Source organism: Onychostoma macrolepis, chromosome 07, assembly GCF_012432095.1.
Source record: "Onychostoma macrolepis isolate SWU-2019 chromosome 07, ASM1243209v1, whole genome shotgun sequence".
In the NCBI taxonomy this organism is placed as follows: Eukaryota; Metazoa; Chordata; class Actinopteri; order Cypriniformes; family Cyprinidae; genus Onychostoma; species Onychostoma macrolepis.
In genome coordinates this window covers 15,091,824-15,330,156 of record NC_081161.1, presented here as the reverse complement: position 1 = coordinate 15,330,156, position 238,333 = coordinate 15,091,824, and the positions used below count along the sequence as shown (strand labels likewise).

Here is a 238,333-nt window from a genome sequence, read left to right as displayed (position 1 = left end):
CAAAATACTGTGTCTGGATCTTACAGTCCGGTGAACCCACTGCATGCTGTGACACAGTTTTACTCATACATGCATTCACACACATAGACATACTGTATGTGCAAATATTTGAATAATTGAATGCTTTAAGACATTATTACTTATTATTGATAAGTAATTCTTATTATTATTATTATCATTATTATTATTATTGATTTACTGAATTGGATTATCATGTGCTAATAAATCTAGAGCAGGTTTGTATTTTTACTCTTGCAACCCTGCTGGTCTCAGCATTTTACGATCCCTATGCAGTAGGTGTGTGAGGGTTAAGTGGGTAAAGCTGCATGTGCTGCATTGGTGACTTGATTCCTGTTTGAACTTGTAATAATCTTCATAAGAAGGGTTAATACTAGAGAAACAGCTAAAAAACACAATAATTCATGTCAGACCCACCTTATGAAATTAAACACTTGTCATTTTACTCACATGTTGTGTAAGATGAATAGTTTTATTATAAAAGGTGAAATGATTGTGTGAGCTTGGATGAAAAGGAGGGAGGTAAAATGACTCAAAATAAGCCGTTTTTTTGTCTTCCTCGATTTCCGCAAAAGTCACCCAAGCAAAAGCTCAAGATGAGAGTTCAGACACATTCAGTCCTGAGTAATCAAAAATGGCAGCAGTACAAGTCTGAAATAAACACATGTGCAATATCTGTGTTTCCGCCAGGAGTCTGGATTGCCTTTCATTTGACACTGTCCTGTGCAGATTTAAAGACCACATTCTCAAAACATTATTCATGAAAATAAACAGTGTAGTTTTCTATGTCTCCGCTTGTCAAACCCTTCCTTAAAAAGCATTTCTCTGAAATCACAACATGATTCATGGTCTTCATGACTGACCCTGTATCAAATGACTACCTCAAAATAAATACTGACCAATACGTATCAAATTACGCAACCAGCACAGAGAAAGACAGTATATCTACTTGGTGTGAATTAACAACCAAGACATTAATCTCAGTGGTGTTGCTGCTGCCACCTGGCTGAAGTGAAAGATGGCATCACAACAAACAACAGATAGAGAAAGAGAATTGGCAGAAGAGTGTTAGGCAAACTGAAAATGACCTGTATTAGGGGTATAACAACAGAAAGCCAGTGAGATAGGGATCTGGGGAGGAACAGAGTGAGTGAGGATGTCTGCAGTGGGTGGGGAGAGGAAACAAAAGCGCCATTTTGATGAGAGATTAGTTTGATTAGACCACAGCTGTGGCCATTGAGAGAAACTGAAGGAACGATGAGGAAACCGATGCATTTATAACACAGCTGTTGTGTTAAGAATTTGTGTTAAAATTCAGGCTCTAGCACAGTGCTTCTCAACCTTTATGAGTCCAAGACCCCCTTTGTTCAAAACATATATTCAAAGGCCTTGTGACTTTTCCAGTTGTTTATAAAATAAGGATAAGGATTAAAGATAAGGATTTTAAAGAGAGCGAGAGAGAGCTTGACTTATATATTATGGTTCTTCAGTTGAGTGAAAAAAAAAAATTTAAATAAGAAACTATTTTAATGCTTGTGTTTATTTTAAATCATCAAATTTTAAGTCATATTGATGCCTCTTGGAAGATTGCTGAGGCCATCTGGTTGAAAAACATTTATATTCAGACCATTTATAAAATATTATATCAATTGCACGCTATAGTTGCATATAGGATGTAGCCCTTTGTTTTGAACAAGATTAATTAATTCCCCTGCATGGTTGATAATCTCTATTCCATGTTCTATGTGTATAATATAACACTAGATGGCAACAGTGGACTGTTGGACTGTGGTGGACCTTAAATCAGTCCTGCCTGACTTTAACAAAGAAGCTTTTGAGGAGGTTTCAGAGCTTTTGGCACACATTTCTGCTATCTAAAAAGAAATGTGATCAGCCTTTGCTGCTACTGTAGACTGTGTCAGGGATTTCTCATTAGGTAAAACAGGGAGAAAAGACAAAACAAATAATAAGAAAAGAACTTTGTAGAAAGTTCATATGACATCTTTAAATGCCATATTTTAAAATCAGATATGTTCTGGATAAGGATGTGTGTGTGTGTGTGTGTGTGCGTTTTGTGACAAATGAGGACATAAATTTGTATAATGACAAGGGACATAGGTATTACAAGGAGAAGGTGACTTTTCAGGACATTACCCCATGTCCCCACTTTTCAAAAAGGTGTAGGGTTGCTGTAGGGCAATAGCACATACAGTTTGTACAGTATAAAAACCATTACGCCTATGGGATGTCCCCACTTTTCACAAAAACAAACGTGTGTGTTTATGAACTTGTGTCTCTGGGCTAAAATACAATGTGCCTTTGTAAGTGCTTGGCTTTTGGTCAGAAATAGTCTCTGATTAGAGTGACTGGATCACTCACTTATCGAAGTTTCAGTTATTTCTCCTCTCATGACCTTATATTCTCATCTTTCCCTCTCACTGCAGTGGTTATTTTTCTGCATCAAACTTTCTGTTCCAGCTTTACCAAAGTTGCATGCCCTCTTGAGTCCACAAATCTCATTCTTCACAGCCAGGCTTGTATGACACATTCAGAGCACAGAATAAGATGCCTAGCTGGGCTTGACATCGAAAATACGTGTGTCTCTCTGTGTGTGGTGAGTGTCCCCAATAGTAATAAAAGTTGAGAAAATTTGCAAGGTGCACCTTTGAAGGGTCACTGTTTGACTGTCTTTCTGCTTTCTCGCTCTCCCGGGAGAATTACTGTATATTTTCATCTGGGAAGAGGACACCTGTTCAGGAATGAGGAGGAGAAAGGGGGGCAGTATTAATGGGTGCTGACAAGCTGGAACCGTCCTGTATGCAGCAAAAAGAAACAGAGAAAGCCTACATGAAGACTGAATCATAGGCTGTGTCTCAAACATCCAGCTGATTCATTTGATTATCACAACATTTGAACTATAATGTGGTTAGTTTGTTTAGAATTTAATCAAGAGATTTGATCAAACTGGAATGCTGCATCCACGCCGTGTTGAAATGACAACATGTGATGTTCTACTTGACTTGGCAAAACAATCAACGCTTAAATAGGCTGAATCTGCGGCGGTCAGGTGATACAAGTCGTAGCTCTCAGAACATTCCCAGTTTATCAGGTGCAATTACAAGATGGAATCTCATAATTACGGTAATTACAACATGGCGTGAACGCACCTGAAGTATAGACAACATTTAATCAGAATCACATAATTATTTATATTTATATATAGGCTACATGCACACCCTTTTATTTGGATTAACTATTTATACAGTTCAACAAGTAATCAACACAATAATTCAATCAAAATGGTCACAAAAGATGTCAGGGCTGTCACCTCATAACCTCCTCTAATATAGTTCACAGAATGAGTGAATGAAAATGAATAAACAAATTCAAACAATGAGTATGCCGGAAGTGCTTTGAACGCTGTCTTCTGGAGATGCTGGAATTAATTTGGCATAATGCTAAAAGTGCATGCATTCTCTAGTGCCTACACTCTAAAAAATGCTGGGTTAAATACAACCCAGTATTGGACAGAACACATGCTGGGTTGTTTTCAACCAACAGTTGGGTTAAATGTTTAACCCAACCTTCTGGGCAGTAACCCAACCGTTGGGTTCGTCCATATTTTACCCAGCGCTGGGTCGTATTTAACCCAGCATTTTTTAGAGTGTAGTAGTTCAATGTACATCGTTGTACACTCATTGAGGTGCAGTATGGAATTGACACGAGTACACTTGAATGTCCACTATGGTTTCAGACAAATAGTGCACTGTATAATCGTAAAGGAGGGGCAATTTCAGACACAGCCCAAAACATTAATCTTTGCATGTCACTTCTATTTCCCCCAGTTTGAGAAAGAATTAACCTGAATCCAGAGAAAACCCTATGGCTACGTTCGAAATCACATACTCTTTGAGTAGGTCCTTTATTTGAATTGGTCTAAAACTCAATTCCCGGAGGGCCACAGCTCTGCACAGTTTAGCTCCAACCCTAATCAAACACACCTGATCTAGCTAATCACTGTCTTCAGTATTAATAGAAATTTACAAGCAGGTGTGAGTTGGAGCTGGTTGGAGCTAAACTCTGCAGGGTGGCCCTCCAGGAATTGAGTTTGAGACCACGGTTCTATATGTTATGAGCGTGTGTATGTAATCTGGACATACTACATTTGTCATGTTGTCATTGTTATGCACCTACCACCATCAGCCATTTACAACTCCTCTCCCTTGACCTCACGGGATCACCTAGTGTCCACTGGATGCGCATTTCTGAACTTTGCTGGTAGTAGTAAGTCATCCGGGTAGTTTTCACCTACTGTTTTATGAATACTATGAATTTGAACACACTACTTTTCACGTACTGTTTTTTGCACACTATATATGCGAATGTAGGCATATTCAGACACAGGGAAGGTCTCTGAATTTTTTTTTTTTTTTACTTGATCTTGGCTGCAGACAAACTAGAATAGCTGTTGGTGAAAACAGGCTCTTTGACCAAAACTTTTCCTCACTATGAACACAGACAAGAGAAGGAATACAAACAGTTAAATACCCTGGTGCTGTAATGCGAAATATCAGACCACTGATAAATCAAATTAGAGCACTGAAAGCAAATATCCTGATTCATAAATTAAGATTCTACTTAGTAATGTGGAAATTTGAGGAATGAGAAGTTGGAATATATTTAATTTATAAAAGAAAGATAAACTATAATTTCCCAGTGGTGGATTTAGGCATATAGACGACAAGGACAACTGCCCAGCAGCTCATTTGCTCTGCACGTCAGTAGGCCATGCATCGTGTAGGTCAATTAACCTGGGACTCGAAGTGTGCACCCGGAGAAGTAGCCTACTCTCTCATTCAAACACACAGGCGGAGAGTGAACCAACTCCAGGGCATAATAACTAATAAATGTGGCCTAATAACTGTGCACATCACAACCCCATCTTTTTAGGCAAATACCAGATATGGGTTTCATGTCATAAAGTATTTTTATTACTACTGAATATGCATTTAATGTGACCGCAATTTAATAAAACATTGTAAGTTATGCTTGAATTCCCACTGTTATTCAAACAGCAAATTTAAATTGCATACAGGAAGTGAACAAAGAACATTTAGGCCTAAATTATCAAAGAATATCGTAAGTTAAAACTCTCAAAAAAACACCCTTTATAATCACTGAAGCTGTCTACATTGTGAAATAAATCTCTTATTGTACGTATAACTGCACTTTGTTGATTGAGAGAATTTGCCAGAGAGTACAATTATGTTAGCAAGCACTGAACAAAACTGCAGCGTTTCAGCGATGACTCATCTGAACGCCTCTGATTGGCCATCATAAGCTCAACAGAATCGTGTGATTGGTTATAATGCACACCGCCGTAAAAACGCTTAAAATATGGCAGCATGAGCAGATTTAAATTAATGCAGACAATCAACACTTCTCATTAAATTTTCACTTTATTTCATGTAAGTCACTTTCACTAAGGTGAGGGAAAGCCATCAGGAGCCCAATTTAGGGGAAAAAGAGAGGGAAAATGTGCAAAACAAATCTACTGAGCATGCAGTCCCTCATCTTGCAAAATATATATCAAGCTGTTATGCTATCCCTGCTAAAAAAAACAAAACAATAGAAGCCCAATAGAAACCATCACAGAAATTCCAAAGGTTTCCATTAAAATACCATTATAAACCATTAGCTTTTTCCAGTAAAACCATTACACGATTCCTTTTTGTAGTGTGTTTTGGGCATTTTTCCAATAGGATTTTACATCCCACCAATAGAATCTATCACATACCAGTAGACACCATTATAGTCCATTAAAACAAATAGAATTCTCATTATAACCAGTAAATCCATTACAGGGCAGGGTTCTATTGTTTTTTTGTTTTTTTTCTGCAGGGATGCTGTGTTATTAAAATGTGATTTTGTAATATAATATAATTTTTAAAACAAACCTAGGCCTATATATATATATATATATATATATATATAGCCTATAAATGTGTGTTGGCTAGAGGTAATATCCATATAGTTAATGAGTTTTGTTTGTGTTTTTTTCATAAGAACTCAAGTTCTTTGGCTCACAGCGCGATTCGTGTTCAACATTCTTTCTTGGAAAGAGGAAAAACAAGCATAAACAGAGGGGAAATCTGTACCAGAGGAAAGCGAAAATTATGATTGCTCGTGTTAGATACATCCTACCAGCAGCACGTTTCTAAATACTGGAATGACAACAGAAAGACAGAAGAAGAAAAAAGAAAAGAAAAGAAAAGAAAAACACTCCCTCGTCTGTTCGTTTTTTCTTTCCTCACTTCCTTACTCCCCCCGTCTCTCTCTCTCTCTCTCTCGCTCACTCTTTCTCTCTCTCCTTCCCTGTCCTTCTCGCGCTCCCATTTAGTTCGGAGAAAACATGAAGGAAAAGAGGAGCAAATTCCAGTGGGGACCAAAGTCAACTGAAAGTTTCTCCTGAACTGGGATCTCATCATTACCGAGCGGATGGACGTACAGGAAGGAAAATATCAATTCAAGTCCTTGCCGTGATAAGCGCTTAGATGAATAAACAATCGCTAAAGTCATAAACTGAGCTCGCTCGTGAATGTGTGACAGTCGCGCCCGCGTGCGTTGAGCCAGCCGGACTCGAGGCATTGGGTCAGGCTCTGGTTCTGTCCACTGAAGGTCAGAGACTTCAAACCGAGAAGCAGAGGCGTCGCCACCCGTCGATTCAGCAGTCATGGCCGGGGCGAAACCGGGAGTACACGCGTTGCAGCTCAAACCGGTGTCTGTCCATGAGGTGCTCAAACGGGGGAGCAAGTTTATCAAATGGGATGAGGTAAGAAGATACCGTCCGTCCGCGTGTCTGTGATTTTATGTGGCGTGATAGTCGACTAGTGTTACATGTTGAAGTAATTTACAGGGGAACATCTGACACCCAGGATCAGGAGTTCAACACTCTTCCATTAGATCTCGAGTTCTTGTGTTCTGAGTCTCATGTTATTAACACTCAACTTGTGTTTTGTTTGCTGTTTCTTCTTCATACCTTGAAGTTCGAAAGACTTTTAAGTTGTTCTGCTTGCAATCGTAATATTGTTATCTACTGAGAAACAAACAGTCTGTCTTAAAGTGTGCCAAATGTGTAAGATCATGAAAGTCGTGTCGCATATGGAGTTGTTTAACCCTTTAATACAGTTTCTCGACTGATTTGTAGACCAGTTTAGTGTCAGACAAAAACACGTGGATCAGGAGCATTTTCTGCTCCGTGATTATTAAACCCCATTCTTAGTGCCATTAGACAGGAAACTTTGTTGTTGTTGGGGTCTTTTAAACTTTTTTTCACATTGAAGGAAGAACAGAAGTTCAAAAGCACCCTCACAATATTATGCTAGAAAACTGTTAGGCATTAGGTAAGTGATATTAGGAGATTGATATGATATCAGTTTGTACACAAAGGTGCAAGAACACGTTGCACCTTTTAAAAATGCGAACCAACAGGTACCTTCATACAGTCACAGATGAACAGCACATGCATGAAGTTTATTTATAGTATCTATATGTGTAAAGTAATAACATGTTTTCACATTTCAGGTTTTGGAGCATGTATTAATGATATCATGAGTTGATTTAGGTATGTTACATGAAGGTAGACTTCCAGAACGTATCTAGATAAGTCACCTGCCTTGCACTGACAGAGATCAATGTAAGATGTCCCTGTTCAGGACAGTTTGAGAATCACAAAACTGCTGCTCACATGAAGGCAATTTAAATACATTAGTAAGTTAATAATACATTGGAACAAGATAAATGATGTTTTCTTATGAATCTATTATATTCTTATATTCTATTTGTTGTAAACAACTCTGTAAAATGTCACTTCACTACAGCAGTGTTTTCATTAAAGGTCAGAATGAAATAAGTTCAAGAATGTTATTTCATTCACTGGAAACAGAAAAAAATAATTCCCCCTTGACTATTTCTTCTAAGGGGTTAATGGCAACATAAACCCATATGTTTACAAGAAATCACCATCTCCTCTGAATTCTTCCGCGTAGTTGCTCTCCTGGCAACAAGGGCCTGTGTGTGTGTGTGTGTGTGTGTGTGTGTGCACGTGTGTGTGTGTGTGTGTGTGTGTACGGATCATGTTTCAAATCTCGCATTGGACAGCCATTACAGTTGTAATTATGTTGAAGGATTAGGGGGCAGAATATCTTTGCCTCTTTTCCATTATTTGATCAAATCACTGAGCACTGATTTAGCAGATCCCCACTGCTCTTAACTATTGCTCAAAGGACCAACACCTTTTGATAAGAGCAGCGTTGAGTAAGGAGAAAGTGGCCTGTACAACTTGATGCACTTCATGTCTTAAAAGTCATTAATAATTAACTTAAGCAGCCCATAAATGCTGAGTGGTTAGTATTGGGCTAACTCTACTTAGACATGCTCCAGGTGTGTGTCTACGAGAGAGAGACAGGCTGTCATAAACCTTCAATATCATAGAACTGTTCTGGCCATTGTAGATAGAAAACAGCATTTCATTTGGAGAGTGTGTTAGTGCATCCTTTGGCAGATGAGCCTGTCTTCAGAGGCATTCATAAATAAATAACTAGCTGTATTTAACTATAATGAGGTCTAATTATATCCTTATTTGAGGTAATCGCTTAAGGACACAATAGTCCATCTACCAGAAAGGTAATTTAACCTTCTATTGTCTAGGCCAGGGGTTCTCAACCTTTTGCAAGCTGGGCCCCCCCAAAGCTGGTTCATTGCAGTTGGGGCCCCAGTGCTAGGCTATTGTTATAATTGGCAGTAGCACCAGACTTCTAATGTGAGCTTGTAGACATTATTATTATGAGTAGTAGTAGCCCTATCATCATTACTAGGCTATTGCTATATAATTATATGAGGTTACATGCTTTATTGTTGTTGTTGTTGTTGTTATTATCATCTCTCTATATGGCTCTGCTCAATCTGAGACAGCCGCCTCGCCGTCGCGAGAGTTTTTTGGCACACGTCAGCATAACATCAGAGCAAGGCGGACGTAACTCGGACACTTTTCTAACCGGCATGCATCTCGCGGTGATCACCGGTGATCGGTTCTGCGCAGATTTTGCTCATCTCAAACAAGCCTAATGCTGCCCAGAATGACGGAAGAGGGCAGGAGCTAAAGAGTTCCTTCAGTCTACTGTCACTTTTCAGCTCAATAAGCTGTTCCTGCATATCAATTGATAGCTCGTTTGCTGTGCACACAAACGGATCTCGAACCCACGCAAAAGAGCGATAATCCCCTTTAAAGTACGTCGCAAATTGTTTTCTCATTGCTGAAAGGTGCTCAGACGCTGATTGAAACAGGGAGGAGAAATCGTGTGATGTGCCTGCATCAGTGATGAAGTCTGCAAGGCTGGGGAACATGTCGCAGTTCCCTCGACTGATGCGGCCATGCCACAGGTCTAGTTTTTGTGTGAAGGCGTGCACTTTGTCTGCAAGGAGCTAAATATGAGTTTCGCGGCCTTGCAAAGACAGGTTGAGGCCGTTCAAGCGGTCAAATATATCGACCAAATAGGACGGAGACGCAAGCCACATAGTGTCATCCAGATGCTTCGCCAGATCTGATTTGATTTCTGTCAAAAACCACTTTACCTCCTCTCGCAGCTCATACAACCGCTGTTAAACTTGTGAGGCTTGCGCAGAGAGCAGCACACACAAATAAACTAAATTGACATACTGCAGTTAAACTTCAAAATGTGGTGTTTTTATATTTATAACATTTGAATACAGTTCAGCAACATGCATCACACGACCTGACGACCAAGAGAGCTGACAATTGACCATCACTAAATTTACCATCACCTCACGATTGAAAATGTGACACTGATTTCATATGACAGTTCAACAAACAAGTTAACAATATTAAGTCACTTACATTTTAGACGAAATAATGACTGTTTTGGTCTATTTTAGCAGCGAAAATAGATCCGATTAATCCAAACAAAGATCACAGCATAGCGCATCTCACAGCAACACTCAATCGTGTTTTGAATGATTCAGTGTTTTGAACGAATCGGTTGAGTCAAAGATTCAATGACCCATGCACAAACATCTGTCTCATTCTTGATGAATCGGCCGTTTGAACGAATCGTTTGAATGAACGACTCAATGACTCGTTTAATAAAACCGCTTATCACCTGCATTTGCGCTCACTATCGACAAACCAATCAAATTTGTTCAAAACTCTTTCTTTTTAAATCAGTCCAAACACATTTTAATTTTTATTCAGGAGTTATGTATATACAAAACTATAACTTTTTATGACAGTAGTTTAGTGATAAAAAAAAAACAGCAATTTTTTTTTTTCCTCCCATCCTGTAGCCTACTGGCTATAAAGAATATGCTATAAATACTTTTGTATTTTTTATTTTATTTTATATGTTTTAATCAACAAAAAATCTAGGTCATATAGTTCATTTTGTTTTTGTTGTAAAATATTTAGCCCATCACTCATATTGATTCTAAAGACACATCCAATGTAAAAGGGCCCCTTGGATATCATTTTCCCTTAAAATACTACATGGCAGCAGATACACTACAGTGCTGAATACTTAAACAGCTGTGGCAGCTATAGTTACTATAACAAATAATTTTGCTTAAGTGGGGATAAATGGATTTGTTGCATTGTGTGCGCAAAGTGGACCCATGATACAATCACAATGGAAATTTATTCCAGTTTTGTATTGTAGCTCTATGATGTACACTGCTAACTAAATACAGAATAATACAGAAGTTTGAATAAAATATGTGAGGAAGGAAGTTGTTTCTCAAAGTTATTTAACATTTCAAATTGTGTTACTCATTATTTATATAATTTAATCTAATATATGATTTAAAACAACTAACACACATATATATATATATATATATAGAAATTTTATATATATATATATATATATATATATATATATATATATATATATATCAATACACTTTTGTCTAGATAAAAATCATTTTCCTTAAGGGGGTCTTTAAGCCCATTTTACTGTAGTCAAAAATAGGTGGATTATTAATGGCTTTCAAAGATCACAGGTAAATGCTGTTAAGTTATGTAAGAGGGAAAAACAGTGTTATGTTTTATCTCTAAGATGAAAGGTGTAAGTCACATAGCAATTCTGGTGTTTTAATGCATTTTGAATGATCTTTAAATAACACCGACATGGATAAAAGCTTTTAAGCTGAGCAAACAAACTCACAATATGTTATTATGACAGGTCAGGGCCTGAGCTCTTTTAGTGATGGTGTGGCTTTTTGTTTTGTGAAATAACAGTCTGCTGTTTGTTTAAATCACTTTCATGTCTTGCAATGCTGTAACTGTACAGTTGTGTCACTGAGGAAATGAAATGGCACAGGGCTCAGTTCCACATGGTGCTGAATGTCAGACTTCAACGAGGAAGAGGTTGATGCAACAGTGTCTTTCTCTTTACCACTTTCCTTTTTGTGTGCTGTTAATCTCTCCTTCTCTCTGAAGGAAACTGTAGTCAAACATTGTGGCTACTGATGTGATCTAATGATCTATAATACATTATCTAATTCTCTGAATGAACCGGTGCGAGTCAGACATTATAAGACGCAATGCTCTAGTGCACCTCTAAGCATTCAATGAACCATTTCCCAAAACTCGGCTAGTCTGGGATTGAAAGCCGACTTGGACAGGATCCCAATTGATCATGGAATGGACCGCAGCTAAACTTAATCCCCTTGCCTCTCTGGCTGCATACACACTGCAGCTAAATACAGTTGTCACTCCTCTTCTGACTGATCAATCTCACTGTGCTCACTTATTTCTGAAAAATTAACATTGTGTTGCATTGCTAAATATACACCTGAAAAATTTAGGTAGTGACAACTGAATTTTCGGTATATTTCATTATATCTTACAGCACCCAACTGAGCAACTAAATGCAGTCATGTAATTATGTAGAAAAGGCTTCGCTATTAAAAAAACAAACACTTAATACTTTTATTCAGCAGGGGTGCATTAAATTGATCCAAAGTGATAAAGACATTTATAATGTGAAATATTTCTAGTTAAAATCAATTCTGTTCTTTTAAACTGTATATTTATCAAAGAATCCTGAAAAAATAAAATAAAAAATAAAATGTATCATGGTTTCCAGAATTGTTTTCAATATTATTAATAATAACAATAATGCTGCTTGAGCACCAATTCAGCAAATTTGACTGATTTCTTGAGGATCATGTGACACTTAAGACTGGAATAATGGCTGGTGAAAATTCTGCTTTACCATTACAGGAATAAATTACATAAAAAAATGTGTATATTTACTTGCATTAAAAAACAATGTGTATATTAAGACCTTGCATGTAGTTCAGTGAAGACCGTGTTCTAGTACTGATGGCCCTGAGCAAATCAGCTAGCTGTGAGCTTTGACTTGCAAATTTATCCTCGGCCTTCCGCTTGACGGGTGTCTTTGGTGAAAGTGAGCACCGAGGGTTGTAGTTATTTTGGAGCAATTAGGAAGTAGATACAGTCAAACATAAGAAACGGTCCTGTGTGTGTGTGTGTGTGTGTGTGTGTTTGAGAGAGAGAGATAGACGGATGTATCTGCCTTGCATGTTTTTCAAGCGGGAATATAAATGTTGTCCAAACCCAGTAAGGGCAGTTTGGAATGAACATACCCTCTGTCTAAACAAACCAGTCTGACAGAGGATTCACAAGGACTATAATATTCATCTTTTTCCCTCCAAGGGAATTCCACAGGAAGTATTTAGGGTTTGTGATTAACTGTGTGAACTGCAAGCAACTATGCAAGCATTTCTCTCAATGGAGCAGAAAAACGGCAATGACTTGGACACACATTGTGACTGAGTGAGGGATTGGCTGGTGTAGGAGGATAATTCTGTGAGGGGAGGGCGAAGTGTGCGTGAGCGGAGAGAGAGGTTTCGTACACGGAGGCCAAACAAGGAGATAGCATGGAGGAAAATATTGAGAAGTGACGCCAGGCATGCTGAGGCACAGAAATTAGAGCCCATGTAGGCAGAGAGGAGAAAATCACAGGAAAGAGACAGAACAACTGACGAACACTAAAGTCTACTTCTGTTACCGATGGCACACTTGCCGTCTCCTCACTTGTCAGTCTCTTTCCACTTTTGTCTTCCCTCCTCTTTCTCGTCCTTCGCCGTGTACTCATGCTAACTGCTTATGCGTGTTTGTATGAGATGTGGTAAATCTGGAAATCTCACACTATTAAGCCCACAAGTTAAATATTATTGTTTATTCTATATCAGGTGTGACAAGCTGTGTGTTTTGTGTGTGTGTGTGTGTGTGTATGTGTGTGTTTAAGACACTATTTGACTTTGAGGAAGAAAGGAGTTGTGCATGTTTTGTCATGTCTGGTGCGCATGTGTACACAAGAGCTTGGCACATCCTGTGAAGGGAATTGCTCCACATGTATTATAATATTAATGTTGTTTACGGTTTTATGGTTCCCTAAATATCCTAATTGAGGCAGTGTGTTTTTGTGTGTGGAGACTCATGATCAAGCTGTGAAATAATTCACATTTTCTGGAAAATATATACAGAATGAATCTAAACATGTTTTAAAATTAGTTTTCTAAACAAGCGATGCAGGTAATTAAATTTTTCTTTATTTTTTCATATTTTGACAAAACATTTAAACACACAGGTGTTGAAGAATGTGGGCAGTTTTGTTAAATTTTTTTGGTCTGCTTTTACTTGAGCTAGTAAGCAACCAACCAGAACACCATAGAATTTACATTTATATTTAGGCCTATTCATTTAGCAGACTCTTATCCAAATCAACTTAGAAATGAGGAATACAACAAGTGATTGGGATTGACACAAGAAGTGCTAACAATACAAAGTATTGTACTAGTACTAGTACTTCAAGCTAGAGGAAAGTATAGAAAAACAAGTGTGTGTGTTTCTTAGTGCTCATGGAAGAGATTTCAGTTGTTTCTTGAATATTGTCAGAGATTCAGCTGTCTTGATTGGTTTAGAAAGATCATTGCACCAGCCAGGAACAGTGAATGAAAATGTTCTGGAAAGTGATCTTGTCGTCTCTCTGTGATGGTACCATGAGGCGCCGCTCACTTACTGACCACAGGCTTCTGGGAAGGATGTAGAATCATACCTAGCAACATGCTCAGAACACCCAGAAACCGCATAGAAACTACCTGGCAACCAGCCACAACACCCTAGCATCACACTACTTTTACACTTGTAAGCACATATTGTAGTATGTTAACTACTTTTAAACCATGCATGCTAGTCTACTTTCACATGTAAGTACAAAATTTTTACCTCATTGATTTCCTCCTTATGTTTTTCATTTCATTATTTGCTTGTCCTCTCCCCAAACTGATCGCATTCTCCTCCCCTTCTCATTTCTTCACACGTCGTCTATCCAGTGTTTGTCGCACGAAAGCCCACACACCCCGTCAGAACACATGTGCATGCACACCAGTGGCATGTGGTGGTCTTCTGAAATGTGGAGGCAAAGTCTTCTCTCTGAGTTTGGTATTTTAATCCAATTTAAACTTGTGTTCTATTTCCGTTTGATGTTTACACTGTTTCCAGATTAAAGGCATATGGAACAGCATTTATATGACACTAGAAACGAATAACTATTACTGTAATATTTTAGTATGTGTATATTAGCCTAATTATTATATATTAAAACCAAATACTCTCCCCAAAATGAAAGTTCTGTCCTCAATTATACTCGCCCTCAAGTCCATAAGACCTTTGTTCATCTCTGAAACACAAATAAAAGTAATCCATACGAATTGAGCGGTTTAGTCCAAGTCTTCAGAAAACACACGATTGCTAATAAACAGGCTTTTATTTACATATAAACATTGATCCACACGCATACATAGAGCACATCAAGTATGGTAAAGTAAGGCTCACTTGCTGATCATTAAGTGATCAAGTTTTTGATTCCAACTCAAGTGAAAGTGATGTCAGTGAATGAGCTGTTCACTTTATAATTAACTCTCCATTTGCACCAGTTCTAGGGGTTTTGCGTCCTGTTGCGAATGTAATAGGTAATCAGCCAATCACATCTGCGTGGAGGCCCTCTCTCGCATTCATTGCACACTTTTGGACCTCATTGAGAATACACTGATCTCAAAGGAGGCAAAGACATGTTTGTTTCTGTCTGAAACTTAATCGGACAGTGTTACTTAAGGACAATATTGCTTTGATCTCATATTTCGTAATATTTGTTTAGGTTTTTGTACTGTTGATTTATTTCTCATCAGAAATTTGCTGTAAAGGCATTGCCTCCCTGCCTCCTCGGGGAGAAACGCCTTTGATACGCACATCGCAAGGGGTTGATGTGGTTTGCAACATGCAAAACTCGACCGACCTCATACCATCTTATACGTGTCAGCATGCTGTTTTGGTTCGCTGCCAGGAAACAGCTGATTTGAAAGTATATAGGAAACAAGTAGCAGCAAGAAAATACATGCATTCGGGTGCTTTTCGGTCACCTGTGCTGATTATTTAGGATAAGTCTATGAACAATTTCCTGGAAAGGGCTGAGAGGGGAACACTTATCCAGGTGGGCCACCGCAGCTGTACTTGCGTTTGTTGACTCTTACCACACTGCTAATGGAGTCTCACCTCACTGCAAAACAAGCCTCCGCACACTTTCAGAAGGAGAAAAGAGAGCTTGAAGAGGAACATGAAGAACAGAGTCATTATTGCACACTCAAACAGAACATGTGTTGGAGTGGATGACCCACAGTTCACATATGGGTGTGTCTGACCTCTGCTCGCCCCCTCCAGCCTTTCCTCTCCTTCTGTTTCGCGCCCTCATTCAGGAAGGAGACCTTTCTGCATCAGTGTAATTCAGACCAAGTCATTCACTCTTATGAAAGGTTGCTGTAAATCATGTATATATATTATAGTGCATTAGAAAATGTCTCTCTTCCTTCCTCTTTCCGTCCTTCCTTCCTTTCTTTATTTACCTTAACCTGGGATTTCTTTGGCATTTTCTTATCACTCTTTGTTATTCCTTTTTTTTGTTTCGTTTTTTTAAGCGGTTGTTTTTTATCCCTCTTGGTAAATGTGCTAAGGGATAGTTTACCCCAATATTAAACTTGTCGTCATTTACTCACACTCATGTTGTTCCAATCTTGAATCTTTATGGCTTTCATTATGTTGAACAGACTGTGAAGACTGTGCTGGTCACTCTTTTCCATTCATTTAGTTTGAAGAAAATATCATAAATGTGACCCTGGACCCATTGTATGGGTCAAAATGATCAATTTTTATTTTATGCCAAAAATCATTAGGATATTAAGTAAAGATCATGTTCCATGAAGATATTTTGTAAATTTCTTACCGTAAATATATCAAAACTTCATTTTTGATTAGTAATATGCATTGCTAAGAACTTCATTTGGACAACTTTAAAGGTGATTTTCTCAATATTTTGATTTTTTTGCACCCTCAGATTCCAGATTTTCAAATAGTTGTATCTGGGCCAAATATTGTCTGATCCTAACAAACCATACATCAATGGAAAGCTTATTCATTCAGCTTTCAGATGATGTATAAATCTCAATTTCGAAAAATTGACACTTAAAACTGGCTTTGTGGTCCAGGGTCAAAAATGTGCTCCATAAAGACAGATGTTCAGTGTGAGAATTCTGTGATTTATTTTGAATAAATGGTTGTTATAATGTCTGCATGTTGCAGTGTTTTTCTTTTACTACTTATTTTTCTTTTTCTTTATGGAGAGGTGTACTAATTTCCTTTCTAATATACTGCAAAGAAAACTGGCCAACCAATAAGATTAGCACTTTTGGTCACATGCCCTGAGCCACTGCCTTTACATAAAATTGACTTGGTGGCACTCATGACTAGAATTTTTTTTAAGTGACAGTGATTAGCAGAAGAATTCAAAACTGTCTTTCGTTGCCTCCTTTTGTTTTATAAACTACGCTGTGAATAAAAGGATTGGAACAGCTGTTTGAAAACATGTAAATGGGCTAACTAAGGTAACCAGGGTACTTTTCAGTAAGTGCCGCCTACTGTCAGAGTTAGTTTTGTGTTTTCATTCAGCCTGACTGACTTTTTTTAATGTTTTGATCTGAATAGACAAATTTCAGGCGAGCTGGACCAAATTTTTAAAAATTATTTTAATTATTTATTCTAATAATAATAATAGTAGTAATAATAATAATAATTATTATTATTATTTATAACTGCATCATTTGATAATGTATCTTGAGGTGCACGTATAATCAAAAAAATAATTGAAAAAAAAATAATAATTCTACCCTGATTTTAGCGACTTCAATGGAAATGCCCTTCAATGGTGACTTTTAGTGACTTCAGTGGAAAGACTGGCTTACATCTTTTCATATAAAATAAGTAGCCTATTACATGTGTAGCTCTCTAAATAACTTTTACAAAATTTTCACTATTACAGCTGTTGAGATGAACTTATATTTAGATTTGAACGGATGGATGCAGCATTGTAGCTGATGACATACTGTTGAGCGCATGAATGCAGTTATTCTCTTCATTGCAACTCGGGGTTTGCACTTTCACAAATGCTTTCTTCATAATGATGTAAATAAGAGATTAATTTTGCTGTGTAGACTGCATCACTGAATATAAACTTACGCTGTGTGATTGACAGCCCCATCAATTATAAAGTGAGCGTTCTTTGATTGCTTTCTGTGTAGAATTTAAGTTAGGCATTCGAAAGAAAATGGTTAATTACATGTTGCGGTATTACTGTCAGGTCCATATCTTACAATAAACGTCTGTTCGCAAAGCCTGTGCCGAAATGCTTTGGAAGATGATGTTATTTTTAGTTCAGTGATCTTGTATTGCTCTTCTCTTCTTCTCATCTCACCAGTGGGCGGGGCCAAAGAAGCGATGGTGTAGAAGTGGGCATTGATTTGATTCTGCAGAGGCAGGCTTTCTTTGCACTATTACATCAAAATGTGTCAATGAGTCATTTTCTGATCTTGGTTTCAATAAAAGCTGTTTTTGGATTAACGAGTAAGTTTTGAACTAATAGTACACTGACCTCTTAACATCAAGGTAAATTTCTTTTCTCAATACATGACCCCTTTAATATGTATAGCTTGTATCCATTTTAATCATATTAGACAAATGAGATCCACATATATATTTGCATATATATATATATATATATATATTTCTCAAGTGGTCATTATTGCAAAATAAACCCCTTCAGGGTAATGCATGACCCCTCTGCCTCACATCAGGGTCTATTTAGCAACAGAGCGACTGGCTTTACATTATCCCTTACTTACCTGTATGTACATGTGTCCATGCCCTGCTAATCTGCTGAGTCCAAAGGTGAAGTCCTAACATAACCTGCATTTTGACAAGGCGACACATAAAATTTACATGCTGACACACAAAGCCCAAGTTTATTAATGGTAGCTTTGATTATGCAGATTTTTACTATAAAATCTTTTTCTCGCTCTCTCTGTCCACTGTCTCTCTGCATTCCCAGACTTTGAGGTGTTAAAGTCAGTCATGTTGTTGTGTGTGCGTGTGTGTGTGTCTGTGTATGTGCATTATGTAAGAGCTATAAAAGCATGTAAATACTGGAAGCCAAATACACCCAAGAGCCAAGAGAGCAGGCCACTCACCCACTGAAATAACTGACATTGTTGATGTATTAGCTGTGTGTGCCTCTGTCTGAGAGAATGCATGCACTGCTGTCATGTGCAGGCCACAAGCTTCAGTTCACTTTTAATGGTTTACTCAGATAACCATTTTGAGTCCTCTGACATGGACAAATGTCAACTATACACACAAAGATGAAGTTGTAATTTGGCTAAACTTTATATATGTATGTGTATATGTACAGTCATGGCCAAAAATATCGGCACCCTTGGTAAATATGATCAAAGAAGGCTGTGAAAATTAATCTGCATCGTTAATCCTTTTGATCTTTTATTTAAAAAAAATCTCAAAAATCTATCCTTTCATTGGATAATAAGAATTTAAAATGGGGGGAAATATCATTATGAAATAAATGTTTTTCTCTAATACATATTGGCCACAATTAACAGCACCCTTTTATTCAATACTTTTTGAAACCTCCATTTGCCAGTTTAACAGCTCTAAATTTTCTCCTATAATGCCTGCTGAGGTTAGAAAACACCTGACAAGAGATCAGAGACCATTGCTTCATCCAGAATCACTCCAGACCCTTTAGATTCCCAGCTCTATGTTGGTGGTGCTTCTATTCAGTTCACCCCACTCATTTTCTATAGGGTTCAGGTCAGAGGACTGGAATGGCCAGCAGAAGCTTGGTTTTGTGCTCAGTGACCCATTTTTGTGTTGTTTTAGAGGTTTGTGTTTGTATTATTGTACGGCTGGAAGATCCAAACATGGCCCATTATAAGATTTCTAACAGAGTCAGTCACTTATTTATTTTTTTTATCTGTTGGTATTTGATAGAATCCATGATGGCATGTGTCTAAACAAGATGTCCAGGACCTCCAGAAGAAATAGGCCCAACAGCAGTATATTTGATTGTACACATGGGGTACTTTTTATCCCTGTGTTCACCAAACCCATCTTGAGTGTTTGCTGCTAAAAATCTCATTTTTTTAGTTTCATCTAACCATAGAAGCCAGTCCCATTTGAAGTTCCAGTCGTGATAACTGAATATGCTGGAGTTTGTTTTTGGATGAGCTAAGAGAATTTTTATTGAAACCCTCCCAAACAACATGTGGTGATATAGGTGCTGTTTGAAAAATTTTTTTTTAAAGGTTTTCTGACCCCGAGACGCAACTATTTTCTGCATTTCTCCAGCTGTGGTCCTTGGAGAGTCTTTAGCCACTCAAACTCTCCTTCTCACCGTGCATTTGGACGATATAGACACACATCCTCTTCCAGGCAGTTTTGTAACATCTTATGTTGATTGGAAATTCTTTAATTATTACCCTGATGGTGGAAATGGGAATTTTCACAGCTCTAGCTCGTTTTTTAAAGCCACTTCACTATTTTGTGAAGCTCAATTATCTTTTGCTGCACATCAGAAATATATTCTTTGGTTTTTCTCATTGTGATGGATGATTAAGGGAATTTGGGCTTTGTTTTCCCTCCTATTTATATTTCTGGCTGGATAATTTCATGTTCATAATCACCCTGGAGTGCTCAAAATTGTGAATATGAATGGGAATATACTTCAGAGATATTTTACTCTCAAGAATTTCTAGGGGTGCCAATAATTGTGTCCAACTTGTATTTGAGAAAAACATCTATTTCATAATGATATTTCCCCCCCCCCATTTTAAATTCTTATCCAATTATTATCCAATCATATTTACCAAGGGTGCCAATATTTTTGGCCATGACTGTATATGTGTATATGTATGCATGTTTGGGTAATGTCTGTATGTGTCAGATCATTAGTGTTTGACCTTGGGAGTCAGAGAAATTTGACAGGTTTTCATAAGCCTGTATACACACACTAATGAGAGGGTCACTTCACTCCCCTCCACATGAGTCACCTTTATTTATATTGTACACACCGACAGACAGACTCTGCCTTAAATGGTTCATGAAATAAAATTTCACTGAATAGAAAGCTTGAATCCTTCTCTCTGGTCATTAGTTAGGGCCAACACCATATTTCATTTGATAGACTCGTAATGTTGTTTACCCTGTTTTGTCTTTCCAAAATATAACTAGTGCATCAAATACTCCTGTTTGTGGAGTGTAGTAACCTAGGACCTTAAAGGTTAGTTCACAACAAAATGAAAATTCTGTCATCATTTACTTACTTTAATGTCATTCCAAACCTGTATGGTTTTGTTTTTTTTCTTTCTGGAACATAAAAGAAGATATTTTGAAGAATGTTGGTAACCAAACACTTTTGGTGACCGTTGACTTTCATTGTATGGAAAAGCATTTCTGTCACCTAACAAAAATTAGGTTTGGACCAGGAGGCACATGGGACTACTTCCGTGATGTTTTTACTACCTTTCTAGGCCTTGAAAGTGGTAGTTGCGTAGGCTGACAGTGGAGGTACAGAAACCACTCAGGTTTCATTACAAATATCTTTATCTGTGTTCCAAAGATGAACAAAAATCTTAGGAGTTTAGATCAACATGAGAGTAAGTAATTAAAGACAGAATTTTCATTTTTGGGTGAACTCTCCCTTTAAGATCGTACGACCTGTTGAACGCACTGAACTTCATCCTTCATAGCCTTGTTTTAATTCATGTCAGATGAAATATGTTGTTTACCCTGACCATGGTCCGCTACTCTCTCTGTCTTTCTCATACGCTGTTTGTCCTTTTTTTTCTTTTCTCTAGCCTTGTCTTTTATATTATAATCACCTGATGTCTTTGAGGGGTCCGTGCACACAGAGAAGAAACAGTGCTTTTAATAAAGCTTATTTAGCAGGATCACAACAGTAATATATTTGTTTATGCAAACATTAAAAGCAGTCAGCATGCAAATTGTTTGCGATTGTGTTTAGAGACTGTGTGTGTGTGTGTGTGTGTGTGTGTGTGTTCATATCTCCCAGCACTGGGTGGAGTTTTTCAGAGAAGTTGTAAAGGAAATCTGTGCTCCCTGATTAATTTAATCTCATGCAAACATTCCACAAGACAGCTCAGCATCTGAATGTCACCTCTAACGCATACAGATGAGATTAGCTCTTAACTGATTGTCCAAACACATCAGATTAAGTATTCTGGGGACAAAGATGAGAGTCAAAAATGTTTTCATGTCACCTGAAACAGATGGTTATGACTGGTATGAAATGTTAGCACACTGTGTACTGCACAGTATATACTGCTTATTAAAATAACACGTAAAACAGTATGTATTATCTTATTTTAATAGTTTTAAATCTGGATTTATGCAATAATACTCTAACTTTTGGCAGTCCAATCAATATATAATTAAAGATGTTACAGGTAATGCTTCAAAAGTTTGAGATTTGTAAGATATAAAAGAAGCATTACTCATTATCAAACATAATGAGATGCTGCTTGATATTTTTGTGGAAACTGTGATAAGTTCAAAAGAACAACATTTAATTGACAGAAATAGTTTTGTTGAAATTGTAGAAAAGGTCAGTTTCATTTTGATCATTTTCACTCATCCTTGCTGAATAAAAGTATTTTACTGAATAAAAGAATACTGAGCCTTTTGAATGGTAGTGCATTTTGCGTAGTATACATAAGTACAAGTGTAGCCTATATGTTGCTAATATGCCGTTCCAGTCACAGCCATCAGCTTCCATGACTTAAACTCCATTAAACTCCTCTAATGTCTCTCTCTGTGGCTTTTGAGGTTTTGGTTTCAGTTATTACATTAATTTCTAAATCACACTGTCCCCTAGGACCATCCACCCATTCTGGGCACTTACCATTTATCTAACTGACTTTCAAATCCTTATGCCAATGTTATGTCTCTGCCATTCTTCTGATTATCTAGCTGTATTTTCATTATTGATGTGTAGCATTGGCATGGCTGCCACTGTGATTTAGTTACCGTAGTATCAGTTTAATTAAGTTGCCTTTGAATTAGCAACAATTATTTCTATGTAATAAATGTTCTAAACCGTGTCATTGTTTCTCAGTGATTAGTCTTCATTAGCATTCACGTCAGTTGCTAATGCTGTTCATATCATTAAGTGAATGGCTTTCTGCTGGTCTCTGTAGAAGTACTGATGTTGTTAGTAAAACTGTATGAATGTACTGAATCCTCCCTAATTGCTTTTTTCACTTCTGTGTGTTCAGGAGGCCAACAGTACACCCAGCCTTGTCACCCTTAAAGTGGACCCAGATGGATTCTTCCTCAGCTGGTCTGGAGGGAACAACATGGTCAGTTATATTCTTTCTTTAATTATTGTACCAGCCAATACTAGTTCTAAACTATTATCAGAAAATCCTTTAGTCTTTTCTAATGCAAGTTTATCCAAGTACTGTGTGTTTTTGTTTTCTTGACCGAATTTTGCAGAAATTATCATAAAATATGGCAAAATACTTTTTCCAGTTTGCTTATAACTAACGGGGACACAAGATACCCAGAGATGTTTCAAGTGATTAAAATGTTTTCATTTTTTCTGCCTAAATTATATTATGCGTCAGCCTAATTCCAAATGAACATCGTTAAAACGCCTACATTTGCTTCAAGGTAAATTAGTGTCGTCTCAATTAAATGGGCTCGTTCAAGCAAAAATCTAAATTCTTTCATCAGTTTACCCACCCTTGTTTCACTCAAATTCTGTTCATCTTTGGAAGTGAATAAAGAAATTTTTAATGTATTCATTGTTGTCCATCCATTAAAAGTATGTACAACCAAGCAACCTCATAGACAGTCATTTTCATACACATCGTAATAACTTGCAAAAACAAAAACCGTTTTTGTCTACTGAAAGTCTTTTTCAGAAAGACATTTCATCAGCTGTACAATCTATATGTTGTTAAACAACAGTACAATCTATTGAACACACTGTACTTCTGTTTCTCACAGCCTCATGTCAGAAATTAAGGCCCTGTTTACATTAGTGTGTTTTTGTTTTAAAACAGCATTTTAAAATGGAAACGATCCTTATCTACAGTCTCCGTCCACACTACACAACCGAAAAGGCATGTCACATGACCATTCATGCAGGTACAACAATTAGCATTGTTTACACTGTCGTCAAGGATACGCAGAGCGAATGTGGGCAGCCACTACATCGTTTTCAAAAGTCTCCATTTTGGTCCGTTTACACTGAAACGCAACCCCGGAGTTTTCGATCTAAAACCGGGTCTGCAGCGTTTTCAAAAGTCTCCGTTTTCGAGGGTCTAAAATGCCGGGGTAGTGTAAACGACAGGCGTAACCATAGCAAAAGTTATGTGTTTTAAAACAAAAACGCACTAGTGTAAACGTAGCCTAAATATGGTGCTACTCAGACTAAGGTCTATTGGTTTTTGCACGTAAAGCTTCTGTTTACCATATTTATCGTTTAATGTCTATTCATCATGTAAAGAAATTGTGCCACTTCAGAAAACTTAGATTAGACCACTCAATTCATATGGATGTTTTTATGAACTTTTTTTTAAGTGCCAATTTTTGGTTGCATGGGTTACTTTAAATGGAGGGACAGAAATCTCTTTGGTTTTAATAAAAATGTTTATTTGTGTTTTGAAGATGAATGAAAGCCTAAAGAGGGCATACTACATAAGTGATAGGTTGTTCACTTCGCTGTAGTGAGTACAATGTAAAAACTTTAGAAACCGTTTTGTTCACTAATGTGTCTTGAAAACCTGAGATTGAATTGCTGCTTTATTTATAAATTGTTTTGCGATATTCAGATGGAAGGTTTTCATGAACTGAATTTGCAACTTGTATCTAAACTTGCTTGTCTTTACAATTTAAATAGTGGAGGGTAATGCTTTTTAATGTAACAATTCATTCCACCCCACTTACAATAATATCTGTTTAAGTTAAATACCACTTTCTCAGCATTAAACGTGTGAATCCTAGCATCAATATACAAGAGGTGGAATTTAGTATATGTATACAATGGAATAACCATTGAAGCATTGACCTTTTTAATGGCTTTCTATCTTTAATGGTAACTTAATTTACCTGTCCTGCCAATTCTGCCCTATCTATTATCAGTCCTGTCTGCGTCATCTCTTTGTTTCTGTATGTCTCCCCCTCTCTCTCCTCCTGCCATGTGGGCTACTGGCTTATCATGTGAGTGCTCATGAATCAAATTAAATTTTAGCCAGTGAAATTCAATCAAGGCATCCTCCCATCCTCTCGCTTTAGTTATTAGATATGTTGTTTTCCCTCTTTTCTCTTGTTCTTGTACTGATCAGTGTGGCATGTGTGGTATGGGGACACAGCTCAAGCTGGTTCCAGTAAATTCAGAGAAGGGACTTTCTGCAGTCTGCGGAGACACAGCACAGTGTGTGTGAAACTCGCATTAACTCGGCAGCAGATTCATGTCAGTTGCCAAAGTTTTGTTTATTTTGCTAGCTGAGTATTTTATTTGGAGATTCCTTCATGCGCCGAAGGTGCTAATGCGTTTACTTCCTAAACATCGAAGCAAGAAGCTGAGAGTCATTTTTTCTGCTGCATATCTGAATCGATATGGATGTTGCATTGGTGTTGCGCTGAATGTGTTGCGATTATGGTATTAGGACACTAGGCCAATCTTCGCCGGAGGAAAGGCAGTAACCTTGTTTGGCGTAGGGAATATTGGCTCTTGGGAGCCTGTCCTCTCCAGTTAATAGTAAAGAGGCCACCTCATCTCGTCTCTTCAGTAACTTACTTGCAGATTCAGGCACATTTATATTTAATGTCGCTATTATTATATTTAATGATGCCATTATCAAACACACTCCATTTCTTTTCCTTCTAAGTATTGAAAGGTTGTTAAAAGTCAGCCTCACTTCCATGAATCCAGTTTATGTCATTCTCAGTTTCCTTTTTCTCTCTCTCTCTCTCTCTTTTTTTGGCAAGTTGGATGAAGTTGTAAAGCGCGTGCACGTTCTCACAGGCTCACCAGCACATGCGCAGTCAAGCTTGATTTCACCAGGAACAAAAAATAAATTAAACTTGTTTTTGCAGAGGCACATTCACACAATGTTGTGGCAGAACAGGTTTTGTGAGAAAGAAAACACACCCTTGCACTGTGTTCCTGAGGGTTTTTTTTTCTGTTGTTGTGTTGTTTGTGTGTGGCTGAGCCACAATGTCCCTGTGCTGCCCGCTGAATTGACAGGGCAGGTTTGCATGTGTGTCCATCACAATGCTCTGTTATTCTGTGTACCACATTTGTGGGCGTTTCGCCATGTGTGGCCTATTTTCAAGGCAAATCTAGTACCTGGTTAGTGGATACTAGATTCCACATAGCCTTGAGCTCTACAGGCAATGACATGAATAGCAGGATTCAGTTGTCTTCTAGGACTTTTCACAATTGTTTCTTGTTTTCCTTGTATTTCCCTGGCACATGCACATGCTCGTCACATTAAGTTGCATAGGTGAGAATATGGCAAACACCAAATTAATAAAGTCACTTTACTTTCGCTCACAAGCAAGGTCGTGCCACAGGAAGGAGAAAGAGGAAAAAAAACTGTGCGTGTGCGTAAAAGTGATTTACTGTTCTTCCTCATTAACCAAACGCATTGTTGTGTGTTGTGCTTGTAAGTTATGCGTTCTGTAAAAAAGGAAAGATGACGCATAATCTATACTAACCTGCGGGAATCGGTGCAAACAATTGTCAAATTTTACTAGAGAATTTTACTATTGTAAAGGGCAATGTTAGAATAAACATTTGCATTAACATTTACATTTATTCATTTAGCAGACACTTTTATCCAAAGCGATTTACAAATGAGAAGCCACAATATTTATGTAATGATATATTATCTATATAATCTATTAAATACAGTATATTATATTATATATTAAATGTACTATATATTAAATTATTATTGTTTGTAAAATATATTAAATGTAATAACAATCTGTATACAGATATGTACATTTAAAGTAAAAAATTAATACTGTGGTTGTCAGAAATTCTGACAATGACAGTGCTTCAGGTATTACGAGATTGCATACTGGTGCTTGTATATTTTACAATATATAACTCTATTTCTTCAAGTGATACAATGTAAATATACCAAGCTACTTGAATGACCAAAATCTGCTTCCTACCTTAAAATGCACTTATAACCACTATGATAATAAAGGTGCCACAATAGAATTAGATACAGAATTAAATCAAATGTGATGTTGTGCAGGGACTTCTTGCATTGTTCTTTTACTCTTTTGTCACCATAAAGTATACACAAATTCATTAAGCTTTGGAGATTTCAGTGCTTTTGGATGCCCAAAGTAGATGTCTGGAGGTATTGAAAATATGAGCGCAAAGTGAACAGACTTCCCTTGAATTAGACTTTGGTCATGTGTAGTCCAACACTTTAATGATTAGTTAATGACATGAACTTTCAGCCTGCTAACATATAACTGCGCAAAAACACACTGCACCTCGATTATAACTGCACGTGTAAACAAAATGAGCTGGCAGTAAGACAACAGAGATCAGTCTGTGCTTCAATCCAGTGTATAGCTATTTAAAAAAAAAAAATCAATAATGAACTGACAAAATGTCTTCTAGTTTTCATTGGGTGCTTAAAGAAATCGTTTTTGACTGTCTGACCAGCTGAAGTTTTAACCATCCAATTTATGGTTTTAAGAGCACAGCGTCTAGCAAAATTAGAAAACTAACTGAATTAAGGACAAATTGAGGTGATTGTATCATATAAACATGGTTAGCTTTAGCGAAGCAATGACATGTTGAACTAATGTTTTTTTCCAATAGAAGGAAGCTTTACATAATGCGTGTAAACCACTGCCATTATGAGGAATCAATAATAGATTAGCATTAGCATTGGAAAGCTCCATCAGACATGCATCTGGTCAGTTTTAGTAAATTTGTGGTTCTCTAAAGGATGTGGGATTGTGTAGATTGCTATTGCTGTCCCTAATGACAGTTTGTGATTGGAGGGTAACGGCACTCTTGCTTTCGCTATTCTTCAATTAGCAGAATTTGTTTGTGATAAAGCAGGATGAGGAGCCCATCTGTGCTGAAGCTAATGGCTAATGATGGGATTGAGGCTGCATTAGCCTCTCTTCTCTGGTTCACTTTAGCCCACAGGCTCATTCTGACTGGTCTTGCTCTCGCCATGTGTCTGTTTCCACTCCTCATACATCTTTCTCTTCTCCCCTTGCTCTCTGCCTTTCACTTTTTGTTTCTTCAGGGCTGTCATTCTCTGTCAGGGACAGCTGGTTGTCATCAGTGAGAAACAGAAAGGCGTCAGTGCATCCGTTAATTGTAAACGGAGACATGACACTTCCTCTCTCCTCTCTATATCACTCTCCGTAGTATCTCCCTTCCTCTTGTTCTCTTCACTTCTCTTCGTTTCTATCTCTCCCCCTCTCACTTTCTGCAAGCGTGGGAAAACATACAGGAAATCGTTCAGACTGTTAGGGTAGTTTTGGAGCATAACTTGCCCTGTGCCCTCCACCAATAGCATGCCCTCCAAAAAAAAAAATCTCTCCGACGTTCTCTCTCCCTCTCTTACTCATTTCTGCTCTCTTCCTTTTACTTGCTTTCTCGCTTTCGCCTTTAGTGGTTAACAAATGGCCTAGAGTGACGATAGATTTATGTACAGTGGGATCCCATGGTCCACATTAAAAATGTGGGATTCAATATCTGGAAATCGGTGAAAAGGGAAATCTTGAAAATTGAAAATAGGGATATTAATCAAAAAATAGATATTTAAGATTTTTTAAAGTATTTAATTATCTAACATCAAATTATCATGTGATTTAGTGTTTTACATGTAAAATATCATACTGACCACCTTTTATATTTTATTTTATTAAATAAGGAAGTATTAAAAGTGACAGTAAAGACATTTTTAATGTTACAAAAGGTTTCTGCTTCAAATAAATGTTCTTTTGGACTTTCTCTTCATTAAAGTATCCTGAAACACAAAATAAATCATAATTTCCACAAAAATATTAAGCTGCACTGATTGACACTGATGATTATGATAAATGTTTCTTGAGCACCAAATCAGCTTATTAGAATGATTTTTGAAGAATCATGTGAGTCTGAAGACTGATGGAATGGCTGTTGAAAATTGAGTTTTGCCATCACAGAAATAAAGTACATTTGAAAATATATTAAAATGGAAAAGTTATTAGAAAATTTCCAAAGAATTTTTACCATGCTGTATACCAGGCATCCTCAAATCTGGCCTACTGCTGCAGAGTTTAGCTCTAACACACCTGAGCATGCTAATCGGAGTCTTCAAGATCATTAGAAATTCACAGGTAGGTAAGTTTGATCAGGGTTGGAGCTAAACTCTGCAGCAGATTGGCCCTCCAGGGAAAGATTTGAGGAACCCTGCTGTAAGCCTTTTCACACTGTGTGCAAAACCTCTCTAAACCCAGTTAAACAGAGCTGTCTAACCAGTGTGTCCAGACTGGGAGACCAGTCAACCACCTTACCTGTTTTTTCACTCTCTCTCTCTCTCTCTCTCTTTTCTTTTTTCTTCCTTCTTTCTTTTTTTCTTTTCATGAGTTGGGACAATGAACACCAAATAGTCTGACAGAAAGAAATAGCCATCCTTTTAAAAAGTTGTGGTTTCTAATTGCCTCGAGACAACATTAAAACATACCCTGTAGACTGAGTAAAGATAAGAGCACATTTTCAAAATACCTCAGGAAAAATAAAGCCCATTAATGAAACCAAACCACATAACCGCACAGAAAAAGAGTGCGTAGGAGAGATAATGGAGGAGAGATATCAGTGAGAGCGAGCTCCTCAGAGCTGTCTGGCCATGTCAGGCCTGATCTAACTCTAATCTCTGTGTTCCGTGGTGTATTAATCTAGTGGCTCTCAGTCTGTTGGCTAGTTCGTTGTTGATGTTCTGTTCATAGTTCATTCATAAGGAAGAATGACATTGGTCACTGCTGCTAGTTATTTTAAATGGTTAATATTGCCTAAAGAGATTATTCATCTAACAGAACATTCATAGAATGTACTAAGACACTTAAAGGGATGGTGAAAAACAAAAATGGACATTGTCATCATGCCCTCATGTGATTTCAAACCTGTATGACTTTGAAAAGTCAGTGCTTCTTTCCCCAGTGCAATGGACGTCAATGCAGTAGTCTACAAAACTCCAGTTTGGTTACCGACATTTTTTAAAATAGTGTTCTACAGAAGTAAGAAAGTCATACAAGTTGGAACAGCATGAGGGTGAGAAAATGACGAATGTCCATTGAAACCACATGTAAAGATTACAGACTATCATTGTCATGATGACACAATATGCCATTTGGTATCGGCAAAAACTTGATGTTGAAACTTTTCTGACTAAATTTATTAGTCAATTTGAACAGAAAATTAATTCCTAGGATACCTTTTGTCAGGGTAGATGACATATTTAATTATTAATGTTTTGAGAGGTTTTGTTGTTGTTCACTTCCAGTCACACACATGTGAACATGGGAGAGTCAAAATACAAACAGCCCTTTTGGAAGTTTTGTCGTTCGTTCAGCCAAAGTTCAAGCTGAACTCTGACCTATCACTTTGACAAACAGAGGATCTAAATGTCACAGATTGACCTTTTGACTCAATACAAAGAATAAAAACTTGAAAGCTGCAGGTTTGAAGTGTTACAGATGATGATGATATTAACATTTGGACTTATGGATATTTTATATGGCAACAACAGAAGCCCTGGAGTGTGACATCATATCCTGTTGCCAATATTCGTTACAATCCCTGTGTAGAAAGTGTCCCCCTTTAATACGTCACCCCTGTCGCTCAGTGCAAAATGTACTACACCAAATATTCCACCGGAGTTCATGAAGTGTCAAAGAGAGCAGGCGAATGATAATGGAAAAGGGAGTCAGGTTACATGTTGTAAATAGTTATTTATTAATTAAAATTAAAATTTATTATTATTAAAAGAATATTATATTAATCCAGATCAGAGGAGTTTAATAGAATGTGTGTATGCATGCATCACACTACCCACAAATAGGGCTGGGCGATAAAACGATAACAGTTAATTATCGTGATATAATTTTCCTCAATAAAACGATAACAAGAGTTCGATAAATGTTCAGTATAGTGTTTATACGCCAAAAGAACGTTACGAAACAGCGCTACTCATTGGAACCGCGCCACACTGACCATTTATCCGCTCGGCTCAAAGTTCAAACGCCATTTATTTTAAGGAAAAATGACTGGAAAAGTTTGAAGAATTCAAAAACGGGAAGTGTTTGACATGTTCTGACCATAAAGAGTAACTGTCTGTCAATTTTCTCTTAGGAGCAAAAATCTGCCTTTAAACTCTCAGATATTTATGCACATTCAACAAAGATGATTTTGGATTATAACCAGAGTGAGACATCCTTGTTCTGACCAGACAAACTGTACCCTTCAGCCAGTCTGAACCAGCAAAAAAGTCACAAGATTTTACACCCTGAAGTAATTTCACACGCTCAAAATCCTTGTGTGACTGCACTGCAGTTCATTGGAGCCAGTTCCTCTCAAGTGCGCACAGTTTTCCTAAATGAGTAATTCACTAACACTAATAAAAGTGCAAAGTCATTTATATTTTATATTAATGTAATGTATAAATGTCCAAATGCTATTTGCCAAAACATTCAACAGTATATCTTTTAATTTAACATTTATACATTCATGTGTAGCTCAACTTTTCTCATGAGATTGCGTGGGCATTAAGGTAAGCACTCAAGTGTTTGTGATAATTTTATATGAATTTGTATGATGTGATTCATATGGAAGCGTCCGATTTTTAGAAAAAAGTAAGCATAGCCTCACCCCTAAACCTAACCGTCAGTGACGCATAAACAGATTGTATAAAAACATAAAAATGAGATTGTACGAATTTGTACAAATCCTCCAAAACACAAAATTGTTAAAAATTGCAATGAGGGTGTTTTACAAATACTGTTTGAAGCTACTGTAAAATGAAAGGAATCCACACATTTACACACGCAGACAGGAAATGTGTTTTCTGAGTTGATTATATAATAGTTTCCTTTTCATCCATATCCTTATCCTTCTTTCTTCCTCCACAAGTGGGCTTTTATTCATGACATCTAATTTTCCTGTTATAGATGGCTCTGGACTCGTGCCTAAAATGCAAGCCTGTACAAGCCATCATTAATACTCAGCAGTCAGGTGTTTCTGTCATTGTTCTCTCTGTTTTATATATAAAACACTTACTGTACTGCTCAACTGAAAGAGGATTTTCATCCTTATGTGGCAAAGGAATGACAAGAATCACAAACTCTTGACCCAGACCAATTTCATTATCTGCACCGAAGAAAGAAAAAGAGAAAAGAAACGGAAAGACAAGAGACAGAGAGAGGGGGTGGAAGGGTAGAGCTGAGCGACAGACAGGCAGGTTAACAAAGCCTGTCCTGTGTTGATGTGGGGCAGTAAGGGTGAGTGATGGAGACAGGGTTACTAGAATGGAGAAATACATGATCTCTCCTTTCCTCAGATTGGTGACCTTTTGTGTTTCTGTGTTTTATTTGTCTGTTTCACCTTTCTGTGTGTCTCTCCATTAGGGGAGGCTCGATACCACATTTTCAGAACCGATCCCGATCCGATACCAAAAATCCTGAGTATCGGCCGATATCGATCCGATACCAGCACATTTTTTGTTTAATCAGTGTAGAATTTCTATACCTCAGTGTGTGTTGAACTGACCATCACTCTTTTGTGTTGCACACAATTTACTAAATATAGACAACTTTCTTACAAAGAAAAAATAACAAATGTAAAAAAAATATAATCATAATCTATGACAAAAATACTATTATAAACTAGGTTAGTGGATAATTCAGTAGCAAAAGTTAATCTAGAAAAATCGTGAGTGCACAATTTTATAAAATATAAATTTTAATAAAAAAAAAAAAAAAACGTTTAGTGGGGAACAAATACAAGTGAATAAGTGTTGGACTAAATCTGGTAAAATGTTAGACATTGCTCTTTGTATGGTTGTAAAATATATTCATGAAAAAAGTTATATTTATATAAATATATAGGGCCTAAAATAAAATTAAAAGACATTAATGTATAGCATGGTTTCATCTCTAATTTTTTTTTTCTTTCTAATTAATGGGCTATGGACATTTGAGGTCGATATAAAATGACTTTTGTTAAGCTGTATTACTGACGTCTTTCTGACAAATTCTGTAAAAGTGATTGCATGGGACACATGATTTAAGTAAGTTGTACATTTTCTTTCCTCATACCTTCTGATTCATGTTCATTTTGTGCTCTAACTAAAGAGGAAGAGATGAACGGTTGCACTGACATACCATGCTGCCGCTTGAACTGAAGGGGATATAGTGATCAGTTAACACATTAAAGAGCACTAAAACAGCATTTGTAAGGAAATTGACAGAATTTGAAGTTGAGACTGTTTTATATTTAAAGTAGCAAAGCACAAAGCTTATTGTGATTATTAGATGGAAGGCATGCTACATAAAATGTTAAGGTTTATTCATGCATCAACTGAAAACGGCACAGACTACAAGATTGCTGTTGGGATTTAAGAATCGATATTGGCTCATCAAAACGAAGATCAATTCAAAAGGAGAAATGAATATTGACAACCTAGCCCTAGCATCCTTGCTAATTAAATATCACTGCTGTTGCTGAAATTTTATTGCACCTCTTATATATAGATCTGCTCATGGATATTGACTAACTCTGGCAAATCTGGTGATTTGTTCTTCTTCACAAGTGCTCGTTTTCTCATCCTGGGCATTTTATTATGCTTCATTTCCAGGTGGACTGATGACTCCCAGAAGTTGCGTAATCAGCCTATCAGATTGAAATTGCCGTTTTTAGCCAATTTTTTTTTTTTTTGGTCCCCTGTGAAAACCACTAACATGGTTTCATATCAACCCAGTGAAAAAGTAAATGCCTAAGTAAGTAAATATCTGGTTTGACAGCACTCAGCAGCAATCACTGTAACTAAACACTACATGTAATTTAATATGAGTCTTGGAAATCACTGCCGAGGAATCTTGACTTGTTCTTCCTCACACAGAAACTGTTTGAGTCTTGAACCGGTCCTGCCACATCACCTCTGTAGGATTCAGGTCAGGACTTGAACTAGGCCACTGTAGAACCTTAATTTAGTTTCTTGTCAGACATTGAGATTTGGAATTGCTTCTATATTTCAAATCATTGTCTTGCTGCATCATTCAGTTACAGTGAAGCATTTAAATGAACAAAGCTGAACACACTTGACAAACAATTACAAAGGTTTTCACAAACAAATATTTGTTCACCAGTGAAAAATTTCACTTTTATTATTATTTTATTATTTTTAATTTATGAAAAAAGTAGGAATAACTGAAACGGCATACACGAAAATCGCATGCCCTTGGAGACCTTATAATCGTGTTAAGATGGAATTGTGTACAAAATTTCATCTTAAAAATATTTCATTATAGTAAAAGAGTAAGTTATAGCTTAAGCTGTGAGGTTTCTCTGTACGACAGTGCAGATTCATAAAAGGTGTTTATTATGTTTAAACCGGTTTTTAGGACAATACATGGGCTTTGCTCAAGGATCTTACTCCGTCTCTGTCTCTCAGGCAAGAGTACGTCTTTAGAGAGTGACGAAAGACAGTAAAGGAAAGGTTGTGTGGAATTTTTTTTATATAAAGATGGTTTGGGTGTGTGTTTTGCAAATGACTAGCTTCAGGCATGCGGTCACTCATTTAGAATGCACAAGAACATTAGACCAAGCTTTAGAACAAATTCAAGTGCATATGCATGTATTGTGAATTAGGCTGAGTTTTCCGTGGCAAGTTCTTCTGTGCGTACAAGTAAGAAATAATCCACGCAATCACTAGTGATTGAGACCCATTGTTTGTTTTGTTTTTTAATTTTTTTATTCTCATGCCACTTGGGATCAGTCCAAATATCAGTAACCTTGAGTGAAACAAACAGAGGAGAAGAGGGGGAGGGAAGAATTAAAAGTGAGTCTCTATGGTAAGGTGTGCTGTTCTCATGGGTGTTAAATTTCAATAAAGCTACTCCATGCCATGGGATTTTATCATCATTAGAGTTGTCACACGCACACTCACTTGCTCTCAACACCCGCATACGCGCCCCAATGCCAGACATGACGGGAAGTGACTGTTGCCAGGGCTACACAAGGAAGTTACAGCAAGATATGTTCACAGTGACACACATGGTAGTTTCCCTTTAACCTGAATTGTCTCATGAGCACATTCATTTATCAGCAGTGGAAGCTCTATTTCATGTTGAAGACTATGTATTTGGAGATTAATTGTTCCCATAATTAAGGTCTGACCCCACAAGAAGCAACAAGAAAGGCCGGTCACTCACGGGGTGCAGGGCAGGGAACAGCCCCTGGGGCTTTGTGGCTGATATAGTGAGAGAGGCAGTAGAGGGGAAGTTACATCTGTCATGCATATGACCTCTGCACTCTCTCCGTATATAGATCACCTTTTAACATGAAAAATCACTCTTTATCTCACTGGCACAGCAGCAAGTGAAGACAGTAAATTGGGGTCAGGGTGTGGTGGCTCACTATTGTGTTGTACTGCTTTGCATTGTAATAGATTGAATGACTGTACCCTGGAGATTCCCACTTGCGCTATATTTTTTTTTCTTGCTCTTTCTCTCTCCAAGCTCTTTTTTTTTTTTTTCCAGCTGCTGGTGACATTACCATCCTAACTCTGGTTGGTTCTTTGGAAAGTTAGTGAAATTGCACCTCTTTCTGTTGAAGCACCACTTTAATCTGGATATCACATCTTATTCTACAACTTAGATGTGCATCTCCAATAAAACCAGTATTCAATTCTATTTCAAATTGCTTTATTGGCCAGATTGTTTATTTAAACAAAGCCTAAGCATCAATATATAACCCAACTGCAGTTTGATTGCGATTTAATTGATTATTTGTTAATGTTTTTTTTTTTTTTTTTGAGTTATCTGGCAACCCAGGGCAACCGTGATTATTCAGAAATATTTAATTGCAGAATTCCATGAATGACCAATTGGAATCGAGTGTTCCAAGAATTTTGAAAGTACTGTTTTGTACACAGACATGTTTTGTAAACGGTGTCCATTTGGCTTTTTTTTTTCTTTTTCTGGGGGTTGTTCATATAAACTGATATTCTGTCTCCTTTTGTCATGGCGATGTAAGTTAACAAGTCAAGTATGGCAGTGTATGGTAAAAGCCATAATACTCTGTACCTGTGAGAATACTGAATAATAAACAGAGAAATGATGTGAAGTCACTGTCACCAGTACAAGAACTGCTTGTGTCTATTTAGTGTGTATACTGTGTTTCTCGTTCTGAACTTTATAAATGACATAATACCACTACAGTGACATTGTGGGCTAAATATTAAACTGTAGGTCAACAGTCCTTGTTCGCCAGGAATGAGGGGAATGTATGTATGCTAGGAACAGCCGCGCACTTGCATACACCCTTGTGCAGAAACGCTTGCCTAATTTTTTCAGGAAGATATTTCACAAGTCTGAGCCTGTAGCGGTTAGTCAAATGCAACCTGTTGATACCATCAGTGTTACATTACTTTACAGAACTGTGGTAAATATATAGCTTTGTGTGTCTCTGGATCAGTTTTATTCATCGTTTGTCATGGTGTTTAATTAACTTTTTAGATTTTTGTTTTGGTAAGCAAAGCACTTGGAGGTAGCAATCTCAGATTACTTGTTTATTTACTTGTGTTTTTTGTGTTTTTTTTGTTTTCTTTTACTTGAATGTATTTCTATTTTATTTAAAAATGTTTTTATTCATTTTTTTAATTATATTTTATTTCTAAATTCTAAGTGAATAGTAACAATGCTCTGTTGTACATATGGACAGAAATCACTAGTTTTTGTTTTGTTTAAATACTTTAAGAACAATCTGTTGTACATGTATAGACCGAGACATCATTGGCTCAGAAAGTTCCCAGTATCTGAAAATGAATCATTAAAATATAAATAAATTGTCCCAGTATCGCTTTAGGGAGCCAGTATTACATGAGTCATTAGCTGCAGGGAGAAAATACAAGAGTGTTTGTTTGTTTGTGTGTGGGTCCATCCTGCTGGGCCTGTTTGGACTGGAACCAGTCCTTAGCAGACTTCGACCAGTAACCCATGACACTCGCGCACACTCTGGGGAACGTTCAACTCAGCAACTTCATCCGCACTGTCACACACCATGGTGGGAGGGGGACAAGAGTACAGGAAAGAGAAAGACGATAAAGAACGCGATGGAAAGGGACGGAGCTCTCGGCTATAGAGCAAGTATTTACAGTCCAGATCTGGTTTGTTAATTGTTGAAGTTTACAAGCACAGTCATCCAACCACTGCCCCAGCTCATTTACTCAGCTATTCTCTTTACGAGATCACGGTCGTGTTTGACACTCTTTCCAGAAGACATGAAGCAGAGATGTTTATCTAAGATGTGAATCCTGAAGTGTTGAGTGAATCTGTCTTAAAGTCATAAAGTGAAAGTTCACTTTAAACTTATGACTGCTTCTCCACTTCAGTGACAGTATCCTTTGCTTTGTCAGTGTTTATGTGTGTGTGGTGTGTCAGGGATTCTCTGGACCTCTGTTCAGTGTTACTTCATTCCTCATTACTCTTAAAGACCCCATGAAATCACTTTTTTCTATTATGTGCTGACATATTTTCCTGAAACAGACAAGACATGTTAAATGCTCTTCCTTTAAGTTGTAAAAAATCATAGCTAGGAGCCATGATTTGCTATTTCCTAATTGGTGACAGGTGGAAATGGGGGAGGGGCATTCTCACTCTCAAGATAACCTGATTGGACAGAAATCGGAGTCATCAGTATTTTTCCCAGGAGAGTTCAAGTGTATGTCTGCGACGTGACAATGTCAAGAGAAATGTTAAGAGTAGTGCTATCAAGCGATTAATCGCATCCAAAATAAAAGTTGTTGTTTACATGATATATGTATGTGTACTGTGTATATTTATTATGTATATATAAATACACACACATACAGTAAATATTTTGAAAATATTTACGCGTGTTTACATGTATATTCTTATATTTTATATAATATATAAATATATTGAACATATAAACATAACATATTTTTCTTAAATATATACATGCATGTGTTTTTGTATTTATATATGCATAATAAATATACACATTATACACACACATATTATGTAAACAAAAACTTTTATTTTGGATGCGATTAATCGCAATGAATCGTTTGACAGCACTAGTTAAGAGAAATAGACAGTAAACCACAAAACTTTTGATTTGAAATGTAGGATGTATGCCTGTCTCCACTTTCTGACTAACTGACATGAATTCATATTTATTGAATGATTTTAACGAGGACATTAAAGTAAATGACAAAACTATTATTATCATTACCGGGGTTAACTTTAACCATTAAACTCATTCAGCAGTATTTGACAGATGATTAGACAAGTAAATAAAAGCACATATTTAAGGAGGGAACCTTCTTCAAATAAAATAAAACAGTTGTTTGTTGAGGGGGATAATTGTTTATTTAATGCTTGTTCTGTCCAAACCAAATTTTGAGGCCCACTATTGGGCCCTGGTTCTCTGGTTGAGAAGTACCTATCTAAAAGAACATTTATTATGATTTATTTATCTTTATCTGTTTTTTTTTTTTCTTATAGGAAGTGGAAATCCTAGACATCAGTCAAATCAGGGACACCAGGACAGGGAGGTTTGCCAAGATGCCAAAGGTACGTTTTTATGTGTGCCTGTGTTGAAGGTTATGTTTGGAAAGGTTCATTATGTCAGTGCACGTGGGTGGTAAGGATTGCCTGTGTTTGTAGGACCAACGTATACGTGATACGCTGGGTGTGGGCAAAGGGGAAAGCAACTCGGACTCAAAGCTGCTAACTGTCGTCTACGGCAATGACCTGGTCAACATCTCCTTCCTCAACTTCCAAGCTGTGCAGGATGGCTATTGCAAGGTAACCACGACGACAGGCCCGTCACCTAGATACCATGTCCATGCAATCGCTCCCTCTTTCTCTGTTCTGTTTTTCCGCTTTCTACCTTTGCAAGTGTGTGCTCTGAATGAACTACATTAGATGACTAATGTTCAACTAACGTTGACATTTGATTGATTTGTAGGATTATCATATTTACATAATAAATGTATGAGCTCATTTATGAACGTTTATTTGGTGTTATGATTGGGTTTCCAGGTGTGGACTGATGAGCTGTTTAAACTTGCCACAAACATACTGTCCCAGAATGCTTCCCGCAACATCTTCTTATTCAAAGTGTGAGTACTGTGTGTGTGTGTGTGTGTGTGTGTGTGTGTGTGTGTGTCTGACTCTGAAGGTGTTGTTTGAGGCCAAGTGACATGTTAGTGTAGCACAAATACAAAAAAGTGTCAGTCCACTTCATTGATCTTTATATTGCACCTTTGCTTGTGATTTAATTCTTTTAATTGATATTTTTGAAAATGTGACCTCTCACAATGCAACTTTATTTTTCGTTATTGTGACTGTATTTCGCAATTGTGACTAAATCTCAAAATTTAGTTGCTACTTTATATCTTTCAAATGCTACCTTTCCTTTTCTCTGCGACTTTGTATTACTGTTGTGGCTTTATATCTCGAAATTGCAACCTTGTGTCTAAAAGGAAGACTTGTTGCAGCTTTATTTATCATAATTGTGACTCATGTGAGTTTCTCGCAATTGTGCTTTATAATGTGACCTGTTTTCTCACAATTTGACTTTGACACTTGAATCCTCTAAACTCAAGCCTTGACTGGACTTGACAAAAGTTCAAGCCAGTTTTCATGTATAACTTTGGGTTTGCCTCAGGGTTGGTTCTGTAACTGATGGTCATGTTTGGTCAGGTTAGTTTACCCAAAAATGAAATTGAAAACTCCCCGGTCATGGAAGAAAGGAAGTCCTAAAGGCTTGATGATGAGTAAGCGACACAGTTTTCAATTTTGGGTGAACTATTCATGTTAAATCCTCATTTACAACCAGGATTTGAGGTCAAATCCATACCAGGCAAAATAAAATACCCCTTATTGTCATAATCTTTGCCTCAGTCTGAGAAAGTGCTGATGTGAGGTGATTGTTGTTCTAAGAGTCTGTAGTGTTACTGATATTACGGTTTAGTTAGATTTATAAGTGCAAATAATCAGCGTAGACTAATGAGAAAGATGAAGGATAATGAAACACGTGTGGTATGGTCAACTGTCCTTTTTTTGCATGTCATTTTTCATAGTTACACCAAGCTGAAGCTGCAGTCAAATCAGGATGGGAAAATCCCAGTGAAGAAGTGAGTAAACACAAGCTCAAGCTTTGTCTTACTCAAACATAGCTATGTTTCCAGTTCTTCGGGGCTTTCATTGCTAATTCGCCACTTCTTCTTTCATCATTGCTTTCACTTCTTTTCTTTTTCTTTCTCTTTCACTTCTCTTAGCATCCTGAAAATGTTCTCAGATAAGAAACGTGTGGAGACAGCGCTGGAGCACTGCGGTCTGGTCAACAACAGGGTAATCAATCAGTCATGCACAAATCACAAGTTATTACACATTTAACCATTCCGTTTTACCCTTTACTGTCTGTCTGCTGTGATTCCATGTGACGTGTTTGTGTCTGTTTTTTGTCTCTTTTGTTCTTTCAATATAAATGCATTGTTTTTCAAATAACCCACACCCATCATCTCTTTAGTCCAATCTATTGTTGCGTCTCACTCTGTCTTCACCTGTAACATGTTCCTTATCATTTCTTTTTCTTTGCCACTCTATGGTGATCTGCGATCGGGCCTTTTATGGTTCAGTTTGGACACGGAGGAGCTGGTCTTAGATCAGCACATATCCTCATGTCAGTCTGTTCACTGTCTTATGCTGCCCTCTGCTGGTTGAACTTCAGCATGAATTGAGAAACTTAAAGAGGCTATATTCTACGCCAGGTGTCAATGTCCTGTATAACATGAAGTGCCATTAAAAAAAAAATTCTAGTCAGTCATTGTACCAATATCAACAAGCACAATTGACTTCGTAGTGCAGAAAAATGTTGAACTGTACTGTGCTAGGTACTGTCCGGTGTGTCATGCGAAATATGTGTTGTACTGTGGGTCTCATTTCTACATTTTTATTTTTCATAATGTTGTGAACTTATATGATAATATAGTACATCAAAGTCTTTATTTCAGCACAACAAGATAAATCCTATTTTCCATGTAATTTTCGATTTAAAATACACTGCAGACACATTCACAAAAAAATATGAAAATTTTCCTCTGCTTTTACTTTTAACAATAAGATCTTCATTTTTATTCATTCATTCATTCATTCAGTCATTCAGTCATTTATTTTCCTCAGGTGGATGGTATAAAGACAGATGACTTCACCTGGGAAATGTTCCAGAACTTTCTCAACAAACTAAGTCCCAGACCAGAGGTGGAGCGTATCTTCGTGGAGCTGTGAGTGAACGGAGTCCAACAGCGATGACAAAGATACAGTAGCCCCAAAATGCATTTGGACACTTGGCCACATTTATTTATGCATGAATGCTAAAAGAAGAATGTTATTTAATATATTAACCAAATAGCATTTATATTTGAAGAAAAATGGCACACTTTCAAGCAATAATTATATTATCAAAGAATAATTTAAAAATGTAACAGTTGTGGAAAATGTCCATGTAAAAAGGGTCCAGAAAAAAGAAATGCTACTGATGCTTTGTTTCTAATCCAGTGATATTTATACATTATTAAGTGTGTCCAAATATGTCTTGGGGCCACTTTATGTCTTAACAATTATGTAAAGATGCTTTGCAAAATGTTTTTGACTCATTTCATTCTTTACTATGTGTACCCAGTGGCTCCAGAGGGAAGCCCTTCCTGTCTCTGGATCAGCTGATGGACTTTATAAATCGCAAACAGAGAGATTCTCGACTAAATGAGGTTCTTTACCCACCACTCAAGCGAGAGCAAATCCGCCAGCTCATGGAGAGATATGAGACCAACGCCAGCCAGCTGGAGAGAGGTACAAATGCGCACAAGCACACACACATTTAGACATGGTGACGATGAGAGTGATGGTGGTTTGTTTCACCTGTCCATGTGTGAGCAGATCAGATCTCCCTGATGGGCTTCACAAAGTATCTTGGTGGGGAGGAGAACGCTGTGGTTCCTCCTGAGAGGTTGGACATCATCGACGATATGAACCAACCCCTGTCCCACTATTTCATCAACTCTTCACACAACACGTACCTCACAGGTATGCAAATGCATAAACACTCTCATAGACGCAAATATGGTAATAAACGCACACGTGACCTCGGTCTGTGTTTTCCCCCTTCAGTGGGTCAGTTGACGGGCCTGTCATCAGTGGAGATGTACAGGCAGGTGTTGCTGACAGGATGCCGCTGTATAGAGCTGGACTGCTGGAAGGGCCGCCCACCTGAAGAAGAGCCAATCATCACGCACGGTTTTACCATGACAACTGAGATATCGTTCAAGGTGTGTTTATGGCCCCACATTTACCATTGTTCTGCAACTTTTCATAGGCAAAATACAGTAATTTCAATAGGAATCCTGCAATTTTGCAAGATTTCTGTGAAGATTTTGCAAAGGGTTCAAGCTGGTCACATGCCAATATTTGCCTTGTTGACCAACAGAAAGCTGCTTGGTTTGAAAGTAGCTTCTGGTGAGCTGAGCTTCATATATTTCTGCACTATTGACAATAGATAAAGGAGCTTTTTTGCCTGCAAAATTTCACTAATGTGACTGCACCTTTACTGTCAAATGAAAACTGCTTTATTTAAACTGCACACACACTGAACTGCAATGAGACGTGTGTAAAGTTTCAATATTTGCATTTTTAGGAAGTGATCGAGGCCATCGCTGAAAGTGCTTTCAAGACATCTCCCTACCCTCTCATCCTGTCCTTTGAAAATCATGTGGACTCGTAAGTATAAGTGTGTGCATAATGCATATTTCTTGTTTTTCTTTTTTTATCCTGTTAATTTTTATCTTGATTATTATATGGTCTTTTAGGGCAAAGCAGCAGGCTAAAATGGCAGAGTACTGTCGCTCTATGTTCGGGGATGCGCTGCTCATTGAACCCCTGGAGAAATATCCGGTGAGTTCTTCAACACCATAAAAAAGGCAAACGTCAATAATTATTCAATTACTATAAAACAAAATTTTGTTTAATTTTGTGTAATTGTTTTTCGGAGCAAAGTTCTGAATCAATGAATCGATTAATCTAGCTATCCGTCTATCTATCACCTTAAAACTTTCAAAGGTTTTAAAATCATTATAAACTTTCAAGCTAACTTTTCTAAAGCCAAGATCAAAGTTAAACTCATGCTAACTTTACTTGTAGTTAAGGATGGTCCATTATTACTAGGATAAATGTAGACGAGAGTAGGCAGGATCCCAGTAAAAGTGAAGGGGTCTTGTATCATCCTAATGCAGTTTGATTCCAAAGTATTAAATGGCTACCTGATAAAATAATAAATTAAAGTCTTGCTTTGATCTGAAAATCATTGCATTATTGTGAAAGGAAAGAGATCAATGCAGTGATATAACGGCTATGTAGGAAATTGGCTGGCTGGGACAGCCAGTAATTACATAGTTTTTGTCACTACAAAGATATTTGACCACGGAATGCAGTGATTTGGCAATCATAATTAAGAGAATCATGTAAAAATTGAGAGTAGTAAACTATTACATTTTTAGTTTGAGAGTAGATTTTTATGTTTTTATTGTTTTTACAGCTGGTTCCTGGTCAACAACTGCCAAGCCCCCAGGAACTCATGGGGAAGATCTTGATCAAGAACAAGAAGAAACATCAGCACAGGGCCTCTAATGGTGGGAGCATCAGACGCAAGGACGGGACAGATGAACAGTCCTCACCTTTGAATGGTGTGTGTACACGCAACACACCAAAACCTAGCCTGATCCACTCTAACACAAAAGTGACTGTGATTGAAATGGTTGCCAATACATCAAAACAATTACAACAATAATTTATGTATACGGTTTCATCACACATTGGGTCCATTCACATGTGTTTTTGCATTTTAAAAAAAAAAGAGAGACGCAGAAAAAAAAAAAAAAAACACCAGGCATAAGCATTTGTGGATCATTTGAGAGAATCAATTAAAAATAATAATTTCTATGTATAATTTTAATAATTTTCTAAAATAATTTTTAGAAAATCCGTGCCGTGACCCCTTTAAAGTTTAAACTTGTTTTACCTTGAATGCGCATAGTGGAATACAAAAACATCCTCTGTGTGAACGGTCTCTTAAAGTGCATGTCAGTGTTTCCTCCATCAGCATTCAACATTATTGCATTGTCCTGCTTGATGTCCCAGCAAAAGGTGTAATCCATGATGTCTGATTTGCAATTAAACGGCTCTTTTCAACCAGTTCTTTTAGTGCATAAGTCTCAAACCCATGACGTAAACTTGAATCATTCTGACAGCTAGCTCACACACTGAACAGTGAAAAAATAAATGAAGAACCTTTACTGTGAACAGCTTTGTCTTATCTAGTATTACTGTCTTCAACAACCATTTCACATCTGATTTTGTATGATAAAGCATAACATTTAGTTCATTACTAATTCTCATGGGCCGTTTTATTGCACATCTTTCATGTCTGCATGATTAGAGAGTTAGGTAATGAACCATGTGTCATCATTTACTCTTCTTCATGTCGTTCCAATCCTGTATGACTTTCCCTCTTGGCTGTAAATGATGACATTTACAACTTTTAAACAATTTGAACTCTTTCATTAGCTACATTTTGCACTGAAAATGCATTAGGGTCTGTTTAAGTTGTAGTTTTCACTCTTTTTGTCGTCTTGAAACAATTCTGGCCCATTCAGTTACAAGCAATTTCATATGCACACAATGCAATTTTCTGTTACCAATTTCATTTCACATCCAGACCCATTCATTATGAGATTTGTGTTTAGATTGTCCATTGTCTGATGGGGAGGTGGGCCAGCTCATGTCCAATGGGGGCGAGAAGCTTGCAGAGAGGATGACCAAAGATCTTGATATCCGCAAGTCTATTGGTGGGTTTGTGCCTAGTTGACATGAGGTCTCAACCAATCAGGATGAAGACTGATGCCACTTAGGCACCTGTAGGGAAGTTCATGATTAATGTGTTTATGGTGTGTATTCAATTTTCTGTGTCTTTGTGTCTGTGTGTATTATTTTTTAATATTAATTTCTAGATCGGGGAGATGGGGAAAGTGAAGAAGAGGAGGAAGAGGAACCCATTCCAGATCCAAAGAAACACAACAACACTGATGAGGTAACTCATCTGTCATGTTTGCTATTCTTCTCTCTGTCTCTCTCTCTCTCTCTGTGCACCTTTGACGTGTCTCTCTGTTTCAGGGTACTGCGTACAGTGAGGTGAATGCTACAGAGGAGATGTCTACGCTGGTCAACTACATAGAACCTGTCAAATTCAAATCCTTTGAGGCAGCAGCCAGTGAGTCCTGATATCTTTCACATCATAGCTGTTACTATGCTGTGTATTTTATGTCTGAAACCAGTACTGTGTTGACCAATTAGAAGCCAGGACAGAATTATCTGTCCGCGTCATAAAGTCATTGTTTAGTCTGTCATGTGTCTATTTTTAACTTTGATCCCTCTATCTCTTTTCAGAGAGGGATAAGTATTTTGAGATGTCATCTTTTGTGGAGACCAAAGGCATGGACACATTAAAGAACTCTCCCAGCGAGTTTGTTGAGTATCCTTCACCAGCCTCAGTCAGCAGATAATGACTGCTATAATGTGCTGCATCCCAGTTGACCTACATGTAATATCTCCTAAAAGTATGTGTATGTGTAAAATTCTTGTATGTAGCAGTAGGGAAGGCAAGTTTTGGTACATACTACTGTGTCATAATAGCATCTTTTTGCACACTTTTACACACATCATGTCAATGTAAACTGGCCTGTCAATCATATTGTCTTATATACACTCCTCATATATACAGTCCACATTTCAGTTCATTTATTTATACTACTCAACAATTCTTCCTAGTACCATATTGTAAGTACAGTATTGCACATCTACTGTGTTTTCTAGTTTTAGACTGGATATCACTGGATCTGGATCTAGACTGGAGTGTTTGTGGATCTGATCCAAATATTCACCAGAAGTAGTAGACCATGACAGTATCTTTAGTATACTCATTTCAACATTTCTTGATTCTAATTTTGAATTCTATCTTTGGACAGATAATATACGAATCAGGACACAGTGATAGTTTTAGTTATACAGTTTGGTTGTGTACGTGTTTGCGCTTTTATATTCAAGTAATGTTGTTCTTCCTGAGCAAAATGTCTGTATTCAGATACAATAAAAAGCAGCTGAGTCGGATCTACCCCAAAGGGACTCGTGTGGACTCTAGTAACTATATGCCACAGCTCTTCTGGAATGTGGGTTGCCAAATGGTGGCACTGAACTTCCAAACTCTCGGTCAGCTATGCAAACAGCACTATATTATTGTCTTCTTCCTTCTGTCTAGTTGTTTTTTTCTACGTTTGTATATATTTTAGGAGCCTCTCTTTAAATAAGCTTATTTATTCTCTGTCTTAGACTTGCCGATGCAGCTGAACATGGGGGTGTTTGAATATAACGGCCGCTGTGGTTATCTGCTGAAGCCAGAGTTCATGAGACGCACAGACAAACACTTTGACCCCTTTACTATGGACATTGTGGATGGCATCGTAGCCAACACAGTTAGAATCAAGGTATTTTGTGCTCATGTAGTATGCTGTTTAAAGATATAGTAATAGTCAGCTATTTTACTTTGTAATTTCAAATGTAATATGTACAATCGTGTCATTTCTCACTTTTCCTTCGCATACGTAGATCATCTCAGGTCAGTTTCTGAACGATAAGAAGGTTGGTGTTTACGTGGAGGTGGACATGTTTGGACTTCCTGCAGACACTAAAAGGAAATATCGAACGAAAACGTCTAACAACAACTCTCTGGACCCAGTCTGGGATGATGAAACCTTTGTGTTCAACAAGGTAACAAATGAAAAGAAAAGTTTGTCCTAAAATGACAATTCTGTCATGCATAAAACTGTGAAGCTGTTTAATACGCTACTAGTCTACACTTTTTTTTGTTAAATGAAATGCTGTTAATTTCTATCTTTCTAGGTGGTGTTGCCCACCCTTGCATCTCTGCGAATAGCAGTGTATGAAGAAAACGGAAAGTTTATTGGCCATCGCATCTTGCCAGTATCGGCAATGCGCCCAGGTTTGTGCCAATACGAGGCAGTGATCTAACAGACTTGTTAGTCTGATACTGTACTAAATATCTACACTCCTACATCTGCTATATGTGTATGTTTATGTGTCTGTTAGGATATCATTACATCTGTCTGAAGAATGAGCTGAACCAGCCGCTCATGCTGTCATCCCTACTTGTGTACACGGAGGCACAAGACTACATTCCCAATGAACACCAAGGTAGGAGAGGTTTCTGTGAGACTGTGAATGCCATGACAATGAGTTTATAATCTGCTACAAAGATGTACTGTAATATCAGCAGCTGGTCAACTATATTGCTGTGCAAATACAAATGCTTGTGTATATATATTTTAATAAAACAAAAAAGATGGTTAATGGGTCACCCAGAGTATAATTCAAACCAGCAGTCTTTCAGTTATAAGTCCCGATCTTTGCCCTCTGTACCACTCGTTATCAGCCTTTGTAGCAGTCTTCCTCTTGTTTTTGTGTAGAGTATGCAGAGGCTCTGACAAACCCCATTAAACATCTTTCTCTGCTGGTCCAGAGAGAAAGACAGCTATTAGCACTTATGGAGGATCCCACTGAGGTCAGTTACTCCTTTCGACTTTACCTTAGATCGGTATCTATCATTTAGCAAATATCTGGCAGTAGCCCATATAAAATTCTGGTAATAGTGATTTTTCTCCGATTTGAATTTCTGCAACCAACCAATCCCCTTAGTGATCTCCCAATTGAACTTGCAGTCCTTGCAAAAAAATTCCTATTACTATTAGCTCACTGCTACATGAACTAACATCTTGTAGATATTTCAGCCATTAAGTGAAAACATTGTGTGTGTGTCTCTGCAGGGTGGACCTTTAAAACAAGATGAAGGAGACAAGTTTGATTCTGGCTGTGTGACCTCTGTTGACCCTATTTGCCCTCTGCCGTCTCCAACACTTCCTTCTGTACTCACTGAGGTCATGAACCCTCCTGCATCAGGTTTGGTCTCACCTCAGAAACAGTCACTCTTTTTCCTGCTGTCTTGCTCACGATCATTCCCACCCCCCACCCCCATAATGCCCATAATGTTTCAGTCATTCATTTCTGTACTGATGTCTATTAGAGGTATAGTGGTTCTCTGTATAAAAAAAAAAGATCTCTTTTGGTAAAGACATTTGGAGTGACTTGCACTAATGCACGTTCATCTATCTGTGTCAATTGTTGCGTCCGTGCGCCACTCTGCAATCGCAAAGACTTCACGGTGCTGTCGACTACAGAAACAAAGCATAGCAGAAGACGTTTGGTTATCACCTTGAATCGGCAGCATGGTTAAGAGTGGACAACCATTTATAAGCTTTTATAAATGGCTTTTATAGGGAATAAATTCCCTTTTTAAATTTAGTTCTCATGTTATATGAATAAAAAAAAAAAATATTATGAAGTTTTTGGATCTCTAGAATTATCTATGGCTTATATTTCACAGTTAGTTTGATTTATCAGCAAGTGAGTTAAACTTAAACTTCACCATGCAAGCACAAGATGGAGCACATCAGAAAGGAGCACAATGTTATTTACTAAAATATGTATTTTTAAAATATACATATTTCTTTTTGGACTTCTAAATTTACCTTGATTTTTCTTTTTCTCTGAAGAACATTAACTGCAATGAAATAATATAGAGCCCCCTACATTTACAAAATAAATCAATCAATATGTTAACACTTTTTTTTTTCTGTTTTATCTTTACTTGTCAATTTAACTCATCCTACTATTTTATTTATTTATTTATTTTTATTTAATGTTTAAAGTGCTCTCTGTAATGTATGTTTTGGCACACAATGTAGAGCATACAACTGTTTATTTAATAAAAATGTTTACTTAGTATTTCAAAGCAGGTTTTTTTAAAGTTAAGGCAAACTGTTACCAAGTGCTAGTGAATTCTTGTGAAAATTTCTAATTAAGAATACACCCCTTATCCCCCACTCCCAAACTAAACTGTACCAAAACAGCAATACGTACTGAACCGTGAACCGTAATACCTCTAATGTCTACTTATGAATATGCATGTCATGTTCATTAAGTGACCTGAGTGTTTGTGTGTAATATATTTTAGGCCCAAAAGAAGATTTAGTCAACAATATTCTTAAAGGTAAGACTCACTCACCCTCATCTAACCATTGTACCTTCATCTTCATCAGTCCCCTTCAAAGTGCTGAGTGAGAGGTGTTGCATATCACGGACAAGCTTTGTAACTAATTGTGTTTTGCAGTAATCGAACCTCAGTCTATTGATGAGCTCAAACAGCACAACTCCTACCTGAAGCTGTTGAAGAAGCAATGCAAGGAACTCAAGGAGCTAAAAAAGAAACATCTCAAAAAGGTCAAAAGCACTTTATTCTTGCAACACCACTTGCAGTTGTGTGTTATGTAGGGAATGTACCGTCATGGTCGCATTTAACCAGCTAATATGCACGTATATTTTTACCTAGATAAAAAAAGAAGTTCAGTTCTTCAAGACCAGCTTTGATGTTTGGTTGAAAGAGCCTGGATGGAAAGGGTGTTTTAGCATATTGCCAGGCATTGCTAATATGTTTGAACATGCACTGTAGCTAGCGTGTCTTAGTTGATAGGCTTTGCTTGTGGTACATAGACAGATTAATCCAATGGACCTTTTTTACATTTCTGGGTTTCTTAGCAGCGGAAGTCGTCATAGTTGGGTTAACTTTGAGAGCAGTGAATGGGAGAGTACCACAAACATATTTTTTGCATTCCCATTTGCTCAAATAGCAAAAGAACAACTCCCACGATAGTGTTTTCATAACTTTCAAAAAAAAAGGAAACACCCTTGCATTAGTGTTAACTAGTTTTTTTTGTAATTTGAGCAAAGGTGATATAATATAAAGTATAGTGTTATAACAGTACATACATCTTTTTAAAAATCTAAATCTAAAAAACTTTCGAGGATTTACGATGCTGATGACTGTTGAAATGCACCATCACAGTCATGTGAAAAGGGTCCATGGTTCGGACATATTTGCTGTTTGGCAATATTTTTCAGGCAAAATCCAGTCATTTTTGTAGGAATCCATGCAATTGTGAATTTTGCATGAGGGCAAAAGATTATGCCATGCAGATTTCCCAAATGTGTTCAAGTTGGTCACTCAGATTTGCTGAACTTGCCAAGAGAAAGCTGATTGCTTTGAAAGTGAGCTTTGCTTTATACATTTCTTCATTATTGTCAATACACAGTGAACCTTTTTTTGTCCATGAAAATTAGCAGAAATTTGGTGGTTGTGGCGTTATAGCTCTGGGATTAGTTAAATTAAATTCATTTATAAAACTCTGTAAAACCTTCTTTCAGACGTTTAATCGTCAAAACAAACAAGCATTCATTACAAATTTGAAAGCTTCACTTTAGAACTGGGGCTGTTTCTAAGAAGTTATTATAGTAACAATATTATAGAGCAAAGGTCTCCAATCCTGGTCTGGGAGAACCTCCAACGCTGCTTATTTTAGATGCCTCCCTATTCAAACACACGTGATTCAACTCCTCAACAAATGTGTGTGTCAGATAAGAGAGACATCAGAAATGTAGTGTTGGGGGTTCTCCAGGACCAGGATTGGGAACCACTGTTATTGAGCGAGAGAGCATGACTCGAGTCTACCACAGTTCTCAGTAGATAGCAATGGTGTTAGTAGATTTTCTGTATGGCTGTATGGCTATTTGAAGGTCAGATCGTTTGCTAAAATTATATGGTATGTTAAAACCCTCAAGACCTGGAATGACTTTATAGCCATGCAGTTTTCAAAAATGAATCAACACGTTAAAACATCATCAGCCAATATGTATCGATCAGTCAACAGTGCTGTGGCATAAGAATGGCGAACTTATATCAGCGCCATAGCGCTCTGACAAATGCTGCAACTATGCTAGTCTCTTTTCAACAATAACTTAAAGAATGTGTTTTTGTGTGTTTCAGGTGTGGGCTCTCAGTAAAGAACAAAGGACTCGCTGTAGTCAGCTGAACTCTGACCTCCAGAGGAAACGGAGTCAGATGGAGAAGCGTCTGCGCTCCAGTCTGAGGAAAAAGTGAGGACATTTAGATTCAACATTGACCGTTTGGCCTTCATTAATGTTGGCCAGGTGGATATTTTGCTTGAGTGCTGTAATTCATACAATGATCATAGAAAGATCAAGAGGTCAGAAGCTCAGAGTGGTAAAGGAGCCAAACTGAAATGAATGTTCAGTTCTCATGAGGAACATTGTGTTTAGCAGAGAATAATGGAAGGGGTTGTGATCAGACTCTCTGACGGATATTTTACATTGTTTAAAGCAGGGAGCGACACCAAGGGTTAAACGCAGACTGTTTTATTTCGTTATAAGTTGAATGAGAAGCCAAATACTCTGACCTTTCATAGAACATCTGATCTTTTGAACAGTTTTCACATGCCCACTGTCACAAATGTGCTTATTTTATTAGTGACCTAGATGTAGTGTCGAATCAGAACAATTGCTACATTTTACAGCAGAACCTTTCTTAGTTTTACATTGATCAAAATTCCTTAACTTTGTTAATTTCCAGGGTCAAATTATATTTTAAGAAAAATGAGAAATTCCCCAAAAAATGAAACCTCACTTAATGTCAAAAAGGTTGCTGGACTTTGGTTAAAAGAACATTGGAGACTGTTCGGTTTGAATGATCTATTATTAAATAGATGTTTGCTATTTGTGTGTGCAGTGGGTCAGAGGAGGGTCATAGGGAATTGAACGAGCTGGATCTTGAGGTGCAGAAACAGATGGACCGGATCAAAGAGGAGCAGATGCAGGAGCTTCTTGTGCTTAGACAGACACAACTTCAGACAGAGAAAGAGGCAAAACATTTCCACCTCAAAGAGGTATGACACACAACAATAGCCAAAGACACAGCGATCACAGCTGCTCTGTAAGGCACTACACACACACACTGCTAAAAATGTGTATTTTTTGTGACTCTGTGCTTCTGTGTCAGGCCAATCAGAAACTGAGGGAAATCGCTCAAGAATGCCAAATGACCCAGATCAAGAAGCTCAAGGATGTGTGTGACAAGTGAGAAACTTTTTTCTGTGTTTTTGTGTTTGAGGTGCATTTGTGTGTTTGTGGACAAATGCTAAAATGTCACTTTTCTACCCGCAGAGAGAAGAAAGAGTTACAAAAGATTCTGGACAGGAAGAGGCTGAACAGCATCGTTGAGGCCAAGAAAGCAGAAAAGGACAAGGCTGAGGCGTGAGTAATAGTTTTTCTTATCTCAAGGACAGTGCCAGTGACAGTCTAGGGTTAAAAGGTTAGTCTGACCAAAATAAAAATTCTGTCATAATTTAGTCAACCTCTTATCATTCCATACTCGGAAAGCTTTCTTTCTTCTGCCAAAAACAAAAGAAGATATTTTTAAAAAATGTGGGTAGCAAGCAGTTTTGGTGACGATTGACTTTCACTGTATGGTAGGGGTGTAACGATACATGTGTTCATACCAAATCATCACGGTACGGACATCTCGGTTCGGTGCATGAGGCCTTACAACGAATACAGGCAATTCACCCTCAATTCAGAAGGGGGCGCCTGCAAGTAATGCAGCGCTGTTTGATAACCACCAGCAGAAGAACAGGCGAATGCCATGAGTTGCACACTTGAAAACAAAGCCCACTAGACAGTGACCATGTGCTGATTCTGAACGTGTCTCTCACTGACAAAGGAGTATACTTTAAAGGCTTACGCACTCAACTGTTCGCAAAATGTAGCTTTGTGCTCGTGTATCCTACCTCTCTCATTCGGCACAAATCCAAATATTCCATAATATTTCCATATTTGCGATGTATCTGAATGCAAAACTATTATTCATTATAGGCTTTGTACTTCAGTCGCGTTCCAACGGTGACACAGAGGCTGGCACGCTGATGTTTGGTTCACTGTATTTTATTTTGATCAAGTACCAACTGCGCTGTCAAGTTAGCAATGCTGGAAGTTATGTTTTTGTGTGTGTGTGTGTGCGCACACACACACATACATAACTTCCAGCATTGCTGGAATAAAATACACACGCGATCACTTCAACTGTTTCTTTATACCAGCAGAATCAACTTAAAACACTCCCGTCATTTATTGTCTTATTAATAATGCATCACTGTAAAAGGTCTACTTTTATTTGTGTACACTCACAATGAAAACAGTAAAATAAATGATAAGAAAATAAATAGGATGATGCTTCCTGCCATTTGAGTTTCCTTTCTGTGAACAAATTAAGCGTGTCACAAAAATGAACTGAAACTCAGCATAGCATAGCCAATATAGGCTATGTTACGTGTCACACTGTTTTTATCCCCTTGTTTATCTGTTTACTAAATCAAACATATTTCAAGTATTTATTCCTTGTTTGTATATACAGTATGTACTGCAGATTTTATATATATAACATTATAATTTAATATAATATTTAGTATTTTCACATCTAGGTGGAAAATATTGTAATGTGTACTACTGTCTGTTCAAAATAAATGAAAAGAAACCTAGCATAGTAGATTTGTTGTTTGTTTGTTTTCTTTCTTGTTGTACCGAAATCGTATCGAACCGAGGTACGTACCGAGACATCTGTGTACTTTTACACCCCTACTGTATGGACATAAAAAACCTTATCTTGATTTGTGTTTTAAAGAAGAAAGTAAGTCTTACAGGTCTGGAACATCATGATGGTGAGTAAATGATGAAAGCATTTTCATTTTGTGGCAAACTAAACCTTAAAGTGGGTTGCCTCAGTAGCACAATGGATGCTGAGGATAAATGCAAATGAAATATTAGTGACCTGTGAATGGATTGTAAGGAATGGACACTACCTGCCTTAAAGGGATAGTTCAGCTAAAAATGAAAATCATCATTATCATCCTCACCCTCATATCTCACTGTTGTTTTGGACCCCACTGACTTTCATTATATAGACACATACAGTTACATCCCCATTTTTTCAAAAATTTTAAGAACAATCTGACCTATATCTTAATCAGAGATGTTCTAAGATGCCTTGGGATATCTGAAAAAGCAGCCATATTTCTCATTATCCTGTTATGGTAACTGTCAGATAAAATGAAAGGGAGAAATAGAGAGAAATGTGACCATTTGTGAATGTGCTGCTGAGGCTCATCAAGCCATTAACATCACTGGAAACTTTGGAAAGGTCAGCATTTCTCTCAGCACTTCAATGGTAGTGTACAGTGAACGTAACCTTCTGTCGTTCTCTCACTCAGCAGGGAGCTGAATGAGATCAATAGAAAACATATCAGTGAATCAGTCACCTTAATCCGTCAGGTGAGTAGAGTTGTGGAAAAGTTTATGAATTTAGTGTTATTTGTGTAAATATCTCTTTTTAGACCATTTTAATCTTACACCTTGTCCTAATTAGGTGCCACTCAAGTTTTCATTGTCAGTTTTTTAACAGTTTTTCTTGTATGTACAGAATGCATAAAGGCCATTACACACCGAACCGACATCAAAGAACTAGTGGTGACGTAATTTGTAGGGTTGGCTTGATACCACAATTTTGGCTTCTGTCCAATACCAGAATCTAATATTTTTGTATCGATAACATATGTGACAAATAAGCAGCCTCAAAAGAACTGAATTAAAAGCTATTTTTATTAAAAACACTACATGAAACTTTACAGTAACAAATGTGTTGCTTGTTCATATAGGGCTGCACGATGAATGGTGTTTTGAACGTCATCACAATTTCTGCTTCTCTCGATTTATTAAGCATAATCATCTAAGATATTATCTTCTTGTGGTCTGGCTCCTTAAACTGAACAGCCAGTCAAATTGATCTCTCCCAATAAGCTCTGCCAACATACTCAGTTGTCCGAAGAGCTGCCCAGGTGGGTCTGACTAGTGCCAGTGGTGTGGAACACTGCATAAAAACTCGATTCTTAATGATAGGCAACATTCACTGACGACAATAAAATCGTATGCAATCAGTAGATATTAGATGCTTCTGAGTGGCCCTACTCCACAAAGCTTTCTAGTAAACAAGCACTTGACAAAATGTCTCATCAGTTTTGGACAGAAACTCATTGCCGTTGCTCCGAACCTCGTTAGGACAAAGTGTTTCTGAGCCATACCAAACAAAAGTTCAAATAAACAAGGTCAATCTTCCTCATGAATTTCCTTCATTCTTTCTCTCTCTTTGTGTAGCTGGAATTTTCTCAAGGGAAGCGTCAAGAGAAGTTAAAAGCCCTTCACAAGGACATCCTTCAGAAAATAGAGGAGGAGGTTCCTATGGTCAGTCCATGCACAGATTTATTCCACCTTCATTCCCTGTTCATTGTCGCATTATTTTCTTTTACTGATCGATTCCACCTATTCATGGCAAAATAAAAAAAAAATAAAAAAATTTACCACAATAACTACTGTATATTTTCTGCCAAAATACTGCAGTTACAAGAGATAATGTCACCACTGTCATCAAGAAAAATAAATGGTCATTTCAGATTCTGAAAGCTTTTTATACTGTTTGAAGTAGGGGTGGACAATACACTGGAAATGATAATCCTGTAGAAATTTGACAGCCGGTCTGCATTTAAAATTGTCACAATTATGCTAATTCAATGATGCAGTACTGCATCATCACAGTAGTTCATCATTTGCACACATTTTTAAAGAAGCCAGTTTAAACAGATTTTAAAAGCGCAATAAGATGCGAAAGAGAACTCAGTTCTGTATTTGAACACTGTTTAACAAACAATTTTCTGAGCATATACACTCAAAGCACCCACAAAGAGAGGTGCCTATAATAGCGTTTGTAGGTATTGAAGCTTTTTCCATGGGATTTTATTCTCAAAAGATCAAATACAAAATTTGCATGCCTATCCGGTTGTAATCATTGCTCATCTGGACGAGCATTTGCGTGAATTTCTTACTTCTGATATATATATATATATATATATATATATATATATATATATATATATATATATATATATATATATATATATATATATATATATATATATATATATATACCTTTTGTCCCCCTTTGCCTTATTACTTGTAATTAGTACTTATTTTTAATACTGAACTTTTAATTACATTACTTTGGTCAATATTAGTTTTTACTGTGATATCGAAATTGATATTGAGAACTCTGAAATTTCAGTGGTATCTAAAACATTGATATTGCAACAACCTTATTTTCAGCTTAAGTAAATATATTGGGATATGTATTTTTAACATTAAATAAAATAGCTCATATTGTCATATAAATCTTTGGCCATATCACCACCCCTAGTTTGAAGATTCCATAAGCTTTTTCTTTTTCCTTCTTCCTTCAAATGTTGAATGGAATCCTCCTGTCTGCAGGATCAGGCCCGTATGACACGCGACCACGAAGCAGAGGTGAAGCGCTTGCCGGAAGAGATCTCTCAGTATCCGCAGGAGATTGAGAGCAAAGGCTCTCGTAAAGACACTCTGATGGGTCAGGCCAATGACAGCCCCAGCTCCGGCCCTCCCTCTAACTGCAGCACACCCCCTTATTCCTCCCCCAACCACAGCTGGAGCAACATGACCAATATCTCGTCCTCAATGCTGGACTCCTCCTCCACCTCAAACACTCCCGTCAAGTCAGAGACGGATACTACAGGGGTGTACTAGTGATACTACCGTTTGTTTTATTTGTTTTTCCTATCATTTCTGTCCACAGTGGATTTTAAGAATAGATATAGTATTACTAAAAGTTGTATGCATTTTTTGAGGATTTTTTTTTTTTGTTATTGTTGTTTTTTTAGCCTGCATACACTTTAACACCATGTCTGTCTGAATCAACTCTGACATTGTTTTACTTTGTTTTTAACCAAATTCCCGTTTTAATCCAGTGGATTTTATCTAGCTTTAATAATGTGGGCTTGTTCATACTACCACCTGTATGCAAGATACCTGTGGAAACCAGAGGGATGGGGTTTTGTATTTATTTCGGTTATATATTGTGCACTTTGCAGCATTTTGGGTAGTGCAGCGAGTTGTCCTAAAGGTGGCAGTGTAAATTTGGCAGTAATGAATTCTGACGCTGTGATGCTAGCGCTAGGCTCATGCTTAGTCTTAAAGGGTACGTGTTTACATAATAACGCACAGATGGACTATTGCTTACGCACCCCCAACACAATTCATTTCACCACAGCGATGAAACATCCAGTCTTGTGAATGTTGATCAGGCACACTCTCTGAAAAATGTGCAGAAATTACACAGCTTATCACTGGGGCACTGGGTACAACTTTGTACATTATCTGCCCCCAAAAAGTGCATATTAGTACCTATTAGTACCTGAATAGTAATATGTGCTCCTATGAAAGTGATAACTTTTAGGGCTAAATAAGGTTCTAAGTTGACCGTTTGAGGGTTCCGCCCCCAGTGACAAGTCACTGTAGGCCTAAAGATACTATTTTTGCAATTTTTTTCCGAAAAGTGTATATTGTTTTTTTTGTGTCCAATGATGCTAAAATGTTTAAGTGCCTCACATTTACATGTACTTCGCTTGAACTCTCTCACCCAGTTAATGCATTCTAAAATCCCATAATCCCACTCACTCTCTTTCCTACTGTATGCCTCCCCCGTATCTGTCTCTCTATCGGTTGGCCTAATCTAATCTAATCTAATCCGGATTCTGTGTAATTGGCAGTGATCCCGCATCTCACACTGTCTGAAATCCAGTGATGTCTAGGAAACTTCATGCACCATCATTTTATTTTTGGCCAAACCCTGTTGAATCTTCTCACGTTCTGGGTGCAGTGTCAGGAACGCTGTGCACAAATCCCCCGTCGGGGTTTATCAGGGTCTATTCGGAGTCATGTTGCATAATATGCAGCAAAGCAGAGCATATGAGATGAGTTTTTAATGTGAGATTGAAGCAAGACTTCTACAGCTTAGCTCTGATCACCACAATCCAGGGCTTTTTTAATCCATTAGAATGTATGATGTTTGGATTTTGCTTTCTCGTACTGTAATCTGGTCTGCTGTCGCCCCCACTTCCTTTTTACGTTCAAATATTTGGTCAGTTTTTTTTAGTTCTATGTCTATGTCCATCTTTTCCCCACCTTATTCATTCTCTTTGTGTCTCTCAGGGCTTCGCGGCTTAATATTAAGGCAGTTGGAGTTAAGCGAGCATCATTCACACTGGTGTGCTTGGTGCTTAATGATCTCAATGGAAGCACTTTGAGAAAGACGATGATTACAGCACTTATGATTATCAAACAATTACATTTGCTGAGCGAGTAACATAATATGCATCATGGACATGACGGTTCTTCTGCATGCTTGGATGATAATATTTCCCAGTGTAATTTACAAAGTGTGTGTGTGTGTGTGTGTGTGTGTGTGTGTTTGTATGTATGTGTGAGGTAAGCGCTGGCTGTGAGAATGAACACTGCACAGTAGAGTTTAGAAGGCCAGAAGCCAAAAGGGCTGAAATGAGATGAGATGGACGACACTATCGTTTGCTCTGAGAAGTGAGCATGAGTTTATGTGACTCAGCCCATATTACGTGTTCATATGTGAAGTCAATAGCTTTATTTACCCGTATGAACAGGGATAAATGGTACTTGCATGTAAACATTTCCTCTCTCCATGTCTCATTATCTTTGGGGAGGGACATTATTGTTGTACATACTACCAGGAAATATTAATGTGTGTATTTCAGTCGAAACCACATAAGAGTTTATATCCATATACATACAATTCATTCCATTTTAGACATAAATGAATTTTACTACTGACTAGAGGAGAAGTTGAGGGTGACGTCTGTCTTTTTGCTTGCATCTTAGGCTGATCTAGTGTCCCAACAACACGCACACTATACAGTCAACCTAAGCACCATTCAGCTGTCTTCTACTGCCTGTCTGACATTTGATTTCTTGAGGTGCAGGTGTTTTTTTTTTTTTTATTGAGAAACACCCAAATACTTTATGGCCTGTATTTTTTTATGTGTGTGTGTGACACTTTATGATTGTCTTGTTCTTTACAGTGGCATGATTCTGTATTGTGCCTATGTTATATCACATTATGGTTCTGTTTTGTGTATAGACAGTAGTAATGGTTGAATGGCACTATTTTATCATTTAAAAACCCAACAATTCCTTTTTTGAAATCATCTAATTTAAGAAATCCACTTTTCAGTGTCTTAAAATGGGACAAAATTCAGGTGGTTGTTCTGATTTGAATTTTCTTTTGATTTTAGCACCTTTTATTATTATTTTATTAATGCTTGCAAAGCATGTCCTGTAAATTGACTTTGTTGTTGGTACAGGTTTTTTTCTTCTTCTTTCAAAGCAGACATTAGCATGCTAATTTCAGTCTATAATCAGACATCCTCAGGGTTGGTCCATCACACATGTGGGCCAAACTGAGTGATGCTGGTGTGTGTACTGAAATCAGTGAGGACTGCAGTCAGACTTTAAGGGACAAAACATGCTTACCCAAGGGCTAACTTCTGCTCGGCCTCAGTTACAGCTTTAACCAAGTACATATATTATAGTTTCATGAGTTCATAGTTTGTCTCTCTCTCTCTCTCTCTGCATGTGTCTCTTTATTACCTTCCTACTGAAACACTCTTTTGTTAACACTGTATGTAGATAATGTACTGGTCTGCCTTGTTTAAAGGGAAAATTATTACTCTGGATGTAATTTTTATTGCCTCGATAAATAATATAACTGTACATTCAATAAATACAGAACATTGTCAAAAATGCATTTCTTGTGCTTCCCTTTTTCAGTTCTCCCTTTAAAAGGATGAGAACCAGTTCTCAGATTGTGAAATGGATTTGTTCTTAAATGAAAGACCAATTACGTGACATGATGAAGGTGTGTGAGCCATCTTCAAATATGAAAATCCATTTTCACTTTACTAGACCCTTCTAAACATTTTCCAGAGTGAAAATAAAAGTATTTTATTAACATTTTAATTTAGCTTTTTATCTTTAGTGTAATTATTATTATTTTTTAATTTCAATCAATTTTATGTGCTTTTGTTATTTTTATTAGGGTTTTGTGTGTGTGTATTGAAGATCCTATAGTCATGAAATGTAATCGTCCTATAATAATGTACAACTTATGAGCAGGGTCATTTTTATAATTTCAGTTATTGCAATTTTCACAAATTATCTTTTTTATTATTCAGATTTTGCATATTCTACATATGTCAAAAATGCATGGTTATGTGAATATGGTCTCACTTTGGGGACCAATTCTCGCTATTAACTAACTATTGACTACAATTTTTGCCTCCGTAAACTCCTTATTTGGTAGGGTAGGATTAAGGGATTAAAATATGGTCATGCAGAATAGGGCATTAATATGTGCTTTATAAGTACTGATAAACAGAAAGTATGCATGCTAATATGCAACTAGTTTATAGTGAGAATTGATCCTTAAACTCAAGTGTTACCAAAAGTGTTTTTGTGTTTTTGGTTACAAGTGATGCGAGTTAAGTTTTGACCCTAAGAAACAAGAAAAGTACAACACCCATGAAAAATGAGATTCAAAGCACCAGTCATTTTTAACCGTTTTTTTATTTTATTTTTTTATATGGGAATAGTACAAAACTTAGTAAAAGTTTTGGCACTTGTTAAGTGTGCAAAGTTCTGAAAGCTGAAGCCAAAACAATTTGATCACCATCTTGTGGCTGGCTGCAGTTTTGGTCATAAACCACGCCCTCTTCATGTAAACGAATGGGACTTAAGCAAAGCTAAAAAACCTAATTTCCCTTAAAATATTTTTTTTCTGAGATGGTTTCCGTTCTTATCATGTTGGTGTATGTTCGTGTTCGTTTTTAAAAAATAGTCACACTTGTACAGTTCACAGTCAAAATGACTGCAGTCTCACATTGAACTCTGACTCTGATTTTCACAGAGTCTCCTATAAAATGTTTTTGTGTGTGTGTGTGTGTATAAAACTTTAACTTCTAAACCTTTTTCAGTTTACATATTCTGCCAAGTGTCTGCTTTAAAAAGTGGCCAAACTTAAGAACATCAATTAATTATAATTAATAGAAGATTAATTTCATTGAAACCAAAAAAAAAAAAAAAAATTTTAAAAAGCGCCACACGAGCAGCACTATAGTGTTAATGTTTTTAAATCCCCATCTGTACACCAGGGTGTTGCATGCATAAATTTGAATATTATTGCTGTACAGTGATTGCTTATAGATTCTATACACTGCTTTGAAGAGTTAATACTTTCTCAGTTGTCTTCTGATGGTTTATTTTGTTAAGTATCTGTGAAACATGATTTTCAGAGTAACCTTTGTGACATTTTTGACTAGTTACTGCAGTTTTACCATAGAGTTTGAGATGCAAGTGGGGATTTGTCTCCTTTTTAGAGCAACTGTTAAAAAAATGGACAATAACTGAGGCTTATGAAAGCGCCTGAGAGATGAATGCAATTCCTAGGACCCTTCAATAGCTTCTAAGTACACAAGCATCTCCTGCCTTCTTTATTTGAAGACAGTGACAGTAAAAAGGGCCTGTTTCCTTTGATATACAGCTTTGCAAGGCTTGTTTTTGTGATGGTACAATGATGTTGCAAAATTCTGCTTCTATTTCTGATTTTAGCTTGTAGCATAAATCAGACATTTAACACGCGTAAAAATGTAATTTGTTTCAAATAAGACTGTACTACAACATTAGGACAAACCAAACCATGAAAGCGTCAATCTTTAATTTCCATTATTTTAGATGGTGGGAGACTTTCAGTGCAAATGTTTCTATTTAGCTGTTTTCTTATTTAATACAGTATTAGATGAAACATCCACTTGTATATTGTAATGTCTTGGTGTGTTATTGTAATGTTGCTTTCATGACAGCAAACCTCAAGCTGCACAACCTGCACAAGTTTGCATCAAACCTGATGATCATGTTCTCCAGCATGATCTGAGATGATCTAAAGAGCATCTTGCGCTTCAGTGAGAACAGAAACATTTAACAAATATGCATGTGTGTAGAACTGAATCTCAAATAAGTTTTGTCATAATGCCTATTTCAATTTTTCAAAATACTAAATCTTTTAAATTAAGTTTAAATTAAATCCCATATGTGGGCTTAGACTTTCGAACCCCACTGTATGTAACAATGCATTGAACAATCCAATTCACTTCATATCTGAGGCACATAACCTGCACATTCAAGTCCTCTCACAGCCTCTCAATGGCCCCAGCAGCCAGTCAATCTTTAATTATATTTCCATGTAATTTCCCATTCATTCATTTTTCTTTTCTGAACCCTTCACATTCTTTCTCTCTCTTATCTCCAGCTTTTGTATTTTAAGCACAAAGCTCATCTCCTCTCTCCCTTTTTCTGTTTTGTTCCCCAGCGAGCATCTGCTTCCACCTCATTCTTTCTGCTCTCGTTCTGTCGTTTCTTTCTTTTCAGTGGACAGGTCTATGAGAGTGAGAGAGGAGTACCGGCACCCAACTGTCATGCCTGACATATATCAACTCCGTTTACAAAAAAAAAATGTGTTTACAGTATGTCCCAGTCTTCTCGCTCACTTGGAACTCCTCATGCATCCAAACTGCTTTTTGTAACTCATCTGAACAAGTTCGTCTAAGTAATATTACATGAACTATCATGCTGTTGTTCCAGAAATCAGTCAGAAAAATGCTGATCAGATGGCAAAAACAAACACCAAATGGTGCTAATATACACTCACTGTGTGTAAAAAAAAAAAAAAAAAAAAATCACATGATCCTAACCAGCCTCCATACCAAAATCTCAATTGACCAGACAATGATTCATCTTTTCTGAATGTTAAAATACTGGTGCCCAGAAACTGCAGTCTACATGTGAATAAGCTTTACAGGTTCAGCTGTGCTGGGAATGCTTTTATATACAGTATCAGATTAGTAAACAAGGAGTTGAGCGCCGTGCATTTTAGACGCAGTTTTTAAATGTTTCTTCACCAGTGTCTGCAAGCAACATAGTGTTCCATTCCAATCAGTGTTAATAAATTGATTCAATCACTCATTCATAGCGGTTGCTAATAGTGTTCTTTATAAGTGCATCTGAAGTTTTAGGCACACATAAAAGTCATCCATTCCTTCAAAAGACATAAGTCATTTAACATGTAGTGTTTAATTCAGATTTTTTAATAAAAGACATTTTAAAAATATTTCAGGACAATACATTCTAAAACATTTAACAAGGGTAAGAGAATGTTTCATGCAACAAACATCAGACATGGAGGAAAAGAAAAGCACTTGGTGATTCACTCATTATGAGAAACAGACTGAGAAATTAACAATGAAATCAATAAAACCATTAATGAAGGAATAATCAAAAGACTAATGAACAGAAAGATTGGAGAGATGCTTCACGCAAGGACCAGACCACACAGAACAAAGTCCAGCAAGGGCAACGCGCACACTGATACAGGATGACATGGTGACTGCTTCCTCGGGGCACTTCATATGAACTGTTAGCTTATCATATTAACCTCTTCTGTCGGTGTAACTTCTGTACACAAGAAAGTCAAAGCTGTACTAGCACTATGAACACAAGTCCAATCACACATATACTCTCAAGAATTGTTAGTTCTATCATGGCTTGTTTTTTCTTCTGCAACACAGGGGCAGTATAGTTCCTGTCGCTAACCAATGCTAGCAGGATAGGATACTCGGGACACTTGTAAAATGTATGCATGTCATTACATTAGATAACAAATATCTAAGTCAAACAGATTCTTGAAAAAGCAAAAATGTAGGGTGGGGACTTGGTTCTTGATTGGATGAAAGGGTGTCAAAAAGCGAGCTATGAGGTCAACATTTTAAAAACAAAACATACACTCTAAAAAATGCTGGGTTAAATACAACCCAGTGCTGGGTAAATATTGGACAGAACACATGCTGGGTTGTTTTCAATGTTTAACCCAACCGCTGGGGTTGTCCATATTTTACCCAGCATTTTTTAGAGTGTATGCATGGATGAATTATTCACAGTAAGATCAAGCTTTTAGAAAATACGGTAAATTCATTTCATGCACACTTTGAAGATACCACAAGTATACTTTTCAAAGAAAACAAAAAATATGACATGGCTTTACTTCATAAAAGATATACTGTTCATGGTTAATGTGATGAACTGACATTGCAAGAATGATTTAGAAAAGCTCTAACATCTTTCTTTGCACGTCATTGGGTTTGATATTTTATTTAATGTAATGACATTCCTATGTTTTTAGTGTTAAGTGATTTAAATGGTCAAATACTGTATATACTGTATCAATAGCCTGTTCCACACATGTTAGATACTTAGACATGCACTGAATCACAAAACGGATTAAGAGGCCAGCAGATACAACACAAATACACAGTCTCTCTTGCAGTATTAAATTGCTATAAACACACAACAACCTTTACCTGCAATTTCATCAGGAATGTGTGAAATTGTGTAGATGGGGAAGTGTTTACATTCCCCAGCCTTCTCTCCCTTTTTCTCTGGCCAGGCCGCTTAATCCAATTACGATAGCTGTTTTTCAGCATGACATTTGGGATTGCACTTCAATTTATTGTACTTCAAGAGCGGCCTGGCAGAGAGAGAGAAATCGGTGACCCTTATAAAGCGATTATGTGCACACTCTTCTGCTGTATGTCAGTCTAGATGTGGTATTCACTGCGCTGATGATAGATGATCATCATCATCAATCATATCAGTTACATGATCATAACTGATATCAATATAATTACCTTTGCGTAACCGCTTTACCAAAATCTTTTCAGTTCAAACCTCCACTAAACTTAGTTTAGTATAAGAAGTAAAGTTGGTAAAGATGGGTTATGCAGTGATTTAAGCCTTAAATAGATTTGGGTGAGGAGGTGTTACACACATACAGCAACACCCCCTCACACACACACACACACACACACACACACACAAGCACCCGTCACTGGGCCCAGACAAGACAATGACTCTCTGGGCGTGTCGCCTAGCAACAAGATAATACTAAAAATACTCTGGGTGCACATTCTCTAACTCTGAACACTGTACTAGTCTGAGAGCAGCTACTTCTGAGGGTTAAATATCTACGCTACTGCTAAATCTGTCTCATTCACTCTTTTTCTGTGCTCTCCATCAAACGTTGCCTGAGCCGATGCCTGCCACCCTCCCACTGTCTTCCTGAATGTCTCACAGAATAATTACACAGCAGTCAGAAACAGATAGACAGACGGTGAACACTGAAACAGTGACAACTGAAAATTCACTGCAACAAACATAAAACACTGATAAAAAAAAGTACAAAGTTTGTTTTGGATCTTGTGAGCACCCTCATGTTATTCTAAACCCATATATTCCAAAAATGGCACAAAAAAAAACAAACAAACAAAAAAAACAAATAAATTAGTCAAAAGTAGTCAATGTGACTTGTGTACTGAATTTCATGAATCCTGAAGACACATGATTGGCTTGTATTTAAATTTACTCTTATGACTTGTATAGACTATTTCGCAGTGTTTTTATGGAGTGTTTTAGTCCGTTACGTAAAATGTTTATTACAGCGTGATTGTATCCTTTATTTTTATTTTTTTAAACAAAAACGAGAGTACTTTCCGTCCACCGTCTATGTATCAGAGATATACTTAATACAAAATAATGCTTAAGAACTTATACTTATGGTGTTAAGCTCACTTAAAGAAAACTTACAAGTATAATTTCGGTATAAAAATTCTTTAAAAAATAATAGATTACTGAGAGTAAACTTCAAAGTATACTTTTGTAAAGTAAAAAGTGGGCTAGACGTATACAAGTAGTAAATTAACAGCATACCTATAGGTTCACTTGAGTATTTCACATTATATTTGTAATACAAAAACTTCTATGTAAACTAGCACTCAGTGTTTACTATTGTTACACTTACAGTACACTTAAACTTATACTTTTATAAACTAAAATGTACAGTTACAAGTATCATACTACAGGTAGTGTACAAGCCCATTGATTTTAGTATACTTACTGCATGAAGTATACCTGGAAAATGTAATTAACTTACAGTAGGTTTACTTAAAATGAAGTATAATGAAGTGTACTTTTTGTATGGGTGGTCACTTTCTGATTTTGTTGTATGAAAAGGATCAGCAACAACATTCTGCTAAACAATTTGCTTTGATCGTGTTTCACAGGTTATATGGGTTTGGAATCACATGAGAGTGAGTAAATGCTGTCAGAACAGTAGCTATCGTGTGAACTTAGGGGTGATACCGTTTGGTACACAGTCAGTAAGAGCATTTGTCACCATGACAAATGTCACATCATGTTAATAGGCTAGTATCTCCTATTGAGCATTTCATGTCAAGGAGTGTAACCATCAAGGGACAAGGCAAATACATATAGATACAGACAGCTAATTACATCAATTACATGGTTTGTTATTTCAAGAGAACATCAGCTGAGCTGTTTATTCTTGGTTGAGTGGTTTCACTCTTACTCACTCACACACACACACACACACACACATTACATAGATATTTAAATTAGAATGATTTTTAATGATATGCAGCACCATCACTGTTATTATTTTCCGATTGCTCATCCGTCCACTTTCATTATTTCAGTCCATTTTCCGCTTTATTCCATTTCGCTGTTTGACTTCCCAAAAATGTCACCATTCATTCATGACATATGATTAGTTATGAACTCGACATGCTTTTCAGACCATCTGTCCGATTCGTATTTAGTCCTGAAACATGCTTTTCTTCTAACACAAGCAATATTAAGTCCAGCACGTTTGTTCAGTCTTCTCTTAACAATAGAAAGTTCATGTTTGGTCATTCTGTTCATTTAAACATCTTTTAAAACATAATCATTACAGTTACACAAGAGTAATACTGACATTTAACATTAAAATAAAAAAAAAAGAGTTCAAAAAAAGTAAACCCCTTCATTCAGTAACTGAAGGCTCTGATTGGCTCAAACAGGAGTACAAAAAAGACATGAGTCATTCGTTACTCTTTTGGATTGGTTTAAGACAGCACTGAGAGACGGATACAAGTGTAAGGCAAGGGAAAAAGGATGAGTAAGATACTGCGTTAACTAATTTAAAGGGACAGTTCATACAAAAAAAAGAGGAAAATCTGTGATCATTTACTCACCTTCATATAGTCCCCCCCTTTAAAAAACAAAACACTTTTTATGTTCTTTGGGACAACATAAAAGCTGTGAATGATTTTTGGGTGAACTATCCCTTTATGGAAGAAAATGGAAGATTACAAAAACTGACTTATCAGACCTATTAAAAGTTTTCAACATAAATATCTAATAAATACAAAAAAACAACAAAAAAATGCTCCTTCACTGGCCATTATTTATATTCCTCTCCAAACGGAAATAATACGAGGCTTCGTTGCCTCAGAATCCAGCAATGTGGCAGTACGCTTCCAGTGAGGCCAACAGGATGTAGATCAACCAGAGGGAGATGAAGAGCAAGGACGTCACTATCTTGCAAGTCCGAGGACCGCCAAGCTCTCCTCCAGCCACTGAGGGGCGCCGGCGATACATCAGCACGCAGACACACACCACAGCCAAAGCAGTGAAGAGTGTGACAGAGAAGGCCAGAGAACCTGGATCAACATAGAAAGGTTTGCCCTTGGAACGCCAGTAAACAGCAGCTATGGTCCACGCCACACCGATGCCCAGGAAAACATTGACAGCATTGCTGCCCGTCACATTACCAATGGAGGCGTCTGCATACTGGTCTTGGATAGCGGCGACCTTACTGGCAAAAGTGTCTGTGCAAAGGAGAGACAGAATTAAATAATGTTCAGACCAATATAACTATGATTTGAACTGCAAAAATCTTTTTTTGACTGAAAATAGAAGTGGGAAGTATCGGAAAGGGAGGTCAATGAAAGGGAATGAGGTAAGCACAAGACAAGAGCAAAAGAGGAACTGAAAGAAAAAGGAAGAGAAAGAAAAAGGAGGAAGAGAGAGAAAACAGACAGGGTCAGGTGAGTGCGTTGAACAGAATCCAAGGAAAAAAACAGACACACATACAATCATACACCGATACACCAGCTGCACACACATGACCTGAAGATGAGATAAGCCCTTCTGCTCTAATAACCAGCCGCACTAAAATATACAGCCAAATTCATTCACCTGGTCTGTGGTGATGAGAAGTGTCTGATATTGGCATGAATTAGCTTTTTTGTTTTAATTTTAAGATTTCATAGTTAACAAAAACAGTGATTGCTTCTGAATTATGATTTTATTATTAGACATTTAAGAAGTAATGCACACTATTACTATTCTTGAAAGGAATAGTAAGGCCAATTTGTGCACTGCATTTCACCCATCCAACACACCCAGAGCCGTGGGCAGACATTTTTGCAGTTGGGGGTTCGTTGCCTTGCTCAAGGGTCTCACCTCAGCACTGTACATTCATTCCCCCCACCTACAATCCCTTCCTAGTACAAAGCTACTTTGAAACAATCTGTACTGTATAAAGCGTTATATGACTTGACTTGACTAACCTGGGACAGACGTCCCCAGGGCAACAAAGACCACGGCGGTGACTGAATCCTTCAGGCCAACAGTGCACCCAAAGTGAGAAGCAAGATCGCCCGTGACCGCCGTCAGGACACCAATCAAAGAGATGGACACAATGAAGCATGCCCATCCGTTCCAATACTCTGTGGGTGGGACGAAGGCGAAGAGAACCTTCCAGAAGACTGTGAGGAAGTGCATGATGTAATCAAAGCAGGATGGAAGACGCTCTTCACCACTTTCCTCCTCATCATCGTCACCTGAGATGAGCAATATATATGTTAGAGGGACTGAGAGAGTTCAAAGCAAAATTTACACCACAAAGGTGGCACAGAAGCACTCCTGAACTGGCATTTAGGCATCTTTACACAGACTGTTTAATGCTGCTCAGAGGTAGCATAAATGCATTTCCACAGTAATTGAAGCTTCTTGGATACAAGGGGCTGAGGAGGCATATATTAGTGTGGCTTTTATGCGGCAATGCAACTTTACACTGAATTCTGAGCAGGCACAAAGCAGTCTTAACTTGGCTGTGTAAAGACACCTTTTCACTCAGAAAATATTGTGAAGGCAAATATGCTTGATATTTTTTATACAGATTCAGTCAAACACAGCACAACATACTCTACCGGTTAAAAATCTTACTGGGGTCAGTAAAACTTTTTATGTTTTGAAGGAAGTGTCTTATAAGTTAACCAAGGCTGAATTTAATTGACCAAAAATACAGTATAAACAGTAAAATATTTTTTTCTATTTGTAATTTCAAATGTAATTTATCCCTGTGATGGCAAAGTGAATTCAGCAGCCATGAATCCTACAGAAATCATTCTCATATACTGATTTGGTGCCCAAAAAATATTTCTTATTATTCAATGTTGAAAATAGTTGTGCTGCTTAATATATTGAGGGATCCTATTTAGCAGGATTCTCTGAAGAATAGAAAGTTCAAAAGAACAGCATTTATTTGAAAAATAAATCTTTTGTAACATTATAAATGTAACTTTTGATCAACTTAAAGTGTCCTTGCTGAATAAAAGTATTAATTTCTTTCAAAAAAAAAAAACAATCGTACTGTCCCCAAATTTTGAATGTTAGTGTATATTGTTAATCGTACACACTACACGGTAGATGTACAAATCAAGAACCTATTTTCTATTTCTGCAGAAGCTAAAAAAAATGCATTAATACATATTCATAATTGTCCAAGTGTCTCAATGATGAATGATAATGCCCATGTACAAAATGTAAAGGGTGAACAAACAGGAGGGTAGCATACCTGCACTCACTGTTACAGCACTCACGAACTGCTCTCTCCAGCTACTGCTGCCGACTACCAGAGCCAGGTTAGTCTTCTTAATGAGCTTATCCACCGTGTTCTACACACACAGACACACAGTTGCAGCCACATATTAAGAACTGTTCCAGACTGGCTTTCAGTCAGCGTTGCACAGTTTGATGCTTTGACTTTGCTTGGAATTATTTTTGTTGGTGAACATATGTATATTCATATATTATATTTATTGAACTGTTACATAAAACTAATATCACATCCACAATAATAATGATACATTAGCATGACTGTGGTGATACTGTTTAAATATTACACATTAATCAGTATGCATTGCTAAAAAAATGATTTGTAACTCTTGTTGCATTATTGCATCTCTCATAGAGGCAGTTTTACCTTAAATTCATACGACTCTTCAATCACCACCTCCAATCTGGTATGTTCTCCCAGATTAGGACATCCCATTTTAGCTACTTCCTCTTCCTCTGCTCCAATCTCTTGTTTATTCTCATTAGAATCACCTAAACATACACAAACACGACAAAGAAAAACTTATTGGGAACATATTCCATAGTACAATGTGGATATTAAACCTCATGAAAATGATTAGCGTGAGCAGGTATAACAGTGATTGATGGCTGGATGGAATAATACACTTTGCAATTTCTGAAACTGACAAGCAGGAAATTTCATAAATCTTATAAACGCCATTGTGCTAATTGAATTGTAAAGTAAGGCATTTAAGATGGAAGGGTCATTGCCAGAGAAGGTGTATAAATAATGTAGAGAATAGCGATAGTCACACTGCTAACACAAGGTGATAAAAAGACAGCCAATTATTTCCTGAGGTAATAAACTTCAAAGCCCGCAGGTATTAGTGTTTCATCTTTTACTGTAAACATATTTCCTACAGTACACATTATTTACTAAGCCGGGGGATTTGAAATGAAGCATGCTAAGAGGGAGAGAAAGAAATCATTTTCACTCCATTAAAAATGTCTTAAAGCTGAAAAGAGAATCACTGCTCATCGTGAACGCTCAATTTCTTTCACTCCTGTTTTTTAATTTGGCTTTTTTTCCTTTCTTTTATCTGTAACCTTTCATCTTTTATCACTTTGTTCATGCTCTCCTCATTAAATGACCTCCACAATCGTTTTATTTGCGGCTTCGACTGCGCTGCTCATTTGCAAGCTTTAATTTTTAGTTATTATCTGAGAATGAGCAACAAAAAGTGGCACAAAAATAAGGCTGCTGGTGTAAATAAAAAAGGAGACATTCAGCTGCTTCCGTCTGGTGCACTCCACTGGCTAATTAGCAAGCAGTCTTTTATTTCTATACATCTGATTAGCAAAGGTGTGAAATCGTGAGATTAATAAACAGTAAATTGAAGATCCACACACACAAATGTTGTCCACACACAAACTTTACTAATACTAAAGACCAATTTGATCAGTTTGGTAGTTCTTTGTTTATGGGTATATACACTATACATATATTTCTTCATTCTTAATTTTAAAAGGGGGAAGTGTACATTGATTGACATGAACATCATTTAGATTTAGCCACACATTAAATTCCATCTGCAGTCCCTGCATTTAAAGGATCAATAAAGCTAAATTATGTGAATTTCTCTGAATTTCATTTCATTTTAATCATATTAAAATTCAAATTTGAATTCTACATCATGTTTGTAGAAAGCGAATTGAAATTTTGAAGGCATAACATTCAGATGTTTAAAAACATATGTGCACATTTCGCACAAAACTAAAAACACATCCCTTCCATCTTCATTTCACCCCCTAACTCTAGAACTCTATACTAATTCTATTTGATCTACTTGTTTTCTTTTTTATTTAAAAAACACTTAACCCTGTTATACTTGCACTCTATTATTTCTATTCTAACTTTAAAAAAAGAGCCTCTTAACACTAGCATTCTCTATTCTTTTTCTATTCTTTTGACTTGTTTTACTTTTCTTTAAAAAAGACCCTCTAACACTAACGTTCCCTATTCATTTTCTATTCTGTCTACTTGTTTTCTTTTTATTTATTATATAAAAACTTGCTACGTTTACTGCGTTAAACGAACCAAGACTTTTCACAGCCCTTACATATATTGCTCTTTTGTTGGCTTTGATTATTGTCCTCATTTGAATAAAAGCGTCTGCTAAATGACTTAATGTAAATGTAAATGTAAATTTACCATGTTTCTGTCCAATCTCTAGTAGGACTGGCTCTCCTAACTCAATAATGAAGGTCTTGTTCTTTTCATACTCTTCGTCATCTATAATCTTCACCTCGATTGTTTTCCTGTAGAGAGAGAAAAATAGAGACACATGGTGACACAGTGCTATTTCTTTAAACACGCTTACATAATTTCTATTTTAATTACTCTAACACATGCACACACACACTGTGAAACTATGACTCTAAGCAGCCAGAATTTCAGTTTAATGAATGTGTGTATACTCATCTGTAATTCACACCTGAATTTGCATAACACTGATACACAGTAAACAAGCACACACCCAAAATACATTATCATTTCATGCATTATTAATTATGTTTGTTTGTTGTGCCAATGTAAATGTCACTGAGGGCGGAAAACTTTAAGTACAGGATTCAGAATAATTGCTTCATAATTAATAAACAAAGTGAGGACATCTTACTTCCATAGAGAGATATTATAGCATTGTTCTCCTCAAACAACAACCTTGAGCTATAATAAGAACTCCACAATAATTTAACAAGCACACTGAAACTGTTCAGCCAATCCTGCACAGAAATCACTTACAAAAATACAGTACCATGATAACACCAGTAGTTTTTTTGTGGTACATGTGACACACACAAAAACAACAACAACAACAAAAAAATAAACGGTAATATTATGAAATATTACTATAATTCAAAATAGCTGTTTTCTGTTTTAATATTTTTTAAATGTAATTGATTCCTGCCATGGCAACACTGAATATATATGATTAAAAAAAAAAGATTTCTTCATTAAATGTTTGTAAACATTTGTGAACCATTTACCTGGTGCGTACTACATTAAAGTACATTTGCAACTTGAATGAGCTGTAAACATAAGGTCTTAAAAAATAAGAAAAAAGGTTATGAAAAACACTACAATATTCATAGTGAAATGAGAGAATAGGCAGAGGTCTACCAGAAGTCCACTCAGGACCACAGTAGTATTTTTTAGGGGATATCAAATCTGGGACAGACTGAAAAGAAAATGACAGAATGGAAGAGCGATATATTATTTATTTAGATATTACATATTTATACTTTTTAGAGTCTCAACAGTACTCACAGACTGTTTATGTGTGTATATATATATATATATATGGATACGCAAGAGGTTAAAAGCCCCTGTCTGTGTCAAGAACAACTGAATATCATTATGGCTATAGTAGCTCAGTGTTCCCACTTTCACCACCCACTGACTTCATTACATATTCATTCATCTTTGTTCAATTAAAACAGACAGATACATTAAATTAAAGCAGGCTTAATCAATAGCTCTCATCTTCTTCTCTGTGAGGAACAGAGAGAGTAAGACAGAGACAAAGAGAGTGAATACATTTTTTAAAGAGGATGAAAAATTCTTCTGTTGACAGTGGGATTTTCTACAAAGGGACGTACATTCCGTACATTTACGTGTATAAGCGCAACTGCACAAACTCAGAAGCAAGCGTTCTGAATTTGAAAGTATTACAGATCATAAGTGTCTCTTATATTTAATCTTCCTGCCCAATGGAGCAATTTCAACACTTTTCCTATATCCTCATGTTTCACGTAATCCATTAATTCAATGTCAGCTTGACTGATCAAACTTTAGCGTAGATTATTCATGAGCTGAGATTCAAACTTCTCCTACGAGCACTGAGGAAATACAGTCGAGTTCTTTTTACCTTTCTCCGTCCTCTAGCTTTCAATCTCCTGCTCTCCTCTTAACTAAACTCACTCTTCCCGCTTTCCATCTCTCCCCCCAACTAGTTTTTTTCCGATGCCCTCCATCCCGTGCCCTCCCCATTCCCCCTTCCCTCACTTCACTGGACTCTTATTAGATTTTTTTTTTTGTGTGTGTGTGTTCTTGAGCCGAATCCAGCAGCTCAATTAAGATCTTGTCAGCTATGTGTTTTATTGCATTTGCCTGCTGCTTCTCCCTCTCACACACATTACTCTTTATTATTGTAAAAGACTAAGCAAGAAGGAGGCAGAAAAAAGAAGGAGAAGCGGTAAAGAAAGAAAGGACAAAAAGTGAGTGAGAGATAAAGTAGGAAATTAACTAAGATTGAACTGTGTCTGCTGATAGCGTTGTTTATTTATCCATGCTGTCTGTATTTTTTGAAACACCCAATTCACTAAATGATTTATGCAAATTGCCAACTTTCAGGTCATTTCTGAGTGCAGCAGATTACCATGGACTGGTGTACTTTACAGCATCACTTCAACACAGCCACTTAAAATGTGTAAAATGTCTAAAAATGCAAGAAGAGCATAGTTTTACATTTATGCATTTTTATCCAAAGCAGTGTACACTGCATGCAAGGTGTACACTTTATTCAGTTCATGCAATCTCTATGAATCAAACCCATGATCTATGCATTACGTTCAAGATTGTGAAACATCCCTATGAAATAAACATATATTTATCACCTACTTTTGCACACATTAATAGCACCAGTGCTAACTGTGGCTGACAGTGCACTGACTTTCAATTCAAAATTTCACATTTAATTCAGTATGTTACTTGCCATTTCTTTGTAATTATTTGCAATTTATGAGTGAAAATTGTTGCAAAGTTTTTTTTCAGTGTAGACAAATTGAATTTGTCTCATATTTGTGAACTTTACAACATTCACACTGTTATTGAATTTAACTGAATCAACACTGAACTTTAAATGAGATGATTTTGACTTGACTTTTATTTTGTTTTTAATCAAAATGTGTTACAGCATATGAGTCTGGTGAGATCTTGCGTGCAAGCTAACATCACAACATTATCAATGACATTTTGTATTGCGTTCCTGTAGCTCACACAGCAGAGCATGGTTCTATCAACATCAGGGTCATAGGTTCCTTTCTCACAGAATGGTAAGACTGATAGAAATGCACATCTTATACCCTGAAAACAATGTATGCTACTTTGGACAAATGAGTAAATGTTTAATGTTGGACTATGCAGTATATGTCTCTAATATAAGTTTTTTTAAAAGCATTGATTGGTTGGTCAGTCATTTGGATGTTTCAGTGACACATGACACTGAAAGGGTAGCACATAAACCAAAGCTAGATACTTATGTTGCATATCATGTAGACAAGATAGCATTAATATTTGTAACAGAACATCTCTCACTCTCCATGTTTCATAGTCATGCACGTCATCATCAATTGCTGTTCTTTTATTGGTTCTTTAATAGACAGGTGTCATAGGAACTCTGTCAGAACTTCATTGCAATTATCAATCAAAAGCAGCTTTTCCACCGTCGGGCTAAACAGTTCTAAGAACGCTAAGGAACAGTTCCAGTTATGTTTTCGTAATGGAATGGAGTGGTTAAACAACGAGAACGGTTCGGCCTGATGATGGAAAAGCAGCTAATGACTGATGACTTGCAGCAGACTATAAAATTGGGTCTAAAATTGTACAGTCCAACGCAAGTTTTGGCACTGATATAATATACGCAAACGTGAATTTGCCCCAGAGTGTTTCATTATGTCAGGGTGGTGACTATAAAAAGGTATGTTGAGTGTTTTCTCCACTTCAACTGCATTTTGAAGCATTAATGAGCTCCTTCTCTAAGTGCAGGTCCTATAACACTCCACTTTCATTTTCTTTAGTGTTTTCATTTCTAAAGAAAGCCCCGAAGCATTAAATTAAACACAGAGAGGAGATTCATCTTAAATGATACAGAATCACAGCCAGTTTGCTTCATAGTACATTCCAGTTCATAGTATTGGAAATACAAAACTGAAGGCACTGTGTGTACACCGTCGGATAAAGACACCTGATCATCACCTGCACACACACACACACACACACACCAATAATCAGTGTCTAATCAAAATTCCACACTTAACTTCCTGTTGCTTGCTTATCGTGATGATTAGCAGGTTGTGGTTGGTGATAATTAATAAGAGACAAGGACCATCATGTTCAGTACGTTGAACTGTGATTTAATTAATGCAACTCACACGAACAGAGGCTGATTAAAAAGATAAATGCTACACCCCAACCTATAATTTCATGATCAGGAAAAGGATTTATGCATTTCATTATTAGTATTTAGCATGGCCACAATCAAGTTAAATCTGCAGTGTGCCATTTGAGCCACTAGTGGCGCCAAATGAACAGTGAAAAATAATCACGGTTTTCAAACAGGTTTCCCTAACACATCTACCAGTTCTTCCATGACTGACAGTTTTTTGACAAATGAAACAGTGGCACAGATGAAACAGCTATCACTTGCTCAAATAAAGCAATGTTTTGAAAATGGCACAGAGCAACCATGTTTCCACTATTCAGGAAATCAGCCTATGAATAGCTTATTTATAGTTGTCTCTGCACATTAGACTGTGTTAGGAGAAAGTATTTTAACTTCACAAAAATTACACACTTCACCTTTAAGGGTGACAAAGCTGAGGCCAGATGTGATGGTCTGGGTCCAGAGAATCCTTTACATGATATTCATGAACATTTACAGTCAACAAATGCCACAAATAGAGACCATAAGGAAAGAAAGACAAAGATAGTTCATCCCAACAGATGTGGAATAAAAAGGATTTAAATGGCAGTCACTCTGAGAAGTATTGGCTTGACAGAAGCAGAGAGTATGGAGCAAAAGAAATGATATTTTTGTATGAACGGAAAAGAACAGGCAAGCTGGATGCCATAGACGGATCTGTAGTTTGCCAGTAAATTACTACTGACCTACTAACAAAAGAGTAGAGAAGAATAAAGTGAATGTCTGAAGAAGAATGACAAAAGTGATGTTTTATTTTCATATTATGGTAATACAACAGTATTAGCATAGTGAGTAGCTTAGAAAACCATGCAAATACCATTGTTTATGAATAATCATTCTAATCATGATAGTGACGGTTATGTAAATAATGTTATTTAAAAACTATTAACATTATTTAAGAGGTGATTCACCCAAATTTAACCATTTACTCACACTCATAAACAATATGAAAATGTAATAAAATGTTGCATGTTAAATGCTGATCAAATGTTTGAATGGGTTTCTTGAATATTTTTTTCACGATCAAGGGTACGTTTACAAGACAGCAATGTATTAAAAACAACAACAAAAAGTTTACAAGGTTTTGCATACAGATCCCCATTCACATGAATCCACGAAAACTGAAATGCCACTTATGAATGCCAGGCCAGTAGCTGCCGGTGTCATGCGGACATCTAGTTTTATAGTTTTTATGTAAGGGGGACATACACAGTCATAACTGGACAAAGAAAGGTTCTCACAAAAACAAATGCCATTAAGTGGACAAAAGAATAATTACACTTTGGCATGACCATGCCATGTGATTACATGGTGTGAATTATTTAATTCACAAGAACATATGCGTGCACACTTTCACAGACAGTCATAAAATACACCCTCTGAATTAAGTTCTAATCTCATTTTCATAGTGAGGCAGTATACACATGTGAGAGTATCATGTGACCTCTGATCTGCAAATCTCTCCTTGAGCCACAAATGCAGCATGAGTTAAAGCAGCATCACTTTAGATTAAAACGATAAATATTCCAATGTACTTAACTTTCAGACACGCAAATGTAGAGTTCATGACACCAAATATACAATCAAATGCATGCAATTCCTTCTAAGTAATCCATGAAGGATCAAATCAAAATAAACATCAAATCAAAAACACTTGTGCAATGAATATTACATGCTAATGCAATCTAAATTTCCTCCATAGGGGGTGAGTGCGCATTGAGATGATTGTTTATTTAAAGAGGAGTGATTTGATCGCATCCTCTTATAATTACTTCAACCTAGGGCTGCCAATCTAATACAAGCTGAATCAATTAATAGCAGGCCAGCCATGTAAATTGTAGCTGAGCTATTGCTTAATATCACGTTCCAACTTGTGCAACAAATTTAATCATTATTTATAAATAATTTATAAATTTACACTGATATTCCTACTAGAACTATATTCATTCTGTCATCTGATATGGAATTGTTTGCATATATACTTAAGCACAGATCGGTGATTAGGTCATTGTCTGAGAAGCACCCCAAACATCTTAAGCATCTGTTTGTTCAGCAAAACACAACGTGCATGCTCGAGAGAGAGAGAGAGATGAGGTTGTGCAGCTTTATATATCATAGATGTGATGCATCCAGGCAGGGCAATGGGACTGAGATATTCATCATTTATGAGTTGGTCATGTTCTCCAAATTTCACCACCTGCTCCCCGCTCTGAACACATACACATACCGCAGAAACTGAAACCAGGGCAGAGCTGCTTGGGGCAGTCCACACACACGCGCGCGCTCTACTCCCTCATGATCAACGATGACACATCTTGGGTGGAGTCAGGTGTGTAGATTTAGGCGGCAGTATTCAGTCATAATTTAAATTGCAATTAAGTCTGTTTTCTGCTGTCATGCACGTGTTTCTATCTGGTGCTTCCTGAACAACAGCTTTCTGATTAAAGAACAATGATGAGCAGCTTATGGGTGGCACGGGCAGTGTCTCTGAACATTGCGCTAATTTAAGCTTATGAGACAGATAGAGGCATGATTCTCAAACTTACCTGTCAGAAGGCCTGCCACAAGCCACAGAATCTGAACAATTATATACAATCATGCATACGTAGAAGGCTTGGAGAAGTATTTCTGGTAACACTTTACAATAAGGTTTCATTAGCTCACATTAATTAACTATATTAGTTAACATGAATAAATGCCAATATGCTATGTAAATATTGTTCATCTTAGTTAATATTAAGTTCAAAACTTGGTAATACATTATTCAAATTTAAAGTTGTATCTGTTAGCCTTAGTTAATGTACTGTGAACTAACATGAATATGAAATTTTTTTTTATTAATTAACATTAGCTAAGATTAATAAATGCTGTAAAAATGCTGGTTTATGTATTAACTAATGTTACCAAACGGGATCTTATTGTAAAGTGTTACCGTATTTCCTATATATTAGGCCTGTGGATGGCATTTTATGTGTGTTTCTACAGGGTATGTGGTTGTATAAGGCTTTTAAATGATCTGAATCAGTCGATATTGGATAATTAACTGTTCGTGTTTATTTCTCCTACTTTTACGTACCTTAATTAACTTACAGATAATTCAATAACACTGTTTAATGTAATTTTAATAAATTAATTAATTTTATACTACTTAATGTAACTGGAGAGTGAGTCGTTCTGATGAGTGTGCATTGGAATGCAAGAAAAGAAGTTTCTTGTTTCTGGATCTTTGTATTTCTAAACAAGAGTTAGATGATCAGGTCATTATCAGCCAGGCCAATAGCAGCACTGTAGGCCAGTGTAGAGGCCTAAACACATGTGAAACATGAGAGACACGCAGAAAGAAACAGGATAAACAAGAGTGTGGCAAAGAGCAAAGAGTGAATGGAACCAGTCTGACCACAAACTTTCTAGAGTCTGAACTCTGGAATAAAGTAGAATAAAAGCCTAATTTTCCAGATGTTATGAAGCGTGAAGCAGAATGATTGGGAAGCTAATGCAATGTGGTCTACAGTGTGTTGACAACGAAGAAAAGGTCCGGAAGAAGATCAGCAGAAATGTTAGAGGCTGTAGGTTTTTTCCTGGAATCTGTTGCAGAAAGTGGGCACATATTCAAAGTAAATCATGAAGTTTTTAAAAAGGATGAGAAGATCATTTTTTTGAACTGGTTTAAGGCCCCAGCTCAAACCAGTCCAAATATTCTCACCTTATAATTAAATTTTCAAGTGCTGCTTCTAGAAGTGTCTAACAAAGGATATATGAGATTGTACAGCCCTTTGGCAAGGGTGGCTAGGTCTCCTGGAATTAGGCATGCAGCTGACAGGGATCATGGACAAGAACATATTGTTTCTGGCAGCAGATCGAACAGAGAGAATTACAGTATATAAAGTGCTGCACAGACGCAGGTCAACTACTTTCTACATTTGCCCTCACACTCTGGTTTTCTTCATTTCTCTTCTGCAGATTCTTTTGTCAAGATCACTTATATTTGTCTGAATGACTTTACAACATAGTGGAGGATGAAGACAGCAACAGCACAGGTGAAGAGAGTAGATATACTGAAGACGATTAGCAGATGATTTAATAGAGGGCGTGGAGTAAACTGGATTGTTAGACAAACTACTACAATGAAACACCCATACAGTCTCATCCATTTCCAAACAAAGAATTATAAATAGTCTTATAATTAGCTGCTGGAATGGTAACACTTAGTGAAAACTGTAATAGTCACTAAAATACTTCAATTTACTAATGATTCTAACATACTGTACACTTTACAGGGCCAGTTCCTCTCGAGCAACCTGGGGTTGGGCACTTATACAATGGTAACAGTTCAATCAGTTCACCTACACTAACCCTGCAGTGAGCAGAGGTCACATAATGCATTCTTATACTTTAGACTCACTTCAGTTGATGAAACTGCAGCTATGGGCTGTCCTACTAATTTTTTGCACTAATATGGACTACTATTAGTGGACTACTATTAATATTATTATTATTCACATAGTCTGTATTTACATTAGTTGGAAAGCCTTCCTGCTGTGACACTGGATAACATGATTTCTGTCCTGACAACTGTCGGAGGGATTGGCATGGTAATGTACATGACAATGTTAATGTGTTTGGTCTTGGTGGAATTGATTTGCTATGCTGCTGCTGCGGCGGCAGAGCAAGTACCGAGACTTGCTACTGCCAATACATCCACAACATGCTGCTGTGAGCATGTAAGAAATAATATATATGAAATAACCCCCATAGCATGCATAATCACCCCGTAGCAGATCTATACAGGTGGAGCTGGGGAAGGTGGAGGGTTTCTGAAGTGAGCTGCAACTGCTACAACAAGCATTAGCTAAGTATTTGAATGTTGAGCAGCAAGCTCATTGGCTATCGATACAGAAGAAACCAATCGGCAGTGCCACACTGTAAAAAATGACCGTGAATTTAATGGTAAAAGACTGTAAAAATGCTACAGTAAAAACCAGTTAACGGTAAAATGCTTAACGGTAAGTTCTATATTCTATATCCCTACTACATACGGTGAAATACTTTATTGGACATTACATGTAATTTTAAAATTAATAAATAAAATTTATAAATAAATAAATAATCCGTAAAATGGATCTATTTTATCTATTTATTTATTTTTTACAGTGCATGGGATAATGATGTCATTATGTCAGATTGAGTTAGACCTATTGGACTGCGCCATCTAGAATTTCATGCCAGATCTTTGGATTTAAATTGGCAATTAGCTTTGTTAATTGTGACCGGCTCTGTGATTGGCACCCAGGTTTGTGTGATACCATTTAATTTATCCCAAAGAACTGATTCAGTCCACTAAGTATAATCAACTGAATAACAGGTAAGAAGGTAAAAATCACATTTTTAATAAAAATCATAGATTTATGCAAACATACAATAATAAATGAAGACGATATAATGAAAATGTAATATAGTGCATGTATTTAGCATTCTCCTCTCTGGAGTTATTGTTTTCTAGCTATCGAGCAATGGGCCTGATATTTTTTATGGTGAATTTATAGCAACCATAGCTGCCAGATTTTGTTACCGTAAATTTAACAGGATATTTTTTTCCAGCATGATATTTTTCCACAAGATTTTCTCTTTTTTTTTTCTGACCTTGGTCAAACAACATAACTAAAGCTACATTTATTGTTACATTGCCTGGTGCACTTTCATTGTGAATTTAGACCAGGGTTCCTCAAATCTTTCCCTGGAGGGCCAATCTGCTGCAGAGTTTAGCTCCAACCCTGATCAAACTCACCTACCTGTGATTTTTCTAATGATCTTGAAGACTGATTAGCATGCTCAGGTGTGTTTGATTAGGGTTGGAGCTAAACTCTGCAGGAGTGGGCCAGATTTGAGGATGCCTGATTTAGACCCTTGAGCCAGCTCTCTGTGTAAAATCAGTTCAATTACTGCTGAAATCCCATGTGGTATTAAAAGAGAATTAAAACAAAAGGAAACATCTGATTAGAACAGAAACTATATAAAAATCAGGTATGATCACCACCTTTAATTTTTTACACAATGTTACAATTATATTGCTTATATACTTATTTTTTCAATAAGTTTTATGATGCCAACCTTCCTAAAAACTACATCCCAATCCCATCTGTATTATTACCTGAAATCATTGATGTGATATGTTAAGAAAAACCCTGTCTGAATATGTTATAGAGAGATGTCTTTTCCTATGTATCAGCCAAAATTATCTCATTCGCTCTTTCTCACTTGCTTTCTTAGATCATCCTGTCAAGTCAAACCTGTGAAAGCTCTAACAGGATTGATAACCATATAATCACATCTTCAACTGTTTCTCTCTCACAAACATAAACACAGGGACAGACAGTCTGGCTCTTTCATTATCTCAGTCTATGCAAAGTGGAAATTGAAAAATCTTGCTTATTTCAAACCCACAGCAAGAGAAACAAAGAGAAAGAGATGAACTGGCCTCAATATCAGCCCCCCTTCCTCTTTTTCATTAGGCTTTCTATCTTTTTTGTGAAAAATTAGTTTTCCACCCCCTCATTTGCCACCTATCATCTCCTGGTTCTTTTTCTTTCCTCTCATGTATGTTTTAACATCCTCACATCAGTCTTTCTCCTCTTCTTTTATGTCATCATTACCTATTTAGCTTACTCTGAACGCTAAAGCTCATTACCCACCCATGTACCACAGAGGACCGCTGGCACTTTTTAGAAGTTGAAGGTGACCGTGTGATTGGCTGAGGTCTATTGGATGACATGCCAGCTGCTACCGGTCTGTCAGCACATCTAGAAACACACCAGCTCACGGAGCCAACGTTTGGCATTAGCAGCTGTTTTCCTGCATGTCTTTTTCTTTCTGTTTCATCTTACACCAAAGTCTAAATCTTAAATCTTGTTCGTGCTTCTTCAAGCTTAGCATGTTGTGTTTGGTTACAAGACATGCGTCAACCAATGGCATTTGGTGTTGTGTGATGTCAAAAATGTGTCTTGCTAGTTTTCAATACTACATTGGAAGCAGTAGTGTAAGAAGACTGCTATTGTTACATTACTTTTGTAATACAGTTGAGTATTAAAAACCATCCAGACACATGTACCAACTCTACATGTCTGACCAACAGACTATGCACTAATCTGGTTGCATGTGTGTCAAAATATATTAAAGTAAACACCATTGGTTTGAGGTGTTTCCCTGCCTATGGCCTAAAACAATGGGATTGTACTGAGAATGTATTCTTTATTGTTTTTTTCAGTCTATTGTCTTTCAGACTATCTCTACAATACATTTTGCCTATAAAGATCCTAAAAACATTCTCTCTCCATCTCCTCTTTAAACAGTTTGACTGGTACTTAACATACTGATAAATAACTCTTCAATCCAGCACACAGTGTTTTCTTTTCTTTCACGTTGTGTTATCTCACTCTGTGTTCTCTGTCATTGTTGCACCTCTTCCGTGTCTTGTTCGGTCTGACATCTCCCTTAAACATAGAACAGCACACACAAGCACACGCTGTCACTTCAAGTTAATCGTCAGGGAACGCCTCAACGACTTGTTGTCTTTGCAGTGCTAATTAAGCCACTTCCAATTTTGGAGTGGAGGATTTAGATGACAAACAGAAAAGGGGGAAAATTAAGTGAGGGTAGTGCATCTTCTAAACTCCAACAGAGCAAAGTTAAACAGAGCGCAGGTTTCATAATCAGAAGCCTATATTAAAATAAAAAACAAAGCAAACTGAGTAATAAAACTAATCCCAAACCATGAATCCAGCTAACAAGGGTCCAGATTAGAGATAATAAACGCACAGGATGAGACTCTCAAGGGAGAGATAAGACTTCAAAAAGCCAGAATACAAAAGAGGTCATTACATACCCCAAACTAAATGAGGTGTTAGATGAGAGCAGTGGTGGAGAAGGAACATTAACCTTCGGCATTCTGAGAGGCCAGAATAATGTCACCTTATTGGCTGCATCTCAAGTGGGTATGACATACACACAGCGCTAAAAGCTTTGTTTTAAACACGCAATTAAATATTCCCCCAATAATCAAGCATTTGCTGTTTTATCTGTTTTATCAAGAATGTCAATCGATTTTCAGTGTGTGAATGAGAAGACAGGGAACGCAAAAAAAGAAAGCAGAAAAGGGAAGGGAGAAAAGAAGATATGCTATAGATCACTGACAGAGCTTGAGGTTAACCACCAAAGGTCTGATCTGGCTTATATTTACAGACAGAGAGATTGCATCAGTGTTTAATGACACAGAGGTGTAATACATTTTAATTAGATTCAACCAGTCAGAGCCTCACAGGCAGTGCTCCGACACAAAGTGTGCTTGCGCTTTGGTTCTTTCCGAACCATTCCTCGTTTTCCCTGTCACTTTGATTCCTTTCTGCTCATTGTACTGTCCTGTATAAATAAAGGGAAAACACTAACATATATCTTGGTTCAACCTGATTAGTGTAAGAGAGCAACTGACAATCTCCAATTAACCTTTCTACTGTTCCACTGATTTACTTTAAAGGATAGATCACCCCAAAAAATGAAAATTTACACTACTGTTCAAGTAGGGGCCAGTAAGGTTTTTTTTGTGAAAGACGGCTTTAAAAGAAGCCTTTTAGACATCATTCTAATATGCTGATTTGGTGCGCAAGAAATGTTCAATGTTAAAAACACATGTGCTTCTTAATATTTTTAGGGGAACCATGCTACATTTTCTTCTGTATTTTTGATGAATAAAAAGTTCAGCATTCATGCAAAATAGTTTTTTTTAACATTATAAAAGTCACTTCTGGTCAATTAAATATGTCCTTGAATAAAATGATGTCCCTGAATATAATGATTAATTTCTTAAAAAACAATAGACTTTCACGGTTTCATTTCACTTTCATGATTGAATTTAAAACTGTATTTGTGTTGACTTAAATTTAGACTAAACAGGGATGAAAGATAAGAGTCAGAAAAAGAAGGAGCTCTTTCAGCTGGCAGCATTTTTTTTTCATATTCCAAGTACACTCACCAATATTGGCCTATATATCTAAATGTATTTTCTGTGTTTCCATCTAAACATAAACCAAATTAGTTTTTGCATTTACTTTAACAAATTGGCACAGGAAACATCGCAATGGCAACGGGCTAGTCGTCTTGTCTCCATCACTTGAAAGTACACAATGGATCAAATCAGTATGCACTTTAATTTAGATGCATTTTAATATAGCCCAATCAAAGTTTTAGTGTATTGTATGCCAGCTTTACTCATAAACTTAATGCAGTGAAGACTTTACTGGCATGTGTGCTGGTGTCATGCATAATAAGAGATGCTGAGTTGGGGAGAAGGCCTTGGCCCTCTGCAGGCTCCAGGGGCCTGAGAGAGCAATGAGGCAGCTGTGAAGGCTCTAATCATGGCTGGGATAACAGGCCTGCAGTCTCCCTCTGCCTGGACATCTGCCCTGTAATTACAGGGCTTCATAGTGTGTGTGTGTGCGAAGAGTGTACTGTATGTGGATGCATGCAGGCTGGGCCGGCTATAGGTGTTGTAGCCAGTCGCCCATGCAGGGCCCTGGCATGCTTGGGGGATTCCCTTGAAATGGCTCAGAATAAATGAGTAGAATACAATAACTAACATGCAGATGCTTAAAGCTAAATGTAGTAAGCAGCGTATGTGACAAAACCTGATCAAGTTTCACCCCATTGCTATGCCAAACACAATCCAAGTTATCAACGCATAAAGCCAAACTTAGCATTTGAACGTTCATGGACTTCATTTAAAATCTAAAACACAATAGTGAAAAAACACAAACACAACTAAACAGCTTAAATAATGCACCATAATTTATTCATATTATTAACCCCATGCTCAAAAATGTTGAAAATGACATCAAGATAAAGCTTAACTTGGGGCTATTTTAGTCTTGTTTGTTTACTATTTAAAGCAATTTTGCATGGCAGAAAAAGTCAAGTGCCTACATAGAGAAAAAGATGTGCAAACTAAGCAAATCAACCTGTCACAGATATTTTTTTAACAAATTTACAAAGAAAGAATGTGCTTGTCATGAATTCAAGATAGAAAAAATTCAATTAAAAGAAGAGTAATCCCAAAAAATTCCATCATATTTTTTTCGTTATTCTTCTCTCCCCTTTAAAGATTATAGATGCATGACCATAACTGTAAAGGACAATGCAGCTCTATCTGCAGTACACAGCTTATCTTACATTGCACCTTGAAGTGAAGAGGAATTACTCTGCAAAATTCAAGAAGCTTATGACAGGTTTTTCCATAAGTCAAACCATTTTGCGGTTTCTCTGACTATATCAATTGTACACATATTCATGCATTATTATGCTATGCAGTCCTCTGCAATGTTCCTAAATTACAAACAAAATTTTCTTTCAAGTTATGTCAATTACAGCTCCTGCATCTAAATCCCAACTATCTTCAGAGCACAACTGGAGGAAATACAGCAGACCTCTGTATTTTTCAGTAATCTGGTTTTACATAGCCGGTGGTAGAATGAGGTTAGGGCAGGGTACACGCATGGTAAAATTAGTGACACAGCAGGCACGCTGATGATAAGGCTCTGTCGCAGCGTAAAAGTTAGAGATCCCACAAAATTATCATCCACACACACATACTGAGAGGCAGAAAGCATGTTAACAATTACACAGCTGCTGTGTAATTCCCTATACACAACATTTTCATTATTTTTTTGCAACAAGTGTGCATCTGAGTATGTCAATGTTTTGTTTTTTAACAATTTTCAATGATGACTTGCCATAAAGCAGTCAAATTAAAAACACGTGATGCTATTCTCTCCTTCACACAAATACACACACAGACAGACTCAGAGCTCAAGAGATGCATGACTTGACACTGAGAGACAGACATTGAGAGTGAGTTGGGATTGTTTTTCTCTTCTGTCTTTCCCTGTTATATTTACCAAAAGGTACAATCAGAGGTTGCACTGGCAAGCCCAAGGCCACATCCATGTAGAGTTCAGAGTTCTTTGAAACATCACAGGAGGAACAGAGCAAATAATGAAAGAAACTACAAAAAGATCTGAGAGTATATGTTGAAAACTGCACAGAGTTACTCTTCACATGAAATCTGAGATTTAAAAGGATAAGATTCAGCTAAAAAGTCTTCTGACTTCACGCTATAAGCTTGGTATCAACAAACCACAATTTAAGTATGTTAAATTTATGTTAAGAACAAGTCAAGCTAAAGTTGATATCAGTGATTCAGAATGTGTCTCATAACTGATTGTTTCAAACTACGCATATAAAAATCACACAAACGTCAAATAGAAGTTAAATTGTTATTTTCCACACACACAAGGCTACCATATGACTTTAAACTACTTGGAATATAGTGCACAAGTCAAATGGACTTGAATGGTGCTTAGAGCTTGACAAGCCCTGGTCAACACTCATACATTTCATACATGGCATAATTGTGTGTAAAATAGCAGTGTGAACATCTCTCAGTGCCAAACTGAGACAAATCTCCTTTTGTGTTCTGGAAAGCCAACATGTCTCTGAGTATATATGACATAATTTCCATTTCTAAGTGCGCTATCCCTTTAAAATACATGTTATCACTTAGAGTATATCCAATCTGTTTTTTTGTGTTCCGAGTTCCTGCAGTTTACAGTATTGGGAGAAAGTACAAATGGTGAGCAGGTTTTTGAGGAATCTGCCTATCCAGAAACACTGCTCAAGGGTGAGTGATCTACTTTTACTTTGCACACACATATTCAAAGACAGAGTATGTGTGTGCACTCGCTGACAGAGATTTCACGCTGTGGTCCATTTGGAACACGTATCTAGTACTCACAGTAGATTCTGGGTGAGCCTAGGGAAAGGCCTAATGCAGAACCCCATGTCACAAGAGAGAAGCAAAAAAGAACATTTGGTATGACAAGGAAAACAGAGGGGTTGAATTAGTTAGAAAAAGTCTAAAAATTGGAAACTTACATTTTGTACACACAATATGGAATGTGTGCAATCACAGCAAAAGAAAATCTTATTAAAAAGACAGATTGAGCATTAAATGACAGGAATACAAAGAGACAGGATGGCGAGACAGTTCATATACGAGCGCAAATATATGAGTGCGCTTCTCTGCACCTCAGAAATTCTTCATGAAATATGAGCAATAATTCAGTGTGAAAAGATAGAATGACATCAAGGCACAGCACTCAGTAAATCGAAGCATGAAGGTAACAGCCAAAGACACATCCAGATACACACAAACTAATCTGCCAGACCTCCTTGTCGGTCTTCATCTTATCCGTGTCTTCAGTGCTCAGTGCTCAGTGCTGACCCCTCTCTGTATTTCAATTATTATGTGTTACCACTTCTACACTCGCCCACTGGTTTCTATGTCTGTGTCAAGCTCAGGGCGCTGAAGAGTTTCACTGGGGCTATACGAATATTAACCTACTTGAACCTCTCTCTCTCTCTCATACATGCAGATACTTACACATATTTATATTTTATACTAGGCTGGTGTGGAGCAATATGCAGTGCATGAAGAGATTGATTACATGTGGGATGATAGATGAATTGAAGGCAGAACTGAGAAAGGGGAGTAAACTGAAGATGTTTATATTGAGTAACAGTACTAAAGACATTAGTATATGCTTCCAAAAAGTGAAGAAATGTGAAGAAATAAGGAAAAAAGGGGGAAAGAATGAGAATGGACAAGGGGAGAGAGTGAAACCCTATTGGATTAATAGCCATTTGGTGGTCAGTAGATGGTTAATAAGCAGGACTATTAGCAGGTGGATTTGGTTTCACTGTTTAAAACCATTTGGCTAAAGCTGGTTAAGTCTGGTAGACCAAATTTTGGGTGAATGGACTTTCAATGGAGGGGTAAAAATCAAATTTTCTTGAATAAATAATATTTTGGGTACTCTATCCCTTTAAGATCTTAATATGAGACATCTCAATGAATATAAAATCTGAATATGATTATACACTTGATGACACACCGTTTTAACTATATTACATTATTTACTTCATCACCATTAAATAATTCAATTAAAGTTAATATTCTCAGATTCTCTGAATGGTGTACACACTACAGCAATACGTCCCTATCAGTTCGCGCTTTTAAATTCTTTTATTGAATTCTTCTACTATGTGTTTTTGCTCAGGTAAAAAAAAAAAAAAAAACACTGCATATTTTGTTGTTAAATAGAGAGCTTCTAATATCTGCTGGGCTTTGATAGGTCAGATGAACATTAAAATGTAAAGGTAAAATAAGAGGTTATTTTTTAAAATCAGTATCATTACTTTTATGAGGGTTAAGCTGGTATGACCTGGTTTTTCAAGCAGGAGCAAGAGTAAGAGTGAGGTGAATTGAAAAGGAGAAGAGCGAGTGAAGACTGTGGACTGAAAGAAGGGAGAGATAGTGTGAGACAGGTGCCAGGGAAGCAAAGATACAGCGAGAGGGGACTGTTTCACCACTGACATACAGAATATTGCTGATTATCTCCAGCCCTCCTCTGTCCATCACAGACCCCATGATGTGTAAGTGTGAGTCTGCTCTGTGTGTGTATGCATTTCATTTTTTGGCAGTGTTTTCTGTTTCATTTTTTGTAGGTCTGCTTGCTGTGTGCCCCTGTTGTGAAGCCTTATTGGATAGTAAATCAACAGAGACCAACTGTAACAAAAACGATATAAGCCATTTGCTTTGTCCTCTGCTCACGGCTGATCTCTCTGAATTCAAACCTCAACTATAACCACAACCCTCATATTTATTTTCAATGGTTGATTCATAAATAATTACATTTGTTCCCCCAAACATAAATGTATGTGACTTTTGCTTCTGGGACTGAGGGACTATCACAGTTTTTGAGTCCAGAGACCAAGAATAAACCAGCTTATACTCATAACTGAAATCAGCATTATATTAGCTTCAGCCGACAACTACTGCAGTTACATGTGACTTGAATGACAAAAAAGTTAAACACAGACACAGTTAAAACTGCATTACACATCATCCCAAGCTTTCTCAATATGAAGTCAACCATCATACACAGCGTAATTTACCAGCATTACCTTGAGGTTAAATGGACCCACAGAAAAAGGTCACTTTACAAGGACATAGCATAACCATTTTGTTAGCTGCAAACTCTCACAACCATTACCTGAGCACTTTAATTTCCCTTTTACCCACTATTTTATACAGTATACACCTCATAAGCCTGAGGCATATCAAACTCCCAAACCCACTATATATATCCCCAACATACTACAAAAAAGTTCAGTCATATACTTCATGCACTGTAGCGCATCTGTACATGTATTCTTTACCAAAGGCCTTTTTTGTACTGTCTTCTGCGCGTGAATATAACTGTAACAGCTGGTTCACTATACAATGCCGTAACCCCTCAATATTGGTGCCACTCATGTGCAGTATGTGTGAAACAGGATAAAGACATACAATCCGTATACTAAAGATAACATCTGTCTTGATTTGCTCGTCTTTACCTCAGCAGAAAATTTACGGTCCAATTATGGAAAATATTAATTTTCTCCATATGGCAAGAAATACAAGGAATGTTCTTCACATTAAGTCACTAAAATGTAGAAGAGGAACAAAATCACTATGTATTCACATTTTTGAGACAATGTGTTCTTTCAAATTAAATTCTTGCAGCTCTTCCCTTAGCCGTGAAATAAGCTGTCTGACATGCCTGAGAAACACACAATCTAATAACTACTGCAGGACTAAAAGCATTTTCACTGTGAAGGTTCACTCAAGCGGGACAATCTTTTGACAGAAAGAGCTAAATAAAGGCAGTAACACACAGATACACACATTCTCACACACGCAAACACATTAGCTGACAGAAACCTCTTACATTGTCTCGTCGTTCTGGAACTCCAGTTTTCCAGACACTTCCTCAAAGTCTTCCCCTCCGCGAGCTGTCGCATCCACTGTATGGTACGGCACAGCCACCAGACCACGTGCTCCTGATGTCCTCAGGACCTTAACCTGCATGATGCCGATACTTTCACTAACTCGCACCGACTCGCTTTCGAATGTGAAAATTCCTGCATGGTCGTCATCGTAGATCGTCACGGTCGCCGTGTGGGCCTCACCAAGGGCTGCGCTAGGAGCAGGTGCTCCAGTCTCCATAGTAATAGGATGTCCATCAGCCCACCCGACTATACGAGGATTGTTCAGGCGCACATAGAAGTATTCATCTTCCTCAAAGATGTCATCATCAATAATGCCGACGGCGATCTCTTTAATGTTCTCGCCAGGTTTGAAGATGAGTGTGCCCTCAGCAAATTCATAGTCAGAACCGGCATTGGCTGTGCCATCTTCTGTGCGGTAATCCACCTGGAGTTGTGCATGAATAAACATTTAGAAAGATCAAAGATCTTCCCTGTTTCCATTAAATAAACAGACAAAAATCAGTTCCATAATTTCCATAATTTAATAGATGAGATCAGACGATAAGTTTAGGAGTATCCTATTCCCTCATAAAATGACTAAACTAATGAGTGTTTTACTTTAAACTCACCTTAACAGTGCACCCAGCATCTCCTCCACGCCTTTGCACAGTAAGTTTTAAGGACCCACAGTTCTCAAAGCACTGGTGGAGGGCAGGTTCAAAGTCTATTCTTGTGACAAGAGGGTCATCTTCCTGCTCCTGAGGTTCCCCACTGCTGACCACTTTACGGGCCTGATCCGCTGCATGTTTCTTTAAGATGTTCCCAGCACCAATCATCATCCTTGTCGCCTGAATCCGGTAGAAGGCCCTGCTCTTCTGCTGCTGTATTAGAACCTGCAACGTTAAGGTTGAGAAGCTTATTTTTTTATTTGCAGTTTAATTGCAGATGAGTTTCTCAAGCTGTAAAATAGCTATTTCAAATTTGCTACATGTACATTCTGAACCACAGTAAGCATCAAATGGAATTTTCAAGCAGGTTTAACAAACAATTTATCCAAATTCAGATCCAGAATAGCTTATTTCCTCTATAGAGGAAATAAGCTATTGTGTATAATGTCACAACCTAATTATTTAGGTACAGTATGTTAGTACAACTTATGCTAACATTATTTTGAACTAAAGCATTTAAACAGCATTTAAAACAAGACAATTCTTACAGTTTTGCTGAAATCAAACTTTTTAAGTGTCTATACATATACTATACTCAAACAAACATAACAAACAATGTTTAAAGCAGCACAGAGACATTATTGATATTTTTTGGGAAATCTAAGGATAGCGAACTTACAATTGTCTCTGCATACTAAACTGGGACAGCATGGGAGAGAGGGGCACAACCCAACAAGGGGCTAGTTGTAACACTCATAACACACATGGTTTGTTTTAAAGGTTTCCACACATGCTAGCATGACGAAACTTAGTCTATTTTACTACTTGCCACTATATATAGAGAACAGGTCTTTGGAAGATATCACTGAACATTTATAGCAAAAGTAAATATCTTACCTACATTTTTGATATTCCATGACATTAGCAATGTAATTCATGAAGAATTTGTATGAATTCTACTGAGAAACCATGATAAACATGTGAATAAAAAAATGGGAAAACACATTCTTACTGGCTTGTTTATTTGTCTCCTGTTCTGACAGCTGTGTGTGTTGTGTTCAGTTCTGTGATTTTCTGAATGTCTGAATGTGTTTCTAAATCTGCCCACATTGTTTTGAACTATGGTGTAGTTGTGTGTTGTTTTGGGTTTATTGTCAAACTATTTTACTGACATTTTAGTTTGTCCTTTTTTTTATTATATCAGGTGAAATTTGAAGTTGTTGTACAGTTGTTACAAAGTGTCACATTTCACTTCAATTCTTTCAGCGTGAATAAAGAAAACTCCCTTGATCAGTGGCTCTCAATTAGTAGGTCACAAATGAAAAAAGGCCACATGTCTGTTTTGATCAACCATTAAGTATATGAGAAATTTAGAAACCAATAATATTTCAAATAATAAATTATTTATAACTATATAATTTTATACAATTTAGAAAATATATTTCATTAAAAAGTTATATTTCAATAAATAATTAAATTTAGAAACTAAAAAATAGATTATTTTTATACCTGATAGTTGGCCATCTCTATGAGCTGCTCCATGTCCTTGTCAGGATGTCTTTGCTTCAGTTCCTTCAGAGTTTTGGCCATTTCTCTCCTGGCCTCCTCATCTTGATCACGTCCACCAAGCCCACTTTCCACTCCCAACATTCCATCCAGATGTGTTGTGATTCCATCAATTTCCAGCATGTCCATCTTCGTGAATCCTCCCTCCTTTCCAACTTCCTCGCCACCCTCGGACACAATAATTCCACGGCCCTTATCAGTTCGGTACCGTTTGTGGGCATACTTGTAAAAGAGCAATCGTCGATCAGCAACCCAGGCCTGGAGCACGCAGAGAGGGAAGAAGAGGAATGTCAGCACTGCTTCCCACACTTCCACCTCCCCAGGCGAGAACACGGAGAGGATAAGATAGAGCCAGACATAGGCAAACATGCTCCAAGCCGCAGTCACGAAAAACACCCGAAGATGTTTGACCTTCCGTCTTTCACCTTCAGGTACCACGTAGACACATAAGCCAATGATCACAAACATGTTGAAAGCGGCACTTCCCACAATGGTGCTGGGACCAAGAGAACCGGCCTCAAAATTATGCCCACAGACTTCAATGACTGAAAGCATAATCTCAGGGGCTGAGGAACCCAGAGCCATGAGGGTCAGATTGGAGACAGTCTCGTTCCATATGCGAACTGTCGTGGTGACTGTTTCACCATTAGGTCTCTTTGTAGTGATCTCCTTTTCTTGAGAAGTTATAACTTCGATGGCAGTCATGAAGCGGTCAGCAATGATTGACATACCTAAGAACATGTAGACTAGTGCCACTAGGTAGACAATGGCACGGGCCACTTTGTCACCAACTGAGGGATTCTGGGGATTCCACATTGGTAAAAGGACCCCGTCTGCACACACGTGACTTTGAGAACAATTGGATTTAGATTGGGATACATCTTGGGTGTCAGCTTGAGAAGGGATGGAGAAAGACAAGAGGAGGACGGGGAGGATCAAGGAAATGAAGGAGAAGGGGAAAAGGCGAGATGAACTGAAGGACAAAGGCATGGTAAGGTTGGGGCGGTCTGTTTGTGGATTCTCAAACTTCACTCCACCTGAGGAAAAATAAAGAGACAAAGAGACACTGGGTGAGTGAATGTAAGTTGGTTTTACACTCTGACATACATTTTATTCATATAAAGATATCGGAAAAGAAAACGAGATGCTGAAAGAAAAGGACATTAAAATATGCAGCACAGAAAACTCCCTACAGCTAGTAGGTTGTAGCTCAAAAATTGCCAGTAGTTCTGTTTTGATCCACCATTTTGTGTGTGTGTGTGTGTGTGTGTGTGTGTGTGTGTGTGTGTGTGTGTGTGTGTGTGCAGGAAATTATATGACTCTTCACTATTCAAGAGAAATTTAGAAACCAATATTTCAAGTGTTAAATAATTTACTGTATAACTATACAGAAGAAATCCAAAAATGTGCTGTAGAAGATTGCAGTTTTGAGCACTTCAAGACTTTTGTGTGAAAACCCTTCTTTCTCTTGCCACAATCCGTGTATGTTTGTTCCAGCTTTCTCTGTAGTTTTGTCGCAGCACATTAATTCCCCTTCATCTCCACACACCTACACTATAGTGCTATACATCCCTCTCTTTCCGCCCTTCATACACATTTTGTTAGCTTCCTCTTTCCATCTCTGCCATTTGCAGAGTTGACATTCATTTTTTCTTTTGCTCCAGATTAAATCTTTTTCATTATCCCACGATTTCTTTGATCATTTCTATAACTTTCTTGACCCCCTCTATCCAATCGACTACTTTCTAGGGCTGAACATGAAAAGCTTCAGCATACCAACACACCCAAAGTCCATTGTTCACATCTCACAAGCTTACGATTTGTCAAACAATAGTGGTCAAAGTTAGTGGTCAAACAGTATTATATTTTTCTTTGACCAATTCTTCAACTTTTACCATTGGTAAGTAAACACATTGTCAATACAATGCTGTTCGATCTTCATGGATTATAAATAAATAATGAAAATTTTAGCCACCAGCAAAATCAATATATCTAGTCTACAAGACCAACACAAACAAACCACACATACACAGAGAAATGTGCTGTAATGTCATCACTAAATTATGATCACTGTGTTAATAACCTGATGGACCGGCTGATGAGTGTGTAGGTAGGTGGGGATGTCTGAGCCTGTTTACAGGCTTTAAGACTGAAGTCAGAAAGTCATGCTCAGATTTGTAATATATGTTTGTAATAGACACAGCATGAGTGGAGATTGCTGGTGTTCCTGAGCTTTCTATGCTGAGAGCACAGTGCTGACTCAGGACACACACACACAAAACACACACACTGACACATGAGATAAATTAAAGAGATCTTGCAGGCTGTGTACGTGTACTTGAACGGAAAGGAAATAGAACCTTAAAGAAGATTAATTAGTTAGGTCATCACTGAGGGGTTGTTTCTTTAACCACAGGCACTTTTGGCTCTCTCGACTTTCAGAAAATAAAACACACTTTTCACATTCTTACTAGTTGTTCACTAATATTGTCCAACAATGGACATACTGTATGTGCATCACAGGAAAATGTTTTTTAATTATTTATTTCTGTCTGAACTAGCATGAATATTTCCACCACATCTCAAATTAAAAGCATGTATTATGTTAAATAACATTCTGTAGTGGAGATACACAGTTGTGTAAATGACAGTTTATATTTTACAGTGCATTATAAAATTTTTTTTAAAAAAAGCATTTGTACAAAATTACAATTTCAACTTATCTAACTTAAATGACCATGCTTCCTGTGTCCTGGAGATTAAATACTACTTTCGTGCAACTAACCTTCAATTTAACTGTCTCTTTAGTGCTTCAGGAATTCCATTTTGACAGGGTCCAAAACACTGTTGGAGTATTATCGGCTTCAGCAGATGCCTCCTAGCGTCTGATTTGTTCTCTATATTCAGTTTCTTGTCAGTTAATAATGACTTTTTATAATGACATTCATTGGTTGACATTAATCTGTGCCAAAGATGTCAATTTTACCTGAGCCAATATATTGAATATAGTAACCGATAGGTAAGCAGTGGGATAAAACCAACCAAGATCCCATTAGGGATGCCCAGGCTCATCCCTAAAGGTAAAGCGGATTCATAAAAATGAAAAATAATAAAAAAAAACTGCTGGTAGATGCAGCATAATTTGTAAAGTTGATTCAGTTAGCTCAGTTATGGCTTACTCTTTTTGTCTTTGCGTATGCAAATCAGTTGGTGCATTTCATGTTCCTAAAGTTGTGTTTGTTTGTAGATGAATCTTACTGTGCCCTCACTATGGAAGGGTTGACATCTTCTCAGCGTATGCCTCATTACCATCCCACCACATGTCCTGTCTGCCCTTGACACACACAAACACAGACTCACACACAAATGGGTGCTGGAGGCCGTGCACCCTGCCTGTTTTGAGCCTCTTCTAGACACACTGGGGAGTTGAACACACTGTTGATTCCCTCCAAAAATCTTTTCAATCTTCTAAAATATGCAGACAGGCACAGGCATTTTGCCCTCTGTTCCTTGAAGAAGAAGCAAGCTACTGTGCAAAGTTGAAGAGACCAAATATAGCACCTGGTGTTTTCAATGCTAGTCAGATTCGGGCTTAGATCTGCAAGTATGATCTTCCAGGCCTATCCATGGGTTTTCTAGGTTCTGCTGCGGCTGTATTTAGAACCCAGTGTGGTTGGGTTCAGAGTTCCCCATTAAGAAATCCACCCCCAATGAAAGGGCTGAGGTTTAACCCGAAGCAGGGAGGCACAGGCCAAATAGCAATGATGAGGACAGAAGGGTGGAGTGTGGGTTATAGTGTAGGGTTGTCCAAAAAGATTATACTATATGGCATTCCTTCCCATTTGAAACAGGCTGTATTTTTGGTGTATTTTTACAGTGCTTAACTAGCCACCAAGTTTATAAAAATATGTACTTTGCCTTGAGACATCTTTTTGGTTCACTGATAAATGCATTCTATTTTGAAAACTGTTTTATATTAGAAAGCACAAAACGCTGTAATGAGGATATGAAAATAATGGTGATTTCTTTGGCTGGCGCTTACCAGAAATGACATCTTACTAAAAACGTTTTTTGTTTTTTTTTCACACTACACTTACCCAGTGGTGATGTTAAATGTTTCATTTTATGTTTACACAGGGTAAAGTGCCAGTAAAATAAACAGTTACAAACACTGTTTATTGTACTGATAAACCACTGGGACCTTTTAAAACACAACAGGCACATTCCATCTCATTTTATACAAATGTTGTATACTCAGAATATTGCGCGCTCCCATCAGTTGGTGTATTCGTAATGAGAATTTTTAATTTATTCTTTTTGCATGTTACATTGTTATGCCAGTAGGTGGTGACATCTTTAGAAGTGAGTCATTCAATTATACATTTAATCCATTGCAACAGCACAGATTCATTATTGTCCTATGATTTCTGCGTTGTAGACAGAATTGCGGAATCTAGTTATAAAAATGGAATTTATGGTATATCATGGAATGTCTCCAAATTTGGATGAAAAAAAATCGAAAGTAGGGCTGTACACTTAAAGGTTCAAAAGTGTGAATATTAAAATAATATTTAAAAATTAAGACTTCATGGTCTTCATATCTTTGTTTGAATGAAAAGTGCACTTTCATTTACTTCTTCATACTCAGGTTGTAATGGTTGTGATGTATTCAGTGTCATCTTACTATACGAGGACACTCCAAATGAATCTCCACGGATGCTCTGAAAATTACTTTAAAAAGCAGATATTTAACTATTGTCAGATACACACACAATGCCAAAGGTCTTCACTACAATAAAGTTTGGTTTAACTTTGGTTTAAATTATGAATTTTTTTGCATTGAAATTTTATTACTATTGAAATGTATTACTGCAATTTTTTTTTATTATTTAAACGTAAATGTAAACCTTTTGTACCACTATTTTTTTTTCCCCAAAAATTAAAGGAATTTTTAACATTTTATTTTATTTCATTTTAAATGCTTAAGTTGTTAAAGTTTTATGCATTCATTTGATTGTCTCTTTTTTATTAAAAATAAATAAATAATAAAACATTTTTAAAATGCTAATTATTTATAGCAGCGTCACAGATAAATACAGTACATTGTGTAGAAAGCTGCTTACCAACCAAACTGAAATTATACAGTGTATGTAAATTACATTGTAACTATGTTGGCAACGAAGAAACTTGCAACTATTGTTGGCTAACAATGCTTTTGGATTAATGTGCCCCAAGCTGAATGGTTGTAAACATTATAGTAAGCTAAAGTACAAGGTAATTAGTAATCATACAACATTTTACCTGTATGAAGTGTTTTTATACAAATAGTAGCTCAAATAGTAGAAGCTGGTGATAGCAATGCCAAGGTCAATGGGTTAGATTCTCAAGGAGCGCATGAACTGATGAAATCTGTAAACAGACAGCAATATTGCATGAATGTTCATGTATTTTGAAGTTCGGTGGAAGAAAAAGAGATACAATCTCCATCTAAATTTTATTTTTAATTTTTTAGGGCTTATAGCACTACCTTTAACCCTGGGTTATTAAGTTCTGTTACAAATGTTTCTCTCTTAAATATGAAAATAAAAGAGATTACAAATGTATAGTATTTTAAAATCTGACAGCCCAGAGTTAATTATGTTAATCCAGGCTTTAGAATGATACAGGGTTAGCAATTTAAAGTGTGAAAAGCTCAATGGTTTCCTTCTTATACATAAATGCTGCAAGGGGTCCTGAAGTATTTAGTCCTCAGAGAGTTTAGCTGGAGGTGAACAAGCTGAAATCCACTACAGGTTCTGTGTTCAGGGCCACTACAACATGATCTGGGGAGGAGGAAGTGTCATAGTTTGGGGGCTGTTTTCTACAGCAGCAATTGGGTCTCTTATACAGCTGCATGGCAGAGTGAATGCAAATGTTTATCAAAACTTCCTTCAGCAACATTCGGTACCTTCCCTGCATTCATCGCCCAATCAGCCAGCAATTTTTAATGCATGCCTCCATCACACAACAAAATAGGTAAAGCAGTTCCTTGAAGCGAAGAACATTTAAATAATTAAATGGCAGGGCCAGAGTCCTGATCTAAACCCGATTGAAAATCTCTGGAAAATCTGTGGTGACAAAGTTATGGCTAAGAAACCCACTACATTTACCAAACTATGAAAGAAACTGGAAGAAGAGTGGACCAAGCAGTGTGGAAGACTAGTGATGTGTTGTGTTGAAGATGTGTTGAAGTTATTCAAAGCAAAGGCCTCTACAATTCCTACAAATTTCTGACAGCTGTAACTCTCCAAAATTGTAGGTGTAATCTTCTTTTGTGCTATACAATGGTTCTCTCTCATTTTGATCACTGCGCTTTCCACAAAATAAAGGTTTTTGTTGAAATGCCTTGGTCATGAACAGCTAATATTACCTACAACTAATATGCCTTCACAATCTGAGTGATGAAGATCAAGTATTTATGTATTGTTCTCCAATTTTGATCTCCACTGTTCATATATATACACATGTGTGTGTAATGTGTGGTCCTGATAAACCCTATGTTATGGGGATAAAATGTCCCCACAAAGATGGCAATATCCGAAATTCTTGTCCTTGTGGGGACATGTTTTTGGTCCCCATTAGGAAACAAGTTTATAAATCATACAGAATGAAGTTTTTTGAAAATTTAAAAATGCAGAAAGTTTGCTGTAAGGGGTATAGGTTGGGGTCTAGGGTTGGTGTAGGCCAATAGAAAATCCAGTTATAAAAACCATTACACCTATGGAATGTCCCCATAAAACCTGAAAACCCAACATGTGTGTGTGTGTGTGTGTGTGTGTGTTTTTCCCTGAAGTAATTGCTAGAGGTTCAAACAGATGGGAATTTTTATTGATCAAAATGAGCTTGACATGAGCTCTTGTCAATAAGTAATAGACTCAAATTGGCAATCAGGAGTATCTTTGGTGTGAATTGGCAATCAGGAGTGTTGACAAGAACTCCTGCAGGGCTAAGAGTGTAATGAGGTCTGAGTTTAAAAATGGCAGAGACAGCAAACCACCATAGCAAAAAAAATGTATCAGAACAAAGTCCTGTAAGAGACATTTTTGGGTGAATTGCTTTCATCTTGTTTCACCTAATGACTGGTTTTCTTTAAAAACCCACCTTGTTACACTTTTCAGTAAAACGTGATATTAAAGTTACTGAAGACATAAGAATAAGCCTTTTCCAAATGTCCTATTTTGCCTTGTTCCATGTGTTTCCATCATGGAAAAGGCAGTTTAGGAAGGGAAACATCATCTTTGCAAACAAGGCCGTCTCAAATCAGGAACCATTAACATCAGTGGCCAGGAGGACAAAACAATATCCTCAACATATAAGGTTTTCAAATCAGCAACCACTTTGTCTGGTTAGACTTCTGTTATTTTGCCATCAACCTCCTTGTTTATTTGTCCTATGAACAGCCACCATGAACACTAAATTTCATACACGTGACTACACGTAACTCTAAGTTGTTCACACCTTACATGCATGTCAAAAACTCAGGCCGTAAGGAAAAGTCCAAATTCTAAACAAAATAAACATTGTTAAAAATAAACGTTTTTTTATCTGCCCACCTGCTATCAAGTTATGACTAGAATGAGTTACACTGGGAATGCACCGACTGATTCTTATCTCAGTTCATCTATTAGCGGTAATCAATAGGTGTGTAATATTAATCAGATGCAGTGTGGAGAAAATGAAAGGGAGAGATAAGATGAAGAGAAGACCTACTGATGCATATCTGGTATCAGTTTCATTAGCAAATTATTTATTGGCTGTCATCATGGCTGACCTTGTAGAAGTAGCGAGAAAAAGTATGAGGCACAGAGAAGGCTGTGGCTCACTCTCCACTCATCCTTTTCATTATTTTCCTCATCATGTCTGCCCTCTGTGATCCTTTCTACCGTTCTCCTTTCTTCACCACCTGTATTTCCTACATTTTCCTCTTTAAAAGCCTGATCACAGTCAGAGGCTGCAGAGGTCACACCTGTTCTACACCGACACAGTCTGATCTGACCCAGGAACAGCCTCTCATTGAACCTGCCTCTTACCAGCTGGCTCACATTCAGATCCAGGACCTGCCAGCCACAGCACCTGTTTCTTTCTATACAGGATACGAGACCTTTGAATTACTAAGTTGAGATTTTAAAGGGATAGTTCACCCAAAATGAAAATTCTGTCATCATTTACTCACCATCATCTGATTTTCTTTTTTCTGAGGAACATAAGAGAATATATTTTAAGAAATGTCTTGTTTTGTCCACTGTGAAAGTGAATGGTAACCAAGACTGTTTGGTCCATCATTCTTAAAATCAAAATAACTTCTTTTGTGTTCTGCAGATGAAAGAAAGTCATGCAGGTTTAGAATGCCAGAGTAAATGATAAGTCTTATGAAAGACATTACTTTGTGCTAACTGAATTGTTTTAAGGTGTTACATTTAATACTGTTATAAGAAGCTTTTTGAACTAAATTGATTTTTAATTCAATTTACAAAAAAATATACATTTGGAATATACAGTATATTTATAATGTATATTTTACATAAACTACAAATTTATACATATATAAATTGCATTTTAAAATATATTAATATAGAATATTGTAATAATATTTATCATAATTACATAATATTACTTTTTTTTCTGTAATTTTGTATAAAATAACTGCATACTTCCATAAAAAAAGCATTGAAAAACATTAGTGTATCAACAGTAGTGTATCTTTGAAAATGAAGCTGTGTGATTATTGTATGTAAAAAAAAACTGCTTTTTTTTTTTTAAACCTAGTCGCCTTTTATTCTAAACACAAACTGTTCCACGGTCCCCATCTACCATTTTGTATAAAGAATGATTGAGTAGTTAAAAGTACTTTTTTCATTTGTACATATCCTATCACACCTAAGGTGTCATGTGAGCCAAGACTGTCACTGCAGCCCCTTCAAAAACTATGACACCCCTCAGTGTGATATATTCATATTTGTTGGCATTAATGCCATCATGTCAGCCAGGCAGTTCTAAAGTTAAATTATCTTTACTGGCTGCCTATCATTTTGAGAGCTTGAAATTTGCTATGCAGAGTCTCTTCAGAGTGAACAGGGCTCAAATTCACATTTTCAGGAGCAGGAAACATCCGCTATTTGAAACAACAAAGGAGTCAAATGCTTGATTTTTCTTCAACCCTGAAAAACACACCAAATATGTATATTTCATTGTTCTCTAAAATGTTTTACAGGCACAGACACAGTTGCTGACAGTGATCCCTGCTGTCTTTTGAAGACAAAACCAATGGGGCAGAGAGAAGTACATCCATAATAGGGATTTATGGGCGATAGAGACCAAATGTAACCACTGTGTAGTTCATAATATGTCCCTCTAAAACTCAAGATAAAGGACTCAGCCCATCAGTCTCACAGTCAGATGTGCTGAAAAAAGCAGGCTATTATATTTCATAATTAGCTAATTGCATGCTTGGCAGCTAATGATGATGGCCAGTGGTGTCTTGTGTGGGTGCCATGGCCGTGCATGTTAAATAGACGTAAATGCTTGTGGTAATTGTGGTGGGAAATGCTGTGGCATAATATAGGACAGGAGATAAATATCTTCATGGTCATGAATTGCATTCTCACTGTAAATGAGAGCTCAGAATATCAGCTTAACCTGTGAATGGAAGTGTCTATGTATGTGTGTGTGTGTGTGTGTGTGTGTGTGTGTGCGTGCGTGTGTGGATACACCTGTGTGTAATACACTGACGAGGCCCTATCAGAACAGGTCCACTCATGGATGAAAGGACTGCAGTGCATACTAGATCAACCAACACACAAATACACAGAGAAAGACTATGTGTGTGTGAGAAGAGCAACAGGAAAAGAAAGGTCACCATAGTATATGAAACATGGTAGAAAATTGGATAGACAGACAGAGAACAAGAGGGTAAACAAAAAGGCTAAATAAAATTCTGAGTAAAATAAGAAAGAGAGAGAGAAAGAGTGATTTGTTGTTGGCTCAGATAGTTGTCTGTCAGTGGATTTGTGAACCTCTAACTGACTCATGTTTACAGTGAAATAATGACAAAACTGGCTACTGCATAACCTGATCACAAAACAAAAATAATGCATCATAGTCTTTTGAGAACAGAAAGCATGTGATCATCTATGGCCAAAAAAAAAAAAGATAACTGATAACTAAGGAAAACTAATAAGGTATACCTTCAATGCAATGTAAGTGGCCTTGGATAAAAGCACCTACAAAATGCATAATCGTTGATGTAAACAAAATGTAAACTTTAAAAAACACAGTGCTTTGTGTCACTGGGAAACAAACAGTGGCCAGTTATCGACCAGCTCAGGTCGGAAAATATGAAATTCCAGTTGAAACAAATCAGGTTCTGAGAACACTTTAAGAAGTAATTCAATTCAGTGTCTCAATGAAATCAGAAATGTGTTAAAATGCCAGATAGCTTAATTGTGGCATTTACCAGAAAGGCCAGTCTTTGACCCATTGTATGTAACTCTTCCCGATTGGGCACTACCTCCAGAACTGGCACCCTTGTCAGTGGAAAAGGGAGTCATAATATTTCAGTTTTTCTTTTATGGCTAATTGTACACTATGTTATTGTTTTGAAATCTTATGATTTCTAGGAAGGGTCTGTGTAAAACTGTACAAGAATTTGTTGGTCTGTCTTATTGTTTACCCCTTATTTTCACATATTACATAACTTAATTTGCAACAGCAGTCTCAGAATAACTCAGCAGTTGATCTTGACTACGTCTGCAATAGGTAAATTATGTTTACAGTCATTTGGATCCCAGCAGGAAATGTTCTCTGACCTCTACACAGACTGATCTTAGTAAATAGAGTAAATACAGTAAATTTATGCATGGTGACCTTCAGCAGCAGCAGAATCCTGAGTCTGTTGGACAGGAACAGCAAGCTCAGAACTAGACAGCCAACTACTAACAAAACAAGCAGCTGGCCGCTCAGCAGGAGAAAGTACCGCAAGTGAGTGTGTGTGTGTGCCCTTCAAATTGAAAACCAATAGTTATATCAAAAGCCTCAGTTTACACAGTACAGTCCATTTTATGTTCACATTATCTATGCATAGTGGGAAAGTGAAATTTGAATTTATAATCATTCAGACATTTTTATAGACTACCAAGATTGAAAACAGAATATGTACATACTGAATCACTGTCAATAAAACACTGAGTCAGATTCAATGGTATTGAACACAGAGTATCTCACACTACAGTCTTAAACTGATTACATTGGGACCAGTCATCTAGCCACTACTGCTGAAACCTCATTATTCTTGTGGCAGTCAATACCATTCATGGCCGATAAGACAATTGATCTGTCGCAGTCTTGATGGTCCAGCTAACAACAACAGGTGCTAGAACAGCCCTGAAGGCATATTACAATATTGATGAACAATTGTCCTTGTAAATTACGATGCATAAGATCACAACGAGGATTAGTGTGAATGATATGGTAGTGTGGAGAAAGGTGTCCTAAAATGTACCAGAAGAGACAGGTTGAGAGATGAACTCAGGAGCTGAGGGTGGTGAGATGACACCGATGGTTGAAAAAGAAAGAAAGGTAACAGAGTCAGCGCTAAAAATGAGACATAGGGTGTAAAAATGAAAGTGATGGAGAAAATAACATAGAATGAGAGTGAGAGAGAGAAGGTGCCAAATTTAGAGGAGATAAAGCAGCCTCATCTCATTTTAATTTAGTCCTACTCAAAGAGATCCAAACCTGATTTCTCATCAAATCCTCAGCCATCAGTCCAACTTCTAGATAATCCTTCTTGAAGCTTAGTAAGCCACTTGTCACGTTGCTACTTCCCAAATAAATAAATATTCATTTGAATTGCAACGATTTTTTTATCTAGGAAAATCAGTTGTCTGGGAGAAAGTAAATTAGAGATGAACTAATACTAAAATTATGGCCATATACAAACCAATAATTATTTTCATTTTATGGCCAAAATTCTATACTATTCTGACTAAATAAAAAAAATAAATAAATCATAACAATGTAATGTTCAGTATGAAAATTTTATAATAAATTTGAGATTTGTAGAGATGCTCATGTTTTTTGGCAAAACATCAAATCAACAGGTGACTTAGCCTCCCTGTAGCTCAAATTTGGCTGACTGTGTTTCTTGTATCTTGTATCTTCTTCGAGAAATGTCTCTGTTTTTTATATTACATAGCTAGATGTAAAATCACCACAAAAAGTCACAATTAACCTATCAGAATCAAGTACTCCTGAGGGCCGTGAGATAATATCCAGTAACTCTGGACTGTATTCACAGCATCTCACCCTGAATAGCAGTAATTCAAGAGTGCTCTGGCTGATGAAGTGTATGGTCCGTATTTCCCCTGTCTTGGCTCACAGAAGATCGCTGATGGCCAAACTTCCACACGGATACGACCTCATCATTTAGCAGCTGCAGGGCAACTGACAGCTCTGAGATGTCAGAAGTTTATAGCCTTTGCAGTTTTTCCTGATTAATCTGCTATGAAAAGGTAAAGGTGATGACTTCCCAGTGCCCTTCAAATAATCATACACATTATTACTCTTTCTCTCTGTCTGTCTGTCTCCAAGCACTGCTCCCCCATCTGCATCTCAAATTTCTGTGCATGAACAGAAAGCGCAGGGTATCGAAAATGAAATGACTGGCTCAGTGACCTAACTTGGTAAATCAATCCCACAACAGCAATCACAAAACTAGGCTTAACGTCATCCTCTCGTTCAATCATTACTTTAATGCTAATCCCACTGACATTTTGAACAGTTTCAGGGAGAGCTAAAGGAGACAAGCTGTTACTCTGTTTCCACATGAGTATTTCTGTCTTTGATTCAATGATCCCGTCACCTCTCCACTGGACACTCAGCCTTTGATTGACTTGAGTTTCTTTTGACAGGATTCATCTTCGATTCACCGAACATATCCAACCTGATCTCATTATTACCAGCCCATAGGCTAAGAAACAGCTATGATTTCAGTCAGAGCATGTCCTGTATTTTATCAATCTCACTATTTTATACTTGTATTTGACTGGCTGGCTTATCAATGAATTCAATTCGTTGTATTGCATATAAGAAAGTAAGCTGGACCAATGTACTTGTAGGTAGAAGAATGTATTAAATGTGCAGTGCAAGACCAATGCTGACATTCTTATCTCCCATCCCTCTCAAGAAACTGTCTGTTTGACCAGACCCTACCCCTGATGATAAATGTGCTAACGTGACAGACTGAAGATCTGAGACGAGCCGTGAAATGGGGAGAAAAACCAATCAAATGGTTTGGATGAATACCTCCCATCTTTACAAATAGATTTTCAACTGATGTACAGCGCTTCTAAATGAATCTGACTAAAGGAAAATTATTTTTGCAATAACTGCTAAGCCTTATATTTACAAATGCTGGGTTAAATACAACCCAGCGCTGGGTAAAATATGGACAAACCTAGTGATTGGGTTGTTTTCTACCAACAGTTGGGTTAAATGTTTAACACGACCTTCTGGGCAGTAACCTAACCACTAGGTGAAAAACAACCCAGTCGCTGGGTTTGTCCATATTTTACCCAGCGCTGGGTTGTATTTTAGAGTGTAATATTAAGGAATTTAAAACTGCAATGATATGACATTGTGATATTTTTTAACAAGACACTTTGATGAATAGAAAAGTCAAAAGAACAGCATTTACTTTAAAATGTGTTTTATAACAATGTAAATGTCTTTACTGTTACTTTTGATTAATACATCCTTTCTGAATAAAAAATAGTTTGATCCATAAATAAATAAATGTAGCTTTGTGTCATGATCACACTGATGTTTATTTTATTACATTGTCCCTTACTTACTGCATATTCTTTCCTCCATGAATCTCTCAGCTGACCAAATGAGACTACACAGAACTGCACAGCTTCTTGTCCCTCAATAAATTAATCATGCACTGTTCCATTTCAACTTATTACACACACATCTGAACAACTTTCATATACACTCACATATAGGTTGCCAGCCAAAAAAAGCAGAACAGCACTCTGCCAGATGTAAACGTATACAGGGCACATTCAGCACAGTGCATCTGTTCAGAAAAGCCTCTAAGGTAACAGATGACACCTTAACACTCAAAACCAACAATGTACAAGAGTAAAACCCAAGCATATACAGGGAAGGATCTAATTACTGAGCCTAAATAATTCAACCTCACTGCTTCTAATTAACAACTGTATAAACACAACCTCTGGGAAGAATGAGGGGGATGCGAATGAGAAAGGAAGAAGCAAAAGGATAGACAGAATTGCATGTTCTAATATTGCTGATAAAAAAAGTCTCGTTGCGAAGAAGACAATAAAACGATTTTCTATAAAGAGATTTTCTTCTCAATGTGGCCTCATACAAAACAAATATAAAAAAAGATAAAACCAATGTTGAATGTTGTCTGCTCGCAGCGGTGACATTGTCTATGAAAATATCAAGCTCGTCTGGAAAACAATTATTAGCACAATACTTACCATTTATCTGTCTCTCTTAGTACCAGGTTAATAAAGACCATGACAACATAAGAAATGAAGGAAGCAAAAACCAAGAGGAGTTGAAAATGAAGGGAGAGAAGGGCTGAGGGCAGAAAACAGTGGCTTCCTTTCAGAAAGCAGTAATTGCAAAGGCTGATTGTGCTGCTGGTGGTGATATAAAAGCAGCATGCAGTGCTAACTGCCACTTTTGATAACGCTAATACTTGCATTTGGGGTTGAGAGTCTCCCATCTGTCAGACATACACAAATGGACATGACTAGTGTTAATATTTAGACAAACCCTGATAGCCTGAATATGGTGTACATCATGTTTGTCAGGAAGTCCCCTACACTTTTACCTCTGAACTAAACTTGCTGATATTAAAAATGATGTGTGTGTCCGTTTGTGATGTTTATAATGTATTTTCCTTGCACAATACTGTTATGACCTCAAAACACTTTTACCATAGTTTATAGTTTGTAAACAAATACATTAACACATTATAAGCTCCATAAACTTGCTCGGAAGTTCACCTGGTACATCACTGCACTTGCAATGCCAACCGCTCTGGCATGAGTACCGTGAAACACAAATCACAACGTTCAACAGAAGTGCTCAAAGCCTTGTAGAAGCAAGCTAAAATGGTCAGGTTGCTTCAGTTTTATCTCACTTTGCTCACATCAGTTAACATTTAAGGTAGGATTTGGTGTCATTTCATTTCTAGACTGTGCAATATGTGAAACAACTAATGCAATAAAATACGACACATTCATCTGTTTCAGAGAAATATCAACACAAGTTTAGCACCAAGTAGAAATGTAACTTTAAAACTGCCATGAAATGTGAAAGAAGCGACATAATGCATTATTGTCATGAGACAAGGCTACCTATAAAATATGTACTTTTGTTGGCTTGTCAAGGTGCACTGATGTTTCAAAAAGTCAAGCCCCCACTCCATTTCTGTTTTCAGGAGAACTTTTATGATTTAGAATGTACAAGAATAAGCACATTATAGACCAGGGGTTCTCAACTCCAGCCCTCGAGGTCCACTTTCCTACAGAGTTTACCTCCAACTTTGATCAAACTCATCTACCAGTGACTTTCTAATCCTGAAGACATTGATCAGCTTGTTAAGGTGCGTTTGATTAGGGTTGGAGCAAAACTCTGCAGGAAAGTGGACCTAGAGGGCCAGAGTTGAGAACCCTTTTTTAGACAGATGTTTATCCTGATAAAGTGTATTTACCACTATAAATGGGCCAATTCCATAATCTAATTTCATATATTCAGAAACATTGTTTATTTTACTTCCAAGAAAGTAAACATAAATCTACAAACAAGATCTAAAAATACTCATAAGCTCATTCAGAATCCAGCAGGGAAAGAGATGTCAGCCTCAGCTTTAAAACTCTGTCACTTCAGATCAACTTTCAAAACTTTTCCACGGAAGTGATTCGTCTCTATTCCTAAAAACCCCTCAGAGCTCTTAGAGGCTTTCGAGCTCTGTGAGTAAAAGCACTGGAACTGCCATCACTGTTGGATGTTTCCCGCAGCACTGAGGCAGGGCCGCCGTGTGCCATGCTGAGCGTCGTCAGCCAAACAGCCAGCGTGACATTAGCAGACAGTAGGAGGGTGCTTCACTGTCTCACACACACACACACACACACACATCTAACCACGAACAATTTACATCCCTGTGGTCCCACATGGTTGTCTGCATGCTGAGTTACATGCTCAGAATCACAGCTTGCTTGTGTCAAATGAAAATGTCCTCAAGTGCTGAACCCATAACATCACCTGAAATGACACTGTCGTCTTCTCCATACCTCCCTTAGATAAACTTCCAAACTTCCTCTTGTTTGATATTTCTTACCCTTAATCTCTCCATTTCCCTCAGAGTTTTATAAACATACTTTTTTTTCTGTCCTTTAACATCTGGGCTCACTGTGGTAAAGGTCTGTGAACATAATGTTTCATTAAGATAAATAAAAGGATGCATAAAAACAAAACATCTGGTGTGGCAGACAGCATCCGGCAGAGTGGAAATATTATAAATGTGTATATGAATAATACGACACAGGAAGCCTCGTGGGCAGCGCTATAGTGTATAATGCAATTTCGCTTCAGGCAACCTAAATCTGAGTCCAGGGTCCTCCTGGACCTGTGCCCTTCTCTCTACCTCTTTGCTTCCGGTCCTCTCTCCAGCTATACTGTCTAAATAAAGGCAAAAAAATGCCAAAAATAAATCTTTCAAAAAATAAACAAACAAAAAGCATTAGCATAAACAAAAACATTGCATAACGCTATAGTACACTGAAGAGTACCTTTTCAACCCATCCTCACTCCATAAGCATCTGATAAATGTTGCCTTTTACCTGTCTCTATGCAGATGCCAAAAGTGCCCTTTAGTGTCTTTATTTTATTTGGGGCCATGATTTGTATTATCTTTATCTGACTCCTTGGAGGTTTTGGAGGAGTGGCTTCAATATGCTGAGTTCGATGACTTTTGTGAGGAAACAGTTGATTATTTTATGAACTGACACCCTGTCCACTAATCTTCAACATACTTCGTATTAAAACATTCACTTTTAAGTGAGCATTTTGTATTTTTTTATAAAAAAAACAAATGATGTTTTATCAGAGAAATACCAGACAATTTTGTGATGGGTAGGATTCAGTTTATGACACTAAACTCATTTCTATTCTATCTGCAAACAAGACTGACTGTGATCAAATTTAAATCAATTCAATAATTCATAAAAACTGAGTAGCCAAACCGGCTGGTGAGTGAAAAAGTGACGTGCATTCATTTTTAAGTGTTCGTTCTTTTTTGGGGCCGTTGCATGCACCTCTACAGTCTCTGCAGTGGTTTATGTGTTGCTGTTTAAGAGTTGTCAAAGAGATGTAGGTCCCCAATTCAAAAGATTTTCCTCTCAAGAGTGTCTGAGAGTGGTATCTAACATTAAGAGCCTGTGGGAGAAATCTGACCTAAAAAAAAAGCCTCCCCAGCCATGCCTTCTCCCTTCTCCCCTTCTTTCTCTTTCTTCTCACATCTTCACATAGACTTCATCCTCACACCTCTCATTCACACTCTTCTACGCTTCTCTCATGTTCTCTCCATCTTTAGGCAGATGTTGCACGTCACATTTTTGTATGTGAGAGACTGTCTCCCATCAGATAATCAGAGATCATCCCTCACTTTTACATTTGCCACTCTTTTTTATCTTCCATGTGACACTGACATCAGTGATCTAAAGAGATGAACCACCAATTCAGAAATAAAGGTACAAAACTGGGGCAGTACAGTACCTTTTTAAAAGGTACTAATACACACACTTTAGGTACTAATATGCACCTTAAAGGTACTAATAAGTATCATTTGGGGTAAAAAAAAAAAGGTGCCAAGGTGTACCTTTTGAAAGGATACCGCCCCATTGACAGCTTTTGTACCCTTTTTTTTGCTGAAAGTATACAAAAGCAATTTAGTTATTGATTTTAAAAACAAACTGATATAGCACAAATAAAACAAAAACTAAAGAGAATTTTAAAATAAAAACACTGGTTAAAAACTGCAATAAAAATAGTTAGCAATAAAAAAAAGTTTTCATAGTCATCAAGCACTAATCACAATAATCTGACTTGTGAGTACATGTCAAATCATAATCCACAGTGGGAGGATTATGTTTGTCCTGGCAATAAATTCTACTAAGATATTTACAATCTTTCCACTTTTTTCCTTTCACTGTTAAAATTCTGTTGAGGTACAAACAAACAAACAAACATTTAGGTTTTTAGCTCCACAATAAATTCCTATCATAAAACTGGCACGTCTTCAGTAAATGCTCATTTAACCTTTGGATTTCGGGGTTTGACTAGAAAAAGTAATTGAATTGTCAGTAGTAATTAAATGAGAGATTTTGTTCAGAATTAGTTTTAATCTACACCACAGACAAACAAATACCTCTGGAAGGGTCTGTTTGTCATTAAAACCAGATATGGATTATATCACACTGTATCTCATTAAGATACAGGCTTTTAAGATACCACCTGACAAAAAGAAGAGAGCGCTGAAAATTTTTATGATTTTATCGCAACTGTAAACCTGAGTGCTTCCTGTTTCTTTCATAAACATAACATTCACCAACATTATTATGATTGCTACCACACATAACCTGCTGGTGACTCTCTTATCACATGAGTAGGTACTGTGTGACTAATGGCGGCGCTGGTTTTGACAAGTGATTTCATAACGTTAGCCTCTCTTAGCCTACCTCAATTTCCTCAACCTATCTATTTTAATTACCTCTTCTCCTCGCTCACTTCAACCACCAATCCCGCAGGTCAAATAAGACATATTTCCTGGCACACTTACGCTCTATATTAATAAAAAATGTGACCTGGTCTAGAAAAGCTTGCCCAGTCTCAAATAAATAGTAGAGTGACTTGAGAAACTTTTAGCCTGCCTTCATTTGCAAAATGTATTTCAACCCACTGCACGCAACCCAAGCTCATTGGAAAAACTGTCTGTGGTGACATTTAAAAAAAAAATGAAATGTGAAAATAAGTCTGTGTTAATCAATAGTCTGCTGCAGTAATCATAATTTGTGTGAACCTGAATAAAATGTTTTGGTGTTTCACTACCAGTCGTGGTCAATCCCGATAGAATTGCTGTAAATTGTAGAAATAGGTATGTTTTCAGAGCATTAATAACAAGCAAAGTTTCCTTTCCTGTTTTTATCTAGCTCCTGTTGAAATGACTTTGGTTACTCAACGTAATCTCGGTTCCCTGAACGAGACATTACGCCAACAGTTGTCACTATGGGGACACTTATTTCATTTTATTTATTCAAAAATCCTCATTATCATTCATTCCTTCATTAATGCTATTAAGTACACAGTTTTGTATCTTTATCTTTTTGTATGATTTTCAAATATATTTTCCTTCTAATCAAAGTTTGTAACGTTGTGATTCACCTTGTAGCTCGTTGGGTTGGTTCATTGCTTATGAAGACACTTTCATAAAGACTGAATTGCATTTAAGAAATGATAAAATAGCACAAAGACGATTTACCAATGCCAGTGCCAATATTTCTCTAGGGGGCTTTTAAAGCTTGAAACACATAGATTTCCAAGGGTAGTTCCTTCAAACCAAACTAGGGTCGGAAGGGCATCAGACAGTATAATTGTTTATTAAAACAGAATGTCTCTCCCTGCCTGTTTGGGCGTGTTGGTCAAATCATTTTGTTTTGTGTTTGTGAATTGCTGGCAGTGTATTAGTAAGGACACGCAAAGGACAAAATATCTAGCAAAACTGGAAAATTTTCTGTGACTAATAAGGTATTCTGAGTGAGACATTTATAGGTATGATGCAAAGCAATTATTCCCTTATAACAATAATAGAAAACACACACAATTGTGTACAATTCACCCCTTTCCTCTATAATCTATGCCTTTTGAGAGGGATTTGCTACATAGGAAACACAAACATTTTGCTCACAATACGTCCTGACCAGTGTTGCCAGTTGCATAACGCAGGTTCAAATAAAACTTCAGTTGTGTTTTGGATTACAAGAGAATAATCTGAGCGAGAGACATTGGGATTGAGAGAATGGGTGACTGATATAGAGCCTGAGTGAAAGGATAAGAAGAAGAAAGGGATCAGCGCGCACATGGAAATGAAAGTGGATTTGGATCCTCAAAATACCCCGTTTATTTGTGATTCTGTGTTCTTATTTAACAATCATTTAACCAGTTCAGGGGTTAAACTACATTACAAAGTGATTGCATAACAAAGCACGATAACTATGACAAGGAGATTTCCAAGATCCCAACAAGGCAGCACTTTAATATCTAATGCGCCTTTACGCATAGCGGTCGCTTAAACTGCATTAATTAAATGAAAAGCCATCTGATGAAAATTTTGGAGACGTAACTATGCAAACAGTAGGCGATTCTTTTGGACTGTCCCTCAGTAAAGTGAAGCGCTTACCGTTTGGTCCGCGCTGGAAACAGGTGGTAGCTCGCAGGGATCAGTGCGGTTTATCCGCCGGTGTGTTGTTGTTTGTCGGTGGTGTTAGCCGCTCATGTCAGGAATCTATTCCCCAGCGCGTCCGAGGCGAGGAGGTTTCCAGCCAGACAACTAGCTTTCTAGTATGAGGATACCTGGTAGTGTAACCCCACTGAAACGCGAATAAACAACTTAATCACCTTAATAGCCTTGACAGAGACGGTCATTTCGCTAATGGCTGTGTTGCGCGGTGCGCCTGAGTCACCATGCGCGCTTTACATATAGCCTATAGGACTTATCCATGGCTTTATACGCAAGAATTGCACGTTCAGGTTCTTTATTTTAATTAAAGGCTACCATGTAACCTGAAATCACATGCAAAGTAAGAGGGGATGACCCCGCCAACATAAGACTGTCATATCCATATTATCTCTCAAAATTCGTAAAACCGTATTGGCAGCCAAAGTTGCCGGAAACTTTACCATAAAAACACATGATATTTTGGCGACTGTAACCTATTCCTGTTTATGGCGACAATTCTTAGTGTCATTACACTACATATAATGTTTACCATAATAGCGCCAGCACTTGTCTTTACATGAATTAGGCTATACATGAACTATAGGGTACATTTTATGTAGGCCCATGCCTGTTCTGTTCCTGGTAGCCTAATCAAACCGACCTTGCTGTTACTAACGTTAAGCTTGATTTCAATTCATAATTTCATTCCTTTTACTTAACTTATCATTATTTTAACAACACTGTGCCGTAATATAGCCTACACACACACACACACACACACGCATTGTCTTTATAAACAATACATTTTCGCCGTGAATTATAAAGTAATTCACCTTTCTTTCCATTACAAGTAAACAAATTGCCTTTTAAAATATTAGGCTATGTTCTGCAAGTCACATTTTTTAACATTTCCACAGCGTGCGCGTTCTTATCCTTTAAACAAACTTAACATGACACAGACTTAAGCATAAGTTCACTTCAGCATCAACTGACCTTCCAAATTTCAGTGTAGCTCCCCTTTAGTTGAAATCTCTTGTTCAGACGGACTTTTAGTGATCTTCTCTGGCTCCTGCAATACAGGTTTCTCTCCGTTCGTTGCTCCTGTATTGACAGTAGACAGTATTGAAGTAGAATAGTCGCCCTCACGATCTGTTGTCAATAAGCAGTCAGTTCCCGTTTGGCACTGGTTTGAGCTGTTAGTGAATGGCAACAGCTCTCGCTACCTCTTAAGACTGAACCCCTTGGATGTGTCCTGCTCTGTTCAAACTGATCTAGTGTGCGCGTACGTCTCCTCCGTTGATGACCGTCATTGTAATGAATCCCTCTCGTGAGTGGTTGCTCCTGTCATCTCTCCACTAATCGCTGCTGACTATGAATGAATGCGCTGCTCAAAGTTCAATGAAGAGAATAAAAGGAGGAGCGGGTGACAGTGTGTCGACGCTCAGGATGTGAGAGTCAGAATGAGCGAACTCGAATCAGCATCAGCATCAGCTGCTGTGCCGAGGGTGGGGAGTGCCACATACATGACTTGGTCTACATCATTCGTAAATACTGCTCAGGCTTGAGCGTTTCTACAGCGGATGTTAATGAGTAAAACAATTAAAGGTGCGGTGTTCATATTTTAAAATGAGAAAAGTTGTACACATAATGAACATCTGTTCACAAACAGCAATTTCGAGAAACAACAGTAATTAAAATAAAATGATCTCCATTACACTCCAATTAAATGACACCAGTCATACAGTCTTTTCTTTATTCTGCATGGAGCTGGTGGCCCTCTCATGGATGTTGCCATGTTGACATCATATTATGTGCTAAAATAATAATAATAATAGTAATAGAGACATTTATATAATACTTTTAGTCACTTCTCTGTGATCAGGGCGCTTACAAAGCAGAGACATTAAAGTATATATAAAGTAAAAAATAGTATAAAATAAACTGAATGTGTTTGGCAATGTCAACCAAACAAACTGTAAAAAAAAAAAAGATCAACTTCATGCATCCAGGCCAACAGTTGTCACTATAAAGCCCCAAAAACAGCTGTTATTATTAGAACAATTATTAATACAACATAATAATAATAAAAATGTGTACCTCTAATTTGTTAAGAGAGCCTTGTAAAAATGTGGTTATTTTTGTTCTGCAGAGAGTCCAAACAGTCAATACCAGACTATTGCTCCAGTAATTGGAAGCGGTTATTTTGGCAGCAGTTAGCCTATTTTTTCCTGTTTAAAGTAATCCAGTAATATGTCATTAATACAACAAAGCCCTTTCAGCCGTGACTTCACGATACAGCAAACTAACTCACACATTTTGTTTGTAGAAAGATTAATGGCAGGTCCCAAAACAGTTTTTAGGACAAACACTCCCAGCCTCCAGACTTCAGAGTGAGAAGGTATTGATTAGGCTGTGATGGATTGGCTTTTTAATTGTCAAGCATGATGCAAGTGTTCAGATTAATGGCTCACCTAGTGCTGCACATGCACAACACTTTCAGTGGCCATGGATTTGCTTGTTGAAGTGCGGATATTTACATGAGAATTAGTTAATAAGCGACCGATAAACACTAACGTATGAATGCACACACACTCTTATCGCAAATTAAATATCGAGCCCTCTAAACTGATTCAGTCCTGCTATGCCAGTTCTTGGATCCAAATCACTGCACATCGCTTTAATGTCTAAAGATGTGTGAACCCATACACATCCATCTCCCTGAATGTTATGTCATGTTTAAATTATGGTTTGCAGTATTCTTAGAATGGAACTATTCGGAACTAGCCAGCCTTATCTCACCAATCTATAGCTGCATTCCTGTGCTAGTAGGAATCATCAAGTCCACATGAAGCACCCGGTGCTTGGTGGCCCATAAAATAGACTGGAAAGAAGAGAGGAGGAAAAGATTGTCGGTGCCAAAAGCTGCCAGCAGCCTCCATTCATCACTGGTGTTTGTGATTACAGCCTGAACTCTATCACACAGAGGACACATATGGAGTGGCATGGCCACATCAAAGGGTACAGTAAAGCAGGAGAGATTGGAAAGTGGGTTGATAATGACAGAGGGACAGAAAAACAGGGGGAGAAAGAGAGAGGGCATAAAGGCCGAATGAGATCTGTGGTAGGTCTCTTTTGAGTGCTAAGGCGGGGTGCCTGAGATCTAGTTCAATTTGTAAAGGTTGTTAGTGAGGACTCAGCTCTGAAGGCTTTGACTGACAGTTCAAATCACATTCAGAGAGCTTCGCTTGACCAGTCGTGACTTTGGTCTGGAACAAGGCAGGTTATATTCTTTGTATTTTCAGACATCTCTGTGTATCTGGATGGGGCCTAGAACATTTTACATAGCGCTGGATCTTCATCTTGTGCAGTCTCACAGATGGGTGGGTCAGCTGCCATAGATGCCAGAAATATCCCAGTTAAAAGGTACCCTCCATAAGGGCGGGGCAGGGTGCGTATATATAACGTCTGATAATTACATGTGTCTAAAACAGGGAACCCTGAGAGCTTCGAGTTCAGCCACAGACTGCAGACACATCACAGAAAGAAACATGCGCCACCCTCACCATGCAGAACCACTTGTAAACCACAGCAGCCTAAACCTGTAGTTACACTGGGTTAAAAAAAAAAAATAAGTATACATATACTGTTACATCTAAGACATCTTAAATATACAGAGAAGAATACAGCGCGGCTATTGAACATGATGTGTTTGTGTTTGTGTGTGTGTGTGTGTGTGTGTGTGTGTGTGTGCATGCCGGAAACAGAGATAAATTATTGAAGTCTGAGTGTTGTTACTTGTGCTTTAAACACTGTGACGCATCTTGACCGTCTGCACAGTATGTTTGCCTGTTTGATTTAATTTACCCTGAATCATATTGTTCTGAAGGATAATCTCTGAACCACAGAGAGAGAGAAAAAAAATGTTAAAGGAGGTTAAAATTATGTAATGGTGATAAGACAGATCCGGACAGAATTTCAATAAAAAAAAAACAAACGAACAAAAAAGACATATAGGTCTATACAGGATATAAATGATGGAGTCAATGTGGCTGAATGGGTGAGTAGAAGAAAGAGTGAGATCTGTAATCTGTATACAATTTGTAGATAATCTCTATTCAATTGCCATGATGCCGTTACAAACTATTTATTTATTTATTTGTTTGTTTGTTTAAACAAATGTAAGAAAACTGGTCAATCAATGTTTGGGATAAAATTTTCCTGATGGAAATGTAATTTCATATTGCTATAACATTTGTCACATATTATTGATTTATTTATTTGAAACATTTTAAAGCAGGCATTTTACATATTGTGGCCTGCAAGGTTACTCAATTTATTTAAAGTGTTTATTATGTATTATTTATTGTTTGTTTGTTTGTTTACATGTATTTATTAGTAAACAAACCACTTACTTTCCACTTCAAAGTGTTTTTCATGCATGGTGGAAATGTACATTTACCTTCCATAATGTAACATTTATTTATTTATGTACTAATTAATAGCTGATATGTTGGGGAAAATAAATCCTCTTTTTAGTTTGCAGAGCAGCAGACATGAAAACTATAGTAATAGCGCCATCCGATGGTCACTGTCAGTATAACAACAGACGCGTCTCGTGTTCTAGAGAGTTCTAGGTGCATTGTGGGTACCTCGCCCGGCTCCGTCCTCCTCCTCTAGCCTGCAAACATGATGGTGAGTGCGCTTTCATGCCTGTTTTGCCTTCAAATCCATCGTCATCTGAACTTTTATCGCATTTCCTAGTGCTGGGAGATAAACGTTCAGGAAGAATAAAGCATAAAGGACATGTCTGTGAGATTATTTCTGTTTTAGATGAGATAATACACCTTAGGTTTTACATTGATGCTAGTTAGCTTGGTGGCTAACGATTCATTCTTCTGTATGAGAGTTACAGGCAGAATTACGACGCGACGTGCAAAAGTCGACTCTGTACGACATATGTAACGTTACATAACTTAATGTTTTATATTTCACTCAGCAGTTTTAATCCGTGGAGTTGCTAAATTATGCTAGAGGCTTTAGTTTAGCATCATTTCGGTAATGGAGAAAGAGCTAATGGACCGGTTACACCCTTCAGTACTGTTTGCCTCTTTAGTTGCTGTGATAAACCTGTGACTTTATGAAACAATTTTTTATTTTTCCGAATAAAGGCCCTTATTTTTTTAGCACGTAGAGATACACACACATAGAGAGATATTAGTGTTATTTAGGAAGTCTCTTTTGTGCATGACAGCAATTGCAAAAACTAAGACAAGCGTGGGTATTACTATTATTTATAATAGCCTTATATGTCTCCGTGTGTATATAAAGAGAAGAGAGATAATGGACATATGTTTGTAAAAGTTGTATAAGTGAAGATCACAACACTTACAATTCACTTATATAACGTTAAATGGTTAAACACTGGCTTTGTTAGAATTGTTGGAAATTAGCACAATTGAAAATATTGTGAATGTATCTATTTTAAATAATGTTCTTTTTCTAGTTTGATCTGTTCTTAAAAATATTTAAAGAATTTTAATTGAATTCAAAAGATGGTGTCGTTATGATATTATAGTGATTCCTAAACATCTCCCCTCAGCCCACTCCAGTCATCCTCCTGAAGGAGGGCACAGACTCCTCTCAGGGGATCCCACAGCTCATCAGTAACATCAATGCCTGCCAGGTTGTGGCAGAGGCTGTGCGGACCACCCTCGGCCCCCGTGGCATGGACAAGCTTGTGGTAGATAACAGAGGTAAGTCTGAATTTCTATACAAGTGTTGTTTGATTGGCAAGGACTCAGACTGGTATATTTCTTGGTATCGTATTAACATGATGGTCTGATTTTTCATGCTGTGATTTACATGCCGCTATCTTGCAGGCAAAGCCACTATTTCTAATGATGGAGCCACAATTCTGAAGCTTTTGGATGTTGTGCACCCTGCGGCCAAGACTCTGGTAGACATTGCCAGGTCTCAGGATGCTGAGGTAAGACACTTTCTGTGGGAATATTTATACTGCTTTAAAAGGTACTTAGTTAGATAGATAAATAGTTTTGGTTCTCAATGTTGATTGATCGACAGTATTATATTATAGCTATAATATAAAACACCCGTTCAACTAATTATTGACTACAAAGCACATACTTATAAAATGTTCTGTTATAGTTTTAGCCTCAGAATCTATATTTTGTAGCAGAGGGATAGCACTTAAAATGTTTTAGTGATACATTTTTATTTTACAAAAGCAGTTGTGCACTTAAAAGTCAGTATTGTGAATGTAAACATGACTGAAGGAGCCTGTTATGTCTGTTTCTTAATTAGAAATTTCATTTTTAACAAGATTGGCTCAATTTGCATAATTATCTTATGGTTACTTAAATGCGCTAGAATGTATCATCTACATTGTGTGTTTGTTTAGGTTGGTGATGGCACCACCTCAGTTACTCTGCTTGCTGCTGAGTTTCTGAAGCAGTTAAAGTCATATGTGGAGGAGGGGCTTCACCCCCAGACCATCATCAGAGCGTTCCGCATTGCCACACAGCTCGCTGTCAAAAAGATCAACGAAATTGCTGTTACCATCAAAAAGGATGACAAGCTGTGAGTCCCAACCCTGTGTGCTTCTGTGCATTATAGTCATGTGTTATTATCATATAAATGTCACAGAGGTTATCATCTGTCCTCTGCTGCTACCACAGAGAGCAGAGGAAGTTGTTGGAGAAGTGTGCTGCTACGGCTCTGAACTCCAAGCTGATTGCAGGACAGAAGGATTTCTTCTCCACTATGGTGGTGGATGCAGTGATGATGTTGGATGATCTACTTCCTCTGAAGATGATTGGAGTGAAGAAGGTGCAGGGTGGCGCTCTGGAGGTGAGAGGGAGCAGGGTTCTGGATTCCAAGGAATTTTATTTATTTATTTATTTATTTTAGATTTTTGTTCACACTGCGAACAAATCATTTGGACTGACTATCACTCTTTTTTCAGGTGTTGAAATCTGTATGTATTAGGGGTGTAAAAGTACATGCATTCGTACCGGAAATTTTCGGTACGTGTCTTTCGGTTCAGTACGCATGTGTACCGAATAAATACAGCATTTTTTCCCCCAGGAAATTCAAACAATAAATGGCTTTTAACAGTCTTTGATGTGGCAGGACAGATCGCTCCGGTTCCCGTGTCTGAGCGGTAACGCGCCACAGACTTGTGCAGTGTACATGGCAGAGCCGAGCACGAGTGGACGCGATCATTCCTTCCTCTTTACTAGTAGTTTTAACGCGAATAAACATGACTGAACATCTCATGCCTCATGTAATTGCTCAATCAGTGTATCAACCGCGGCAAAACATCAACAAAACAGCATGGAAATAAAATGTCACGTAGCATGTCTTTTACCTCAGCAAGTCATCAGTGTCCACAGCTCGTTAGTTCACTAGAGAAATGAAGTCTAGAGAAGAGCATTGCATTTAGCTAAATATTAGACTATATACTAATTTTATTTCATTTTACCTGTTAGTCTTAAAGGGGTCATATGACGTTGCTAAAAAACATTATTTTGTGTATTCGGTGTAATGCAATGTGTTTATGCAGTTTAAGGTTTAAAAAAACCCACATTATTTTCCACATACTGTACATTATTGTTGCTCCTCTATGCTCCGCCTTTCTGAAACGCGTTGCTTTTTACAAAGCTCATTGTTCTGAGAAGCTAGGCGTGCTCTGATTGGCCAGCTATCCAGTGCTATCCCAGGTACAGGAAATAGTCCTCCTTAAAATGCGCTGAACACACTCTAATATTTGGGTTGAACTGTTAATTATAACTGAATGTATTTAAAGATAGAGCAACTAGTTCAGTAAACCACTATTTATTTAAAAAAAAAAAAATACTTTTGCATACTTTGTAAATGGAGGAAAAACTGGGCCGGTTATTTGAAACACAAGACTCGCGCAAAATATAGCTTGTTATTAGGAGATTTGTTAAAAATTGGCTTAAACATATTTAATAATCTGACTAGTTGGAATCTTCGTCTGAAGCTAGAAAATCAGATTCTGTCCATCATACACTATACATTTTTTGATGAAATCTTACTGTTGAAAATATGCAGATTGGTTCTGACCTTTTCCAACTAGCGTTGACTTACTCCAGGTGGCAAATCGGGAAAAGTCATTCTAGCCAAAACAGATTTTTTTTGCTAATCTGAACAAAGCGTTTACATTTAAGGATCATTGTTGTGGAATAGCTGAACAGTGTGGATTTACCCAGAGTAATCTCACAAAGATGCAGATGCAAAGAAGGTCTCTCTATTGAATTGCAGCAAAAGAATCAGATGTAGATTTTAACATTGCATTCCTTTGTTTTTGTTTCTGTCTATCAGGAATCTCAGATTGTAGCTGGTGTGGCATTCAAGAAGACCTTCTCCTATGCTGGCTTTGAGATGCAGCCCAAGTGCTATGTGAACCCAAAAATCGCACTGCTCAACATTGAGCTGGAGTTGAAGGCAGAAAAAGATAATGCAGAAGTCCGTGTCAACTCGGTGGAGGTCAGTACTGCTCTTAACTGTCACAGTTTGCCTCTTTGATTGGTGAGACCGAATTATGAAAAAACTAGGCCATATGCAAGTCAGAAACCTGACTAGAAACTGAGTGTAGTTGTTATTTTAAATTGAGTGTTTTGGCAGAAGAGAAGCCCAATTAGTATTATTTGCTTTCTGTAGCTTTTACAAGGTATTTTATTGTAGTGACACTAACCATTCCCAAAGTCTGCAAATTCATATTTTCAGAGATTCTTATGTCAATAATGACCAAACTCGGTTGTTTTTCCACATTTTTATGTGACTGTTTGCAGGACTATCAGGCCATTGTTGATGCTGAATGGAACATCCTATACGATAAGTTGGAGAAGATCTACAAATCTGGTGCTAAAGTCGTGCTATCAAAGCTGCCCATTGGAGATGTTGCCACACAATACTTTGCAGACAGAGATCTGTTCTGTGCAGGCCGTGTTGTGGAGGAAGATCTTAAGAGAACTATGATGGTATGATGATATCCTGTGTCTATGCTGTCGGTTAGCTTTCACTGTGTATCATTACTTTCATGATTCAATTCTAGTCTGTTATTAAATTGGGGTAAACAAAGTCCAATCTTATTTAGCATTGTAATTCTGCTAATTGAAAGCCATCATAAATAAATTGATGTTTTATATATATATGATGTTTTGGACATGCTAGTGATGTTGTTAACGGTGTAGCAGTTAAAGCAGTTGTAATGTCTCCTCCAGGCCTGTGGTGGCTCTATTCAGACCAGTGTCGGTGCCCTGACTGATGATGTGCTTGGACAGTGTGAGCTCTTTGAAGAAGTGCAGGTTGGAGGTGAAAGGTATGTATTTTATTTTATTTTTTTATTCTTTTTTCTTTCTATATAACTACAAAATGTAATTGTGTCCATGAAACTGGAGATTTTAGTAAGTGATTTCATGTAAACCTTTTCCATACACACAATGTAACCGTGTATTGCATTACAGATACAACTTCTTCAAAGGCTGCCCCAAGGCTAAGACCTGCACCATCATCCTAAGGGGTGGTGCGGAGCAGTTCATGGAGGAAACCGAACGCTCACTGCACGATGCCATCATGATTGTGCGCAGAGCAATCAAGGTGGGGAAAACTTCATCTCTTGCTACAAATGAGTACAACTACAGATTTATTTTATCTTTGCTTTCCAGTATTTCTTGTGGGCAAAGACTGAAAACAATGTATAGTAAGCTGAATGACAGGAAAGTAGTACTCTAGTCCTGAATAATCATGATGCACTGAAATTTCTGAATGTTTTAATAACTGCCAGCAGGGGGAGACAAGTTTCTTAAGCTATTAAAAGTAAAACAAATACAGTCCTTGCTGAATGTTACAAATTAGAGCTGGGCGATATATCGCATGCGATTGTCATGTGCATCTCGTCAGTAAAGCCGGTTCCGTGATCTGCGATAATGAACGCGATATTGCGTAGCTTGTCAGTGAACTACGTCTCTATGTACTAAATGCCGCTCCATCTGAAAGCAGGTGATGGAGATTTACCACTAATCACGGAACCGGCTTTACTGACGAGATGCGCATGATCATCGCGTTAGATATATCGCCCAGCCCTACTACAAATATAGTCATGTACTGAACATGTATTTCCCCATGACAGAATGACTCTATTGTTGCTGGAGGTGGCGCTATTGAGATGGAGCTGTCGAAGTATCTGAGGGATTACTCTAGAACAATTCCAGGGAAGCAGCAGCTGCTGATCGGAGCTTATGCCAAAGCCTTGGAGATTATTCCCAGACAGCTGTGTGACAACGCAGGCTTTGATGCTACCAATATCCTAAACAAACTGAGGGCCAAGCATGCACAGGTACTTACACAAGTTATGCCTATTTATTTTTCATTAAATCATCTAAATTAAATGTCAGTGTTATAATTAATCCATTTGCATGATCTCTTCCTTAGGGTGGTATGTGGTTTGGAGTGGATGTGAATAATGAGGATATAGCAGATAACTTCCAGGCGTGTGTATGGGAGCCCTCTATTGTGCGTATCAATGCCCTGACCGCTGCCTCTGAAGCTGCGTGTCTCATCCTCTCAGTGGATGAGACCATCAAGAACCCTCGCTCTTCTGCTGATGGCCCAGCGGCATCTGCTGGCAGAGGAAGAGGTCGCGGTAGACCCCCACACGCCCACTAATCCACACCCATCCCCAGTAGTGTCTTGGGCAGAGCCTCTGGACTCAGAAGGTCAAAACAAATGCTGGCCATTTATAGGCCTTGTTTTGTTTCCTTGACCCATTTTGTTACTTTCTGGTCCCACTAAATCCAAGCATTTCCGTGGGTTTACAAAGGCTAAAGCAAAATAAAATGTCATTTTTGCTAATTGTTCCAGGTATTGAATCATCTGTTGGATAGTTGGAGATTTGAATGTTGTTTTGTGATAGTCTGAGAACACACACAAACCATACAGACACTCAAATAAAGAGTGATCGGTTTGTAGATCTGTATAAGCACTGATATGCAGGCACTCTGCAACATTAACGTTCCTGTGTTGGTCATTCGGTGGAACTATTTATTGGACCATTAAAATCAGTACTTTTGCTTCTCAACATTTGTGAGAGATTTCTTTCTTTATTTGTGATTTATGACCTTTTAGTCATAAGTGGTAAGAGACTTCAGACATTAGAATTTATATCTTAAACATTATCACATTTAAAGGAAAATTACTTTTATTTTCAGGCATTGTGATAAGTATACAAACAGCTTCATAGTATGAATTAAACTAAAGTCAAAATTGTAGGACTATATGCTAACAGTATGATGTGATTTAAGCCCTAGCTTAATTCCCATATGTCAGACTGATGTCCAGCATACTTGATAGTAATATTACCAACATTTGAAACAGGTTTGTGTTTTCTTACCTCCTGGATGGGTAAAAAGCCATCAACATTGTTCATACGAGGCAAATGAAAAGACTAAAAGTTCAAATTTCAATGATAAATGTTATCACTTTTAGTTTAGACCTGGAATAATTTAAAGTCTTGAGAGGTAGTGTTTCATAAGCTTTAGCTATTCTAATGGTGCCTGAAAAAAACAAACCTAAATGTCTCAGACAGGTTCTTCGTAGAGCAAATAAACAATTACAATCAGGTAGAAAAAATGTTTACAAATTGCATTCTATAATGTAATCAACTGTTTTGTACCTCTGTAGGAAATCAGAAATTTTGAACTTAATTTCTCTGTTAACTTATCATTCTAGCTGATCACTTCCTCTTCTTACCTCCAGGTGGCGCAACTATAATTTAAAAACTTAAAAAAAGAGTGTCCTGATACAAGTTTTTAAATGATTAGTGTATAGTTATAGAGAATGTTTATAAAAACGTAAGTGGCTTTATCTGATAGTTAAAATACTAACCCCCGTTTTACAAACAAGGCTTAAGCCTAGTCCTGGACTAAAATGTAAGTCTGAGCTGTTTCAACTGAAAGAAACTTGCCCTGACTGATCTTAAAATATATCAGTGCCTTTGTTTTATCTTTAGATGCACACCAGTAATGTTTTTTTTTTTTTTCTGAGGCACGTTTATAAAAACTACTTAAATGTCCTAATTAAACTATGGCCTAATCCTGGCTTAGTCTAAACCCTGTCTGTGAAACCAGGCCTAAGTGTCTGCAAACTTAGAAGGAATATATAGTATACTTACTGCATGTGTGATGATCACCACAAGGAATAACTGAACTAAAACTAGTTCCTCTGTGTTAAGAAACCAATAGGAAATGTATAAAAATAAAAAAATTAAGCTTATTTGATAATTCTAGTAAATGTGCTTCCTGTCCAAAGTTCTAGTAATTTTTTTTTGTCTGTGCCTCATGGTGTAACCAAAACTGTCATTGCTTATAATTTAGAGTCTTTCTTATCCAAAGCTTACAGTACACTTAATTCAGAGACAGTCTTCATAGCTAGTGCTTTGCACAATTACAGGGAATCCAAGTAATGTTCCAGTTTATCATTCAGTCTTCCAGGTTTTATATCTGCAATCCTTGGATATCCAGATCTTCAACTTTAAGGCTATTATTTAAACCATTAATTGATGAGATTAGCTGTCGTTAAACGTCCTTCACATTCGCATTCCAGTTCTCTCCAGAAACAGTACAATAGGATCAATTGGACAGGAAGTCAATTGATGCCCGCACCAGTCGGCCGGTTACCACATCAACAGCTGTGACTTTGATCTCAGTGTCTCCAAACTGCATCGTCGTGCGAATCTCCCTGCGTTCAAATGCTGATCCTTTATTGTTATCACTTGCGCTAGCTGCCACTGCCCCTGACTCAAGCAGGTCTAGCGTGATGGCACCACACTTCCTTACCCCAGGGTCGGTAATGTAGGTTACGTCATCAATGTCACTGCAGTAGATGTTGATGATGATCTTTCTTTGTCCCATTCTTGCTGGAGTGTAGCTCCGCCTCACCACCTCTCCCAAGGCCACTGATTGATCAATGCTTACAAAGCGGTCCAGGATGTCAGTGCACCATTCTCGGCCATCTTTTATGAGAAGCTTATCACGAGGGTGTCGGCCTGCCACAAAGCGGTTCAAAACCCCAACACCGTAAGTTAATGGGCAACGGCGTACATGGACAACAGTGGGGTCTAGACCGAACAGGACTGCACCCTTGAGGATGGTTAGACCTACGTCATGTGGAATTATGATACGGCAGTTTCGCCCTAGTGCATTTTGTGCCGCACGTTGAAGCATTGGCGACTCTGCAAATCCTCCAACCAAGAAGAGAAAACGCACACCTTTTACTTCCTCCTTCTGCATCAGGTTCTCTGTTAGTGTGAGAGGAATCGATAAGACTTTAGAGAATTGACCACCAATCTGTGGTTTGGTGTTTGAGAGAAAATGTGTCTTACCAATATGTTTTATGATGTTGTTGATGGTCGGCTGGAAAAGCTCATTCATGGCATCCGCAGACAGCCTCAGCATCCCTTGAGATGACCACTTTATAAAATTCATACTGACAGAAACATTACACATTGTTAGAGACATACATTTTCAAAGACGTAATAAAGCCCTCAGTCAGTCAGACGTACTTGCTCTTGCGCAGGGCAGTCTCCACACTCTGCCCTCGGTGTTGCTTGTAGAAGTCAATGAAGGAAAAGGGCAGTGAGATGTTTAATGAGTTGGCCCGGCCAGGAGCTGCTGTGCGCTTGCGGGCTTCAAATGCAATGGTAAGGTCCACCCAAGCTGCTGGACGCTTGGCTTTAAAACTCTCAATGAAGTCAGCCCCAAAGATCTGGCACAACATGGCCTCGAAGGCAAGATCCACTCCAACTGCTCCATAAGGACCCCCTGAAAGAGAAACATGTACAGTATATGTACCATCAAAGATCCTGGATGACCAAACACCTGAGAAGAGATGATGGCAACACCTCAGAGGACCACGGAGGATGCCAACCCTCAGACAACATACACAATTACCAAGTTAAGTCTGTCATAACTTAAATATATTGGGTTTCTTCTTCACATATGTATGTGTATATATGTGTGTATGCATGCATGTGTATATGTGTATATATATATATATATATATATATATATACAGTATTGTTCAAAATAATAGCAGTACAATGTGACTAACCAGAATAATCAAGGTTTTTAGTATATTTTTTATTGCTACGTGGCAAACAAGTTACCAGTAGGTGCAGTAGATTCTCAGAAAACAAACAAGACCCAGCATTCATGATATGGACCCTCTTAAGGCTGTGCAATTGGGCAATTAGTTGAATTAGTTGAAAGAGGTGTGTTCAAAAAAATAGCAGTGTGGCATTCAATCACTGAGGTCATCAATTTTGTGAAGAAACAGGTGTGAATCAGGTGGCCCCTATTTAAGGATGAAGCCAGCACTTGCTAAACATGCATTTGAAAGCCTGAGGAAAATGGTTCAAGACATTGTTCAGAAGAACAGCGTACTTTGATTAAAAAGTTGATTGGAGAGGGGAAAACCTATAAAGAGGTGCAAAAACTTATAGGCTGTTCAGCTAAAATGATCTCCAATGCCTTAAAATGGAGAGCAAAACCAGAGAAATGTGGAAGAAAACGGAAGACAACCATCAAAATGGATCGAAGAATAACCAGAATGGCAAAGGCTCAGCCAATGATCACCTCCAGGATGATCAAAGACAGTCTGGAGTTACCTGTAAGTACTGTGACAGTTAGAAGACGTCTGTGTGAAGCTAATCTATTTTCAAGAATCCCCCGCAAAGTCCCTCTGTTAAAAAAAAGGCATGTGCAGAAGAGGTTAATTTGCCAAAGAACACATCAACTGGCCTAAAGAGAAATGGAGGAACATTTTGTGGACTGATGAGAGTAAAATTGTTCTTTTTGGGTCCAAGGGCCACAGGCAGTTTGTGAGACGACCCCTAAACTCTGAATTCAAGCCACAGTACACAGTGAAGACAGTGAAGCATGGTGGTGATATGGGCATGTTTCTCCTACTATGGTGTTGGGCCTATTTATCGCATACCAGGGATCATGGATCAGTTTGCATATGTTAAAATACTTGAAGAGGTCATGTTGCCCTATGCTGAAGAGGACATGCCCTTGAAATGGTTGTTTCAACAAGACAATGACCCCAAACACACTAGTAAACGAGCAAAGTCTTGGTTCCAAACCAACAAAATTAATGTTATGGAGTGGCCAGCCCAATCTCCGGACCTTAATCCAATCGAGAACTTGTGGGGTGATATCAAAATGCTGTTTCTGAAGCAAAACCAAGAAATGTGAATGAATTGTGGAATGTTGTTAAAGAATCATGGAGTGGAATAACAGCTGAGAGGTGCCACAAGTTGGTTGACTCCATGCCACACAGATGTGAAGCAGTTTTAAAAACTATGGTCATACAACTAAATATTAGTTTAGTGATTCACAGGATTGCTAAATCCTAGAAACAAAAACGTTTGTACAAAATAGTTTTGAGTTTGTACAGTCAAAGGCAGACACTGCTATTTTTTTTAACACACCCCTTTCAACTAATTGCCCAATTGCACAGCCTTAAGAGCGTGCATATCATGAATGCTGGGTCTTGTTTGTTTTCTGAGAATCTACTGCACCTACTGGTAACTTGTTTGCCACGTAGCAATAAAAAATATACTAAAAAGCTTGATTATTCTGGTTAGTCACATTGTACTGCTATTATTTTGAACAAAACTGTATGTGTGTATGTGTATAGTAGAAACTTAATTTACTGTAAAGCTGCTTTGCAACGATTGTATCGTAAAAAGCGCTATACAAATAAACTTGAATTGAATTGAATTTAGGTTAAGGATACATGGCACTAGATTTGCATGCTCACCTCAGTTCGTTTCAGGTCCTAAACTAAATTGTTTGGAATAACTGTGATCAATCAGGACAACCTGATTGTCTCTGGAGTGAAATAACGGCATGGCTAAAGTCATCACTCAAGACTTACAAGATTTGATTTCATTCTGACTATGGTAATCATGATTTTGCCTAGTAGGATATGCTCCCAGATCAACAGTTCTTGGAAAAGCAAGTCTTAACCCTGACACCAACTTTAACCATTAACTATCCCTGAAATCAAGTGGGAAATGATAGACTAATAAGAATATATGGGTCGAGGAGGGACAATTTTATGTAGAGATTAGCTACAACACACCATCGTGGAAGTTTGTAGTGATCCTGAAGACTTCGATTAGCTGGTCCAGGTGTGTTTAATTAGGGCAGGAATCAAACTCTGCTGGAAGGTGACCTTCTTGGAGCAGGATTGGACAACCCTGCCCTAAACCTGTAGTATCTGAGAAGTTGAAGTTTGTTGTCCCAATGATGTGTACTTGAGATGTCATTGGATGGGTGTGTCTGTGAAGTCCACAAGACTGTAGGGTCCCCCCAAACTTGAGATCTTAGGTTTCAGATGGGTGCTTGCATGCGCTCTTGGTCTGTCTTTTTGCCAATCCCACACAAACACATCATTGCAAACACTACCTGGCAGTCTATGTTGTATTACGTCACCTAAGTGTGTGCTTTGAGGAGGAGTGACCGCTTGATGGCAGTTGATCCAGGAACAAAATCATGCAGTGAATTGAACTTGGTTATTCATGACTGTTCACTTTAGCCATGCATCATTTCACTCTAGTCCTGAAGATCTGTGAGGTGAAAGTCTTATTGGAGGTAGTTGTATGTGTGTGAAGGAGTCAGATTTGGTTCTCAACTAACCTGAGGCTTTGTAAAGCTCCTTCAGAGTGCCCTGTGGCTGCTCAATCTGATGCACCGTCAGATCCACTGTCCCACCACCACAGTCTGCCACAATGTACCGGTCACCTTTGAGAATACACACATTCAGCCATCGGTTTCCTGCTTAGTAACTGTTACCAGATTTTTGAAACAACCAGACTTGTTTAAATAACACCCTTGTTCTTGTCTCTCTGACCTGCTGCAGTCAGGAATATCTTTTACCAAACAGCCTTCAGACATTTATGATACAGTCTGAGATAGCTTGGCTCCTGCCAACTGACTTAACTCAACTACACAGGAGTAGAGAGAGGAAAGTGTGTTTCTTGTTTGTTTACAGTGGTGTAATAACTCAGTTTCACGGGAAATGGCCTCCTCTTTGTGTGTCGATACACGTGTGCATCATTAAGAACTGCAAGACACTATGAGAAAGCAAAGGAGATCTGTATTTTGAGTATTGTGTGAGTTAGATTGTAATAAACTTGAACCCTCTCTCTCTCCAGGAAACATCTGGAGCTGGAGATCTGATTATTTTGACCCTGCACCTTGTCATTGTGCCAGTCATGCAGAGAGCACTGCACGCACACACACACTGCAGCCATGCGCTCAGACTGTGCAGCCAGTAATAACATACCATGATTGCTCCATAATGAGCGTCTCTTACACATATGCAAAGCAATTAGAGTCATATAAACAATATTATATACACATAAGGAACAAGAGAGTGTGATGGGGGAAATCATATTTTAAGAATGGAAGATTTCATCTAACTTGTCATATAAAGTAGCTCATTACAATACAATGCTGAAAATCATTAGGCTACTTTGGAAAGTATTATGATTTTTTCAGTTTTGCTTGCTTGTTTGAAATCTTGACAATATTTTCTGTTTTGCTGGTCTATTTGTGGCTACTTTAAAGAACCACAAATAAAAAAGACATTCATGTGTCTTTATTAAAGCATCTTCGTGTTTAATTTGTCACAGTATCGACACTCTATATGGCCGACGGGTATCAAGATGTCTGTTTCAAACATAGTACTATGTCTGAGGACAAAAGTCTTCTATCCAAAGAAATTTAAATGAATATAAATATACATAATAGAAGTGACAATGATGATCTAGCTGTGATGATAGCTAGATGTGTATCTCCATCTCTCACCTGTCTGCATCTCAGACCATAATTCTCCAGTACCACTCTCCACCAGAAAAGTTCGGCTATGCCTGGCTCTGCGGAGCTGCACGCGTGCTGAAAGACAGATTGTTTTCCTTTAATCTGTGAATCACTCACACATGGCCAGCATTAATTAAAACCTTATCACATTAGAGCCAATGAACTCAAAACTCGAGCGAAAGAGAGAGTTAGAGATTGCAGTTACCTGGATCAATAACAAAGCAGCCTGCTAAACAGACCCTGATTTAATGAACCTAAAGACTTTGTTTATAAAACATGATCTTTGAGATGTGAGCACAATTTACTTTAAGTATTGCTCTTATAGCTAATAAAACAGGCTTGTTTCATGGCTGTAGTTTTATAGCGGGTGCTTTTAGTGAATAACGACCTGCTAAACTAAGAATGATCTCTGCTTCACTTTTGGGGTTACTAAGGCTATACTGGTTGCTATGTTTCCTGAGGAACTCTTTTTATGGACTGAATTACTTGTAATATTTACTTTCAGGTACAGTCTGTGAACACTGGAGGACAGGCTGCCTTACATTCCCACAGCTTGCACCAAACACACAGAGAAGAGAAAACGTAACCACACTTTTGGGACAATCTGGAACCCATTACAATGTGAAACAACATTTGAAACAAGACAAAGACAAAGAGGAAGAAGTAAAAACAAACCAATTTGAACTTTAATTACTCTAAAACCCATGTGATTTGATACAACAGAGACAGATAAATAATGTGTCCATGCAATGTAAAACCCGATAATATGAAAACATTTGTTGAAACAGATTACCTCAAGACATTAGATTAAGTCAGTAGAACTTTACAATTTCATTTTGTGCTACACAAACATGTTAACTTCAATTTAATCAATTGAATAAACTAACTCATACAGATTGTTTGCAAAAATATTTACCTTTATGGTTATATGCTATAAAATAGACTCAACTATGGGCACATTTGTATCATAGTTTTAAGATCAGTACATAAAAAGCAGCAATGAAAAAGAAAAGAAAAGTCTTTTGGGAGATAAAGGTGCCGAAGCTTTTCATTGATTTCCATTGGCAGTAAACATTGTCCAATAGTAAAACATGTTAAATTTTGGAATGTACATATGCTCACATACTTCTGAGTAAGTAAGTAAGCAAAAATGCAAGACAGAATGAAAGAACAAAAGAAATCATCCAGGGAAACTAGTGTAAGCAGTCAAGAGGAGGGTGAGCTCATGGTCCGCAGCATCTTGTTCCAATTATGATGTGAAATGTGTGTGTATGAGTGTAAGAGTGTAAAAGCAGGGATGAATAATAGTGTAGTGTATACAGTTTTTTTTTGTGTATATAAATGTAAAAAGAGTGTTTGTAAAAGAGTACCATTTTATCTTTTGTCAAGCCCTGATAAGAAAAAGAGTGTCAATCCTTCAAAGAGGTTTTTTCAGCTCTGTGACCTTGGGGGACACTCACACCTTCAAGAAAATGTCATCTCTCTCTTTCTGTCTTAACCTAAACCACATGCCTTCATACTCACGAAGACCCATTTGGTTCTGAGTCTGACCCTAATCTGGCAAACTCCGTGCATAAACCCGCACATACCCACAGAAAGCAAAAACAGTTCTCTGTTTTCAAAGGATGAAAAACAATCCTGTATTCCCTATGCTTTAGGCATGGTTCCCATTTAATGTTTATAGAGAAACGTTATACACTCAAAGCAAGAGATCTGGACTCCTTCCCAGGATCAGTCTAAGAGCTAGCGATATTGTATAATGCTAATTGGTTGAGAATAAAAAAAATACTTTTCTTACCTTGCCTAAAACTGGAATCAAAAGAGCGGGACCCATCCAAATCTAAACCATTGGTTACTAGTCCTTGACTGAGGTCAATGACCTGGTGTAGACGGAGCTTCCTGCAGTAGATGGATGCAGCCTCTGGTTCGAGAGCTATGAGGAGCTGCTCAGGAGAATCCGGAGTCACTAAACCTGCCTATGATAAGATCAAAAAAACATGAGACTTAATTAATAGTGTTTGAGTTAACATTGAGTAACTTATTCTAAACACTAGTTCAGTATCAAGTGTTTCCAAGGGTGAGTTTAGTTCTTGAATGAATCATTGTTTTGAATAAATGTGACCCTGCCTGTGAAAACCCAGCTAAAGTCTTTTTTAGTTTTTTTGCGATTTACTGTTTTCTACATAAAACCATCCTTCATAAGGTAAAGAGCATTCTGTGAAAATGTAACATTGATATCTTTAATATCGATTGAGACCATGTCAAAGATTGAAATCATAGTGTAATTAATGGTTGAAATCAAACTCTGATGCTTGTTGTCTCATAATTAGATTTTGAGACTTTAGCCTGGATTTCACAAAGAGGGTCACAAATCAGTTAACTGAATGATTTGATGATACAGTCACTTTCTGATTCCTGAATGAATCAGTGTTTTCAATTAATTGGTTGAGTAAATAATTCACTGACTCATATAGACAGTAATTTGTTTTGTTCCTAAACAAATCAGTGTTTTAAATGAGTGATTCAATGACTCGCTCATATAGAGAGTCACGTGTTTCTTTTCCGAATGAATCAGTGTTTTGAACAAATTGGTTGAGTGAGTGGTTCAATGACTCACTGAAATAGACAGTCACGTGATTCTTTTCTGAATGAATCAGTGTTTTGAACAAATTGGTTGAGTGAGTGGTTCAATGACTCACTGAAATAGACAGTCACATGATTCTTTTCTGAATGAATCAGTGTTTTGAACAAATCAGGTAACTTAATGATTTAGTGAGTCACTCATAAAGACACTTATTGCCACCTACTGTGTGATGATCCCCATCTGAAAAATCCCCATCACTAATACACCAACTGATACAAGTTCATACCAGATGACGCAAGCACTATTGGGTTCTTTTGACTTGGGACAGTTATTAAACCATAGCAACGCCCACCACCACCCACAACATTATAGCAACCAAGTAATAATTTGCTAAAAACACTCAGAACACCTTGCAACTGCATAACAACACCCTGGCACCCACCCACTACACTCTAGCATCAACTGGCAATTTTTATGAGCAAGTACTGCACACATTTTTATCAGAAAATCTGTAAGCAATAAGCACAACTGGTAGCAAGGTAACCAAAGTAACAGAAGAAAAGGTATCCACACATTTTCTATCAGTTAACTGAGTTATGATGAGAGATGGTGGGCTGCCTCATTCCCCCTCTCATGCTTGGCGAGGACAGGCGTGGTTTCCTGTGTTTGTGTGCTGGTCTTTTGCGTTGTTTAACCTCTGTGACACTGCAAAGAGGAAATTAACCTGCCTTACCTCTAGGAAGGCATATAGAAATAAAGATCTGGGGCTACTAGAACAAATACTGTTTTGACATGAGCCTGTTTAAAATGTAGAGCTGTTGGTTGGTTGGTTTGGGTATAAATGCAGGGAGATTTCAGTGGTCTTAGAGTTTCAGCAGCTGGTAGTGATTGAATCAACAGCATTTGTTCTTTTATGGCAATAGCTGCACTGTTGATTGCTGTATGGCCTGAGATGTATATCGTGCCAAAAATAATCTTTGTGATTGATTTCTTAGTGTTTTGCTCATAGGAAAATTTACATTTCTGCAATACAGTATATTTCACACAGGCAAACACACACATATATAATGGATATCAGGTTATTATTCCCTCTTGGTGCACTATACCTTTCACACTCATACAAATGTCTTTCAGTGTTCCCGTTTACTGTGTGTGTGCAGTGACTTTTGCATTCTTTTTATATACGCACATTTCCTGAACTTCACTGGGGGGCTGCAGGACGTCATGTTCAATGTGGGAGTTTGCATTTGTGTATGTGTGCATGAGAGAAGAATGAGAGAAAGAGAAAAAAGAGAAAGAGCAAGAAAGTGAAAGAAATTTGAATGTGTAATTTTTCAATTTTCTCAGATCAGTTATCCTAAATTACCAAATATGCAGCTTCTCGCATGAACTGCTTGGCGGGTTGCCGCCACACCGCAGGAACAGTGATGACCCATCGTACTTCATTACCTTCCAACACAGAGTAAGACTGGTCCTTCACCTCCTGAAACACACACACACACACACACACACACACACACAAACATTACTACTTTTCCTACTCTTATCTAAACTACATTCCACAGATAACATTTTCATACGTCTATTAGTTATTGATATCCTTATTTCTGTTCCGCTCTAAAAAGTGCCGTGATGTGTTGTACTCATGACCCCCATGTATGGCTGGAGGTCTGGGCAAAATCTACATGTTAAAGTTTTCCCACAAGCCTTCAGGGGCTCCAGGAAGAAGGAGGAAGAAGGTTTGGGTCCAGCCAAGACTGACTACAGATTGGCCCATAACCTCCACCTCCCCCAACCCCCACTCTTCACAGAGACTGGATGTGTTCTTGTATGAGTGAAGGAAAAGTGCATCCTGAAAGATTTGGACCGAAGCCACAGCACACTACTGCTCTACATTATACTGGTGGTCTGGCCACAGTCTGGCCCTGGAGGGGGATTTAAGTTGCACAACTAAAATAGGCAACAAATGCATAAATAAATAAAAGTCTAACCAAGACAATAACAGCACTTTAAAAATGTTTCACAAATGTTCAAATAATTCTTGAGTAAGCAAAAGTAAAGTATAAAGAAATTATACATCTTTCTAATAAAATACATTTTATACATATTGGAAATTCTGTATTTAATATCCATTTTATCTCCAAACCTCTTGTCATGTAAGGTTGTTGGTATATGCTGGAGTCTATACCAGCTTGTTGAGCCAAAGCCTATATTTAATATGACAGTGGCTATTTGCACTAAGTGTAAATAGCGATAGAGTCTATTTACACAAATAGCAATAGACGATTTACACTATGTGTAAATAGCGATGGATGCTATTTACACTAAGTGTAAATAGCAATGGATTCTATTTACACTAAATGAAAATAGTATTTTTTAGCGATATGCAATTTACACTAAGTGCAAACAGATTCTATTTACACTGTTAAAATAGCAGTGCTATTTATACTATTTATTGCAAATAGTGGTAATTATCTGCAACTCATAGTAGGCCTACATTATAAAACAGTATGCAATAAGTGAAAATCACCTTATTGGGACAATAAAGCCTTCCCTATACCTACCCTAATCCTACTTTATTTTCAACTTTTTGATTATTTCCTTCATTTTTTTTATTGAAAATAAATGCCTTTCTGATGTGATATGGTCTGAAAAAGATCTGAGATCTGAAAAGCGAGAAAAAAAGTTTGGCAAAAGGTGGATTCAAGCTCACGTCGGAAAAACTACAATACACCTTTTACCTTCTTTTGTAGTATCTTTTGTCATCAATCACACGTTGGTGGGCGGAGTTACTATAAATAGCCTCTGCCAACAAGGTGGGCTATTTGCACTTAGTGTAAATAGACACTCCGATTTAATATATATAATCTGTACTGCATATATTACAACAAAATGTGAAAGTAAACTGGTTGGATTGTTGTCCATGATCAATGGCTCAACTTGAATTACTTAGTAAAAATAATATATATTTTAAATTTAAAAGAATTAATAGAAATAAAAGTAAAGTTGTGGTGGTAGAGCAACAGTTTACCCTACAATCTTACAAAAATAGTGCAAACGCTTGTCACTGGGGCAGTACCCTCATAAGGCATTAATATGTACCCAGATACTAATAGGTACTCTTTAGATACTAATATGAATCCTTAGTGTATTTGGCTCCTTTAGGGGTTGAACGTATCCTCCTTAACTTTTGTTGAGAACTTTTTTAGTTGAGTGTCTTTGTGCTACTTTGCCTCTCTTTTGTGTGTTTATGTTCACCTTTAAAGCATGTTCTCTGAAGAACCTCAAGGCGTGAGCAAACACCTCAATAGCCCGGACTCGTCTTCCACTAACAGACTCCAGCTCGGTCTCCATAGTGAGATCCTGTAGAAAGTAAGAGAGTCTGCTGCAGAAATTCCCACATAGATGTGACATACACTCCCCTTATGCTCTGCTTAAGACAGCAGATGTGTTTTTTGACGGTGGTGTGATTATACCTTATGACCCATGCTTGATCCCCCTAAGCTGAGCAATATATCAAAAACATAGTCAAGATATGATAGATGCTCTGCTTACACTAGTGCTGTGGATTTTCATTTTGAATTTGTCGAAGTAGAGCCAATGCCTGGCTTCCTCGGGGTCAATGTCATGATAGCTGTCTCGAGCTGCAAAGCCAAAACTGTGGAACCGGAGGTCAGGGGTCAGTAGTAGACAAGTTGGACTCTTCTGATTGGCGACACCAGGGTCACCACCCTCCCACCGTCTGTTAAAAAATTAAAAAGTAAGGAGAAATGTAGGGTAAGAAGTGGATTGGGAAGTTATAATAACTTCAGGTTAGACAATGTTTTTGTGCTGATATCATAAATACCTCATCATGTGAATGGTCTCAGGATCTTCTGTGAAACTGAATGCATAGCCACTGGAGGTGGTGCCAAAATCTATAGCAACAACCACAGAAAATGGACGAGCCACACGCGGTCTAATCTCTGTCCGCTTCAGAGAGAAAGGAAGAAAAACAAGGCAGACAAAAAGAAAATAAATCTATTGCCTTATCACTTTTCCAAAGGTTGGCTTTACAAAACGTTCTCCCTTGTATGGAGAGTAGCTGACCCCACCTTCTCCCTCTTTTCTCTTATCTCTAGATCATTTCCCCGACCTGAGATTTACATTGAGCAAACACCTCAGAGTGGATTGTATCATGTATAATTTTCAGGTTATGATCATATCACTATATTTCTTTCAGTCATATATTGTACTCATTTGTGTGTAAAAATGTGAAATGCAGGGCAATGTAACGAAGAAAAGAAATGCAAGATCTAGAGGAAATTTATTTTTTCTTTTCACTTTTTAGAACACTGTGTCACATGCATATTGGAAAGGGGGGGGAAAAAAGCTCTTGGGATACGTTTTTAAAAAGTTCAAAAGAATCATGAGTTTGGCGTTTAAAGGCATTAAAAACAATGGAAAAGCAGCACTGTGGAATACAAAAAACATGTTCCACTGGGACAGGGCTATTGGCTCAACCAATGGCATGAGTTTGAGTCCGGATTATTTGATGTCCAACCAACGGCAGATCAGGTGAGTGTTTAAGAAATCTGTTTGAAATTATTCTTACAATTCCTTTTGTGACACTGTAGCTGCACAGAAATGACACACTTCACCTTTAAGTGATACAGGAGTAAGTCGGCTTTCAAACAAAACATTTTTGTGCTGCCTCAGATTGCAGTGCAATTTGACTGGAGGATTAGTTAATGATAGTGCTGCTTTAAACCAACTGACTGAGTGCTAAGTAAAGAAGCATAATTGCATATTTCTGGTGGTACCACATCCTCTTTCAACATTACTATAGTTTAAAGCATCTGATTTTGGCATTTAATCCGGTTCTGAGGACAATGTTTGTCGTATAAAGCACTACAGAGGGTGCATGGTCTGTTGAGATCTTACTGGAGAGGGGGATGGAGTAAGTGGAGTGATATTGCATTCATTTCTGGAAGGGGATGGAGAACCAGATGGAGATGTAGAGGCTGATCTATCTTCACCTGAAAGAGAATGAATGAGAGATGAAGGAAGAAATTCTATAAGTCTTTAACTTAGTACGTTGCTCATGTATTGTACTGGAAAAGGCATGTTCGGAGCTCTTAATTGTGGTTGAGCAATTAAGAGAAATCAAGAATTTCTGGAAAATTCCATGTTGGCTGGCTGGGCATTTAAGCCCAAGAGGCATGTGTTTACCAGTTTCAGAATTTCCAATGGATGGTTTTCATTGGAAAAATACTGCACCGTGGATCACATTAGAAGCTTGTATATGCTGATTGACCTAATACCTTTATAAAAGAAATGGAAATACATCTAGCTTACTTCTCAGACATATTTAAAGTCATGATAAAACAAGTAGAAGCAGCAACAGATCTTTTCCTCTCTTTTGTGATGTGCACAATGGCTTATCAAAAAGGGACTTGGTTCTATCCATTGAACATTAATTAGATTTTGAGATATGGGCATTACATTTAACAATAGCGGCAGATCTGAATGCCAGCTTGCAGTTATTTGTGGGTTTATGTCACTGGAATTTCAAGTTATGACATTTTTTCTTTTTTAAATTACAGTTAAAAAAAAAAAAAGTCATAACTTGCACTGACAAGGAAATTCAGAAGCAGAATTCCATAATTCCTAATGTGGTCAAATTTACATATATTTTCCAGAACAGAATGAATTCCATGGCGAATACTTTATTAACATGTAGTGATCCCTCCATTAAGGTCGCTTTAGTATGCCTGCATGAGCACACACTTAAACATGGGTGGAATTTACTCAAGGGTATGACAGGAATGTTATCGACGTGTACAGATATTCTCAAGAGTGCAGAGCGTAGATAAGAGAGGGTCACACCCCTGTACAGTATTGTTGATGGAATAGACAGGAATTACAGCAAAATTCCTGTGGAAATACATGTGGATGACCACAGCTTTCTATTCAGCTGTGCATTGTTCTACATGTCTTCTGTACAGAAATTTTGGTTATATACTGTGCAAGTAGCTTATATAACCTACATGGCTCCTTAGGATATTATACGGATATGATTTCCTCAAGTCTTAATTACAGTATCAAATCCCAAAGAATAGGTTTAATGAAATGTTACCTGGCACTTGTAGACTGTTGTTATTAAGCTGAAGGACGTCTGCCATTGTAGAGGTCACAGGGCTTCTACAGCCTGGGAGGTGAAAAATAATTAAATAAACTTTTTTTTTTTTCCTTTTTTTTTATTACAATTGAAATAATGTTCTTTCATATACAGAATGAATACTATAATATATTTGACTACAAATCTATATTTTGAATTTCTATGTATTTTCTCAAACATTATAATAGGTCATCCCAGCTGCAACAACAAAATCATGACATGATGCTGGTGGGTGTGTATTAGTCATGCCGTCTCACTAGATTTTAAGTTTCCCAAAGCTCTTGTTGGGCTCTGTTTTCCTGACCAAATGCCAATCTGAAACTGGGGAGAAACACAATAAACACTGAAATGTGTTAAGTAAATGTTGTTAAACTATAGTCTGCTATAATACAAGTACTTCAATTCTGTGCTAAGTTACAAAATATTGGATTTACAGCTATTTCTTTTATCTGATGGACACAAAAGGGAAAATGTGGTGCTTTCTGAAATTCAACCTCATGCCCCCCTACCCCCCAAAGTGTTCCATTCCCCCCTATTTTCCCCATCTAATCTTTTCTTTGGACTCTTTCCCATTTTCTTTTTTTTCCACTGTTCATTTCAAACCTTTTCAGTGCTTGTAGATGCAGGGTAAGAGGGAAGCAGCATTCCCTTGACAGTGTGTGTGTGTGTGTGTGTGTGTGTGTGTGTGTGTGTGTGTGCGTGCATGTTGCTCAGAAGAGAAAAATGGTTTTGGAAAAGGAGAAAAGGTGGCGAGGGTGAGGTAAGGGGCCTCCTACAATGCTTGTTTAGTAAATGGATCTGACTGAAATATACTCCCCAGATGCTATCTGCACTGTTCTTGGACTAGTGCAACAAAGAACATGGTACCACATTTTGAGCATTTCATGGCACTTCACTTCAAAGAATATTTAGTTAGGCTTTGGCAGAAAAGGTAGAAATATAAACACAGCTAAACTTTAAAATGATTGAACATTGAAGTTGAATGATTTCAGATGATAATGAATCATCACTGCCTCTCCATATGGTTTCAGACACACTTCATATAGATTACAAATGACATCAAAGAGACCTTCTGGCACTGTCGTTTGAACAAAGAAACATAATATATATGATCCATATCCCAGTCACTGTAAAATGCTGTCTAGTCAGAGTTACTATCATTAACTAAAATTAAACAACAAAAACATTTTCATTACAATAAAATGAAATACTTACAAAAAATTGTTTAGTTTAATCGAGATATTAAAAGCAACAAACTGCTAAAACTTAAATATTCAAATGATAAAATATTTCAAATGAAAATATTAACAAAAACTATAATAGTATATCAGTAATATTGAAATAACGCTGTCTAGTAATGTACATCAGTCCCTATTTATATTCCACCATCCATCAGCATCGACTGCCACCAAAAATAATTTCAACTTGTACCTCAGTTTGTTGAACACAAACACACCTCCTGCTTCCTAAAAAAGCTTTCTAGGAAAATCCTCCGATTAATTTCCACCCTTGAGACACAGCGACACAGTAATATTTGCAGAAGCTGAGGTCAAGTATGACTCACCCCTTTCCTACTACATTATAATTATAGTCATTTTAAAGGATGTGCAAAGTCATATTTTAATGTCTGTCAGGTAAATACGGTAAAACTGTCCTCTAAAATCCCATTTGTCTTTTTATGTCATACTAAAACATCCTTAAATCACCTCTCTGGAAAGCCCCCATCAATCCCACTCCTGTCAGTCATCACGCTGCACCTGATGCTGGTCCCATTTATCACATTTCACTCTGTTCAACTTTCTACTCACCCTTTTGTTTAGGATGTTCTATTGTACCCTGCCTGGGGTTGTTCAATCCCCAAAGTCCAGAATCCCAAAAGAAACTGGATGTTTCAGTAGCAGAGTCCGTGTTTCCCAACAGAAGATTCAGCCAAATGCTTGAAAGAAGAAAAGCGCTGAATGTTTGGTCCAAAGTAGTTTTAAAAACTGCGCAGATCCAAAGAATATTCCTGCGACTTTCTTTGTTTCTGTATCCAGCAGTCAATCCCACATCTGCTGTGGAATGTCAGGGAGGAATGGTTGAGAGAGCCGCACGCACACACATGTACAGGCACTGGATATGAAGGTTGCTGTAGTGCAGGGGGAAAGGGAGGGAGGGGGATCTGACTTCATACTGACACAGATTCAATCACTGTGTATCGGTGTGTGTTTGTTGGATTGAGAGAGAGAGAGAGAGAGGAGAGGGTGGGGAGTGTTTGGAGTGGCAGCGTGCACTGATTAAGTCATCCGACCCCCCTTCTCCTGTTCCCCCTCTTTTCCTCCTGCCCACCCCCTGCATCCAATTCTTTCTTCTTCCTCAGCTTCTCTTCCAGCTCAGTCTTTTTTTCTTTCCTTTCTGTCTTCTCTTCACTCTCTGTTTCATTTCTCGCTGTACCTCCTTTTCACTCTTCAAAAAACTTTCATAAACTGGAATGATCTCGGCCAGTTTAAAATTGTTCAATATACAAAAAAGCTTCATATGAATCCAGCTCATCTGTATTCCATTAATCTGAACTGCTTGTTGTAAATGTTCTTGAATGCACACTCAAGGCCACTATTCTAACAAGAAACTCACACACGCATAAACAGAACAGTGCTGCTCACGAAAAAAAGTCATGGTCACGATTCTGGGGTGCATTATGCTGTCGTTTTTGGGAGCTAATAGGTGCTTCTCCTTTAGTACAAACATATAAGAGGTTATAACTCACAAATGTTTGATACTTTTAGTTAGGGGTTTGTTCAAATACCTAATTGTAAAATAATAATAATAATATTTTATGTATTTGTATTATAAACTAAGCTGAACTAAACTTAAATAGAAAAAACTTAAATGACAATTAGAAGGGGTGCTTTGGCAATGACTTAACTTAAGTTGAAGTGCTAAAACCAATAATAATAATAGTGAAATAATACTAAATAAAAAACTAAAGCTAAAAAAGCTTAAAAAAACAACAAAAAAGTAAAATAATAATAATAATAAAACTTAACATTGCATGACACTAAGCTTAAAAAATAACCTGTAAAGTCACATAAAACATTCCAGTGTATATAAGTGAAAACGAAAAAATAAGAAACAAAAAGAAAAACAGCTTTTGTACAGTTTTCTAGAAGGAATGCCTCTTTCTTTATGTTATGAAGTATTTTACTTAAAAACATATTTTACTGTAAAGCTATGTGTATTTCATTGTTAAATATACATTTTCACCTCAAATGTATGAGGCAATTTATAAATTTATGGTATTAAATTTATACCATTTACTTGTAAAAGTAAAAGCAAGCACCACTACTACCCTAGTAAAAAAGTAATATATTTAAAATACATTTATTTCATACTATGTATAGTTCAAATCTATTAACATATTTACTGACGTATTGCTCGAGACTTACTGATATAAAAATTATAATTACACTTTACTGGGATTACCTGTGCGAAGTGCAAATTTCTTATTATTAAGCCTAAAATATGTTTTAATGTCACTATTGATGAGGGTTGTATGATCTTTGAATAATATCGGGCTTTAAATGCAAGATATTACCTAAAGTATACTTGCAATAGTTCCACTTTAGCACAATCAAATATACTTCAGTATATCTTTAGTTGGACTTCAGCATCTGCACAATTAAAGTACATTAAGTACAAAATGTTTTGCAATAATTTAGCAGACTTTAAGTATACCAGTTTAGTATACCAAAAAAAAAAAAAAAACAGAACAAAAACAAAATTGGCAGGGTATTTTTATTAACCACATAAATATGTAAATGTATTTGTAGTATACTTAGCACAAAATAAATGTATTTCAAATAGTACAGTCAAATAAAGTCAAATACTCAAACAAAATTGTGCATATCAGAAATGAAATGTTTCTGGTTGTAGTTATTCTTTATACTGTGATTCCCAAACAGACCTTCTACAGACATACAAATAGCATACTACACCTTAAGCAAAATATAAAATTCCTTTTACCAATACTTTTGTGAAATTAGTACATTTTAGTGGAGCTCATGTGGTAGTTGAATGGTAGTAGGCAGAATTGCTCAAATATGCTCACAAATGCTCTTCCTCTATCCATTTCTCTTTAACAAGAAAACTTTCTATGAATCCATATTTTTCTGTTTTTCTCAAATTGAATTTGACTGAGTCTGGACCAAATTACCAATGGCATTCGCCTCCCTAAGTCACCAGGGCCAATTTCTCACAAAGGTGAGGGGCCAACAGACCTATTTTTCTCTTTCCAATTTTTTTTTTTTTTTACTGACAGAGACACTCACATGTTCTCTGTTCCATAATTGACTGTAAGTTGGAATATCCATTCATAACTATCAGCTGACCCACTCCAGCATGTTCTGGCCAGGCTATGTATAAACACTCCAGACCACACATTGCTTTCTTGGTCAGACAGGAAGCAACCAAGTGAGTGGAGAGGAAGTGAACAACCCCCGACTAAGCTGGTCATGCTGCACACTGAACCAGGAAGTGCTTTGGCTCTGATCACGAACACACCCTAAACGCTTCCTCTTTTATACACCACCCTTCCGCTTTCAAAAGGGCTGCCCATAACCTTGCTAAGCATTGACCTTTCTTTAGCAAATATAATGACAAAATGTCATTTTCTAGCTTATTTCACTTGTTGAAAGATTTCAATTAATTTTAGATATTAGTTCTGCCGCTCATAAATTGTATTATTTATCAACAGACCTATCGTAATATGAGCATGAATGCATACATGTCATGTGTGTGCAAGTACTATGTACACACATGAGTATATGCCTTCCACCCTCGCCTTTCCTGTGACTGTTGTCTGTACTTGAGGAAAAGGTGGGTCCACTCCTCTGACCTCAGTCTCACACACACACACACACACACACACACACACACACACACACACACACACACACACACACACACACACACACACACAGACAGCTATTTTCTTTGAGACTCCCACTTTAACTAGATGACTACAGCCACACTATCAAAATCCACCCACCCATATGAGACTGTATAGACCAGACTGTAAAAGGCCAGAGGACACTGGGACATGGGAACCCAATGTTAGGGTGGTTTTAAAAAATAATGACACTCTGATACTGTCAGGAAATAAGTAGCACAATAGGAACATATCCACAGGAGAGGCAGCATTTGGTGAACATACTGCTTGTTTTGGCTGTTGAGCGTTTTGGAGAACAAAATAAATCAAAGAGGTTTGTTTGTGCGATGAGAATCTTGTCTAACTGTAAGGATTTGTAATGCAAATGAAACCTCCATCAAATGACTAAGATATGTAAACTTCATGGCCTTCTTCAAACAAATCAGCATTAAGCAGTGGTGCTTTGAATCACACACAACAGGATCCAGAGAGTTTTATTGGTTTACGCAGGTCCAGCAATCTCAGTAATGATGGAATATTGAGAAATCACTGGAAATAATGAAAACACCTGCTTCAAATGATGTTTAAGTTGTTATAACATAAAATGCACCTATGTACTAGACCTGTAAAAGAGTCCACCAAGGACTGATCAGCATTTAAGAGTAATTTAGTGTAGCATGAGGCCTTATATTTTGTCTCTGGTAAGGTTGGAAGTGATATTTTACCAGAATTATGCAATTTGAAATGTATGATCATAGAAAAAAAAAAAAAGATCCTGTATGGTACTAATGTAACATAAAGCATTAATGCAACTACCAGCCTTTTTCCCCAGCAGAGATATTTATACTTGTGTTAAAAGTTTTATAGTATAATTATAAACAGCTTCATTACGCCACCTGCTGGACACCAAAATAACCTCTGGAGCTTTGAAATCTTGGTCAAGTTGTACATCTCACACACACACACACACACACACACACACACATACATAACAAATGTTGTCGTAACACTTCACGAAAGAAGAGCAACATTACAGCAAGTTAAAATGAATGAATAAATAAATCCACTGGCTGAGCAAATGAAGCCGTAAAATGATCTTACAGTTAATAAATGGTGCCTGATCATTGTTATGCTGAAAAGTCCACGTCCAATTAGCAAACAACGTTACTTATAAAAATGCAAAGTTATAAAATGCAACAAAACGCAAACATCTCCAATCAATGAGTTGTGAGTGTGATCAGCTGTGGTCACGTGACGAGCACATTTGATGATTTACGCAGCACATTGAAAACATCAAGACAAAGCGACACGGTTCATCTGTCAGGACTTTTCCATTGTGTCCTCACATTTTCACAAGTCAATATCCGACCAAAGACTGGCCCGCGTCCTGGCTATCTTTTCTACAGAAATATTTCCTCAGGTCTGTTTGTTTGATGTAGTTATTACCATCGGCCATCGGAGGAGTTGACTAAAAGTAAGTAGAGAAAAATAACAGTTATTAAAACACTACACAATCAGATAACGTTATAGGAATATGGGGCAGTAGCCTATAAACGACGTTATAAACCAGTTTTGTGTTAAAATACTCCGTTTTATACTGGAATTTGCATATGACAATTGATGACAATGGGGAATGCCAATTTTCCTGGCTTAACTTCATATTGACATTTTGGAATACAAATAAACCTTGTAATTTGCGAGCACAAACATTTCGTTTTCCTGCATCAACTCATTTCAAGCAGTACTTTATTTTTAAACAGTGCAATTCCAGAAAACATCCCTGCATATTTCATAAATCTGGCTGAATATGGCAAAAATGATCACAGACACTCAGTTGAATAAAACGAAAAATATTTGAATATGCGTGTGTTTGTGAAAGAAACGGGGAAGACGCTCGATGCATGTTTTCGATGAATGAATCTTTCTTTTGGTTCGAATCTTTTCGATGAACCTTCACAAAACGATTCGTTCATGATTCACAATGAGCCAAAACAACACTTGATTTGAATATAAGTGTAGGATTTGATTATATCGTTTGTTCACTACGAGTTAATATCGATATCGTCTAAATAAAAAAAAGTTTTGCTATTGTAATTATTTCGGGCGAAAAAAAGACATTTAAACACTTTTTAATACGGCTTTAATTTAATTTAATTTGATAATTATAGTAATAAGGTTGGGGTGTCAAGAGTCAGGTTATGACGCAATTACGTAACGACGCATAGCTGAATTGTTTTTTAACCAGCTCTTTGAAAACAAACTACTCGAAGGAACCGATTCGCTGGAATGATTCTGACTTACTATTACTTTATCAAGCATGTGTTTTCCTTCACCTTAATCAAATAAACTAAATATCATTTATAAGCGCGTTTCACACATTGTTCTGAGAAGCAGCTTGTTAATTTTACTGAATATGTTATTTGTTTCTAAGCAATAACATACGTGTCTCTTAAACTATGTTGTCATAAATGTGCCGAATGATCAAACTATCGGTTACATGGTAACTGCCTTTTTTATTTTTTGCGTTTGTGTTTGAAAGAGACGAACACAGAGGGAGGAGTGTTGATGCATGTTTGTTTAAGCAGGAACCACATGACCATCTTGCTCGTAATGTGTTGTTTCTCTAATGGCAGTCAGCCATCTCATCTCAGCTCAACTACCTTGCAAATTAGGGATTAATCATTCCGTACAGTGTTAACTGAAGCTTTCCGCGAGATCTGACGGATATTATAAGCGCCAGCGATGCCAGGTACGATATTTGCATGGCTATCGATCGGTGTTTAGCTTGCACTGTTTTCCTCTCGGTGTGTGTATTTGCACGTCTCGACCAGACTTCACTGCGTCTCTGTCACTGACTGGACGCTGTCTTAAATGTCTAAAAAGCGGTTCAGACGGCTAATATGGCCGTGCAAACTGATTCTTGTGTGGTTGTACGTGTATTTGGATTGCTTTACTCCTACGTGTTTAACATTGCGTTATTTTGCTACTCGCGTTTGTGTATGAAGTTCTTGTAGATAAACCGATAACTCTAATGTCATGTCAGGGGGTTGTTGTGGCCCACTTGGGCTGTCATTGCATTTCTAAACACGACCTTTCTTGTCAGTTAACTCTCATTGTTACGTGCTTTGTCCTGCCATGAAGGTATATTCGCGTTGCTGAGAGCTATTTGTTTGTCCTCTAAATTATCCCGCTTTTCTCGGTGTAATACTGCAAAAGTGGATTACATAATTGGCTTGAGTGTTTATAAAGCGCGTGCAGGAAACTGTGTAACGGATAGTTAGCTTATATGGTTGTTTACTTTTTCTGTTTATCAGCCAGTGCCTCCAATATCAGAATGCTTGTCTTTTGTTTTGATATTTCTGATAGTGGTGTTTCTATAAGCACATATGCAGTAGCGTGTTGTTGCATAAGCTTGAGTTTTTTTTTGCAGTCTATCGCACATGCTGCTCATCTCTGTGTTTGAAGGGAACATGTAACTTGTATAACCACTGCCACGATCAGCTCCTTACATCGACCTAGTTGTCCAGACCTAGCTGCTTTTCTTGTACTGTAGGTATGAGGCAGGAATCTTAAATCTGGAGTTATTGGATGGGTTGATAAACTTTTACTCTGTCTAATCTCGACAAAGGTGTTATTTGTTGATCTAATATCTCTGAACATTTGAGCTTTGTGGCAATAAAACACCATAAAACAGTAGATGGTAGGACACTGTAGTTTTAATAAACTGCGTTTATGACAATGGACTATGATACTGTACATAGATGCTTGGGATTAGGCCTTGTCCCATATTTAAAAATGAGGGCAAGCTGAGATTCAAAAGATTTTTATTATTTTAACATTTTGTAGCACCGTTTTGGTATTGAAACAGAGTTAAAAGGAATGTTTATTTGTGCAGTACATACATGCTCTGTGTGGATGTATTATTTGTTTGTTCAGTTGGGTCATCCTACCTATACATTAGGGATTTTTTTCTAATCATACTTTGCCACTGTAAGTGTTTTGGACCGACAACAGCTTTTTCTTACAGGTGTGAATCTCAAAATGTCCTTTTCACACAGCAGCCTACAATAGCATCTCGCATACTGTCTTTATGAACGAGTAGCGTGAGTCGAGCATGTATTTGTGACCTGTAACAAACACTGACTGAAGGAATATCAAAGGTGGCAATGTCCTTAAAACTAGGAAGTTTTATTACATTTGACACAAGAATCAAGTCCAATCGAGGCAATGTGTCAAATATTCAGTAACATTCAACAGCTTTTATACCTGATTGGAGAACGCAGGAATTACATTTCTACAAACCTGATGGGAGCAACTCCGTGGAAAGACAGTGACTAGACTGCATCCTAACAAAGCTTGAACCTTATAATGGATGTATTTGTAGTAGGCAACTCTGAATAGCACTCCTTAAGACAAACTTAACTGCCAATTGGAAGAGAGTAGAAAAGGCTCTTTACTTTCCTAAGTTATTGTAAACGGTGCCCTTAATTGCCTACCAACTGTAAACTGTTAGTGTCTAAAGGACTGTTCCACAGGTGCTTGTGCAATAACTGTTTGTTCATTGAACAAGCATGGAAAAACATTATTTGAACCATTTGCAATAAAGATCTGTGAGGCTTATTTGGATTTTACTAAATTCTTTAAATCACAACATGCTGATAAAAGGGACGTTTCTTTTTTGCTGAGTTTATTAGTAACTGTGTGTGTGTATGTGTATATATATTACACATACGCATACATACATGTTATGCTATGCATTGAAACATGTTTCCTTGTTTGTTCAAACATTAGTGTACAAGGGCAAAACAAATCAATGCTGCAAACTCTGTGAAGCAATTCATGCATTTGTAAATACTCAGTACAGCCATGATCACTAGATCTGCCAGCTAGTGTACTTGTCTGTCTAAACCAGTAATTGGACAGGTGACGGATTGTGATGTAATGTTCTGTGTTATTTATTTCTTTTTTTAATCAAGGATTTAGGCTGCAAAATGTTAATGGATTAACCCAAAAAGTCAATTGCAAGTTACAAATAACAGTGGGTCCAGCATTTCAGATGAATGTTTTGTCAGAAGCCTCATATGTGCTTGTTTAAGTTTATGGTCTCTGTTTGTTATTACCTGTCAGGTGTGTGTGTGTGAGAGAGAGAGTTTAAAGCCCCTTTAGTTCTCTCAGTAGCTCATCCTCTCATGTCATCACTCACAGATGAGCTCATTTCCTCCAGTGATGTCACTGCTATTATTAAATCTCTGATCTCTCATACACCAACTTAACACACATTAGCCAGACAGTCACAAATGTTCTGTGAGTCTGTGGTTGTTGCAAATGAAAATGCTACAAACTGAGTACACTGCATATTGCTTGCTCTCTTTTAATGGTGTAGGCATTATTGCACAAATTGAACAATGGTATACTAGTCTTCACATGATTACATATGTTTAATTCAGCAAAGTGCATCCACACGTAATTTTGGTAAAAATGGCTAATTTGCTGATTTAATTCCATCTTGTGTGAAACTGCTGTAACATTTGGCAGTATGATCAAATTCAAAATTCAGTCAAAACAAAATTATGGTTCCATCACATGGGAAAAGGAAGGTCAAGTTGAGCATATTGTACACACATGCTTCAGCAATAGTAAGAATGCTGCTTAGTTGGTGACAATTTATGCAAATATTGAATTTGGACTTGCTTTAATGCCTTTCTCTCTATAAATACTGAGAGGCAGCATTCAGGTTTCAGACACAATCAATGTGTGTAAACAGCTGATTGGTGGGGAAAACATGTTTTATTTATTTATTTTTTGCCATGCAGCAGGCTAGTGTATACACATTATGCATGAATAATACATAATCAAGTAATCGTTTTAAATATATGAAATTAACTGTTTAATCTGTTGTCCTAAAGCATCAGGGTCACTGTTCCCTCTAGTGTTTACAGCAGGTATTGCTGTAAACATTTGCAACCAATAGCAAGCATGCATATGTTTTATGTGTGGTTGTTCAGATTTTCTATTTTTTTTTTTTTGTGCAGGGTACAGGTTTAAATCATGCAAGAATGCATAGTTTATTGGCAAAAAAATCAACTCCAAATCAGAGGAATTCATACCAAAAACAACTATTAGTATATATTTGGAAATGTGCATTATTTGTTAGTGTGTTCTGTTTATTCTCTTATTATTCTAGTCTTAGATGATCATCCATTGCATGCGAGTGAGTGTTCAGCCATGTTGCATCATTTTGGAATGTGATCTTGTACATGCACCAGTAGTCCATGTACACAGTGAGTGGGTGTGGTTGTGTTTAAGTGTTATGGCATGTTTTATGCTATTGTCTTAAGCGTTACAGTATATAAACAGCTGCTCACCTTGTGACTCTTTCAGCAGTCTTGTTTTTATTTTTCTGTCATAACAGGTTTCTCAGCTCAATTCTAATCATAACAAATTATTGCGAAATACTCCTTTGTTCTTCACCTTTATATTTACCATTCATTCTCATCACTGGAATAAATGGCAAAAGTAAACATAGTAAGTAAAATAATTATTTTAAATCAAGTATTTCACAATATTACTGATTTTACAGTATTATGATCAAATGCAGCAATGTTGCGTATGAGACTTAATGTTCAAAAACCTGATTTTTTTTTTTTGTACTTATCCCAAATCATTTAACAGTAGTGTGTACGACTAATTGTACTCCATATGTGTTCACATTGCATCGTGTATGTATGTATGTGTGTATATGTGTATATATATATATATATATATATATGAGGTCGACCGATTCATCGGTTTTGCAGATTGCAGTGTGTATATAATATAAGGAATTTGTTATTGCTATCAATATCAGACATGATTTCTATATTATATATCCCTAAAATATGTCTCTTTTTTTTTTTTTTTTTTTTTAATAGAGCCAGCAGAAATGAACGGGGCTGACATAGGAAAGATGCCAGGCAGCGGAGTTACAGGGAGTGAGGCAAAAGACCCAGTAGCCAATGGACATGCAGAGAATGAGTCCAACCCCTTTGCAGAGTACATGTGGATGGAGAACGAGGAGGAATACAATCGGCAGGTCTGTACACACACCAACCCACTTGCAGCCCTTTCAAGCCCACGCTATAAAAACACAAACTCAGCAGTTGATCAGGACGGGTTTTATACTTTCGGCTGAGGTGCGTGTTAGTGTTCAGTACAGTTAAGTTCATAGTTTTCTTTTATGACCATTTTTGAATACTGCTCTTGAGATTGTAGAACGTAATGTTTTTCACGTTATTTAATTGTTCTTTTTTAAATAAACTTGGACAGGAACTTTTGTCTTATTTGTTTATATCCTAGGTGGAGGAGGAATTGCTTGAGCAGGAGTTTTTGGAGCGCTGTTTCCAAGAGATGTTGGATGAGGAGGATCAGGATTGGTTCATTCCAGAGAGGGACCTCCCCTCAGTCGGACAGATTCAGCAACAGCTCAATGGACTTTCTGTCAGTGATGGCAATGCAGAGGAAATCTTGGTAAGCTTTAAGTCCTCATGGACATTCAGTATATAAACTAGGAAAATTAACTTATCACCCGAAAATGAAAACTGTTATCATTTACTCACCCTCACATCGTGCTAAACCTGTAAGACCTTGTGTTGTTTGAAACAAGTAGATATTTTGACTGTTTCAGCTGTCTTTGTTTAAGCAATGAAAGTCATGGTGCAACCGGTGTGCTACAAAAGTAAAAAGTTTATTCATTTGTTCAACTGATTTTTAGCAATACCATACAAAACCCTTAAAAACAGACCTACTGTAAGCTACAAATTTGGTAATGGATGTTATATGCTCTTATTGAAACCATCAGCTGCATTATTTAAACATTTTAAAGCAGTCATATTTAACAGCAGAAATTCCTGGTTTAAAAACCACATTACACATGATTTTAAAAAGGATTCTCCACCAATCAGAGAACCACAACAAGCTGTGTAGCCCCGCCCACTTCCATGAAGCACTGCGAAAACATGGGGAAAGTCATTCTTCCTACTCTCTAATATATATATATAATTAATTTTTTTTACTTTTTGCTTAAAATAAAAGTTTGTAGTGTTGCGTTTCACCTCGTAGCTGGATTGTTTATAAGCCATGAATTAAACAAGGACTTGTTTTTTCATGGGAAAAATACTGCCAGAACCAAGGCCACTGAAATAGTGGTTGGGCACTGTTGCACTCTATTGGAGTCCAAAACAACACTGGAGCCTATTGACTTTCATTGTATGGACAAAAGAAAATCTTCAATAAAATATTTCAGATGTTTTAATTGACTTTTTTACTTCTTTTTTTTCCCCCAGCGAAAGAGCATCTTAAACCCTGAAGCCAAGGAGTTTGTGCCAGGGGTGAAATACTAGGATCACCATTGTCCTCCTCTCTCATACACGCATCTGATCATATATGCAGAGACTGTTGTGCCCATGTTTAGGATGGTCACATAAATGCGCTCTTCTCCACATTTTTGAAGGGGCAGGAATACAGGAATACAGGTTTTTTTTGTTTGTTTTTTTTTTTTGAATGGGAGGGAGGTGATTTGTCTATCAGCTTTATAATTCTGTTATGTATAAACCAAGGGTATTAAGTTGAAACATGACCTCTAGGAGGTGCTGTGACTAGATAATATACTCATTACCAGGCTGTTTTATTTTCCTCTACCCTTGTTGAAAGGGCTGTTCTTGTCAGCTTTCATTGTTTCACAGTTTGTGCCTGATCAGGTCTTTGCTTCTCCCGTTGTTGTTGTGTGTGTGCGCTTTTTTTTTTTTTTTTTTTTTTTTTTTTTTGATGCATCCGTTCACATTCCTGAGTTTTAAGGGGTGTGGCTGGTGGTGGGCAGAGCCCCTTGGTTTGGATTGAATGCTGAGGAAAGTGTGTTGGGGAATTCACGTGAATTCAACTTTTGCTTTTGAATTGAATTCGTTACATGCAGGACTGAATTTCATTTAAAAAAAATATGGAAGAATGGCAAAATAAAGAAAAGTTTGTATTTAAATGGACCATTTGTTGTGTTTGGCTGTATCTTAAATCTAATAAATCTCACATTTAACAGCAATACAGTTAAAAATGAACCATTTAACACATGCATATGGATGAATCGATTAACATACTATGCATATTTTATGCGGATGAGAACTGAACTACTCTTAGCCTCTTCAGTAATCAGCCAGTAACATAACCTCATCCATTATTAATTTGCAGGAGATAAACTTGAAAATATCTGATTTCTCATCAGCAAAACCGTCTTTATTTCCTTTTAACTGCTATAGGGAATGGGAAAGGCCATAATTACTTTTTAATGCTCATGAAAGTGATTCAGTTGTTTTAATGTAGGGTGTTTAATTAGACCTACAACCGGCATCACATCTATTTACTTCATTTATAAATTCTACTTTATTTCTTAGATTTTGTTCTTGGCATTCAGATTGTATTATCCTGTGAAGTTATAAGAGAGTGACTGACAGACACAAATGGTATTGAGAAATAATTGCTTGCTGGTAGCAGCGCCAAACATTCAGCAATTACAACATTTGCAGATTATTATTATTATTTTTTTTTTAGTAACGCTTCACAATTAGGTTTTATTTGTTAATGCACTGACAACTAACAGGAACATTTTAACATCAACAAAATAAACTGTTCATTGTTAGTTCGTGTTAGTTAATGCATTAACTAATGTTAACAAATGAGTCCTTACTGTAAAGAAGTGATTCTCAATTCTGGTCTTGGAGAACCGCCAATGCTGCACATTGTAGATGTCTTTCTAATCAAACACGACTCATCATGTGATCATTAGCCTGAGCCTGAGGTCAAAGATGCACCAAATTGCGTACAGCATATTCAAATACCTCAACTAGTTAAAATTGTTTAATGTGCTGGTAGAGACATACATAGTATTTGAAAGTTGAAATGTTGTGGTATGTGGCATTTTTCCACAGTTCCTCCTGCCATGTCAAGGGATATTTTGAAAATTGCATCACATACAGGTGCTGGTCATATAATTAGAATATCATCAAAAAGTTGATTTATTTCACTAATTCCATTCAAAACGTGAAACTTGTATATTATATTCATTCATTACACACAGACTGATATATTTCAAATGTTTATTTCTTTTAATTTTGATGATTAAAGCTTACAGCTCATGAAAGTCAAAAATCAGTATCTCAAATTATTAGAATATTTACATTTGAGTTTGAATTAATGACAATCCCTACAGTATAAATTCTGGGTATCTCTTGTTCTTTGAAACCACAATAATGGGGAAGACTGCTGATTTGGCAATGATCCAGAAGACGAACATTGACACCCTCCACAAAGAGGGTAAGTCACAGAAGGTCATTACTGAAAGGTGTGGCTGTTTACAGAGTGCTGTATCAAAGCATATTAAATGCAAAGTTGACTGGAAGGAAGAATTTGGGTAGGAAAAGGTGCTCAAGCAACAGGGATGACCACAAGCTTGAGAATACAGTCAAGCAAAGCCGATTCAAACACTTGGGAGAGCTTCACAAGGAGAGAACTGAAGCTGGAGTCAGTGCATCAAGAGTCACCACGCTCAGGCGTCTTCAGGAAAAGGGCTGCAAGCCACTTCTGAACCAGAGACAACGTCAGAAGCATCTTACCTGGGCTGTGGAGAAAAAGAACTGGACTGTTGCTCAGTGGTCCAAAGTCCTCTTTTCAGATGAAAGTAAATTTTACATTTCATTTGGAAATCAAGGTCCCAGAGTCTGAAGGAAGAGTGGAGAGGCACAGAATCCATGTTGCTTGAAGTCCAGTGTGAAGTTTCCACAGTCAGTGATGATTTGGGCTGCCATGTCATCTGCTGGTGTTGGTCCACTGTGTTTTCTGATGTCCACAGTCAACGCAGCCATCTACCAGGAAATTTTAGAGCACTTCATGCTTCCTTCTGTTGACAAGCTTTATGGAGATGCTGATTTCATTTTCCAGCAGGACTTGGCACCTGCCCACACTGCCAAAGGTACCAAAAGCTGGTTCAATGACCATGGTGTTACTGTGCTTGATTGGCCAGCAAACTCGCCTGACCTGAACCCCATAGAGAATCTATGGGGTATTGTCAAGAGGAAGATGAGAGACACCAGACCCAACAATGCAGATGAGCTGAAGGCCACTATCAGAGCAACCTGGGCTCTCATAACACCTGAGCAGTGCCACAGACTGATCGACTCCATGCCACGCCGCATTGCTGCAGTAATTCAGGCAAAAGGAGCCCCAACTAAGTATTGAGTGCTGTACATGCTCATACTTTTCATTTTCATACTTTTCAGTTGGCCAAGATTTCTAAAAATCCTTTCTTTGTATTGGTCTTAAGTAATCTAATATTTTGAGATACTGATTTTTGACTTTCATGAGCTGTAAGCTCTAATCATCAAAATTAAAAGAAATAAACATTTGAAATATATCAGTCTGTGTGTAATGAATGAATATAATATACAAGTTTCACTTTTTGAATGGAATTAGTGAAATAAATCAACTTTTTGATGATATTCTAATTATATGACCAGCACCTGTATTAGCTAATAGTGGTGTGTCATTTCAAAGGGTTCAACAAACAGATTTAAATAAACTGATACGAAGGTCCTTGAATTTTTTTCTTCTTTTCTGATTGTCTGAACTAAAACTAATAAATTTATAGACAGATTTGTAATATAACTAAATAAATGAACAACATAAAAATAATTAGATGGAACAACTGACCTAAAATACGTCTCTAAATAAGTCTCATGACAATTAGCACAAGCTTGCAGTCAGTACTCTTGTAATGAGGACAAATAGAAGTGGGTCTTTTACAACTGTTCACACACAGGATGTGGTGATAAGGAAGAGAAGAAAGGGGGATGTTCGGGGTTAGCAGTAACTCATGCTGACAGTCATTTGCCACTACCACTGATATAAAGTTCAGAGGGTTAGAGCATTACATTTACATCACATCTTTTTGGCTCCAAGGAAACTTTGTAAAATCTTGAGGAATTTGTAAATCTTAATCCGGTACCCCAGCTGTGTGTAGATGCAGTTAGTGGTAACACTCCTAAACCGAAACTAAACTATTTTAAGCTAGTATTTGAGCAATCAGGAGAGATGCAAGGTCTTAGACTGTAAATAATCTTTCTTCATCCAAAAGACTAACAGAACACAAAGAAATTATGAAATGTAATTGCTACACCAAAATTATAAACATTTATTTTCAAAAGTATCCATATCAATTTTTAATGACATTTTGTTAATGAGTTTTGCAATGTTTATTAAAAAAAAAAGTTACCAAAATTTACAATAGCTTTTTTCAAATCTTTTTTTTTTTTGGAATATATGGGTGTTTGAGAAACAACCCCAACAAGAGGAAAATCTGGAAACACATTTCTCTATCAGTTCTTCAGCAGAATCTCAAAGGTCTGTTTCTTCCGGATCGGATCATTGATTGAAGGTATGGCTGAAAAACACATTGACATTGGCTGAGTAGTCCAGAGGGAGGCTGGCTCCTGCGTTCTGGGCCCCCATTTTGGCACCACCCAGAGCGGAGGACTGATGAAGAGTAAGCAGACTGTACTTATGGAAGTGACTGTAACCATGAGCCTGAGCCTCTGAGAGGACCTGAGTGAAACCTGCAGCACAAAATACCACATCCACATCACAATGTTTAGTTAATGTGAATTAGGGCTGGGCGATTAATCAAATACTATTTGCAATTAAGACTTTGGCTTCCAACGATTATGAATACAAGATAATAAATATGACTGTGCCTCATTCTGTTTCACAATGACGCTCTCATTTTGTCTTTTGTCATAAAAACAGCGCACCCCTTTCTCAGCTTCTACTCTTCCCTGGTTTAGTAGTTTTTCAGTGTTTTGGAAGTGCGCTGCAACAACATATGTGACCCTGGACCACACCACCAGTCTTAAGTCGCTGGGGTATATTTGTAGCAATAGCCAAAAATACATTATATGGGTCAAAATGATCCATTTTTATTTTATGCCAAAAATCATTAGGATATTAAGTAAAGATCATGTTCCATGAAGATATTTTGTCAATTTCTTACCGTAAATATATCAAAACTTCATTTTTGATTAGTAATATGCATTGCTAAGAACTTCATTTGGACAATTTTAAAGGCGATTTTCTCAATATTTAGATTTTTTTGTACCCTCAGATTCCAGATTTTCATATAGTTGTATCTCGACCAAATATTTTCCAATCATAACAAACCATACATCAATGGAAAGCTTATTTATTCAAATTTCAGATGATGTATAAATCTCAATTTTTAAAAATTTACACTTAAGGCTGGTTTTGTGGTCCAGGGTCACATATTTGATTTTATCTTAATGTATTTGATTTACCATTTATTAATTGTTTTTATATTATTTATGTTTTATTTATATCATTTATATGATTACATCTATCACTTTGTTTTTCACCTGAATTATATTTAAATTTCTGTCAATTAGCAATTGTGTTACATAATCGTGATCTCAATATTGACATAAATAACCGAGATTATTATTTTTACCAAACTAAAAGCCCTAATGTTAATGTGGTCTTAACACATCTGTCTTTTTTGGTCCAGAAACAAGCAAAAAATAAATAAAAATTATATATGAAGAGTTCATTCCAATTCATTTCAAACAAACTGCAGTTGAGTTATTTTGATTAGGTTAAAACGGAGTTATATGATTTTGCAAATAAACTCTTCATATATATATATATATTTTTATTTATATATATATATATATTTATTTTATTTTTTTTTTCTTCCCAAGGTAATATTGGATACTGATATGCTCTCCCATATATTGTGCATTACATATACATATTTTATTTCCAGAAACAAGCAAAAAAAAAAAATTATATATATATATATATATATATATATATATATATATATATAGTGAGGAAAATAAGTATTTGAACACCCTGCTATTTTGCAAGTTCTCCCACTTAGAAATCATGGAGGGTCTGAAATTGTCATCGAGGTGCATGTCCACTGTGAGAGACATAATCTAAAAAAAAATCCAGAAATCACAATGTATGATTTTTAACTATTTATTTGTATGATACAGCTGCAAATAAGTATTTGAACACCTGTCTATCAGCTAGAATTCTGACCCTCAAAGACCTGTTAGTCTGCCTTTAAAATGTCCACCTCCACTCCATTTATTATCCTAAATTAGATGCACCTGTTTGAGGTCGTTAGCTGCATAAAGACACCTGTCCACCCCATACAATCAGTAAGAATCCAACTACTAACATGGCCAAGACCAAAGAGCTGTCCAAAGACACTAGAGACAAAATTGTACACCTCCACAAGGCTGGAAAGGGCTACGGGGAAATTGCCAAGCAGCTTGGTGAAAACAGGTCCACTGTTGGAGCAATCATTAGAAAATGGAAGAAGCTAAACATGACTGTCAATCTCCCTCGGACTGGGGCTCCATGCAAGATCTCACCTCGTGGGGTCTCAATGATCCTAAGAAAGGTGAGAAATCAGCCCAGAACTACACGGGAGGAGCTGGTCAATGACCTGAAAAGAGCTGGGACCACCGTTTCCAAGGTTACTGTTGGTAATACACTAAGGCGTCATGGTTTGAAATCATGCATGGCACGGAAGGTTCCCCTGCTTAAACCAGCACATGTCCAGGCCCGACTTAAGTTTGCCAATGACCATTTGGATGATCCAGAGGAGTCATGGGAGAAAGTCATGTGGTCAGATGAGACCAAAATAGAACTTTTGGTCATAATTCCACTAAACGTGTTTGGAGGAAGAAGAATGATGAGTACCATCCAAGAACACCATCCCTACTGTGAAGCATGGGGTGGTAGCATCATGCTTTGGGGTGTTTTTCTGCACATGGGACAGGCGACTGCACTGTATTAAGGAGAGGATGACCGGGGCCATGTATTGCGAGATTTTGGGGAACAACCTCCTTCCCTCAGTTAGAGCATTGAAGATGGGTCGAGGCTGGGTCTTCCAACATGACAATGACCGAAGCACACAGCCAGGATAACCAAGGAGTGGCTCTGTAAGAAGCATATCAAGGTTCTGGCGTGGCCTAGCCAGTCTCCAGACCTAAACCCAATAGAGAATCTTTGGAGGAGCTCAAACTCCGTGTTTCTCAGCGACAGGCCAGAAACCTGACTGATCTAGAGAAGATCTGTGTGGAGGAGTGGGCCAAAATCCCTCCTGCAGTGTGTGCAAACCTGGTGAAAAACTACAGGAAGCGTTTGACCTCTGTAATTGCAAACAAAGGCTACTGTACCAAATATTAACATTGATTTTCTCAGGTGTTCAAATACTTATTTGCAGCTGTATCATACAAATAAATAGTTAAAAATCATACATTGTGATTTCTGGATTTTTTTTAGATTATGTCTCTCACAGTGGACATGCACCTCGATGACAATTTCAGACCCTCCATGATTTCTAAGTGGGAGAACTTGCAAAATAGCAGGGTGTTCAAATACTTATTTTCCTCACTGTATATATATATATATATATATATATATATATATATATATACATGAGTTCATTCCAATTCATTTCAAACAAACTGCAGTTTAGTTATTTTGATTAGGTTAAAATGGAGTTATATGATTTTGCAAATAAACTCTTCATATATATATATATATATATATATATATGAAATTTTTTTTTTTTTTTTCTTCCCAAGGTAATATTGGATACTGATATGCTCTCCCATATATTGTGCATTACATATACATATTTTATGTGTGTGTATATTATTCAAATTGTTATCTGATATTGAAGTTTTTCAAACAGTGCACATTTTAAAGTTATCCATCTTTTCTACTGTACATTATAATGATTTGATTCCTGATCAAAACTTAAAGCACTGTAAAAAAAGATTGGAGCTTTCATGTAGACATTTGTTTTATACTGGCAAAACAATATAATACTGGAAATCATCACTTATTTTTTCTGTATCACTACATAACTTCTACATCACTCATTTAAACAGTCTCATGTGAAATGAATTATGGGAAGCTGAATAGCTCTATAAAGACGTTACGCACCAGATTTCATCAGTTCCCAGCTGCGCCACACAGAACCGACACATAGAACAGGCAAGCCAAGCTCGCCAGAAAACAGATCCTAAATGAACAAGAGATGAAAATGATTCAATAAGAAAAAGAAACACAGAGTGAGTGTGGCTATGTTGCTGTGAGTTTTTTTTACCTGATGTACTTTAGGAAGGACAGCTACAATGTGGCGTGCAAGCGCTTTTCCAGCTTCTGTGAACACGTGCTGGCACAAAGCATCACCAGCACTACCACCTGATGCACAATCACAAAGAGTCATAACGTGTGGCATAACGTGCACACAACCTCACACCACACATCAGCAGCATACCTTCAGCTAGTTTCCTACAGAACCCTGCAAAATGTGACTTCTGAAAGTTTCTGTACAAATCAGGAAGCATTCCCATCAAATCTGACACCTGGGGATGAACAAAACGACAAGGAAGCGCCATCACTTCTGTTCAAGTATCAAATTAAGCACAAGATTAAATCAAAAGAACAGCGAGTCCTAACCTGGAAATATTCTTCCATGGCCTTCTTAACATAGGTGATATCATGAGGGGATGTGACGAGGTTATCTCTGGCATCAAAAACCGTTTTAATAGCCAAGTGAGAAATCCAATATGCTACAGGAAGATAAGGACAGAGAGAAAGAAAAAGCTTAGACTCCATTCACATCTAGTAATAACATCTATATCGGGTGATCACAACAGAAATGGCCAATACCAACTGCCGCTTACACCTCGTAGTTTGACTTCAGATGGAGTGAAAATGCTTCATAAAGTCATGTGAATGCACACTAAAAGTCTGGATGACTAAAAAGAGGATGTGGTGCTAGTCCTTCAAGAGTCACTCACAACTTATCTCTCCATAAAGCCTATACAAAATTAGTCAATGTATTTCACAATACTTCAGCATGTTATTCTTATTAAGTAGGGTATTTTTTTTAGGATTTTTTACTCAAGCAAAGTCTCTGAGAACCTGACACCATGTAATACTGGAGACTCTAGGAAGGTTTCAGTCCTGGAAAATGGTGGCACTGGAGACTAAATGGTTCTTGATGGTTTTACACCTAATTCTTCACATTAATTCTTAAATCTTTTTGCAGTTAACATGTCTTTTCTTCTCCACCTGTTTTTTTCTGACCCCGCTGTCCCAGTGAGCATTTTGTCCAATGGTCATGTCTTAACTTTACAATTTCTGTATTGCATTAGTTTTGAATATTTCTCATGGGGATTTTATCTTTTTTGGGGGGAGTTAAACCTCTTTTTTAGCTCATTTTATCTGTAAAAGAAAACATGCCTAATAATTCTGCACACCTGAATATAAAGAGTTTTTCACTTCCAGCCTTCATGGACAATTATATATCACTTATAAATGATTAAATACAAAATTAATAGTTGTTATTAAGATTGATGTGGTTTGGAATTGGTAAAATGTCATCACAACAGCAACGTGCCTGATAATTATGCATGCGGCGTATTTGGCAAAGACACATTAATTTGATTCAGTGACAGTAGAGAAATGTATAATGTTTCAAAAGATTTCTATTTAAAATAAATACTTTTCTTTAGGAACTTTCTATACGTCAAAGAATCCTGTAAAAAGATTTATGTATGACTTCAGATTTTTTAGAGAGAAAATTCAGATTTTGCCATCACAGAATAAATAACATTTTAAAATAAGAAAAAAAAAACACTTTAAATTTTTATAATATTTTCACAATTTATAGTTTTTATATCATTAGTGATCACATAAAAGATAACTCTTTCAAAAACGTTAAAAAAATTGTGTATATGTTTTACTTTTTCCAAATCTGTCAAATGATGAAGTCTTACCAAGCTGGCGAACCCTTATTTTAGTACAATGGTTACCCATTACGTGAGCAGATGCTTGAACACAGGATGAGTTTGTGTCTGATCAGGTATGCATGTATATATCAGCTCTGCTGTTGTTCATAAATACTAGTAGCAATGTCGTGCAAGAAGGACACTTTCGTTTCATTAGTTACCCAATGTTTAGTGAGCCAGGGTTCTTACCAACACCCACATTTTTTGGTCACAAAATAATGATTCGAGCTGATTGAGACGTGTAAGGGGATGGAGCCTTTGCAAGGAATTCATTTGTAAGATAAGATATCTTTCTAAGATAAGACTGGGTGTGTGTGATCACAGTGCTGTTATGTCAATCAGTTTATCTTTCCATATGGTTACCTGAGCCCTCGTCTCCCATCATGTGACCCCAACCCCCACAGCCAACCTGTGTGCCATCTGGATTGACCAGCTTACAGTTCGAACCAGTGCCTGATATCACCACTATACCTCCTATGACAAAAAGACAGACAGAAAGGGTTACGATGACAGTTATGTCCTGAGATCCATTACTACAGCTAGTTGCAAAAACACTGCACAAACCATAATCACTGGCAGTGGCCATAGCGCCAATGGCATCGGTGGTAATAAAATAACTTTGGCTCAGCTTGGGGTATCGCTCCCTCATGTCATCAATCAGCTTCTGGATAGCAGCTTTCTGCTCTCCACCACTCAAAGACATACCCTGTCAACACACAATGTATACAACTTTAAAGCAACACGATGAAGGTGAATGTGTTGAGGATGATTGACTGATACTTCGCCTCACCAATGAACAAACTGGTGTGTCCGGGTCCAGCCCTGCCTTGATTTTAGCCCTCTGGACCATGTCATTGATACCATTAATGCAATTATCAACACCAACCAACTATAAAGGAATAGAAAAAAAGTCATTTATACACACTCAAGTACACACAAGCTGACTAAAGTACATATTAAAGCACGTTTTCTGATCTCACCCAGTGATTGGTACATGGTCCATCTGTCTCAGCGAGGATGTGTCCCTCAGCAGAAACCAGTACTGCTTTAGAGTGTGTCCCACCGCTGTCAAAGTAGAGAATATAGTGTCTCATGCATTTCTCTGAAGCTACTGACACTTTCTCTCAAACAACTGGCATGAGGCACACGCTTAGAGCGAAGCTTTTAAATATGGATCTAATAAGCGTGTATATGTTAAAATGCCATTAAATTATGGATTATATTTGTTTAATAATGTTTTTTTTTGTCATAAACTCACCCCTCCACTCCTCCGTACACTGCACTCATCTCGCCTGCTTCCTCTTTAGTCACATGACCACTCACTCAGTCAGCTGCTTAGAGTCAACTTTCAGTGAAAACACTCGGACTTTGACAGAAAGCCGTTTTTACTATCTATATCCACATAAAATCTCCATTCACGCCCATTTTTATCATCGGTCTATGTTAAAAAGATGATAAGATAACGCGATTCATTTTTTCGCTTTTTTGATCCCCCCCAATTTCAACAATTGTTTGTTGTAGTAAAAAAAAAAGAAAAGAAAAAAAGAGAGAAACATATTTAAACAATCAAATATAAATTAAAATATATATGATAAATACAATAAAAGCATGCATAGATTACACACTCTGACCAACAGATGGCAGCATGGCTGAACGAATCTTGCTGTCTCCAGCATCACGTGACGTTAGATTGATCAATTCATTAAATATTTATTTTATTTTCTCCATTTATATTTTTTGTAAACTTACAAATGCATCCTTGATGCTGACTGATACAAGACAACAACAAAATACAAATACAGTTACAGAATATAATGAATTATTTTTAATAGTAGATCAATAATAATAATAATAACAACAACTACAAATTACAGTTTAAATGCGGAAAGTCTTATGTGAATGTCAAGCTGACATTATGTATCATTGTGAGCAGTGTTACTTCCCTGCCTCCCACTGCATTTGTGATTCACTCTTTGCTAACCCACATGTTGTCTCACTGTCTGATGAAGATGAAATAATATTTTACAATGAAAACGCACTATCTAATTTGCACTTGTGTAAAGCATTACAGAAATCTCTGAATCACAGAAACCATCTTTACTGTAGTAGTGCAGATGCTTTTGATTCTGATCTTCACTTCTCTTAGAATTATTCAGGTCTCATAAGTTCTTGGCTGCATTTTACTTATTTATTCTACTTTCTGGTTTAATAACTTTATGACAGATATACATCCAAAAAATACTATGCTGAAAAAGTATGTTTTCAGCCTCTTATTACTGCTTCAAACCATTGCACTTACTTCCGTAACTATCACAGTTTTATCACAGTGACATTAACACCACAATTTGCATGTGGTGCTATGCGATGCAATGTTTAATTTATAACAGAAAACCAAATGGTTATGTTTGCACGACATGTACAGTACAAGATTGAGGATTAAAGAAAACCCAATATGCAAACATGTGTGAGCAAACTATGAGAAGCATCCAAATGAAGGACATGGATCAAAGGCTTAGACCAAACAGCGCATTCCTCTCTAAAAATAAAAGGACTAATCATGGAAGTCAGCAGGACACACTGCATTTGCCAGTAATAGAACCATAATTATTGCAATGATAAGTGAATGCTGATGGTTGAGAAATAAAATAATGGATGCAATTACAGAATTAATTCATGGATGTAAATACAGTAACTGCACCTGTCTTGTGATTTCTCACTGACAACATTATAACAGGGATGACAACATACATTTTGAAAAAATTGTTATAATCGCAAGTGAAAAGGTTTCAGGCGTCATGCTATGCCTGTGTTTGGGCTGAGAGAGGAGTAGGTGGGAGGAAAGGCTGTGGGCGCGCGCTTCCTCTATCGCGAGGAGAGAAAGAGAGAGAGAGAGAGAGAGAGAGAGATCGACAGCAGAGCAGCGTCTCAAAATCCAGGACCAGCAGCATGAAAACATTTCGATTTGACATTTCGCATTTTCCCTCCAAACATTAGTTTATCTTCTAGAATAATTTTAATGAATTCCCGTCGAAACGCCCCTGAAGTAAAAGTTTGCCAAGCGGAAGTTCGCGCGGTAGGAAATCGGAAAAAGTCGAAAGAGTGAGAAATATATAAAAATCGTTTATCTTGCTGTGCAGAGAGAGCGTGTTTTGAAAATGGACACTCACGTTAAGGAGGGACAACTGTACGTCCAGCATCAGAAGTTTGGAAAGGTAAGAGCTTGTCGCATGTAGTGTTTAATTGAAGAGGCAATGACAGATGACGATGTCTGACATGATCAACCGGAGAATCTTACAAAACACTAGTTTAAACACATGCCAACCTTTGTATTCACGCTTGAAAAACGTTCTGTACTTTTTTCACAAATTTTATTCAGTAACTCAAAAATGTCATTTGGTGGAACCATTAAGTAAAAAAAAAAAAAAAAAAGTAAATACAATACTTTTCTTGCACCTTTAATACACGCCAATGTGCAAGGCTGCAATGCAAATATTTTTTCAAGCTGAAAGTATTGTTTTAACAAATTTAATATAGGTTTTTAATCTGTTAATATGTCTGAAACATTACTATCAACAGGATTCTAGTTTTTTATGATTAGTATAGTTAGACTTCTTTTATGAAAGGTCAAAATATGTGACAGAAAATAATTAAAGACCTTGACACACAGTCATGAGGGTCTGATGATGTCCTCTGTGTTTTAAGCTTGCCACATGACACAATATAACATCATGACAAACAAATATCACTAATATTTTGAAACTTAATTGCATGGCTGCTTATTTTTTAAATTAGAAATACAATGAAAAAGTATGCCGAATGACATAAGGTAACATTTCTCTCTCCCTTTTTTCCAAAAAAATTCAGCATATTAATGAGACTTAAATTAAGATGCACACACACACACACACACACATATATATATATATATATATATATACAGTCATGGCCAAACATATCGGCACCCTTGGTAAATATGAAATTAATCTGCATTGTTAATTTTTATTTTTTTTATCTTTTATTTTATAAAATTACAAAAATCTAACCTTTCATTGGATAATAATAATTTAAAATGGGGGGAAATATCATTATGAAATAAATGTTTTTCTCTAATACACATTGGCCACAATTAACGGCACCCTTTTATTCAATACTTTTTGAAACCTCCATTTTCCAGTTTAACAGCTCAATATTTTCTCCTATAATGCCTGATGAGGCGAGAGAACACCTGACAAGAGATCAGAGACCATTCCTTCATCCAGAATCACTCCAGACCCTTTAGATTTCCAGCTCCATGTTGGTGCTTCTTCTATTCAGTTCACCCCACTCATTTTCTATAGGGTTCAGGTCAGAGGACTGGAATGGCCAGCAGAAGCTTGGTTTTGTGCTCAGTGACCCATTTTTGTGTTGTTTTTGAGGTTTGTGTTTGGATTATTGTACGGTTGGAAGATCCAAACATGGCCCATTAAAAGATTTCTAACAGAGTCAGTCACTTATTGATTTTTTATCTGCTGGTATTTGATAGAATCCATGATGCCATGTGTCTAAACAAGATGTCCAGGACCTCCAGCAGAAATATAGGCCCACAACATCAAAAATACAGCAGTATATTTGATTGTACACATGGGGTACTTTTTATCCCTGTGTTCACCAAACCCATCTTGAGTGTTTGCTGCTAAAAAGCTCATTTTTTTAGTTTCATCTGACCATAGAAGCCAGTCCCATTTGAAGTTCCAGTCGTGATAACTGAATATGCTGGAGTTTGTTTTTGGATAAGATAGGATATTTTTTCTTGAAACCCTCCCAAACAACATGTGGTAATGTAGGTGCTGTTTGACTACTTTTTTTTTAAAGGTTTTCTGACCCCGAGACTCAACTATTTTCTGCAATTCTCCAGCTGTGGTCCTTGGAGAGTCTTTAGCCACTCAAACTCTCCTTCTCACCGTGCATTAGGATGGTATAGACACATGTCCTCTTCCAGGCAGTTTCGTAGCATTTTATGTCGATTGGAAATTCTATATATTTCTGGCTGGATAATTTCATGTTCATAATCACCCTGGAGTGCTCAAAATCGTGAATATGAATGGGAATATACTTCAGAGATATTTTACTCATAAGAATTTCTAGGGGTGCCAATAATTGTGTCCAACGTGTATTAGAGAAAAACTTTTATTTCATAATGATATTTCCCAACATTTTAAATTCTTATCCAATGAAAGGTTAGACTTTTGTGAATTTTTAAAATAAAAGATCAAAAGGATTAACAATGCAGATTAATTTTCACAGCCTCTTTTGATCATATTTACCAAGGGTGCTGATATTTTTGGCCATGACTGTATGTGTGTGTATATATATATATATATATATATATATACACAAATAAAATATAATATGATTTTTAATTAAGTACATATAAACATCATAGTCGTCATAGTGAAGAGTGAATTAAATGTTTTAAATGTATTTTAAGTAACTTTACAGGCCCAGACAAAAATGAGCACCATGTCACTGAGCCGTAAACGTGTGTTTAACATTTACAAATTCAAATTTATCCAATCATATAGAGAGTGGCAGAAAGATGAGCTACAACATCTACCAAAAAAGACCAAAATTTTATATGTTAATGTTTTTAATATAAACTTAACATTAAAGACAATTAAAATGGTTTCATAAAGAGTAAGAAGGATTGACTCTATTCCTCTTGTGCAGCATGAGATGGTCACATGAATGAGTACTCCGATCCTGTGCTTCAAGACATCTTCAGATTTCAGCTCTCAGCATGCAGATTCTGTGTTTTTTGCGCCACTAACTAACTGCGATTTACTAACTAAGATTTAACACAGATTTAAGGCTGGACAAACAACCTTTTCTTTCTTGTGAGTGATATCTAACCACTAACTAAGAGTAGGTTACACATACACACAGCCAGCTGTGTCTAAATAATTTCCACTCTCTTGACTGTCCATGTGCAGTGGAAAATGCTACATCACAGACGCATGACCACAAAAGGTTCTGTTTGTTTTCTCTCTGATTGAATATGTGAGGCATGTATTTTTGTCATTCTTTAGACATTGATATGAGTCACATGTCTTCAGTCAGACCTGTGCTGGATCAAAAACATCTTGCTGGAGCAATGGCGTGTCATTAATTTATTATTCACTTCCTCTGTCTGAAACTTCTTTGTTATGTGGAAGTAAGCAAATTATGAGCACAGCTACATATCTTTACCCTGAGGCAACAGCAGAAATTCAAATTGAGCATTGATTGGCTTTAATGCTACCATTCATTCATGTAGGTTTTACAGGGAGCACAGTAAGCTTGTATGAAGGTTTTAGCATAGTTTAATAGTAAGTACAAGATCTTGTCAACAATAACACATGACTAAAAATAATCTTGTGTGCATGGTAACGCTTCTTTAGAAGCTCAGAGGGTGATGATAGACTCAAAGTGTGATGGCTGAATCACACTAGATCATACTGCTTTGAGAACTGTTATGCTGAAGGTCTAAAAGATAAATTGCGCTGTCTGTACATGCAGCTGAAACCGATAAAAGTACGAACAACATAAATGCAACAGAGTGAATAAGAGATGTAGGGGAAGAGATGTTATATTGTGCACAAGAAGCATGCAAGTGTCAGTCCCTGGCATCATGAAAACAAGGTTGCACTTTAGGGAAACCTAAAACCCCATGCCCTTCATTGTTGATGTAGATGTTTTGTTTGGTAATGAAAGTCAAATGAGTTTGGATAATTTTGCTGGAGGCTGGAACAAGCATGTCACTTTTACAGCTGTAGGCTCGTGACTCGCACTGTCGAAACAGTTGAGGAGTTGGAAAGACAAGGATGGACAGGAAAAAATCACATGTAAATGTTGCACATGGAACCTTGCTTAAAAGTAATGTAAAACATGAATACACTTTCTCTTTTTCAGGTTTCAAGATTTCATACACTACATTTGTAAACCCTGCATAAAAGTTGTTATTTTCATATTTTTGGGGTCATTAACATTGCCATACAGCATGTGACCTGTTTCAATAAATGCTTGTCCATATATGGAAATACCACAACATAGATCTGTCGTCTTAGATACGTAGATGACTCGTAGATCTCGTAAGAATTCTTCTTAACATAGTTGTGCTACTTTGTCACTTTGTGTAAAACACTTTCAAACTTTGTTCAGTTTTTAATGGGTTGCTTGTTGCTAAACAACTTTTTGTAACATTCTAACGCTGCATTGTTTCATACCATACAGTGTAAGCACTGTGTGTAAAAAGGTGTGAAATTTCCAACAAAAGGTTTCATAACCCAAAAGTTAAAACAACTAAACTAAATTGAGTAGTAACCCTTTTGGACACATTCACATAGCTGTAGAGATAAACAGTAGTCTATCACTGCATGACACCATCAGTATGCGAGACATTTTGTGACAAACCCTGTCCCAGTCCTTAGACTTGTTTGTGTAGAGAGAAGACTCTCTATATCTCTTTGGCCTGTGCTCTTACTTTTTCCTACAGCTCAAGGATAGTAATCTGTTCAATAAATAATCAAAGACATACTGTACAAGAAATGTAAAGCACAAATGAATGCATTAATTGAAGCACATTACACAATTCTGAAGTTTCCTAAACAGGGCAAACTGTAGTCTCTTCTGGGCTTTGTTCTTTGTGAAATGTGTCTTGCATGCTGTTCTATCGTATAATGCAGGGTTTCCCAAACGAGGGTTCACAAACCTGTTTCAGAGTGGAAATTGTTTTTGCTCGCTTAAGTGCTTTAATTTTCAGCATATAGTTTTAAAGGTACTGTTATTACTTGACTTATTACAAAAGATGCTGCATGTACACAGGTATGTACTGATATTATTAGCAACAATCAAACAACGATATGCTTGAAAGGAAGGCTGTGCAAAGTGTTTAGAGGTGCAGTGTCTTTAGTTTGACAGTCTAACTCGACATCTTTATCTAACAGCAGTATTGCTCTTGTTATTGATGGACGGACATTTGTTGTTCAGAACGCACCTCAATGAGTGTGGCACCAGGTCTGCTTTATTTACATTCACATTTTTTTGGACAGCATTTCACCAATATTCTGCCTCAATAAAAACTCAAGGATTTGTTGTGTTAAAAGCATGAGTGAACATTTGGAACTGAAGAATTTAATGTAACTTGTAGTGATAGTTGGCTCTCGCAAAGAGTGTATCTAAGTCTAAGGTATTCACAATTTTTCTAAGTTGCTTTTGTAAGACATACTTGTCTTTTTAAGACATACTCAAATACACAAAGTGAAAAGTTTTTTTTAAAACATGCATTTGTCAAGCCACCAAACACTTTGTTTTCTGGTATATATATATATTTTTACATTTGTAAGTGGGAAGCCGAATTCTTACACATTGTGCTGTGAATAACGAGTTATATTTCCTTTGTCATCTCCGAGCATGCCACAGAGCTTCAGAAATTTGAGCTTTTGCTAATTATTTGAGAATTAATGGTACCTTGATAATATTAGTGTTTGGACAACAATGAAAGTTTGATGGTTTGTCCATGTTCATTTCATAGTTTAATTTGGTAATGGTTAAATATTTGCTGAAAGGATAATTCATTTTGGTGCCAGTGTTGGGGATCAAGTTAATGTTTTATGTATGAAAATAATTATATAAAAGAATGAACTGATGAGTTACTGAATCATTCACATTTATTGTGACATTAGCTACATATTAACAGGATAGTCACAGTGCCCTGCAGTGTGACTGTCGTATTTTTAACTTTTACTCTTTTACATGTGTATGCTTTGCAAGATGTAGACTGTTAAGAACAAGTTATTTTTTTAATTGTTAGTATTTTCAGGTCAAAGGTATTTTACTGCTAGAATAGTTTCATATAAGCTGCATATTATGTTCTTTTACATAACTATGAAGCCTCTTAAAAAGTGCAGCAGAAGACATTTCATCAGATTACTTTTGGATGCAGATTTGAGGAAGTTATCAGTCACTCTCTTTCTTTCTGAACATTTGCATAATTTCCATCCTGCACAGTATATTCCTCAAGTGTTGCCTTATATGGCTATACAAGGTGCTCTGTAATTAAATAATGCAGCCCTGTTTCATTATTGATTCATTTAATTTTTGCATTGGTTTAAGGGATCTGTTAAAACAGGGTTTGTATTTGTATCCATTGGTGTTAGTTTAGTCTTGTTGGTACAGTCCTCACTGAAAGCACATGTTAGATAAAAGGGGCAGTTTTTAAAAGGAACAGATACACAAGCACCTGCAGTGTGTGGAGGAAACAGTGCATGCTGGGTAATCTCATGCATCTTCTATACCACATTGACATCTGCTGTCTCTACAGTAGCTTTTGGCATTGTGCAATGGTCAGGTGTTGGATTCTGTCTAAAATGTAGACATTTGTGTTTTATTGTACTGTGTTATCTTAAAGCTTCTCCTTGGAATTGGTAATTGGCAGAACATTAACCCTTCATTTGATGGGTGAACTCTTATGACTGTCTTGTTGTGTACAAGGGGTTGATTAAGGCAGATGGATGCTTGAATGACCCAACAAGACTCCTATTCAGTACACTGAAATTTACTACTGAGGAATGTAGACTTGTGAATAGAATTGTGGCGAGGTTGGATTGCCATTTAAAGTGAAAGTGTAACATTGCACATAGTTTCATAGCAAATGGCTTACTGTAAACTCATATTCTTCAGATTACAGATTAAAGTCCATTCCATCTAAACTTTGATGCTCATAAAATGAATATATGAATCTAGCAGTTTATCCAACTTTTCTGTAGCGACATGATTACTTTATATGATACGAGGATGAGTAAATGCTAAATTTTAATATTTTTTGGCTGAGCTAAACCTTCCTTGATCTTTTGAAATATAAGAGAGTCATTGTACTATGAAACTTCCTCGTTAGTCCAAAAACAACAACAACAACAACAACAGAACACTTGGAATAAAAATAGATATAGATGCTAAGTTGTCCAAATGTGCAGTTTTTAGTTGTGGAATATAATATGTCAGTAACCATGTTAAATCTAAAGCCTGAGCTGTGATAAATGATTGTTTTTATATTTAAGGAATCATGTAGTCTGCTGTTCTATTGCAAAATCATTTATTTCTGTTGTGAAATATTTTTTGTGAAAAATAGTTTATTTTTTTTATGTGTCAGTTAATGAAGTCATTGTCTGAACGGTCAAATTCATATGGTTCCTTTTAGAATGAAAAACATTCATATTGTTATTCAAATTAAAAACAGAAAAGTGATCAAAGAATGCTCCCTTTAAACACTTCAGTGCAAGTTCTGCTCTTTTGCCAAAACTCCTGTTATAGTTGAATCTGTCTACACTGCATGATAAATCTCATATTTACATTGTGCTTATACTCAGTCTTGTCAGGCAATTACATTCATGTGTTCAACACTGGCTACAATGTTCAGTATTAATACTGTAATGCACGCTTTTCACAAGTTAATCATTGCAACTGTTATTACACAATTGCATTTCAATAGTTTTGCTTGGATAATTCTTATTTTATATGTGAAGATGTTTCTTATTGATAGCAGAAGGGATAGAAAACTCTTTAAATAGTTTTTAAACCAAAGTGTAGTAAATTATGACTGATTTTGATGTAAATAATCCTACCGATATTACACATGGACCTCAGATAAAAGAAATGAAAAACATTCATATTGTTTTTCGAATTAAAAACAGAAAGTGCTCAAAGAATGCTCCCTTTAAACACACACACACACACACACACACATATGTATGTATGTATATGAGTCATTCCACGAAACCGGTACGATTTAGATTTTTACCCAAAAATATTACTTTTCTGAACACCCCACAGCATTGACATATTTAACTTCCTGAAAAACATATTTTCCCACCTCAGGCATCAAATTCCTATTATTATTGGTCATTATTTTAAGATATGGGCACTATTAATCTTCAACCCCGTTATGGACACTATGGGAGCTCTCTGAATATGATCATAAAATGTATTTGTAATGAAATCAACATTTTCCTATTAATCAGATGTCCCTCACACTAATTCAGTATTTGCAAATATAACAGATACATAAAATCTCACACTTTTGCTATTCTAAAGCCTGAAATGGAACTTTTTGTGACAGCAACCTCATCATTTTTGATTAAAGAAGTGGATTAACTTCAGAATTTCAGTATTTTTGATTGCTCTGAACATTTCAGACTGAGTTCAACAAACATTAAATAACTTTTTCATCAACTTAAAAAAAATAATTAATAAAAATGTAGGTGTGACAGGGTTGAAGAGACAAATACAGCTTAACAAATAAATAGTTGTTTTTTTTACTCCGATTCACTGTAAGATTTTCTATAAACACTGTATTTCATTATGTGACCAAGAAAGACAACAGATATAAATTGCAATTGAACTGAGTTTTATTAACCCGACTGCAGGAAAAACAACAATAACATAGTATACATTAGAACATTATAAACTGACTGAATAGGTCATCATAATAAAACATATAATTTGTGTGGCATTCCATATGTGGCCCACACCTATTTCAAGATATCCACATGGAGATGGTGCTGAAGCACACAGGCTCTGGTTTTCCACCAACATACAACACCCCTGTACAGTGCATCCGGAATATATTCACAGCGCTTCACTTTTTCTACATTTTATGTTACATTGCAGCCTTATTCCAAAATGGATTAAATTCATTATTTTTCACAAAATTCTAAAAACAATACCCCATAATGACAATGTGAAAGAAGTTTGTTTGAAATCTTTGCTAATTTATTAAAAATAAAAAAACTGAAAAAAAAATCACATGTACATAAGTATTCACAGCCTTGGACATGACACTCAAAATTGAGCTCAGGTGCATCCTGTTTTCATTGATCATCCTTAAGATGACAACTTGATTGTAGTCCACCTGTGATAAATTGAGTTGATTGGACATGATTTGGAAAGGCAAACACAGGTAACAGTGCATGTCAGAGCACAAACCAAACCATGAAGTCCAAGGAATTGTCTGTAGACCTCCGAGAGAGGATTGTATCGAGGCACATATCTGGGGAAGGGTACAGAAAAATTTCTGCAGCATTGAAGGTTCACAGAAACATGTAGTCTCTGTTACCCTTAATGGGAGCAGTTTGAAACAACCAGCACTCTTCCTAGAGCTGGCCTCCTGGCCAAACTGGGGTGCGTTTCCCAAAAGCATTGTTAGCTAACTATGGTCATTAGTTCCATTGAACTCTATTGGTAACAATGGAACTTGCGACCATAGTTGTTTTTGGGAAACGCACCCCTGAGCAACTGATGGAGAAGGGCCTTGGTTAGACTGGTGACCAAGAACCTGATCATCCTCCACCTCCATGATCATAAGTAGAGATAGGAGAAACCTACAGAAGGACAATCATCACTGCAACACTCCACCGATTTGGACTTTATGACAATGTGGCAAGACTCAATCCTCTCCTCAGTGAAGACACATGAAAACACACTTGGCATTTGCAAAAAAAGAACCCTCAGACTGTGAGAAACAAGATTCTCTGGTCTGATCAACCTCAATTTCAAGCAGCATGTTTGAAGGAAACCAGACACTGCTCTTCACCTGCAAAGTACCATCCCAAAAGTAAAGTGTGCTGGTAGCAGCCTCATACTGTGGGGCTGTTTTTCAGCGGCACGGACTGAGGGACTCGTCAGAGTAGAAAAAAGCTCAGTGCACCAAAATATTGAGATGGCATTAATGATAATGATTCAGAATCTCAGACTGGGCAGAAGGTTCACCTTCCAACAGGACAACAACCCTAAGCACACAGCCAAGATAACAAAGGAGTGGCTATGGGACAACTCTGTGAATGTCCTTGAGTGGCCCAGCCAGAACCCAGACTTGAACCCGACTGAACAACCCTGGAGAGATCTGAAAACCGACACTCCCCATCCAACCTGATGGAACTTGAGAGGTCTTGCAAAGGAGAATGGGAGAAACTGTCCAAAAATAGATGTGCCAAGCTTGTAGCATCATACTCAAAAAGACTTGAGGCTGTAATAGCTGCCAGAGGTGCTTGTTGTGAACTTTTATCTTCTACGAAGCAGAGACCAGGAGACGTTGGGATATCTTTCATCCAGAAGTTACTCTTTATTGAGAACTCGCTGCGCGTCGCTGTAATCATCCAAGTCTAACTAAAAGCAGTGATACATTGTAGTTTTAAATACATTTAGGGGGCAGTGCTTAGGAGTGAAAACAAAGCACCTGGGTGACGAGCTTTAAGCATGCAAATGAGGTATTCAGGTATAGAATCCTGCCCCATTTAACCACTCCTAATCTAATCAGCCTAACTGCCCAAAGATTGGGGCAGGGGCATCAAGAGCAATTACAAACAAAAGGCAAGAGTCTCCGTCGTCTGGCTCATTAGACTTACAATAAGAGAACAGGAACTGGAAGGGACCTCTTGAATCGTTCATCTGATGTCATCATCTTCACCATAAATGCTAAATACAATGTATATAACTTCTTCAGTTTGTACACTATTACATTGGAATCTAAATTAAACATTTAAATAAATTTGTAATCCCACATGCTTCAACAAAGTATTGAGCAAAGGCTGTGAATACTTATGTACATGTGATTTTATTTATTTTTTTCTTTTCAGTTTTTTTTATTTTTTTTATATAAATTTTCAAAGATTTCAAACAAACTTTGTTCATGTTGTCATTATGGGGTATTGTTTGTAGGATTTAGTAACACACACACACACACACATAGCTACATTCAACATATGCATGTGATATACAATTCTTGATCAAATATAATAATTCATTTAAATTACTGGATAACTTCAGAACCAAAGTGTTGTAGCATTTGGACCAATTAGACACAATTTTTCATTAGATTTAACAAATCTAATGAAAGTATTTTCTGTGGCAACGGAAATATCCTTTCTTAGAGTTGATATGAACTTGTACTGAATGGTCACTGGACGAACAGATCAGTTAATGGCAATTTAATTCTGCTACAGTTATTACTTTCAGCCGATATAAATAATTGTAATTAATCATAATTAATTGTAATTATTTATATATATATTTCCCTTTTGAGCTGATTTGTTACAGTGTTAAAAAACACAACCCCATCACAATCTCACAACCCCATTATGATCAAATAAGTAACAGGGTTGAGTGTGACGGAGTTGTGATTTTTTTGCTCAAAATGGCTCCTGCCTTAAATGTAGTATGTACGTATGAGCACATGGTATGCATGATATAAAGAAATCATGTATATTGTTAAAATAACAAAGATCATTTTCACAAGTAATAGTTTTCTATCTTTATTTGATGTATCAGGATTGAGTCGTTAAGCTTGACAATCACAATATTAATAAGTTATAGTTATAAAGGAAGGTGGTAACTTGCCTATGCCTGTTCACAATGGTGTTCAGAAGAGTTGTATGATGTCACTTCCTGTTAATAATGTCACATAAGGATCAGTGTGTGTGGGTGTGTATAAATATGTGTTATGTCGTGTGTGTGTGTGTGTGTGTGTGTATATATATATATATATATATATGAAGAGTTTATTTGCAAAAACCGATAAACTGTATGGATGTGATTGCACGGAGCTTTTCCCTCACGATTGTAACGCGCTGTATTTGCAAGGCTCCGTGAAAAAGTTTCAGCTTTTATTTTCATTTAAGCCCTGAAGAAGATATCACAGGTTCATCAAGTTTGTCGAAATTATCCATCCTCGATCACTTTTAGTCAGCTTTGACGAAACTCCTCTCAGCTAGCACGTCTTTTCAAAGTGAAAGTAGCCTTGTCACCTGACCTGAATACAGCGCGCTGATTCGCTAAAATGGATTTATCGGCTTCTGTTCAAAAACAACAAAGGCGCTTGTCGGCCTTTGCAGTAAAACGTGCGATGCCTTGAAAGTGGACAATACCGGCTTTTTTTTTTTGACAAAATGTGTTTAGGGTTCAGATCGTGCTATATGTGGACAATAATGCACAGCAATCAGCTCATTTTTTTTAAAGTGGTGCTTATCGGTTATTGCAAATGAACTCTTCATATATATATATATATATATATATATCTCACAATGCTTTATTCCTTTTCATGTATTAGCCTGTCTTTGGTAGTGTGTACAAGGCATCTGCATCACAAAAGTGAAGCAGCTTGGAACATTTAAAAAAAAAGTCATTATGAGAGAAACTGTCCCAAACTCCTCTCTCTCACACACACACACACCCATATACACATAGATGTCTTTTGTTTGCTGCAGAATTTGCTTTTCGTTGTCCATCTGGAGGAAGGGGCTTGAAATCATTGTCAAGTTCCTCTGGTTGACCTCAGCATTATGATCCAGATGCTAAATAAAGAAAGTGACATAAATTTGGCACTCCTCTTGCATGAAGATTTTATGGCCTTGATTTTATGGGCTGTTGATATCAACAATAATTTGCAGCTACCTGGAAGCTGATCATTTTTCAAGTCCCAATCTAACAAGTTTTCTTCCATATTGTGACATGCAGTATATCAACGTGAAACAAATTATTGAAAAAGAACAAAAAAATAGGGTGGGGACTTGGTTCTGTCCTTTGGTTGTTGATTGGATGGCAGATCTGAAAGTGATCATGAAATCGATTTTAAGGTAACCAACTGGAGAAGTCCAGCATACATTATCAGAGAGAAGACATTGTGTAATTGACATTTTGATGAAAAATGACAGGCTCAAAAACATAAAAAAAAGAAAATAGATGGAGTGATTTTCCAATTCATGAAGACTTTAATATGATTAGCAACTTGAGGCAACATGACTTGACATAGCCTATATTTTGTGTATGTTTCTGTTGTGATTCAAACTAACAGAAATAGTTCTGTGTACATGTATTTTCAGACATTCATAGACATTCAAGTGAATAATAGTTGAATTCCCCCAAGACACTGCTGGTTCTTCATCGAAGAGTAAAAACTTCCTCTTATCCCTCTCTCCTTTTTAGAAATGGAAGAAGAACTGGTTTGTACTCTACCCAGCGAGTCAAAACGGCATTGCACGACTTGAGTTTTATGATTGCTCGGGCAGCTCCAATGATAAACCTAGCACTAAGAAAATGGACAAGAAGATCATTCGTCTGTCAGAATGCATCAGCATACTTCCTGCTGTCACTGAAACCTGCCCCAAAGAAAACATGGCCGCCTTTTGTGTGGAGACCAATGACAAGACATTCGTCTTTGCAGCTGAGAAAAATATTACCAACGAGTGGGTGGAGAAGATGTGCGAGATTGCTTTTCAGGTGAGATGAGACTTTTTAATGGTTCAAGGTTCAATGTTGTCAACACTTGTGACTTTGAGAATGAGAGACATGTGACACTTTTTTTTTCAAAGAAATGATATTAGTATTCGCTCCGAACAGTATTTGCTCATTTTAATAAAATAATAATACATAATGAAAACAAAATTGTCCAGCAGTAAGAATTTTGAAGGCATAATGTAAGACAATAAATAAATAAATATTACTATTTAATAAAAATACTGTATGAATAATCTTAATAATAGCCTTTTAATTATTGTTTTTATAGGTAGAAAAAATAAGTGATCGATTGTCATTTTACAGGCTTAACCATAGATTTGACAAGCATAATAAACTTTTAACCATGTCTTAAGTTGTTCTGAAACATGGAAATCCATTCCAGACATGTTGATAATTTCCAAAGGGAAGGACACAGCTGCCTCTGTACTAACTCTGCATCTCTCTCTTTCTGTCTCATTTTCTTTCTGTCTCTATCGCTCTAAGGGAGGAAGTGGTTCTCTTAGTAGTATTGACTCAAATGGACAGCAAGAGCTTCAAATGGCAGAGAATCTCATTTATTTCTCCAGAGAGGAAGGTAAGAATCGACATGTGACATTATTAATGTACTCATGCTTAAAGTGTTTCCACCAACTGGTTTAAATTGTGTGAGCCAGCTGTTTTTTTTTTTTTTCATTTGAGCTCCAAGTGCTCATTTCATAATATGCAGTGAGTTTCTCAAAGCTTAGGACTTGACGTCACATCCACTATCAATTCAGTTGCTTTTTGGTTGCTAGACTGAATTTATATGCACACCTAGACCAGCAAAACTGCTCTCAGTGAATAGACAGTTAGATGCAAATGGACTGCATGCTAATTTCCTCCTCATGTTAGTCACAATGCCTGAAATATTAGAGCTCTTGAATGTGGTTACCCTTAGCTGTTTCCAGAAAGACGTAGCTGGCTGCACACTCATTTTATTTGAATAGTCCCTGAGTAAAAGACGCAAAGGGCTAAGAAATGAAATGGAGGAGGACAGAAAGTGGAGCAAAATCTCAGGCATTTCCCTGCCCCCTCCTTCAAGGCTGGCACTCATTTCATCCAGTGCTATGCTAGGTAAACAGTCAAGGAGTCACTGTTAAGTCAACTCAGTTTACAAACTACCTCCTGCTCCTGTGCATTCTCGAGTGTTTCTAGGGAAATAGTTTGCGACCACTTCTGTTTTTAGTAAGGGCAGCACTGACTTCCTCAAAGAGTGTGGAAGCTGACATTTAAAAGGCTTGCAACGATACAGTCTTGGGTGATGGTTGTTGGTGCCCTGTCCAGTGTCTGTTGGTATTTTGTTTGAAAGCCAATCCAGAGATAGACAAGAAAATGAATGGAGCAACTCATTTTGTATGTTATCAGTTTGCATGGGAACATTTATAGAGGCAGAGGAAAGTAGGGTAATTGGCGCTCATGGCCTGTAGTCTCTGATAAGCAGAAGAATATCTTTGCTGAACTTAGCAGGAAAAATAGCATACGGGACCCATCAAATGAAAAACATCCTGGTTGTACTTTTTTTTACATTGTGGATTGTTCCTATGTGATTTGAAAAAGACCAGTGTTGGCTAATTTCCTGAGATTCAAAGAACTTTCAGTTTTACTTATAAGCCACACGCAAAATTATAGTTATAAACTGTGTAGAACAAATCTCGGCAGCTTTATGTTGTCAATGTATAATTGTTTATATTGTTAAATGTAAACTATATTATCATCCTGGTCTAAATTGCTAAATGTGGACATTTAAGTATTAAAATTATGAAACCCTATAAAGCTGCTTTGAAATGATGTGTATCGTGAAAAGCGGTATACAAATAAAGTTTTCGACTTACTTGAAGTAATACTTACCTGGGGGAAAAATATATCTGCATATATATTGACTATTTAAATTACTGATAAACCTATTGGTAACTATAAAAGGCTGTGACATAATGACTTGAATACGCCACTTAATGATTATAGAAAAACCTCATTAAAGTAAAAGAAAAAGTTTAAAATAGTTTGGCATCTTTAATATAATTCTTTAGAAAAACATACTTTATTAATATTTGATAAACTTTTGTACACCAAATCAAAGTCATGTGATGCAACTCCCCCAAAGTGTAATCATGATTATTTAAAAATACCTTTTACCTTTAAAAAATAAATTTAAGTAAAGTTTTCTTCTTTTTTTTTTTTTTTGTCATTGAGTCACATACAAATTATACCTGACCTGTGATATTACTGTAAACTTGGACCAAATTAAGAACAAGGAATTTCATATACACACTTTAACTTGAATCTGTTTTGTTTTGCAGTTAATGAGTTTTGGGTGAGTGTCCAGAGGACAGAAGCGTCAGAGCGCTGTGGTCTCTCTGGTAATTACTGGCTTAAGGCTAATGTGGACAACCTTATCCTGAAGGACCCCAAGACTAAAAAGGAATTACTCGTATGGCCCTACAAGCTTCTCAGGCGCTATGGAAGAGACAGGGTGAGTTTTAGTCACTTCTGATTTTGAAATGTCCTCAATTAAAGCATGCTGAGGTTTCAAACCAATAAAAATCAATGTGAATTACAAACAATGATCAATTGCATGGCATTTAATGCCAATGAATCTCTTCTGTGGGTGACCTTCAACACTGACTGCATTCAGTCTTAGCCTTGACTTTATAAATGCGTAGCTCGCAGACACTCGCACCATATAATGTAGACTGCTTACAGTGTGTCTAAATTAATCGAACGGCTGTTTGCATTAACCTAACATAGTTGCAGACAGCTGGCCTCATACTACAGATGACATATAAAGCAGGAACTTAAGCCACTGTTGTTTCCAACTCTGCTTCCTGTCATTACTATAGAAACTGCCTTGGTACAGGAAGTTGGCCTTCCTCTCTCCTTTATGAGTGGGTGGAAGGCAGAGCTAATGTGGTGAATGACTACTGAATGCAGGTCATGATGGTTTGAAAAGACTGTAACACTTAAGTTGAGGGACCAACTTTCACTATTAACTAGTTGCTTATTAGCATACATATTACTAGCATAATGGCTGTTTATTAGTACCTATAAAGCATATATTAATGCCTTATTCTGCATGACCGTATTTTAGATCTCTTAATACTACCCCATACCTAAGCTTAACTACCTTACTAACTATTAATAAGTAGAAAATTAAGAGTTTGAGGCAAAAGTTGTAGTTAATAGTTAGATAATAGTGAGAATTTGTCCCCAAAATAAAATGTGATTGGAAAGATTTATAAGCCCAGTGTGCTGGGTCCATTATCCCCAATTGTTAAAAATATTTTTTAACAAATAAAACCTGAAACTTTGGAAAATAAATAAATAAAATAAAAACACTATTAATACAACTACTAAAATTAATATAAAAACTGAAAATATAAAATATAATCTAATAAAACATAATCTAATCTATAATAGCATATAAATAATACTAAAATAATATTGACAACATGATAACGTTTATTTAAAGAAGGTTCATTCAAAAAGCAAGTTTAATGTCCACGTGCATAAGAGAATAAAACAAAAGTAATGAAATATCCCAAACACTTTATTTACAGGTTATGTTCTCTTTTGAAGCCGGACGAAGATGTGAATCTGGGCCGGGGAGCTTCACCTTTGAGACTAAGCAGGGAAATGAAATATTCCACATTGTTGAGGAATCCATTCGGGAGCAGAAAGCCCAAGCTGAAGAACGACACCAAAGCTGTCCATCATTAGACTCTGACTGCCCAGCTCTCCAGCAGATCCGTGCTGCCATCTCAGAAGCAAACAGTCGTGAACCAGATGGAGATTCTGGTGGTAGCAAGCCTGGGTCTGCGGATGGTGTCTTTGGTAGAAAGGAGAACGATGGGAAAAATTTAAAGGGCCGAAGCCTTCCAGAGCCTCCACCTCCCGTTGCTGGGACCCCGCCACGATCTCCCATGCCACGTCTGTCCAAAAATCTGTTAGAGGACCAAGGGAGTCTATACTCGGAGCCTGCTGACTCAGTTCGTCCGCCTCCCAGTCCAGGAGACTGTTTGTACTCGGACCCGGTGGACAGTATCAAAGTCATGCCCACTCCTAACCCACGCCTCAGGCCGACTGGCGACGAGGGAAGTAGCCGCCACCCAGGCATCAAGTCTGATCCATTCTATTCAGACATCTATGATCAGATCAGTCTGGACTTGGTGCAGAGGACAGTGGGATTGGGACTCGATGGGCGAAGCAGGCACCCCGCAGATGGAGGTCCAACAGAGCACATCTATGATGAGCCAGAGGGACGTGCCGTATCTGCACAGCCTATTATCACGCTTTATGACGAAGCACGTTTGGAAATGTACCCCTGGAGAACCAGGGGAACGGAGGAGCCTCAAGGTCACGAGGTGGCTCAACAACCACTGCCAGTGCCCAGACCAAAAGGCCCAAAACCTGTCACAGCACCCAAACCAGGCAAAGTAGCACTCCACAAGAAAGACCCTCCTCCGCTGCCTCAAATTAAAGGCAGTGCTAATCTGAACAACAATAACAGTAGCAACAGTCATAACAGCACGGAAGGTGGCAGAAGAGGTGCTGGTGCGGGAAACAATGTGGAGATTTACAGTAAAGTATCTAGACATCAGCCACCTCCAAATGTGTGGCATCCTACCATGCAGTCTCCAGACATCATCTATGACAACTTAGGTGACATTTGACCTAACCTTTCCATTTAGGCAGTCTGGTCTCCTTTTCCTTAACCCTTAGATGTTTCATTGAAGGAAATGCGTTTTTGGTTAACAAGGGAGCGCTCAGCACCAGTGCTCGGATTGAAACCTCAGTCTTGTAGTCACTGACTGTCAAAATGATTGAGAGCGAAGACTGCACAAAACTTTTATGTGAACAAAAGCCCTCTGAAAGGGCTTGTACTGGCACATGCCAGATTTTTGCACTTCTTGGGCAAAGTAATCCTGTTTTGTGAATTTGAGTCTGTGACTTTTGTATTGGAAGAGATTATAAAGCACTTGTCATAACACTCGGCTCCCTGGAGAATTTGAGTGTTGTGTGTGAACGTTATTTGCCATATCCAATTTAATGGTTAAAGTGCAAAGACAAAAAGGTCACGTACAAACCTTGAGTTGTTTTGAATGGGGATTGTAGCAAAAGGATACTAATCCACTGCTCTGAGTGTGTGTGTGTGTGTGTGTTTTATATGTATGTGTGTATGTGAATGAGTCAGCAGCTGTGCTGTTGTTTAACATGATGACGATGATAATAAAAACGATAGTACAAGAGAATTCTCTAGAAATTCTTACTCTTCCATTTCCAAAAGTGTACTAGTACATGCATATCGAAGGAAAAATCTGGACTTGGTTTGTTAAGAGGGCATGAAATCACCCTGAATGCCCGAGCCTTCACTCTCAGTCCCTTATTCATCTAGTCCTCTGTTGTCCTGAACAGTGTCTTGACATCTGAGGGATAATCCTGATGCAAAGTGAATATTAACCATCTGTGTAAAATAGGGGCCTTACTTCAAATGGGAGTTAAATGTTGGCTGAGTTAATATGTGTCTGCCTGGCAGTGTGTGAAGGTACAGACTGTTCCCTGTCCTGTTTTCTTTCTCATTCGCCCTCTCACTCATTTCCTTTTGTCCTCTCTCCAGTCTCCCCAAGTCTTTTCTTTCAGTTTTTTTTTTTCTTTTGAGCGGACCGCCAAAATCTGATCTATTCATCACATTCTGCTGTATTTTTTCAACGTTTAGTGCTCTTAAGCAGAAAAGCAGTGAATGTGTTGACAGAGCAGAGTCCTTCATCTAAAAAGAATGCATTCATTTGGTCCAAGGTCTGACATGTTTAAAAAGCATAGTTTACCATCATACTGGGTTGCAATGTTTAATTTTAACAGCGGATTACTCATAGGTATTAAAAAAGGAAGCTGACCGACAACACCTCTTTTCCTCTCTTTTCTTATCATCATCATTTGCAGTCGGTATAGCTCTTAATTTAGTTTGACAGTTATTTGTTTATTTAGTTACTTGTTGTTGGATATAATACAAACATACTGAATTAATATTTGAGACAAACTAAATTTTTTGTAAACTTGGTTCATCATGCTAAACACAGATGCTTTCTATTTAGAGACCTATGTTACCACTAGAGCTTTAAATAGTGTATGTGTTTTAAGAAGGTCAAGTTATCAGTTTCAGTTTTGGCATCATGTGAATAAAAAAAAGGTATACATTGGTTCAGTTTGGATGCAGTTCTCATGTTGTACTAGTTCCTGTTTTCTTGAATGTTCCGTTTATGTTTTCGTTCCGCTGGCCACTTGATGCTTGGATAACCAAACGGAAAACAGAACTGAGCTGTTCTCTCAAGTATGAAGCAAATGATGGGGAAGTGCATTCGTTACATCTTTCAACTGAAAGAATCTCATAGGTTAAAATAAAATCTGTATTGTAGTACACATCAGTGAATATCATTTTTCATTAATCACCTATGTGTACTATTAAATACATAAAATGGACTTTTAACAAAAAGCTTGTAGTATGAACATTGGCAAATAATTAACAAATATTTGACATTACATTAATTGAACATTTTCTTGACAACCCTTATTATTGATTCTTGGTGCAATTAATAATTGATATATGGTTAGACAGCATTAATGTACAGTAAATATAAATTATACTGTTAATCTACTGTATGTGTTATGTAATATACTGATTTTGAAAAACTGAGATCGCTAACATCGTTCCTTTTAAGAAAATATGATGCAGTCAAATTGTAACAGTTCTTTTTAATGGATTATTACCAATTAATTTCTCAAGCCAGTTTTTCTAACTTTTAGGCTTGCCTGTTTGATTTCATTCTCATGTAAAATGTCAATTTTTAAGGTTTTTTTATTCTTAAAAGGGCAACAGCAAAACATTAAACAACAGCGATTAATAATTTTAAAACCATTTATAATAAAGTGTTAATAAAAATATAGAACACATTATAATTAAAGGTGTTTACAAAGATTAAAACAAAGACTAAAAAATAATTACAATGAATATTCTTAACACATGCTTAAAACAGTTGACCAGAAGTAGACAGACGTTTGAAAAACAATAAAAAAACAAAAACTCCCTACTGAATCTCTTTCGTAAACAGCTGAAAAAGTTATGAAATCGTGAACGTAAAATATGAAAAAGGAGGGGAAAATGACGCGAGATCCTCTCTCTATGTCTGCTTTTTGTGCCATTTTCACAATGCAAAACCTCAGCATGATGTCATAAAGACAAGCGTAGGCGGTGCCAGGTGGGTGGAATGGCGGAAAACTTAATGAGGCAATACTGATGGGGTCTAGTAAGAAAGGCCCATTGAGTAATATTAGAGCTCTGACCTCAGTCTGCATTCAGAATCACGTCCCTCAGCTCTTGCAACTCTAAACCAGTGCCTCCAAAGCTGAACCTTGTTCTGAGAGGTCAAGGGGCTAAACAGAGCGACCTCTTTCTTTCTTTTCCCCTCTCTTCGCTTTCTGTAACTCATTGAAGGCCTTGAATTCCTGCTCAGCTGAGTACAGTGTGTCTCCCTTGGGGCTGCACTGGAGGCTTCCATAAAGGAAGACAATGGCTCTACTTTTCCACTACTCTGGCCTTCTTCCTCCTCAACTCTCCACAGAGTCTTCTAGCCACAGCATTTACACTGAGAAGGCAGTTCTCTCTCTTTAAACAGCCTTTCTTCTTGTCCTTTTACAATTCTGTGGTTTTGTATTTGATTTCTTTTAGCAGCCTCAGCAGTTCACAATTATATTTTTTTCCCAGTTGCGGTGCAGGCTTTGTTAAACCGTATGGAACGGCAGTTTGTTTAATTACGTCTCCAAGAGTGAAATCACGCTAGTTACTATGAGGACTGGTTTAATTGCAAACATCAGGGTAACAAAACAGCTTGTTTTTTGCGTACTGAGTGTCTGAAATATGATGGCTGATTTTGCAGTGTCAGTCTCAAAGTTGCTGAAGTTTTTATTTGGAGAAGTAATGAGGTTATTTAATCTGTGCTGTAATGTTTTTCAGATTTAAGAAGATAAATCGATCTGTGATGTTGCACTACTAATCTGTATTCTGAAACCGAACAATTAACTTAACCTAGCCGGCCCTCGTCTTGTTAGAAATAAGGAATGGTCTGTATAGCTAGCTTAAGGTGTATATCGAGTGTTTAAAACTTGCTCTGTGTTAGGTGAGAGAATCTAAATTCAGTACTGTTCTCCATTACACAGTAGTGTTCTCTGAATAGTAACCCAAATTGTTTAGCAAATATATTTTTCAAATTAGCTGTACATATAACAAGTGTATATCTGGTCATGTGCAAGAATGTCACATCCTGCCTGTGGGAGTATAGAAACTGTTGGTGTCAGTCAGTGTGAGTGTGCAATTTCCTCTTATAGTGAAAGTTTTATGCTTTCTCTCTTTATCCTTACTGGATCATCAAAGGGTCTTCTTCCTCATAGTTGTCCTGGAAAAAGAGGGCAGGAGCACAGGGTCGCGAGTGGCTGAGGGTTAGTAAACGGCGAGGCATCTTGTTTAACGGGATGGAAGGCAGCGGAGCCACTGTGGCTCGCACACGACTCTGAGACTGTCGACCCTGCCAACCAAAAATGACAAGAGAAAGATGAGGGAGTAAGGAACAGCAAAACATCAAAAAAAAAACTCTATTACAGGATTTGTTTGGTGCGCTTTGTTTTTGACTGCAACCAAAGTCTTGAATGACTTGAATATCTGTTTAGCTCCTCCTCCATGCCTAGCTGTAAGTGTCATTGTGACCTTCTAACACTTCTCTGTGTATGCAGCTTCACGCCCTTTGGGCAAAATTTCCTAAAATTGGTTCAAAACATGATGTAAAAACAAATAATAAATGTTCGTAAGATTAGTTTTTGCACTGTTTCTAGGTCACTAATCATGTGAGTAAATTTACATGTGATCATGTGACACTTTGTACTGAAGCTCAGGATGCTCTTTGGATTACCTCAAATCATGCTGAAGAACACGATGATCAGGTTTGACAAACTCCTTATCGACTGGTGGAATTTGCATGCTTTATACAAAATATAAATACCTCCTGTCACATTTGTTCCTCAGTGCACTAGTATAATTACTACATTTTTGTGTTTTGAATTTGCAGCATATCGTTCTATCGATCATAAATATATTTTTGATAGTGTGACATCACAAAGTGCTTGTGGCTGGAAAATCGGTCATGTTGAGTCTGATTGTGGAGAGTTCCAAAATAGGGACCTGTTTATTTTGACTGCTCTTTATCGTTTTTATTCTCCCTTTTGCTCTTTTTGTCTTCCCCTTGTGTGGGTGTTTCAATATTAGGCCAGTGCTTGGTTTCGTTTTTGCTCTCTGGGGCAATAATTTCCCCTTTCAACATCTCACACACACACACACACACACGCACACACACACACACACACACACACACATACATACATATTTCCTCTCTATTTATTTGCATTTTAGTTTTTCTAAAAATTCTATTCAGATTTAGAGCTCAACTAAAGTGGCACAATATAGAGAGTAGTATTTGAAAGTTCCAAAGCTTGACAAACACCTCTTTGTTTTAACCTGATTACATCTAATCTATTTAGGTCAACTTATGTCAACACTACTGACACCGTATCAGAAAGGCTTGTCATATCTCAGTTTTTTTATAATGAAGGTATGACAAAACTGTGCATTATTTCTTCCATTTCCCCTAGAGCATCAAGAAGTTAATCAAAAGTCATAATAATACCAATACTTCTACAGCTATCAACTCCAAATTACTGTCCAAAACTCCAATTATAGCAAACTATAGATCAAATACTCTTTTCTATTCTACTATTTTAGACATTTTGTTCCATTCTACTCCTCTAACCTGACGCTGTGTGGAGCCCTCTGGTGGTCGATTGGCGCCCCTGCGATGGCCGCGGCCCTGGCCTTGTGCTCCAAATGGCTGTGATGAGCGGGTGAGCAAACCTCTAATTCTAAGGTGTGGGTAAAGGTTGGAGTCCAGACAGAGAGGGTTAAAGACGGGGTCTTTCTCAAGCTGATCCAGGGAGCTCTGGAAACAGTGGTCACATGATCATCAAAGAGGTGTAATATCAAAGGTGATTATGATCAGTTTGTAACGTGTAAGTGATCTTATCTACTTCATGTCCCCTCAAGTTGTTCCAAACCTGTATGACTTACTTTCTTCTGTAAAAGAAGACATAATTCAGAGAAATGTCTCAGTGCTTTTTTAACCACGCAATTAGTTACTGGACCTTTCCTTCTTCAACATTTCTTCTTTTGAAGAAAAACAAGTCATACAGGTTTAGAGTGACATGAGGATTAGTAAATGATGACAGAATTGTCATTTTAGGATGAACTATCCCTTTAATAATACTAATTATTCTCATTACAGAGATCCAGTTGTTGATACTAAATATTAGAATTGAGTTGTGAGTTGGGCCATGCATTACTAGTCTATAATATCTGTCTATAATGTAATGGTACCTCCACAGAGGCGAGTGCAGGAAGTGGTGGGTCCTCCATTGAGACAGGCAGGCAGCAGGGTAGCGTAAGTTCTCGTGTCAGCACAGGTTTCAAAAGCAGAGAGAGTGAACCAGAGGACTGAAGTATATAGTAGGAGAACACAGCAGAACCTGAACCTGACCCCGACTCTGAGCGCACCAAAAGGAACCAGTCACGGGTCTAAGTAAACAAAAATATTTCAGTTTTTAACAACATTTTCAGATCCCTCACATAACAGATTATCACACAGCTGTGCTCTATGAACACACACACACACACACACACACACACACACAGACACAGTGTGACAGTCAGACACTGACTTTTAGTATGTGGCAGAGAGCATGAAATGTCTGTTGGTTTGTTTCCATTTCATCCCAGTCCAGCTGCCAGCATGAGGTTGGTCTGATGATGAGCGGTAGTCCATACAGCACAGACTGACACACACCACCGGCATGAAGAACTCTACGTCACACACACACACACACACACACACACACACGTGTGTGTTGGTATTTGTGGTTTACGGGGACTCTCCATAGGCGTAATGGTTTTTATACTGTACAAACTGTATGTGCTATTGCCCTACACTTAACCCTACCCCTTACAGGAAACTTTGCATTTTTAGATGTTCAAAAGAACACCATTTAGTATGTTTTTAAAGCCTTTTGAATTACGGGAACGTAGGCAGTGTGATAAACAAATAGAATTTGAACCACCTTCAAATTGTAATACCTCTGTCATACCCATGCCATGTCATTAAACAAATTTGTGTCCACCCACACACACACACACACACGACAGCTAGATCTGAATGTTTAATTTTAGATCGATGCTTAATCATTGAATTAAACTATTATTACTATTATTATAATTACTACTAATACTATTATTACAATTTAAAACAATTGTTTTCTGTTTTACCATATTTAAAAATTTATTTTCAAAAACCTTTACTCCAGTCTTCAGTGTCACATCATTCTTCAAAAATAATTCTAAGATGCTATTTGGTACAATAAAAAACTAACATTTCTTTTTATCATCAATGTTGAAAACAGATGTGCTGATTAACATTTTTGTGGAAGCCATGATACATTGATTTCAGGATTATTTGATGAATTGAAAGTTTGGAAAAGAACAGTATGTAATCAAAACATAAATCATTTTAACTTCTGCCACTTTTGATCAATAAAATGCACCATTGTTGATTAAAAGCATTAATTTCTTAAAAGAGGTAAACGTCTCACAAACCCTGTGTGAGTAAAACTGACAAAAGATGCATGTGTGTAAAAGGGAATTATGCAAGTACATGTCATATTGGCCCATAATGTCTAGGTGGGGACAAGTAGTATGATTGTATCACAGTGCCCGGAAGAATGACCTCATGTGCATGAAAATCATATGCAAAACACTCAAGGGGAATACAATGTATGACTGTGTGTGGGAAACAGAAGACTCAAACACAGAGATGTCTGTTGGATAAAAACCTGACTCCATCATATTGACTTTTGCATAGTCCATTTTTTTCTTCTCCCCTTCACCCTCAAACAGCATACTTCTACAATAACTATGTTTCAGAGGCCACACTAAGGCCCCGTTTACACTAATGCGTTTTCGTTTTAAAACGGCGTTTTAGAACGAAAACGATCAACGTTTACACTGGCGTTTCCGCTGCGTTTCAGAAACGATCTCCGTTTACACTACACATCTACCCGTACATATCTATGGGTACAATAACGAGCATGATGTTATTGTTTACACGGTCATCAAGGATACGCAGAGCGAATGTGGGCAGCCACGCCATCGTTTTTAAAAGTCTCCGTTTTCGACCTCGAAAACGCCGGAGTAGTGTAAACGATAAGCGTAACCGTAGCAAAAGTTATGCGTTTTAAAACAAAAGCGCACTAGTGTAAACGGGGCCTTAAACTGAGTTTTTGTGTTCCTTTTGAATATACTGTATAAGAACATAGTTAGTCATAATTAGTTAGTTAGTTATAGTTAGTTCCCTAGATCTGTGATATATTAAAAATATACAACATCACAGCATTCTGGGAACTCTATGATTAAACCCTATTCACACAAAAAATGTCAGTGATGCTTAAGGCTAATCTATTGTTATTTGCTTACAGCTTTGCTGGTAAAACAAAATTTAACGGCAGCAGCTATTTGCACTAAGTGCAAATAGCATATTTTCTTAACGATAGATACTATTTACACTAAGTGCAAATAGCAATGGATTCTATTTACACTAAGTGAAAATAGCAGTATTTTTTAACGATATGCTATTTACACTGTGCAAATAGCTAGATTCTATTTACTCTATTTATTCTATTTTTAAAATAGCAAGATTTTCTGCTATTTATACTACTTATTGCAAACAGTGGCAATTATCTGCACCTCAGTATTGTAGTACATTATAAAACAGTACGCAATAATAACATATTGAGTGTAAATTTATAGTTTTAATTCAAATTATTAAATGGATGCCACCTCAATTGGGACAATAAAGCCCTCCCTACACCTACCCTAACCCTAACCCTACCCAATACTTTTTGATTATTTCCTTCATTTTTAATTAAAATAAATGCCTTTCCGAAGCGATATAAGATTTGAAAAGGGAGAAAAAAAGTTTGGCAAAAGGCGGATTCGAACTCTGGTTGATCACGTCAAAAAGCACGTGCCTTACCATCTACGCCTCAATCTCAATCACACGTTGGTGGGCGGAGTTAGTGTAAATAGCCTTTGCCAACAAGGGGGGCTATTTGCACTTAGTGTAAATAGACACTCCGAAAATTTAACTACAGACATGACTGTACTTGACAACTCGCAGACGCTGTGCCGAGGGGTTCTGATTAGCCAGACTCTTGTTTGGGGGCAGGAAATCTTGCATGCTCTCAGTCTTCACTCCAAGATCAGGAGTGCTGGGAAGTAGGGCTGGGCTGAGAAGTCTCTCCTGCATGTCACACTTCAAACAGACTGCAGAGGGGGACATGAGCATTTATAAGCAAAATCACATACCCATTCAGACACACAAAACACAACACAAGCTTAACCAAAATATTCATTTTGGAGCTGTGTACAGCAAGAAATTGATTTCCGAATGAATATTTTAGTGGGTGCTCGTGCAGTATCCATGTGTGTGTTTCTACCTGGGCTTGGCCTGTTGTTGGCAGGTTGTGGTGTAGAACCCTGTGAGGTGAGAGAAGGGGGTAACAACAAGTGCAGGTGTTCTCTGTCTCCTCCCTGGTCATGTAGCCACATTTTCAGAGAGTTCTCCAAGGCCACAACTGTGCCCTCCACCAGCTGCAGATCAATCTCTGTACCCAGCATCAGGCTCTCTACAGGAGGAAAAGAAAGATCATTTATATGGCTAAATATCACATTCCTGTTTCCTGGCAGCATAATTCTTCATCAGTTCATAATAAAAAGGCAGTTTAAATCCAGGCAGTGTAAACCTTGACCTTCCTCCTTTTTCTTTAATATTATGGCCCTTTTGTGATGTTTAACCTCTGAACTCAGCTTCATTCTATAGATAAAAACATCTGGCGAACAGCAATTTATGAAAACCTATGTCCTGTCAGACGAAGGTTGTGGTACTCAAAACAACCAGCAGAGGATGCTGTCAAATCAATTCTGTATACCATCATGGTTAAAGAAAGAAAGCTTGAAATCTCAAAATGTGCTTGTGCTTGTGTGATATGTATTTTTGCGAATATTTTGCTGTTTTTTTAGGCTCAGTAATATAAATTTGTGATGTATGTAAAGCAGAATCCAGTTTCACTGTACTGTATATGGTGGCTCAAACGTCTACCTAAAATGAAAGTAAAATTACGTAAAATTACGTCAGTAAATTACTAATGATTATTTAATGTCTAATAATACAAATATTTATATTTCTGACTTTAGCATAAATGTCAGATAATGCCTTAAATACCTTGCATAAAATTCTGGCATTACACATTTACTCTTGTCAACTTTCTTCAATGAAACATGAAAGGCGAAAATTTTGAAGACTTGCTATTTTTCATCCACTGAGAAAGAACAGGAACCAAAGCTTTCAAGCGTCAAAAGGATGCAAAGCACCATAAAAATATAGTGTATCATAAAAGTGTTTCAAACAACTTGGGCACTTGGGCAATATTCCAAGTCCTCTGAAGCCACATGACAGCTTCATTAAAACTTTAAAACTACCTGCCTAATATCGAGTAAGTCCCCCTCATGCTGCCATAACATCTCTGATGCATAAAGGCATTGAATCCACAAGACCTCTGAACGTGTCCTGTCGTACCTGGCTCCAGGACATTAGCAACAGGTCATGTAAGTCCTGCACATTGTGAGGTGGGGCCTTCGTGGAACAGATTTGTTGTTCCAGTACATCCCAAAGATTCTAAATCGGATTGAGATAAGGGCAATCTGGACGTCAAGGCCTTGAACTTTTTGTCATGTTCCTCACACCATTACTGAACAAATTTTGCAGTGTGGCAGGGTGCATTATCTTGCAGAGTGAGGCCCTTGTTATCAGGTAACACTACTGGCATAAACAGGGGTAAATGGTCTGCAACAATTTTTAGCTAGGTGGTACATGTCAAAGTAACATAAATGCCAGCAACCAAGATTTCCCAGCAGATCACTGTGCAAAGTATAACACTACCCGCTTGCATCCTGTTGCTATCTCTTCCCCGGGTAAATGATGCCACCCAACCATCTACTTGATCTAAAAGAAAATTCATCAGACCACGCAACCTTATTCCACTGCTCCTTGGTCTAGTGCTGATGCTCATGTGTACACTGTAGGCATTAGGGGCACTCTGACTGGTCAGTGGCTATGTAGCCCCATACAAAGCAAACTGTGATGCAGTGTGTGATCTGACACCTTTCTATCATGCCCAGCATTACGTTTTTCAGCAATCTGAGCTACAGTAGCTCTTCTGTGTGATCGGAGACTTTGCTTCCCATGAGCATCCATAAACCTTGGCCGCCCATGACCATTCCTTGCACCACTTTTGGTAGGTACTAAGTAGTGCATACTGGGAACACCCACAAGACTCGCCTTTATGGAGGGGCTCTAGCCATCACTATTTGTCTTTTGTCAAAGGCACTCAGATCTTTTCACATGCACATTTTTCCTGCTTCCAATACATGAAGCTCCATAATTGACTGACCACTTGCTGCCTAATATATCCAATGCCTTGACAGGTGCCATTTATTACAATATAATCAATGTTATTCACTTCACCTGTCAGTGGTTTTAATGTTGTGGCTGATCAGTGCTGACAAACAGACAAAAACAACATTTATTCCTTTTATCAAATCATTCAGACAAATAGTCCTTAAAGTCATGATGAAACAGAAGTGCAGATCTTTTCTTCCGTAGTGTGGCATGCATCTGACTGTAACAGATTATCGGAAAAGAAAAATTGTAGGGGGATGGGATTCTATACATCAGTTATTGATTGGATTTTGAAATGTAGGTGGTGAATTCGTCCTGTCATGAAGTCAGAAATATTCTAAACAAAAAGGATCTACAATATGCATTTAGAAAATAAGGTGAACATTCATTTCATGCTTAAAGTGGAAACTTAAATGTATGTTAACAATCATTGCCACTCTCTCTGGAGTCTTGAGTCCCTCTAAATTATTCATGTGCTCTAAGCACTATAGGGCCTTAAGAGGGTAATGGGGTTTCACAGTACATCTTTAATCTTTCATTCCCAAACAAACTCTAACTGGGAGAAAACCCTGAGAGCTGGAGTAAGAGAAGGAGAACAATCTCAACTGTGACAATCGCTGTCATGGGAATTTAAGATGGAAAGAAAATTTGGCGCATGTTCAGACCAACAAAACACAATGATGCAGTTTGCGATAATTGCTTTTTGGGGTTTTTAAATTAGGGGAGAACATGATCTCCTGTATGTCATATTCAGGTCAAATCAACCTAGCAACCAGCACCATGTTTTTGGTGAACATACATTCTAAACAGAAGGTTAAACTTATTCTCTCAGGGTCAAATAGCTGCATTTAAATCAATTAGATACAATTTATTAAAAGTAATTGCTTATTCCTATGCCTCCAAACAAACTGTCAGCCTATATTGGAATCAATTTCTACTGTATCATTGAGTCAAATGTGCACTAATGAGGTGCAGAAGAGTTTAGGTCAGCTCTCCTTAAATTAGAGTTCTGAATAAATAGTCGATATGTGCATCTCAGCGCTCTGTTGCTCATATCCATTAGATGTGGCCCAGATGGAAAGGGTGAGAAACATGCAAGTGTGAATGGAGAGTGTAAATGTCTTGGTAAAAGGCAAATGACACACATCCCCCGTATCACTTCCATTTGACACATATCTTGCATCTAGTGATACCACTTCTGTCGTTATCTTCAATCCTTTTTCATATAAAACTGTTTCATCAAGGTATCAATGCAATATTGCCCTTTTCAGATGTATTACAGTCCCATTAAAATGTGCTTGTTGCATTACTATTTAAAAGCCACTTCTGCATTCTTACCTCTTTCACATCATTTTATTCACAAGTTTATAAACGTATTCATTCAGTTGTAAGAGCTCTGCTTAAATCATTTTTTGAGCAGTGATGCTGTGTCTATGAGCTATGCCTTTAACAGATTCTAGGGGGCGCTAATGTACTGATAGCCTAAACCATGTCATTTACCTAGCAACCCCTTGGTTTTGCTTGGTAAAGGAGAAATTTAATGCAAACTGATTTTTTTTCAGTTTAGGGAATATTTAGGGAACTGATTTTTCAATTAGTTAAGGCAATGTTCCCTTGTGTGCCACCATCCACCCCAATTAAAATGAGATCTGACAAGTTTTGACTTAATATGCATCAAGCCAAATTATGTACAATGAGTCTTTGTGATAACTGAACAAATAACCTTATTCTCTGATGTAATGACATTTAAAGTGTTAGGTGCAACAAAGGAGATTTTTGGGAAGAAAAAAAATTAAGGATGACAAATGTAAAATGCAGCGTCAGCATGCACAAAAGGAATATTAAAGGGTGATGACTAGCCGTCATCTGTACACACACCTGTTAACATTTGATGGAATCATTACCTTACCAGCTATGACTTTCTGTGACCTTTTCCACTGTCAGTGGCGAGGACGAGGGTAGTTTCCTGAAATACAGACTGCTGAGTTCAGCGTTTGTACAGGATGGATACTCTTCCAGCTTAGCACACAACAAAAACAACAATATGGACAATTTCAGTTGAAGCTACTCCTATCAAGGCATTGACTGGTAAATTGTTCTAGTTTTAGCCAGTAAACACATTTATAATTCTACAAAAGATTTCTATTTCAAACAAATGTTTACTATAGTATTCACCAAAGAATCCCGGAAAAAATGCATCACGTTTTCCACAAAAATTCAGAAACTGTTTTCAATATTGTCAATAGTAAGACAAGTTATTAGAGCAGCAAATCAGCATATCAGAATAATTTCTGGCTCATACGACACTGAAGACTGGAGTAGGCTAATGGCTGCTGAAAATTCAGCTTTACCATCACAGGAAAAAAATTACAGTTTAAAATACACTAAAACATTATACAGGTGCATCTCAAAAAATTACAATATCGTAAAAAAGTTCTTTTTTTTGTAACTTAGGGTAAACGTACCTATTAAGCTCACCAAAATCTACATTGAGACATTTTTATTGCACAAGATATTGGTTTCAGTACAAAAAGTTATGTTAAAATAAAATATTAATCACAAAAATATTTTATTTTATTTTAAATGACAAAAGCATTTCAATTAAGATATACATCACTAAATTCAAAAAGTCTGGCTGTGCTTAATGGGTACATTTTTGTACCCTTTAAGCACACCCCTGTTCCCATTAAGCTCACATCATGTTTTATTAAAAAATCTTGTATGGATGTCAACTTATCTATAGTCGCTTATGGCTGGAATACACTAAATGATTTTTGCCCCGATTTTCCACAGATTTACAGTCTGGAAAAGTTGATGCTAGTTGCCAAAGATCACAGCCAGTCTGCGGATTTGAGTCGATAGAATCCATAGAAAATCGATTCACTTAAATTAAAGTGACAACCATCAGTTAATATGTAAAGTTTGTTTATGAAGTATTTACATAGACTTTCAATGTGGAAGAGCTTAAAGAGAGCACACTGAACTTAATTGGAGCAGCAACAATTTTTAATAAATTTAATGTAATATTTATTAAAATGACAGGATTTTTGCTAAATAAATAGTCCAGGCCATGTAATAAGTTCATACATATTTGAACAACTTGAACATGAACAATAATAATTAACAATATCTATGAAATTATACTTTTCCTTATTGATGTCACACTGAAGCTGTGTGATTTTCATAGTAGTGCACCCTTTAAGCTCACCTTAAAATAATATGAAATCTTTAAAAATTACAGCACTGTAAAACGACAGAACAGCAATAAACTGTAAATTTATAATATTATGGATGTAAAAGTACAAGCCAGTAATGCCTCTGAAGTAATATATTAAGTGTGTTCTGTAGCATCTGTGCTATGTTGCTAAAACTATCTTTTGAATCTAATGTAATTATTTCCCACATCCAAGTTCCAGGTTATAATATGCAAAAGTCTGAACATTAATCTCTTAATTTTACATTAAGTAGTGAAACTTACCCAAAATAAAGGCTTAAACATCTAAAAAAAAACACACATTTAAGGGGCTCCTCTTTTGGTGAAAGTTTTTATTTTAGACTGCCAGACAGTGTGAACATACTGTATGAAGACCCATATCTCAGTGTGCAATGATCTGATTGACTTGAAATTATAGGAGGTATATAGTAACAAACATATCAATTGGTTAAGACATCAAGTAGGATAATCAATTATTTTTTCTTTTTATAATCTGATCTCAAAAATGGAAGTGTGCTTAATGGGTACGTGAGCTTAATAGGTACGTTTACCCTATTTCAAAAAGTGAAACTTTCATATATTCTAGATTCATTACATGTAAAGTAAAATGATAAACAGAGCTTACAGCTCATGAAAGTCAAAAATCCAGTATCTCAAAATATTATAATATTTACATTTGAGTTTCATTAAATGACCATCTAAATTCCAGGTATCTCTTGTTCTTTGAAACCACAATAATGGGGAAGACTGCTGACTTAGCAATGGTCCAGAAGACAATCATTGACACCCTCCACAAAGAGGGTAAATCACAGAAGGTCATTACTGAAAGGTGTGGCTGTTTACAGAGTGCTGTATCAAAGCATATTAAATGCAAAGTTGACTGGAAGGAAGAAATTAGGTAGGAAAAGGTGCACAAGCAACAGGGATGACTGCAAGCTTGAGAATACAGTCAAGCAAAGCCGATTCAAACACTTGGGAGAGCTTCACAAGGAGAGAACTGAAGCTGGAGTCAGTGCATCAAGAGTCACCACGCTCAGACGTCTTCAGGAAAAGGGCTACCAAGCCACTTCTGAAACAGAAACAACATCAGAAGCATCTTACCTGGGCTAAGGAGAAAAAGAACTGGACTACAGTTGCTCAGTGGTCCAAAGTCCTCTTTTCAGATAAAAGTGAATTTTGCATTTCATTTGGAAATCAAGTTCTGGAGTCTGGAGGAAGACTGGAGTCCAGTGTGAAGTTTCTGAAGTCAGGGATGATTGGGGTGCCGTGACGTCTGCTGGTATTGGTCCATTGTGTTTTATCAAGTCCAAAGCCAATGCAGCCGTCTACCAGGAGATTTTGGAGCATGTTATGCTTCCATCTGCTGACCAGCTTTATGGAGATGCTGATTTCCTTTTCCAGCAGGACTTTAGCACCTGCCCACAGTGCCAAAACCTCTTCCAAGTGGTTTGCTGACCATGATATTACTGTGCTTGATTGGCCAGCCAACATGCCTGACCTGAACCCCATATGGAATCTATGGGATATTTTCAAGAGAAAGATGAGAGAGTCTAACCCACAGGCTGATCGCTTCCATGCCACACCTCACTGATGCTGGAGTTTGTGCTAAAGGAGCCCCGACCAAGTATTGAGTGCATAAATGAACATACTTTAAAGAACTTGAACTTTTCTGTTTTTGATTGATCTTAGAAAATATTCTAATATTCTGAGATACTGGATTTTTGATTTTCATGAGCTGTAAGCTCTAATCATCCAAATTAAATAATAAAAAAAAAACTCTGGAAATGTTTTACTTAACATTTAATGAATCTAGAGTATATGACAGTTTCACTTTTTGAAATAAGTTACATAAAAAAATTAACTGTCACGATCATGACTTTTTTTGAGATGCACCTGTACTAGAAATCATTTCTTTTGAAATTGTAATGTTTCACAATATTACAGTTTTACTGATTTTCAGAAATCAGTAATTGATCATCTGGGTTAAACAACTCAGTTCTATACTGGCATAAACTGCCTGCTCAGGGTAAGCATAGTATTAACTGTACCACATTTAACAAAGATGTCTCTTTGTTGTGTAACAATTTCATCAATTGTCATTTACATTACAGGTACAGACACATCAAACTGAAAGAGTCAACAAGCAGAGCCAGGCATAAACCCCCTAATTCTTTAAGCGCTGCATTAAACAGGTAAGGCGCAAAATGAAAGACTGCACACTGAAAATAGCTCTCCTGTTTTTAAGAGAGAGAGTCAAAGACAGGGTGAGATCAAAAGCAAAGAGAGGGAGAGAGAGAACATTTTACTTTTAAATCCTCTACAAACAGAATCATCGCCATAGTCGCATTCTCATGGGAAACGCACACTAAGTGATGAAACTGAGTATGAGGACAGACCACCGTGCCAGCCAGACGCTCCCATACACACACACACCCACGCACTCCTACACCCATCATCTCATTTCAAAGAGCTACATTTTCTCCATTTTGGAAAGGGACAAAAACAGAGATAGTGAGACAAAACAAAATATCCGAGATGCTTCTTTTTCTTTGCAAAAATACTAGAATCAGAGTGTCATGTCCTTGCATCACACATGGGCAAAACGAAATTTTAGATCCTTCAAATGTTACTAGCACACAAAAACAACATGTAAGAGAAAACCCCAATTAGTATCGAGGGCATGTGTCTTTTTAATCGGTCTCTCGTGGCAACGCAAACAAATAACTCCATCTTTTGACTACCAATGTTTTACAGGCATGCTTGTAGTGAGTTTCTTATGAAATGTCCTTCTGATGCTTTGGCATGTGGGCAGAGGACACAGATTCTGCATGATCCAAGAGAAGAGCCAACTGAATGTGTACATCCTCAAAAAAAGGCTCCTACTGATGAGTCACAGTTAATCTGTCATGGATGAATGGGACTTTATGGTTACTCTTTGTTCTGCACATTCGCTTCAGGCAAAAGATGTTTTTGACATCATCTTCCTTACCACATTCTGTTTCCTTTTATTGCAGGCTTAAGTTAGTCACCATCCTTCACGCTCACACTTTGCCTCTCGTTTTTCTGTCAGACATCTTCCTTTATTCCTACCAATCCTACGTCTTGTAATTCTCTTATTGTGCACCTTACTGTTTTTTTTCACCCTTACATCTTTCAACACCCTTTCTTCCTCCAGTTCCCCTTCTCCAAGTTTCACCTATTCTCCTTTGTCTCCACTTTCTCCATGGTTTCTTTCTCACCTTATACGTCTTAATGCTCTATGAATTCTGATTCCTAATAATCTGATTTGTCCCACCTATTAATCCAACATTACAATTTGCATTTATTCAAAGTGGCTTACAGTGTACTCACACAAAGTTCTGTATTTGCATTCTCTGGGAGTCAAACACTTGACCTTGGATTTGAGCTCGAGGAACAAGGGAACACATTTTGTTCATTAGTTTGCAGACTAAATAAGATATTAATTAACTAGACCTTTAAAGCCAGGATTTATAAGGAAAGGCTCAGATTAAGAAACTATGAATGGGTACAACAATGTTAACCTGGACCAATGGTTGAATCAAAACACTACTGATTCAAATAAGCAAATCAGTCATTACCGAGAACTACATGAAACTAACCACTAATGAGGCCAGATGAGGATATCTCTAACAAGTATATCTGAGACCAGTCCTGAAAACAACATTCAATCCCTGTGGATTGATGAAATTATACTTGATTGATGAAACGTTTACATGGCCTATAAAAGATTACAAGGCCGTCTTCATTATTCGGCACATATAGCAAGTTGCATCAGGAGTCTTTGTGCATGTATGCATTAAAGAGAATGTGTATGGGAGGTTTTTGAAAGAAGCTCACTAAGGGCATACTTACACTATAGGCACGACTGCCTTGTACTGAGCCCGAGTGCGATTGGTAATAGACTGTCAAATAGTGTATCACTTATGCTCTGCAACGATTTTCATTGTTTTAATTGTGCTGCAAGTATCAGAACATTATTACAGAAGCACATGGCTGCTCATCAATAAGGTGAGAACCAGATCCATTATAAATCTACACTCTAAAAAATGCTGGGTTATTTTTTTTAATCCAAAAGCTGGGTTGAGCCATTTGGGTAATTTTTTGGGGTTATTTTTTCAGTGTTTGGGTAGTTTTTGTGTTACCCAGCTCCTGGGTCAAATGTAACAATCCCATGTTTGGGTAGTCTTTTAGTGTTACCCAGCTCCTGGTTCAGACATAACAACCCAATGTTTGGGTAGTTTTTGTGTTACTCAGATCCTGGGTCAGACGTAACAGCCCCAGCGATTGAGTCTAAGCGCCATCGAATTGATGCATTTCTTCGGTAAAATAAAGGTTTGTGTACATTTTATTTTATATATAAAATCGTTACTGTGTTGTATATCTTTCAATTTTATGCAGAGCAACATACAGGTGCACGGTGTGAATCACCTAAACAAGTGTCGCTCGCGCCGGTCTTATCGTGTGATGAAAAAGCCTGATGCTTTGCATAAAATAAACGATTTTATTCATAAAGATTACAGAATATAGAATACAAATACTTTGGATGTTAAAATGTTTCCTCAGAGCTGTTTACTGTTTATTTTTGGGTAGGTTATGAAGACAGTCGCAGTATATTTCGGCGATGAGAGAAACGCAGGGTGGCGGTCTTATCCGTGAGCAGTTCCCCACCGAACATGACTCCAGCTCAAGCACGAGAACCAGCGCCGTTACGGTGGAAACAGAATTACAAAGAGCGGTCAATTACAAGTGAATTACTTCTGTTTAATGTTTAATTTTTACTTCTAATGTTTTTTAAACGAGTTGAAATAGGCAATATGTATAGCCTACATAAAAACAATATAAACAATGATGTAAATGATAAATAAAAGAAAATAAAGGACGTTATCGTGCAAACCAGTGGTTGTGGAGTATTTTACAAAAGTTTACAGGATTTAAGTTAATCTGTAAACATTATTTCATGTATAAAGTAAAAAATAAGCTAGTATTATAATAAAAATGAATCAACCCATTATGATGAGTTGAATAAACAACCCAATTTGCTGGGTAAAATTAACCCCAAATGTGTTCTGTCCTACAGTCATGGCCAAAAATATTGGCACCCTTGGTAAATATGATCAAAGAAGGCTGTGAAAATTAATCTGCATTATTAATCCTTTTGACCTTTTATTTAAAAAATTCACAAAAATCTAACCTTTCATTTGATAATAAAAATTTAAAATGGGGGGAAATATCATTATGAAATAAATGTTTTTTCTCAAATACACGTTGGACACAATCCAAAATTGGCACCCCTAGAAATTCTTATAAGTAAAATATCTCTGAGGTATATTCCCATTCATATTCACAATTTGTAGCACTCCAGAGTGATTATGAACATGAAATAATCCAGCCATGGCTTCCTGTTTCACAGAAATATAAATAGGAGGGGAAACAAAGCCCAAATTCCCTTAATCATCCATCACAATGAGAAAAACTAAAGAATATATTTCTGATGTGCAGCAAAAGATAATTGAGCTTCACAAATTAGTGAAGTGGCTTTAAGAAAAGAGCTAGAGCAGTGAAAATTCCCATTTCCCAATTCCCAATTCCCATTTCAGGGCAATAATTAAACATTTCCAATCAACATAAAATGTTACGAAAGTGCCTGGAAGAGGACGTGTGTCTATATCAGTGGTTTTCAAACCCTGGGTCGCGACCCTCGGGTGGGTCGTGAGACTTAAAAAATGGGTCGCCAGGATGATTTAAGGAAAACGTATGTAACCAAGTAGACTCAGGAAAGAAGCAACTAAATAACATAAACAACAAAACGAAAGTAACTGGCAGCTGCCTCAGGTCAGAATCAAATGTGTATTTGTGTTTGCGCTCTGTTTTTGCAGCGTTGTACATTGTAGCAAATCAGAGACATATCTGTTGATTTCTATAACGCAATGGCCAATCAGAGGAGCTTTAGTGAGTCAGAATCCACTCACCGATCAGAACGCGAGTGTTCTTGTTCAGCCCAGAGTTCTGGAAGCTCGCGACGCGAATCCTCTGATTATAATGAACAAAGTGTAGGTGATCTAAATAAGAGATTAATTGTGCTGTGTTGACAGATTGATTATAGCGGAATTAGAGATCGCGATAAACTGAAATGAGTGACAGCTTTTTAAGGAAGCGCACTTTGCACGCTTTCTTTGCTGTATATAGCCTATTCTCCATTCAGAATTTGAATAAAAGTTTCGTTTTTCATGCTGCTAAGAGGACCAATGTGTCGTACTTGCAACAAACGTTCAGAAGTGACATCCGCATATTCTCTCGAAATTGCAATGACATTGTGATAATCATAACTATGGACTGGACAAAATATGATATGTCAGAATAGGTGTGCATGAAGGCAAGCACCCTCACTAATTTCAGAAGCACCGACAGTGATTTCATTTTGGAACAGAGCATCCTTCCGGCATATATATATATATATATATATATATATATATATACAGTGGGTACGGAAAGTATTCAGACCCCCTTAAATTTTTCGCTCTTTGTTATATTGCAGCCATTTGCTAAAATCATTTAAGTTCATTTTTTTTCCTCATTAATGTACACACAGCACCCCATATTGACAGAAAAACACATAATTGTTGACATTTTTGCAGATTTATTAAAAAAGAAAAACTTAAATAACACATGGTCCTAAGTATTCAGACCCTTTGCTGTGACACTCATATATTTATCTCAGGTGCTGTCCATTTCTTCTGATCATCCTTGAGATGGTTCTACACCTTCATTTGAGTCCAGCTGTGTTTGATTATACTGATTGGACTTGATTAGGAAAGCCACACACCTGTCTACATAAGACCTTACAGCTCACAGTGCATGTCAGAGCAAATGAGAATCATGAGGTCAAAGGAACTGCCTGAAGAGCTCAGAGACAGAATTGTGGCAAGGCACAGATCTGGCCAAGGTTACAAAAAAACTTTCTGCTGCACTTAAGGTTCCTAAGAGCACAGTGGCCTCCATAATCCTTAAATGGAAGACGTTTGGGACGACCAGAACCCTTCCTAGAGCTGGCCGTCAGGCCAAACTGAGCTATCGGGGGAGAAGAGCCTTGGTGAGAGAGGTAAAGAGGAACCCAAAGATCACTGTGGCTGAGCTCCATCACTGCAGCCCTCCACCAGTCGGGGCTTTATGGCAGAGTGGCCCGACAGAAGCCTCTCCTCAGTGCAAGACACATGAAAGCCCGCATGCAGGACTCCAAGATGGTGAGAAATACGATTCTCTGGTCTGATGAGACCACGATAGAACTTTTTGGCCTTAATTCTAAGCGGTATGTGTGGAGAAAACCAGGCACTGCTCATCACCTGTCCAATACAGTCTCAACAGTGAAGCATGGTGGTGGCAGCATCATGCTGTGGTGGTGATTTTCAGCTGCAGGGACAGGACGACTGGTTGCAATCGAGGGAAAGATGAATGCGGCCAAGTACAGGGATATCCTGGACGAAAACCTTCTCCAGAGTGCTCAAGACCTCACACTGGGCCGAAGGTTTACCTTCCAACAAGACAATGACCCTAAGCACACAGCTAAAATAACTGAGTGGCTTCACAACAATTCCGTGACTGTTCTTGAATGGCCCAGCCAGAGTCCTGACTTAAACCCAATTGAGCATCTCTGGAGAGACCTAAAAATGGCTGTCCACCAACGTTTACCATCCAACCTGACAGAACTGGAGAGGATCTGCAAGGAGGAATGGCAGAGGATCCCCAAATCCAGGTGTGAAAAACTTGTTGCATCTTTCCCAAAAAGACTCATGGCTGTATTAGATCAAAAGGGTGCTTCTACTAAATACTGACCAAAGGGTCTGAATACTTAGGACCATGTGATATTTCAGTTTTTCATTTTTAATAAATCGGCAAAAATGTCAACAATTCTGTGTTTTTCTGTCAATATGGGGTGCTGTGTGTACATTAATGAGTAAAAAAATGAACTTAAATGATTTTAGCAAATGGCTGCAATATAACAAAGAGTGAAAAATTTAAGGGGGTCTGAGTACTTTCCGTACCCACTGTACACACATATATATATACATATATATATATATATATATATATATATATATATATATATATGGGTCGCAACAATTTAAAAAGAAAAAAATAGGGTCGCTCTGAAAAAAGTTTGAAAACCACTGGTCTATATTGTCCTAATGCACGATGAGAAGGAGAGTTTGAGTGGCTAAAGACTCTCCAAGGACCACAGTTGGAGAATTGCAGGAAACAGTTGAGTGTCGGGGTCAGAAAACCTTTAAAAAAAAAAATTGTCAAACAGCACCTACATCACCACATGTTGTTTGGGAGGGTTTCAAGAAAAATTCTCCTAAAAAGTACCCCATGTGTACAATGAAATATACTGCTGTATTTTTGATGTTGTGGGCCTATATTTCTGCTGGAGGTCCTGGACATCTTGTTTAGGCACATGGCATCATGGATTCTATCAAATACCAACAGATGAAAAATCAATAAGTGACTGACTCTGTTAGAAATCTTATAATGGGCCATGTTTGGATCTTCCAACCGTACAATAATCCAAACACAAACCTCAAAAACAACACAAAAATGGGTCACTGAGCACAAAACCAAGCTTCTGCTGGCCATTCCAGTCCTCTGACCTGAACCCTATAGAAAATGAGTGGGGTGAACTGAATAGAAGAAGCACCAACATGGAGCTGGAAATCTAAAGGGTCTGGAGTGATTCTGGATGAAGGAATGGTCTCTGATCTCTTGTCAGGTGTTCTCTAACCTCATCAGGCATTACAGGAGAAATTTTAGAGCTGTTAAACTGGCAAATGGAGATTTCAAAAAGTATTGAATAAAAGGGTGCCATTAATTGTGGCCAATGTGTATTAGAGAAAAACATTTATTTCATAATATTTCCCCCCATTTTAAATTGTTATTATCCAATGAAAGGTTAGATTTTTGTGATTTTTTTTAAATAAAAGATCAAAAGGATTAACAACGCAGATTAATTTTCACTGCCTTCTTTGATCATATTTACCAAGGGTGCCGATATTTTTGGCCATGACTGTATATTTACCCAGAACCTTGGGTTAAAAACAATCCAAATTGGGTTGTTTTTAACCCAGTGTTTTTTTGAGTGTATATATACTCAGATTAATTGAAAAGTGTACTATCCAAGAAATAATAGAAAACGTTTGTTGTAGTAATGATGACAGTAAAATAGTAAAAAATACAGTAAAAACAATAATATTGTGAAATAAATTTATGAAGTGTATAAAGATCGTTTTCTATATTAATGTATTGCGAAATGTAATTTATTCATGTAGCTTTTATATTTACTCCAGTATTCAATGTTGCACGACCCTTTGGATCATTCCAATATGCTGATATGGTGCTCAATAATCAATAGTAATTGTAATGCTTAATATTTTTGTGGAAGCCATGATACATTTTTTTCAGGATTCTTAAGATAAAGAACAGCATTTATTTTAAACAGATTTAAAAAACACACACACAAAAAAAAACATTTTGTATCTTTTGTAACATAAATGGCTGTTTACACTGGTATCTGGATGTTGTCCACATACACATTGAAAAGACAAGTGTAAACACACTTCTGATCGGAATGTTATCCGATCAGCGTGTCCTGGTCCAGAGGTAGTCAAGGACACACTGTGATCGGATCTCAATGTAATGTAAACGCAATCCATCCATCGTGTCAACATCACACATCACGGTTGACATCACGCAAAACCCCGCCCCCTCTCTCACGAACGGTCAGAAGAAAGATGGACAACACCAGGCTGTGGAGCGCTAGTGAGACTCGTACACTTATATCTTTCATTTGTAAAATGTCCCGCGACTGAAAATGCTTTTCAAAAGAAAACCCACCATTTCAGGTCGACTTTGCACCGGGGCCATTCTCTGCAGACTTATTTAAATATTGCGCAGAAAGACAGATCTGATCGGTTATCTAGATAACGTGGCCAAGTAAATGCGCCGTTTCCTGATTGACTGATCATCGGCTTGATCGGATCATGGTGTCCTGTCCCCGTTTTACAGCACGTTCAAAACAACCCGCAAATACACTGTAAAAGCCCAACCAATAGTCAGCTGGTAATCGTACGATTGTGATTATTTTCACCAGCAGAGGGCGTTGCGAGTTATACTGATTACTGCCATTATCATCAATTATCAAAAGAGATGCTGTTATTGGTTTCAAGGTAACGTTAGTCACATAATAACTATACATGTTAAAACAAAGCTGTTTGTGTGCACTGTATAACAAGGTATTATAAGGTTGCAGGATTATTTTGCACACAATATTAATTTTCCTGAAACTTCAGCCGTTGGCACAAACTTTGGTCAAAATAAGCCTAAAATGCAAAATACTACGCCAGATTAGGGATAGAAAAGATCCATTTCCAAAAGCATAAACATAATTTGAAAAGTTGTAATTACTGTACTCACAGTTTGTAAAAATATTAAATACAGTTAGAAAATATTTAACATATTTGTTGAATACAGTTTTATTTATCACGTTCTCACATTTATACTTATTTTAATGTGTTTTTGTAAAGCCATAATTTTGTTATGATACTGTTTTGACATGTTTGGTATTTTCAATAGTTACTATTTACTATTTTTTATTTACATAGCGTGATTTTTGGTGAATTGTATTTAAAAACTAGGGTAAATTTGATGCTCAAACATCGCTATAATTATTAATTATGATATTAATATATAGAACGCACAAAATTAAAAAGCAAAAACATACAAAAATTGTCCACATTTTTTAATTTGTAGATTATCACAAGCAAGACTCCAGTGATATTTTGACCACTGAACTAGGAAATGTTGGTTTTCATTTCAGAAATCTGGTCACCTTAAACCATAAGGATGTTAAATGTATGTAAGCCAGATAATTCAGGAGTCTCTGTGTCTGTGTTTGTTTAAGAACCCAGGAGAACGATCACAGAGCACAAAATCAGTTTAGTGAAAATTCACTTTCACTGCTCTGTGCTGGTGAAATGATCTTGAGTCACTTGCAATTTCAAGAAACATCTACAAACTCATCTTTTCTAAGAGCAACTTATTGAATTCTCTCAATGCACTAAAGTACTAACTCTCTTTCTTTCTTTCATCTCTATTCTAGTCTGTATTCCAAACAATCCTGGAACGTTATATATCACAGCATCTCTCATATTACTGCTTCCTTAGGATGAATCACTTTGTTGTATTGCTCATTTGAAGTCTCTTTGGATAAAAGCATCTGCTAAATTAATAAATGTAAATGTAAGAAAAGAGATTATGAATTGCAAGGCTATGAATTTTTGGCAGTAGTGTGGTGAATGAGTTAGCATAATTGAAAATGTACAAGATGAAACTGACAATGAGAAAACTTGCAATGGCAACAGATGGTTTGTGCACACAGAGCTAAGCATTTCAGCACGATTAACAAATTTAAAAAATGGTTCATTCTGTCTGTTGTCGAGGCCAGTCCAGCCACATGGGGCTAATCTACAGACCTATTTTGCTGTAAGCTTCCTAACAACTGGCAATATATCCCAAAAATTCCACACACTCACACCCACTCACACTTTATCTTACAAAACAACAGGCTTAGTGACATTAACATAGGTCCTGCTTTTCACATCAGCATGTTATCCTAATCACGCCATGAAATTACCATGGCAACACTACAGACCCAGAGGAGGGGTGAGTTGGAGAGAGAGATGGGCATGGGTGGTGCGGCAGGACCCTTTTGCTCCCATGACTCTCCCAAACCACATCGCTAAATCTGTCACTTCTGAAATGGATAAAAACAGGGTTGCAGACAGAGAGGGGGAGAAAAAGAGGCATGGAATATATGAGAAAATGAGTAACTGAGATTTAGGGGGAGATGGACAGATGAAGTTTAGGGGGAGATGGAGAGACAGACAGAGAGACTGTCTAGACATGCTATGGTGTCTTCTAGTTAGCCAGTGGTGAAACCATGACTTAAACCATGTGAAAGACGTCATCTTTTTTATATGTGAAAAGAGATGTACAATGGTCAATGTTTTATGATACACCTGGTATTTGGGGCTAGGGTTATGTAGTAAACAATACTGAAAAATACTGCAGTATCAAAAATTTTAATGTAAATTGCACACAGAATTGCACAAATTCTGGTAACTAAAGACAGTTCAATGGTTTAGGCAGTACGACATGCCATGAGCCAAGTAAGTGACAGAAATGGCAGGAAACAAACAACATCTCTTGCCTTCAACTCACAATATGGCATTACTTGGTGTACAGACAAAAAAATAATAGTACAACCGCACATTAAAAAAATGAGAAAAAAACAACAACAAAGCTCTCAGAAGAGACAGGGGTTACTTTATCCCCTTATATTATAGTTTTATGTTATACTATTATCACCAAATATCGGATGCAATCTTTTTAACACCCCTTTTTTTTGATTGAACTGATTGAATCATAAGCCTCACTGACCTGAGCTTATGCACCTCAGTTTTTGAGTGAAGATTGCCAACATAATTCACAAATAATGCTTTTTTCACTCAAAAACTGAGGTAAATAAGCTCAGATCAATAACACCAACAATCAAACAGTTCCAAAAAGAAATACAAAACCTGTGCATATAAAATAATAATAAGAAATAAAATAGTAAGAAGATAATAAGATTTGATTATAATATAGCAAAATTAGATTTTTTTTATATATATTTTTAGAAGGGAACACCAGTATCTAAAATGATTTTCAGCACAGAATGAGGGTTAACCTGAGGTAAAATTTATTCAGTTTAATTTTACAAGTCATTTAATGTGGTTTATTTGTTGCCTACAAATAAGGGTACAGCACTAGAGCTTAATTTGGACAAATAATAAATCCTGCACTGTACCTGTTTTTACATAGTGTGAAGAAGCAATTGCATATAGATCCTCTAAGTTGAAGTGAGGTTGGTCACATATACTTGACAATGATATACACTGTGATCTATGATTCTATGTTTATATCTCGACAATATACCACAAAAATGATGCCTACAGTACCTGCTAAAGATGAATATGGCAGCTGTTCCATCACAAAATATTTGCACAAGAACCATGCTAATGTTCCCATTTCAGAGAAATTGTATGCGCACAGTCCACTACACCACAGCTTTGAAAGAAATGCTTAATGGTGTTGCATCAAAATGTACATTTCTAAGATTTCTTGATCTATTTTGTTTCTTTGTAAAACTGTAAAAATATAGCAATGCACTAGCCACACTGTGAGAAGCATATTTATTATGCATTAAATGTGCATTCCTCTTTTTGCACATTATTCACTTAATCTGCTGTACCAGCAATCAGAGGTCAAGTATCCACTGGCTCCAACAGTCTCAGAGTGTGTTCATTGAATATACATAAACTTTAATGTTATGGTAATGTAGTCACTTGAGTAAGCAATTGAAATCTCTTCAGCTCAACAGTTTAACCACATACTGCAAAAAGACTCCAGAGCCTGGCTATCAGAGGATTCATCATAACAGCAACAATAGGTGGAGTTATCCAGCAAATTTGTCATGAGAAAAAATATTGTATTGTCATCCAAACTTCCTGAGTACTCTTCTTTTCTGAGCCTTTTTAGTAGATATACACAATTAAAATTAACAAGACTTTTCTTGTGATTGGAGATGAGTACTTTGGCATGTCCAACTTTTTATTAACTTTTTATTGGCGCCACAACTATGCATCACTGTAGCTCTTATTATGATGCTCTAGTGGTAGCTGGTTTTGCCAAACAAAGGAAAGGTTTACAGTAAATCTCTTGCTGTAAGACCCCTTTTGCATGCTGCTGACTGGCAAACTAAGGCAGGGTTGTCATATGAATTTTACACAGGAGCGGCCTTCATTTAGCCACTCTTACCACTGAGATTTAGTTGATGGAGTGCTGCACAGATGGTTTTTCATCCCACAAATGTTCTCATCTACATATTGGAACTCATTTAAAGTCACAGTTCACCCCAAAATGAAAATTCTGTCATCATTTATTCACCCTCATGTTGTTCCAAACCCGTAAAGACATGCTGGGCAGAATGTTCATGATGTTCTCACCAATACAATGAAAATGAATTGTTAAAGGAGCTGCTCTTATTTTTATCTATTCCTTCACCCATAATTCAGTATGGAAATGGTTGCAGAGAATTTTAAGCTTGTAAGTTTTACATCATATTGAACATAAATTAAGCGTGACAAACAACTATGAGCCTAATAAAAAACAGCCTTTATAAGACAAGATTATAAAATGAAACTGTATGTTTGTGTAAAACAAAACAGTTTATGTGTCACCTCCAAAGCATCTCAGTGTCTAATCAATTTCTGAATTTGTGCACTTGTTTTCATTCACTGGTTCCCTATATAATGAGCTATGTGGTTCCACTATGCAGTGAATAGCAAATGCATGAACCAGCGAGAGATTTTGAAAATGGTTCTTTTCATCTGAACAATAAAGGAGTTTAATACTTTAAGAATAATTATTTATTATTTATCAACTACAAATAATACAATAAATAATAATTATTTAAAAAAATAAAAATCTTTCAAAAAAACCAAACATTTTGGTTTTTGTATTCTTAAATTCACCATGAAATCAGAATTGACAGTTATTATTTTTAATGTTTTTTTTATTGTGCTGTGTTTATTATAAATGATTGATCCATGTACATCATTAATTTTCTACCTGGTCTCATGGCATAAACGTACCTGGGGGCACTTTTTAGCGAGACGCGAAATGCATACCAACAAATACATATCACTGCAGTTTCCAAAAAAATGAACATTAGAGGCAGTAAAACTCCGACGCCTTTTATTCCTTTTCACACAGATTTACAGAGTTTCGATTAATAAAGCGTACGTTTCGCACAATTACTTGAAGAATATCATGTTATGACTTAAAAACCACATTAATATGCTGGGAGATTTGAAAACTGATGCTTTTGAACATTAGCATCACACATATCCAGCTTCATATCTACGGGTTTTCCTAGATGGTAGGTTTGTTCGGTAGCTCACAGAGTACGGAGATGTACTTGAGAGGTGAGAAGCTCTGGTTCGAATCCTGTGTAATTACGGTTCGACAAAACAGTTCAAATCTGCATATAAGGAAGTTCAAATAGCATGGTTGCTTCAACAAATGCATTTTTATATCAGTTTTGCATTTGTCAACACTATCGGGTAGGTTTAGGGTTGGCCCCCGGATATTTGAATTCTGAACCGCCACAATACGTACCTGAAGCAACGTAATAAAAACACAGCAATACATACCTATATCAACATAATAAAAACGTGCCAGGGTTTACATATTGAACCCGTGTTTTAGCACCACTCAGTGGACTTTTCCCTTTGAAACTGCGGCGAAACATGCAGTAAGGTACGTAAAAACGGACTCGCTAAAAAGTGCCCCCAGGTACGTTAATGTCATGAGACTGGGTTTTTAATTTTTTTACATTTCACGTTCCCTTGTGATCTTTAATCAAAAACACTGTGCCCCCTCCCCCTTGCAATGACTTTCTTCCTTGATGACATGTACACCATCTGGGCAATAATCCCTCCCATCCAGCAATCTGTCACAATCAGAGTTGCCTTAATCTTTTGACATATAAATTGTGTTTGTACAAATAAAACTGCAAGTTTCATAGCTTAAAATGTCATCTTCATTACAAAAAAGCATTTATGTAACCAAGCTCATTGGCTAATTTAGATGCTGTGGGAATTGTGACAAAATATATTTGCATTCGACTGCCTTTAGAGCAAGACATATTTACATACTTTGATATCATCGCACTACAGGCCCTGCCCACTGGCATTCAGTCATTAGCAGCTGGCAGCTGGCACCTGTGCACAACTGACGCAAGCATCGATTGTATTAAAAGCAAACAGAAACCATTATAATAACTGATTTTAATAATCATTTCATTCGTCACATTTAATTATGAACTCAAACTGAGTTGTACAAATATTTAAATTGCACATAAGGCTGTTTTATGTCAACTTTTTACCACCCCAATTCCAGAAAAGTTGGGATGTTTTGTAAAATGCAACAAAATCAATAATCTATGGTTTGTTAACTGTCTTTAACCTTCATTTAATTGACAAAGGTATAATTTAAATATTTCCAATGTTTTCACTGACCAACTTAAAAGTAAAAGTGTAAATATAAACAATTTTTAATTTTTAATTGAGCAGAATATAGGCTTGCAGCAGTGCAAATGGCATGGGTGACTTGCACAGGTCCCATTGACATGGAAGCATATATTTTGCATATGGATTGTACAGAGAAATATAATGCCATCAAGATGATGTCTTTCATGGGAAGTCCATGGTTATTAGATCAAGACAGTGCCAGGTCTCATTCTGCATGTGATCCAACAGTGTTCTGTAGACACATGTGAATGTGACTGACTGGCCAGCAGATCTGCCTCCAACAGAAAATGTATGGTCTATCATGAAAAGGAGAATCATACAACAACGACTATTGACTGTTGAGCAGCTGAAGACTTATATCATGCGAGACTGGACAAAATTTTGCTTGCAAACTTTTTTGCAAAATTAGCATCCTTAATTCCCAGATAAAAGGAAAGGTGATTTGACACAGTGGTAAACATGCCTCTGTCCCAACTGTTTTGGAGTGTGTTGAAGCCATCAAAATCAAAATTTGTTTATATTTACAAAATAAAATTAAGTTGGCCAGTGAAAACATTGGACATTTTTTCTTTGTACTTTAGTCAATAAAATAAAGGTTACAGAGAATGAACAAATAGCATATTCTTGATTTTATGGCATTTTACAAAATGTCCCAAACTTTCTGGAATTGGGGTTATATTAACAGAATTTTATCCAATTTGTTTACACGATAAAGAGACTGACTTTGGCGCATCACTATTTTTTAATAGTTCCAGATCATGTCGGAGGACTATATGTGACCCTGGACCACAAAACCAGTCATAAGGGTAAATTTTTCAAAACTGATATTTATACTTAAATAAGCTTTCCATTGATGTATGGTTTGTTAGGATCGAACAATATTTGGTCAAGATACAACTATTTGAAAATCTGGAATCTGAGGGTGCAAAAAAATCAAAATATTGAGAAAATTGCCTTTAAAGTTGTCCAAATGTATTTCTTAGCAATGCATAATAATAATCAAAAATTAAGTTTTGATATATTTACAGTAGGAAATTTACAAAATATCTTCATGATCATGATCCTAATGATTTTTGGCATAAAAGAAAAATCAATAATTTTGTCCCAAACAATGTATTTTATACATATACCCCAGCGACTTAAGACTGGTTTTGTGTTCCAGGGTCACATATGTTTGTTCAGAGCATCTGACCGCAGATTGTTTTGTTAACAAGGCACAGCAATGGAGAGTTCGCAAAAAAAAAAAAAAACACTTATGTTGAAAGATTAAGCAGCAGCTTCATCTCAAACTGTTCATGAACAAGTTCATAATGCTTTATTTGTAAATTTTTTTTTTAAAATATATTTAACAATTTTTGTGCAAGAAAAAAAAATACTATTAACAGTATAAGTGAACCTCAATGAACATATGAAAAAATCCATGTCATTAACCTTTATGGTAAGTTCACACATACAGTGATTCAGAGTGAATCAAAATGCCCTACACTGTCAATATGAGAAAAGTAACAAATACATTTAATTTCAAACAATCAAATCAGTTTTAATTTTTTTATTTATAAAGTATAAAGTATTAAAGTAATGAAGTAGCCTAAATTGAATTTACTGTATACAGAACATGACCCAGATACAAACAGAAACAAGTAACCTCAGCCAACTGTATCTCTCTCTCTCACACACACACACACACACACACACACACACACAAGAGCTCTCATGTTGAGCTCTCTCACACATACGCACATGGTCTTATTTCCTTCCACAGGCACACAGTGTCAAATGTTGATTGTGAGGTCCTTCTCACACTTGAGTTTGTCTGTTGGAAGTTAAAAACAGGATGTCAGACAGGGAGGGATGCTAGACCTCAATGTCATTCTAGCTGCTCACACCTGAATTTGTAGAGCCAGTATGTTTCAGAATGCGTGTGCATGCGGGTGGGTGAACTGACATGAGGTTTTTATCCCATTAGCTGCTTTCATGAGAGCAATCAATAATAAAGCTGGTATGGACTTGATCCAGCAAAACACAATGGACTACATGACCTCAAACTTCCTTTTACTAGACATCTGTCAGACTACAACAGCCCAGTCAGATTAGTCTCCGTCTGTGACTATAGAGTAATCAGGACAGAGCCCCTCCCTTCAGTGAGAGCCTCGAAGGCTAACCTAAAAATTCCAACCATAAGCTATATTTGAATTATGCTATGAAATGTCACTGGAAGTTTAGCAATAGGTGGGATTCCTTTACAGTCCACTGATTTTTATTATCTCTGTTAACGATGACTGACAGTCATAAAACTCACTTTAAATGGTGTGAAGATTATTACTTAATGTGCACAATGTGACCAAAGAAATGCTCTGTATCTTTTGAAAGAAATAGATAGGAACCATTGTGATTTTAATTATTTATCCCAATGCACTTATCAATGAATATTTTCTTTTCCCCAAACTTTGTGAAAAAGAAGTACACTTTAGAAGTACACTTTTAAAATGAGTCCTTTCAGTGTTTTCAGGGACTTAAATGAATGTTAATTTCAATTAAATTAAAATGCATTGTAGTCTAAAGTAATATTAAATGCAATTAGCTGAACTTTAGGGTTATATTTGAAGAGTTCATTTGCAACAGATTTTTCATTGTGCATTCCAATTAATCTCAATCAAACTGCAGTCGGGTTATTTTGATTAGGTTAAAAAATAACTAAAAAATACAGTTAACTAATGCAATAAAACACAATAAAAACATGATAACAATAAAGAACATAATTTTTGAAAATGTTAAATATTTAATCTGTTTTTGCAAATAAACTCTTTATTTATAAATACACAATTGTAATGATAAAGTTGCAATTTAGTGCAATATAAATTTAAATAGTACAATTTAAAATGTATTGACTTAAATTTGTTACTTCTTTAAAGCATAAAAAAGATTATTAAAACATAATTTGAAATTTACTTTAAAGTACATTTACCTGCATACACCTTTAATTTGACATTGGTATTACAAAGTGCACCTTTTAAAAGTTTACTTAAGTTTTTTTTTCTTTAAAAAGGAGAGTATACTTTACGTAATACGTAATACTTAATATACTTAAAATATATTTAAAATATAAGTGGCCTTTTATTAACGTATTTATTAATTTTTTTTAACAAAAGGCCTACACTTTTAACAATACAATTTTAAGAATATAATTAAGCAGACTTCTTTTTCACAAGGATAGACATTCCCATCCACTTTCAGAGTTGTAACCTCGTCGAGGTTGTGACAGTGGGACAGCCAGAAGCTTTGCTCTAGATTTACTCTCTAAAGGAATTAAAAAGAGCACTCCACCCATTCAACACACTCAAGGCACTTTGGTAAATATTCAGCTTGAAAAAAAGGAAAGCACTGAGACATTTAGGCCGAAAAGGCCTTCCAAAGCTGCCTAACACCAACTAGAATTAAAATGAAAAAATTGTTCAATCCTCACTGCTGACAGTCTATGAATTATTACAGTGTTAAGTATATGCCATCCAGATTTTAGAAGTCATTAAATGAAACCAATAGTTTATAAAGTACTATTAAAAAAAACACAGTGTGATTTGATAGCCACTGAAAACTATAAGCTATAAGCATTTCAACTATAAGCACTGTATCTATGTAAATGATTGTGTAGACATGGTCACAATGCAAACAGAGATTCCTTAAATTTATGCAAGATGGAATTTCATGTTGTTTATAAATGTGCAGACATAAACTTGCCCCATCTTCCCCTACATCCCTTGATTTCTAAATTAATCAGACCAAACAGAGATTTCAATGTTTGGCTCTGTTTTTTGAAGTGCTGCCTGGTTTGCACTTTCACCCTGGGAATCTCATTTCACTCAGTCTGTGGTATGAAATCCTGAGACCATCAACCACAAAACCTTAATTAAAGCAATTATGCAGAAAACAAGCGAGGGCTCAGAGTTTTGGCAGAATTGTACACACAGTACAAAGCATCATGCGAAACCCCTTTTGAATTGAGATTTGTTGTGGTATGTAGCTGACTCCTTTTTATTTATTGAACATATTAAAAATGTCTTTTTGTCAGATGTTGCAGAACATAATGACCATATTAGATGGTAGGTACAAAAGCCATTGCTCAACTACCTTCTCAGTGACTACGAATATGTTTTAGGTAATGACTAAATATGTTATCCTACCTTCTTGGTCATCTTCTGAAGATGGTGTCTCAAGGCTACAGGCTGGAGATCTGTCTGAGAGACTCTGTTGTAATGTGATGTGAACCACCAGAAGCCTGCGCAGACTAATCAGATCAGAGTTTTTCAGGCCCTGCTCCAGCTGTCGGAGGACTGTCTGTCCTGGCTGACAGGTTAATACTGTCACCTTTAAAAAATTTAAATTCATCAGCATTAGTATGCAAGTCTAAATTAGCTAAGCAGGCATGTCTGTTTGTAATAATTCACTTTACAGTTTATCAACCCTGTTTTTGGTAAATGGATTCAAGATTTCAACAGCCAGCAGAAAGCGATTTTGAGAAAATACGCTACATTTGTTTCTCTGTAACTTACCAGTCATGGCAGAATTCTGCTGACATTTCCAAACAATACTCACACAGAGTACCCATAAGGCCTCAAAGCCAATGCACTGTAATGTCCCTGCTTTTATGACTGCACGGAAGAAAGCTGATTATGGTCATTAGCTGTCTCTCTTTTTGATATATATATACCAACTCAGAATGTGAGGGAGAGATTTCTCACAAACTACACAGCACAAAAACATCTTTCTCTGTGGTTTAATTGTGTGAAGAATGAGACTGTAGAACATATTTAAGGATACAAATAAATCAGTCTTCAAAGCTGTGCCCTGTGCCACAGAAATAGCTTGTACATCACTGCTACATGATCTGTCTCATATTTGAACAGAGTCTCAAACAGAGTGCAACAATCACATACATCAAAGCTTCTGAGTTCCTCTCATCTTATCATAGACATCTGTGGCATAATTACAATAGCACTGTTGTATCTATGTCACTGCAGAGTGAGACCAAACCCATATACACCATATAATCCCATTTAGGACACAAAAAATATTCAGTATAATCTGATTAAATGCACTTGTCCTCTGCTGTGCTTCCTGTGGGGGGACATTAGTGCTGGGTTTTAATGGAGCCTGCTGAGAGGAGAGTGGCTGCTGAGGGCCATGTGGTCTGTGTTAGTGCGCCAACATCTTCATTCAAGGCTGATAGTAGAGGGTAAATGAGCTTTGGATTCATTGGAAGGAAATCTGAATGTGAATGCCTGCACTTTGAAAAGACCCAATACAGATGAGACAATTTCGTTTCTTGTGATGTGAGGTTTAAACATAGCAGTGGGTTGAATCATTCTAAAATGAAGCCAGGGAGCAGATGCATAGATCGAAAGGCAGTGAATGTTGATCTAAAGGATGAATTACCAGGGCAGGTCTTCATTAAGACAGATTACTGTGTAGAAAATTAAGACATTTATGAGTAAATATCAAAAGCACCAAACATTGTGACATCACATTTTACTCTTTCACAATTCTAATGCAATAGGTATTGTTTTTTAATGATTATCATTACTGTAATACATACTGTAAATCAAATGTTTTTCTGGATTCCATTTTTAATGGTTTAAATTAATTTTAATAAAAAAAGGATGTCTAATCAAATTCATACAATTTTAACAATAATAGGGTTCTTTATTTTATTTTGTCAGAAATTCTGTGATGTCTGTTTTATTTTTTCTGTATTCTATGTTTTATGATTTAATTCAAATGTATTATTAAAAATGGTGGCATCCAGTTAATCTTTTAAAATGTATTTCATGTAATTAAATGAAATTAACAATTCCTTTTATTTTTTTTGCAAACAACATAACTGTTGTGTTACGGGTGTCCGAAGATCGAATCCCGGCTCAAGGTCCTTTCTCGATCCCTCAATCCTGTCTACTCTACACTGTCCTATTGTAATAAAGGCAAAACACACACACAAAATAACAACAAAAACAACATAACACAGAGTAAAAACATGTTTAGTTTAAATTAAATTTAGAAAGCAAGGAATCGTGTGACATTGTGTGATGTTCCTTAAAAACGATTGTATTATTATTATTACTTTGAAAGGTACATTTTACTGTACATTAGTAATATATTTCTGTCATAATTTCTTCAAGGTAAAACTTTTATTTCGGCAGGTTCAAGTGAATTCCTTTAACTTTCTGAGTGTATCTGATGATAGTTTAATCAAATGAAATGGTGAAATGCTCATTAAGTAACCCCTCAGATCTGGAGGTGTGGAGATGAAGTTCTGCACTGCTCATTCACACAAATACAAACAGACTTTATATTTACAGTGGGGGATTCAAATAAAATTAAAAATTATTTGATCCCCTGCTGATTTTGTATGTTTGCCCACTGACAAAGAAATGATCAGTCTATAATTTTAATGGTAGGTTTATTTGAACAGTGAGAGACAGAATAACAAGAAAAAAAAAATAAATAAAATCCTGAAAAACGCATTTCAAAAAAGTTATAAATTGATTTGCATTTTAATAAGTGAAATAAGTATTTGATCCCCTATCAATCAGCAAGATTTCTGGCTCCCAGGTGTCTTTTATACAGGTAACGAGCTGAGAAAGGGCTTTAAAGGGAGTGCTCCCAATCTCAGCTTGTTACCTGTATAAAAGACAACCTGTCCACAGAAGCAATCAATCAATCAGATTCCAAGCTCTCCACCAAGGCCAAGACCAAAGAGCTGTCCAAGGATGTCAGGGACAAAATTGTAGACCTATACAAGGCTGGAATGGGCTACAAGACCATCGCCAAGCAGCTTGGTGAGAAGGTGACAACAGTTGGTGCGATTATTCGCAAATGGAAGAAACACAAAATAACTGTCAGTCTCCCTCTGACTGGGGCTCCATGCAAGATCTCACCTCGTGGAGTTTCAATGATCATGAGAACGGTGAGGAAACTACACAGGAGGATCTTGTCAATGATCTCAAGGCAGCTGGGACCATAGTCACCAAGAAAACAATTGGTAACACGCTACGCCGTGAAGGACTGAAATCCTGCAGCGCCCGCAAGGTCTCCCTGCTCAAGAAAGCACATGTACAGGCCCGTCTGAAGTTTGCCAAAGATTTCAGAGGAGAACTGGGTGAAAGTGTTGTGGTCAGATGAGACCAAAATCGAGCTCTTTGCATCAACTCAACTCGCCGTGTTTAGAGGAGGAGGAATGCTGCCTATGACCCCAAGAGCACCGTCAAACATGGAGGTGGAAACATTATGCTTTGGGGGTGTTTTTCTGCTAAGGGGACAGGACAACTGCACAGCATCAAAGGGACGATGGACGGTGCCATATACCATCAGGGCCAGGGCATTGAAGCCAGCCAAGGCATTGAAAATGGGTCGTGGATGGTTATTCCAGCATGACAATGACCCAAAACACATGGCCAAGGCAACAAAGGAGTGGCTCAAGAAGAAGCACATTAAGGTCCTAGAGTGGCCTAGCTAGTCTCCAGACTATCAGCAGTAAGGGGCGTGTCTACTCATGATGCAGGGGAGAGAGAGCGCTCAATGCACATGATGGACATTAGCCGAGCCGAGCAACGATAGAAAGATACAGATGGTGGATAAAAAAACAAAAAGTGTTTGTTTTGGTGATTTCAAATATCAACATTGGCTACCAGAAATCGCTTACCCCACCTTTGAGTTGCCAAATGTCAGCCTCGAAACCTTAATGACTTGGAGAGGATCTGCAAAGAGGAGTGGGACAAAATCCCTCCCGAGATGTGTGCAAACCTGGTGGCCAACTACAAGAAACGTCTGACCTCTGTGATTGCCAACAAGGGTTTTCCCACCAAGTACTAAATCATGTTTTGCGAAGGGGTCAAATACTTATTTCACTCATTAAAATGCAAATCAATTTATAACTTTTTTTAAATGCCTACCATTAAAATTATAGACTGATCATTTCTTTGTCAGTGGGCAAACGTACAAAATCAGCAGGGGATCAAATAATTTTTTTCCCACTGTAAATAGCAGTCTTTTGGGGGGTTATTATTTACATAAACCATTCACAAAGTACAGCCGTTCTTTTGATTAATTTGTCCAAACTTGACTGTGAAATTAGCTTAACTATACAGAAAACATCAATTTCACTCTCACAATTCCAAAAAAATTGAATTTTTACAGATAAAGAATTGAAAGAATTGAATTGCTTTTAGTTTTAGCTGTGAAAGTTCTCACCTCCACACAGTTGCTGTTGAAGTCCCCATGAGCTGTATGACACATGTATTGTTTAAACTGCTGTAGGCTGTCCAGCACTGCCTGTTTAAGAAGTGCACCTCGTTGCCGAACGCAGCCCTCTTGAGGCAAAGAGCGCAGCTCCTCTATACAGGACAGCAGACGTGTCAAATTGCCCTTAACTTGCTAGTGAAGAGAATGAGATAAAGGAATGAAAAGGTTAAAGGAATACATCAGAAGAGAGATACATAGTTGTATTTGTCTATTAGAAACCAACCTACTGTACAGTACCAAGTCAACCATCAGTGTAAATACACACATACTTATCCTCACCACGAAGGGTAAGAGACACTCCAGCTGTACACTGATGGCAAAGACGCTTAGCAGTGGCAGACGAGCAGGTCCTGCCAGACTGCTGGCCAGAAAAAAGAAATTCTCTAGGGCCTGACACAGAATAGCACATGTCTCTGACCACCAGGGTGGCGAAGCATCTACTATCAACACACGAGAAGGCTGTCTGGTAAAGGATGATGAACTGCATGCTTGGAGAATGGAGGAAGAGCAGGATCTGTTTCTGGCACTCATGGTTCACCTACACACAGAGAGGAACATGAAAATGGATGTATGTATACTAGCTAACTAAAATCAAATCTAGAAATATCACAGTAAAGGTACAAAAGGCATTAAATATTCATTCACTGATTGCCTAATTTTTCCAGATCAGTTGTCAGTGATGAGCAGTCTGTGACGGTGTTTTTTTTTTGGTGATGAAATATCAGTCATTCACCACACGCATAGGTTAGAGTTACTCTGTCAAAACGAATACCCCGTCCTTCCATCACTAACAACTGAGATCAATGGAGGAAGTGTTGGGAAACCATTACTTTATTTCTCTTTGTGGGAAAAATTAATAACTAATATCTGTAATACAAAGTGACATTTTACACTGGAACACAAAGTGAATATTTCAACAGAACACACTGTCTTGTAATGTCACCACAATAACATAAGAAGGAACATTAGGCTTAATCATGGTCAACATGGCCAAAAATGTTCTTCTGGGAAAAGAAGAAAGACTGTGAAAAAAGAGACTCCCTATAAGTTCTTTTTCCAAAGCTGTAACACACAAAGAGTGATATTGTTGACCATACCCGGGCAGATGGGGCAAATTGGTTAAATAAGGCAGCAGCTCTCTGCAATCTAAGGACTCATCAATGCTATCCCACTTGACAAGAGAGCTCTTTGAGCGCACTAATGCTGCGCCTCGGGCCTTTCCCGCCGCTTAAGCACGACAGGCGACAAAAGACACTTTGTCTGCTCTAAAATCAGCTCCACAGACTCGCTGCCCCGAGTTGAGCAGAAGATAGTACTGATGAGAAAATTGAGGAAGGATGACGAAAGAGGAGAGCAGGTGTTCCTTCAGTATTCATGAAAGGTAGTTTACTAGAAGTTAGGCTAATGGTATGAAACGGGCACTCTCTGTCGGTAACTTAGGTGCATTTAAAAGCGGGCCACGGTTTCGTTTGTTTACAGTGTGGAGGTAACAAATAGCTTTAAAGTTGAATTAAAGTTTATTTATTCATTATTTAGGGAGTTTATTGTAGAAATATTTGCCTGTTTTCACCTGAAGTTGACATCTCGCGCCAGCTGGGGTAACGTTAACGTTACCTTTGATCGAGTTTCAAAAACTTAACGTTAGTTATTGGATGCTCTAAAATATAGGCCGAGTTATTAAAATATTTATTATTTCTGACACTTGGAGTGGTTAAATGATCTACAAATACTTTATATTTACCTTTAACTTGTTACAGACTGCAGAATGACCCAGCAAAGAACTACACAGCGTGTAACATTTCCACCGTTGATTCCCCTCAACGCGCGCGGCTTAGAATGAATTCATTGGTGAACAAATGACTCTTTTGACTCGGATCTTGTCAATGATTCAGTTAAATTGGTCTGACTGAATCGGTCCTAATGGATCTCGAGTGAGATTTTCCCATAATCATGGAGATGTAAATAATAATAATAATAATAATACAATTATAATTACAATATTTTATTCCCTTTCTCTTTAAATTTACTGAGGCCACTTTACAAAATAATAATAATTGGCTAATAATGATAATAATAATAATAATAATAATTTTCACATTACAAAGGTCACATTACGATTCTGATCACTATAATCCCCAGATGCTGTTTCACAACTTCCAAGTAAGGGGCTAAATCAAATTATTCAATCTAATATGTACTGTTCAGTTTCCTGCATTAATAAAATCAGTGATTTGCACAGGGATGGTTGCAGACTCACTTACTGAAGCCTTAAGAGGCTTTAGCTGAAGGCTGTGTTGTGAAATCAGTACTGACACATGAAGACACGTCACCTCTTCGTTATAGGCAGGAATCAGCGTGAAGCTCCCACGTCTGTTCATTGGAGATAAGGGAAAGCAGGCAGAGGCTTCAATCCCAGTAGTGACGTGTTGCAGAAATTGGCAAAACGGAAATCCAAGCTTTGGAATGCTTGGGGACATTTCATCTCAAAACAGTGTAGTCTACAAGTTAAGAAGCAAATGGGAACACAAGATGTTTAAACATGGAGTTTGTTGAGATGTTTTGCACTGTGGGACTTACTTTGCCACTGTAACATGTTATCAATTACCAGAAACAATTTAACATCTCACTAAGCATTCCAGAAGTCTCTCTTTAAATCCCAGCAGAGCCGAACTCAGATTCCCATGGCTTTAACCAATGCTATTTTTTATATATGCATGCACATATCTCACTTTTTCAGATGCACACCCCCTACAGTATTTCTGTATTTCTCAGACAATTACTCACTTCCATCTGATGATTGCAAAGTTTAAACCTTTTCAATGCATCAAAATAAAAATTTCACGCATGATATTTTCAATGTTAATTCTTGATGCAACCATTATTGTTACAGATATTACTTTTAACATCATGAGCGGAAGTGAATTTTTCACTATAAATATTTTCAAATTGGACCAAAATATAATTAAAGAAGAATGTAAAAGTGAATAAAAAATGTAAAAAAAAAAAACTATTATGGATTTACATAAATAAATTCTTACATAAAGAAATGTTGGTTGTTCTTACGTTGATGGATAGAGAATCCCCACCCATTCAATTGTCCCTTTAGCTTTCTGAAGGTATGAAATGGACCTTTATTTTTTGCTCATTTAAGGAGGACCTGTGCAAGCCAGGCAACTGCAGCTGGTATTAATAACGGGTAGATTAATTATATATTATAATGAAGTATTATAGACCTCTCTGATTCAGAAAAAGGAGCAATGCGGATGAAATAACCTCCATTTTACTGTACAAATATGTTTGTTGGATTGCATAGTGTTTAGTCCATCTGGTGAAAAGTCAAAATTGCGAAAAACTTGCCCTGTAAAAATTTTAATTAAATTTGTATTTTTTCATATAAATTTTATTTTTTATTAAATTTATGTTTCTTACCAGAAATATTGGCCTATTGGTGGCGCTAGAGAGTTTGAGATAGAGACTTTGCCATGGTTAATATTAAGACTGTCCTCTATCTGTGTGCCAAATTTCAAATAACTTTCCCTGAAGCGATAGGCTGCCATAGACTTCCAGAGTGGAAGAAAAAGAAGACGAAGAAGCAGAAGAATAATAATAAGAAGAAGAAAACTAACAGATACAGTAGGTGCCTAAGCATCTTTGGTGCTTGGCCCCAAAACATAAATAAAAATGTAAATGCTATAAAACAATAACAATAATAATTATAATAATGACCTTGTTTCAGAAATCCCATCCGAGTCCCATCTCCACACTCAATCAAGTCACCTTTATTTATATAGTGTTTTATACAATACAGAGGTAACACTTTATTTTAAGGTGTTCTTGTTACACGTTACATGCACTTACTATTATAATATCAATAAATTCTGCATAATTACATGCAAGTAACCCTAAAGCAAACCCCAGTCCTAACCCTAACTATATAGAAAGTACATATAGTTAATTAATATTACTCATTACTTAAATGTATAATTACACTGTAACAATGAAACATTAAAATAAAGTGTAACTAATACAGATTGTGTCAAAACAGCTTTACACTGTTAAACAGGAAAATAGTGTGTCAATATTGTAGGAGGAAAATAGAAAACAGTCAATTTTTCAGTTAAAGTCAGTTCATTGTTGATTCAGTGATTTCATCTTCCAGCTCAGTTCAGTTCTCTTCAAACAGTGTCTGTGCAATAAAGCTGACAATATTTCCAGAAATTAAGTGTGTCCAACTAAGCAAGTCAAAGGGCGAAAGTGGCAAGAAACCAAAACTCTGTGGACAGAAATGGAGAAAAAACCTTGAGAAACAAGGCTCAGTCGGGGGCCAGTTCTCCTCTAGCTGGACGAAACCAGCATGAGGTTGAGACAGAACTAGATTGTTTAGAGGACTTGTCTGGTTCTCGTGGTCTTGTGCCGATGGCTGACTTGGTCATGCTTAACCCTTCAGTTTAAGATTTACTGTTCTTGACCTCGTTTTCTAGCCCACTGCATGGCCTTCTGGGTGATTGCATCAGATCCATATTGAGTTTCTTCTTGACACAGTCAAGGCCTTTCCAAAGATGTGTCGTCTGGGGTGGATTTACAGTACTTTTGACATGTTGCTATCTTAGTAATTTTCTCACAGATTAAACAAGACATAAATATTTTTGATAAGGTATGTTGCATTGTGCAGCATAATAAAAATATGTAATAATTACACACACACGCACACACATATATATATATACAGTGCCTTGCGAAAGTATTCATACCCCTTCATTTTTTTCACATTTTGTTGCTGCCTTATGTTAAACTGCTTTAAATTACTTTTCCCCACAACAATCGACACTCCATACACCATGATTGTAAAGCAAAAAAACTGGTTTTTAACATTTTTGCAAATTTATTAAAAATAAAAAAATAAAATGATTCCATTACATAAGTATTCATACCCTTATCTGAGACAGTTGAAATTTAGCTCAGGAGCATTCATATTGCTTGTATATGTTACTACACTTCAAGTGAAGTTAACCTGTGGCAAATTCAATTAATGGGTATTTGGAAAGGCACACATGTCTTAATAAAAGGTCTAACAGCTGATAATGCATATAAGAGCAAAAACCAAGCCCTGAAGTCCAAAGAACTGCCTGTAGAGCTCAGAAACAGGTTTGCGTCAAGCCACAGATCTGAGGAAGAGTTCAGAAAAAAATTCTGCTTTATTGAAGTTTCACAGAAGCATGCAGTCTCTGTTACCCTTAATGGAAGTAAGTTTGTAACAACCAGCACTCTTCCTAGAGCTGGACTCCTAGCCAAACTGAGCAACTGATGGAGAAGGGCTTTGGTTAGTGTGGTGACCAAGAACCTTATGGTCACTCAGTTGAGCTCCATGATCATATAGGCTATGCAGATGGGAGAAACCTACAGAAGGACAAACATCACTGCAACACTCTACCGATCTGGGCTTTATGGTGGTGCTCTTCAGTTATGATACATGAAAACACACTTGGAATTTACAAAAAAAGCAACTAAAGGACCCTTTGACTCTGAGAAACAAGATTCTCTCATCTGATGAACCTCAATTCTAAGCATCATGTTTGAAGGAAACCAGACATTGCTCATCACCTGCAGAGTACCATCCCAAAAGTCAAGTGTGCTGATGGTAGTAACCTCATGCCCCCATCCAACCTGACAAATGAGAGGTGAAGAGGCGAGGAGAAGAATGGAAGATAATTGCCAAATGATGATGTGCAAAGCCTGTTGCATCAAACAAAAAAAGACTTGAGACTGTAAAGGTGCTTCAGCTAAATATTTAGTTCAGGGTATGAATACTTATGCAATGTACTTATTTCAGTTTAAAAAAAAATAAAATAAATTTACGAAGTTGTGACAATTCTGTTTTTGCTTTGTCAGTATGATGTATGGAATGTAGATTGATGTGGGGGAAAAGTAATTAAAAACAGTTCAACAATAAGGCAGCAACATAACAAAATGTGAAAAATGAGTATGAATGAGGGGTATGAATACTTTTGAAAGGCACTGTATCTACAGTATCTATCTATATATATATATATATATATATAAACACAGAAATGCTTTACATTTTACTTAAAGCATCTATTATGTGGTGTGTCTGTTTTTTCACATGGAATATGGCATCCAGATATAGATCATAAAATTGTGTGTACATGTGTTTGCATGCATTTTAAAATATATATTGACAGTTACATCCTCAGTTGGATTGAATGGCTCTATATAATGTGAAAGGAAGCGCTAACAGGAATGCCAGCTAACTTGGAAGCTAAAGGGGTTCCCCTCATTATCCTATTCATGAGTCTGTTGCATGCTGCCTGATTATGTTGTTAAAGAATGGAGGTGAGAAGGCAGAACCGAAAGGAAAATGGAAAATTTTCACATCTCTTCCAATAAAAAAGTTCTTCTGTATGACAAAATCTTTCGAGATTTGCGTTTTTATAGGAGGTCTAAATGGAAGCCATATTTAAATAGACACCTAAATACAGTGCTCAATTTTTTATCCAGAATTGCAGTGCTTCGGCTTTCCTTTGTGTTTCTTTTTCAGTCACCCTCTGCTCACTCCCCTCAGAAATCATCAAGTGCCTTTGAGAATCAAGGGTCTTCACAATTGCAATTGGTGCAAGTATTTTTTTTTAAACCTAATCCAGTCCTGTTGTCATGGAAATGCTCCTCTCAAATAGAGCTTTTGAAAAGTCTTGCATGAAAGATGATTTTGAGGGGGCTGGATTTGAGTCGTAATCTTCTCACATATGGAAATAAATGACGTGAGTAAAGGTGAAAAAGATGGGGGAAAAAAGATGCCTGATACTTAAAATGCTGAATTAGCATGTTTTCACTCAAAAAAACAAAGTGTTTCATTTCATAAGAAGGCACTGGGATTTTCCATTTCAGAATGATTATTGTTTGGTTGGGTATGTAATTGTGAAAGGTATGGTTACTTATACAATGCAAAAATTATTCAGAAATGATTATGAACTAAACTGTCATTAGATATTAATACATTAGAAATGCCATATCTGCTGATTTATCCATATGAAATTCACGAATTCGTGTGCCCATATAATCTTAGCATTAGTGGTAAACAGATTTGGCTTGATGTCCGCATTGGAGGGCTCATAGAGACTATTCTACTCGAGCTCCGATAGCCCCCCTATAGACAGAAGGATGAATAAAATAAATATGCATAAAGGAGGAGATGGGGAGAAGGAGGGATGCCGAAAGAGCCAACGACGGAAGTGGTAAGAGGCTCTCTTTTATACTTGGATATTGATTGGAAGATTAGATGGGCGTACTCCTCCCAAAATTGCATTAATAACTTGTGAACACACACACACACACATATATACAGTATATGGGTCAATGATATATAAGGATTTTCACAAGAACAATTTTAAAGTATAAAAAATAAGTATAAAAATAATAATACAGTATGCTGACTTTGATCTTCCACTATTATCACACTGAAGCTGAGGGGTGTGTGATTTTTCCACAACTGTTTTTCTAGTAACCTGTTTTCTTTAAGTGGGCCCAAACCAGTCACAATATGGATCAACACCCCTGTGGACAGGAAGTGACACTGTTGACACAGGAAGTGCTAGTCATTGCTCATGACGTACTCTGATATGTTTGTTTTTATTCACTGAAATACTTTGCTCATTTTTCCTTTTAAGAGAGCCATACTGCCAAAAAACAGAGTTGCATCATCAGTTCAGTGGTTTATAATTTGCTTTTCTTATCTTAATTTTCATGCGTTCTGGTTAAAAGCAAAAATCCAACAACAGTGGGATCCAACTGTCGAATCATTTCGCAAAAAGTGTTGCTTTAATGTTCTCTATAATTCACAGCCTTATCTGTCATGTCCCCTGAGGAGTCTACCAGCCTTTCTCAAGAGAAGATATGAAAATGTTGGCTGGGGAACCTGACCTCTGAAGTCCTTCTTTTGTTCAAACTGTGTTCCTGATTGAAGTATGGAGAATGAGAGCAGCAGGGCATGGCTAATGACTAATTTCTGTTCTGAAATAGGGCATGACATGTGTTGAATGCACTGCAGGTACAAAATACAATGCAAAGTGCATTTAAAATGCACATTATGCAAACTAGAGATACAGAATGTGTTCATGAAAATTTCTGAGTTCCACATGTGCACAGTTCTCTTTTGGAATGCAAAGGAAATCTCTCTCTCTCTTTCTCTCATGCTTTCTGTAAGATTTTTTATTATTATTATTGGTATTTTTTGCTTTATGGTAAAGAGTGTTCTTTAAACTGTCTAAATGCTTCATCAGTATGACTGAGTTATTTTGATGTGCTAAAAGGCCAACAAGAAATGTGACTCTGTGTGTGTGTGTGTGTGTGTGTGTGTGCAGACAAGTGTGAGACCAAGAATGTTATTTTAGCTTCTTAGACATCCTAGCTTCTTTGAAATGAATTAGCATTAAAGACTTAGAAACGCATCTAGGGGACATAGTTGGGTACCTTTAAGGACACATATGTTGAATATGCATTATGATTGGATGAGATAGAAGCATCCTAATTTGGTTAGGGTATAAATGCTGAGTCAATATATTTATCTTGGTCGCACTCTGCAGTCATGACTGTATGACTGACACCTTTTCTTTCAAGAAATAAATCATACCTCCATTGAAATAGAAAATTGCCACAACATTTTCTTTTCCCCAACTAGTATAGCAACACACCAGTCATAGTGCTGGTTTCCTAAGTTACAGCCTTTGTTGCTCAAGGAACAGGAAGCAGGTAGCAGAGATGTGCGGCCTCAGGTCAGGAAGAACAGGAACAGGATGTGAAGCCCTCAAAGACTGATTTTTTGCTTTGTAAAACAGTGGAAAGGAAACGATACCGTACTGCCAGGAACTCTAAATGTGCCAAACTAGCACTCCTTGAAGGTTACAGGTTTTAGGTGTACACATGGGCAATTTCACTTGAACCATATAAAAGACCCATTGAACACCAGAGAGCCAGGTGGACTTTGTGTAATGTCATAAATAAAAGATTTATTGTAGGAAGTAAATTAAACAAAAGGCACCGACAGGTGATATACCATGACAAAATGTTCAGTGCAATTCTGTCAGGCTTTTATGTCAGGCATTTTACTATATATCTTTAGAATATTGTTTTGGGGAACTGAATGTTAATAGATATGGGTTGACTAAACTACTGTTTTTTAATGAATTGAACTATAATATTAAGTTAACATTGTAATGTTAAATTATCACACTAAGTTGCAGAGGTTAACATTATTACATTTAATATAATTTCATATAAACATTATTATAATTTAATGTTCTGTGAGGATTTTTTTGTGTGTGTGTGCTTATATTGGTATACTGGTAGATACTGATAAGTTACAGATAATTAATTTAGGTTTATAACCAATAACAGTCAATATTATATAGCATACTATCAATTACGTATAATGGTAATTCACTGTTACACACACTAGAGAAAACAGAAAAAACGGCTGTGGTGAAAAAATGTAAGAAAACTTCAACACCCATAATGCAATGGGCTCGACTATCTATGAGCGGGACACAAAAATCCGGAAGTATGATCTGTAGTTTTTACAAAAGCCTTGGAGCTGTCCACCAGATTACACATTTTTGCCAAGTCAAGTCTCACCTTTATTTGTGTAGTGCTTTATACAATATAGATTAATAAACAGAATAAAAGCAGTTTAATGATGGTTCAGAGATCAATTCTGCCATAAAGCAGCTCTAAAAAATACAAGTTCTGTTCAATAACTGTGTGAAGATCAGGGATTATAAATGTAGTCCAATACAGCTGCAATGCAGCCCTGTACGAAACAGTGATATCATTCAGCTCACTTCAGTTCTCATCCTACAGTCAATTCAATAAGCAAGCCAAAAGGCGGCAATGGCAAGGAACCCAAACCCCAAAAGTGACTGAAATGGAGAAAAACAAAATCCTTCGGAGAACCCAGGCTGAGTTGGAGGGAGCAGTTCTGTCAGGCCAGGACAATGAACATGGTGTGGTTTAAGTCCATGCTGCATCACAAGTCAGTTAGTGAATTGGTATCATTCAGAATATTCATCCAGTTCCTTATGATTGAAGATTGGAGTACATCACATGGTGAAGGATTTGAAGCTGGCCACAGGGGCTGTGCAGAGAACTTGTCTGGTTCTTGTCGTCTTCAACGAGGATCTGTGCTGATGGCTGTCATGTCGATTAGGTCTTCACAGGGGATCTGTCTGGCTCATCAGTTGTATCGTGGTCATTCAAGTCTGTTGTGGTCATTTCTAGGTGCAGGTCCACCATCTTATATGGATATGGACTGGATATGGTAACCTCAGAATAAGAATGAAATAGAGAGACTAATATCAGTTTACATGCCATTCTTCTTACAAAGCAAGAAATACATCAGACGTTATGGGAAGTGTTCCCAGTTATGGTTGATTATGTGTATGCCAGGTTCTTTAATCAATATTTAAACTGAAGAAAAGGAATCGACAGAAAAATTATACAAATTGTTCATTTACTTATACTTCCAATATTGTAACAATACAATGCTAGCTAAACATTTGTGAACTTACCCTTTAAAACATGGAAATTAAAAAGCAGTGTTCAGTAGATAACCAATATGGTGCATATACTGTATTGTGCAGCTCAAATTTTTATGCTTGGCATCATAGGATTTTTTTTTTTTTTTTTTTGATTAGTTGTTATACTGAAAGAGCAACTCATTTCTTATTTATATGGTATATTCACCCCTAGGAAGTAAGTAAAACTGATGACTGTAAAAGACTCATCACTGGCCTTGTGCTTCAGGCATACACCTACTTCCACAGAAAACAGATGGGCCTAAATGGTGCTCTGGACCATTGAAAAATGTAGTCATGCCTGGCAAACTTAGATGTTTTCTTTATGGAAATGAACCTAAGAGAACTGGAGAACTGACAGACTTCCGAAGTTATGCCCTCACTTCTGTCATGTGCACTTTCAGAAATGAAATGGCAGAGAGAGAAAGACTGCCAACTGGTACTATGCATTCTAATGCAGTGTCACATCTCACCATTCTGCCAGCAAGCTGTGAGGCCTTATGGTTCTTTCAGAGAGATGCATGCTGGTACTGTGGACGTGTCTGGTCAGGCTTGGCTGCACAGATGAGGGAGGCAGTCGAGCTTCCTCTCCTTCCTCCTCCTCTAGTGACTCTCACCGAGACGTCTCCCTGTAAGGGTCTGTCAACTTTACCTGCCCTAGATATATTTAGAGAGGCCTTTTTAATATTGCAGTATGTTTTTTTTTGTCTCAAGTAGTGGATTTCTAGATATTGTTTTGTTTCAAATGAATTATATTCACTGTGAAATACAATGTGGTGTTGTTATTATTCTTCACTTTCTGTGTTTATAGTTACTGAAGTCTTTAATTAATTAACTGACTATACTATGTTTAGTAAAAGCAACTAATTCTTGGGTATAAGTTTAGTAATCTCTTTCTTTGCACCCTGTGTGTTTAGATCTACAGCAGTGCAGTTGTTTCATAGCTGTATAATAATAATAATAAACTTTTATTAAAGTCTGTGTTGTGGTCCTTGCTGGTTGTGGCAGGGCAAATTCATAGCTGGCCATAGGGATCTGTGCTTAGGGCTTGCCTAGTCATTTAGGTCCTATCTGTTGAGGTCCTAGCTGAGGATCTGTGCTGTGTCCTCATGTAACGTTTAGTCCACTGAAGGTGAGCCAAAACCAAGTGCAGTTTTATTGACAAACAGTGAACAAAACTAACAAAACTATGACTTGAACTTGACTTAAGAACACAAGACCTTGACATGAATATGATTGACTAAACTTACCAACAGCAGGTTACATCAAAGCTTAGGGGAGAAAAGGACAGAGACAACCAATGGCAAGACAAAACTACTAAACAAGATAACAAGACAACCAATGAGAAGACAGAAGTAATAGCAAGACAACGAACTAACGAAAACATGACACATAAAACAAAAAACAAAAAAAACACATGGTAATGTCACATGACAAAACAGAAAACATGACTATGACAAACATCAAAATAAAATCCGTTGAAAACATGAACATGACACAAGAACAGAACTAGGTGTGACACGTCATTTGATTGTGGTGGTCTTCACTGGTCAAGAAGGGACGTGTTGTGGTCATACTGGGTGCAGGTTCACCATCTGGTCTGGATACAAGTTGGATCAGGTTGACTACGGTAACCTCTGGATAAGGATGAGACAGGCAAACAGATAAGTACATTGGGCGTTATGGGAAGTGTCCCGGTTCTGGTTTACCAAATTAATGCAGTCTAACAAACCATAAAATCAACACTCAAAACTAACTCCCCAGTTTAAAATATCAATTATTCTTTTCAACCCTTCTGAAATCTGGAGAATCATAAGGAGTTGTGTTCTGAACAACCCATCTATCCATCAATCACAAGAGCACAAGAGTGCTTCTTTTGCATAAATATGTCAACCTGCAATATGTTGAGTAAGACCAACAATGTCAGACATTGTTCTGTCAGTGGATGTCTTTTATTAAAAAATTAATTAATTAATATTTATAGATACAGCAGTGCCAATTTCATCCTCAGAGGCAAAGCTGTTAAGTACATTTATTTTTAATCTTACAGTGTGTTTGTAATAAAACCATCGTTTAACGCTATTAAGACACCATGCATGTCATTGTTTGAGTGTTTCTAATAAAATCAGCACATACCTGCACACATGATACAATAATAGTAGCTACTTAATTATTACCACGCTGAAACAGATTGTTGCAATCATTATGGTTGCGTGTTGTTTTAATTTCTTGTGACTCAAGCTCAGACATATATGGCTGTATTACAGTGCTTGCCATCTCGAGTATCAAAACACATAACATGCTGTATAGGGTGTCATAAGGTGAGATGTTTACTTCAGGTTCTGCAAGAGGTAATGCCCCTTTCACTTTTCTGTTTTTCACAGAGTGAAAATGAGAATAGAAAATTATATATTTTTTTTCTTCAAAAATTTGAGCTTTTTGATTAAAAAAAACATAAAACCATAAAAATGTGAAACTGCACTTCATGACCCCTTTAAGGGATTTGAATCATAGAAGTGTGATGATGTGTATGCTAGGTTAAAGAGATGGGTCTTTAGTCTCGATTTAAACTGATACAAAGTATCTGCCTTACAAACAATGCAAGGAGGACTGTTTCGCTAATTTAATAAGCTTATGACACATTCATTTTCTACATGCTATAATATATAACCATATCAATGTTGTTAAGAGAAGATAAAATATTATAAAATAGCTATTCCTCAGACCCTATGATGTTGTGCTCCTGTGGTACCCACTGAAATGTACACTTTTGTGCCTGGATCCCATTGTGGTGATGTCATGGTAATGGTAGTAAACAAATATTTGCATCTGGTTATCTATATACTTGTGCTTTGCCATTACTGTTTAAGATAACAATAGCTTTTGTCACTCTCTCAGATAATTAATAAGTGTATCATAGCTTATATTTTGCTATTTTCAAGTTTAGGTATTTTTAAGTAGGCATACGGGTTGTCTGATAGGTCACTAGCATTGCCAGCGATGATGCACTCAGTCATCTATGTAAGTGTTTACAATCCCAAGAGCAGTGCAATCATCTTAACTTCACCCTCAGGTTCAGTGAGTACATCTCTCTGCTTTTTTTCGTTCTCTCTGTGTCTCTCCTCCCCAGTTTTTCTCACTTCCCCACAAACAGGCTTTAAAGCTCAAAATGTCTCAAGTGAAACCTAGTGCCACATCAATTAATCATGTTGTGCTCTAACATTAAAGCAGAGCGACACTTGTAATAGAACTCTTTTTCTAAGAAAACCCAAAGCAAGGAGAACATCTAAAGTGAAAACACACTCTCTGAACACACCATATGTAAACTACTGGTTTCTTAAAATCGGTTTCATAAAATGTAAGTTTGGTGTGATTTAATCCCATCAAATTCCCCATTTCATTATACGTAAAATGTATAAATAGAACAAGACAAACAGTGGGAAGTTTTTATTAAATTTAGCTTGTACGTGCCAAAGCAGCAAGAAGGCATTGCGTCGCTTGGATCTCTAAGCCTAAATGGCCAGGAGCCAATCTCGCTGACATGACATCATAGAGTCACAGCAGTGCTCAAGCTTTGGTGTCTGTTCTAGCTATACAGTACGTCTCCATGGCTTCATTGTCCTGTGTGATTATTTCAGTTACCCCCCAGGCTTTGGCTTTTACCACTGAATATTGCACAATAGAACCTGCCTGAATCAAAAATGTCTTTTCTTTTTCTTTATATTTAATAGGTTATTCTGGGTTTCATGCAGTTTTGTCTTATCTGCCACCAATGCAACGCAAATACCAAACTGATGTCTGGATGGAGCTGTATTAGGTGACAAAACAGATCAGACGCTCCCTTGGACCAATTAAAACCTATAGGGCCCAGTTTTAGGGTCCTGATGGACATGGGGTTTACTCAGCATTGAGTAAGTGGATTAGTTACCTCCCCACTTGGAAGAGCAAAAGGAGGGAAATAGAAATCAGGCCATTAATCCTATTGTACGAGAAGAAGAATGAAAGAGAGAGAAAGAAAGCACGAAAGAGCGCCTTTGTGTCTCCATCAGATAGAGAAGGTCAGCTTTTCAGGGGAAAAGTGCTGCACTTCTCTATCTCTGCCTATGAGTTACAGAGGAGTGGGAATGCTTTTGATAACCAGAGAGAGTGAGGGTAAGATTCCATTATTATGCCTCCATGGGCGGTTCAATTATTTCTTCTCTCCAGCGAAGTGTTTTTTAGATTCCTGCTTTCTTTCTGCAGTGATTCAGCTACCACAGATGTCTTTCCTTTCTTATGTTCTCTCAGCTTTCATGAACTTTCATAAAGGTGAAAATGTTCACATCAACATTCAATGGAGGGAAAAATTACATCTTAAAATGACTTTGCTGTGTTTACAGTAATGTTGTGGTAATATAGTGAATAATCATGTGAAGGAATAATATTTTTCATATGGATCGTATGGTTGAGATTCTGGCCCACATCACTGAAGGAATCTGATTATGGTAAAAAAAAAAAAAAAACATACATATGTCAGGTTCTGTGCTCTGTTTTGCCTTACATTCGCCACTTGATGGCGCTATTTTCCCTGAGTTTCCTTGTCTCTGCAAATTAGGATTATTAGTTCCAGCCCTGACTAGTTTTGTTTCCCTATTTATGTTGTCCTCTTTTTGTCACTCTTGCTTGGTTATTTGAACTATGCTGGTGCCTCTGGCTTCTCTGTAATTTTTTTGAGTCTTTTTGTTGCCTCGCATTTGGGTCCAACACCCCTCTGTGTAACAGTGGTAGAGCATCAGACTAAGGCACTGGAGACCTGGGTTTGAGTCCCAGTCCTGACAGAATAACCAAGCCACCACATGGACCCAGCCGAGTCCCCCGCTAGGGACCTTTTGGGAGTG

The 238,333-nt window shown here is 37.1% G+C and overlaps 8 protein-coding genes and 1 long non-coding RNA gene across 22 annotated transcripts; 5 read left to right on the top strand and 4 right to left on the bottom strand.

Annotated features, from left to right (window-relative positions):
• Window positions 1-6,289: 6,289 nt before the first annotated feature.
• plcb3 (phospholipase C, beta 3 (phosphatidylinositol-specific)) lies at window positions 6,290-59,655 on the top strand. 2 transcript variants are annotated; one of them, XM_058781415.1, is made up of 34 exons: window positions 6,290-6,850; window positions 22,813-22,896; window positions 38,324-38,392; window positions 38,486-38,626; window positions 38,864-38,943; window positions 39,907-39,960; window positions 40,105-40,177; window positions 41,009-41,109; window positions 41,508-41,674; window positions 41,762-41,908; window positions 41,993-42,150; window positions 42,516-42,598; window positions 42,688-42,772; window positions 43,413-43,560; window positions 44,620-44,721; window positions 44,884-44,963; window positions 45,047-45,143; window positions 45,320-45,404; window positions 46,014-46,138; window positions 46,259-46,413; window positions 46,535-46,696; window positions 46,829-46,928; window positions 47,036-47,140; window positions 47,413-47,507; window positions 47,770-47,902; window positions 49,017-49,052; window positions 49,173-49,282; window positions 50,883-50,992; window positions 51,642-51,798; window positions 51,912-51,988; window positions 52,076-52,165; window positions 54,178-54,235; window positions 55,115-55,201; window positions 56,279-59,655. In XM_058781415.1, the coding sequence occupies exons 1-34, from the start codon at window positions 6,752-6,754 to the stop codon at window positions 56,567-56,569; spliced, it is 3,744 nt and encodes a 1,247-aa protein (XP_058637398.1). In that variant the 5' UTR covers window positions 6,290-6,751; the 3' UTR covers window positions 56,570-59,655. The 2 variants fall into 2 exon arrangements, with proteins under 2 accessions (XP_058637398.1, XP_058637397.1); XM_058781414.1 differs by having other exon boundaries at window positions 54,175-54,235.
• Window positions 59,656-62,962: 3,307 nt separating this feature from the next.
• slc8a4b (solute carrier family 8 member 4b) lies at window positions 62,963-115,131 on the bottom strand. 4 transcript variants are annotated; one of them, XM_058783189.1, is made up of 11 exons: window positions 114,921-115,131; window positions 114,691-114,798; window positions 113,659-113,848; window positions 93,069-94,162; window positions 91,521-91,784; window positions 90,852-91,336; window positions 71,928-72,034; window positions 70,122-70,246; window positions 69,714-69,813; window positions 68,425-68,697; window positions 62,963-67,680 (listed from the first exon to the last, which is right to left on the bottom strand). In XM_058783189.1, exons 4-11 carry the CDS (start codon window positions 94,113-94,115, stop codon window positions 67,301-67,303), a joined length of 2,781 nt encoding a protein of 926 aa, XP_058639172.1. In that variant the 5' UTR covers window positions 94,116-94,162; window positions 113,659-113,848; window positions 114,691-114,798; window positions 114,921-115,131; the 3' UTR covers window positions 62,963-67,300. The 4 variants fall into 4 exon arrangements, with proteins under 4 accessions (XP_058639172.1, XP_058639171.1, XP_058639174.1 ...); XM_058783188.1 differs by having other exon boundaries at window positions 114,691-115,131; XM_058783191.1 differs by lacking the exon at window positions 113,659-113,848 and having other exon boundaries at window positions 114,691-115,131.
• Window positions 115,132-118,235: 3,104 nt separating this feature from the next.
• On the top strand, window positions 118,236-124,819 carry cct7 (chaperonin containing TCP1, subunit 7 (eta)). Its single transcript, XM_058782224.1, has 11 exons — window positions 118,236-118,389; window positions 119,297-119,450; window positions 119,577-119,683; window positions 120,116-120,294; window positions 120,393-120,564; window positions 122,062-122,226; window positions 122,532-122,720; window positions 122,964-123,061; window positions 123,207-123,339; window positions 123,872-124,078; window positions 124,174-124,819. Exons 1-11 carry the CDS (start codon window positions 118,384-118,386, stop codon window positions 124,405-124,407), a joined length of 1,644 nt encoding a protein of 547 aa, XP_058638207.1. The 5' UTR covers window positions 118,236-118,383; the 3' UTR covers window positions 124,408-124,819.
• A 17-nt stretch (window positions 124,820-124,836) lies between these two features.
• Window positions 124,837-142,512, bottom strand: hspa12b (heat shock protein 12B). Of its 2 annotated transcripts, XM_058782221.1 has the most exons (13): window positions 142,180-142,512; window positions 140,330-140,401; window positions 139,135-139,229; window positions 138,059-138,183; window positions 137,767-137,953; window positions 137,470-137,574; window positions 135,578-135,694; window positions 133,426-133,603; window positions 131,616-131,702; window positions 130,443-130,547; window positions 127,301-127,559; window positions 127,121-127,224; window positions 124,837-127,036 (listed from the first exon to the last, which is right to left on the bottom strand). In XM_058782221.1, the coding sequence occupies exons 2-13, from the start codon at window positions 140,373-140,375 to the stop codon at window positions 126,369-126,371; spliced, it is 2,076 nt and encodes a 691-aa protein (XP_058638204.1). In that variant the 5' UTR covers window positions 140,376-140,401; window positions 142,180-142,512; the 3' UTR covers window positions 124,837-126,368. The 2 variants fall into 2 exon arrangements, with proteins under 2 accessions (XP_058638204.1, XP_058638205.1); XM_058782222.1 differs by lacking the exons at window positions 139,135-139,229; window positions 140,330-140,401 and having other exon boundaries at window positions 142,180-142,511.
• A 3,979-nt stretch (window positions 142,513-146,491) lies between these two features.
• On the top strand, window positions 146,492-154,287 carry LOC131544974 (polyadenylate-binding protein-interacting protein 2B-like). 3 transcript variants are annotated; one of them, XM_058783552.1, is made up of 4 exons: window positions 146,492-146,751; window positions 152,189-152,349; window positions 152,613-152,783; window positions 153,599-154,286. In XM_058783552.1, exons 2-4 carry the CDS (start codon window positions 152,200-152,202, stop codon window positions 153,653-153,655), a joined length of 378 nt encoding a protein of 125 aa, XP_058639535.1. In that variant the 5' UTR covers window positions 146,492-146,751; window positions 152,189-152,199; the 3' UTR covers window positions 153,656-154,286. The 3 variants fall into 3 exon arrangements, with proteins under 3 accessions (XP_058639535.1, XP_058639534.1, XP_058639536.1); XM_058783551.1 differs by lacking the exon at window positions 146,492-146,751 and adding an exon at window positions 147,836-148,026; XM_058783553.1 differs by lacking the exon at window positions 146,492-146,751 and adding an exon at window positions 151,328-151,802 and having other exon boundaries at window positions 153,599-154,287.
• Window positions 154,288-157,468: 3,181 nt separating this feature from the next.
• On the bottom strand, window positions 157,469-166,574 carry nagk (N-acetylglucosamine kinase). 2 transcript variants are annotated; one of them, XM_058781188.1, is made up of 10 exons: window positions 166,357-166,574; window positions 164,170-164,254; window positions 163,980-164,078; window positions 163,754-163,895; window positions 163,553-163,663; window positions 161,853-161,965; window positions 161,671-161,758; window positions 161,497-161,594; window positions 161,334-161,412; window positions 157,469-157,909 (listed from the first exon to the last, which is right to left on the bottom strand). In XM_058781188.1, the coding sequence occupies exons 3-10, from the start codon at window positions 164,037-164,039 to the stop codon at window positions 157,719-157,721; spliced, it is 882 nt and encodes a 293-aa protein (XP_058637171.1). In that variant the 5' UTR covers window positions 164,040-164,078; window positions 164,170-164,254; window positions 166,357-166,574; the 3' UTR covers window positions 157,469-157,718. The 2 variants fall into 2 exon arrangements, with proteins under 2 accessions (XP_058637171.1, XP_058637170.1); XM_058781187.1 differs by lacking the exon at window positions 166,357-166,574 and adding an exon at window positions 164,448-164,520.
• dok1b (docking protein 1b) lies at window positions 165,685-185,680 on the top strand. Its single transcript, XM_058781181.1, has 5 exons — window positions 165,685-166,401; window positions 179,180-179,473; window positions 179,975-180,065; window positions 181,807-181,979; window positions 183,064-185,680. The coding sequence occupies exons 1-5, from the start codon at window positions 166,345-166,347 to the stop codon at window positions 184,174-184,176; spliced, it is 1,728 nt and encodes a 575-aa protein (XP_058637164.1). The 5' UTR covers window positions 165,685-166,344; the 3' UTR covers window positions 184,177-185,680.
• A 146-nt stretch (window positions 185,681-185,826) lies between these two features.
• On the bottom strand, window positions 185,827-224,743 carry m1ap (meiosis 1 associated protein). 4 transcript variants are annotated; one of them, XM_058781184.1, is made up of 10 exons: window positions 224,615-224,743; window positions 223,139-223,411; window positions 222,823-223,005; window positions 218,760-218,943; window positions 193,142-193,330; window positions 192,809-192,968; window positions 190,316-190,457; window positions 189,975-190,172; window positions 189,355-189,540; window positions 185,827-188,079 (listed from the first exon to the last, which is right to left on the bottom strand). In XM_058781184.1, the coding sequence occupies exons 2-10, from the start codon at window positions 223,358-223,360 to the stop codon at window positions 187,912-187,914; spliced, it is 1,632 nt and encodes a 543-aa protein (XP_058637167.1). In that variant the 5' UTR covers window positions 223,361-223,411; window positions 224,615-224,743; the 3' UTR covers window positions 185,827-187,911. The 4 variants fall into 4 exon arrangements, with proteins under 4 accessions (XP_058637167.1, XP_058637168.1, XP_058637166.1 ...); XM_058781185.1 differs by lacking the exon at window positions 224,615-224,743 and adding an exon at window positions 224,444-224,526; XM_058781183.1 differs by lacking the exon at window positions 224,615-224,743 and adding an exon at window positions 224,444-224,524 and having other exon boundaries at window positions 223,153-223,411.
• Window positions 188,102-203,377, top strand: LOC131543644 (uncharacterized). 3 transcript variants are annotated; one of them, XR_009271952.1, is made up of 5 exons: window positions 188,102-188,241; window positions 188,384-188,491; window positions 189,327-189,445; window positions 200,488-202,729; window positions 202,988-203,377. It is a non-coding gene; the product is annotated as an uncharacterized LOC131543644 (long non-coding RNA). The 3 variants fall into 3 exon arrangements; XR_009271953.1 differs by lacking the exon at window positions 188,384-188,491 and having other exon boundaries at window positions 188,124-188,241; window positions 202,988-203,375; XR_009271951.1 differs by lacking the exon at window positions 188,102-188,241 and having other exon boundaries at window positions 188,252-188,491; window positions 202,988-203,375.
• Window positions 224,744-238,333: the final 13,590 nt, after the last annotated feature.

Coding starts and splice junctions, on each gene's coding strand:
- hspa12b (XM_058782221.1), bottom strand. CDS start 140,375: ATGGCAGACGTCCTTCAGCTTAATAACAACAGTCTACAAGTGCCAG. Junction 133,604..135,577: donor TGCGAGAAGCTGCATATTTG/GTAATTTAGGAT, acceptor ATCTTATCATAG/GCAGGTTTAGTGACTCCGGA. Junction 130,548..131,615: donor ATGGTCTGAGATGCAGACAG/GTGAGAGATGGA, acceptor GTATTCTCAAAG/GTGACCGGTACATTGTGGCA.
- dok1b (XM_058781181.1), top strand. CDS start 166,345: ATGGACACTCACGTTAAGGAGGGACAACTGTACGTCCAGCATCAGAAG. Junction 166,402..179,179: donor AGCATCAGAAGTTTGGAAAG/GTAAGAGCTTGT, acceptor TCTCCTTTTTAG/AAATGGAAGAAGAACTGGTT. Junction 179,474..179,974: donor TGTGCGAGATTGCTTTTCAG/GTGAGATGAGAC, acceptor TATCGCTCTAAG/GGAGGAAGTGGTTCTCTTAG.
- cct7 (XM_058782224.1), top strand. Junction 119,684..120,115: donor CCAGGTCTCAGGATGCTGAG/GTAAGACACTTT, acceptor GTGTTTGTTTAG/GTTGGTGATGGCACCACCTC. Junction 123,340..123,871: donor TTGTGCGCAGAGCAATCAAG/GTGGGGAAAACT, acceptor TCCCCATGACAG/AATGACTCTATTGTTGCTGG.
- slc8a4b (XM_058783188.1), bottom strand. CDS start 94,115: ATGCCTTTGTCCTTCAGTTCATCTCGCCTTTTCCCCTTCTCCTTCATT. Junction 91,337..91,520: donor ATGCTGGGTGCACTGTTAAG/GTGAGTTTAAAG, acceptor GCACAACTCCAG/GTGGATTACCGCACAGAAGA. Junction 69,814..70,121: donor AAGAGTCGTATGAATTTAAG/GTAAAACTGCCT, acceptor CTGTGTGTGTAG/AACACGGTGGATAAGCTCAT.
- LOC131544974 (XM_058783551.1), top strand. Junction 152,350..152,612: donor AGGAGGAATACAATCGGCAG/GTCTGTACACAC, acceptor TTTATATCCTAG/GTGGAGGAGGAATTGCTTGA. Junction 152,784..153,598: donor GCAATGCAGAGGAAATCTTG/GTAAGCTTTAAG, acceptor TTTTTCCCCCAG/CGAAAGAGCATCTTAAACCC.
- nagk (XM_058781187.1), bottom strand. CDS start 164,476: ATGAGTGCAGTGTACGGAGGAGTGGAGGG. Junction 164,255..164,447: donor GTGTACGGAGGAGTGGAGGG/GTGAGTTTATGA, acceptor CTACTTTGACAG/CGGTGGGACACACTCTAAAG. Junction 161,966..163,552: donor GATGGGAGACGAGGGCTCAG/GTAACCATATGG, acceptor ATCTTCCTGTAG/CATATTGGATTTCTCACTTG.
- m1ap (XM_058781182.1), bottom strand. CDS start 223,404: ATGAGTGCCAGAAACAGATCCTGCTCTTCCTCCATTCTCCAAGCATGC. Junction 218,944..222,822: donor TCAACAGCAACTGTGTGGAG/GTGAGAACTTTC, acceptor AATTTTTTAAAG/GTGACAGTATTAACCTGTCA. Junction 190,458..192,808: donor CAGCGTCTGCGAGTTGTCAA/GTACAGTCATGT, acceptor TGTGTGACGTAG/AGTTCTTCATGCCGGTGGTG.
- plcb3 (XM_058781414.1), top strand. CDS start 6,752: ATGGCCGGGGCGAAACCGGGAGTACACGCGTTGCAGCTCAAACCGGTG. Junction 44,722..44,883: donor TGATATCCGCAAGTCTATTG/GTGGGTTTGTGC, acceptor ATTAATTTCTAG/ATCGGGGAGATGGGGAAAGT. Junction 46,929..47,035: donor AGTATCGGCAATGCGCCCAG/GTTTGTGCCAAT, acceptor TGTGTCTGTTAG/GATATCATTACATCTGTCTG.